Below are 286,387 nucleotides of genomic sequence, written 5' to 3' on the forward strand. Positions count from 1 at the left end.
ACACACACACACACACACACACACACACACACACACACACACACACACACACACACACACACACACACACACACACACACACACACACACACACACACACACACACACACACACACACACACACACACACACACACACACCGTGAGAGAGCAAGTGTGGGTGTGTGCAAGGACATATTTTGAGAACAGAAGACTTGGTCTGACTCATACTGATTAGCTGTGTGAGCCCGGTGAATTACGTAGGGGGATATAACTTTGAACATGCATGTAAAAATGTGGTAATGGAATCTCTTGTTGGTTTTCTTTTTCTTTTTAGCAGTAGAATGAAGTTCAGGAAAACTGTGTAAAAGACCTGGTTCAACATTTGTGTGTGCTCTCGCTGTCTCTCTCCCTCTCCCCCCCCCCCCGTGTGTGTGTGTGTGTGTGTGTGTGTGTGTGTGTGTGTATGTTATGTATAGCAAGGCAACATAAGAAATTTGTAAAGATGGTATATATCCTTTGGCTTATAACACATCCAAGGTTTAAAAGGATTAAAATCCTTCAGGGAGGGGCCAAATGGGATTACAGGCACATACCACCATATTTGGCGATAGATGTGGTTTGAAAGTATGTCTCGGGTCCATGTGCTAAAAGCTTGGTCACCAGCTGTGGTGCTGTTGTGAGGTGGTAAACCGGTTCAGGAGGTGGGATTGAGTGGGAATAAGTTAGGTCACTAGGGATTGCACCCTGGGAGGGAATATTAAGACTTAAATCCCTTCTCCCCAAACCCTCTTCTCTCTCCCCACTCCTCCTCCTCCTCCTCCTCCTCCTCCTCCTCCTCTCTCCCTCCTTCCTTCCCTTTTCTTTATCTCCCTCTCCCTCCTGCTCTCTTCTCTCCTGACTTCTCCTCTCCCCTCCTCTCCTTCTCTTCTCCCTGTCCTTTCCCTCTCTCTCTCTCCTTCTCTACTTTGTGGCAACCATGACACCTACTTTGCCCCATGCTTCCTCTATAATATACCGAGTCACCATAGACTCTGAACAGATTGGCCAGGTGATCATGGAGTGATGAATCCATGGCACCATGAGCCCAAACAACCCTTTCCTGCTGCAGCTAGATTATCCTGACTGTTTTGGCATAGTGATGGAAAGCTGACACAATGATGAAAGACACGAATTGTGTTTCCATTCCAGCAACCCACAGAACACGTAAAAAAGAGATGCCCTTCGAAACATACCAAGAAATGGCCAACACTCAGAAGTAAGTTGAATAAAATCTAGGTGCACCCTCTAGGAAGAAAACTCCAACACTCAAAGAAAACAAGTCCTAAACAAATTTGGGAACATACTATGCTGAGGTTGGGGATTCAGTTTTGTGGGTGTGTATGTGTGTGTGTGTGTGGGGGGGTGCGGGGTGAGTTCTCTAAAGGGCTTTATAGACTCAGGGCAATTGCAGTCGGTCTCAACTGGTTCATCCTTGTGGATGTTGACCAGGTGATTTCAACTTGGATGGAGATGCGAAGGAACGAGGTCAGTAAGGGCAGTGTGGGAGAAGGGCAAGATTGTTCAGACCCTGTGGCCCTGGTAGCTTGGGCTGCTTCTCCAAAAGAAGAGGCTCTGGCAGTTCTGGGGCTGCCCATGAGGAATGGGGATCTGAAGATAGCTCAAGCAGAAGAAAGCTGCACCTCGCTCTCTCTGAGCTGGGCAGGTGGCCGCTGGGGCTGGGCCTGCCTGATGGGGATTACAGCACCGCCCCTCCCCCCCCCCCCCACACACAATGGCCAGCCTGCCTGGCCTAGCCTTCCACACAAAGCCCTGCTCCGTGGCCTCTCTGTTTGTTTTGCTTTGCGACTGCCTGAAATGAATATCTTCACGGGTTTGTGCAACAGGACCCACTTGAAACAGATACCTTCCTGGAGGCTGAAGGGGGTGGTGCAGCTCACAACGGGACTGGGGGTAGTTGGGACATGTAGGTAAGATCGTTGTGCCCACCTGTAGGTCAGAGGTCAGCCTCAGATGGGGGACAGCCTTGTCAGTGCTGTAAAAGTCTAGACCTCAGTCCTGCTGGGCCCTGCCCATGGATCAGTGGCTGCTGGCCCACAGGTGTGCCCGGCGATTGATGTCCCCTTGGCCAGGAAGCAGGGGGGAGGGGAGGGGGCAGGGCTGTGGGCCAGCAGCTTACCCAGGGATTACCCAGATACAGGTGTCCACTCAATGTCAAGGAAGAGAGGCTGGGAGCAAACACTCCCCCCACTCCCCCTGCCCAGTGGGTAGGGGAGTGGGCAGAGGCACCTGGGTCTCCCCAGAGAAATCATTTTCTCCACAAGCGTCTCTGGTGCTGTATTTCATGAGACCATTTGCCGATTCTTGGCTGGATTTTTCTTTTCCTTTTAGTTGGGGGGAGCAGGGGAGAGGACCCAGTATTGGGGCTTAGCATTCAGGGACTAGGCACTGTTCCTTAGTTTTTGTCCACTCATGACTGGTGCTCGATCACATGTGCCACAGCCCCCCACTTTCAACTTCTTGCTGGTTTATTGGAAATAAGAGTCTCATGGGCTTTTCTGCCTACCTTGGGTTTGAACTTGGGTGATCCTCAAACCTCAGCTTCTTGAGTAGCTAGGATTACAGGCGCCTGGCAGAGACAATTGAATTGGATTGTAAGTTGTTCCTGGGGAAAAAAAACGCCGTTTCCATGGCCGGAGTCTGTTGGGGTGAGTTTCTAGGACTGCTTCCTGAACAAATACCGCAGAGGGTAGAGGGGGTCAAGCTTGTGTGGCCCTGTACCATGTGCTGACCTCCGCAGTGATTGGGTCTCCCTCTCTGTAGGAGAGCTCACTTACTCTATCTGGATCTAGAGGCTTCCATTCCTTTCTTCTGCCAAGCCCCAAAGTCTTTACAGAAATGAGAGCGAGCCAAGTGGCTCACCGGTCCCAGAGAACCTCAGAGGCCAAAGACACGTGTGTCACAAGCCATGTGTGCACCATTGCTAGTCTGAATCTGCAATTGTTTTTTTTTTTCTTTCTATTTTCATTGCTTCTAAGCTTGTGCTTTAGATCCACTATTTTAAACCGTCGATCCATGTCCAGAACTGAAAACATAATTTAAAAATTATAATACTCTAAAAAAAAATAAAGGGAAGCTAAAAATAGCTCTGAATCCTAGAACTTCTGGTTTCTTTGTGTTTAAGGACAATTCACTGTGGTGGGAAAAGGCGCCTGGTGATTTGTAAACAGAAATGGGGGGGGTAAAGCGGGGGGGGGGGGGGAGGGAAACACTAGCAGGCCCTGGGTAGGCCCTAGGAGCCCCAGGAGTTATTTATGGAGTGAAAGTGAAAATAAGACTGGTTTTGAAGTTGGCAAGCTCCTTTTTTAGCCCGTCTCAGGGAATGGCTGAGCAACCATATGCCCAGCCTAGCCTAGCATGTGTCTCTAGTCTGTGGCCAAAACTTTGGCCAAATGTGCTTTTCCTGTCGTCCTGCAGTCCACTACCAGGCCGAGGCTTCCTACATCATTGAGGGGACCGAATTGTTCCATGAATCCCTGTCTATGCCACTTTCTATAACCTGATGTTTGCTGGGGAGGGGGGTGAAGGAGGTGGGGAGGACACAGGTCACCCAGAGATGAGTGGGGGTCTGATTTATTTCTCTGTGTATAACACGAACCCTTTGTATTTTGGAATTTGCTTATATACATTTTCTTTTTTGGTCGGTCATGAGGCTTGAACTCTGGGCCTGGGTGCTGTACCTGAGCAGAGATCTGAGGATGGAGGTTCAAAGCCAGCCCAGGCAGGAAGGTCTGTGAGACTCTTGTCTCCATTTAACCACCAGGAAGGTGGAAGTGGAGCTGTGGCTCAAAGTGGTAGAGTGCTAGGACTTGATGTCCTAGGCCTTGAGCAGAATAGCTCAGGGATAATGCCCAGGCCCCAAGTTCAGGCCCCATGACTGACCAATCTGAAGGTGACATTAACAAAAAAATGTTACTTACAACTGTCTAAGCATATTTTCATGGGTTCATCAGCAGTGGTCCTTAGCTGGAGGTCTTCCTTCAGACATTGGCAATGTATGGAGATTCTCCTGGTTATTTATGTAGACAGGCCAGGGTGGTAGTGGTGCTGGTGACAGGTGTGTGTGTAGGTGTGTGTGTGTGTGTGTGTGTGTTGTAAGTGTTCCCGGTTCTAATGTCAATAGCGTACAGGTTCAGAATCTTGGCTTATTGGCTGTTTGTGTTTCCTCTGGGAATTGTTTATTTGTTGGGAACTCTTCATGTTCTGATACTCTATCTTTTGTTTATTATATGTATTGCAAACATTTCCCCATCCAGTGTTGATATTTAATGGTCTTCGGTGTGTTACAGAATTATTATTTTTTTGCTCCTTGGCTTTTTATTTGTACGGTAACATGTATCAGGAATTGGCTAAAGGGATGGTCAGATTCAGGAGTGTGTGTCATCAGATAATTTTTTCATCTGTTATGGTGGTTTTGAGCTCAGGCCCTTTAGCTTGCCCAGACAGGCACTCTACCATTTGAGTTAGGTCTCCAGTCCTCAGTAGATGCTTTTAAGGAAAACCACATTGGGCTTCACTCTTCACTGTCCAGGTCCCCAGTGATCCAGAGAAGGCCTCAGGGCCTAGAACCCAGGACTCTGCTAGGGCGGTATGGTAGAGATGGGGCCAGGCTGGGGTGTCCTGGTCTCTCTGGGGATCTGAGCAGTCTTCTTCTTCCCCACTGACCAGTCCAGGCCTCTAGCTGAGCCCCTGAGCTCTCCTGAGATCGATTCCATACCCAGATGTCACTGCAGAAGTTAAATTTAAGGAAGATCATTGCTACAGGCGGGTAAGCCGGGTTAGTGCAGTGCTACCCTCTGGAGTGCAGGCAAGGACCCAAGGGGCAAATTTAAATGTCCCACTAGTAAACTCATATCTGTCTCCCAGTTTTTCTATTTCTTTCCCATATGCCACTTCCCTCAGAGAGGGAGCTTTCAGTAATGTCTGTTGCCTTCAATCTCTCAGAGTACTTTATTTACTGGTGCTAGTCCTGGGGCTTGAACTCAGGGACTGTGTGCTGTCCCTGAGCTTTTGTGCTCAAAGCTAGCACTCTGCCACTTGAGCCACAGTTCCACTTCCTTTTTTTTCCCCCATGGTTCATTGGAGATAAGGGTTTCACAGGCTTTCCTGTGCCTGAGCTGGCTTTGAACCACAGTTCTCAGATCTCAGCCTCCTGAGTAGCTAGCATTACAGGTGTGAGCCATTGGTGCCCAGCCTCAGAGCACTTTAATAAGGCTTACTTCTTGTTCTCCTTAGTTGTTTTGCTTTATTACTGTTACTTTTACATTAGGCTTCCTATATAGCCAGCTGTGTCTGAGGGAGGTTTCATTGTGCTACATTTCAGCACCCCTGTACACAATCGTCACTCCAAGGCAGTTCTTCAAAGAGAATGAGGTTGTGCTTCCATTCTCAGGGTTCACAAGAAGATGGCACAACAGCTACTTGGGTGTTGGTGGACTCTAGGGAGCGGGCAGTCTTTTGCCACCTCATTGAAGGAAGGAGGACAGTGAGGCACTCATACTGACCCCTGAGATGGCTTTGGAAAGCCATTTCCTGTTGCAGTTTGCTCCTGAAAAGGAATTGGACCTTAGAGGTGGCAAAGAGAAGTTCCATGGTCTGCAGGCCCTTGTAAACATTGACGATCCTCATTTTCAGGATGGATGGGTGGATGAATGAATGGACAGACCTTTTATACCTTCATGAACTATTCCATGCCCCCCGTGACAGGCATGACTCCTTTTGCTTTCCACTGAATGTGGCTTTTTCTTAGTACAGCTACAGCAGACCCTGTCAGTCACTTGGTGTTGGTGGCAGAGAAGAAACACGTTGGCCAGCTCTGGATTGGGGCGCTGGGCTCGCTTGGGGGGAGCCTTGTCAGAGTTCAACTAGTGAGTTCCAGAAAGGATGGGGGTGTGGTGGGACACGCTCTCCTGAGCTCCCCGCAGGTGAGGGCGCTCACTGAGCAGAGCGCTCTGCTTTCCCTTCAGGAGCTTGGATTTCTCTTATGATCATCTTGCTGTGAGGAGACCCTCCCTCTCCCTCATCTCCCCTCTCCCCCCTCCCACCCTGGGCTTTTCTATAAGGAAATGGGAACAATTAATGAGCTTATCTGATGAAAAGTAATGCTGCTAATGATTTATTAATTATCCCGAGGCTTATCTTTCTGCTTCTTATTAATCAAAGATGTCCTGGAAGTCTGGAGCTCCACATGAGGGGAACAGACTTAGATGCAGCCTTGGGGTGTGGGGACATGGGCTGGAGCCAGGTGTTCCTAACTTCCCTTGAACCTGTTCCAGTCTCACTCCATCCTAAGGGGTGATTAAACTTCCTGGGATTGTGGGTAAGAGAATGAGGAGCAAAGGAGGCACTGCATTGGTCAGGGGAAGGGGGGGCTGGACACCTACTGTATGCTGGGCCTTGTGCACCCAGCCTCGTTCCAGACCTACAAAAGAAGTCTTCTTGTTTTCAGTATTTTTTCCATAAGGAAAGTGAGCCGCTTGTGGTGAGAAATGGACTGTGATTTGTGCCGAGGTGTGTCTGAGCCAAGAATGAGGCCTTTCAAATGGAGAGGCCTAAAGGAGATGGAATGAGCGAGGGCAGCCCCCTTGGGCAGGGCTGAGCTGAGGGCCCAGACTGTCCCAGGGCCACACGGGGAGAGACCAGATGCTTTATGTGTATGCGCGTGAGAGAGGACCGACCTCCATGTCCATTTATGTTAGGCCAAGTCGGTGCACCTGAGCAAGGATAGCCGTGTGTGTGTGGGGGGGAGCGCTATGGTGACGTGTGTCTGAGAAGTTGTGTGTGTATGTGTATTTGTAGGTAGGAGTACATGTGCACAGGTGTATTCTGGGCAATCACTTTATCCTGTATGGCCGAAGGAGCAGGAAAAGCTTGGGAAAGAGGGTCAGAGGGCTCTGGTAAGCGACAGCCAATAGGAGTTGAGAGCCTTCCCATCCCATCCCTGTTTCTTGGATGTGATTGGAGTGACCGTGCCAGTACTGGGGCTTGAACTCCGGGGGGGGGGGGGGGGCAGAGTGCCCTCTCTTAGCTTTTTTTTTTGCTGAAGGCTGACACTGTACCGCTTGAGCCACACCTCGACTCCCAGCTTTTTGCTGGTTATTTGGAGAGAAGAGCGATGGATCTGCCTGGGCTGACTTCAAACTGATCCTCAAATTGTGATCCCAGTTGCTGGGATTACAGGTGTGAGCCACCAGCGCCTGGCTTGTGCTGTCTGTCCTCTGTGGCAGAGGGGTGGTCCGGGCTTCCCGGCAGGAGGGTTGGGGCTACCGCAGCCCCTCCATGGTCGGGGGCACTCTGGGCTTTGGTTCTTGCCTATTCTGTCCACCCCGCTGTCTGTGTGGCTGGCCGGCTGGCCCCCCACTTCCTGTGTCCCGCGCTGCGTAGGCTTTCCTGGCTCATGATCTGAAGCTGCTGCTGGCTTGGGGTTTCCAAGTAAGGGTGCTTTTGAGGAACAGGCTCAGGCAGGTCAGGTGAGACTCCTCTTCTCCACCATCAGACAGGACTCTGCAAACCTCTCTGCTCAGGGCCCGAGGTTGGGGGTGGGAAGGGCTACGGCTGCCTGCATCCATCCGGGTGGGCCTGGCTCTCTTCAAGCACTCCAGCTGTAAACTCCCAAACACATACTTGGGGAGGTCAGCCTGGCCTGCGGCTGGGGCACTCCATTATTCCCGTGACATATCTTTGAACATGCGGCAATCCCTGCCACCCCCACTCAAGCCATCTTCTCTGCAGAGCGGACTGTCCACCTCCCCCACTCGGCCTCCCCACCCCTCCCCACCAAGGACTGGTTCCTAGGACCACTCAGCATCCCGATTTAGCCTATGCGCTACTCGCATGCAAATGTGCTCAAGGAGTCCCTTTCCTTTTCTTTTCTTTTTTCAGTTGTGGAGTTTGCACTCATGACCTGCACACTATCTGTGAGTTTTTTTTTTTTTTTTTCCCTCAAGGCTAGCATTCTACTACTGTGAGCCACAGCGCCACTTCTGGTTTTCTGGTGGTTCATTGGAGATAAGAGTTTCATGGATTTTCCTGCTCAGGCTGGCTTTGAATGTGTTCCTAGGATCTCAGCCTCCTGAGTAGCTAGGATTATAGGCGTGAGCCACCAGTGCCTTGTTTCCTCTTTCCTTCCCTTCCCTCCCTCCCTCCCTCCCTCCCTCCCTCCCTCCCTCCCTCCCTCCCTCCCTCCCTCCCTCCCTCCCTCCCTCCCTTCCTCCCTTCCTCCCTTCCTTCCTTCCTTCCTTCCTTCCTTCCTTCCTTCCTTCCTTCCTTTTTTCTTCCTCCTCCTTCCTCCTCCTTCCTCCTTCCCTCTCTCCTTCCTGTCTCTCTGTCTCTGTCTCTCTCTCTGTATTGAGTCAGACTAGGGCTTCTTGCTCTCTCACTTTACCACTCCAGACACTTACTGCTTTTTGCTGCTTAATTGGTGATAAGAATCTCACAGATGTTCCTGCCCAGGCTGGCTCTGAACCAAGAGTCTCAGATCTCAGCCTCCTGAATAATTAGAATTATATGAGGTTCTTTTTATATTTTATTATTTTATTTTCACTTATTCATCTTTTTTTTAAAATGTTTATCTTTAGGTAGTTGTACAAGCAGCATGCCGGTTTGTGAGCACACTGCGTGTTGATCACTTGATCATGGGTTTCTTGATCACTGTCACCCTTTCTCTTCTCCTTCCTGCTCTCCCCCCCTCATATAAAACTCTTTATATCTGAGCATGGGAGCCATTTCCTGTCTTCAACACTGGCCTCTGCAAAAGGACAAAGGAGCTTAGAGAAAACCTAACATTCTTGTTTGTGTTGGTTGTTTCTTTTCCACCATCTAGCCTGGTCGATACTTCTGATTTCATCAGAAAGTCCTTTTGAGATGATCTGTTTTGAAGCATAGAAAAAGGCAGCCAGGGAAAAGGATCCTGGGGAAGAATAGAAGGGTCTGTTTTGTAGCCCCACCGGGCCTTATTGGTCAACAATCAATAAATCCCTCTGAGCTCCAGTTCCTCAAAGTATCATATTACCATTCTGCAGCCTTCTCTATGTCTTGGGATCTCAATCATTCCCCAGAATAGAAGAAGAAAAGAAAAGCCAAGCTGGGCACTAGTGGCTCATGACCATAATCCTAGCTACTCAGAAGGCTGAGATCTGAGGATCTCGGTTCAAAGCCAGCCTGGTCAGGAAAGTTCGTGAGACTCTTATCTCCCATTAATCACCAGAAAACTGGAAGCGGCTCTGTGGCTCAAAGTGGTAGGATGCTAGCCCTGAGCAAAAGAGCTCAGGGACAGCACCCAGGCCTGGAGTTCAAGCCCCATGACTGTCGAAAGGAAGGAAGGAAGGGAAGGAGGAAGGGAGGGAGGGAAGGCGGGAGGGAGGAAGGAAGGAAGAAAAGCATAAATGACCACTTATGTGAAGAGCTAGGTGCTAGACTGGTTTCAGTTTGTGTCTACTCTCTGGATTTTAGTAGTTTCTTGTGTAAAATATGTGATTCAGACCAGTCAGGATGCTTGTTGGCAACTAATAGCAATCTGACCAAATTGGCGAGGTAGAGAAGGGTATGGTATTGTCTCATGTAAGTGAATAGCCTGGGGTAGAACTGACTTCATGAAGGGGGGGCACAGGGGCTCCCTCATACATGTGATCAGCGCTCATCACTATTTCTTTCCCATAGCAGGTGTAGAGAGCCCCTCTGAAAAGTTCCACTTTGTTCACCTTCTATTTCTGAGCCAATCTCTGATGACTGGGTTTGGAACGTGTGGATTGGACAGGTGTAGGTCATGTGACCACTGCCTGGGAGTAGGAATATGCAAGCTTGCTCCAGCCAAACCCTAAATCCTGTGTGTGAGGAAGAACTGTCAGCAGAAAAGAGGGGGATAGGTGCTAGTCAGCCTGCACCCATGCTACCCACTGCTGCTAGGTGGATAATTTTAGGAAATTTAGTTCTAGAATACCCAGATTTCTCAGGAAGAACTTAAAGGAGATCTATTAATAGCAAAGTATTTCCCAAACATCAGTAAGGAGCTTGGCGTGGTGGTGTATGCCTATAATCCCAGTACTAGGGAGACCAAAGGAGAAGGATCATGTTCAAAGCCAGCTTGTTCTAAGTAGTAGGATCCTATCTCAACAGTAACAAAGAACGAAAATCGACAAAAACAACAAAAAAAGTCAGTAAGCGTTTAAATGGGCTTAACACTGATTTTTCTGTTTATTCCTGTTGGCTGCCTTATTATTGGAGTCTCATGTAAGTTTTCATTGATAAATGCTTGATTTTGCTGCTTAAGAAGAGCTTAAAAACTATTGGAATAGATTCTGTCTAAAGCTTCCATTTACAGTGCTCCCCAGGGTTGCATGCCAAAGTGAATAATTTTCTTTAATTAGGGGCATATGTTCAATGGTAAATCTTCAACCCTAGCCTGGCCACTTCTCTGCCATATGTTTTCTTTTCCCAAATGATTCTGCTGGCATTGTAAACATCTTTGTCAAGCTAGAGCCAAGCCTGTCCCACCCCTAAGGACCCGACACCTGTTTCATACTTTGTAAATACTCTTGTAGATGCAAAAGGAAGCCAGTTTTAGTACAACCATGTGCTGGTTCTTGCCTTCAACAACCCAATTGCTTAGTTAGTTAGAGACAGAGGCACTTTGTAAATGAAATTCTGTGGTCTGGCTAACACGGGACCAAAAGAAAGTAGCTGTCAGGAATGGGCTGATCTTACTGGTTGGGAGCCCAAGGCAAGAGTATAAATGGAGGTCCTTAAATCATGTGTTTATGTCTTCATGTGATCAGGGCTATTAATCAAGCCAAGGAAGCCAAATACATTTATTTCCTCTTACTTTTGCAATGACCTGGAAGATGTGAGTTCCCCTAGAACCATGTGGTGGCAATAACTCAGTGAGAATGGACGTCGTGGTTCTGTGTTCTAGATGAGGGTTCTTTGGACCTCAGATATGCTGGGGTGTACAGAGCACACTGCAAATAGCGTCAGATGTTGAGGCATGGTAACAGTGGGCCAGGTCCTCAGTGTCAGGGCTGGGAGTACTGTTGGGAGAATGGCAGCACTCCCGAGTCAGAGCTGAGCTCAGATGGCCTCCTGCCCCCTGCCAGTGCCTCCTTCAAACTGGCTTCCTTTCTCAGCACTGGTAAGATCTCTAGGCCCTGTAGTTCCTGGACACAGAGAAGAGGAAGCCTCATTTTCTTTCATGGCTGGGTTTAGGTATGGCACCTCTAGGAGACTTTGGAACAAGGAGGTTCTGAGCCTGGATGGGTGGAGGAGGGAAGTGCCTGTCTTCGATGTATTTTCTGACTTTTGTCACCTGGGTGCTTATCTCCAAGTCTGTTTATCTAAAGACTCTGTGGTTCTAGACAGCCTCAATGGTACCCCAGCTGAGGGATATTCTGAGCTCTCCCCCACCCCCCACCCCAGAGTAGCCCAGATCCCTCTATACAGGTATTCTCAGGATGAGATTATCTGTATTGGGATATGATACCTTCTTGGATCCTTACCCAGGATGTATTTCTCTGGCATTCCTACAGGGAGGGGAGCAATAGGGAGTAAAAAAGAGAGTGACTGTGGCTAGCACGGGAAGGACTCAGACTTGTGTAGAAGTGATTTGCCAGCCTGGGAGAGTACATCCAGGAGGTGCTGGTCACCATATTGCTACAGGCTCTCTCACCGCAAGGGCCTGGATACATGAGAACGTGTTCAACAAGGGAATAGGCTGGCTTTCTCCTTTCCCACCACTCCCCGGCCTCAGACTCTGCCTGTAAGGTGTGTCCTAGTCGCCTCTACAGTCCTAGCCATAGCTGATGGGAGCTGACAGGGAGCCTACAAACACACAGCAGTCTGACGCCCCATTAATCTCCACATCATCTTTGGGCGATCGTTTCCAGCAGAGGTGGAGGAAATGATAAAAGGAGCAGTGTTTCTGCACGCAGCACTTCTAGTGAAGCGTGTGTGCATGGTGATTCACATCAGCACATTTTTAATATCCATAAACCCATGCCGGCAAGGATGGAAGCAGCCCGGTGCCAAACCTCCTGGCTTCACAAATGTTCTGGACTTAGGAGAAGAGCCGTTGGTGAGCAGGCAGGCGGCTGTCTTGCTGGCTGCATTTCTCCAGTCTGCTGCGTGCTAAATGCAATGTCCACACTTACATGCCCCTGTGGGGGTTTGGAGAGACCTCGGGCCCAAGTCCTGTAGAGTTGCCACACCTAGGCAAAACCCTAGCCAAATTGTCACTCTTAGGGTTGGGTGACTGAAGATGTATTTTTCTAAGGCAAGGCCGTTCATTGTTCAGAGCTGGACTTTCAATGGCTTGAGTGCTAGAGCTGGGAGAGCCCCGCTGCACAGCAATGGTGTGTGTTCAGGGCACGGGCCTGCAGGCCTGGCGAGGCCAGGAATGATCCAGGAAGCAGCATGCAATCTGCCCATCTGCCCATAATGCTTCCAGAAGTTGCTACCAAGAACAGAAATCTCGATAATCTGGTTTCAAAGAATCAGTTGGGAAAATAAAGGTCTCAGTGCGTCAGTTAAGTAAACATAAAGTAGCCGGGCGCTGGTGGCTCACACCTGTAATCCTAGCTACTCAGGAGGCTGAGATCTGAGGATCGCGGTTCAAAGCCAGCCCGGGCAGGAGAGACCGTGAGACTCCTATCTCCAATAAACCACCAGAAAACCGGAAGTGGCGCTGTAGCTCAAGTGGTAGAGCGCTCGCCTTGAGCTGAAGAGCTGAGGGACAGCGCCCAGGCCCAGAGTTCAAGCCCCACGACCGACAAAAAAAAAAAAAAAAAAAAAAAGTAAACATAAAGGACAACATAAATAAAGATCAAAACCATAGCAGTGAATAAATCGTATTCAGTGAGGAAGGCAGTCTTTACTGAATTCAAGAAGTGGATTGTCGTTTTCTGAGATTTGTCAGTGGAGTGGGCCATGTGAAGGCTGTGTCACTTTCCAGTGTCCAGGTGGAGGTGTGAGGACTGGTTGCTTGGGATAGAGAGTAAAGTCTTGAGCTATTTTGCCCTAGTCTGGGTATGGAGTTTGGGTCTTTGAAAAAGAATGGATAATAAAGGGAGAAGAATTCTCAGTGCAGGGCTCTGAGTGCAGAAATGTACAACACACCTGACAGCTCACTTCAAATACTCTCTGTGCTTGTCTGGTTTAGTTCATCTTGGAACTACCCAGGTGTAGGACTCATGTCTGGTGGAATGCTCAGGGTTCAGGCAGTGCCTGTTGGCTTCAGAGGTTTGTTTCCAGGCAGGGTTCAAAACTAAGATACTCCGGGGACTTGAAAGTAAGAACCAATTGTGGCTCAGAGATTCTTGGCACAACAGACTACAGTGTCCTGAAATGAAGCTCTTCTTTTTGTTGGTTGTAATGTTTAACTCTGGGCCTGGGCGCTATTCCTGAGCTCTTCAGCTCAAGGCGAGTGCTCTAGCACCTGAGCCACGGTGCCACATTCGGTTTTTCTGGTGGTTTATTGGAGATAAGAGTCTCATGGACTTTCCTGCCTGGGCTGGCTTTGAACCGTGATCCTCAAATCTCAGCTCCTGAGTAGCTAGGATGACAGGTGTGAGCCACTGGCATCTGGCCCCAGATTTTTTAAAAAGGAAATTAAAGTGTGAACAGAGCATGTGAAACTTCTGGAAGACCATTGAAAGACCAAACCATTGAATCATGGACATAGAAGAAAGGGAAAATGTACAAGCTCAAAATATAGAAAACATAGTCAATAAAATCATCAGGGAAAAATTCTCAAGTCTTGAAAACAAGATGGTTATCAGGGTATGGGAGGTTTTTAGAATAATCAAGAGACAAGGCCAGAAAATAACCTCTCTAAGGCACATTATAATTAAAACATTAAAGATATTGAACAAAGAAAGAACACTGGAGATGGTGAGAGAGCAGCTCTTAGTCATATGTATAAGCTCTTAAGTCATATGTACAATTACATCACGGGCTCCACCTCATGACTTTTATCTAATCCCAATTATCTCTCAAATACCACTAACATGATATTTGCTAAACTGACTGTTTTTGCATGCTAGTAAGTATAAAACCAAAATAATCACAGTTAAGAAATAAGAATAGGGGCTGGGAAGTTGGCTCAGTGGTAGAGTGCTTGCCTTACATGCCTGAGGCCCTGGGTTCGATTCCTTAGCACCACCTAAGCAAAAAGAAAAAAGCTGGAAGTGGTGCTGTGGCTCAAGTGGTAGAGCATTAGCCTTGAGCTGAAGAGCTGAGGGACAGCACTTCAGGCCCAGAGTTCAGGCCCCACGACCGGACCCCCAAAAAAACAGAAATAAGAATAGAGGGCTGGGAAGTTGGCTCAGTGGTAGAGCGCTTGCCTTGCATGCCTGAGGTCCTGGGTTCGATTCCTCAGCACCACATAAACAAAAAGAAAAAAGCCGCAAGTGGCACTGTGGCTCAAATGGTAGAGCGCTAGCCTTGAGCTGAAGAGCTGAGGGACAGCGCCCAGGCCCAGAGTTCAGGCCCCATGACCAGACCCCCCCCACCCCCCCCCCCAAAAAAAAAAAGAAAAAAAAGAAATAAGAATAGAGAGCAATTTATTACCTGTGTCTGATTTAAAAAACAAACATGGGAGTTGTCTGCAGAGCAATGCTTTCCTTGATCAAAGGAAATGAACCTATACATATTCATATTTCCCCCTTTAGGGTGGGTATATTTCCAGCCTTGCTCAGCTTAAGGTCAAAGTTTAAGATGGAAAAGTGGCAAACACACGTAGCTCAATGTCAAGGAGCATGTGTTTGAAAGCTTAAAATGGCAGACAAGTGCACTTCTGGGCATGCTTGGTTTTTGCCCTAAAGTTTTGGCTGAAAAAGAATTAACCCTTAAAGGTGCCTGCCTTCACTTAGCAGCTGGCATTATGACCGAAGCTTAAGTTTTTAACACCTAAAACTTGGGGACACAGTCAAATCATAGAGACTAGACTCATGGGAGGTAGAATGTTGGTTTCTAGATTTGGGAGTTATTACTGAATGAGCATGAAGTTTGAGTTAAGCAGAACAACACTGTACCTGTAGTTAATAGTACTATATCATACATTTGAAAATTTATTAAGAAGGTAGATCTCATGTTAAGTGTTCAGATTAAAATTAAGCTGGCTCACCAATGGCTCACGCCTATAATCCTAGCTACTCTGCAGGCTGAGTCTGAGGATCATGGTTCCAAGCCTGCCCTGGCAGGAAAGTCCATGAGACTCTTATCTCCAATGAGCCAGGAGAAAACTGGAAGTGGCGCTGTAGCCCAAAGCAATAGAGTGATAGCCTGGAGCAAAAGAGGGACAGTGCGCAAGCCACAACTGAAAATTAATTTAAAAAAAAAAAAAAAAGCGTTTTCTAAGGGAACTTCAGGGGAAGATAGCATTCATTGCCCCCTGCTTCCCTTGCCCGAAACCTTCAGGAGTTGGGACCTTGGAGACCCAGGGCTGATGAGAGGAAGGGTGATGACTCCCCTGCCAGTGACCCCCACCGTCCTGCCACCTACAAAGGGAAAACAAGAACCAGAGGCCCCAGGCCCTCCAGGGAGGTCTGTTCATGACAGCTTCCTACCGGAACAATACGCTTGACACTGGATAGTCTGCAATCACCAGTCAGTCATTCCTTCTGTCCAGACTCAATCAGCTTGTCAGAGCTGGGGGAATGAGGTGATGTCTCTGCTTGTGCAGGTTCCGGCTGGACAATCTCAGAGACTCTAAATGCATTCCAGCTCCCAAGGCTCTGGACAGATTGCTTTGGCCTGCCTGTGTGCAGAGGTGTGTGTGTGTAAGTGAGAGAGAAAGTTGGATTCAATTTCCTTTGCTGTGATGTCATGGGTCGTGTTTCTGCTGGTGGTCCTCAGTGGGGGACAGCTGTTAGTGTCACTCACAGACTAGCTGGGAGAGACACGATGACTACCAGAGAATGTCCTCCCAGCACTCGAGTTCAGGCTCCTCTTCCTGAGATAGATTTACGCTTTACATTCACACTCCTGGCTTCTGGAGACACAGAAATGCGGGGACATAGTTCCGACCCTTTAGAACCTTGTAACTGATGGAGGTAGCATGCCTCTCTTGAAAGCAACAGTAGAGGTATGGGACAAACGGGACACCACCTTGCTGGTTAGTGGGGGGTCAAGTTCTAAGTATATAACAGGACTTCTGGGTCGTAGATCTGCCCTCACTATTTACTGTACACCATTGTGTAAACTAAAATCCTTTCATGTCTGACAGGGTCAGTTTTTAACCTGTGTAAAGTGGGAGAGAAGAGTATCTGTCTTAGCAGCCACACAAAAGTCTTTATCAGGGGCCGGAGTGAGCTGTGCAGGTGTCTGGAGAAGTAGGCAGGGAGCTCAGGTGTGTACCAGTGTACTGTTGGCTGCTGCTAGCCAACAGGTGCCATTGCTTTGGGGTTCGACTTGCAGAATCAGGTCTTGAAGTTCTTCATTTCCCTGTGTGTGGTCCCATGAGCATTCTCAATGCCAACCCAGCTCTCTGTTCTTCAAAATGAAGGTGGGTTGGGCAGTGCCAGCGGGTAGAACAGTTATCTCGACAAAGCCCCTTGGGAGCCAGGGGGCACATGTTCAATCGTAGGATCAGACAGGATGTTTCCACAACAGGGAAACTGGTGTCTGGGAAATGTAGAGACTTGGTGGTTATATAGGATGAGTCCTACCCTATAACTACTCCTTTTTTTTTTTTTTTTTTTGGTTGGTCATGGGGCGTGAACTCTGGGCCTGGGCGCTGTCCCTCAGCTCTTCAGCTCAAAGCTAGCACTCTGCCACTTGAGCCACAGTGCCAGTTCTGGTTTTCTGAGTGGTTCATTGTAGTTAAGAGTCTCACAGACTTACCTGCCTGGGCTGGCTTTGAACCTCTGCCCTCAGATCTCAGCCTCCTGAGTAGCTAGGATGACCGGTGTGAGCCATGGGTTCCCAGCCCTATAACCACTCTTAATTCAGTCTGCATTTTGTTTCTCTTCACCCAGTCTGAACACAGCGATGTTTAGAGGAAGTGGGAGTCAGAGGGCCAAAGCATGAACAGCGCTCCTAAAGGTTGTTCAGGATGTCAGCAAACATCCTGAAGAGGGGTGGCATTCAGACCATAAGGGTCAGGAGCCTGGGACCAGCAACCTCTTCCTAAGACATTGTCCTCCATCCTCTCCACTTTCTCTCTTTCCTTAGCTTTCCCTTTTCTCTTCCTCTTTGCTTTCCTTTCCTTTCTTCCTCCTTACGCTTCTCTTTTTCTTTTCGTACCTCTCCTCAGCTTCACCCCTGGACAGGTACCTACCCTAATTTCTCTTGGTACACATAGCCACCAAGACTAGCAACACACCACATATTCAAATCATAGCTGTAATTGCTTTAAAACTCTTGCTAATTCCAACATCTGGGTCCCTGCTCATTATCCTTTATCTTGGATTTGGTTGCATTTTCCTGCTCTTTATATATGGAGTAGATCTCTTTAATTCTAGACTCTATGGATAGGATATTGTAGAGGACTCCAGACTCTTATAAAGAATGCTGATATTTTGTTTTTATCTAGTAAGCTATATGGTTCCATTCTGCAGACTATCAGAAGACAGCAACTAAAATCTCTGCTGAGTTCTTTTTTGCTGGGCAGTTCTGAGCCTGCGTAGTACATTAATCTGCCAGAGGTTTGTCACGAGTCTAGGCAGAGAAATCTTTTTGTCCCTTTATTTTCCTGAAGCTTAGGCTTCCTGAAGCTTCTCTGGCTCTTTAAGCCAGAAAAAAACAAACAACTTTTGTTGTTGTTGTTGGTGGTGTGGGGCTTGAATTCTGGGCTTGGGCCCTGTCCCTGAGCGCTTCAGCTCAAGCAGAGCACTCTACCACTTGGGCTACAGTGCTACTTCCAGTTTTCTGGTTAATTGGAGATAAGAGTCTCACAGACTTTCCTTGCCCAGGCTGGCTTTGAGCCACGATCCTCAGATCTCAGCCTTCTGAGTAGCTAGGATGACAAGTGTGAGCCACTGGCACCTGGCTAAACTGGGGTTTTTAAGTACTGAACTCAGGGCCTCACACTTGCTAGGCAGGCCACTCTCAGGCCTCACCCGAAGTCCTATGGACTTTCTACAAGAGACTTTTTTTTCTCTCCAAATATCAACTATCTAAAATCTGCCTTCTTTCATTCTCCTGTGCCATTAAATCATTGCATTTTTCACTTTGCCTAGAATTAATAATAATTGGTGAGACGTTTGTTCTAATAGTTTATTTTACCATATCAGAATTAGAGCACCTTCTCTCTTTTTTTGTTGCCATTTTAAATGTAATACTGGAGACTCTACTCTCTCATGATTGCAAGATGGATACTGTAGCTCCAGCCAGCATGTCACCATTGCAGGTTGGAAGGAGGATGAGTGAAGAAGGATAAGAGGAAACTTTTAGCTCATCAGCCACCCTTTAGGTGTATGTCCACATTCTCATCTAACAGCTTTCACCTACAATTGGAAGGTTTTAAATGATGACATAATAATGAGGCTGAATTAATCCTTATTCCAAATGGAAGTAGAGCTAAGTAGTAAGAAAGGAAAGGGAGTGGCTCTAGGAAGGCAGATACAGCTATCCCATGACAAAAGGATTGTATCAGCATTTAGAATGTTAAATACAAACTGGGCTCAGTGGCGCACACAAGTAATCCCAGCACTTGAGTAACTGAGGCAGGGAAGAGAGAATTCCAGGGCAGCCTGGGTACATAGCAAATTCAAAGCCAGCTCAATGTTAATGCATGTTCCCTGCTTCGTTAACTCCATCCCTGGGGAATAGAAACCACTCCATAAAGGTTGGTTTTTTTTTACTATGGCTTGTGAGTTTCACGATGGATGTAAACCCTAAGCCTGATGGGAATCCAAAAGGGAGGTCCCTTATTCAACTCTTAGAACACAAGGGTAAGAAGGAGGACTTCGTGGAGGCAGTGACCCCCACCCCCAATCCCCAGCCTGATCAATAAGACAAATAACTGCTGACCAAGTCAGAGAAGGAGCAAGTCCCGGACAGGAGAATCAGCCCTGAGTAGTGTCAGAAGCAGCAGCCTGCTGTGGGTGGGACTTCACTGCTCCTCTGTGTGAAGTACAGACAGGTGAATGAGGATGTGGTGAGACAGGTCAGGGTGGAGGCATTATCTCCTAGTGTCCAGTCAAGTGCTCACGATAGAGCGAGGGACTATTCTACACAGACAGAGAGACAGACATAGGTACATGCTCACCTATGTGCCTGAGGTTTCCCTAGCCCTCGAGGCTTTCCACGGGGTAGGTCTTGAGCCCCCGGTGCTCAGGCCCTGCAGCTGTCCCCTCCCATGGGAGTGTAGGGAGCAGAGGTGATGTGGGTTGTGTCATCACTGTTGGTTCCCTGAGTGATCTATGGCCCTTTGTCCCCTCCCCGCCATAACTCTTTTTCCAAGATAGAAACTTTCAAAAACACGCTTGCAAAGTTGGATCCAACAGGAAGTGGAGAGCTGATAGTGTGGGAAGGAAACAAGAAGTGAGGGCTGGTTGTTGGCCTGAGCCTTTCCACCTCCTTTCCCTCCCTCTCTCAAAGCTGGGTCTGGTCCTGAGCTCCCAGATGTCCTAGTGTGTGGGTCTAAGAGGAGACTGTGCACCTGGGATGTGTCTGTGGCGCCTCCCCCCTCTCCCCCCCCCCCCACCCGGCCTGGACTCTGGTGTCAGCCAGAGATTTTCTAGGCCAAGCTTGGGGTCTTTTTTTTTTTTTTTTTTTTTGCCAAAAGCATCTCTTGGCATCTCTCTGTATCTGTTTCTCCTAACCCCTTTCTAATTGGTTTCACTCAACTTAGTGCAGTTCAGTTCAATGTGGTACCCGCTTCCAAGGTGCCAGGGCTTGGTCAGGCTTGGATGATCATTTCATAGGAGAGGGAGGATGAGGGGAGATTGGGAAGAGGAGGAGGAGGAGGAAGAGGGAGTCAAGCTTGTGGCTTGAGTGGTAGAGTGCCAGCCTTGAGCAGAAAAGCTCAGGATAGTGCTGGGGCCTTGGGTTCAAGCCCCAGGACTGGTATGCACATCCACACACCAGATGCTGCAGGTTTTGGCTCTTGGAGAGTTTTTAGAAGAGCTGGTCTCAAGGCAGATAGATCCTGCACGTCACCCACGTTCTTGTAACCTGGTTCCTCACTGTAGAGATGAAGTAGCTACAGTCCAGATAGGGCAAGGAACTGTCTCAGAGCTGCACAGCAAGTATTTTCATCCCAAGGATGACCATGAGAGATTAGGGAGGCCTTGCATTTCTCCAGGTGACCTGGGCTGGTATGTGGAGACCGTGCGGTCAGTAGGCAGATCCTGCCATCCCAGGGTCCTGTGGTATGATCTCAATGGCTTTCAGAGCACCCCCCCCCCATTCCCTCTCCCTCCCCAAGGCTGGGCTGTGGCAGGGCAGAGAAGGGATTCCTCTTCTTCCCCTGAGTCCTAGCCAGGGAGGATTGCTTGCCACAGAGGCTATGCCGCAGTCTCGGTCAGGGACAGGGAGCCCTTCCTCTCCCACCCCTTTAGAGAGCAGGTCTTTATCAGGCTCCAGCTGGGACTGCCTTGGGCCGGCTGGGATAGGCCAAGCAAAGCTCAGGACAGGCTGACACAGCATAGAGGAGATAACTTCTAGACAAGAGAGAAATGATAAACACGGGCTGCGCGCGCACGCATGTGTGTGTGTGTGCGTGAGTGCGTGTGCATGCACAGAATTCACCCTGATGGCCGGGCCCATGGTGGGAGAGCTTGGACTTCTGTAACCTTCCTTGTGCCCCCCACCCCCACCCCCCCGGGCCCGTGCCTAGACCCCTGAGGCTGTAGCTGTGTTGCCTTCAGAGGCCCCCGCAAGCCAGGTTCTCTCTCAGTGAACCGCAGTGGTGAGCTTGGCCTGATCAGTGGTAGGAGGCAGGAAATGGGCCGTGGCGAGAGCCAGGGCCTAGCCTGAGCCCAGAGCTCCACCCAATCTCAGTCGTTTCCTCCTCTGTTCAACAGGAGTCATTTTAGAGTGGCCCAACAGTGGTGTCTCAACTCGTGCTCATTCTACCCACACTCCTGGGCACCTCCTGGTTTCCAGGTTCCTAGGCACTGGGAAGAGAAGCAGAGTGAGCAGAGGCTGCCCTTTCTCCTCAGAGCTGTGAGCCAGGCTCCTCTGTAGGGCCCTGGTGTGGAGTGGGTGCTCAGGAAGTGGTCGTGACTGGTTTTGAGCGTTGTGACTATTCATTATTTTGAGCCAGTGCAACCTGGTTCACACCCTCCAATCTTCCTGGTCCCATCACATGAACTGACCGACTTGGAAGTCAGCCTTTAGTCCTTAGGTGTTCTCTCCTACAAGAAGCCAACCCTGATTTCCCCCTCCCCACTCTACCCTGCACAAGTCACTCTGGAATTTACCAGGGTGACTTACCGTGTCATCGTTAGTTACCCTCTCCATGCCCCAGCTTGGCGGGACTCGGCTCAGTCCCTTCTTGGCTTTCCAGTGGGTAGCACACTGTAGGTGCTCACTAAATGTTTGATGAATGAATGAATGATTCCAAGACTCAAGCAGAGCCCTTACTCCCAGGGCACTGCAGAAAGAACTTTCTGGACCGGGACTGACACTCACTTGTGGGGAAACGGCAGTGTGGGTTTGTGTATACCTGTGCGGGGCTGCAGTCATGGTTTCTGGCATTCATTTGTAGTGCTTACTAATGACACTGGACACTGTTTTGAGGGCTCCAGGTGGATTTAATCTCTCGCTTGCTCCAACAAGTTGAGAAAGATTCGTTTTCCCATTTATTTAGTGAGGAAATGGAGATCCAGAGTGGGTAAGCGTCTTGGGTGTTGTGCATGTGCACGTGCCCAAACAGGTGGACATGTGGGCACACCTGCATGTGGCACGGACTCAGTATCTTCCAGATGGTTCTTGTTATCCTGGGCAGACTCTGGCTCTAGGCAGGCCCTAGGCTTTGGGGTCTCAGAAAGGAACAAGATTTTGCTTGGGGACCAAGGGGCAGAAAAAGGCCGGGGAGGAGTCCCTGCTCTCATAAGGACTTCAGAGACTAGCCCAGAGGAGCTGAAAAGCCACTTGCCTGTTTCTTGGGCAGAGCTGTTTCTTGGGCAGAGCTGCTTACTTGTGGGCCTGGCGGGTGGAGGGGGCTGTAGGTCTGAGGGCGTCACAGACACCACCCCCAGCCTGGCACGCTTACTTACCAACTGTTTTTCCACCTTTCTCAGGTCGTGGATCTCCATGGCTTCCAGCGACGTGCTGCTGCTGAGAGGCACACAGTGTTGGCAGTTCTTCAAGCCCTCCATTCTGCTGGCTCCTCCTACCTCAAGTGGTGAGCACAGTGATTCCCGTCAGAGCCATTCTGAGAGTGCGAGAAGTCCACGTGTTGTCATCTGTCGTGGCTCGTTCAGCCAGCACCCACCAAGGATCGCTGCCAAGCCAGGCCTTGCGCTGGACACGTAGGGTGAGCCGAAGAGAGCCTAAGCTCCAGGGGATGTTGGGTGGGGAAATTGGTTGGGTTGCTGTCAAGAGTAGGAAGCCATGACTTCTGGCATGCTGGGCGGGGCTTGGGGGGGTGGCAGCGGGAGCAGGCAGCAGGCAGTGGCTGGTTGCGGGCAGGTGCAGGGGTGGGTGGCGAAAGCTTGTTGGAGGAGGTGACAAGTGGACTGAATTTTGAAGGAAACATTTAAGATAACTAAGGAAAGGAAGTGAGTGCAGGCTTGAATGAGCTGCAGTTAGCCTGACCATTGGAGGTCTGGGGAAATGCAACTTTGGTTTGGATAGGTAGTTGTGCATGTGTATACACACACTCATACGTGCGTTTGGACCCAAGGTGGTGATTGAAACATTGCATTGAAAACTCCTTTCATGTTTACTGTGAAAAACTTCGATGAAGTGGAATGCATGAGCGCACTGTCATTCATGTTTCAGAGTGTGAGTTAAGGTTTTTTTGTTTTTTTGTTTTTTTTTCTTCCTAAATCAAAGAACGTTAGACTCTGGAATGAGGAAGGATGCTGGAAGGGCAGGCTGCCCTGCTCACAGACATCCATGCTCCCTCCCTCTGTCACATTCCAAGCAAGGCTCAGAGCCCTCCTGGGACCTGCTGATATCTGAGGTCTAACCATCTTGTTTTCCCTGCCCTTCAGGAAGCTGAGCAATCTGACATTTGCCCCACATCACCTCTGGCTAGCCACGGGGGGGGGGGGGGGGAGAGGGGAGGGGGAGGTGGTAGTGGGGGAGGAAAGGGACTCCTCACCCGAGGGCATGGCTTGGACAGGACCCCAGGGCCTGGCTCCCAGGGTGCGAAGGTGAAGTTGGGTGGGCTACTGGCCAGACAATGGTGCCCAGCCTCGCCCTGTCCCCATGCCCAGACTCCACCCTGCTCCTAGCTTGGTGTACTGTCTCTCTGACAGATGAAAATGACAGAATATCTCCTTCAGAGCTTGTGGACTCCATAAGGTGGGGTGGGTGGGAAGTGCACTTTGGAGGGGAGAGAGGAAGGCTCAAGGAAGAGCCACTGTCAGCACTGTGTATATCCTGCCTACAGATGCCATTGGAGTCCATGTTAGATGTTGTGTCGGCTAGCAGTGGGAGCCTTGGGCCTCCTGAACCATTAATCAATAGATTGCCTATTGGGCCTCCTGCCTAGCAGTGCTTAGCTTCTGGTGAGCTGGGGTGAGTTGCAGGTGTCGTTCTTTTCTTTTTCTTTCTTCCTTTTTTTTTTTTTTGGTCAGTTGTGGGGCTTGAACTCTGGGCCTGGGTGCTGTCCCTCAGCTCTTCAGCTCAAGGTGAGCACCCTACCACTTTGAGCCATGGTGCCACTTCCAGTTTTCTGGTGGTGTATTGGAGTTTCACAGACTTTCTTGCCCAGGCTGGCTTTGAACTGTGATCCTCAGATCTCAGCCTCCCGAGTAACTAGGATGACAGGCGTGAGCCACTGGCGCCTGGCTCAGGTCTATTTCTTAAGATGGAAGGCCCGGAGGTCTCTAGATCCTGGAAAGACACAGAATTAAATCCTATCCCCACATGGTGCAGTCCCCACGAAGGGCTGATGGTTTGAGCTCCTGTTATCTAGTAAGCGTGCTCATCTCCCAAGTGGAACAGGTCTCCCTAGGGCACTGGGTTCCAGGCCAGGGCAGAGCTGCTGAGGGCAAGGTCAGAAGGTCAGGCTGCGGGCAGCAGGTCCCATGCCAGTCTTTGCTTCTACGTCACTTTGCTACATGCTGGGTTTCAAAGCCTGGTGGGGGCCAGTTCAGCGCAGAGTACCGTCCTTCTGTGTAGGACTATACTTGGGGGTTTGCTCATCTCAGTTTGCTCATCTCAGAGATACAGACAGCACTTCATGTGGGATCCTGGTGAGGCTCAAGAGACATCAGGCTGGGTTTTATCCAGCAGAGTTGACCTGCCTGAATGGGGAGGTGTGTGGGTGGGGGGCGGGAGGGTGGGGAAAGAGAGGCATGGCCCTCCTCCTGGCAGGCTCTCCCGCCATGGTTCACTGGGCCCAGGCTGGGGGGTGGGGAAGGGTGTTAAAGGGACTTATCTGGGTGACATCCCAGAATGACGGTAGCTCTTGGGATCCTGGGGATCAAAAGTTCTGGCTCTGAGGAGTTTGTGGGGGTTGGGGGGGTAAGTACAGATCAGGTGGTGATACCTGGTGGGCTCACCTGGCATCGTTAACCTGGGCTGGAGTTGGGGAGATGGCAAAGAGGTAGGACATCTTTATGTGGCTTCACTTTTTTCCTTACTTGATAATAATGGCAACAGTCAACTGGGTGCCGGTGGCTCCCACCTGTCATCCTAGCTACTCAGAAGTTTGAGAGCTGAGGATCGCGGTTCAAAGCCAGTCCAGGCAGGAAACTGCGTGAGACTCTTATCTCCAATAAACCACTCAGAAAACCAGACGTGGCGCTGTGGCTCAAGTGGTAGAGTACTTGCCTTTAGCTGAAGAGCTGAGGGACAGTGCCCAGGCCCAGAGAGTTCAAGCCCCATGACCGACCAAAGGGACAGCAGTCATCATGACTACCTTTAATCAGGCTCCAATTAAGTGCCAGATACGTCTATGTGTATAAATATATGATGTGTGTGCATATATAAATGCATGTGAAGCATTTATATATAAATTTATTTTATGTAATAACTTTTAAAATATGTGTGTATATATATATATATATATTTATAGAGAGACAGCCATAAAGATACAATACCCACACATGTGCACACACAGACACGTGCACACACATATACCTTTCTTAAAGTAGTCTAGAGATGGCAGTGAGGCATAAAGACAGGAAGGGATGCTCTTGATGTCCCAACATTTAGAAAGCAGCAGGATCAGGATCCGGACAGCCTCAGCTCTGTGTGACCCTGGAGGCCCTGTCCCTCTCTGTCCCTCCCCTCCCCCCCCCCGGCACCCTTTGGTGGAGCTTATACACCCCTACAGCCTAGCTGGACTTGGAAGGCCAGGAGACCGGGATGGGGTGGGCTTGCTGGGACCCCCTCTGTCCCTGTTTGTCCCTTGCCCTCCCCGGACCAGGTCTTGCACGGAAAGGCCAAGTTTCAGGCCACATGAGGAGTTGCTAAGCTGGCTTTCATCCGGTCCTGAGGTTATTTGTTCAGCATGGAGTGCAAATTTCCCTGTCTCAAGACATGGAATCTGGTACAGCTTTGCCTGGATCAATGTCCAACCCCTTTCAAGTTCTGGAGAAAGTTACTCCTTTCCAAAGTTCAGACCTGCCAGACTCAATAACTCCACAAAAATGCTTGGATGAAAATTGCTCCAAGCAATCCCAGCGGAAAGCCAGCACCTCACCCCTCGTTTAAAGTTATGATCCTTATCATAATTAATTCAATAAAGAAGTAATGTGCTTCAACCTAGGCAGAGAGAATAATTTTCTGTCCTGACTGGTATAAACTTTCAACTAGGGACATTTAAACTCTGGGTCTGAGCTCTTGCAGCAAGTAATAGATTGCAGGCCCTGGCCAGGCTGCAGACCCTTAGTTTAAACTGCAGTAAATAGGCGGCTATTGAAGAGAGGAAGGTTTGGATTCGGGTGGGCAGCTCCAATAAATAGCAGAGCGTTGTTTATAAACCTTGCCGTCCCAGCTGGCCTCCTCCTCGAGACAGGCAGTAGCGTGTGCTTGTTGAAAGTACCAGAGCGTTTGATCCTCACACTCCAAGCGAGCGGGCCACCTTGAGTCTTTACATTCAAAATCCGCTTCCTTCTGTGACTAAAAGGTGGGATTAGCTTGGCTTCTAAACAGACTAACACATTCTCAGGAGAACCTGACTTGGAGGCTGCGCAGTGATTAAAAAGTTCATTCTGCCTTTACTTCTAACATATTCCAAGCTGAGGAAGGGCCTGTGCTGTCCCCGAAGTCTGTTAGGTTTGCGGGAATTCCAAGTTTAGCCCTCAAAGTGGTCTGGAACGAAGTTAAACTAGAAGAGAAGTCGGTTCCAAACAGCTTTCAGATCGCATATTATGGGACCAGATGAATTCAGCGGCCATTGTTCTGTGAAAATAATGCGGAGTTGGGTGTGTGTTGGGGGGAGGGCAAGTTAAGGTTCTTAAGGGTGATTAGATTTGGAAACATCAAGGTGCTTGTCAGTCTCATATTCTCCTCTCCTGGCTGAGGTTTTTGGATGGCTCTTTTGTGACAGCAAGCGTGCATTCCAAAACTCTTTTCTCTTCCAGTTGGTGGAAGTGAAAGCTGTGGTGTCCTCAGCCCCCATTCTGCCCTGTGGGCCAATTCCACTCTTGTGGCCCCCAACTTGCCCAGAGCAGCACTGTGACAGGGCCCCTCGCTTGCCGCCTTACCTTCCAAACCACGCCAGACTCGCACTGGGCTCTATCCAAAACAAATAGCTGCTTGTAGACAGCCGATTGTGAATACTCATGGATGTTATTCATCAAAACACACAAAGCACACACACAGGGATCAGCCTAGACCTTTTTTTTTTTTTTTTTGGGTGGCATAAAACAATGCAAAAAGTCAGGCACTGGTGGCTCACGCCTGTCATCCTTGCTATTCAGGAGGCTGAGATCTGAGGATCATGACTTGAAGCCAGCCAGGGCAGGAAAGTCTGTGAGACTCTTCAATTGCAAACCAAAACACTCTAAGTGGAAGTATGGCTCTAAGTGGTAGAGCACTGACTTGAAGGAAAAAAACTTCAGGGACAGTGCTCAGGCCCCAAGTTTAATGCTTAGAACCCACATTTAAAACCTGTGAAGGCTTTCTCTCGGGGAGGGAGGCAGGAGAGTTCCTTTGAAACCTATGTGGCAGATATGAGCTCAGGCCGCAGCAGATGGTGGCGGCTGATATTGACTGTGGTAGACCTGATGCCACCAGCTACATCCTTTTGGAACACGGAGAAATAGACACAAATACGTGGCTGAATAAAAATAATCCTGTGCCCCTATTTCACATGAGGATTTGTAAAGAAAAGAAAAAGGGTTTTGTTTTGTTTACTCTTGGTATCTCATTTGCACCTGGGTCATCGGTTCAAGGTACAGAATTTAAAAAACTGAAAGCTGAGTCCAGCTTCCAGCTTTAGTTCTAGCAATGATCAAATATTTCTAGCGATGGTGAGTCTAGATTTCTGCTTTCTAGTTTTTTGTTTTTGTTGTTGTTTTAAGGTGAGGAAAGGATCTATGTTATGATTTGTTAGAAAACCAAAGGAAAAACTCGATAATAAATAAATACTTCAGGCTGTGGTTGGCTTCTGGGCTCTGTGTCCTGGTCCAGCCTATTGCAGGGTGAGGGAGGGATAGGGGGAAAGAGAGCTGGGGTGGTAGTCTGGGTCCCCCCAAAGGGCTCAGCTGTCAGTGGTATCTGTGATCTCTGCGTCTCCGACATTGTCTCTCCACTGAGAAGTGACCTTTTGAGACTTGCTGGGGTCTTAGTCTTGGAAACCTAGGCTAGCACTGTTCAGTGATTTCAAACAAACCAAATAACGTGACCGAAACGACTCAGAAAATCCTGAGATGCAAGCGTATGTTAGAGCAGCAGCCGAAATCCCGAAAGCCGGGGTTCCATGTCTCTCATGACACAAGCATTTGAGCCAGCACGTTTGACCAACACTCGCAACCCCTGCCTGCACCCCCCCTCTACCCTCCCACTGCCCCCCCAATCCCTCTTGGGTTGATTAAATTGGCTCAAGATGACACCAATAATTGGCTCAAGATGGGGCTTCGACAGCCCAATGATCCATATCTTCACATTCCCTAAAATCAGTCCTTGCAGTTCTGTGCTGGATTTAGGATGGTTTACATTGGCTCCGTCACAAACATTTTAATAAAGTCCCAGAGAAACCGCAAAATGGGTGACATCATTGGATGGTGTTAAAAAAAAAAAAAAAAAGAGTCCTATTTTGTAGGAAAGAGGCTGGGCCTCCCCGGTATGATTGGGGTCTGCCCTTTCCGTTTGGCCATTCAATAACCATTTGCTATAATGGGGACCATAATATCTAAAAGTTGGGGACTGCAGAGGTGGTCTGCAAAGGATGTTAGCTAGCTAATAAGTCAACAACAAATATGAATATTTTGACATGGAGTAGCCGAGAAGATGAATGACTGTAATTTGCGGGGGTGGGGGGGGTGTTGTAGCCTGGACTTGGGTGGAGGCAAATGAAGGGCTAATGTGAGGATACCCCTCGTCCCCTGTCCTAGGACCCAGCCTCAGGACAACGGGTCCTGCATCAGAGCACCCAGAGCTGCCAAGGGGAGCCGGTCTGAGCCCCGGGAACCCTAATAAGCGCGTTTCTTATTGGGAATTTTCCTTTTTTTTTTTTTTTTTTTTCTGAACTGTTCTCTTATCTTGAACTTTCTCTTGAGGGTTTATACTAGTTATTTTTTTTTAATCAGGAAAAAAAGCATTTTTTCTTTTATACTGAATGTAGCAATTTTTATTGTGTTCAATGATTATATATTTGACTGGAAATGTCTGAATAAAGAATGTCATGAATGGTGCTTCCCGCTGAGTGGTAAGACAGGGAAAACTTTTTGTCATCTGTGATTTGTTTTTCTGATAACCAAATTTCAAAGGAAAGGGGAAACACGTAGACCTTAAGGTTAATGTGTATACTCTTCCCCTTGCCAATATGTGTGTGTGTGTGTGTGTGTGTGTGTGTGTGTGTGTGTGTGTGTGTGTGTGTGTGTGTGTGTGTGTGTGTGTGTGTGTGTGTGTGTGTGTGTGTGTGTGTGTGTGTGTGTGTGTAAATTCCTGTTTTTGTTTTAATGTATTTTTAAAACAAGACTTCACTGGTGACTTGTGCCTACAAGACGTAAGATCATTTAAAATGACAGTGTCTAGCTTATTAGCTGAGACTCGATAGCGACGTATGGGGGGGCAGTCCGAGGTGAGTCGGCGTGGGGTGAAGTCCCCATTTCCCCATCATCACGGGCATCTTTGATGTGTGTCCCCTTGTCAGGGGGCAGGGCTGCAGTCCCCTTGTGGGTTTCTCAGGATGAATGGACCTTTGATGGTCATCAGGATTGACTATTCTATGACTCAGGATCAATCTGATGCCTTAAGCCGGCGCTGGTCAATTTTTCTGGTGAGAAAACTTGTAGGATTCTTTTGTTTCTTTTTCTTTTTTCTCAGTTTTTAACAAACATATCTTTTTTATGGTTCATCCCGAAATGGGAATTCCGGGGACTGAATTCACGTTCCGTGTGTAAAAAGAGAAAAGTGAGATGTGGTCTACTTTCTGTGTGTGTGAGAACACACACGTTTGTGCCTGAGTGAATGAGAGAGAGAGAGAGAGAGAGAGAGAGAGAGAGAGAGAGAGTGTGTGTGTGTGTGTGTGTTGGTTGTATTTTAAACAATGCCATCTTTTAAATGCTGAATCTAGTTACCACTGCTTGCTAATAGCCGCATCTCATTTTGATGATCGAGATCAGGCCCAGGGAAAATACCTGTTGTTTTAACTGAATATGCATAATACGGAAATTGAATCTTGTTCCTCTTGCAAAACAAATTCATTAACAATTTTTTATTTTTACAAGTAAGTTTATTGCTTTCACTCCTCTTTAGCTAACATCTATTACTGGGGTTTGTCTTTCCTTCTCTCCTCCCAGACAAATTTTTTTTTTCCCTTCCCTTGTGATGAAGAGAAAGTACTGTGGGAGAAAGAGACAGAAGTGAGCTCAAATCCCCCTCATCTTTTCTTCCTGTTATTATTATTATTATTATTATTATTTGCTTCACCTCTGTGAGATCACAGCATAGATGGCGCGTGAAGTGGGAATCACAGACATTTCTTAGGGCTGCTTAGAAACTGCACGGCAGGATGGGTAAGCCCCAGTGCTGAGTGAGCTGGGCTGATGGGGGAGGACGTGTGAGGCGTACAGCGAGCTTTGACTTGGAGGAAAAGAGGCTGTGGTTTTTGTTTTTTTGTTTTTCCTTTGGAAGTGTCCATTCCAAACAGTTCCTCCATTATCCCACTTAAAACACGGAGTAGACAGAAGTGTGGCATGGTTGAGTTTGGATCAGGAGCTCAGCTGCCCACAGCCTGGCCCATGACCTTGGATGACTTCTCAATACTGAGAGAATTTCCTTCTCTGTAGGATACGGTCGTCTTCTGTGAGCATTACTTTGCAAAGCTTGCAACAAAGCTTCAAGTGAGAGAAGAAACCCTTTGTCTTTCATTTGTGCCATTATTCTTACCGATCTTTATATATATATATTTTTTGGCTCTATCTCTCTGTTTTGTTTTTGTTTTTTTTTGTTTGTTTTTTTTTTACTTTCGATTATCATTTCTGCTTCCTCTGCTCTCAAAATTTTGGAGAGGAAAAAAAAGACCGATTTTGATTTTATTCTTCAACATTAAGATAACTGCAAGCATATTGTTGAAGGAAAATAAAAGGTATGTCTCAGGTTTTAGTCTGCAATAACTTAAAGAAAAGGACCCAGGGTAAAAAAAAAAAAAAAAAGGCAGGACCTAGCACTGTCTTGATTCTGTACAAATGTTCGCCTCCTTCAAAGAGACAAGCAGGCAAGGCCCTGCCAGATCTGATTGTGCAGCCTTGAAGGATCTGATCGCTGTCACTAAGGCCACTAATCAAATTTCCATCCAATATGCTCTTGCAGGATTTCCTGATCAAACACTTAAGCCTGCCCCTCTGCACCCCCATTAGCTAACATGTTTTATATGCAGAGGGGTCATCAAAAGTGTAATTGCCTTAAAGAAACTTAATCCCGCATTCTTGTCAACTCGAAGATAGCTAATAATGCTCGCTAGCTGATATACTCACCCCCCCATCCCCGCAATATCAAGAGGTACACCAGAAGTTATTCTTCCTCTTTCTCACAGAAGATGCTGGAACCTACTAGTGTCTTTCCAGGGTCAGGTAAAAATAGTTTTCTCTAAGAACCGGTCAAAACAAAATAAAAGCAAACAAAAACAATGTTATTTCCACATAGTTCTGGAAGACGATTGAAGCCCTGAAGATCTGAACCCAGTGGTTTTTCCTAGTCAAGGCAACTCAGAGTGTGGCCTTTGAGTTGGGACATTACGTAGGAAAGCTTCCTTGAGAATCCCACATCTGTTTTATACTCGTTTGTTGAGCTAATGGTTTGCGGTGCCTTCGGAACTTACATGTCTGGGGAGAAAAGTCCTTGGAAAAGCAAAAGTACAGCCCAAGAAAAAGATTATGTGATTAGTCATTTACATGTCAGTTATTGTATGTAATAAAGGTAATTGAAATCATTACATGGTTAATATTGGTGTATTACGTGCCTACATTCTAAACATATCATATTCCTAACATAGCAGTATTTTGTCATGCTTTATAGCTTTTAATATTCCTATTTGGTTCATTTGTTGGGAAATTTTTTTTTAGCTTTTAGTTCATAAAACTGCCTCTTCTATTTGAAGCAGGGTTTTTTTTTTTAATTCTTCAGAAACTCATTATATGCACACATATTTTCGTTTGCCTTTGCAGTATCATTCATCTCTCTTTCGTTATCCGGTTCAAGCTTATGTTGGGTCCTGGGGAAGTTGCCACTTCAGCCCAACCATTTGCACATGCATGTGTATGCTTACACATACGTGCTTTCACACACACACACGCACGCACGCGCGCGCGCACACACACACACACACACGTACCTGCCACAGACACAAGGCTTTAGCTGGGACTTGTAGTCTGAATGAGAACGAGCCCCCCATCAGGCTGTGACCAGTAGGTCAGGAAATTTAACCTGACTCCCACGGCTCCCTGTCATCATCGGCAAGCTTCTGCAAAGGCCAGGTTGGTCATGGCTCAAGGATCCTCGATGTCTGAGTGGCAAAACTGATTTGAAGTCCTGTCTGTTCTGTCCTAACATTTGCCCCAGACTTCTCTAACTGGCACTCCCTCTCCCCAGCCCCTTCCAGCGGTGCCTCTGTGGGTGATTACCCTCGACTCTAGTCCCCGATCGGGTCAGAGGTCATCTGCATGGACTTGTTCGACTGCTTGGAGCTGACAAAGAAAATATGTTCCTTGTGTTTATAGAGGGCAAGCAGAGCCGGCCACAAGGCCAGGAGAGGCGGTGGAAAATAGGTCCATACAACAAAAGGAGGAATGAGTATGTTGTGGAGATTTGGGGAGGATGGAGGAGTCTCCCCCACCCCACCCCCACCGCCCACCCCTCTTTTTTTTTTTTTTAAGATGAGAGATTAAGCAGCCTGTTAATGTCCAAAAAAATTCTTTTTTTCTCCTGTGCTAGTCCTGGGGCTTAAACTCAGGGCGTGGACACTGTCCCTGAGTTTTTGTGTTGAAGACTAACACTCTACCACTTGAGCCACAGCTCCACTTCTGGTTGTTGTTTCTTTTGTTGTTATGTTGTTAATTGTAGATGAAAGTCTCACAGACTTTCCTGCAGAGGCTGGCTTCAAACCCAGATCCTCGGATCTCAGGTTCCTGAGTAGCTAGGATGACAGACGTGAGCCACAGGCTTTGTCCTGAGGTTCTTTAGCATCATTCCTCCTGTCCAGGATAAAATCTCCCTAGTCCTGTTCACCTCCAAAGCCCAGGTTCTCTGGTTAACACCGGGGTGTCCCCCCCCCCCCCCCCCCCCGCTGAAGGAGATTTGTGTGCCCTACCCTTGTGCAAGGAACACATGCGTATACAACTACACGTAGGAAATGGTGCTTTCTACACCTGTGTGGTTTGCACTGTGCAGACAGAGGAGGACATGTACCTGCCCCACACACCTGGATGGGACACCTGTGAGGAAGTCCTCAGCCCTCCCCTGCCTCGAGAAGAGGGCTTCTGAAATTCCCAGCAGCAGATCCCTCCCCAACCACCCACAGGATGGTCCCATCAGATGTGGTGATTAAATAACAGTGGTCTCAGCAAGTTCAGTGTCTGCTAAGCAACAGTAGCCCCATGATCAATCCTCTCTCTATTCTCTGCTCATGTGCTTACACCCAGAGGTATGATTGTCCTCTGCATAAAGTTGAAGCCATGATGACTCCATTTAGGCAAAGTCATTCATTCAGTCTGGTGATTGTTCATGTCCACAGGCCCTGGTGTAGATGCTGGATACACAGTATTAAACTAGACATGGACCTAGGTCTAAAGGATTTTAAGAGCAGTGGGGAGGGGGGGGAAGGGTTAATATTGCTCAGGCATTCCATCAAGTTGGAAGGGGGAGGGGGCCAAGGTCCTCTCTACATTTTTTTTTTTTTTGGTCAGTCATAGGGCCTGAACTCTGGGCCTGGGTTCTGTCCCTCAGCTCTTCAGCTCAAGGCTAGCGCTCTACCACTTGAGCCACAGCACCACTTCTGGCTTTTTTCTTTTTGCTTATGTGGTGCTGAGGAATTGAACCCAGGGCCTCAGGCATGCAAGGCAAGCACTCTACCACTGAGCCACCTTCCCAGCCCCCTCTCTACATTTGTATCTGCAGCTCCCACAAGAAAGCGATTTACTTACTTATTTATTTGTGCTGTGATTGGGGCTTAAACTCAGAGTCTGGACACTGTCTTATAGCTCTTTTTTCTGTGGGTTGTGGGGCTTGAACTCCTTCAGCTCAAGGCGAGTGCTCTACTGCTTGAGCCACAGCGCCACTTCTCGTTTTCTGGTGGTTTATTGGAGATAAGAGTCTCATGGACTTTCCTTGCCTGGGCTGGCTCTGAACTGTGATCCTCAGCTCTCAGCCTCCTGTGTGGCTACAGATGCCAGGCATGAGCCACCTGCTGAAAAAGCAGTTCTTAACTTGGTTTCGCCCTAGAGCGCTATCTCCGTGTTTGTTCTCTAACACCGTGGGCACTTTGAATTGAGCTTGTCTCAGGCTGAGTGGGTGAAGAACAGGAAGAGCATTCTAGGTCAGAGTAGATCACTCGTGGAAAATCAATCGTTGCTTGATTACCGTGGACGATCTCTGCCTGATTTAAGGAATTACTCAGCATTCCGATATTTTGCTACTTAAAAAAAAAGTACCTTAACGGCTAAGTGTTAAGCATATTTTATAAGTTGATGAGCCACAAATTCAGAGAGTATTGCTGCGTGAAGACCCCTGGAGGCAATGACCTCCTCAGAGGAAAGTCTCTGTTCAAAGTTGAAGTATGTGAGGCAGACAATAAGAAGTCCTCTCCTCCTCCTCCTCCTCCTCTTCCTCCTCTTCCTCATCCTCTTCCTCCTCCTCCTCCTCCTTTGTAATTACTGAAGCCTTTTCCTATGAGCTGATCCCCACAAATAGAATGGTCTCAGTTACTCTGGGCGGCCACAAAACTTGACACAGCTCAGGAAGTAGTTCCAATGTCAAGAGTTCCACATATTTTTCAACTTTGTTTTACCAAAACGCATCTGCTGTTCAGAAACAACCTCACGTCTTCTAAGAGAAACATCTCGGAAAGGACAATGGGAATATTTTCTATTTTTATAACGATGTCTGATTTTTTTTTTTTTTACCTTTGGGAGCATGGTCTTTAAACCATCCCAGCCTGCCAACTTCCCTTAAAGAAAAAGTCATTAGATTTCCAATTGGAAATCTGAGCGTAAACGAGAGATTTCAAATGAAAACAGCGAGGAATTTGCAAAAGCATCTGATCCAGCCCTGTATTCCCAAATCTTCTTTAAATTAGCTCTATGTCCAAAGCCTACATGGAAAGACCTTTGCTTTTGCCTGATGAAGGAGAAATTGGAACAATATCACTTCACTTTAGGATCAAGGCAATCATTTGGTTTCATTCCAAAGGAGATTTTTTTTTAAAGTTCAGTCTGTAAGTACACATGTGTATGACTTTAATCTTCTTCCCTATCACTTTATCATTTAAGCAATTCTTTACTGACCATCTTTTATTAGGGAGATAGGTCTTGCCTATGATAAAACATTCAGCTCGAGTGGAGGAGAAATAGCTTAGCTAAATGTCTGTGAATTTACTTTGCTAAGGAGAAAATAAGAGTTCTTCTGAAAAGACAGCTAGAGAGCAAGGTGAGCTCTCTGCCCCGTACCTCCCTGGCCTGTTCCTTGTCAAAGCATGAGATTCCTTATCAAGAAAACCTGACCATGGAGAAACTCATAATGACCTAAGACTACATCCAACTATCATCCAGTTTCCTTCCTTCCTTTCCTTCCTTCCTTCCTTCCTTTTCTTTCCTTCCTTCTCTCCTTTTACTCCTTCCTTCTTTCTCTCTCCTTTCTCTCCTTTCTCTCTCCTTCCTTCCCTCCGTCCCTCCGTCCCTCCCCTCCCTCCCTCCCTACCTACCTCCCTTCCTTCCCTCCTTCCTTCCTTCCTTCCTTCCTTCCTTTGTTCTCTTTGTTCTCTTTGTTCTTTCCTTCCTCAGGAAAAAAATGAGACCCTATTTTTAAAATAAAGAGAGAAAAAAGTGCTGGGGTGTGGCTTAGGTGGTAGAACACCTGCCTAACAGGTGTTAGGCTCTGAGTTCAAACTCCAGTATAGCCACCCCCCCCCCCAAATCTGAATAAATGCATCTGTACTGAACATGTACAGAACCTGTTTATATTACCTAACAATATAACAAAAGGAAAAATGGAGATGGGCAGAAGGAAAAGTTCAAAAGGACTGGACAAAAGATTCTGAAAACCCAAATCCGAATTGCCACAGGAGCTTTTTAGTTTGAAGTGTTGAAGTTTTCATTGGAAGTGTTCTTTTTATGGTCTTCCCAAAGTTTCTCTTTCTGACTCTGTTGTATTGATAGTTTTATTTAGTTCCAGTTTTATTCTTTGCTGTCTATAATTTTTTTGTCAGTATTTAAAGACTGTTTTATTCATGTCTGCAATTAGCAACATGTTTCCAGATTTATTTTTCCTTTGAAAAATTAGTGGAGGGGGGGGTCATTATTTAAAGGTTGGCAGGTAGGAAACTTTCTAAATTCTTGAGTATCTAAAAGTACAGATTGTCTGCTGTCATATCTGAATGATTATTTGGCAGGGTGTAGACTTTTAGGCTTCAGTCTTCGATTGATCATTGTGCTTAGTTGTGGTGCCAAGGATTGAACTAGGGGCTTTGTGCATGCTTAGCCAAGTATGCTACTACTGAGCTACATGCCCCCAGCCCCGATTTATTTTATTTTATTTTTTGCCAGTCCTGGGGCTTGAACTCAGGGCCTGGGCACTGTCCCTTGAGCTTCTTTTAGCACACTACCACTTGAGCTGCAGCTCTACTTCAGGCCTTTTCTGTGTATGTGCTACTGAGGAATTGAACCCAGGGCTTCATGCATGCTAGGCAAGCAGTCTAGCACTAAGCCACATTCTCAGCCCTCCCCCAATTTATTTTTTAACTTTAATAAATAAAATTAACCTTAATAAATAACCTTTAATAAATATGGTACTCATGAGAAGTCTATGAATATAGCTTGTATTCCTGTAGGTAAAACCAAGAGTTCTCTATGGGAACATTAAAGGATTAGTGGGATTTTAATAGGGTTAAAAATAATTCTTGGAACTGTGAGATAGAGATGACCATTTATTATTTCCTACTGGCTTCGTGGATATTCATGTTTGATCAACTTTGCATTAAATTCAGAAGACATTAGATTCTTCTACTTTGGGAAGTTTTCTTCTATTTGATTTTGTTGTTGTTGTTGTTTTGGGTCCGGTCGTGGGGCCTGAACTCTGGGCCTGGGCGCTGTCCCTCAGCTCTTCAGCTCAAGGCGAGCACTCTACCACTTGAGCCACAGCGCCACTTCTGGCTTTTTTTTCTTTTTGCTTATGTGGTGCTGGGGAATTGAACCCAGGGCCTCAAACATGCAAGGCAAGCACTGTACCACTGAGCCACCTTCCCAGCCCCTCGTTTTTTTTTTTTTTTTTAAATTATTATTTTCTTTGAACTTCTGGTGCAGAGCTAAGCCAATCATTTTCCTCTACTCAAAGCCCTCTCCTTCGTGTTCTTTTTTTTTTTTTTTAATTCTTTAATAAACTTTCACTCTATGATGACCTTTTTTTTTTTATTTATCTATTTTTAGGTCCAGTCATGGGGCCTGAACTCTGGGCCTGGGCGCTGTCCCTCAGCTCTTCAGCTCAAGGCTAGCACTCTACCACTTGAGCCACAGCACCACTTCCAACTTTTTTCTTTTTGCTTATGTGGTGCTGAGGAATCGAACCCAGGGCCTCAGGCATGCAAGGCAAGCAAACTACCACTGAGCCACCTTCCCAGCCCTCTCCCTCGTGTTCTGATTAAAATTTTATCATTCATTCTTTAATAATCCCTAATCTGCACATCATTCCTCTTCTCTCCGAGACATTTTGCTAGTGTCTTGGTCTCTTACCCTTGCCCTGTGTCCTATATTTGGTGATGTCTAGATGTTTCTTTGTCTCCTTTTCTGGTCCTCAGTTGTAGATTTGAGTTTATCTAACTCCAGAGTTGATGGATATTGTTATGTGTTTATTTAAGAATCCACTCTTGTCTTTCCCATTTGGTTTTCTCACAAGCCCCACCTTTTCTTTCTACCTTTGCATATTGCTCTGTGCTATTGTAAAATACGCACATGAGTCCTCCTGTGAAGCTGTTGGCAATTAATACACTGTGAGACTTTGCTACAGAGATTATTTGCTAAGCTTTTCAGTTTGTAAAGGCCTGTCATTGCTCTGTAAACTTGCATCTTTGGACAGAAAAACCAGCAGCCCATTGTTTTGTTTGCCGTATAGAACTCCATCCCTCTGTGATCAACCCCCGCCCCCAGGCCCCCTTTTTTTGCTACCTCAAATAACAGAATAATGAATGCCCTTGTACTCCTGGACCTCTGTGAGATTGTCTTGAAATATATTCCCAGCAGTACAAATTTCTGAATCATAGGATATAGATTTTTTTTCTCAGTTTAATTAACCATTGTTAGATACCACCCCCCCCCAAGTGCATATTGGTGAGTGGAAGTATCAGAATGCTAATCATTCTGTCAACACCGCCAGTGTTCAGTTTTCCAGTGATTCCCAATCTCCTAATAAAGCAGGACTTTGTGGGCTGCGAAGGTGGCTCCGTGGTAGAGCGCTTGCCTTGCATGCCTGAGGCCCTGGGTTCGATTCCTCAGCACCACATAAGCAAAAAGGAAAAAAGCCGGAAGTGGTGCTGTGGCTCAAGTGGTAGAGTGCTAGCCTTGAGCTGAAGAGCTGAGGGACAGTGCCCAGGACCCACAACCGGACCCTCCCCCCCCCAAAAAAAAGCAGGACTTTGTCATGTTTTATGTGATTTCTATAGTAAGCTTTGCAGCTCTAGGTGCTTTATTTTTCCTCTGTTTACGTATTTCTCCCCTCCCCTTTTGTTTTCTGTTGGGTTTCCTTGAGCTGTTTGTGGTTATTGTTAATTTTTATGAGTTCCTTATAGAAATTAGATCTTTATCAGCTAATACGTATCTTAGTCTTCTGATTTTGTCTGAGATGTTTGTGGGTGAAGAAAAGTCCTCATTTTATTTAATTAGATAAAACCATTCACTTATGCATTGCTTATGATGTACAATTCTGGAATTTTATTTTAAAAAGTCTTTCCCATCTCCAGGACACAGGGATTTATTATCTGTGATGCACTTGGTAAGTTTTACGTTTCACTCTTATGGCTTTAATCCACCTGCATTCCATCCCTATGTATTATATCAGATAAGGATCTTGTTTACATTTTTCTCTGAAGTAAGCCATTTCCCCAGACACTTTTCCAAAGGGGCTAAGTCTTCCACATTAATCTGTGATGCCACTTTTATGTGTATCAAATTCTGCTACACACAAGGGCAGGTCTTCGAGCTCTGTCCTCAGGGCTAGTGTCCATGTCTGTCCCCCCTCCCCCCCTTTTTTTTTAAACCAGAGTAGACTATTTTTACTATAATGGCTTTGAAAGTCTGTCTTAGGGCTAGGAAGGTGGCTCAGTGGTAGAGTGCTTGCCTAGCATGCTTAAAGTTCCGGGTTCAATTCCTCAGTACCACATACACAGAAAAAGTAAGAAGTGGTTCTGCGGCTCAAGTGGTAGAATGCTAGCTTTGAGCAAAATAAGCTGCCCAGTACCTGAGTTCAAGCTCCAGAACTGGCAAAAAAAAAATCTGTCTTAATAGTTGGCTAGGAAGTTTCTAAATCATGTTAATGATTGATAGTCCTTTATTTTTCCTTGAGCCTTTCCATGTAAATTCATTACACTTGCAGCATTGAACTGGTGATTACAGGCTGGCCATGTGGGTTATTTTCTAAAAGCAGCAGTGTCTTTATATTCCTTCTATAAAAGTATGGGGTGTCTGTATGGACTATCATTTTTTTTTTCATCTTTTCCTTTTTGGTCCTGGAAATTGAACCCAGGACGTTGTACTTGCTAGCTAACCACTTTGCCACTGAGCTACATCCCAACCCTGTAGAGAATATCTTTGGATCTGTCTGGGAGGGGTAGCTGGTATTCCTTATAAGGGTAATAACTGGGTGATTTAAAAAAAATTGCAATCTTGAATGGTGTATTATTTGTTAACATGTTCTGGTTATTTATTGTTTGAAACATGCTACTGAGTTATTTTTGTTGTTGTTGTTGTTGGTTGTGGGGCTTGAACTCTGGGCCTGGGCGCTATCCCTCAGCTCTTCAGCTTAAGGTGAGCGCTCTACCGCTTGAACCACAGCACCACTTCTGGTTTTCTAGTGGTTTATTGGAGAGAAGAGTCTTGTGGACTTTCCTTGCCTGGGCTGGCTTTGAACCGTGATCCTCTGATCTCAGCCTCCTGAGTCCCTAGGATTACAGGCGTGAGCCACCGGCGCCCGGTGCTGCTGAGTTTTATAACTTGATTCTGCATGTCTTAGTTCAAGCTGCTATTACAAAAATACCATGTATTTAGCAGCCTCTAAACAGCTATTTTGCAGGCTGGAAAAGTCTAAGGTCCAGGTGTCAGCATATTTGGTATCTAAAGAGAGAGACACTATTTTTCCTGCTTTCTTGCTATTTCTTTTTTTGTTTTGTTTTGTTTTTTGGTCATTGTTGGTGTTTTGGTCCAAGACCAGGACTCAAACTCGGTACCTGATGCTTTTGCTGTTTGGCTTGTGCTCTACCAGCTGAGCCATGCCTCTAACTCCCGCTCAGGGTTCTTCTATAAAGGACACTACTGGCATTCATGCGGGCTCTCATTCACCTCCCTCAAACCTCCCCTCCCCAAGTCCACCTGTGGATTAGGATTTCAGCCTAGGACTTGAGGATGGGATGTCAGTATTCAGACTACTGCATGGTGTCTGGCAACTTACTGAACACATTTGAGTGTTAGCTTTACTGTCCCTATTACTCTGGATTCAAGTCCTTTCACTTCAACCCTTTTGAGAGAGTCTCTGCTTTCTGTATCTGTACTGCTGTGGAGTAGCCACTCTATGATCTTTCTTTTGGTCTTCGATGCTTTTTTATTCACTACAAAATGAAGAGAATCTCTTTCCCTATCACATCACTTTGCTTTTCAGGCGGCTCTGCCTGAAGTTTTACTTCTTAATTCGGTGAAGTTCTCAGCCATTCTTTTTTCAAGCATTTCTTCCTGGATTCATTTTAGTCTATTTTTTCTAGAATTCATTTGTTCTGCCAGTTGATTTGCATTCTTCTGGCCTTTATATCTCTGAACCCTTCTTTTATATTTTTCCATCCCCCTTTTTTTTGGATGGTTGTGGGACTTGAACTTGGGGCCTGGGTGCTACCCCTGAGCCTTTTCACTCGACTAGTGCTCTACCACTTGTGTCATAGCTCCATTCCTGGCTTTCTTGCTGCTTAATAGATAAGAGCCACACAGACTTTCCAGCTAAGTCTAGCCTCAAACCGTGATCCTCAGATCTCAGCCTCCTGAGTAGCTAGGATGACAGGCATGAGCCACCAGTGCTCAGCCTATTTGTCCCCCCCCCCCTTTTCAGTCCTGGGGCTTGAATTCAGGTCCTGAGCACTGTCCCTGAGCTCTTTTGCTCAAGGCTAGCGCTCTACCACTTGGAGCCACAGTTCCACTTCGTTTTCTGGTGGTCAACTGGAGATAAGTGTCATGGGGTCTTTCCTTCCCCGGGCTGGCTTTGAACCACAATCCTCAGATCTCAGCTTCCTAAAGTAGCTAGGATGACAGGCTTGAGCCACGAGCACCCGACTTATCCATCTTTGTATGATGCTACCCAAGATCCATCCTCTACCTGGTCATGGAGTAGGAGAACCTATTCTGCCAGGGTCAAACCCCCAGGACTGTGAATCTGAGACCCTAAGAACCCATCCCGAGACGGTGCTCCGTGGGAAGCTCTTTCACCTTGGGGTCCTTGACCTGCAGCAGCCCAGCCCATGCTGTGAGTCCTTCTGCCCTTCCGTGGGACACACCGAGACTCCTTAGGAGACGCCAGGACGAATAGGCTTCTTTGCTCAGGATTCTGGGGCCCTAGGCTGACAGGTGCTGGTGGCCCAAGGTTTTTCCAGCTCTCAGTCTGTGTCCGCCGGGCCCAGCTGTGTGCCGAGCCCCGGGGCTGTGGGAACTAACACGGGGGAGTCCCAAGTGTGGTCCCTGAGTTGGGGGGGGGGGTGCTGGCGGTGTCTCCTGCAGGTGTGGTCTCTCACACCCCTGGCCGCCCTCGCCCGCCCGGCTGTGGCTCAGCCCCTTTGTGGGGACAGCCGGCCTGGTCCATGGGAACGCAGGCTGCACAGCTTGTGTTTGCCTTTGCTAATCTCAAGAATGCGGCTTGTTTTCCCTTTTGGTTTGGGGAAGGCCTCTGTGGCTCTCCTCCACAGCGATAGGGCCGTGGGAGCCGGGGCAGGGTGGGGAGTGGCGGGCAGCCACCCCATCCTGCTGGTGGCTCTGGCTGAGGATTGCCCTTCTTCCCCATCTCTGTCCCCTCCAGCCCACGCATGACAGCTTCTCTGAGTTCCCAGCAGTCACAGAAATGCACCTCCTGAGTTTGGAGCCTGGGGGTACTATCCTCATGGGCAGTACCTGTGCAGGTGCCATTCCCTGAGGCTCAGAGAGGTTCAGTAGGTGCGTGTGGTCACACAGCAGGTGGAAATAGAGGGCGGAGGAGAAGATCAGGGTCCATCACCCAATTCCAGCTGCAGAGAGAAGAGCTCACTGGACAGCCATCGTTGGGGGCTTATAGCCTCCCTTCCTGTGCTGGGGATCCCCGGTCTGCCCTGGGGTCCAGAACATGAGGAGACTGGGTGGCTCTGAAGGCCTACTCAGCACCAGGAGCTCTGCTGGAGGTCGCGTACACGCAGAATCTGTAACCTCCCCCAGCAGCCCTGAGGGCTAGAAGAGAGGCTAAGTACGGTGTCAGAGGTCCCACACCCCCATCCCACAAACCGCGCACACTCAGTCTGGAAAGGAAGGGCATGGGGGAGAAGGGCCGGAGGACAGCCATCCCCGCATTGTGCAGTGGTCTCCGGCCCGAGTCTCCAGGCAGAGAACCAGTTCTCAGCCTCCCTCTGCATTCACAAGCTCCTAACACGTGTTTGTCAAGTGACTGAATGACCGCTCCTGAAAAACGGCTCCCAGGGCTAGACTGTCTTGCTGCTCTGTCTTTATTGACTTGGGGAGGGGAGAGGGTGCATTGTCCTTCTCTGCCTATTCCCCTATGCTAGGATTCTTTGGGGGTGCTTCCTAAGCCTTTTCTGGATGGCATCATTTCTAGCCATGGTTTCTGGAGCCCTCCAGTTACCATGGTTACAGCTTAGCCCTCCCTTCTGAGCCCCAGTGCCTCGCAGGTCTCCATCTGGGCGGCCAACGGCCCACTGCTTCCCCGCAGCTCTCATGCCCACATGCTGGGGCTGCTGTTCACGCCACAGCCCCAGCCTCAAACTCAGGCTCATCTCCTGTCCCAGCGGCTCTCCACCTGTTCTCCCAAAGAGTCTTCAAATCTCTTGCCTGGCCACGTCATGATCTTGCTTTGGCCCCTAGACTCCTGGAGGGTCCAGATGCTCATGGTGACAGCCATCCAGCTCATAACCTTTACATCCACCAAGTTCTCCCAACCCCAGCATGGCAGACACTCAGATGCCAAGCTGTCACTGCCCCTAAAGTAGCCACAGGCCCTTTGCATGCGCCGCCCTTCATCTCTGCTCCTGCCGAATTGCCACGGCACCTCCCGGGACCCAGCCTTATGTTGTCTCCTTCTAGAACTGATCTCCAATCCTGCCGGCTGAGCCTACAGTAGGTCAGTCCTGGCAGCTGGCTTGTCGCCCCAGGACCAGGTCCCTCAGGTGTTCCTGCAGGTGGGGGGGGCACCCTGGTCTGCCACCTTCCCCAGGAGGTGGGGGAGCACTCCCAGCAGGGAGTTCTGACAAGCCTCTTGCTCATGATCTCCCTTGGCCTTCCAGAGGCCAAACCCTTAATCTAATAGAGTAACTCCCCAGGCAGGAGGGGAAAGCATTGCCGGTCCAACCAGGCCCCAGCCCAGGGTCACTGCTCCCCAAGGAACTGTCAACTCCCCAGAGATGCCTGGAGCATCTCAGCCTAGGCCCGCAGGCCACGCCCGCCGGCCATGCCCGCCCCGGCCTCTCTCACCCACTGGACATGTATTTATGTGGTACTGCTACCTGTCCAGGTGCTGGGGATACAGCCATGAACAGACAACAACCTGTCCTTATTGAACTGATACTCTATTTTTATTTTTTTAGTGATAGAGGAGGCAGCAATGAATTTTAAAAAAAACCCTGGGATACAAGCATCACCATAAAAATAAATCCACTCATTTGATGGATATCTGTCATTGCTTCTAACTTTCAGCTATTGGGATTAATCCTATGATTTATATCTAAATATCTGTGAATACCCCTGCTTTCAGTTCCTTTGTGTAATTACCTTGGCATGGAACGGCTGGATCCTATGGTGATTTGTTACTTGAAGTACTGTTATACCACTTTCCATAACCAAACTTGCCAAGAGATACTGTTTCTCTCCCCCTCCCTCCCTCCTTCTCCCCTTCCCTCCCTCTCTCCCTCCCTATGTGCAATGTGTGCCAGTCCTAGGATTTGAACTCTGGGCCTGTGCACTGCCCCTGAGCTTTTTTTTGCTATTTGAACCACAACTTTTTGGTAGTTGATTGGAGGTAAGAGTCTTGTGGACTTTGCTGCCTGAACTGGCTCTGAACTGTGATCCTCGGTCTCCACCTCGTGGGTAGTTAGGATGACAGGTGTGAGCCACCAGTGCCTGGTCAATTTCTCTGTATTTTTAAAATACTAAGCACTCTAAAGGTGTAAAGCATCTCAACTTGGTTAAGATTTGCCTTTCCCTGATGCTTAGTGATATTCTCTCTCTCTCTCTCTCTCTCTCTCTCTCTCTCTCTCTCTCTCTTTTGGTGGTACTTGGGGCCTCCTGCTTGGTAGGCAGATGCTCTACCTCTTAAGCCATACCTCCAGCTCCGTATTATCTTTTAACATGTTTATTTTATATGTACGTGCAATTTCTGCATCTTCAATTTTGTGCTGGGGCTGGGACTTGAAACTGAAGGCCTCTTGCTCTCACTCGGCTCTTTTTCGCTCAAGGCTGATGTTCAACCACTTGAGCCGCATCTCTACTTAGGTCTTTTTGCTGGTTAGTTGGAGCTAAGGAGTCTCTCCGATTTGTCTGCCCCAGCTGGCTTCAAACTGCCATCCTCAGATCTAAGCCCCTTGAGTAACTAGGATTACGGACACCTGCCTAGATAGTTCTCTTTTAGGAGAAAAAGTTTACAACTCTGGTGCAGGCTTTGACATACCATGTAACTTCCAGGCATCAGTTTACCCCCCCAGAGTCACAATTTCCTTATCTATAAATGGAACTCATAGTATCTATGATGTAAGATTGTTGCAAGGACTGGCCGATATTATATACAGCCTCTAAAAGCTGTTCCTAGTTAGTATGGTCATTACTAGGGTCTAAAGACTGTTCTGTGGGGTTGGTAGGGAGGGCAGAGGAGAGCTAGATACCGGATGAGCACCCCTCCTACCCTGGGGTTCAGCTGGGCCAGGCTGAGGTTTTGTGGGTAGAGTAGGAGAAAGCTATTTCTCCAGGATAGGACAGCATATTGCAAGAGTACAGAAGAGGCAGAAGCAGGCAGAGGGGACAGAGGCCTGATCTGAAAGGTTGCATTCAGAATGAAAGTCTTTCTAGAAACTGTGGAAGTGGCACAGTGCCCAGCAAAAGCCCACAGGGGATGTCGGGATGGTGTTGGTGACTGAGGGATGGGAGGGAGGGAGGGAGGGAGGGGCAGAGCTGGGCTAGTACCATTTGGAAAAGAACAGAAATGAGGGCAAGTTTCTGTTGGGCTGTTAGGGAGATGAATGGCCACAGACAAGGGTCCCCACGCATCACCAGGGAGAAGATTTCAAAGACCCCCCCTCTTTTCCCCCCTTTAAATCGTTGGGAAACATTTTAAAAGGAAACTAGCTCACAAACCAGCCAGAGACCCAACAAACGTGCCGGCACGTATAGCTCACCAGGCGATGCTTGTAATCTAATTGCCCATGAGCAAGAGTTTAAAACAATATTTACAATGTGGAAAAATAGCTCATGATTTGATTTGTACAGAAGAAACATGCCTAATGAGTAAATTAGATTTTGATCTTGCTGGCTGGGGTGGGGGGGCTAGGGGTGGGGCCTGGGCCTTGGGAGGGGCCAGGCTTCCCTGCCCTCCACCACCCCCTTCCCTCTGGTTCACGCATGCCCATCATGATCCTGGTGACAGCTCTCTGTGCCAAGTAGAATGTCACCCAAAGGCCCAGCACCATCCCCCTCATATCTGTGCTAACTGTTGGGCAAATTACCGTACTTTGAGGCCCTATCACCCCCTCCAGGAAGCTTTCCCAGTTACTTCATCCTGCTTTCTCTTCCTGTCTAGCAGCCCAGGCCTGCTGTGACACACGCCTGGGCTCCGGCTCTTTATTTAGACAGATCACTCACTAGGATGGTTTGGGTCCATGCGTCTGCTCTCACCCGAGGGCTGTTGCATGCACCCCTACAGTTTAGTTTCGTACTTGTTTTGCCTTATTTTTTTTATAATGGAGGAGGATCTGGTGAATCTGAATTGCTTCTGTCTGCAGTCCTGTCCATTGGCCTTCCTTAGGAAAAACGAGCCGCTCCTGGGCTCAGTCCTGGTGGTGAAGTGCTGTGGAGATCAGCAAGAGCAGGGGGTTGGCAGAGCCATGGCCAAGGAGGGAGGATAGGATTGACGTGGAAAGGCCCCGGGAAGGGTGGGGGGAGGGAAGGAGAGGGGCATTGGATCCCCTTGCTGTAGGTAGGCCTGTGGGAAAGGGGTGTAAATGCTTCTGTGCACTCCACAGCCCGTCCCTTCATTTGGGAGATGAACAGCAGGGCAGCCACTGTCTGGAGGCAGATAGGGGCGTAGGGAGCCAGTTGGGGGGTGGTGTCCCTTTCTGACTTCATGGTGAGGTTGGATGCAGCGTATAGAAACCGGCTGTCCCCTTCCCCGTGCAGGGCCTCGGTGCCAATGTCACGATGTTTTCTGGGTGTCTCTGGGTGGCGGGCACCACTCAACCCTTGGTGTATTCTCACCTCCCTAATAAGGGCGCTGCTTCCTCGGCCCCTAAGGTCGACAAAAGCTTTGAGCCAAGGGCAGGTTTGTCCATCCAGGCGAGAGACTGCTTGGCCAGCTATGGCCATGTACCAGTCACTCTGTGTGCCTACTGTTTGGCTGAGCCTCCTTCCCTGACCACTTCTCTTCTAGCAAAGAAGAAGCAGGCCTTAGGTGGGGGAAAAAACAAACTAGACAACACCCAGCATCCTTTCGAAAACACAGAGGCATGCAATCGCGGGGTGTCTGCCTCCCCTCCCCCATGTCGAGGGACACGCTGAGTGCAGAGAGCATCCTTGGTGTCTCTGATCGGGCCTTCTCCGAGGTGCCAGGGGGCCACCAGGGGATTGGAGGCTTCCCAACAGCAAGCTTCCCAGTGACAGGGGCCGGCATTGCAAATGGCACCCATCAGTCATCTCCTGGGAGGGAGATGCCATTATCCTGTTCTCTAGAGGACGTGACTGAGACACCCTGTGCTGATAACTTGGCAAAGCAAGTACGTAAGCCAAGGGTGCAAACCCAGGCTGAGCAATGCTCAAATCTGGGCTCTCGTTCCCCGTGTCCCCAGTGGCTTTGCTGGGGATGGGGGGTGGCGTCTGTGGTGTTGGTCACCTACATCCATGCTTCTCCACCATGGGTCTTCGCATCTGATCCATTGCTCAGCAGATGCCCTCTGTCACAGGACTGGGGTGGGGGAGAAGGGCAGAGGTGCTGTCCTGCACCCCACCCTCCCCCCTTTGCAGGTAGGGAGGCCGACTGGAGCCCGAGCTGGGGCCAGAGGCCCAGCTCTCCATTCCGGCCCACTTCCCTGATTGTGGGGACGGATGTCAGACTTCAAAGACTGCGGGGGCCCACCAACTCTCCAATCCCCTGCCCATGAGAAAGAGCCCCGGATTCCAGAACAAAGGCCAGCCCAGACTCCAGTCACCTGCTCAGCACTTAGCACGGGGCTTAATGAGAGGAAACAGAGCTTCTTGGAGTGCGGGGGTCTGGGGAGCGAGTGAGAAAGTCGGTAACACTAAAGACCCCCGCCATTAACAAAGCCAGACCCACTGCTATATCCCACTTGAATTCAAAACAGGACAAATAATTGGAAATCCGAGCAGGGTGAGTTGGTGGGGCGAAGGGGGTGGATGACAGAGGTCTGGCAGCTGCAGGAGGCGTTCTGCACAGGGTGCTCCCCGCAAGCGTGACTGGCCGTGGGGCCAGTGGCAGGAGATGACCCCCAGCAGCCCTCGTGCCAAGTACTGCTTGCATTCCTTCACAAATGCGATCCCGTTGAAGCCAGACAGACAGACGCACATCAACGTCTGTCTCGCTAGCTATTGTTTTACTCCCCCCCCCAATAAGATTTTGTCATTATAATAAGGAATTGTAGGGGCTGGGAAGGTGGCTCAGTGGTAGAGCGCTTGCTTTGCATGTTCAAGGCCCTGGGTTCAATTCCTCAGCACCACATACGCAAAAAGAAAAAAGCCGGAAGTGGTGCTGTGGCTCAAGTGGTAGAGCACTAGCCTTGAGCTGAAGAGCTGAGGGAGAGTTCAGGCCCCACGACCAGACCCCCCCCCCCCGCAAAAAAAAAAAGGTTAGCATTTCATAAGGCAGATAATGAGTATATTTCTTTTCGGACAGTGACACCCCCCCCTTGCTTTCCCTTTGTTTTCTCCCTCCCACCCCTGCCCACAAGTTACATAGTGTTATTCTACTTTTTCTTTACAGCAGGACCACAGAGAGGTTAAGTCATGTTCCCAGGATCTATAGTTTTTAGATGGTTGAACTCACATATGCCAGGGTCTTTGTGCTTAACTATATTCCCTCCTTATATCTCTCTCTTGTCTTACTGGTTATTATTTTACTTTATTATCTTTGTAACAAGAACACAGAGAAGTTTAATAATTTTCCCTGGACCTCTAGTTTGTGGAAGGTTGAACCTGTGTACCACAACCCAGTGTGTGTTCTCTGTCCCTATGAAAGTAGCTGGGAGCCTTGCCTTCCCCTGGGTCCGATCCTTCCAGCCTGGACAAAAGCCCCAGGCTCGCATCTGTTCTGGTTGAAAGGTTCTCATTTCAGCTACTCAGAGGCGCTGGCTAGGATGCTTTGCCATCTTTTGGTGGGTGGGCGACAGAGAAGGTAGGAGAATGATGGAGGTATGGCGGGGAGAGGGAGCAGCACACAGGAGGCAGGCTGGCAGATCACTTCCCTAATGAGAGCTGTCTGCTCTGTCAGGAGTCTAATGACGAACCTCTGAACCAGCGTCCAGTTGTGACGGCCAACTTCACAGCCCTGGTGCCACACGGCTCTGGAGGTTAGGAGAAGCCAGGATCTGTCACACGAACCAGTCACTACCCCCCCCCACCTGCTGATCTCCGGTATCAACGTGGTGACACTGCATGTGATGTCATGTGTTGCTTACAGACTGGTTCAGGCTGGCTTCAGGAAACCACAGGGCAGATTTGTTACGTTCACACAGTCAGACGTTTCTGTCCAATTGGCAAAAGCCTGCTGTAAGTGCTACGATTTTGGGTTACTAAAGCCCATCTTGCCCAACTGTGCCCTCCAGCCCATGCCCTCGAGAACTGAGTGCTCTTGAGTACACAGGAGCATGTGGTGATTTCTTCTCTCATTTTAAATAAATACCCCCCTATTTTGATTTCTATTTTCTTTTTTCTTAAAGAGAGCCTTTAAAACTGGATGCATTTCCAGCTGCCAAAAGCTGGATCAACCCCAAGAGAAAATTAGATTGCAATTTATCATCCAGAAAGTTTTGGCGATTGTTGCTCTGTATCTCAGAGCCACATTAGTGCATACAAATTGGTCCTGGATAATTTAACACAGATTAGCTTCCTAAAGTGCTGCTTTCATTATGTCAAAGCTCTGCTCAGAGTCCTTGTAGCTCCTCCTTGGATTCCTTCAACCCGTGTTCAAGGCTCTCCACCAATTGACCGCCATCTCCTTTTGAAAAGCATCTTCTTAGCCAAGTGTGGTGTCTCAAATCTGTAATTCTAGCTACTTGGGAGACAGAGATCAGGGGATTGAGGCCCAAGGTCAGCTCAGGCATAATAAACTCCATCTCAATCAAGGGCTGGGTGCAATGGTATATGCCTGTCATCCCCAGCAACACAGAGGCACAAGTGGAAGGCCCAAAGTCCCAGCCACCTCACATATAGTACCTTGTAAATAGCTGGAACAAAAAGGAGCTTGAGGCGTGGCTCAAATAGTAGAGTGCCTGCCTAACAAGAATGAGGTGCTTAGTTCAATCCCCAGTACTGCCGAATACATACATAGAACCATGCATGCATGCCTGCATTAATAAGTATTTTTCTTGTTCTGTCTATATCTCCAAATGAAACAGTCTTTCCTGTGCACTATTGAGATTGTTTTCTCTGAAGAATCTTTCTTCTCCCTTTTGGACTTCACCAAAGGCTTTTTTTTTTTGTCTTCTAGATTTGTTGAAATGACCTTGTGGCTTTTGTGCTTCGTTCCATTAATATGGTATATTCCATTCATTGATCTTCAAGATCAGGTGTTAAACCAATCTTTCATTCCTGGGATAAATCCCTCTTGATATATCCCTTTTATATGTTGCTAAAATAAGTTTGCTAGTATTTGTTGAAGATGTTTGCCTACATATATTTCAGAGACAGCGATTTGCATTGGAAGAGTCTCAAGTGTTGGTATAATTATTTAAGTGTTTGGTACAATTCACCACTAAGCCGTGTGTTTTTTTTTTTTTTGAGGGAAGTCTTATTTTGTTTTTTATTTAGAGAATACTTCATTAGTTTCAGTAATCAAACCCATGTAGACAAGACCTTACATATTTAGTGCATTTACCCCCATACAAATGGAAAAAAATAAGTTTAACGTTTCTAGACCAACATGACTATTCATTTCTGTACAAGGCCAACTCAACATTGAAGGAAGTTTTAAGATTATAGGTGTATCAGATTTTCTGTTTCTTGTTGAGTCAGCTACAGTTGTTGGTATTTTTTTAGGAGCTTGTCCATTTCATTCAAGATATCTAATTGTTGGCGTATGGTAATTTGTAGTTGTTCCTTGTATTCGTTTTACTTCTGTAAGGTCAGTAGTAATGTCCCATCTCTCACTTCCGATTTTAGTTTTTTGAGTCTTTTTTCCCTTTGTCATTCCAGCTCAGAGTTTGTCAATTTTATTGATCTTTTTCAAGGAATGACTTTGGGTTTTGTTGATTCTGTTCTTTTCTATTTGTTTCCCTCTTTTTCACTCTTTATGTCTTCTCTTCTGCTTGCTTTGGGTTTAGTCTGCTCTTCTTTCTCTAGGAGAAAACACTGGGGAATGTTCTAGAAGGCACAATATGTAATATAATATTAATGGGTGGAGCCGCAAAGTTGGAAATGTATTGTAAAATATTGGCCACATCATGTAAATGGCAAAAAGACAGCAGACGTGATCCAGTGATCACCGGTCTCCAGTCACCACCTTTAGATCTTTAGAAGCGATTCAAGAGCCTCTGTGTCCTCTTGTGTCCTCTAAATGTGGAGGTTCTCTCCCCAGCCCCCAGATTAAGGGGAGTTCAAGGCAGTTGCAAAGTTTGGGAGCTGGCTGTCAAGAGAAGCCTGAAACCTGAAAGTGTGTGTGTGTCTGTGTGTGTTCATGGAGAGGGTGAAGTGCCGACGCTCCAAATTTCCATCATCAGATGTATCAATAGTTGCAACCCAGACGGAGAAGTGGAAATGGCCAATGTCAATGTCTGCAACTTGCCCAAAGTGCTTAATTTTAACTCTGGTTCCCAGAAGTCAGGCTTGTCCATCTGAAACTGCCAATCAACTTTCCAGCAAAGGAAAACATGGGCGTGCGCGCGTACACACATACACACACCCGCACACACACACCTCTCCGTGAATGGCTTTGATTAGGCTTAGCTGTAGGTTTAAGAAAATTGAATCATCTTAACCTGTTTAGTCTTTTTCCCTGATGAAAATCATCAGTCAGATTCCAGCAAGGGCCCGCGTGAGCTGAGCTGCTGTCAGCACCGTTGTTTATGTTAATACCTTATAGGCATGAAATGGAAAAAAGAGAGAGAATTAGGAGAGAGCCTGACTGAATTAGAAGAGTAAGGGGGTCTGTGGAGCCCCTTCCCCACCTCTCACCCCCTTCACCTCCCTCCCGGTAGACTGGCCAGGGGCTCTCAACAAGCTTGTTTATGTAGGAGTCTCCAGAAAGAAGCTCTTTCTACCTGTCAGATTGGAGCCGGAGAAACCCACATTGATTTCTCTCTGTGGTCCAGCCTGGCTGTGGGCAGAACTGGAGGTCCGTGACCTCCCTCTCTGTTGACTGCATGACTGTGGTAGCCTCTTCTCCTGCCCCATGCCTCCCAGCGCCTTCACAGCACAGTTCCCTAGTGTTCTGGACACTGTGTCCCGGGGCGGTGGATGTGAGAGACTGCCACTGAATGTGAACTCATCTCCCAGGGACCCACTGAGAAGGCCTGGACTAACTCCGGAGTCTTCACCAACTTGTGTTAGGAAAATCACATCTCTGGATGTTAGTCATTTGTGGAACAAGAATGGAAGCATTTCTTGACAGAAGAGGACAATCCTCTAAGGGCCACTTAGAGGATGGAAAGAAAGAGTAGGAAATTCCTCAGGTTATCACTACTGCTCTGTTGCTTGACCAACTGCACCTTGGGAGCAGGACTTGGTAGTACAAGACCCTGGTGAGATTCTTCCAATGTTCCTGGGATGAATGGACCGGTGACTGCCCATCCAGTAGGAGGCTACGCTTCCCAGAGAAAACCAGGGCACCTCAGAGAATATTAGAACATTCTAACAGATAGGAGTTGACAAGACAGCGGTTCTCCAGCTCTCAGCTCTTTGTTTTGGGATTTCACAGATAAGGTCTCGTCCCCCCCCCCTCCCCGGGGCTGGCTTTGGACTGTGATCTTCTTACCTTTGTCTGCTTCCCCAGAGAGGACACATGAACACTCACACACAGCTTATTGTTGAGATGTGTGGGTATGGCGGGGGGTGTCTCCTGGACTTTCCCTCCTCCCCCTGGGACTGGTGAAGCTGGGACAAGGTTTTCAATGTGAAGATTCTGGACCCCAAAGCTAGTACCCCCATCACCCAAGGCCACAAGTGACTGGGCTGGGATTTGAACATGCATCCATCAGCCTCCAAAGTCCATGTCTGTCCCTTTGGTTTCCATGTCCTCGTTTTTTGCTGCCCGGAGAGCCTGAGATTGCACATCAGCCACGTTGCCAGTAGGCAGAGCCACAAATCCAGACACGTGCCCAGCCCTGCCTGATACACGATCCCCTGTGGTTCAACCTCAGCTCTGTGGATGGAACCTACAGCCCCCATCCTCAGTTTCCAGTGTTGCGCCCAGCACCCGTTAGGAGCTGTGTCTGAAGATGGCTCCAGGGCTAGCTTTATTACGCACAGAGGGACTGCATGGAGGGACTGGAGCACCTAGCAGAGTGATCTGTCATCCGAAAAATCGGAAGACCTGGTGGCGAAATCTTGATGAGTTGATCACGGAAGATGAGGCAAGCCCCTGGCTTTGGGTGCAGACATCTTCAGCCCAAAGTTACCCTCTCCAGATGTGGCTCTCTCTAAAAATAGCAGGTAGAGTCATCTCCCCCCCTGGCTAATTGTTCTAAGTGGTCCCTTGGTGCCATCTGGAAGTGGGTCTTGTCATTGTACCGGGACATCTCCCAATTATCAGGGCGATGGCTCCTCATTGCAGGCCCCCTGCCACAGAGGGTCAGCAGCTGTCTCTGCTCACCCCGTCTCCCTGCAGGGCTGTACCGCCCCCTAAGAACACGCACCGCACACTCTTGCCCAGGCCCCTGCCATCGAAGCATCCTCTGGTGCAGGGCCCGGAGGCCAGGCAGGCCGAGAGCCTCCTCTCTCCCCAGGCCCCAGCAAACGCCCCGGTGTGCCAGGCTGAGGGTCCTTGGTGGCCAGGAGCTTTATCATTGCACACCTTTGTGATCCAAAGCTCAGAGCAGCAAAGCGGCCTACACATCACCACCCCAGCAGAGCCGAGGAAGAACTGAGCATGGGGGGGGGGGACTGAGTCCTAACTGAAGGGAAAGAGGAAAGTGGGGACAACAGAGAAGCGGCGGCCATGGGGCACTGCTCTCTATTACCCAGAGCAGAGTGGGAGAAAGATGGAGGTGAGCCCAGAGCCTGCAGCTGGAGGCCTCTTGCGTGCAAGCCACCCTGTGGGAGGAGAGCAGGGGCAGCCAGGCCAGGACACCTGCCAGGAGGCTGCGCCAGGCTGGGGAGGTCTGGCGTGTCCCCAGGCAAGGTGCTCCAGTCCCTCCATGCAGAGGGGCGGGGGGGGGCAGGGGAAGGAGCATCTTCATATGGGGCTGGCTAGACAACATGGAAACAGGAACTGGTGCCACTTGGAGTTGAGAAGGCTTCTGCTAGCCTCTGCCACTCACCTGCCCTCCTGCCTTGAGCCTCCCGTTTGGACATTGGTTAAAGGCAGGGCCTCCCTTTTGGAGACCAGCACCCCCAGAAAGCACATCCATATTGCCACCTCATCAGCCTGCAGGCGGATGGGGTCTGACTGTGCACTGACTGAATCTGGCGTCTGGGAGCAAATGACCACACAGCTTGCATTCCTGCAGAGAAAACCATATTCCACCACCAGCATCCACTGTGGGGTGTCTGGTGACGCCGTGAACAGCTCAGGAAGGAGCCGTGGCTGCCTCTGGGAGGGCCAAGGCAGGCCCTGCTCCTCCTCAGGACCCCTATCTGCTCACATCTTAGCACATCCAAGTCTGAGCTGGATCCACAGAGCCCCTCGCGCCGCCCCCCTTCACCTGAAATGAGAGCCAATGGTGAAGATGGCCTATCCTCGCCTTGCACACGATGGTCACGTGGGGTCATCTGTACAGGATCAAAGATCCAAGTGTTGATGGGTGCCCGTGGCCCACTCCTGTCATCCCAAGGCTGAGATCTGAGGTGCTATGGTTTGAAGCCAGCCCAGGCAGGAAAGCCTGTGAGACTCTTATCTCCAGTTACACAGCAAAAAGCCGGAAGTGGAGCCTGTGGCTCAAGTAGTTGAATGCTAGCATTGAACGAGAAAGCTCAGGACCAGTGCCCAAGGTCCCAAGTTCAAGCCCCTCTTTGGACATCAGTAATTCCGTCCCCACTGCTCAAGGAAAAGCCCTATTTCTTATGGGGGTCCTGGCAGACTTAAGGGTCCACGGCAGCCCCCACTCTGCCCCCAGTCATGGCGACCTATGCCTGGTTTGGGGCTCACCCAAGCCAACTGTTCTCTGTGGGGCCCTCTGCCTCATCACCCTGGCATCCCGTGGAACTTGCAGGCCTTCCCTGTCCCATGCTCCTGATGGCACTCCTGATGGGAGGGCCCTGGGCACAGCTGCGGGCATGGACACACAGGGCACTGTGGTGAGGCTCGGATGATGAGGCTTGGAAGGCTCCCCCTCCCCCGGACTCGACCCCCACCTCCGCTGGGTTCCCTCCACCAGCTCACTCCTCGGTAGAGTCAGGCATCGGTCCCAGCTCTGGCCAGATACCACTCATGGCAGTAACAGGTCAGACTGTGTGACTAGAGTTTTAAGTCCTGCAGAGAAGTCGGGGGAGGGTGGGATTCTCTCGTCTGTCTGTCCATCCGTCCATCTTTCTGTCTGACCACCTACCCAGGGGGTGTGGCTCCTCCCAGGTTCAGGCAGCTCTCTGTCCTCTTGAGAATGAACTCCAGTCACCTTTCCTCCTGGCTCCCCTAGCAGCCTCCCCCCACCCCCCCCACTACTCTGGCCGAGTTATTCCTTGCTTTATCTCTGACCACTGCAAACCAGGCTCACTCTGACGAGGCTTTGAAGTCCAGCACTGTGTCTCCCACTCAGGCAGGGCCCCGGCTCAGCTGGACTGAGGCTGAGTTGCAGGGCAGAGGTTGGGGTGCACGTGGCCAAAAGCAGGGGCAGGAAGACCCCAGCCTGCTGCTGTGGTGGCTGTGGTAGGGCTGGCACAGGCAGTCTGCAGCGAGCTGTGTGCCCAGGAGGGAGCAGACAGCAGCACGGTGTGTGTGCCAGGGGCCAGGACTCACCCTCGCTCGGAGCTTGTGGGTAGAAGTTTCTAAGTAGCAACCATAAAAAGACTAAGGGAGGTGGACATAGGGTTTGGCTGCCTAAGCGGGGGCGGGGGTGGGGTGGGAGGGGTGCCCTGGCCCTCACCAAATCTCAGACTGGACGGGTCCGGGGAAGGCTCTATAGGCTGGTGGAAACCCAGCCCAAATCTGACCTGATGGGGATCAGAATCTTCATTCGCAGCCGCTTTCTAGGCAATGCTGCTGCGCTTGGTCTGCAGACCACAGTCCAGAAGGAACCTCTGCCCTAAGCCCTTGCCTCCACTCTCCCTATAAGAGAAGCCGGCTAACTGGACCAAGGAGGCCAAGCGCCTCAAAAACCCATCTGGGTGCTGGCGGCTCACCCCTGTCAACCTAGCCCCCTAGGAGGCTGGTGAGATCTGAGGACTGTGGTCAAAGCCAACTCGGCCAGGAAGCCTGGTTAATCTCCAATTAACCAGTAAAAGCTGGAAGCAAAGGTGTGCCTCAAATGGTAGAAGCTAAGGGACAGTGCCCAGGCCCTGAGGAGAGAGAGAGAGACACACACACACACACACACCCCACACACACACTATTTCATCACACACGCACGCATGTGCACACACAATTTCATCACACACATATACACACACACACACTCTCTCTCTCTCTCTTTCATCAGAATTAAACCACCAGAGCCCTAACATTGGCTAACATGGGTTGAGTTTGTATTGCATCCCAGTTACTGTACCCACAGATCTTATGAAATCCTCACAATGTCAGATGAGAGATGGGATTCTCGCACCCATTTTAGAGAAGGATCAACTGAGACAGAATGCAGTCACCCATTTGCCAGCAGCCGAGTCAGGATTTGATCCCAAACCCCACAGCAGGCCCACAATCCTCTGTGGAACCCTCGAGACGGACATGTCTGTCAGCATCAGCAGCAGCTGGTGGTGGGATTGGGGCAGAGCCTGGAGAAGACTCCAGCACAGCCTGGGCAGGGCTGCTTCCATCCCTCGAGGTCCCGGCCTGGGCCCAGCTTTCCTGCACCCCAGGCTGGGTACAGTTCTTCAAGGAGCCCAGCCCTGGATGAGCTTAGTCCCAGCAGATAGCATCAGGAGCATAAGATGTTGGCTAGCTCCCTCCACTATATATTTTCCCCTTCTTGTTGTTGTTTTAAAAGCTGTTTCAGAATCTCCTTTGCCTATATTTTATTTTGTAGTTGAAAAAGCTTTCCCTGACTGGCCTCCAGCCCACGTGGCTGTGTAATTCTCCGAGGGAAGGCAGGTATTTGCAGTGATGAGACTCTATGTGCCCGGTGGGCTCTCAGGAGGGCTCTTTCCATGCTTCCCAGTGGCCCCCCCCCCCAGCTGTGCGCAGATGTGGCTTACAGGGCAGGCGTATTTACAGCGGCTTCTGGCAGCTGATTGGGGTGGGGGGGAACGGTTGAGAATGGAGCCTGGAGCACCTTGACCCAGCAGAGGAGCACCTCAGCCTGTGTGCAGCCGCCAGCCTGCCAGGAAGCCGCGTTTCCCAGCCCGGGGCCGCCGGGGGTGGGGGGGGGGAGAGAGAGAGAGAGAGAGAGAGAGAGAGAGAGAGAGAGAGAGAGAGAGAGAGAGAGAGAGAGAGCGAGCTGCCAAGCTGTTTATCAAGCTCTTGGAGATCGTGGTGGGGGTGCGGGCTGCTGGCCAGCTGGGGAGGGGGGCAGTGCTTTATGAGCCTGACTCGGTGGTGACCTCAGCCCCTCCTTTCCCGTATCCCTTTGGATTTTCCATCTCATGCCATCCCTCCATGGAGGTGCTCACTGCCCCCCCATCCTATGCAGTGTGCAGCCCTTGGAAGGTGGAAGGGAGGAAGAGGGGGAGGGAGGCAGGTGTGTGGGGGGGTGGGGGATGGTCTTTCAAGAGTTCAGATTTGTCTATCCTCTCTGTGGTTAAGGGCAGTCATTTCCCTTCTAACCCAAGTGAGGAGACCATCACCTCCTCTTCTGAGGAAAGATTACCAAAAACAAAAGCCAGAAAGCAGAGGCTATTATCTATAGAATATTCCAGATTCTCACCACCTTCTATATCCAGTACCTAGCACAGCCCTTGGCGTACAGCAGGCAGGAAACGAGGGGGAACTGCGGGTGGGGGGAGAATCAGCCACCAGATAAATGACCTAAGAGAGAGAAGGCCAGGCGGCCAGCCTAGGGAGGCCAGCGATGGGTGTGGGGGGAGATGCGAGAAGGAGCAGGGAGCAGGAATGTGGGCAGTCAGGAGGGGGAGATTCGCCTCTGACGTCCCCCAGCTACAGTCTTGGAAGTTGGGCCTACCCTGTCCTCTCCCCTCCATTATGTCACCCTCATGGCCCCCACATAGCTGCTGGGGGGAGCGGTCTTCTTGCTTGTCCATTCTGTTGATAACCTGAGCCCGGGGCTCGCAGCTGCACCTGAACCTGGAACCCCAGCATTCGAGGGTCCAGGAGGGCTTCTTGCGGGAGGTAGGATGTGATCTGTGGAGGTTCTGGTCTGTCTAGGAGAGAAAGCCTTCCCTGTAAGTTGGGAGAGGTGTCTTGTCTCGGTCCCGCCACGCCTGCCACCCCGAATTAGGCTGCCCCTGGGGCCCCCTGCATGGAGCAGGGGAAATTAGAGCCAATCAAGGCGATTTCAAGGCAGCGGCTCCTTCCCGGCAGCCTGTGGCCATGCCTGTTAACCAGCCCGCAGTCCACCACAAGCAAATGGCCCTTAATGGGGACCAGACCTCCTCCCGCCTCCCACCTGTTTGCTGATGTGTCTCTGTGCCCCTGTGCTGAGCCCCGGGTGTCATCCCTGGAGACCTGTCCTGCCCCAGAGGCTTCCTATCCTAGGTCACCAGAGCCTAGGGGTGGAAGAGGGGAGGGGAGGGTTAACTGCACAAGGGCCCCCTGCCTTTTGGGGTCACAATTTTAGTGTTGAGGAGTTAGCAGAAGGGCTCAGTGACCCTAAACAGCTGCTGTTAGGTGATCTGACCCCCTCCTGTGCTTGCCCCTGTCCACCCACCACTGGGGGGGGGCAGGAATTCCCTACCTGCTGTTTACCCCAAGAGAGGCCGCCAGGCATTGAGCAGGAGCATATGCAGTTGCAGGCTGCCCCTGACCTGTTCTCTTTCTGATATGAGGGGGTACATAATGTTGTGGGCTCCCCTGCTCTGTCTACATGGCTCATCTCTGAGCAATTGTGATTAATATTCCATTAAGAAGGTGTACTACTGCTTGAACCCACATCCCCAGTCCTTTAGTCATCTCTCAAATAGGGTCTCACACTTTGACCCAGACTGGCCCCCCAGGGCTGTTGTCCTATTGCAAAATGTTCATGAAGATGTGGACTGAGCAGCAAGGCAGGTGGGATCAGTCAGTCTGTCCCCCCTGCCCATACCCAGTGCAAGGCAGACTCTGCCTTATTTAACACCACCCACCTCACCCTAGTGCTGGTTCTACATCCCGATGTGGCTGCCTCATTCTCCACCAGAGCCCTGCAGGCTTTCCAACACGCCATCTCCTCTGCCTGGAATCCTCTCTCTCTCCCTCCTTTTCCCTCCATCTGTTCTTCCCCTGCATCCTTCCAAATCCCAGCTCTGGTACTACTCCGTTCCTCCCCAGACCCCTCCCTTCCTCCTCATGCTCTGTAAACCTAGCATGTTCTACAACACAGAGCACCAGGGCTGGGCCCACCCGTCCCCGTCCCCCTCTGATGTGAGGTGGCGATATGCTTCCATGCACAGCAGAGACTGGGTCACTTCCGTGTTGGCTGTCCTCCATGGTCTCCAGTGGACCCAATGAATGAATGGACAAATGGAAGAACAACACAGCCACATCCCACTTCAATTAATATTATAATGATTGAAATGAAACAAAGTCAAACCAAGTTTTTTGTTTGTTTTTGTTGGTCATGGGACTTGAACTCTGGGCCTGGGTGCTGTCCCTCAGCTCTTCAGTTCAAGGCGAGTGCTCTACCACTTGAGCCACAGTGCCACTTCCAGTTTTCTGATTGGTTCAGTGGAGGTAAGAGTCTCACAGACTTTTCCTGCCCAGGCTGGCTTTGAACCGTGATCCTCAGATCTTAGCCTCCTGAGTAGCTAGGATGACAGGTGTGAGCCACCAGCACCCAGCTCCAAGTTCTTAACAATGGAGATGGAAGGCCACTGCTGCCAGCACTATAGGCTACATACTATTTGGAAGTGGCAATAGTAGGATCACACTGTGCAAAAGTGTGAGACCCTGTCTGAAGCATAACTAAAAGCTAAAGGGCTGGGGATCTGGTCCCTGAATTAAACCCTAGTACTAAAAAAACAAAAAAAGCTGCCATATTTTGGCCTGTCAGATTGAGGCAGCTTCTGAAAGTCTTAGTTGTTGGATTTGATCTGAGCTATGCTTCGTCGTGATTAAAGCCCCATGATTTACTCTGAGAGATAACATGGGAAAGAGGAGAGACAGTGCAAGCCAATCTTGTCCAAATAAGGCAAAACTCAATGTTCCTTTATTTTTAGCAGCGATTTCCCAACTGCAAGAAGGCCCAGCTCCATGAGCCAGCATGACAGGAAAGTGTTAACTCACAGAAGCATCAACTTGTGGAAAAGTGTTAACTTTTAATAATCATCATCATCATCATCATCATCTCACATGTGCCTCAAGAGTCAGGACCACCCTTAAGGAAGAGGTCCAAGTCTCTGTCCTGTCTCTGTAACACTCCCCTTCTGCCCCCCAGCCCTCACCAGTCTGGACAAGGTGCTCTCCCCACCCCCAAGCAAACTGAGCTTTGCCCCATTGGGAAGCTCCTCTCTCACACTTCCCAGGGAAACTCAGTGTTGTACTTTTCCTGATGTTTGGAAACCAGACTTCAAAGCATCCTTGAAAAGTCACATTTCCTGAAAAGTCTAAGCAATCCTTGGGGGGGGGGGTCGGGAAGGAGAGGGGAGACTTTTAGCCTTTAATCCTAGCTACTCAGGCGGTGGAGATCTGAGGATTATGGTTCACAGTCAGCCTGGGTAGAAAAGTTAGTGACATTCTTATCTCCAGTTAACTAGCCAAAAAAAGCTGGAAGTGTGGATGAAGTGGTAAAGCACTGATCTTGGGTGAAAAAGCTAAGGGATTAGTGCAAGGCCCTGAGTTCAAGCCCTAGAACCGGCACCAACAAAAGGGACTTTTCAGCTGACTTCATGAGTCCCTCTGACAGCCATGCTCTCTCCAGAGGCGACATTTAAATAGACATCTCCAGTTCCCTCAATGCCCTCATTATCTTCAGCTCTACGAGCTGTGTGGTCTGGCTCACTGGAGCTTGGTGCAGGAAACGCCCAGGAAACAGGCTGGCAGGAGTTGGCAGCCCGGGTTCTCCTCTGACAGATCTAGAGCTCCCAGTGCCTGCTGACACATCTGTGAAATGGGGTAACATCAGGATGAGCTAATCCACGAAAAAGCCAGAAGAGGCCTGCTGCCTGCCCTTCGCTTTGTTTCCAACATGACTTTTATGGCTTGCAAGATGGTGTCTCCCTTGTAATCTTTGTCTGCAACAGGCTCGTTTTGTGTTTTGGTTTTTCTGTTTTGTTGTTTTTTTTTTTTTCCTCCTCGAATTCTTCCGCGTTTGGCTAAGAGCAATCTGGTTTCTTCTACATTTGTCAAGTTGCTTGAAATCCCTAATGCCCATTCATGTTCTTTCCAAGGGTTAGCGGAGTTCTTCGTGTCTTTTATCACACCGCTCTGCACCAAGGGTAAAAATCACATCTTGAGTAGAAGCCTGGCTATCGATGCCCATAAAACGGGAGATTTTGGCGAGACTCGCTTGCTTGGGTCAGGATGGGAAGGAGGCCCAAAGGCAGGTCTGAGCATCTTTAATGATGTGCAGAAAGAAAGAGGCCTCTGGCCGCCCGGGCAGATGTCCTCAGCTGTTAATAGAGGAGCCCTGAATACTGTGGACCAGCGCAGAGAAAACGATCTTCTCGTTTTCTTCCTAGTGGAGTTAGGAATTTTTTTTTTTGTTGTTAAGCGTGCCTTTGAACTAAGGTCATTTAAGTATACAACAGATGTTCCTCTGAGGGAAACAGGCTTATAAAGTCAAGAACACAGAAGGGACCTAATGGTTTACTGGGGGGGTGGGGGGTTGGCGCATTAACATTCAGAGCCGTTTAACTCCTTTCGATGTTAAACAAAACAATGACACAATTTGATGCCCGATTAAAAAACAAAACCAAACAAAAACATGTCAAGACAGTCAGCCTGGAGCGTGGAGGTCCTTTGGGTCATTGTGGCCCGGCAGATAGCCCGAGGGCACAAGGGCTGGACTGCAGTCCTCCTTGTGGGCGCTGGAAGTGTCCTCCGTGGGTAGCAGCTGCAGCAACCCGAGGCTGATTTCTCCAGGATTGTGGGTGGAAGAAAAGGACAGGCGTGAAATCAAAGGGCAGAAATGTGGTATTGGGGGGGGGGAAGGGGGCTTACCGGCTGGGCTAGCCTACCACAGGTGGTCACCTGGGAGGTAAGATCTGGGGGGCAGGAAAGGAGGTCACCCCCCAATACCGCCTACTTCCACAGACCAGACTCACTAGGAAAGCTTGGCCGTGCAGAATTTAAATACTTTCTGAACGTCTCCTAAATGTTGGGTATTCCCCCCCACCCTTGGGTTTGGTGTGGTCCTCTGCAAGGCCCTCTGGGTAAATGGGGCTCTCCATGACAGGAATCCTGGAGCAAGACCAAGGAAGGGTGGAGTTGAATTCAGGGAGACTGGGGTCCCACTGGAATCCCCGGTCTGGCATTTCTCAGTGGTGTGACCTTACACCCACCACATTGTCTGCTCTGAGCCCTATCTTCTCCCTGCAGGAAAGGCAGGTGGGCAGACTTAGGCCGAGGTGGGGAGTAAGACGGGTCGATTTTGGAAGTGGGAAGAGAGGACATTCCAGGCAGGTGGAACCTAGTGAGTGAGGCACAGCTCACTGAGAACATGGACGGCAAGTGGGAAGCTGGAGTTCAGAGGGCGAATAGATGCAAGCTGGCCAGCACCAGTGGTTCATGCCTATCTCCCTCGCTGCTCAGGAGACTGAGATCTGTCCAGGCGGGGTTAGGAAAGTCGGAGAGACTCTGTCTCTCCAATTAACTACCACAAAAACTGGAAGTGGTATTGTGGCTCAAGGATAATGCCCAGGCCCTGAGTTCAAGTCCAGTACCTAGTGTGTACACACACACAGAGAGAGAGAGAGAGAGAGAGAGAGAGAGAGAGAGAGAGAGAGAGAGAGAGAGAGAGAGAGAGAAATAGATGCAAGTTAATACTGACTAAAGAAGCCAGATACTGATTGTGAAGGATCTTGGATACCAACCCTGGCCTCCTTTTTTTTTTTTTTTGGTAGGTTGTGGAGCTTGAACTTTGGGCCTGGGCGCTGTCCCTCAGCTCTTCAGTTCAAGACCAGTGCTCTACCACTTGAGCCACAGTGCCACTTCCAGTTTTCTGAGTGGTTTATTGGAGATCAGATCAGAGTCTCAAGGCCTTTTGTGCCCAGGCTGGCTTTGAACCTTGATCCTCAGGTCTCAGCCTCCTGAGTAGCTAGGATGACAGGTGTGAGCCATGGGCACCTGGCGCCCAACCATGGTTTTTGACAAAGGCTGCAGTGATTACTATAACTTTAGAACTAACAAGCCCTAGTTAAATATGGATCCCAAGACTGGGTAAATCTTGGGCTGGGTCAGTCCCCTATGTGTGTTCCTGATGGTCATTACTGATCCATCTCAGCCTAGAGGGCCAGGAGAGGGCTTGGAAACTTGTAATATTCTGGCCAAGGGGTAAGGACAGAGTATCTGCAAGTCCGCTATTGCCCTACATCTTGCTGTGAGGCTGGGGGAGGGAGGTAAGCTCAGGAGGAGTGAGCAGTCATCTTCCATCTTTGCCTTCCTGCTGGGAAAGACTGGAATCTTCCTAGCTGCTGGCTGCTGAGTTTGCTGTGAGCAGTCTCTGGTGCCCCCTGTTGGATCCTAAATCTGAATGGGACAGCCCCAGCGGGAGTGCTGCCATGTAGCCCTGGATTTCAGGGGGGACTGGGACTAGTAGTAGGCCTGGCCATGGGCCTCCTGCCCCTTCTAAGAGGCTCAGCAGTAAGTGGTGACTTGTGCTCTGGTTGGTAACGATGCACAGCAGAGATGTCTGGCTGTCTGGATAGGAACTTGGCAAACGGGGCTGCAGCCTGGAGAGGGGCTGGGATTTTCCTGAAATGACAAACCATTTGCATCTTTCAAGACTTTGTAGAGTTACCAAAGTGCCAGGAATAAAAGGCAAATCTGCTTCCTGTTGTAATTGCCTTCTGGATTTGCAGTTGAAGTTAATCATGGCTGGGTGCTGGTGGCTCACGCCTGTCATCCTAGCTACTCAGGAGGTTGAGCTCTGAAAGGATTGCAGGCAGGAATGTTGGTGAAAGTCCTGTGTCCAGTGAACCAGCGAAAAGTCAGAAGTGCAGCTGTGGCTCAAGTGGTAGAGCTCCAGCCTTAATAGCAAAGCTAAGGGTCAGCACCCAGACTCTGGGTTCAAGCCCAGTACCACCTCTCTCACTCTCTTACACACACACACACACACACACACGCACACACACACACGCATACGCACACACATGCACGCTAATTGTGCCCCACAGAGATGTCAACCTGTTGCCACCACTGAATTCAAGTGTCCCTGTGCAATGTGGAGGTTGCTGTTGAGCAAAGACAGGCCGTTCTCCCGCCAGCCAGGGCTGCTGGTCTCTGTGGCTCTCTCCCTCCACACCTGGCCTTCCAGAAGAGCAGGGAAAGTCCACTGCGCCTGCCCAGGCCTCCTCCATGGCTTTCTCCTGGGCCCACTGCCCTTCTATATAGTACCAAGCGATCTGTTTACAGAGCAGGGGCTGCCCTGGTGCTGGCACGCATGGCCTTGAAGGGGTGTTGTCACTCTGTGGTGTATGTGGGAGGGGGGTGCTGGGGTTTGAATTCAGGGCCTTGTACCTCCTAGGCAAGCACTTTACCACTTGAGCCACACACCCCAGCCCTTTGTGCTTTCTGTTATTTCTCAGACACAACTCTCAGGCTTTTTTCTCGGAGCCAGCCCAGGTTCACAGTCCTCTTACCTACATCTTCCATGCATGGCCAAGGGGATAGGGGAGCCCTGCATTGGGACACCCCCTCTAAGAAGCAGGGAGTGGGTTTCTGCGGACGTGGGATTCCTACTAGGCACATGGCTTTACTTCTTTACTTCCTATCATGGCGCTGGGCCTGAAGAGTCCAACCTTGACCTTGACTCTTCCTCTCCATCCTCATCCATAGACGGGATTCTGTCCTGACACTTCTCTACCCTTGCACACCTCCTCCCACTGAGAGTGTGGGTCCGGATGCTGGTGCTCAGCAGAGCCCCCAGGAAATGGCTGTGCGATGAATCAGGAGGCCTCCCCGAGACCCCCAGGTCCAGTTCCTCTTTGGCTACTGTTAAGGCTTATCGGAGTCCGTGTCCTTGTTCCCCAGCCAGCCGAGTTCAGGCAGTCACTTCCTGGAGATTAGGTTCCCAAGATTTCTGGGGCCAGTGGAGCTGTGGTAGCCACCTGGCCAGGCGGCCTTCGGCCTCTCCAGGCTCCTCCCATGGAGCCTGGTGTTTTAGCTGTTGCTTAGCCGCCTGCTTGAGGCCTGTTTGCAGCCGGACTTCTGATCACACAGGAGGCAGGGACCAGGTCCTGCTCAGGCCAGAGCAAGGCAGCTGCTAAAAATCTTGGAGCTTTTTTCCTTCCCTTCTGTCATTTTTTGCACCAATGTTCAAGGCCCCTTCTCAGTTAAATGTAACATCCTCGGACCCTTTGTTCATCTTGGGTTTAGGCCAAGGCCCCATTTACAAACACTCCACATGTAATCACATTCAGTCCATGTGACCAGCTAATAATTTCCTTTATTCCCATTTTGCAGATTATATAGGTGAGGCTCAGTCCAATTAAATCACTTTCCCCAGTGTCATGTTTTTGGCAAGGGGCAAAGCGGCTGGACACTGCAGCCGGGGCCTCTGACTCTTCTGCCACCAAATTGTCACAGGTCAAGTGGCATCAGGGACCGTCTGGTTCAAGTCCACTGCCAGACCCATGCAGACATGAAAGCCTGAGTTCACCCAGCTTCCTGGCGTCAGAGAGGCTCAGGAACCTGATCTGGGGTCAGAGCTATTTGCAAACATGTTGGAAATCTTTCGGGTTTTGGGGGGGAAAGTGGCCATTCATGTTTGGAAATCTCTGGTGGCAAGATAAAAGATAGCCATCTGCGGTTGAGGTTTGTCTGCCACCGGCGCTGGGCACCAAGGTGTTAGATTCTCTGTTAATCATCTGTCAGTCCTCCCTGAGGTGATTGGGCAGTCCGGACCAGGTACCTATGCATGTGGCTACACCTTACCCAAAGAACGACTTTGAAATGCAAGTGACATACAAATACCACAGAGCAAACACATGCACACCATCTACACATCTTCCCCATAGGGGAAACTATGTAGCTATTAGAAATGATGCTTGGGCACTGGTGGCTCACACCTGTCATCCTAGCTACCCAGGAGGCTGAGATCTGAGATCATGGTTCGAAGCCAATCTGGGTAAGAAAGTCCATGAGACTCTGATTTCCAATTAACCACCAAAAGACAGAGTGGAGCTGTGGCTTAAGTGGTAGAGTGCTAGCCTTCAGCAAAAGAAGCTCTGGGACAGTGCCCAGGCCCTGAGTTTTAAGCCACTGGACTTTACTGTCATGAGAAAAGTCTGGATAGTGTTAAACGAAATTTGGAGTGGTGAGGCACGTGTACAGACAAGTCAAATTGTACATACCTTACCATCTCCATTCTGTAAGGAAAACGAGCCAGGTACGGCGTTGACTGAAATACAAAAATGCCATCCCACTGGTGTCTTTCTCTCCGCAGTTTTTGGTGTTTGTAAAATCTTCTACATACTTAGCTGTACTCTATAATTGAGGAAAACAACAAGGAGAAGTCAGCCATCACAAGAAAGGAAGGAAAACCCTGTATACCCACTACTGTGGCCCCATCTGCACCTGCCGTAATGGCAGCACTATTTATTAGTGCCCTGGTGGGCTCCGCCCACATAGAGGTTCACAGGATGACCTCCGGCAGACATGACCTCTGTTAGAGCATCCTGGGACCCGCCCAGCCTAGGCCTGTGGCTCTCACCCCCTGCCCCAGTCCATTCCCCTCCCCCAACCCAACTCAGGAGCCATGTTGTACTTCTAGAACAGGTTGATACCACCCTGGATGCCACCTCCTGGCCATACCCAGGTCCCTGCCCACCCTGGCTGTCCCACCTCACCCTGTGGGCGCCATCTCAGGCCAGCTTCGCTGGCTCCCAGCAGGACTTTGAGCTGCGCCCTGCGGTGGCCGCGCTGGCCCAGTAGCAGCTATGCTCCGGAGCAGTGACCAGGTTCCCAGTGGCCGGCTGTTTTGGTTTTGTGCTGTATTTGTTTGTTTCTGTTTCTTAGTACTTTAGATTAGATAGAGATGTGGCTATGGGGCTTTGGGGGGTGGGGCGCCAAGGTTGGGGGAGGAGGGAGGAAGAAATCTTAGCTGTGAGTAGCAGGAAAACCCTGAGCATGGTATTTCAGTCTTCTCCCTACTTTGAGTTACTATTTATTGGGTGTCTACTATATACATTCTCATCAGTAGTAGGTATGAAGTGGGTTGTAGTTGGCCATTCATGTGTCCATGTCTCTTTGAACAAGAATCAGTGTCACCACTGAATTTCACTGTCTGAGGCTCAGACTGGTTAGAGCCACGGGAGGGGGTGTGTGATGCTGAGGGGGACCAGAAGAGTGTGGGACACTGCTGGCTGAGCTCCCGTTCTGCTGGAGTTGACCTTGCCTCGGTTCAACATTCTCTAGACTTTTTTTTTTTTGGCCAGTCCTGGGGCTTGAACTCAGGACCTGGGCACTATCCCTGAGCTCCATTTGCTCAAGGCTAGCACTCTATCACTTGAGCCACAGATCTACTTCCACCTTGGTCTGTGAATAATTGGAGATAAGAACCTCACCGGCTTCCCACCCAGGCTGGGTCTGAGCTGGGAGATCTCAGATCTCAGCCTCCTGAGTGGCTAGGATTACAGGCGTGAGCCACCAGTGCGTGGCTTCTCCAGATGTTCATTCAGTGCAGTAAACACAGGAGAGCTGAGAGCCCAGGCATCATGGAGACTGAATTTATGACCATCACTTCTGTTTTATTCGATTGGATTTTCTTGACAAAGAAGCACAAACAAGAAAACCCTCCCTAAATTAGACTCAGTGTCTCCATCCATTCAGGTTCCTGTAATGGAGGGCCGGAGAACAAGTGACATCAAAACCGGAAACTCATTTCTCATGGTTCTGGAGGCTGGAAGTCCCAAGTACCAGCATGCCTGGGTTCTCCAAGGCTTCCTTTCCCACGTGGCACACTGCCTTCTGCTTGTGGCCTCACGTGGGGTAAGGAGAGTGAGCTACCTCTGGCTCTCCTAATCCACTTACAAAATCTCATGCTTGCAGTACCTGCAAGTCCTACTTCCAGATATCATCACAGTGCGTTTCAGCATATGAAACGGGGCAGGTAGGGGACCAATAGTCAATCCACTCCGATTCCATTCACTCAGATTACTCCCTCGGCAAGGCCTTCTTGACAGACACCCTGGGCTCCCAGGAAGAGGGGAGAGCACTGGGGCAGGGAGGCCCAGGAGCAGGTGTGATCTCTGCATACTGGAAACTACCGTCCAGGTAAAGCAATGAGACCAGCACCGTCTCCACTGGCTGCAGCGTTCAGCAATATGATACGTGGGTGAGAGACGGGTCCCAGGGAGGAGACAAGTTCTGGTCCTGGCTCAGTGACTTCCCAGGCCGTGGCCATTGCTAGGGCTCTCTGGGTCTTATTTTTTTCCTCAGCTGTTGGAAGATTAACATAGTTTTAACCTGAAATACGCGCCCCCCCCCCCTTGCACCCTGCAAATGCTCATCCCCAGCTGTGACCCTTTTGGAAGACAGTGGAAATGAAGGAGGTGGCGTCGGGTTGGAGGAGGTAGGCTGCTGGGGCCGTGTGGGTATTTGGTTCTGAGAGACACGCTCCTCCCTCAGCTTCCTAGCTGCCAGGAGGTGAGCAGCTCTGCAGAAGCAGCTGCTCCTCACCGTGACACCCCGCCCCACCCCAACAATGCAGCCAAGAAACTTTGAGAACAAAACTTCAGAAACCGTTATTGAAACTGCCCTTTCCTTCTATAGAATGATGTCTCTCTGTCACTAGATCTGTGAGGACAGGCAGGTATGACGGGTCAGTCTCTGGTCCGGCCACGGAGAACTCGGATCAATCAGCACTCCAGGCTCACTTGCTTGGACTGAATTGTTAGGGTAGATGGGGCTTGGTGTGTGTGAATCCACGCACATGCGTGTATGAGTGTCCCGTGGCTGTGCCTCTCATCCTGTATCCCCGTGTGCATTCCCGTGTATGTGTTGGTGTTGGTGTGGGGAGCAGAATGAGGTAGAGACAGCCACCCTGTCCCCCCCAGACTGGCCCCAGCCGGTCCAGCCCAGCCCATGAGGCCTCGCAGTGACCTTCCTTACAAGGTCTGAGTCACGGCATAGACACGGCCCCTGGCGCTGCCCTCCCTCTGGCCCCTGCCTGGGTGGCGTGCGTGTGGACATGGCCAGCATCTCCTGCCCCCCTCCCCCCCCCAGTTTCCCGGCTACTCAGTAAGGAACAGATTATAATTCCCAGGCAGGCTGCATCTGCAACCAACTTGAGGGGAATCATTGTCGAGCAAGTTGAAAGGGGTAAAAAAAAAAAAAAATTTGTAGTAAAAGAACTTCAATCCAGCCAGCCAGCCGTGTCATTAAATTAGGTTAATCTAAATCCTCAGAGCCCAATTTCGCAGCCTGCGCCGCGACCTCTGCGCGGCTCCCTGCAGCTGTCCTGGCAGAGCTCTCAGCACCGGGTACTTCGGAGGATGGTGGGCCTGGCCTTCACCCCCAGGGGACACCCCCGGAGCCCCCTAGAGATACCTAGCGGGTCCTCGGGGACCTGGGTATGCAGGAGGAAGCCGGAACGGACAGGCAGACTGGTGTCCTGTACTGTCTGTCCCCACCTCTCCCCGAGCTCTCAACCTCTCCAGGCCTCGGGTCCCTCATACAGGCGGGGGCGGGGGGGGCACTGTGGACCAGACGTGGGCCACAAGGGCAGGAACTGGGGATGCTGGGGGCGGGGGAACCAAAGTGGAAGGGAGGCCAGATTCCCATCTGGTTGGCGCGATGGTGTGAACCTGCTCTGCTTCATCCAGAGTCCATTCAGACATTGGTCCCTTAATCCAGTCTTTCCTGAGACCCTTGGCTATCCCACTCTGTTATTACTTACTAATCTTTCCCTCCCTCCCTTCAGCCTCCCCGCCTGCCCCCCCCCCCCCGCCATACTTTGGAAGACTTGCCCGCTAGGCCCCTCTATCTTTCTAGTAGCTTCCAGGCATGAGGAGAACTTGCGGTCTCCTGCCACAAGAACCTAGACCGTGCCCCCTCCATTTACTCCGCTCTTCTCTCCCTGTCTCTTGCTTCCTGTGGCTCTTTTCTGGGGTGCCACCGCCTTTTGGCTCCCCTCTGGGATTGGTGGGAGCTGATGGTGGCCTTTCCAGGAGGCGCTTGGGGAGAAGGTGCCCGCCGAGCTGATGGAGGAGCTAGCAGGGATGTGTGGCTTGGCTCCCCTCCCCCTTTGATCAAAAGCCTCTGAACCCCCGATGACATCCCACAGCGTAGTCCTCTATTAATCAGAAAAGCCTTGACAGATGTAAGCAATTTGTCTTTGGAGGGGACCAGAGTGGGGGGGCGGTGAAGGAGCCCAGCTCAGCCGGTCAAAGCCGAGAAGACGCGGAGGGTGGGGTCTCAAAATGGGGGCTGAATACATGCATACTAAGAAGGTGGGGTGCGTGAGCAGCCAGGCACATCAGAAAGAGAAGCGTTTTCATTTCAAAGCATATTTCTCCCTTGATTGAACAGCCCCCCCACCACCATCACCGAACCACGATGCTGGAATGAGGCCCGAGATCCAGGGGTTAATCCTCCCCAGACCCTTTTGGGGTTCAGAGGCATGGAGAGATGGGGCCCGGCCCGTGGGGCTCAGGTGTGGCAGTCTCCAGGCTTCTCAGAGTGTCGCACGCTACTTTTTCCTGCTGGCTGTGGGGTGGGGGAGTGTGATGTTCAGCTTCTAAACAACAACAACAAGACACATACCATGCAAATGAACCTGTGATGCTACAAGTCAGAGACCCAAAAGAGAAATCCCATCAGGTCAGAAATCCCAGGACAGGCAGATAAATAACACAGGGGAATGGTTTCGTTACAGGGGTGAGGTGAGGACAGAGTGCCCGACACCACCAGGGGACACTTCCTAGGAGAGGGGACGAGAGCTGGCTCTTCAGGGACAAACAGACAGAGTCACATGACCCAGGCTTTCCCTTGGACTCATCCTCATGGCCAAGGGTCAGCGGGGGCCTCCCGTCTCCCTCATGGAGACATCTGTCAGGAGCTACGTCTAACTCCTCGCTCTGTCCCCTTGGCTCTGCGAGGGCTTCCCAGCCCTAGCTAGGACCAGTGAGATGGACTTGTGGACAGTGGGGAAAGACATGTGGACAGACACAAGGCAGCACGGGAGTGCGGAGGCCCAAAGCCCGGAGGTCCAGGTTGGTGTCGGGAGAGCAGAACATGGAATTGCATTTCTCAGTTTCTGTTCCAGTTTCTGGCACCACAAAAAGGCAGCTCTGAGATGTAACTGCTAGAGAGAGAGAGAGAGAGAGAGAGAGAGAGAGAGAGAGAGTGTGTGTGTGTGTGTGTGTGTGTACGTACTGCTACTAGGTTTGGTCTCTGCCCCTTAGTTTTTCCACTCAAGGCCGGTGCTCTACCATTTGAGCCATACCTCCATTTTCGGCTTCCCGGTAGTTAATTGGAGCTAAGAGTCGCAGCAGACTTTTCTGCCCGAACTGGTTTGGGAGCACAATCCTCAGCATCTCAGCCTCCTGAGTAGCTAGGACTGCAGGTGTGAGCCGCCGGCGCCCAGCTCTACTGAGAAGTAGTATATGATCTTATTCCCATGATGGCTTGTGTTTTCAGGAGGGGGGCTCCATGAATCTTTTTAGATGCTTCAAACGTAGACTTTTAAGACTGGCTCTTGCAAGTTTCCCAACCTAGAGCCAATGTTTTGATCCTTGTCCTCCTTCCTTCCCCTCTCCATAAACACCTCACAGGCCCTGCCAAGCTGTTCTGTGGTCTGGATTTACAGATCTGTGACTCACCCAAGTGAGCAGGAACATGAAAAGATGGCGCTGGGGAGAAATATGTGGGGAGGGACGGGAGAGGCCAGTGCCTCCCCCAGTCAGGGCGGCTCCCACAGCTTTTCCTAATAAACAACTTCCCAGGGCCCTTTGAATTCTTCTAGAGAGGAGGGGAGAGGAGGGGAGGGAGAGGAGGGAGACGAGGGGAGGAGAGGAAGACCCTGCCAGGGACCCTCAAGCAGCTCAGGCAGGAAACCAAGCGGGGAGTTGAGCTGGCCATCATTAATCACCTGCTGTTTACCAGACCCTGTGCTAGGCCCATCCCATAAAGGATGCCCAGAGAGGACCAGCTGCCCTGGGTTAAGTACACGGCTAGTAGACGGAGAGCAGGAATTCAAGGTGGGGCTGTTGGCTCCCAGTACATTCTCATCGTGATGCACAGCGGTCCTGGGTCTTTCGAAAGGGCCCGAGCCTCCACACCGTGCAGATCTGTGTGGACTGCAGCATCCCCCAGGATGCTCTCTGATGCTGAGGACTCCCGCCAGGGTCCAGGTAGTTTGGGGTGGGAGGGCTTCCATTGTTGTTGTTAGAGGCTCAGCTCCGTGTTTGCTCCTTGAAGGCCCAGCGCCCAGCAAGCTCCAGGAGAAGGTCACACGCATGTGCAGTTCATTTCCCCATCCCAGGCTTTCCTCCAGCTCTGAGATCCCTCTACGGGATTATCTCAGTGTCACCCCGAAACATACACCACATGTGTACACCACACAACATATCCACACATCACACACCACACACATAAACTATACAATGTATACACACCATACATCGCACGTACATCACACGACATATACACATACCACACACCATGCATATACACACCACACAACATAACACATCACACACGCACACAACACATGTACACACCACACGCACCCCGTGCATATACACATACCACACACTGCACACACATACCACACAACATATCCTCACATCACACACTGCACACACACCACACAACATATCCTCACATCACACACTGCATACACACACCACACAACATATGTACACACCACATACCACACACACCTCGTGCATATACACACACCACATACCATACATACACCACACCATACACATATCCCATGCATATACACATACCACAAAACATATCCACACACCACACACCACAACATATAACATACCACACAATGCACACAGATACCACACAACATATATGCACACTACAGACCACACACACACCACACAATATATACACACCACACACCGCATACACACCACACATCATATACACACATTGTACAGTACCATGCACATACAGTACATATATGCACACAACACAATGCACACCTACACCACACTACACATAAACATATTACACAGGACCACATGTATGCACACTATACACACACACACACACAATCTGCAGAGCTCTTCCATGGCTTCTCCGGCCTTCGTTTGTTTCATACTCTCTGGGTGCCTGCTATGACACCTCCTGAATGCTAGCCATATACCCACACTGTGCCCAGATTTCCTGCACATTATCAGCCAAGACCCACTGAGGCCAGACGATCACTCAGTCGGGGGAGGGGGGCAACCTGTGGAACCCCGTAGCTGCCTGATCAGAGCACTAGGGTTCACAATTCTCTTCCACCCGCAGACCATGTGAAAAAGTCAACTTCTTCTCCTGCCCCGGTAGACTGGGCAGCTTCATCTAACAAGTTGTTTCCCTGTGGAGGGCCTGACCCCTCAGCCCTCGGCACCATTGAACACAACTTTACTGTGCATTTCCCACCTGCATGGGTAGGGTATTTGGGCTGTGCGATTTCTGAATGGGTCTGTGTATGGGGAGAAGAGGCAGGGACGGGAGTAGTAGGTAGGCTGAGGGACTTTGGCTTCAGAGTGTCAGCAGTGTCTGCAGGACTTTGGGGAGGACCTTTGCAAGTGGGCACGGAAGGTCATGTAGCAGTTCACTGGGAAGGTAAACAGGTGCGTGTTTCCTCTCCCCCACGCCAAGTCCACCCACCTTCTCCAGGAAGTCTTTCTTGTGTTTCCCAGCCAAGTGGATCCCTTTGGAGTAGAGCTGCATGTAGAGCGGTCGTGGCTCGTGCTGCACTGGTTTGTGGGCCTGTGGAAGACCCAGAGGCAGGAAAACTGGCTGAAGGGACAGGGTCATCTGCTGACCACCCAGCAGGTGGCGCTGTTCACGACGGCTCATCGTGAGATCAGCCCAAGAGCTGGACATCTTGTCTTTATGGAAGCCAGGAGTGGGCATTGGAAACCAGCAGGCTCTGTGTACAGCAGCTGAGCAGGTCCTGGAAGGTGTATGGAGGTGTAGCTCACCGGAATGCTGTTTTTGAAAAAATTACTATCTTTCCCCCACCCCCACCCCCACCCCCCCCCACCCCCAGTCATGGGCTTGAACTCTGGGCCTGGGCGCTGTCCCAGAGCTCTTTCATTCAAGGTGAACACTCTACCACTTGAGCCACAGTGCCACTTCTGGTTTTCTGGTGGTTCATTGGACATAAGAGTTTGATGGCCTTTTCTGCCCGGGTTGGCTTCAAACTATGATCCTCAGATCTCAGCCTCCTAAGGAGCTGGGATGACAGGCATGAGCCACCTACGCCGGCTTGAGGATGCTTTTATTTATTTAATTTCTTTCCTGATACAGGGGATTGACTCAGGGCCTCAAGCATGCTAGGCAAGGGTTGGAGCACTTGAATCATGCTGCCAGCCCTTTTGTTTCTATGTTTGCTTTGGAGTCAGGGTCTTACTCCTTTGCTTTGGGATGGGCTTGAGCGTTATGATCTTCCCATCTCCTCCTCTCAAGTAGCCGGGACTGTGGGCATGCCTCCCTGCGCCCAGCGAGGGGATATTCCTCTTGGACCTCTTATCCTCCCCTTTGTTGTAGGTGGTGCTGGGGTTTGAACTCAAGGCTCCCTCCTTGCAAGGCGAGTGCTCTACCACTGGAGCCATAACCCCAGCCCGTTCTTAGCTCTCACCCCCTGCCCAGTGATGTCCCTGGGGGTGGGGGGAGGCCCTCGATGTGAATCTTCGCAACGGGGATGTAGCCTCTGACTTGGGATCCCCTCTGCACGGCCCGTGGGGGGCGCTCCTTGTCCCATGGGGGGCTGTGCTCCCCTCCCCTGGGCCCGTGACCCAGTGGCCAATGTTATAGCGGTCCCCTGGGGGGTGGGACTGGAGACCAAAGTCACCTACTTCTCAGAAGGGCCCAGGCGGCCGTGGTGGGGCCCCTGCCCCACCCCCACGAGCTGGAGAGGCGCTGGGGCTCATTAGAGGGGTGCTGTCCATTGAAAGGGGCGGGGCTCAGTGTCCATCGAGGTCATTCTTCCAACCAGACCTGATAGATAACAGACACGCGTGCTGGGGGTGAGCCGGTGGGCAGCCGCCCCTCTGCCCAGCTCCCCCGCCCCCGCCTGCCAGCTGGGGGGAGCTCCCCACCCCCACAGGTGCTCTGACAACGTGCCTCAGAATACATGAAACATGAGGCCATCCCCATAATCAGAGCTGACTGGTGGGAAAATTAAACACAGAAGGGCACGCCGGACCCCCCCCCCCCCCCAGCCTCCCTCTCCACCTTCTCCAGGGCACAGCCTCGCTCTGAGCGCCTTTTGAGGGAGTCTGACCCCACCGTCACCCAGGGCAGAGCCCCTTCCACCTGATGTGTCTGGATCAGCTGAGGCAGAACGAGGAGGGAGAGCTTTTGGCGGAAAGCACTCCTTCTATTCTCTTAAGGCCTCATGGCTGGATAGCCGCCGCCGCCTTCTCCCCTCCTCCCCCTCCTCCTTCCTCTTCCTCCTCTTCCTCCTCCTTCCTCTTCCTCCTCTTTCCTCCTTCCTCTTCCTCCTCTTCCTCCTTTCTTCTTCTTTTCTCCTCCTTCACCACCACCTCCTCCTCCTCTTCCTCCTCCTCCTTTCTTCTTCTTTCCTCCTCCTCCTCTACCTCTTCCTCCTCCTCCACCTCCTCTTCCTCCACCTCCTTCCTCCCTCCATCTTCCTCCTCCTCCTCCTCCTCCTCCTCCTCCTCCTCCTCCTCCTCCGCCTTCTCCTCTTTCTCCTTCTCCTCTTCCTCTCACATTTCATACCTGGGCCCACCTGGACCATGACTCCCCAGAGTGTCCTCCCGTGTTAGCTGGGATGACAGGTGTATGCCACCACGCTTAGCTTTTTCTGTTGAGATGGGGATCTGGTGAACTTTTAGCCCTGGCTGGCTTAGAACCTTGATGGTCTAGCTCTCTGCCTGCCAAGTAGCTGGGATTACAGACATGAGCTGTGGCGTCACTTTGCTCTTGATCATGAAATGTGAGAGCCTATCTCAGAATTAAGCAGAACAAGGCAGGCTAGAGGCCTGGCTCTGATGGTAGCTACACCGCCGGCCTGGAGTGAAAAAGCTAAGTCGCAGTGCTGAGTTCAAGTAGGTGAGAGGGAAAGGAAAGGGGAAAGGGGGGGGGGGGGTCCGTGCAGATGTGCACATCTGGCACTCAGGGAGGGAAAAAGTCTTCTCTCCTGCGACCCGACTGTGGTCCCACAGCGCCATCTACTGCCCATCTGGCAGAGCCTGCCCAGCAGAGGAGGGCGCTGCCCTGGAACCCACAGGCTGGATACCAGCTGCCCGCTCCCTCCCTCCTCGCCTCCTCTTCACCCCCTCACCACCTCCAGTGGCCCTCTGTCCATCACCCCACCCACCTGTCCCTGCTGCCAAACCACCCCCAGAGCAGCCGCTCCTTTCCCCCACAAACCACTGTGGAAGGTGATCCTCAGATCTCAGCCCCCTGAGTGTGGCTAGGATTACCAGCACCCAGCTTTACATTCTGTTTCTTATCCTCATTTTCCACAAGAAGCAACCAAGGTACTTCCCCCTCTCCCCTCCCTCCCCACACCAGCCTCTCCCACCCCAGATCCCAGAAGTCTTGTGTGAGATGGAATTAAGCTCAGGCCAGTGACCTGAGCCTGCTCGAGGCCATCAGATACATCACATTTTTGGTTTTTTTTTTCCCCCCATGAAAGAAATTTCCAACGGGCTCCTTAACCTTTGCAAATACCAGCTCTCAAGTCCTGACTGAGCTGAAAAACAGCCTCGTGACAGACCACCCGGCTGTGCGGGGACAGGAATTACTTTCAACCCAGGCCAGCATCCCTCAGACAGAACGTTCCACATACCAGACCTGACAGCGGCCAGCTCTCAGGAGAGGGGAGCCAAGTGCCGTCTATTACAGACGCTGCAGTGTGTGACACGGGGTGGAAGCCGGGCTCAGGGCTCAGGTCGCCGCGGGGGCGGCCGGGGTGGCAGGACAGAGCCAGCCTCGGTGCCTCTCAGCCTTCCCGTCCCTGTGCTCTGGGAGGGAGCGTCTGTCTCTCAGCATGGACAGATGTAGCCTCAGCCTCTGGTGATGCTTTTCTGCTTCTCACATGCCGTTCGTGACAGAATTGTAGTTTGGTGGGTGCTCTCAGGAGAGGGGTCGATGTCACATGCAGTTTGGAGATGAACAGGGTTGGACTACCCTACCCCAGGCGGAGGAAGTCTCTCCCTCTTTCTCTTCTGACCCAAAGGACTAGCTATATAATTTCTGGATGTCCTAGCGAGTTCCCCCTGAAACACATGTGGAACAGATTTTGCACCATAAAAGTTCCAGAGACCCTAGAGTATAGTCTTGTCTTTGTTTTGAGTTAATTGAGCAGGCTTGGGCAAACCCTTAGCCTAAGAGCCTCAGCTTAAACACACAGATGGTGGTGACACATCAGTGCCCTGTGTGCTTAAACAGCTGGCCATGAAGACCAGCAGGGCCAGTGAAAAGCCAGTGTTCTCCACGCGAGGTGGAAAGATGCTATAGTAGTTAACCATATCTTTCACCATCCCCGGCACTAGACAAGGTTTTCCTGTGCACAAATAGGCTTGCCCAAGCACATCTTCAGATGCGTTCCCTCTTTCTCTAGGGTTATCAGAAATAGTCCAGCAGGTCCTGGCTCTGCTCTGGCGCTGCTTCTCATTATCCTACTACCTGGCCTGTTGCATCTCAGCCACAATCAAGTGGATCCTCTCCAAGCTTCTCACTCCTGAAGCTGCTAACACAGCCTTACGTCTTCTCAGCCAACGACATGGACGGTCAAGGTTACCCATCATACACTCCCTCTGTGAGAAACTTGGCATCAGATGCTCACAGTAATTTATTCTTACCTGACCTGTAATAATCCTTGGGTGGTAGAGATAAGGAGGATCTTAGTTCAAGGTCAGCCCCAGGCACAAAATGATCCAGATCCCATCTCAACTAATAAAACTGGATGTGGCAGTGTTCACTGCAGCCCTGGTAAGGAAGATTTTTTTTTTTGGTCTGTCGTGGGGCCTGAACTCTGGGCCTGGGCGCTGTGCCTCAGCTCTTCAGCTGTAGATAGCACTCTACCACTTGAGCCTCAGCCCCACTTCCGGCTTTTTCTGCTTATGTGGTGCTGAGGAATTGAACTGAGGGCCTCATGCATGCAAGGCAAGCACTCTACCACTGAGCCACCTTCCCAGCCCCTGATAAGGAAGATTTGTGAAAGGAAAGTGAAAGGCTTTCTGGGCAAGACAGACTCTCACTCCATCTCTGTGGATTCTCTGCTTCTGAGATAGGCTCCATTTTTCTGCTTTTTGCTGTAGACTGTCTTCTGCTCATCCGTCAGCAAGCTCACTACTGAAAAAAAAAAGCTGGGTCCGTAATTTCCTTCAAATTTCTACCACCAGTTTCTGTGGCTCTTAGTTTGGATTAAGAGAAATCTGCTTGGTGTGTGGCCAGCTGGGCAGGCTGAGAAATGTCTCTCTTCCTTCTTTTATCCTCAAAGAGAAGTTATTTCCTCACCCGGAGAACTTGGGAAGGTTGCTGTATCTGGGCAGTAGGCTCCTGGCAGATGTGAGGACACTAAAGATCTTCAAACGAGGAGACTGTCGTTTATTATCAAGGTGGGCTTGATACAGGCACACGCGTGCCTGTGACACGGAAGACACAGGGACCTTTGCACAGACACGAGAGAACATGCCGGCGTGACAGTGGAGGCGGAGGTGGGAGCCGGGCAGTCACAAGCCCACCTGGCGGCAGGGCAGGGCGGCAGGGCAGGGCCAGGCAGGGAAGGGCCAGGCAGGGCAGGGCAGGGGCAGGCCAGGCAGGGCAGGGCCAGGCAGGGGCAGGGCAGGAGCAGGCCAGGCAGGGCAGGGCAGGGCAGGGGCAGGGCAGGCCTGGAGGCCAGGCAGGGCAGGGCAGGGGCAGGGCAGGGCAGGGGCAGGGCAGGGCAGGAGCAGGCCAGGCAGGGCAGGGCAGGGCCAGGCAGGGGCAGGGCAGGGCAGGGCCAGGCAGGGCAGGGCAGGGGCAGGGCAGGGCAGGGGCAGGCCAGGCAGGGCAGGGGCAGAGCAGGGGCAGGGCAGGCAGGGCAGGGGCAGGCCTGGAGGGCAGGCCATGCCTGCGCTCTGCCCCGGGTGGCGGTGGGCGGCGGTGGGCGGGTGGCTGTGGCCGGTTGTGAATTGTGTCTGAAGCAGGGGTAGGAGGAGGCTCCGGGCCGTGGGGTGATAAGCTCGGACCCTGGGCAGCTCCGTGCGGCCGGGCTCGGTCCTCCGACACGGGTGGGTGGAAGCCGCGAGCCGCCTTCGCCATGCAGGCTCTGCGCTCGCGCACGCCCGGCTCAGGAGGCTGTGAAGAGCCGTGCAGAGGAGCGGCGGCTCGGGCAGGACTCGGGCCACGCCGGGGTGGGCGTGTGCTCGCCCAGTGGGGCTGGAGCCATCCGACGGCAAGTTGGCTTTGATCTGGGAAGGTTTGGGCAGGTGCGGACGTGTGTCGTGTGGAGCCATGGGAGGACTAGAATTCTAGGGAGAGAGCACCTGTCCAGCCCTGCCACGCAGCCGGGAGCGCGGTCCCGGCCCCAGTCCGAGGCCCCGCGGGCTCCGGCACGCTCGGCCTGCCGCGCGACTACATTCCCCACAATGCCTCGCGAACGGAGCGCGGAGGGCCGGAAGTCCCGCCGACCACTTCCGGCTCCCAGCGGCCTCAGCGAAGCATGGCGGCCTTCAGGGTGCCCGCGTCCCTCTGGAGGCTCCTGCGAGGTCCTCGCGGCCCGCAGCGGCCCCGGGCCCGGGCGCTGCTCCAGCCGCCGCCCCGGCCGGGCGAGGCGGGCCCGCCGCGCCGCCGGCTCAGCGCGGAGGCCGGTGAGTCGCCGCCGGCGGGGCGGCCGGCACCTGCGCTTGGCGCCCTCGCGTGAGCCCCTTTCTCGCAAGGCTTGGCCGGGCTACGTGTCCGCGCTCGTGTACATAAGGGCGGCTGGGGGACTGGAGCCCCGGGCGGAATGGGGGGGGAACCCGGCCGTGAGGGGGGACCCGGCCGTGAGGGGGGACCCGGCCGTGAGGGGGGACAGGGCCGTGAGGGGGGGACAGGGCCGTGAGGGGGGACCCGGCCGTGAGGGGGACGGGGCCGTGAGGGGGGACGGGGCCGTGAGGGGGGACCCGGCCGTGAGGGGGGACCCGGCCGTGAGGAGAGATAGGGCCGTGAGGGGGGACAGGGCCGTGAGGAGAGATAGGGCCGTGAGGGGAGGGGGGATAGGGCCGTGAGGGGGGACAGGGCCGTGAGGGGGGACAGGGCCGTGAGGGGGGGACCGGGCCGTGGGGGGGGACCGGGCCGTGAGGGGGGACCGGGCCGTGAGGGGGGACAGGGCCGTGAGGGGGGACAGGGCCGTGAGGGGGGACCGGGCCGTGAGGGGGGACCGGGCCGTGAGGGGGGACCGGGCCGTGAGGGGGGACCCGGCCGTGAGGGGGGACAGGGCCGTGAGGGGGGCAGGGCCATGAGGGGGGCAGGGCCATGAGGGGGAACAGGCAGGGCCGTGAGGGGGGGAGGACCAGGCTGTGAGGAGGGAAGAGGGAGGGAGGTTTGATTATAGCTTTAGGTTTAGGGTTTATAGGTTTGAGAGTAAAAGTTGAGGGGCTGGGAAGGTGGCTCAGCAGTAGAGTGCTCACCTAGCATTCATGAAGCCCTGCGTTTGATTCCTCAGTACCATATATACACAGAAAAAGCCACAAGTGGTGCAGTGGCTCAAGTGGTAAAGTACCAGCCTTGAGCAAAAGACTCAGGGACAGTGCCCAGGCCCTGCCCCAGGACCCCCCTTCCACCCCTCCCCCCCAAAAACAAAGTAAAAGTCAAGGTAGTTTCTTAAATTGAATGGCATTATCATTCCCAGGTCAAGAAGTGTATAGCGGGGCTGGTGGTAGAGTGCTTGCCTTGCAGGCATGAGGCCCTGGGTTCAGTTCCTCAGCATCACATAAGCAAAAAGAAAAAAGTCAGAAGTGGCGCTGTGGCTCAAGTGGTAGAGTGCTAGCCTTGAGCTGAAGAGCTGAGGGACAGCGCCCAGGCCCAGAGTTCAGGCCCCACAACTGGACCCCCCCCCAAAAAAAAAAGAAAAGAAAAGAAAAGAAAAAAAGTGTGTAGGCCCGGAGCAATGCAAGAGTAGATGAGTTGAGGAGATGGAAAGGGAGGCATAGTGAAACCTGTTTCCGATTTGTTACATTTGAGCTGCTTTCAGATTTGGGTAGTTAGGTAAAAATTGAGGCCCATCAGAGTAAAAAAGGTAACTGAAGTAAGTGGGCGGGATTGTGTGAGCAGGTATAGTATGGAACTCCTGTGCAGCACATGGAAGAGAGGCAGTTAGTGCAGAGAGCATGCCGAGCAGAGCGAGCAGACCGCCTTAGCTTGTTTCTGAGTGATTCTGGAAGCCACTGGCGTGTTTCAAACAGGAGAACCCAGCTTGGTGCTCTTTTTGGGAGATTAGTAATAAGTAATCTGTGCTTTGTGGTGAGGCCAGAAAGAGGTAAGGGAGACTAAGGCAAGGGCTGAGAATGGTCTTGACTAGAAAAATGGCAGTGGGAATGAATGTTTTAAACAGGTTAATGGGGTACAGCAGGCCATACATTCTGTGTCAGTGGGAGATCTTAGATTGTCATAGTTGCCATAGTGTTATTTGCTAAAATCTGTCTCCACAGAGTCAGGTAGCTCAGACATGAAGAAACCAACATTTATGGATGAGGAAGTCCAAAGTATCCTCATCAAGATGACAGGCTTGGACCTGGAGAAGATTTTTAAGCCAGCCATACAAGAGCTGAAGCCGCCAACCTATAAGCTGATGACCCAGGCACAGCTGGAAGAGGTACGTGAACACAGATGTTGGCAGAATGCCTTTCTTTAAGGAGTAAAGATTTCCAGAAGCATCCAGTCATGGGGCCTGAACTCTGGGCGCTGTCCCTCAGCTCTTCAGCTTAAGGCTAGTGCTCTACCACTTGAGCCACAGCGCCACTTCTGGCTTTTTCTGCTTATGTGGTGCTGAGGAATGGAACCCAGGGTCTCATGCATGCAAGGCAAGTACTCTACCACTGAGCCACCTAACCAGCCCGGCTTCCACATATTCTTAACACAGCTGCCCTTCCTCAGGCACTGGTGGTCCAGGCACAGAACAAGAAATGTGAGTAGAAGGCTGATAGAAGGCAGGAGCATAACTAGTTGAGCAGACTCAAGGGCTCGTGAAGTGTGGGGGTCCAAACAGTCTCCCCACCGCCCCATCCCAGCCTGTGCGTCCTTTCCCCTGTCCACTCTAAGTTCCTTCAGGAGAAATATCTATGAGCTGTGGTGATGCTGTGAGATCACACTGAGCAGCATCTGGTCAGACACCACTCTTCGAGCTATGGCAATTGAGTCCTTTGTGCACTACACTTTGACATGTGAACACGTCAACTAGTAGTCACAGCAGAAAGTTAAAACATCCAATAGCTGATCATATGAAGAGTCCCCTTTCCTCCTCTCGGACAGGACTGCTTTAGTAATATGACATGAAGCAAAGCCCATGGCTGCGGCTTCCTACAGGTTACCTAGTGTCTCCTTTCCCAGCAAGTGGAGGTGGATATGGGCAGCCCACGATCCTGGTGCAGTCACGCTGCATTGCTCTGCTGTTCACATGGTTAAGTCTACAGCTGGCACTTGGGGCCAGTGCCCACCAGCTCAGGTGTAGCTTTGCACTCACCCATCTCTAGCTACAAATTCTTTTTTTTTTTTTTCACATTTTTTATTGTGATTAAGTGGTTACATAATTTCCTAAATTTCCCAGTATTGTGGGATAGTGATGCTCAGTGAAAGTCACAAAACACATTCTAACTTTCCTGGAGCAAATTGTCTATCACGGTCTATAACATGATTTCTATGAGGTTTGTGATACAGTTATTTCTTCCACATTGGGTGATATGTACATTTCTTTTGTTTTGCATAGCATCAGCTGTTCCCTCTTTCCCACTTGTTCCCTCCCTCCCATCGCTGCCATTGAGTTGCTTAGTTCATTTTGGTCAATGTCCAGTGCAACTGATGGGTCCCGCTGTTATATGTTTTTCCCTGATTCCCTCTAGTTCTGTGTCGTCTTCCTTGTTCCCATCTGATGTACACATATACACCATACATGTGATCAGCAGTGTGGGGTTATTTAGTAGTGATTCAACCAGATGAGTGGAAATTCTTTCTTCCTTAAGTCCTGTTAATTTTGTCGTATCACCTAACATTTTGGATTTAACATCCACTTATCAGGGAGACCATGTATCTGGCTACAAATTCTTTTGCTGTCATTTTGCTGACATTCCTTAAACATTTCTTTTCTGTAGGCGACCAGGAAGGCGACTGAGGTAGCCAGAGTACAGTTAAAAATGCCACCAGTTCTGGAAGAACGAACACCAATAAATGACGTACTAGCAGAGGACAAGATTTTGGAAGGAACAGAAACAAACAGATATGTGTTTACTGATATATCCTACAGCATACCACACCGGGTGAGTGTGTGCCTAATGGCACAGCGATCTTCGTCTGAAATACCCCTGGCCATGGGGCTGAGGGATGCTGTGACCTGCCAGTCTCTAAAGTTTAAAAACCAGAGTTCCTGGGACTGGGTCAGAATCTTCTGGAAGATAAAATATAAGGACATGATGTGCAGACTAGTGCACGTCATTGTTACTGTTTCCCTTCAAATTTTAGTGTGATATGCCAAGTTAGAAAAAAGCATTTACAGCCAGACAGAACCCATCCACAAGCCTCACATAGACAAAAACAACAAGGCACTATTGGAAGGAAATTATTTTTGCCTAAGTTATACTGATCTCCTCTGCTGAGACTTTTGAGTGGACTGATTTTGGGTGTGGGGGAGTGGGTGGTTACTGGTGCTTGAACTCAGGCCTTGGGTGCTATCCACTGGCTTTTCCATTCAAGGCTGACACTTCCATTTGAGCCACAGCTGCACTTGTGCTTTTTGGTGGTGAATTAGACCTAAGAGTCTCACAGACTTTGTTTTCTTGGCTGGCTTTGAACCTTGATCCTCAGATCTCAGCCTCCTGAGTAGGATTACAGGTGTGTCATTGCCACGCCCAGCTTCCTATGTATTTCTTGATGCTAAGATCGAAGGCTTCCAGTGGATTTTCAGTTCGCAATAAGAATGACAGTTGTTTTTCAGATAGTTTTCAGACCACAATTTGTTTGTTTGTTGGTCGGTCATGGGGCCTGAACTCTGGGCCTGGGTGCTATCCCTCAGCTCTTCAGCTCAAGGCTAGCGCTCTACCACAGCGCCACTTCCAGCTTTTTCTGTTTATGTGGTGTTGAGAAATGGAACCCAGGGTCTCATGCATGCAAGGCAAGCATTCTACCACTGCGCCACCTTTTCCAGATCCCAGACCACTGCTTTTTATTCTGTACTCATCTTCCTTTGATTGCCAGTTCGAAAGAATGCATGCTGGTCCTGGTCCTTGAACTCAATCCCTTTGTAAGCTACAGCTCCACTTTTATTGAGTAGTTTGTTGGACTTTCCTGCCAAAGTTGGCTATGAACACTGGTCCTTGGATGTCAGCCTACTGAGTAGCTAAGATTAAAGGCATGAGCCACTGGTGCCTGACTAACCAGAACTTCCAATGCGTGCGTTTTGTATTTGAGCCTTGAGCATAAAGAATAAAAAGGGTAATTTACAGTTTACTCAAAATGCACTAGGAGATGAAAGGCTGCTGGGTTTGGAGAGCAAGCTCCTGAGTCACTATGATCACAGGATCCTTGTTGGGGACACATGTTTAGCTTTGACCTACTCTGTGCAGCGTTGATGAAATTTGTAATTTATCCTCCCAACACATCCAGAGACTCACACTTCTGTGAAGGTAGGGTCTGCCATCTGCTTCACTTATGCATTAGCAGGTATGTACTGGTTATTCGCAGTTTGCAAAGCTCTGCATGTATCTTTTAAGAGAGTTCTGGTTATTGCCAGGAATTATTCATTCTTCCTGCTCCTTTGTGGTCACATGGCAGTATTGGAGAGGTGTCCAGAATCTTGTACATTATAAATGGCCAGGTGCATGGCACAGATAGTGGTGTGTGTTGGTGTCACAGGAAGAAGTGAGCTTGTGGTAGGGCGTGGCTGGAGGAGTGGAGAGACCACGCCAGTGGACCAGCTGGCATCTCTGATGTACTGTTTAATGTGGTGTCACAGAAGTGCAGAAGTAAGACTGTGGTAGTGAATTTGTTCATTTTATCCCCAAGCCAGCATAGACTATAAAGTGGTAAAATCTGTCCCGGTGAGACACTGGGATGAAAAAAGGGAATAATATGAAAGTCTTAGTTGGGTACTGGTGGCTCATGGCTGTAATCCTAGCTATTCAGGAGCTTGAGATCTGAGGATAGAAGTTTGAAGCCAGCCAGGGTTGGAAAATTCTTGAGACTCTTCTCTCCAGTTAATCAGCAAAAAGCCAGAAGGTGAGCTAAGGCTCAAGTGATAGAGCAGGATGCCTGAGTTCAAGCCCCAGGACTGGCACACACATTAAAAAAAATGGATTTGGGGGGCTGGGAAGGTGCTTGCCTTGCATGCATGAGGCCCTGGGTTCGATTCCTCAGCACCACATAAGCAGAAAGAAAAAAGCTGGAAGTGGCGCTGTGGCTCAAGTGGTAGAGCGCTAGCCTTGAGCTGAAGAGCTGAGGGACAGAGCCCAGGCCCAGAGTTCAGGCCAAAAAAATGGATTTGCGTGGATCTCAGGTTTAAAACATTTTTTTTATTAACATTGTACAAAGAAGTTTCATTGTTATATTTCCATACATGCATTAATGTACTTTGACCAAATTTATCCTCTCCTTTTTAAAAATCTCCTCCTTTTGGACAGTTTTTAGTGGGTTTTATTATTCTGGCTTCATGCTTGCATATGAAGGACTTTGACTGTATTTATTTCCCTACCCCTCAGACTTCCCTAGCGCCTTCTTAGGTCAGGTTGTTGTTGCCAGTCCTAGGGTGTGAACTCGGGGCCTGGGCACTGTCTCTGCGCTTCTTTTTGCTCAATGCTAGTGCTCTACCACTTGAGCCACAACGCCACTTCCGGCTTGAGTAGTTTGAGGTAAGAGTCTCACGGACTTTCCTGCCTGGGTTGGCTTTAAATTGAACCGTGATCCTGAGAGCTCAGCCTCAGAGATTATAGGTGTGAGCCACCAGCATCCAGCTCCAGCTCAAGTCAGTTTTAGTTGCATCATTTCAGGCACTGCTCTCACGTTAGAACAAAACATTCTTGGTTCTCATTTTGGATAGATGGGTGTGCGTCCTGACCAGCAAAAGCGGCATCACACCTCGCCGTGCCTTCAGGATGTACAATTGCTGAGTCCCTGATTGTACCTTGCATTTTTGTTCCAGTTGCATTTTATATTTGTGACTGCAAACCAGTCTTAGTGACTTCGTGGGACACAGGAGCTAAACTAAATCCTCACACTCATCACCAATCATGCTTTCCACTTCAGGAGCGCTTTATTGTTGTCAGAGAACCAAGTGGCACACTGCGCAAAGCCTCTTGGGAAGAAAGGGACCGGATGATACAAATTTATTTCCCAAAACAAGGCCGAAGAGTTCTGCCACCAGTAATTTTCAAGGAAGAGAACATTAAGGTATGTGAGCTGTTTATTCTAGGCTCAGTGGGGATGATCTGTGGATGCTGGTGCTTGGCAGTTTGCCTTGATGAGTGTGAATTCTAATGGTAGTATGAACAGCTGCCACCTCTCACAATTGGCTCATGTGTGATTTGAATCCAGATGTGGCCGTTGGAGAGCCTGTGTTGTTTCTTTATGCCTCTGGGTGGGCCGAGTAGGGTGTAAACTGTGGAATTCCTTCTGATCCCAGTCTGTGATTTCAGACCATGTACAACCAGGACCGGCACGCTGATGTCCTCAATCTCTGTGTCGCCCAATTTGAACCAGATTCCAAAGAGTATATCCAAGTGAGTGCATTTTATACCTTCTACAACATGGCTTCAATACTGTTAGAGCAAGACTTTTAGTCTAGAGTTCTTGAAATGGGGAAGTGTCTGAAAACTTATTGAGTACAGATGCGTGCTGGGTGTGTATTTTATCAGTCAACCCTTAAGGATGAATTGAGGCTTGGAGAACTGAGTGCGCTGGCAGCTGCACTGCAAGTCGGTGGTAGGTTTGGGCCACATGGTGACAATGCACCCCACAGGAGCAAGGCTGTTTACACTGTCCATGTTGCATGTGTGTCTTACAACGGTGCTTGTGTTCATGGTGCCTTGTATGTGTAAGGTGGTAGCATGGGTAGTATAGGTGATGCCCTGTGCTAGGTGGGGTGTTGTGTCAGAATCTGCCGTTGCATGACTATTTGGGTCCAGGTGCTGGGAAAATATGCAAATAATCGTCATGTCAGGCCTACAGTGTTAGGTGATGAGTCACCAAATGTTCTCAGGGTGGTACTGAAGACTGTTCATGGGAGGACGGGAACCCTGGCAGGGAGTGCAGAGGTATTTCAGGTGCAAGTGGATGAGCAGCAGGTGGCAACCTGAGTTTTCCTGTCAGTGAGTCAGGGAATGGGAAGATGGATGGGCCATCACAGGCGACCTTGGCAGGCGTAGGGCACTTGGGTCAGGCTTTTCAAGGCCTTTTTTCTTTGAACTGGAGTTCATGCTTCCTACCCTGATTTTTGCTGCTTTTGGGATAGCATTGTGCAGGTGACCTGCCTCAGTGCGGTGTCCTGCTGCAAAGCTAGGATAAATATAGTATAGCTTTCCCCTTGCGGAGGCTCTTGCAAACTTTTCTGACCAAGCTGGTCTCAAACTGCAATCCCCTCAATCTCAGCTTTCCAGATAGCTAGGACTATAGGACTTGTGCCTGGTCTTTTGAATCCTTTTAAACAGAGGCATTCCCTACCTGAGTCCTTGTTTAGGAAGAACAATCTAGAAGGAGATCTGAAGGGACATTTCTTAGTAAGATAACATGAGATAAGGGTAGATTCTTTTACTTTTAGGCTGTACTGGGGTTTGAACTCAGGATTTGCTTTGCTGGTTCTCTACCACTTGAGTCTTACCTCCTGTCCAGCTTTTTGCCAGTTTTTTTTTTTTTTTTTTTTTGGTCGTGGGGCCTGAACTGAAGAGCTCAGGGACAAGGCTAGCACTCTACCACTCGAGCCACAGTGCCACTTCTAGCTTTTTCTGCTTATGTGGTGCTAAGGAATCGAACCCAGAGCCTCATGCCTGCAAGGCAAGCACTCTACTGCTGAGATACCTTCCCAGCCCCTGCCAGTTATTTTTGATAAGTCTTGGTTTTCTGCCCAGGCCTGACCCTGATCCTAGCTGAGCAGCTAGGATTACAGTCATGAGCCACTGGTGCTCAGCTGAAAAAAGATTTTTCCCATTGGCCAAGAGATGGTGGCCTGTTAGTGGTCGATCTATAGGGACCTGGGGTATGGCTGCCTTCGATCTGACAAGGCCAGGCATGCTTGGTGTTTTGACTGTCATCTAGCCCAGCGCTTCTTTACTGAGGCTCCCCTGCTAAGCTAAGGTGGCTGAGAGGAGTGGTACGATTCCTGACTCCTCTGGTGGACTGGTGAGGTGGAGGCAGCTGGAGTCCATCTGGTGTTGCTCACTTCCCTCACGAGCACTCACCAGGCAGTGCAAACCGAATGCTGCTCCTTCCCTTTTGTTTACCTGTCTCTGAAGTACATTTTGCCTGACAGATTCATCACCAGACCTATGAAGACATAGACAGACACGGCAAGTATGACCTGTTACGCTCAACAAGGCACTTTGGTGGAATGGCCTGGTACTTTGTCAATAAGAAAATGATTGACGGTTTGCTGATTGACCAGATCCAGAGAGATTTGTAAGTATGGGCTGAGTAAGTAAAACAGCACATCTGACATCTGACGTTCAGCCACGGCGTCTTTCCCGCCGATGGAGGTTTTCATTATGTGTGGCATTACTCAGCCTTTCCTCGCCTGGCCTGCTTTTTGTTTGCCCCAAAGGGGTAAGTTCTCTGAAAGAACAGTGGCTTTGTTCTGGACAGTGTACTCTGTGCTGACTGTCCCTGGGTTTACCAGTGCTCCTGGGTACCCATGAACTTTCAAGATTCTTTTTTTTTTTTGAATTTATTTATTAGATACTGTTATTTTTTAATTTTCTTTTTTGGGGTCCGGTCATGGGGCCTGAACTCTGGGCCTGGGTGCTGTCCCTCAGCTCTTCAGCTCAAGGCTAGCGCTCTACCGATTGAGCCACAGTGCCACTTTCTGGCTTTTTTCTTTTTGCTTATGTGGTGCTGAGGAATCGAACCCAGGGCCTCATGCATGCAAGGCAAGTGCTCTACCACTGAGCCACCTTCCCAGCCCACTTTCAAGATTCTTAAGAGAGGAAATATAAAGATGATGTGAGCTCTAGCAGGTGGCGTTTTCTAGTAGAAATAGTTACAGGATTTTCCAGTAAAAATTGTCATTTAACTTACAAAAATTATTTTTGCTTTGGATTACCCTGGCTTTTGCAAAATTCCTACGTCATCAGACAAGTGAGTCTGGTTAACTTAAGGGTACACAGGCAGGCAAGGCATTTGGGACCAGAAGGTGCGTTGTGTGGTCTAGGGTGGAGCCCACATCTCATAGAGCATTGTTTGTGGTGACTGCCAGGCCAGTGCTTCTCTGGTAGTGTGACTTCAGAAGGCGGGGGTGGGGGTGGAGGTATATAGCCCTTCATGCCCCCCCAGGGTGATGGGGGGCTGCCTTTATGAATTGACTACTTAGCAAGCTTACTATTCGTATGCTCTCGTAAGCATTAGAGCAACCCAGAAATACTTCAGTTTGAAAATTAACGTTCTCTACTGCAAGGTGGTGACATCTGTAAACTTTAATCTGCTGGGAGGGAGCTTTGAGTACAGAACCCCATTGGGTTGTTTTCAGCAGTGAGCAGAGTGCAGTTCCCAGGCTGGACAGCAGAGGGCGCTACAGCCCAAAGTCCCAGACAGCAGTGCGTTTCCACACAAACCATTTCAGATTCAGTCAAGATAGGCTGCTGATGTCTGACCTGCTCAACTTCCGGTTTGCCTCACTAGGAAGACTGCAGTAGAGCGTCCTGTGGGTGTTCTACTGGTCTAGGGTCTTTTCTTGGGATTCTAGGGGTCCTTACAGAGGTACTTCACTAATTCACACAGGGAAAACTGGTGAGCAGTGTGCCACTAACAGCAGGTGACTTGGAGGACCCTCTGTCTCTTCCTCTGGTTGGATTGTACTCTTCAGTGTTGGTGAAGCGGGCTGGCCTGGACATCATCTAACCTTATAGAATGTTGCTTCTTTGGAAAAGGATGTTCCAGTTCCAAAAAGAACACAGCAATGTTTAGAATATGTTCCCCTCATAAATTAGCCCCCTGCCTACCTCATGGCAAGGCAGATTAGTCAGTTTTGTTTTTTCCTGAACGAGCTCCCCCTGCCATGAGGGAAATCTGAAATACAGCTTAGCTTGAAGTTGGCGCACACTTTCAGGGGACTGAAGCAAATGAGGCCTCCCTCCTCCCATAACGTTAACCTGTTCACTTTCAGAGTTGATGATGCCACCAGCCTGGTCCAGCTCTATCACATGCTCCATCCAGATGGCCAGTCAGCCCAGGAGGCCAAAGAGCAGGCTGCTGAGGGAGTAAACTTAATTAAGGTAAAGCGTCTTTTCACGGTGCCCTGTCTTGTGATAATTGATTTGGGAAAAATTCAGAAGTGGGCCATATTTAATAGTAACAAAGTAGATTTGTGAATATGGAACATCTGTATGGCTACAGCCCCTATTTTTCTAGTTCCTGGACAATCAAAACAGGCAGGTGCATCTGAGGCAGCCAAGTTACCAGCAGGGCAGGGTGGAGGCTTAGAAGATGGCCAGGAACGGCTTCCTGCCCTTCACCCTGGGCACCTTTCACCAGGGGAGGGGTCTGGCTTGGGTTTACATTGTCTACTGGAGGCCAGATGGTATTTTCAGGAAGAGGAGATTCCTGAGTAATCTTTCTAGGGCTCAGCTTAGACATGGTTTTGTGGAATGCGCTTTCCAATAGTGTTTTGCATTCTGCAACACAGCTCTCCTTACTAAGGTCAGAATGATGTCACTGGCAGCCAGGTAGAATTGGTGATGGTCACATGGGTTATGGAGAAGATTGGAGTCTACTAGTTCTCATCCTCTCAGGCAGTGAGGCTTAGAATTAGCATTATGTGACTGTGTTGCTCTATTTTAAGAGGGACAATTATTGTGAAATATGGAAGAACCTAAGTGGGCTCTTTTTTCCTACTAGAGAATTGCTAATCATGACTTGACACTGCTGTATCATTAGTGGATACCGTACTGCTTTAACACGGTTTTAAACACCATTTTAAACAGGTGTTTGCAAAAACAGAAGCACAGAAGGGAGCCTATCTAGAGTTAACACTACAAACTTACCAAGAAGCCTTCGTAAGCCAATCAGCAGCTTCCTGAAGATATGTAAGAAGATACATTTCACTAAATATGTCTTTTTAAAATGTTCTTTTGTAGTTTTCTAAAAGTATAAACTGTTGCTCTACATAATAAAAGACAGCACAGAAAGTGTATACAAGAGAAACAGCTTGCTTAGACAGTCACTGACTGCAGAAATGTTCCAGAAAATACTGGACACGAGTCAGGGGATACTAAGCTCCCTGGCCAGCCAAGCTGCACAGACCACAGCAGATTTCCATTGTTCAGAAAGGAGGAAACAAGTTTTTCATTGATTCAAAAGGTGTTTATGGGATATGGTCTAACAAAGAAACACAGTAATTTAAATGCTGCACATAAATTCCTCTTAAGAGGAGGAGGCTGAGCTGACCCTTTGGGCTGACTGCGCTTACATACAAAAATTGAGGGAGTTTCTCAGAGTTCTGAGCACTGAGGTGAGGGTGAGGATCAATGCCTTTATATAATAATAAAAGGAGTAAGATTACATCAGTCGTCCAGAATGTCTTCATCCAGATTGATGTCTATTGTGTCAATATCTTCTAATTCCAGATTATCCAAATCCACTTCTAGTTCAAGTAAGCTCTGCAAATGAAAAAGGAAGTTACATAGTACTGGGTCAACAGAACTAAATTTCCTTCACAGCATCCCACCATAAAGCCCTGCTCAGAAACTCTGATTGTGTAAGCTGCAGAAGCTTTTTGCTGCTATGGGGGAAGGGGGGAGTCTGACCCACCTTTTCATCCTTGGTGGCCGTCTGGGAGGTGCAGATAACTGGAGTGGGGGAAGGAGACTTTCCCTCCAGTTCCTGAAAGTCCAAGCAAAGGTACTTATGAAGACAAAGGAGGTTTCCAGAATTGAAAGCTGTTCCCTGGGGAAAGGAGGCAGTGTCCACTAACTAACCTGCTGTGCTGTGGGTCTGGAGGGCTGGAATCCTTTTGCCTCTTCCATAACGTTTCTTTCTTCATTTGGCTGTGAGGAAACGAGCAGTGATGCCGTGCTGGTTCTCACGTCATGCCTGACGGAGAAGCGCCGCCCAGACCCCAGCTCCTGCGCTGCTACTCACCGTGACAAGTGGGTACTGTTTGGCAGGCCACAAGTCAGCATGCGTTTCTTTCACCCACTCTTCAACCACAAAGGCTTCTTTTAGTCCAGGGAAAAGGTTTTCGTATTCTGTTGGGTCAGCAAGAGATTCTGCTGCTTTCTGGTTGACTTTGGAAAGATTCTCCCTCCAGAGTTTCACCACCCTGTGAACCAAGCAGGCACCAAGTAAGTGTGCACTGGCTGTGCTAGATAGATAGAAACACTGGAATATAATGCAAGTCTTACCTTGAAACCTGGCTGGGTAAGTAGGTCCGGGCCAGGAAGGCAGCCTCTGGCAGTCTTCCGGTTCGAATCAGGAGTTCTAGGCATGCATCAAGCCTAAGGTAAAAAAGGCAGCACTATGACATCCTTCCTCTTCCTCTCTGCACCCTCCCTCTCTCCTCTTCTCCCCCTCTCTCTCTTTCTGCCTCTTCCCCTTTCTCCTCCTTTCCTCCCTCTCCTCTCCCCCTTCCTCTTCCCCTCCCTCTTTCTCTCCTTTCCTCTCCTCTTCCCTCCCTTCTCTCCCCCTCCTCCTCCCTCCCTTCTCTCTACCACAGCCACTGAGAGTTTCACTGGGTGGCAGGCAGGTCCACCAATGTAACTAGCTGCCAGTGTAAGAGGCGCAACTTCTGCTTCACCCTCCCTAGTGCTTGCCATGAACAGGCCAAGGCCGTCCAGTCTGGGTAGTCACCTGCTGCACAATGCAGTGCTGCAGCCGTCACTGGGAGGCTGCTGAGAAATGGGCTCCAAAACCTTCCCACCCTGCGCTGTTTAGTCCCAGTTAGATGTGATGCTGGAGAGCACAGATTGAAAGTCACTGCAAGCAAGGCAGCACGGCCTTCTGCCACCCACCATTCCCCCGCCCTCGCATCAAGACCATGGCTATACTTACTTGCCCTGTAAAAAGTAGCTCATGAACGCCACGTTGTTCTTGCCATCCCTCTCTGCGCCCTCTGCGAGTTTGTTGACCATGCTTGCGTTTCCGGAGGCAGTGGCCAGGAGCAGCAGGCCCCCGTAGTCCTGGGCGTGGTGCAGGCACTCCTGGGCTAGGCCAAACTGGCATTTACTGATGGCGAGTTCAGCGAGCTGTTTCCACTTCTGCTCTGACTGCAAGAAAGAGCTGCACGTTAAAATGTCTGATGTCGCCACATTACTCAGTTAAGTCTTGAACATGCTGGCAGTGGTGAGGACATGAATGAGTAAATACAGGCATATTATATATCTAATAGAGATGGATGTCGACAGAAGAAGCTTGTTAGTTCTATCAAAACAAGGCATAAATTAAAATGAGGAAATACAAATGATAGTTACCTTGCATCACCTGCATGAGCAAATACCATGTTTTTAAAAGAAGAGAAAAACACAGCATAGCTAGGATTTATGCAGCACAGTCTAAAATTAACTTACCAGTAACTGCTAGACTTCAGTACACAACGTTGCTGAAGGTTGTCAAGGTCAGAGCCCTTTTGTAAAAGCAGCCCCCCGCCTGCCATTTCAGGACACTGGCACACTGCTATTCTTCCTGTTCTTTGTCAGAGTTCTCAGATTACCTTAAATCCCCCCCCCCTTATAAAACAATCTCAATCCCAGAAAACACTTCAGATTACAATGCCAAGGCTACCTTGAACACAATCTAATTCATTTGTGGAAAAATTAATGCATCTTTAGCGGCAAAATGACTCACCAAGTAAGTCACTAATCTTTTTCAACCAAACATAACATTTCCCATCAGTTAAAAAAATTTATGAAGCAGTACATACCTCTGCTTCCACTGCTAACTGGTACGCAATTTTTAACTCTCCAAGTTGGAGAGCAAGCTCAAAACGATGCTCAGGATCCGTGGACACAGTCAGAGCCTGCTGCTTAAAGCCCTGAAGAATTCAAAGAATACAGTGTACGCTCATCTCTCTGCAGACAAATCTCACAACTTAAAAGAAGCAAATACTAATCAAGCCTGGTGCCAGTGGCTCACGCCTGTCATCCTAGCTACTCAGGAGGCTGAGATCTGAGATTGTGGTTCAAAGCCAGACCAGTCAGAAAAGTCTGACTTTATCTCCATCCAATTAATCACTAGGGTATACCTGAAGTGGTGTTGTGGCTCAAGTGGTAGAGTGCTTGCCTATGAGCTGAAGAGCTCAGGGACAGCCCCCAGGCCCAGAGTTTAAGCCCCACGACCCACAAAAAATAAAGATAAAATACTGATTAGACAAATTAAGGAGTTAAATGATAAACCTGGAAGATAAAATGTTCAATTACAGATGCCCATTTTGCTCGGTGGGCCCAGCCATCGTGGTGGTCCTGTCTCCTCTTCCCTGCTGGCTGAGACAGGTGCACTCCATCACAGAGCCCTTGGTAGAGTCTCAAACATTTATGCCCATGCCAGCCTGAAACCATACCCCTGCCTCCTGCCTGCCAACAGTAAGCTGTAGCTTTCTCAGCAACGAGGTCTACTGTTTTTTTTTTTTTAAAGACAATTTAAGATGGCCAGTGCTTAAGGAATGTTTTTCAAGTGCATATTAACAATTCTTTCAAAACGAAAAGGAATAACTTACCTGCTTTTCCAGGAAGTGTGCTACTCTGGTCCTCTGTTCTTTTGGAATGGTAGGAAGAACCTTATCGGCCATGCCAAAATCTCTCCGCATGACGGCTGTCTGGTATTCCAGGACTGACACCAGCAGGGAGTAGCTAACGATGTTCAGTTCCTTATCCCCCAGGTAAAGCCTGTTGTCTTTAGGAATGTAACCCAGGAGATACATCGTCCTGTGGTAGGACAAAAAAAAAAAGGTAAATGAGAGAGCAGCCCACACCTTCAGTTACACATGAAAATGCCTCCCTCAAAATCAACGTGATTTTGGTTACAATGGGCAGCTTCCTAAAACCTCAATACAAAAAAAAAAAAAAAAATCAACTTATCAGCAAATCAGCAGGTTTTGTTTTAAAGGCACATTTTTAAAATGAGAAATCAGAAAGAGGAAAGCAGAATGGTAGCTACCTGTCCAAGTGGGCAATGGTGACTATTTCTCCTCCAACATAATAATTTAATCTGTTCACAGAACTCGTATAAATGAAGCAGTCCCCTACCCACAGCCCTGTTTTCACAATTTCCTGGATCTCACCAAGAACCTGGGAGAAAGAAAACGGATTATTACCATCTTACCCAGTATTAGTAAAGCTGTCATTTGTGAGAAGCTGAATATAATGAATGCTAAGGTAACAGAATGTGAAGTAAAACTATTCCAAGAAGGAAAATCTATCTTAAAAACATCCTAGTGGAGGGGCTGGGAAGGTGGCTCAGTGGTAGAGCGCTTGCCTTGCATGCCTGGGGCCCTGGGTTCGATTCCTCAGCACCACATAAGCAAAAAGAAAAAAGCTGGGAGTGGCACTGTGGCTCAAGTGGTAGAGCGCTAGCCTTGAGCTGAAGAGCTGAGGGACAGCGCCCAGGCCCAGAGTTTCAGGCCCCATGACTGGACCCCCCCCCCAAAAAAAAAACCCCAAAAATATCCTAGTGGAGGTGTGGTTTGAGTGGTAGTGTGACAACCTTGAGTACTGGCATCCTGGCATGCATGTGCATACATACACATACAGATACTAAGGTGACTCCTTGTAATGTTAAATCTACTACTGGGTCCTAACTGTGACGTAAATCTCATCTCCCTATCTCCGTGGTGTGTGGTTTATCTTTTCCATTTTTTTTTTGGGTCTGGTTGTGGGGCCTGAACTCTGGGCCTGGGCGCTGTCCCTCAGCTCTTCAGCTCAAGGCTAGCGCTCTACCACTTGAGCTACAGCACCACTTCCAGCTTTTTTCTGTTTGCTTATGTGGTGCTGCAGAATCGAACCCAGGGCCCCAGGCATGCAAGGCAAGCGCTCTACCACTGAGCCACCTTCCCAGCCCCTATCTTTTACATTTGAGAGTTCACTCCAGCCAAACAGTCTTAGAATCAGAGATCAGTTTCATGATTCCTTACTGAAATGTTGGTCACAGTGAAATCTAAAGATCTCCTAAAATTAAAGCACAAATTTCTTTTAAAACTATTTACCTTTACACTCTGGTCTTCGAGCAAGATTTTTAATTTTCACCTTTCACCAAAACTCGTTACATAACCTCCACAAACCTATTTATAATGAAATGTTGTCCATTTTAAGAACATGAAGCCTTTCTAGAACAAACTACCTCAAAGGCGTCTTCAATGCCATCTTCTGTCACTCCCTCGTGGGTTTCCTGTGCAGCCAGGACTTTCTCTGACAGGTACTTCAGGATAAAGAATGATTCCTCGGTGGCAATGCAGACTAGCTCTCCAGAATCAGACCAGAAAATCTGTCACATCACAACCAAAAAATAGACAAGTGATTTGGCTGAGTGGGTATGACAAACTATAAGCATTTAGTTTCTTACAGAACCTTCAGTATGCCCTTCACCATAATGCTATGTAGAGTATTGGCACACACATATATGAGACAGCGCGGGCAGGGCTGTTCCTTTCAAGCTCGGCAGTGGGAAGACCCAAGAGGAGACCAGGAGCTGCCTGCCGTGCTCTGGAGGAACTGGCCTGTTTCCTCTCACTCTAGACGGTGCTGCTTACCCTTGATTTTCATTACTTCCAACCCTTAAGAGTCTTTAGAGATTTCCTTCCTAGCCACCGCCTGTAATTAAATTTTAAAGCTACAGATGAACTGAGAATGTCACCTAGACTTTAAGCAGCCATTATGGGTCAAAAGTGCTTTCTGAGCTGCTGGGAGCTTCTCAGGCCTTTCAGGGACTCCTTGGCTTTGTCTTTGAAGTACACATTTTTTTTTTACTCCACCAAAAGCCATTTAGAATAGGAATAGAATTTGTGTAACTTTTTACGCTTTTCAGAATATCCAGCATTCACTGCCTCATTCAGATGCCACCATCCTGAGTTGCCTGGCATCATGTTGAACACCAGGGGTTAGGGAGAGCAAGCAAAGATGCACACACTACAAGCAGCAAGGGGAGGAAAACTCACGTGTTTGGGCTGAATTTCAATTCTGCGTATGAGCTCTGTATTGTCCCAGTCATAGAAGGCTAGGCCATTGACAGACCTCACCCCCAACAGGAAGCCTCCATAGATACCTCCAAGGACAGAGGAAGACTGAGTTAGATGCTCTGGAGCCAGTGCCACACTTCTACAAACGCATCAGAAATCAAGTACTCACTTTCAGCTCCAAAGTCTGGTTTAAACGATTTTTTTTCCTTGAAGTTCTTAAATATCTTTACAACACTGTTGCTCTCTCTTATTGCATATCTGAAGGGGGAAAAGGCAAACAGCATGTTACATTCTAGACCCTAATTCCATGAAACATGGGAAATGCCTTTGAATACTTTTCAGTAATGATGAAAAAATATGAAAGGACTCTCAATAGTGTCACTTCATTTCAATCATAAGTGGCTTGCAAACCATCTTAAAGTTGGAGAAGGCTCCAACACCAACCATTGGGTGAGCAACTAGACTGGTGCACTCTTCACACACAGGAGCCCATCATGGAGGCTGAGTGGAGAGAGCCAGCACGCACAGGATGCCACTAATGTACAACTCCAAGACCATGGTTTAGATCGTAAGAAAAGCAGATTGATGAGGCCTGGGGTGGGTATGGAAATGGGTTGATGGTTAAGGTATATGCAGGGGACAACAGAAGTCTTGCTCTATGAATTTGTATTCTGTAATTTGTGTATGATAAATTACATACATCTGTCCAAATCCTGGAAATGTGTATATGCCTGACGGGAAGCCTGCCACAGCGCCCCATTTGCTGTCTTCAGGACTGCCTGGATGTCTGTGACCATGTGAGGCGTGCACTCTATGCAGAGTGCTCTGCTTGGGACAGATGCCAAGCACTGAGGACAAAGCTGAAAGGTGGGACCATCACAGGCTGAGAAGTGAGGAGCCCGAGCCACACCGTGCTGAAGTGACCACAAGGTTCCCTACAGTATGGAGAACTGCATGTCCACCAGTGAGTTGATGAGGGATATGAAGCGATCGCAACAGCTCCCTCCTTCAGTACAGGTTACGTTAAGCATCTCAAATGCGTCTCTTACATGGTGCTCTGGCTAAAGTCACCTTACAGCTGGGAGCAGGAAGCAGCAGAACACCTGCCCACACCGTGAGATGCCAAAGCCCCAATTGTGTTACACGAACTGACAGGCTTCACAAGGGAACAGTGACTGGCACGTTAGTCATGTGCTTCCCCATCCATGAGAACGGTTTATAGTATCCCAAATTCAGACAGAAATGTGTGAAGAGGAGGAGGTGGTGACATCACAGAGGGTGGTTTTTTTGAAAGACACACTGATGCCATCCATACAGCACCTCTCCCACCTAGCTGGGGAAGGGCAGCACCACGGACACCTAGAACCTGTCAGGTCAGGCCTATTTGACTTGAGCCCGTCAGCACCCAGTCCTGCCATAGGCTTCATCATAGAAATGGTGCTGAGCCCCAATTTTAGTGTGTTATTAGACCAGCCTGACAGCTCATGCTAAATGGAGAAAGGACAAAAAGCTCTGATTACACCAGCTGCCTTCTACTGGGCAGCTACAGAACCATAAACATCCTCTACACAGCGGCTCCTGACAGCCATCTACAATTGGGACAAATGGGACATCAAGCAGTGTGAACTTACTCTGAGGAGTCGTGAGCCCAGGCAAACTCCTGGGCAGAGCCAAAGCTCTTGTTTCTCAAGGCCATTGCTGTGTAGATGATGTATTCCCCATCACCGCAGACCACAACAAACCTACGAGTTACACAAGGCAGGGAGGAAGATGACAGAGGAGTTAGGAAGCAGTAATTCTCATTTAGGGTAAACAGTTTGGATTACATGCTATTTTGCCAATTATTAACAACTTAGAATCGACTAAAGTTCTGTTACATGGAGTTGCTGTGGAGAGAGTCACTGCAGTGGCCTTGACTTGGAAGCAAGGGGACTGGGGAGAGGAGGAGGAGCGCAGTGGACACAGGTGGAGGACTTAACCATCAGTGCTCTGGGCTGGGCACCAAGATGCCCTGCATACTGCCTGGGAGATCTCACCACAAGAGGGCACTAACGACTTTATTAGAAATATCTTCAGGGGAAAAAGGGATGATGCTGACCAAGAAGCACTCATACCTTGGAACTGTAACCCCTCTGTACAACTCCTTCATAATTAAAAAAAAAATTTTCTCTGTGATGTCATTGCAGTAAATAAAACAATCTCAGTTTTTTAAGACTGTTCAAAATTAGCAGGATGGTTTAACAATGGGAAAAGTAGACTGCAGTATGGAATTTCTCAGTAGACATAAACAACTCTCCTCAGACTTTTCACAAGACTGTAATGGCTGTCACCAGATGGCTGCCAACAGTTTTAAGATACATGAAGGAAAACCATTTTTTATTACCCACTGCAGAATGTATTCAAGTTAGTCTACCTTCCCCAACTGTTAGCCAACCTTCTTAAGAGCAAGGGGTCAGCAAGTGCTAGTGAGCATCTACTAAGTACCCGAGGTTGTGAAGTACTGAGTAAACAAGTACAACCCCACTGAACTGTCCACCTGCCGTCTGCATCTGGTGGGGATGCTGAGGCCAGGGAAAAGGCAGCGGGGATTAGTGGAAGCTCCTGCTCTAACACCCGCAGGAGCTCACGTGCACCGCTGGGGATGGCTTACCGCCCATTGGGATTGTGCTGTATGGTCTGAGGGTATATTTCACAACTGCCCATGTCCTTCACTGCCAGAGGCAACCTTTCTCCATCTTTAATTTCGGCATCTCCCATTGCTTTGAGATTGGCCTGCTGGACCTCTGAATGCTTGGCCCAAATTATCTTCCCATTGGCATCCATGGACATGGCAGGTTCCTCCCGACCGAGCTGCAAGAGTGACAGATGGCTCTTAGCAATGAAAAGGAAAACACCACAAACAAACCTTCAGAGAGGTCTATGCCCTTCTTGCCAGGCAAGTGATGTCTAGTGCGCGATGAAAGAGGACAGCGATGGCTTCACCTGTTGTCTGCGAGAGACAGCAGCACCAGTACCTTAACGATGATGCTCCCCTCATCGTAGCCCAGAGCCACATTGTTGGACCCTCGCAGACTGGCCACACACCACACCCGCTCCATTCCGTAATTCAGTGTGCTCTCAAGCCGGTAGGTGCTGGAGTGCCAGATGCGCACCGTGCCTAAAAAGATGTGAGCAGCCATCAATCAAGTGTCAGGTGAACTCACATCAGGTTTCATGGAAGACTCCCCATTCCAGGAGAAAGCACTTCCTTACCATGGTCTAATACGCTATTTATAGGACTTACAAAGCAAGAGAAACACGAGAGAAGAAAACCTTGCAAGAAGCCAAAACTAGAAAAGTGACTTGAGATGTAAAGTAATGACAGGGCTCTCTGGGTAGAGTGCTATGTGTGCCAGCTGCTTTGGATGTGGGCCTAGAAAGCTAGAAAGCCCACAGTGCTGTATCATAGCAAGTGCCCAAACCACACATTCACAAAGGGCAGAGCCTGAAAGCGAACCCAGGGTTGTCTCCCAAGCACATGCTTGCTCCGTTTTTCTTTAGAACCCCTGGGTGTCCCCTTGTGTAAGTGACAGAGACAAAAACATATTAGCATGATGATGATGCTGCCCCTCTATGCTCTGATAGTGTAAGTCTAGAACTTGAATAATCATCGGAATCCTCCCCCCGTGGCTCAGGGCCACCACTTGGTTTAAACACAGAGCGCTGCGCTGCAGCTTACCATCTTCGGAGCCCGTGATGATGATGGGCAGCTCAGGGTGAAAGCTGGCGCAGGACACGTTCTGGGCGTGCCCCTCCAGTGTCTGCACGCACGTTTTGTTCTGTAACATGACATAGAGGAAGAGTTCACTAGTGGAACACATTGTACAATTTCAGTTTTCTTAACCCAGAGACACTATGTAAACGATAGTGATTATGGTGACCTAAATGGATCCAATACAAAACAACTTATTACCTTCTGTATTCATACTTAAGACTTACTGTTAATATAATCATCGTATTTGAAGAAGGATCAAGAGATCTATGTTTTCCACCTAAACATAACTTCTCTAAATCCTAAGGCTTTCTTCTCACCCTTCAACCCTTCCATCTATGAACTAAGATAGAGCTGCTTTGGCTAGTAATACTTTCATTCGAAATTTAAGAACTTGAAAAAGTTTCAAAGCATACCTTTTTTTTAGGCCTAACTTTATTAACTGTTCATAGGAATTTTTGGTGTGAGATACAAAAAAAGTATAGGGAAATGTTAGAGACAGAAGACATGGTAGGGAGAGCTCATAACAGCATTTACAAGAGTTCTATGTGAAAAAAAAGGCATGACATGACTCACTATACATGCAAGTTAGTCAATTAGAATACTCAAGCATGTGTAATTTACATTACAATGTAAAACTTCTAAGTTACTGAATTAAAAATATGCTGGTATTATTTATTTATTTATTTATTTTTGGCCGGTCATGGGGCTTGAACTCTGGGTTTGGGCACTGTCCCTGCACTCTTCAGCTCAAGGCAAGCGCTCTACCGCTTGAGCCACAGCACTACTTCTGGTTTTCTAGTGGTTTATTGGAGATAAGAGTCTCATGAACTTTCCTGCCTGGGCTGGCCTTGAACCAAGATCCTCAGATCTCAGCCTCCTGAGTAGCTAGGATTCCAAGAATGAGCCACCGATGCCCGGCTTTATTTTTTTGGTTGGTTGTGGGGCTTGAACTTGGCCTGGGTGCTGTCATTTTTATGAGGGGAATTCTGGGACCACGGTTTTGGTTAAATAGAGACGTAAATTACATCATGGGAGTTGTAAGATTCAAACATTAATAGAAACAGCAAATACCACGTGTATCACACAGAAAGGAATGTAATGAAGAAACTGTACCTGATAATCCCATATTTTAACAAGCCGGTCATCTGCACCTGAAATGAGGTATGGCTTGTCACCACCGCTGTAGTAATCGATGCAGTTCACGCCTTTCTCATGTCCCTCCAGAGTGAAGTTTGGTGAGGAGGAGCCGAGCTGCCACACCTGCAGAAGGCAACAGGGTCAAGTCACATCAGCCCTCTGGGACGAGAGACTCCCCCTTCCCCGCCACACCCTTCTGATAGACCAGAGGACACGCCAAAGCCCAGCAGAGAGAAGCTAAGGAATGCTCTCTGATTCAGTTATTAGTTGATTTTCTTTCTTGATTCACTTGAACTTTTAGGAGGAAGAATCACTAATGCTTCCTGAAAACGCTGACTTCCAGGCTTTCTTCCTCATTGTGAATTTAGCTGGTGCCTGGAAACTGAGATGCTCAGCACGTTAAGAAACTTTAAAGCGATGTGATGGTTTTGTGGAAGGCTTATTACTATAAACCTAATGAGACTGGGTGTAGTTACATGTACTGGGGGGGGAGGGGGAAACACCATTTAATTGGAGAAATTTTAAATATTAATGAGTTTCACTGTTACAACTGAGTTCCCACAGTTGTTCCACACAGAAAGGCCTGTGGGGAGCTTAGAGATAGGGAATAAAATGTTCACCATGCAAACATTTCTTGAGCCAAAGGTAACTCCTGTGCTCACAATAAACCTAATTTAGTAAAATTTAAAGCTAATTTCAAACATTCCAACCTGTATCAAAAGCAAGGACAATTCCACAAATAGGGAGAGAAAAGGGAAGATCAGATATGAAAGTTTGTGCAAGCTAGAGAGAAATTAATAAAAATGTTATATCTACATAAGCAAATGTGTAAGCAAAAGTTAATGTACTTTTAAGTTGATGCATTTAGACTTGTTTTAAATCTTATAATGGAAACTGGAGTTAACTGTTCTCACCACACTGAGCACCTGGTAGAGGGGAGACTGCTCTGTTTGCTGCTGAACATCTGCTTGGGAGCGGGAGGAAGCACACAGATCCTTCCCCAGACATCCGGTATTTTGGGGGTACAGACTTCCCCAAACAGGATAATTGTGACACCATGTAAGAAATGGCATCGCAGAAGCCATGGGATGAATGAGGCGAGCAAAACCGAGTCTAGAGCCAGTGGGGCCTCAAAAGAATAGATTTTTACACTAAGTCCTCAAAGCTGGGTAGCTCTCTAGAGAAAAATAAATCAAACAGGCAGAGTTCTAAGGCTTGCAGGCAGAGGCAAGAGCTGGTGAAGGGAAGGTTCTATGGAAAATAGCAAAAACAGTTGTAGAGATTTCTCATAACATTAGACTAGCCCCGTAATAAGGTCTTATTCCACACTGCAGCTTCTGGACTGTGGAATCGAAGCAGGCAGACAGCTGGGAGAGTAGGGAGAAAGGAAGGCTGGACGCTAACAGAATTTCAATACGAGAGAGATTAATGAGAGAGATCAACAGTGTATACACTAGTGGGAGAGGACAGAGAGGACTAAGAATTTTTCTAATTTGGTGTTTCTAGAGGCTAAAAATGTCTTACTGTGTATTGTGCCTCACAGAGAAATGTTTCTTCAGTAAAAGCAGAGCTGCCACAATATTCTTCTCAATAGAACATGCCTTTTTGATCATGACGAGCTTCTGAAACAAACCTTAAGATGGCCAAGTTTACTTCACAAACACAGAGAACACTCACCTTGATGGTCCTGTCCAGAGATGCGCTGGCAAACTGGTTGTTATCTTTAGGGTTAATCACAATCTGCATTACGTAGTGTGTGTGGCCTTCAAACACTTGTGAGCAGGACCATTTTTTATCCCAGTCCCAGAGCTTAATAAGCATGTCATCTAGGTCAAAAGAAAGTCTGGAGTTAGCTGCAACATAAGACTCAGAGAGAGTCTTTGGGCCAACCTAACTCAAATCTCATACTTCGTGACTTATAGAATAAAATCAAAATTGAAAAACTGCTCTCAAGTCCTTCTACCTATCCTAGGAACAAATTTAACTCTGTAGAAAAATGTAGATAAAATAAATTACTGACAAAAATTCCATAAAAATAAAAGAACTAAGTGGGCTTCAAAGCATTATACAAACAATAATGTTTTATTTAGAATCTAAGTATAATTGAAAGATGGTAATAACTATTGAGAAAATAAGTATGTGCTCTTTTAAGACTGGTAATAAACTCAATTTTGTGTGTGTATGTGTACCTGCTGGTATTGGGGCTTGAGCTCAGGGCCTGGGTGCATTTTTTTTTTTTTTTTGGGTGGATCGTAGGTGAACTCTGGGCCTGGGCGCTGTCCCTCAGCTCTTCAGCTCAAGGCTAGCACTCTACCACTTCAGCCACAGTGCCACTTCCAGTTTTCTGCCCAGGCTAGCTTTGAATGGTAATCCTCACATCTCAGCCTCCTGGGTAGCTAGGATTATAGGCATGAGCCACTGGTGCCTGGCAAGGGCTTACGTGTTGTCCCTTAGCTTTTTCACTCAAAGCTGATGCTCTATCACTTGAGCCATAATTCCACTTCCAGCTTTTTGGTGGTTAATTGGAGATAAGAGTCTCTCAGATGGGGCTGGGAAGGTGGCTCAGTGATAGAGCGCTTGCCTTGCATGCAAGAGGCCCTGGGTTCAATTCCTCAGCACCGCATTCCTCAGCACCACATAAGCAAAAAAGCCGGAAGTGGCACTGTGGCTCAAGTGGTAGAGCTGAGGGACAGAGCCCAGGCCCAGAGTTCAGGCCCCACGACTGGACCCCCCCCCCCCCAAAAAAAAAAAAGAGTCTCTCAGATTTGTCTGTCTGAGTTGACTTCAAACCACATTCTCAGTCCCCTGAGTAGCTAGCTAGGATTACAGGCGTGAGGCACTGGTGCCAGGCTAAAAGTTTTCAATTTTTAATTTGAGAGTGTTTTAAAGAGCTATTATCAGCTCAGCACTACTTGTTTTAATTATACTCCCCAAGGTCTACTGTTTCATACAGACCACCACGGAGCAAACTGATCTGAAATAGGGTAAGACAGCCACATCTGTGGCCATCAGCCAACTCACTCCTGAGCTTGTTAACAAGCTCTGTGTTCAGCAGAGGCTTCAACATCTAGACCTGCAGATCTTTTCTGACAGTATTCAAGCCACTGCTATACAATCCTAAATGCAGCTGATATTTCATTACAATACAAAAGTGAGCAGAATCAATAGCACAGTAATGGATGAGAATGGCTTAAAGGCTCTGCCTGGAATTAGAAGTCTACGTACAACAGCAGTTAAACAATAGCCCAGTGTCACTGAAGGAAAATGGAGAGGGAGGCATGTGACCGAAAGAGGTCATCTCTTACCACTGCTAGTCAGAATGAACGGCTGGGTGGGATGAACGGCGATACAGCGGATGTAGTCCGAGTGTGCTTCAAACATATGAACTCTCTCCAGGGTGTTGTAATTGAACACTCTGATCTGCATGTCATCCTGGCAGTGGGAATGAAAAAGCCATCACCATTGCCGTAGTGAGCTGAATGAAAGATTAACTCCCACTCTTCAAAACAGTCACTAAAATGAACACATCAGGACACTGCAACTAGCTTACACCACTGCTGACCAACAAGATTCGTGACTTTTAATTACGTACCGCTCCGGTAACAACCCAGTTCTTCCTTGCAACGAATTTGGCGGCTCGAACAGGAAGGTCACACACTTCAAACGTTTTCACCAGGGTCTTCAAAATTAAACAAGAACATATACACTGAGTTATGAAAAAATAACTGAAAAATCTGTCTGCTGTACTTAAAACACCTGTGTTAGGTCACCTCTAATTCAAAAATGCTCAGCCCAAATGATGAAAATCCAACGTGAAAATAAAAGACCAATCAACTGTCCTTTAACAGGTCTGAAAATAAGACATTAAAACAAGTAGGCAATGTCTCCGAGAGTGTCCCAGGTCTTCATGCTCTGGCCCTTCTCCCTCTCCACCTCAGCCTCTTAGCTTTGGCTACTCCCAGTCTCATCTTTACTCCTGGCCCTCTCCCTGGAAAACCTACCCATGGAAACTTGCTCCCTTTGTAACCATATGCCACGATTATGCGATTAACTTCACTCTTTCTCTCAGCTCAACAAAGATATAGATCATCTCCACCACTGCATCCCAAGAACTGGTATGTGGTGTATGGTATTCTCAGCTTTTTTTCCCCAGAACTGAGCCAGAAATGACTCAAACAAGACATCCATCTGTATCCATATAGAGTAGTCAACAAGCCAGCCACAGAACAGCACTGAACTGTGCCTTCATTGGTACAAATGTGGTTGCCACAGCCTGGCAGCCAAGCTTCTAGCAAAGAGGAAAAGCTACGTGCTCAAAAACAACCAACACACGATGTCAGTCAGAAAATAAAGACTTCTGTTGGATGCCCGTGTCTCATGCCTGTCATCCTAGCTATTCAGGAGGCTGAGATCTGAGGATCACAGTTTAAAGCCAGCCCAGATAGAAAAGTCCTCTTGGGATTCTTATCTTCAATAAACTACTAAGAAAAAGCTGGAAGTGGTGCTGTGGCTCAAATGGTAGAGTGCTCGCCTTAATCGCAAAGAGGCTCAGGGACAGCACCCAGGCCTTAAGTTCAAGCCCCAGGACTGGCAAAAAGAAGAAAAAAAAAAAAGTAAGGACTTGGAGAAATTCTGAATTAGCGATAGCCTTATTCTAGCAATTCAACAAATACTGAGCACTTACTATGTGCCAGGCAATGTCATCAGCCCTGAGATGTGGCAGAGGATAACACACTGCAGAATGGGCTGGAGGCGGTCACTGTGGTATCACTGCAGTTAGTGTAAGATGTACAGGTGCTTTAGGTTAACTCCTGACCGTGGATCTCTGATCCTATTTTTGCCATCTTAAAATTCCTTAATTGTGAGTTTTATCTAGATTTCCAGAATTTTACTCTGGATGCTGGGACTAACAACTCCGTAAGTAAATACATAACTGTATAGGTCAGTGCTACCAATATGCTATCTGGTTTGAAGCAAAAATATTAACAGACTGTGACAAATGCAAGATAGGCTGGCTTGCGGCTCCCTTACATATGTAGGGGAACAATGTGGCCTGCAGTGAGCACACTGCAAGAGGCAGAGTCCAGGATGTCACCAGAAGTGACATACTGACATGACAACAGGTATTTCTGTGTGGTTGAAGCTTCCTGTTATCATTATATTTGGAAAAAGAAAAATAAGTGAAAATAAAAATTCTAATGAGGGCTGGGAAGGTGGCTCAGTGGTAGATCGCTTGCCTTGCATGCTCAAGGCCCTGGGTTTGATTCCTCAGCACCACATAAGCAAAAAAGAAAAAAGCCGGAGGTGGTAGAGCGCTAGCCTTGAGCTGAAGAGCTGAGGGACAGCGCCCAGGCCCAGAGTTCAGGCCCCATGACCAGAACCCGCCCTCCCCCAAAAAAATTCTAATGATACAAGAGTCACAATAGAAAATTAACTATGAACTAATAGTATTAACTTTATCTAAAGCAAGCCGTCAGGTTCCTCACTCAACACCCTGTGTATGTGACATGTCCCACACAGCTCTTCCAGGAGCTAGCCCTCACTGTTGGGAATGCAGGCAGCACTTGGCTGCAGGATCACTGTCAGAGCTCTTCTACTGACTACCCAGTATCTTGCTCCTAATAAACACCTTGCAAAGTCCCACCTGGGTTTCATGGTTCCAGACGCACACGCTGCCGTTGTAGAGACTCGCCAACATCCATGGCTCTGTGGGGTGCAAGTCCACACTCTTCACGCGGTCTGATCTAGCAGTCAGCTTTCTCTTGATATCAAGGCGGAGAGGCTGTGGAGACGACAAGAAGAAAACTGAATTGCTGAGTCAAACATGTCAGTGAGAGCTCAACTACAAACCCTGTATTAAGAGGCCGGTGTGTGTGTGTGATTTATTTTTTGGTAGTACCAGTACAGGCCGGTGTGTGTGATATTTATTTTTTGGTGTGTGTGTGTGTGTGTGTGTGTGTGTGTGTGTGTGTGTGTTTTTGGTGTGTGTGTGTGTGTGTTATTTATTTTTTGGTGTGTGTGTGTGTGTGTGTGTGTGTGATATTTATTTTTTGGTAGTACCAGTACAGGAGTTTGAACTCAGGACCTCACATTTTTGCCCATTAGCTTTTGGATTCTACCACTTAGGACTACCTCCGGCCTCTCCACTTCAGACTTTTTGCTCGTTTGCTGGAGTGTCTTTGCCCGCCCCGGCAGACTTCAAACCTCAATCCTCAGATCTCGGCCTCTTGAGGAGCTAGGATTACAGATGTGAGCCACTTCCCAACTCTGTGGTAAATTTGCTGTGTACCAAAAACAAGCAGCAAACACCCATCTCTACACCAATGGGAGTCAGAAAAATGAATGATCATTTCTGAAAGAACAGGACTTTCTTCTATACTACATTTAACTTCTGGAAGTAACAGATTATTAAAAGATACACTTCAGAATCTGAAACCACATCAATGGACTGGTTATACTGTTAAATTCCAGTGCTTCTAGTGGGTCTTTCACTCATGCCTGATTTGAATTGGTTCACAGGCATGGAAGTTTTGCCAAATGTTGACATATTGTTAAACTGTATTAAAAGATCACATTTGTTAATATCACTACCCCGCCCACTTCTACTTTCATTAGAAATCCATCAAGGATAGAAGTTTTTTAAAATTAGACTATTCACTTGAAAGCTCTAACTTTATCAGCAACAAATACCATAAGGGGAACTAGTAAACTTCTTTCAGTTTTAGAATATGTCTACCCAATAATCCAGTCTCAGCACCCTTGTCATTGTTTCTAGTGAGTCTTACAACAACCTTTTTCTTAACCATCACACTTTCTTGTTTCACCAATGCCCTACTGAAAAGTATGGCAGCCAAAAATATAGTATTGACAGGCTGAGGCAGGAGGATTTCAAGTTCAAAGCTAGTCTGAGCTCCGTAGTAAGTCTGAGGCCAGCTTGGACTCTATCTACTTGTATTTATGAGGCCACCCTGGAATCACTGACTCTCCCTACCTCTCTCCCTCCCTCCCTCCCTCCCTCCCTCCCTCCCTCCCTCCCCCCTCTCTCTCTGTCTCTCTCTCTCTCTCTCCTCTTTCCCCTTCCTTCTCCTCCTCTCTCTCCTCTCCGGCCTGCATTCTCTCTCTAACTGCCTACCAGGCCAGCTTTATATGTATCTTTTTCTTTTCCCAGTATGATTTGGTGCTCAGATGAGCAGGTTTTCCTTCTATACCACCAGTCAGTATTAAAAAGAAAGAAAGAAAGAAAACAGCTGACATAGCATCTTTCTGTCTGTGTGTGCTAGTCCTGGGGTTTGAACTCAGGTCCTGGGTGCTATGTGTGAGCGTTTTTGCTCAAGGCTAGCATTTTACCACTTGAGCACAGCTCCAATTGAAGCCTTTTGGTGGTTAATTAGAGAGAAGAGTCTCATGGACTTTCCTGCCTGGGCTAACTTTGCACCACGATCTTCAGATTTCAGTCTCTTGGGTAGCTAGGGTAACAGCTACTGTGAGCCACTGTGCCTGGCTGACTGAATCTTACTATGAGAAAAATGCTTCGATCTGTGGACCTCTACAAGAGTAACAGGGACTTCTAAGGGGCTGCAGATCACACTTAAGTGCCTGTAGTTTATAAACTATTAAACAAATTTTACTTTCTAAATCATAACTGTGCCAAAGTCACAGGTGTATTAGAGAATATTACTCTTGTTATTCATGAAACCCTAGAATTATATATTAGCCATAATATTAAATTGGCTATTCACAGAAGAGCAGTTTTAGCAAAAATTATTAGTAAATGCTAGCTAGGTACCTATTGCATGACTGATGAGGGTTAGTCCATGTAGGTCTCTGGAGTCAAAGGAAATGTCTGTACTATTTTAATGAGTAACTTACTCATTAAAATACTACTGAACAATTTTAAACAAAAATATTTTCTAGACATGAAACTGTAAGCTTAAAACAGCCCTTTTCAACCAGATTCCCTTTCTGCATACCAAAACAGAAAATAACTTATCTTCTCAGTTCTCTCCAGAATGCCATTCTAGAAGAAACATTAATTTGCTGCAGATCATGATGCCCTAGGGCCAACAGGTTTAAATGTCTTGCAGGCAAGCTGAAAAAAGACAAACTTATAATACATTTCCAGCTGGGCGCTGGTGGCTCATGCCTGTAATCCTAGCTACACAAGAGACTGAGATCTGAGGATTATAGTTCAAAGCCAGCCAGGGCCAAAGAAAAAAAAAAAAGGTCCAGTGAGACTCTAACCACTCAAAAACCAGAAGTGGCCCTATGGCTCGACGTGATAGAGCACTAGCCTTGAGCAAACGAGCTCAGGCCCTGAATTCAAACCTCATGACCCACAAATAAAAATAAATTCCCTTCAACAGGTCTTAAACACAAGCTAACAGCTTCTCTGGCAAGTCTGAGATCCTATCCTGTCCCCATGCTATGCCCTTCCTGGAATGCGGCAGAAATGGAAGGTCACTTTTCCACGTAAAGACCTATTTAGCAGAGATGAACACTATCCTGAGCCGATCACCTCACAGGCGTCCTGCTTGTCTATCAATTCTGGGTCACTGGTACTTCAGACTTGCTTTTAACTTCTCTACACACCTCCGTCACCGTTAGCCACAACTTTTACTTTACAGGGTCTGAGTTCTCTAACTCTTCCAATTGCCTCAAAAATGTTCCCACTGTTTTATCTTTCTGTCCTAAAACTTCCTAGCTGTCATGTAGCCATTGCTAATTTAAGGACAGTGGAACCTTTTACTTTAAACATCCTAGACTTTTTCCCCCCTACTAATGAATATCACAAATTTTAACTTTTTTTTTTTTTTTCTGGTCTCCTCCAAGCCAATAAACACAAAGTGTCTGTGCCAGGAACCTTGGTGGCAGCCACTACATAATACTTTTCCTTCATTAACCATATAAACCATGCATTTTGTCAAAAGCAATGTTGATTGCTGGGTAAAAATGATGCTTCTGAAAGTGGACCGGGAACTCCGAACAACCTCAACATACTTCCACAGGTCCTCAAAGCACACACCCATTAAAAAAAAAAAAAAAAAAAAGAAGTCCATTAATACATCTACATGTAGAAAACTAAAACTGGATCCTTGTTTGTTACCATGCACCAATATCAATTCAAAGTGGATCAATGTCAGACCTGAAACTTTGAAACTATTTCAAAATGGAATGGGAGAAACCATAGAACTTATAGACATAGGCAGGAATTTTTTGAAAACAGTCCCAGGGGCACAGCATATAGGAGAGAGACATGATAAATGGGATTGCATCAAAATAAAAAAATTCTGCACAGCAAAGGATCCAGTTGCTAAACTAGAAAGACAGCCAAAAGGGGCTGGGAAGGTGGCTCAGTGGTAGAGCGCTTGCCTTGCATGCCTGAGGCCCTGGGTTCGATTCCTCAGCACCACATAAGCAAAAAGAAAACAGCTGGAAGTGGCGCTGTGGCTCAAGTGGTAGTGTGCTAGCCTTGAGCTAAAGAGCTGAGGGACAGCGCCCAGGCCCAGAGTTCAGGCCCCACAACAGGACCTCCCCCACCCCCCAAAAAAAGAAACCCAGCCAACAGCCAGGTGCCGTTGGCTCATGCCTGTAATTCTAGCTACGCAGGTGGCTGAGGTCTGAGGATCCAAGTCCATGAGACTCTTATCTCCAACTAACCACCAGAAGACTAGAAATGGCTCTGTGGTTCAAAGTGGTAAAGCACTAGCTTTGAGTGAAAAAGCTCAGGGACAGCAAGCTCCATGACCACCCTCCCCCCCACTCCCACCCCAAGCCAACAGACTAGAAGATCTTTACCAGCAATCCACTGGACAAAAGCCTAACATCCAAAATATACAAGAAGCTAAAAAATTAACACCCCCACAAAACTAATAAACCAATCAATAAATAAGCAAAGAAGCTAAAGAGAGACTTCTCAGAAAAATGGTAATGCCTGAGGAAATGCTCAATATCCCTGCCCATAAAAAAAATGCACATCAAAACAACTGAGATTCCATTTTCACCCCAGATAAACTGGCCAACATAGTGAATTCAAATAACAACAAATGCTAGTGGGGATGTGGAGAAAAAGAAACCCTATTGCACTGTTGGTGGCAATGTAAACTAGTCCAATGACACAAAAAGCAATTGGAGGTTCCTCAAAAAACTAAACAAAGAACTTCCCTATGACCTGTCTGTACCACTCCTGGGCATGTACCCAAACAATACAAGTCAGGATATGGTAAAGCAATTTGTATATCCATGTTTATTGCTGCACTATTCACAACTTAAGGACACAGCCTAGATGACCTACAATAGATGAGTGGATCAAGAAAACGTGGCACATATACACATTTTTACTAATCCATCAGAAAGAACATTAAGTCATTTGCAGGGAAACGGATGGACCTATAACAAATCAAGTTACATTAAGTCAGCCAAGCTCAGAGAAACAAACTGTTGTTTTCTCTCGTATGTGGAAGCTAGATCTAAAATACAAGTGGACATGAAAACTTATACAGACTCTACACATTCACAAAAATTGACTAAAGGAGGATGCCCCAAGGGAGAAACCCAAAGGTGTAACTCCTTTAAACATTTAAAATAATATTAATCAGCTGGGCACCGGTGGCTCACACCTGTCATCCTAGCTCCTCAGGAGTTGAGCTCTGAGGATCCTGGTTCAAAGCCAGCCCGGGCATCAAAGTCCATGAGACTCTTATCTCCAATGAACCACCAGAAAAACGGAAGTGGTGCTGTGGCTCAAGCGGTAGAGCGCTGGCCATGAGCTGAAGAGCTAGCTACTCAGGAGGCTGAGATCTGAGGATTGAGGTTCAAAGCCAGCCCAGGTAGGTAAGACTATGAGACTCTTAACTCCAATGAACCACTCAGAAAACTGGAAGTGCTGCCGTGGCTCAAGTGGTAGAGCACTAGCCTTGAGCTGAAGAGCTGAGGGACAGCACCCAGGTCCAGAGTTCACGACCCACAAAAAAAAAAAAAATTATCAAAATGAATTCCTGGAAATGGAAACATGAGTTTTTGTTGGTGGTGGTGGATGGGGATGGGGCAAAAGGGGGGCACAGAAAGAAGGGTGAACAAATGCAGTAATAGTATTCAGTATACACTATGTGGAAAATGAACTATGCAACTGTGGACAGGGACAGGAGGGAGAAACTAGGGGGAAACAAAGCAGTGACACTGCCAAAAAAAGAAATGTACTCATTACCAGACATGAAATGGAAACCCCTCTGTGCACCACCAAATAACCATGTAACTACAATTCAAAAAAACGTACATCACTTCAGGGAAGTGCTTCTGCTCTAACACTCCCTTCAACATTCCAGTGATGACTTTTTTGTACTTTGGGACCCAAAGGATTAGGTGTTCACTGAATCAACTCCCAATGTCTCCTTCCATCTTGCAGAAGATGGACCATTCAAAGCTTAAATGCTCCTTGCACCAACAGTTCTCTGGTTATCCTAAGGGAATATCCCTAACGTTCACCACTTTCCCCCAGGGATCAACTTTTGTTTCATCCCAGCTCCCCTACCAGTAGCTTTGCACAAATGTTAATGTTTTAACTGGAAAATAAGGCATTTCTAATTCTTATTCCTTGTAGTCTCAAGCTCCAAATCTTTGTTCATGCTTCAGAACAAGTATAAAAAAGGGAGAAAAAAATATTCAAATATCAAAATTCTGACTTTAGCTGGGCAGAATCCTAGGTATCCCGGAAGATGAGGTCTGAGAGGATCCTGCTTCCAGGCCTGCCCTGCCAAAAAGTTAGTGAGACACCATCCCTCCCTCCTCCCCACTCAACCGATAAAAGCTGGGTGTAGTGATTCAAGCTCACACAGGAGAAGTGCTTTCAGGCTCATTTGGGCAAAAAGCAAGACCCTACTTGAAAACTGACCCAAGTGAAAAGGGCTGGTGGTTTGGCTCATGAGGTGGTGCACCTGGGGGTGAAAAGCAGCACTCAATTTGAAAATTAACCCAAGTAAAAAGGACTGGTGGTGTGGTAGTGGTGGAGCGCCTGCTCTCAGTACCACTACATACACACACTTACACATACACGTACACAGATTCCCATAACGGTTTCGGTAAAGGTATCCTTACCGTCTTGCATTTTCTCCTTTATTACCTTAACGCTCTCCTGCAAAGGTATTTTGGGGTGGGAGGGCGAGGCGCATGTTTGAGAGCGAGAGTATTATTTCATAAAAACGTGCTGCCAAGCCGGGCGCCGTGGCTCACACCTGTCATCCTAGCTCCTCAGGAGTTGAGCTCTGAAGATCACGGTTCAAAGCCAGCCCGGGCATCAAAGTCCATGAGACTCTTACCTCCAATGAACCACCAGAAAAACGGAAGTGGTGCTGTGGCTCAAGCGGTAGAGTGCTGGCCTTGGGCTGAAGAGCTGAGGGACGGCGCCCAGGCCCAGAGTTCAGGCCCCACGACCGACAACAACAATTCCGCTTTGCAGTCCGTCAGTCCGTCAGTCCGTCCGTCCACCCACCATCGCTCAACATTTCAAAGAACCAGCCCCACCTGGAGGGCCCGACCTGAGTCGCCGTTTTACGGTAGAATTCGGGGTTTTACTGCGCCCACCCCCCCAAAAAAAAAGCTGCCTCGGGGCTTGGTTTTCGGCGTCTCGACCTTCCCGCACACCACCGACGCCCCAGGGCCGTGCGGCCGCGGGCGAGGGGGGCCGGGGACCCCCCCCCCCCGACTTCCACAGCCAGGGCCTCCAGGTCGGGCCGCGCCCGGCGTCCTCCGGGCCTCACCGCCACGTCAGCCGCGGCCGGAGCGCCGACCGCTGCCAACCGCGGCCCGCGGAGCCGGCCAGGGCCGCGCGGGGCAGCGAGGCCCCCACCTACCATGGCGGCGTGGGTCCGAGCCGCGGCGCCCTCGCTGGCTCCCGGCGACGCAGCTTCCTCAGAGACCCGCCGGCGGCGCTGACCAGTCGCCCACACTGACGTGGAACTTCCGGGAGTCCGTTCTCGCGATAGTCTGAGGGCTCCCGCGAGATTAAAGACGAAGCGCCTGCGCACACCTCGGGTTCCCAGCCCCCGTCGTTTCACCCCGCCCCCGTCGCCTAGGCAACGCGGCCTGGGAGGACGCCGGAAGCCGGCCTGGAGTAGCTCGGCGGTTTCGGTTTGCTGGCCGAGTCCGCGAGTGGACTTGGGTCGGGACGCTGCGGGGAATGAAAGGACGGAGGGACGCCCGAGAGGAAGCGCCGAGAATTGCTGGGCTGTGGCCTGGGAAGAGGCGCGGAGTGGGGAGGGGGAGCAAGCCGGGCCGGAGCACTGGGGTGCCCCGTGGGGTCCCTGCGAGCCCGGGCGGGGGGGGGGTTACCCCGGGCCGTGGGGGGGGGGTTACCCCGGGCCGGGCGGGGGGGGGTTACCCCGGGCCGTGGGGGGGCGGGGGGGACGCGTACATCTTCACCTCACACCCGAATGGATGAGGAAACGAAGGCTCCATGAAGTGTCCTAAGTGGTAGCGTGGGGATTTGAACTCAGCTCCGCAGGGTGCAAGCCGGTGCTCCTGGCACCGCGTTAGCGCATCCCCTCGGTTAAGGCGGCTGGATTGCAGAAGGGCCTGGGCCTGCGAAGTGCAGCCGCCTGACGCCCTGCGCATGCCCTGCGCTCTCCTTACTTATTTAGTCGGTCATGGGACTCGAACTCTGGGCCTGGGTGCTGTCCCTCAGCTCTTCAGCTCCAGGCTAGCGCTCTACCAGTTGAGCCACAGCATCACTTCCGGCTTTTTTCTTTTTGCTTATGTGGTGCTGAGGAATCGAACCCAGGGCCTCATGCATGCAAGGCAAGCGCTCTACCCTTTTATTTTTAAAAAGCCCAAAACAACAGCAGCAAAAACCTTGGCTACGTAGGAACCTGCACTTCTGACCCGAGAGAGGCCTTGCTTTCTGTGTGTCGTGTATGTAGATGGATTTTTAACCAAGTAATTTGTTTTTTTTTTTAGAGAAGCCTTCTAAGCTGGGCGTCAGTGGCTCAGGCCCATAATCCTAACTACTCAGGAGGCTGAGGTCTAAGGAGCTCGGTTTGAGACTTTTCTCCAGTTAACCACCAAAAAGCCAGAAGTGGAGCTGTGTGGCTCAAGTGGTAGAGTGCTAGTCTTGAGCACATGAGCTCACAGGCAGCACCCAGGCCCTGAGTTGTTCAAGTATCAGGAACGCACACACAAACACCTACCAGGAGCCTTCTAATTTGATGTCTTGGTGTGGGCCTCAGTTTTCCTTCACCTTAAAAATAATCATACTGGATAAGATCCATTTTTTACAATCCTGTGTCTCAGCAATGTCACATTCAGCTAGAAGAGCGGGCCTAGAATTGGGCTTGAATGCGGAGAGCAAGATTTATGTAACTGGGACTAATAATTGCACACTTCTCCTATTCTTTATTTTTGTTTGTCTCATGCTTAGCATTTATATATATATATATATTTATATTTATATTTGGATCAATGTGTTTTGATTCAACATGTCAGTTTCAGAGTACAATGCTTCTTGACCAGTGTCACTTTTTTTTTGTCATTCTCATCTCTCTCAATCTCACCTGTCTTTCTGAAGATACCTGACACCATTTTCACCTACATACGTTATACCTGCACCCGCCCACTCTTCTTCTCTCCATTTTTCTGCCTTCTCTCCCTTTCACCTGAGGACCACAGGACTTGGTTGAAATCGTTTGAACTGTGAACTATACCCAACTTGCCTGAAGACTGGAGCATCACTTATTTCTGTTTCCCCAATTCTCTTGCAATTGAGTATTGGGGGATTTGATACAGCCATAAAAAGTTACAAAAAAGTAATACAAAGTAAAATGATACACTGTGTCTATACTTAAGGTACCCAAGGATTTGTGAGCTGGGGTTGGTAAATAGCTTACCTCCTAGGTGTCCTTCTGACTTTTACTCTCTTCAGATTTTCCACTGCGATTAACAGCATTCAGTTCTGCAGTTTTGGATGATAAATTAATAATTTAAGCCACTAAATACTGAATTTGTACTATATAACAAGTACTAGGTAGATGCTTCCTTAAGATAATACTTCTAACACCCTGGCCTCAGATAGTGGCTGAAAAAAAGTTTTAAAGAAAATTCTCGAAATATTAACTAATACATAAACTAACATTTAATAAATATACGTATAGCCCTCCATGTTCAACCAAGGGCTTAAAATAAAATCTCTTGTTTACTCTTTGGCTTTAGAAGAGACTCAAAGGTTAGGAAAATAGCTCTGGGGAAGAGAAGAAATGAGGACAAAGCTTAGCAAATTGGTAAAGGGTTTCCCAAGAGGCTGAGTGCAATTGATCAACAGATCTTAAAATCTTAGCTGGTCAATTTCTAGGCTAGCTGTGTCTCAGACCTGCCTTTTTTCTGCTGCTTAGAATATCTGGTGGGGAATTCAGTGCCTCTTAGTGCCATATAAGCACCTTCCTCTCCCCACTACTACCTCCCCATTCATATAGAGGAAATGAAAGGAATTCTTTGAGGTAATGTCTAGTACTGTTTGCATGGCTCAAATGGTAGCAAGTGCAAGGCCCTGCATTCAAATTCCAGTACAGCCATAGAAAGAGAAATTATTAAAGAACTGGAAGTTGAAAATATAAACCATATCACCAGAAGGTGAATGAAGGCAATGAAGAGTCCAATGTGGATATGAGACATGACACTGCAGGTAGGTTGACTGTTCTTGCATTTAGGGAGTGGTTGACATTTGATTTCTTTCTTTCTCTTTTTGCCAGTCCTGGGGTTTGAACTCAGGGCCTGGGCACTGTCTCTGAGCCTCTTTTGTGCTCAAAGCTAATGCTCTACCACTTGAGCCACAACACCACTGCTGGCTTTTTTGGAGTAGTTTATTAGAGATAAGAGTGTCATGGGCTTTTCTGCCTGAGGTTGGTTTTGCACCACGATCCTCAGATCTGAGCCTCTTGAATAGCTAGGATGACTGGCGTGAGCCAGCAGCACCCAGGGACATTGATTCCTTTATGAATAATCAGTAGGTGTCAACTATGAAACAGAGCTTATCCATACGGGTGGGAAATACCCAAGCACACACCAAGAGGGGAATTGCAGAAAGTTCCAGTTCTCCAGAAACCAAGGAGTAATTCTAGCATGCCTGGACCAGAGAATAAAGGAGAAGAACAAAAGGTGGTACTGGAAAGATGGATAAGGTACCCTTCTCAAGGTCTGTGATGGTCAGTTTAGGGAGGCTGGACTTCACCCTGAAGGCTCCCGGGAACCAGGGAAGAATGCAAAGGCTCTGCAAGTGCTCCTCGTGCTTCACTGCCATTTAATGCCACACGTCAGTCGCTTTCCGGTTAGAAGAAAGATTCTCAGCTGGATTCCTGCATTAGGCCTACAGAAGTAAATGTTTTGACCACATGATTACATACCAGCTTATCAGTTAAGAGAACTGAAAAAAACCACTGCGCGCCCTTTCGAGGATGGAGATGTGATGTGCTTGCTGAATTGCCTAACACTCAAAGACAGACCTGACCTTGAGAAGCTGGTGTGTGTGTGTGTGTGTGTGTGTGTGTGTGTGTGTGTGTGTGTGTGTGTGTGTGTGTGTGTGTGTGTACTGGGACTTGAACCCAGTACCTAGGCACTTTATTTTTTCCTACTCAAGGCTGATGCTGTACCACTTGAGTCACTCCTCCACACACCACTTCTGTGTTTGTACTGATTAACTGGAGAAAATAATCTCTCGGATTGCAAGAAAATGAAGGAAGAGGGGACACTATTCAAAAAGAAATATACATACCTATGACCTGACTTATGTAACTGTAACCCCTCTGTACATCACCTGTACAATAAAATTTAATCTTATAAAAAGTCTCTCAGGGGCTGGAAAGGTGGCTCAGTGGTAGAGCGCTTGCCTTGCATGCCTGAGGCCCTGGGTTCGATTCCTCAGCACCACATAAGCAAAAAGAAAAAAGCCGGAAGTGGCGCTGTGGCTCAAGTGGTAGAGCGCTAGCCTTGAGCTGAAGAGCTGAGGGACAGCGCCCAGGCCCAGAGTTCAGGCCCCACGACTGGACCCCCCCCCAAAAAAAAAGAGTCTCTCAGATTTGTCTGCTTGGGCTGGCTTTGAACTAGGATCCTCCAGTCTCAGCCTCCTGAGGAGCTAGGGATAAAAGGCATGAACCGCCAGGATAGGATAGCTAGGGATAAAAGGCATGAACCTCAGGACAGGAGTCCTGAGGCATAAGGACCAGGAAGAGAGGCCCAGAGTGCAGGGGACACAGAAGTCCGCAGTGAACCTCTGCTCAACCAAGCTTTTCCTTTCTTGTCAGAGAACAGATTTCATCAACTTTTCCAAAACCACAATAAGTTTAGAGTAATTTTGTTTCCTTAAGAATTACGTCCTTGCAAGTGACAGCAGTGCATGAAAATAAATGAATAATGATAAATCGCCTGGGTATCTGGCATTGAGCAGTTACCTTTAAATTAGTTGGGAAAAAATTTAATATAAAAGTGAAATATCTGGACTGACAAGGCGCTGCACGGTATAATCGCCAGCCAATTGTCGCATTCCACTTTTTCTTTTGGAGAATTCGTCAGCTCAAGTTGATCTAAGGACATGACTGGGTTTGAATTCAAATGTAGACCAATCCCCCCGCGCTCCCCACCAAGGTTTAGAAATGAGAACTCTGTAGGCTCTGAACTTGTGACTTGGCTTTTCTCTAGGCCAGGCCTGATTAAGCTTTATGTCTGCGGATCTTTTCATTTAATATCATGGTGGCTGTAGGTTGATGGTATTTGGAGCTGGTTTTCTTCAGAAAGAGATTGTTTCTTTGGCCATGTTTTGGTGTACCCTTCCAAAAGAATGAATTTGAATATAATATAGCCTCGACAAGATTCATAAATGAAATGTCGCATTCATTTCATGTTTGTGTATGTGTGTGTGTGTCTGTGTGTGAGTGCCAGTACTGGTACTTGAACTCAGGGCTTTGCGTTCTCACTTGACTTTTCCACTCAAAGCTGGAGCCACAGCTCCCCTTCAGACATCTGTGGCATCAACCGTGTTTACCCCAGGAAATAATAAGGACTTTTTTTTCCCTTGTCAGTCATGAAGGTTGAACTCAGGGCCTACGCACTGTCCTTGAGCTCTTCTTCTCAAGGCTAGCACTCAACTAGTTGGAGCTATAGCTCCACTTCCAATTTTTGAGTCGTTAAGAGTTTCATGGAGCCAGGCACTGATAGCTCACGCCTGTCATCCTAGCTACTCAGGAGGCTGAGATCTGAGGATCAGGGTTCAAAGCCAGCACTGACAGGAAAGACCTTGAGACTCTTATCTCCAATAAACCACCAGAAAACCAGAAGTGGCACTGTGGCTCAAACAATAGAGTGCTAGCCTTGAGAAAAAGAGCTCAGTGACAGCATCCAGGCCCAGATGATTGAAAAAAAAAGTTTCATGGAGGTCTTTCTGCCCCAAGTGGCTTCAAACCACGATCTTCAGATCTCAGCCTTCTAAGTAGCTAGGGCATTGTGTTGGACTTTTCAAAAGATTGTCACGTGTTTGTCAAACATGGTTCCTTCTCAAGTACATTTTAAAGGTCACTTTGGCATCATTTTACTAAACACACTAAGTGTGAAACCCAAACCTTGATTGCATTGATGGCTGGAGGGGTACAATGTATCTTTTTCCTGTGGTTGAATAATAGCAAATGTAGGGATATTTTGGCTATTTCTAATCAGTGATTTTGGGCTATTTCTACTCAATTTTGACTCTAATTTTTAGAAGATCTGTTCTGTGCAAGGCTCAGTGAGGTGCTTTTTAGGTAAAGATTCTTGCCATCCAACATTTCCCTGCCTGTGCCAATGACTGCACAGGCGCCCCCGAGAAAACATAGGTACGCCATCTATCTTAGAAGAAGGAAGGCTCTTGTGCACCAAGGAGGTGAGTACAGAATGAACCAGATTTCAGAAGATGGGAGTAACAATAGCTGTGCCTTTTCTGCTGCCCAACACGCTCTGATATACACCTTGTAGGTTTCAAAAGCCCAGAGCTGTCTTCGAGCCAGAGCTCCTCTTCACTATCCAGTAACCCCCTTCCATCTCAAAGAGATGCCACGGTCCCCTCAGCAGTGGCTTTGAACCCTAAAGGAAAGCCCTAGAGGCCAAATCTACTGGGATACATAATAGCCACCAGTAAGCCCTGAAGTTCCAAAAACAAGTAGCCATCCCCAATTGCAGTTGTTTATCATTGGTTTGGTTATCGTTTCTAGTATTAATGCTCTTTTTCCTTCTAGATCCAGGGGCCGCAAGGAAACAGAATCCATCACCAACACAGGCCTGATCCTCGGCTCTATGAGGGCTTTGTTGGTTCCTCAGCTGTGTGTGTGTGTGTGTGTGTGTGTGTGTGTGTGTGTGTGTGTGTGTGTGTGTATGTGTTTATTTTATTTAAAGTCACACCAGAATAGCCAGGTGGAATGTTCATAAAAAGCAAAGCCTTAGTGTGAACATTTTCTTTAAGGTCAGGGTAATTTACAGTCTGCCCAGAGAAGCTCTTAAGAGCTGTAGAATGTGACCGTAATCCACAATGCACAACCGCTCCCCGGCCTTCCTATTAGAAATCGATTCTGGCCTGCTTCCTTCAGGTGGAAAGTGACGCAGTCAGCACTTGCCGTTTTCTTTCTTTTTCTTCTTTTTTTTTTCCTTCACACATGGGGCTCCCTTCTCCCATCAAAGTATTAAAACCTCTTTAACGTTCCTTTAGGGGAGGTTAAATACAACATTTGGAGTTTCATATCTGCCTGATATTTCTACAGCGCTCCACTCCTTGGGCAATTATCTATCCCATGTAGCTGAAGAGTTTTGCTTGAAGTTACCTGAGCTTGGTTGCTCTGTGTGCCAGGTGATCTTGAAGGAAGACTAAAGGAAGCACTTAGCCCTGGCTGTGCCTAGTAATGTGTGCCTTTCCTATCCCTCTAGGCTGGTGCTTCTCCTTGGTATTTTTGGAACAGATTGAAAAACAACAATCAAAACAAACCCCACTGTCCCCTCAGTATATCACCTTTATAATAACAGTTTTTAAGTTAACAATAAATAAAGTCAATTCTCTTCTAAAGAGTTTCCCTTCTTATGCATTTCTCACCTTAATAACTTTTTTTTTTTGGTCCATTGTGGGGCCTGAACTCTGGGCCTGGCGCTGTCCCTCAGCTCTTCAGCTCAAGGCTAGCACTCTACCAATTGAGCCACAGCGCCACTTCTGGATTTTTTCTGCTTATGTGGTGCTGAGGAATTGAACCCAGGGCCTCATGCATGCAAGGCAAGCACTTTACCATGAGCCATCTTCCCAGCTCCTTTTTTTTTTTTTTTTTAAATAACACTATTATTGATTCCAGCTTGATTCCAGTCAGGCCCAGAGAATAAAACTCCCTTCACAAAAAGATGTCATAGGTAATGATCAGGAATCAGTTTTTTTTTTTTTTTTTTTTGGTGCCAGTCCTAATGCTTGAACTTAGGGCCTGAACTCTTTTCCTAAGCTTTTTTTTTTTTTTTTTTTTTTTTTTTGCTTAAGGCTAGCACTCCATCACTTGAGCCACAGCTCTACATCTGCCTTTTTTTTTTTTTTTTGTGGTTAATTAGAGATGAGTCTCACAGACTTTTCTGCTCAGGCTGGCTTCAAACCTTGATCCTCAGACCTCAGCCTCCTGAGTAGTTAGGATTACAGGGGTGGGCTACCAGCACCACACTGGCAGAACTGTTTTATGACAACCTGCATGTCTTTGGGCAAGTTGCTCTAAGTTCTAAAGCCTCCATTTCCTCATCTGCAATATGGGACACTGCTACCAAATATCTCACAGGGCAGACAAGAGGACTGAATGGAATTATATGCATATAGGTGCAAACATAGTGATTTACATGTTATAGGACATTCTTCTATACATGTGGCCGGAGCCTGAAACCTCTCATTGACAGAAACTGCTCATAGGAACATCATAGGCTGTGAGTCACTGAACGTCTGTAGCTTAAAAAAAAAGTTTAGTCAGCTGGGGAGCCAGTGGCTCATGCCTGTAATCCTAGCAACTCAGGAGGTTGAAATCTGAGGATTGTGGTTCAAAGCCAACCTGGGCAGGAAAGGCCATAAGACTATGATCTCCAATAAACCACTCAGAAAATCAGAAGTGGCACTGTGGAAATTTAGTCATCTCAACATTTCACAGTTTCAGGGTCTGGGCAGGATCCCGTGGGTATATTCCTACAAAAATTCCCACCCACAATTTCCACCCAACTCCATACCTGGGTAGCGCGTATGTGGAACTGTTTATCACGGTGATGTGCATTTGCTACATAAAACTCATGTGAAGTATGTGTGTGTGTGTGTGTATTCCCATGCACATACCCATGCGTGTACATATTTGTGGGTCCTCCCTGGCAAAAACAAAACACCCTCAACTCCAAGCAACAGTTCTGAACCTGTTCTCTCCACGCAAACATACCTTCCCACCACTAGGGGGCGTGTGAATTCTTCTCAGCTGCGTTTTCTTTCTTTTTATTTTCTTTTTGCTAGTTAACCTCAGGGAGTGAGCTCTCTGTGTCTTTAAGTGAATCTTTCTCTACCCCACTGCAGAGTGTGCAAATAACTTTTCTCGGCTGATTCCGATGTGTTATGATGTGCTGGGACGCCCGAGTGGGCTCTCATCAGGTGCTGATGAATCACCTGAAAGATTCATTGCATTAAATGTGTTTAAACAGGCACCGTTTAAAGCTCCGTGCAGCAAAATGCCATCCTCAAGATATATAGTATGGGCAGTAAATAATTAATCTAGTGTGTGCCTGTATATGTGTGTGTGTGTGTGTGTGTGTGTGTGTGTGTGTGTGTGTGTGTGTGGCAGGGGGAGATAGGGAAGGAGAGAGGGAGAGAGGAAGGGAGAGGAAGAGAGTGATCTGCTTTGTTATTTACAGCTCAGCCAAAGCCTAAAGTTGTTTGTTTGTTTTTTTTTTTAATCACAAATCAGAACCACTATTACTGTGTGGCCTCAGGAGAAATATTTGACCTAAGACTCTGCCTGTAGAATGGGAGTAATAGAGCGTCTGAGGCATGAAGAACTTCCATGAGTCATATGAAAAGAACACCCAGGGGGCACTCCTACAAAGCAATAGCCCTCACCTTCATTTTGCTTTCTATCCAGAGATGGGAGTCTTGGTCCTGGATCTCTGTTACCTTCTTTCCTTCTTCATGTCATGGCTCAGCTCTGGAAGGGATATGGAAAGTATGAACACTGAGTGCATAGACTCTAGAGCAAAAATGATTCCAGTCCACGGGCTGCCCAACTCTGTACAAACCAGTCATTCAAACCTGGACCTCCTCCTCTTCTTCCTCTTCCTTCCTCCTCATCCTTCTTCTTCTTCCCTTTTCCTCCTCCTCCTCATCCTCCTTCTCTTCCTCCTCCTCTTCCTGCTTGAACTCAAGACCCTGAATTTGTTAGGTAGGTGCTGTACCATGTGAACCATACCACCAGTCCTTTAACACTGGTTCTTTTTGAGATGGGATCTCAATTCTATTTTATTTTTTAAGCCCAGGGCAACTTGGATCGCAATGCTTCGATTTACACTTCCTGCTGTAACTGGGATGGCAGGCCCACACCACCACACCCAGCCTTTTCTGTGGAGAGGGGATTTTGTGGACTTTTTTTGTTGTGGTGGTGGTGGTGGGGGAATGACCCTGAGCTGTCCTGGAAGAGCATGTCTCTGGAGAGTTGCTTGGATTATAGATGTGTATCACCATGCCCAGCTTTGGGCATGTTTCTTAAAACTCTCACTGACAGCCGGGTGCTGGTGGCTCACGCCTGTAATCCTAGCTACTCAGGAGGCTGAGATCTGAGGATCGCGGTTCAAAGCCAGCCCGGGCAGGAGAGACCGTGAGACCCTATCTCCAATAAACCACCAGAAAACCGGAAGTGGCTCTGTAGCTCAAGTGGTAGAGCACTCGCCTTGAGCTGAAGAGCTGAGGGACAGCACCCAGGCCCAGAGTTCAAGCCCCACGACTGACAAAAAAAACAAAACCTCTCACTGGCTAGGTGCCAGTGGCTCACATCTGTAATCCTAGCTACCAGGAGATTGAGATCTGAGGATTGTGGTTCAAAGCCAGCCTGGGCAGGAAAGTCCATGAGACTCTTAACTCCAATAAACCACCAGAAAACTGGAAGTGGTGCTGTGGCTCAAGTACTAGAGAGCTTGCCTTGAGCTGAAGAGCTGAGGGACAGCGCCCAGGCCCAGAGTTCAAGCCCCACGACTGACAAAACAACAACAACAAAAGCACCTGACACACAAGCCTGCCCTCCTGGTCTGTGTTGCCTGTTGAGATTTCAAGCTCTGTTCCTCCTCATATGGTTTGTGCTGCTAGCTACCTTATTGCCCCCTTTTTTTTACCCCTCTTGTATTAGGCTGAGAGCTTAGTTCTCTATGCAGGCCAATCTTTTCCAAATGGCAGGTGCTCCATCTCTAAGCTTAGTCTCCTTTTTGTCTCTCTCTCTCTCTTCTTCATTTTTGTGGCTCTACTGGGGCTTGAACTCAGGACCTGGGTGCTGTCTCTTTGGTTTTGTGGGTTTCATTTTTTGTTTTGCTCAAGGTGTGTGTTCTACTACTTGAGCCGCAGCACCACTTCCAGCCTTTTGTTGGAGGTAAGAGTCTCATGGACTTTCCTGCCTATGATCCTCGGATCTCAGCCTTCTGATTCTCCTGACTAGGGTTACAGGTGTGAGCCACTAGCACCGGCTACATGCTGGCAGTCTTCGAAACCAATGATTTCTTCCCAGAACTTGACTTTTTTTTCTTCTCTCTGTGCATTATTTTATTTGATATTTGGAAGGGGGAAAAAAAGAAAATTTAGATTGTAATTTCTATGAATAGAACCTGATTAAATTGTTGTCAGAAAAATCAGAACAAAGGGAGTATTTTGCACTCCAAAGGCTTGCAATCAGCCGAGAAAGGTCGGAATGGCATCTGTCATTTGAGGTGGAAATATGGTTTTCCTGTCTCTCTATGGGTGGCACATTCTCAGCTCTAGTTTTTCATCTCTGGGTTTCAGCTCAATTAAGTACCAGAGTCAGCCCTGCTGTCTTCCCTGGGTTGAAACATAACTTCAATACACTTGGTCATTTCCAATTTATTCAGGGCAGCAATTTAGGTTTTAAAACATAATTAAGATGAGTTAACCAGGCCTCCCTGTCCCTTTGGGAGGGATGATTTGTCCCAGGGTTTGGTGAAAACATTCTCTGAAGTCAACATAGAAACATGGGGATTGTTCACAGGATTAAGGTGTGGGAAACAACATTCAGAACAAAAACTATTTTGCATCAACTATGATAGCAAAGCAAGGAGCCCAGAGAGCTGGGTTCGAATCTGGACATCATTCCTGATCAAGAGATCTGTTTGAAGCAAATAGATCTCCATACATAAGCCTGGTCACTCCCTCGGTGACATGTGTGCTTTCATGGTGGGGTAATGTTGATGGAAGATACGGAGGGATGGAGACATGTGCAGGATTAGCAAAAAACTGGTTACTCATGAGGCTGAAATCTGAGGGTTGCAGTTCTAAGCCAGTTTGGGCAGGAAAATCTGTGAGACTCTTACCTTCAATTAACCAGGAAAAAATAAAGTTGTTGGGCGCTGGTGGCTTACACCTGTAATCTTAGTTACTCAGGAGGATAAGATCCAAGGATCACAGTTTGAAGCCAGCCTGGGCAGAAGAGTCCCCTATGAGACTCTTATCTCCAATTAACCTCTCAAAAACTGGAAGTGACGCTGTGGCACAAGTGGTAGAGGGCTAGCCTTGAGCACAAAGACACTCAGGGACAGAGTCCTGAGTTCAAGCCTCACAACCACCACCACCACCACCAAAAGCCAAAAGTGAAGGTGTGGCTCAAGTGGTAGAGTTCAAGACCAGTACACACACACACACACACACACACACACACACACACACACACACACACACACACACACACACACACACACACACACACACACACACACACACACACACACACACACACACACACACACACACACACACACACACACAAAGAGTCAGATCAAACTTTCCCAAGTCAGAGTCCTCTGACCGGGCAGATGGCTTTTGTCAGAATGAGAGTGTGTGTGGGTACAGGCTGCTAACATCTTGACACTTTTGGAGATGATCTGTGTGGGCAGAGGGCACAAGAAGGTATCTCAGGGCCGAGTTCTAGGTTGAGCGCCATTTAGAGATGACGTATTTCAGTCAATCAACAGCCACCACATGGCCCAGTGCAGAGGCCAAGCTCTTCATAACGCAGGTCTTTGGTGATCGTGGAATGAGTAAGTTGGCCCATCCTGTGAGTAATGTGTGTGTGTGTGTGTGTGTGTGTGTGTGTGTGTGTGTGTGTGTGTGTGTGTGTGCGCGCGCACACATTCAATAGAAGCAGAACCAAAAGAAGTCTGAACAATTGCCCAATTAGCTGTCCTCGCAATTACGGCAATGTGACATTCAGTAATGATCATTTAAAACTAAATTGCCCGTTTTGAAAGTGTCCTCGTAGCTCAGTCGTCATGCCAACTGGTTCTGAGTGCTGCCTGCCCGTTGCTTTTGAGAGGCAGGGCACAATAGCCGCCTTCACAAGGGTCCCACACTGGCTTGCTTGATTAACGAAGTTGGAACCAGGAGGGAAGGGTTGGGAGAGAGGTTGGGCAGTAGGGGTGGCGAGGAGGAGAGACATCACCAATTCTCTTTTCGAGAGTGAGCCGGCCTGTGAGCCCTGTCTGCCTGGGTGGCCATACCTGAGGACAAATACTGAGACCGGAGATAGGGCAGGGCTGGTTGGTGGTGGGGCCTGAACTCTGGGCCTGGTCTCTGTCCCTCAGCTATTCAGCTCAAGGTGAGTGCTCTACCACTTGAGCCATAACATCACTTCTGGCTTTTTCTGCTTATATGGTGCGAGGAATCGAACCCAGGGCCTTGTGCACGCAAGGCAAGCACTCTACCACTGAGCCACCTTCCCGGCCCCTGATGCCTGATTTTTGAATCGATGACTTATGACAGAAATCAGACAAGAGAATGGAATGGACTGGGATGGGAGAAGGGGAGAAATGACAGGTTCTAGAGATTCAACAGGACCACTATTTGCAAGCCAGCTTGATGCTTTCCACCCATATCCTGAAAATCAAGAGGGCTGAGTTCAGAACTTAAATCCTCTTCCCCTTATAGTCCAGGGCCTGGTCTCTGCTCACCTACCCAGGACACACTAGAACTTTTGTTTTTGTTGGCAAACACCAGCCTGGATATGACAGGGGTGTATGTGTGTGGGGGCATTCTCACACTCATTGCCTGTACAGCCCAGGCTGAGAAACAGGGGTTGCAAACACTTTTGGGATCTGCCCTTAAAAGTGACCTCTGTTGCAGGAGGCAGCTCAGATCCCAGAGCTGGGAGGGGGCGCGGGGAAGGGTGTCTGAGCCTAGGAAATACTTAATGGATGACAGTGATGCGCCTGACAATTTCCCATCAGCCCCTCCCTCGCTTCTGCTTCCGTGCCCTGTGAAATGTGTTTATGGCAGCCAGATTGTAGGGCTGGCACCAGGCACCTCCCTAACAGCTTTTCGGATCTGGATGTCTGGTAGGTTGCACTGCTCAGCAGCTGGGTCGGGTGGAGGGACTTGGACAAGTTAACTGGAAGGTTCTGAGCATCAGGAAGGCTTATCTGTAAAATGGGGATTTAGGGGGAAAAAGGTATTTTATGAAATTACTATGAGGGAAAGGGCCTGGCTGCACACCCAGAATACAGTAAGTACTCAAAAGATTAAAGTAAAGAGAAAAGGAAATACATCTACAATAGTCTGGGTATATTGCTGCTTTTCAATGGATGTCTTGGGGCCTGAGCTAGGTCTCCAGAGGGGATCCACGGAGCCCCCAGCCCTGTGTGCAGACCTGGGTGCAAAGATGGAATCTGACTGGGTTCATCCGTGACCCAGCCTCTGTGTGGCCTTCCGTGAGGTCTTTCTGAAAACACAGCTGTAAAGCACATCTCTAAACCCACTTTGGCAGTAGCCACAGAATATGGCGGTGGGGAGGAGGTGGAGAGCCCCACACTCAGGGGGGTCCCTTGAGGTCAACTGGGGTCACCCCTGAGAGGACCCCCCCATGGGGCATGCTGCTCCCTAGGGAGAGATCTGAAAACTGCACGGGTGAGGATTTATCTACTTGGCAGAAAAAGGGCTTGGAGAAGTTAGTTGCAGGTCACACAGGGAGAGGAGTAATACTTCCTCCTTCCCTCCCTCCATTCCTCCCTCCCTTGTCAGTGGGGCTTGAACTCTGGGCCTGGGCAATGCCCCTCAGCTCTTCAGCTCAAGGGGAGCACTCTATCACTTGAGCCACAGTGCCACTTCCAGTTTTCTGGTGGTTCATTGGAGATAAGAGTCTCATGGCTTTCCTGCCCAGGCTGGCTTTGAACCATGATCCTCAGCCTCCTGGATAGCTAGGATTTATAGGCGTAAGCCACCGGCACCCGGCTACATGTTTCTTTTATCTCCTGTCCTGCTTGGAGCTTCTTCATAGTTTAGTATGGAGACCCAAAGGGTATGGGGCATGAGGGTAATTGGATAGCAAACGAACCCCTCACATCCTTACCCTCAGGCCCTTGTTTGCCATGCTTTCATGACTTCCCTTCTTACCTCTCTATGACCTTTGTTCCAAGATGCCTCTCTGACACTGGCGAGTGACAAAGTTCTCCTCGTGTGAGTGCTTCTGCGGGTGCATCAGGCAAAGTCCTGCGGACACGGAGGACAGAGGACAGAGGAAGGACAGTCCCCAGCAAACGCCACGGTCCTGACAGCAGGGTAGTAAAGCTCTTGAACTGAGAAGCTCAAGACATCCTGCTTCAGAGAACCCGCTCCTTCCCACCTCACTCTGGTTAGAGAAAACGCGTGCATTTTTGTCCTGGCATCTCTGCCAAGGTCATTCATTGCTCTTTAATCCTGACTGGAGCCGTTTCTGCTCTAATCTGGCTGGGTCTGTGTTTCAGGATGCTGGCTTCCAGGGTCTCTATCAGCTGGAAAGTCTTCAGCATCCCAAAGATCTGATGATACTTAAGGAGGTTTCTTCCAGGCCTGGAATGTGGTTTAGGAAGAATGTTGAAAGGGTGATCATTTAAAACTAGTCACTAGGGGGCTGGGAAGGTGGCTCAGTGGTAGAGCACTTGCCTTGCATGCCTGAGGCACTGGGTTCGATTCCTCAGTACTACAGAAGCAAAAAGAAAAAAGCCGGAAGTGGTGCTGTGGCTCAAGTGGTACAACGCTAGCCTTGAGCTGAAGAGCTGAGGGACAGTGCCCTGGGTTCAGGCCCCACAACCGGACCCCCCCCAAAAAAAAAAAACTAGTCACTAGGACAAATGGATCAAGAAAATTATAGATAGATAGATAGGTAGATAGATATAACTATATATATCCAGATACCCAATATGTATGTGGATATATATATGTGTACATATATATGTATATCTATATATATATCCATCAGGAACAAGGGTATTATGTCATTGGCAGGGAAATGGATAGACCTGGAAAAAAATTATGTTAAATGAAATGTCAGGTTCAGAAGTTAGATCTCAGTGCAAAACATAGATGTAAGCATGTACAGGGTCCTGTGCACATGTACACAAACAGGTTAACTGAAGGAGGGTATAGGCAGGGGAGGAGATTCTGGTGGCGTGAGTACTTGAACAACTAACTTACGGTCTAACAAAATGCATACCTGGAAGCTGACACTTGTGGTGTCGAGGGCATGGGGTGAGGAGGGGGGGAGGAAAGGTGGACAAATGTGGCCCTAATATGCAATGTACATGTGTGAGCATGAAACGAGGTAAAGTTGAGGGAATGGGTGGGATTGGGAGAGATGGGAGAGGATGACAAAAAGGGGTAGCACTGATGAAGATGCGCTGAAATGAAACACCTTTATACAACTACTTCAAGATAATAAAAATTTAGCTGGGCACCGGTGGCTCACGCCTGTAATCCTAGCTACTCAGGAGGCTGAGATATGAGGATCACGGTTCAAAGCCAGCCCGGGCAGGAAAGTCTGTGAGACTCTTATCTCCAATAAACCACTAGAAAACCAGAAGTGGCGCTGTAGCTCAAATGGTAGAGTGCTCACCTCGAGCTGAAGAGCTGAGGGACAGCACCCAAGCCCAGAGTTCAAGTCCCATGACGGACAAAAAAAAAAAAAAAAGGTAATAAAAACATTAAATCCTCAAACCAAGCTTTTACACACACACACACACACACACACACACACACACACACACACACAAAACATGGGGGCGGGGGAATGAGACTAGTGGCAAAATAATTGGAACCCTGATACTTCCAGCCAAGACGTAGTTTGGGCCAATTCCTGAATGGCACCTGAAGATCTAGTGAGACCAAAGGGAAGATGCCTGAAAGGAAAAAAACATTTCTTCCTGATTATTTCAGAAAGTCATCAGTGGGTTAGGAAGGTGGCTCAGTGGTAGAGTGCTTGCCTTGCATACAAGAGGCCCTGGAAGTGGCACTTTGGCTAAAGTGGTAGAGCACTCACTCGCCTTGAGTTGAAGAGCTGAGGGACAGTGCCCAGGCCCAGAGTCTAGGCCCCACAACCCACAACAACAACAAAAAAGTCATCAGTCATGGAATCAAGTACTTTGTACCCCACAAAACATCATGTTCCAAAGGAATTACTAGTTACTGACCTGTCCTTGTCCTCTTCAGAGTTGAAGCCGAAGGCCCTCATATGCCTTGTTTGGTTGCGGTGGGGGGCAGGGCCATTGTATCCAGTATCGAGGGGTTTGTCGACATGCCTGGTTTTTACCCACTAGATGCCAGTAGCACCCCTCTCCAGGTTATGTCCTCAGACTTCCCTGAATGTCTTCTGAGGGCAAAACACTTCAACTAGAATAATATGATCTCCCCCTCCCGCCCATCTTTTTGGAAAGTAAAAATAGCCCATTGTTGCTTTTGCCACTAATAATTATATGCTGGTTAGCCTGGTAGGTATTGTGCGGAGAACAGGACAAACGCAATCACATGTATCTGGGGCTGGAGCATTTCGAGGGCCTTTGTTTTTCTTTTATTAGGAGCTGCGCTTATAAACCAGGCCTCTCCAGTTTCTCCAGTCCTCTGGCAGGTCCCTTTCTCTGCCTCCTGCCACATCTGGGAAACAGAAGAGGCAGCGTATCCATTCCTTTTGCATTTGGGTAAGGAAAGAGCAATGCAACTGAGGCAGGCTAACTTCATAAAGAGGCATATTTAGCTCTTAGTTTGTAAGGGGCTGGGGGCCGGAAGTCCGGTGGTAGTGAGGACTCCTGGTCCCCTGTCACCTTCAAAATGAATGGCCTTAGGAGAAGCACTGTGAGAGGAAGAGATCTCACAGCCAACCAGAAAGCCGGAGAGACTGGGGTCCCACATCCCTGCTAAACTCCTAACTTGGCCTAGAAACCCATGTCGAGGCCCCGCATCCCAACACCACTACCCCCTGAAGACCAAGCTTAAACCACATCCAGAGCACAGCTGGCTGGGGAAGAGGGTTGGTGGTCTCTTTCGGACATTATGTTCTTTGAACCCGAGCCTTCGCTTTTATATAATGAGGATCATAATTTCTGCCATAAGTCTTCAATCCACTCCACAATCTGTCATGACAGAGAACATGCCTACTTTGGGGGGGGCGTGGTTGCTTGTTTGTTTTGTTTTCTTGGCATCTCCTCCATTTCAGGTTGCTAGGACTAGCTTTTAGGAGATGATAAATCAATGCTCCTTAATGAATGGGTTGATGAAGAAAGCATCAACAGGCATTGGCTGAGATGTGGCAACTATCATGTAGACAGGAGGGGACAGAGGACAGCAGGCCCAGCATGCAACAATATGTCCCTCAGCCTTGTTCAGCTGGTCACCCCAGCGTTACAGGACCAGCAGCCAATAGTTACAAGTCCCCAAAGAGTCACAAGCACAGTGAACAGGTGGGTGAGACTCCTGCCCAGCCACAATGAGGCTGTTGGCTTGGAATGAGATCAAAGACCTGAGGAGAAAAGGTGTTTTTTTTTTTTTAATTGTTGTTTTGTTTTTTGCTTTTGCCAGTCGTGGGGCTTGAACTCAGGTCCTGGGCACTATCCATTAGCTTTTAACATTCAAGGCTAGTACCCCTACCCTTTGAGCCACAGCTTCATTTCTCATGGTTAATTGGAGATAAGAGTCTCAGACTTTCCTGCCTGGACTGTCTGTGAACTGTGATCCTCAGACCTCAGTCTCCTGAGTAGCTAAAGATCACAAGTGTGAGCTACAGGGGTGCTCAGCTCTCTGGAGAAGTTTTAAGTTTTAAAATAGAGCCCTTAAAGATGAAAACAATGAACTTTAATAAAAGAAAACATTTCCATGGAGCTCTTAAACACTTCACAGGAGTTTAAAAGCAATTAGGCTAATAAAATAGTCTATTCTGTTCCAATTCAGTAAGTATTCCCTTCCATTGACTTCGTGGTCCTTTAAGGCTTGGATTACGATTTGGAAAAGGTTACGTTCACCATTTGCCCGAAGACTGATGGGCAGCTACAGAAGGAAGGCTCACCTGGGTTTCCAGCAAGAGCCTGGGCTCAGTGAGACTCTATTGTGCCTTTGGTGCCACTACATCTTAGCTATCACCCTGGGCACATTTTCTGACTCCCCGTTGATAAAGTAGGGATAATCCTACTGTATAGGTTTGTTAGGGATTCAGAGAGCTGAGGCATAGATGTAAAGGACCTGAGATATCACCTGGTTAAGGCAGGAAGGTGCAGTAGATGAATCCCTGCCTCCTTCTCTCCTCTCCGTAGCCTACCTCCTCTTCCATTCTCTCTCTCTCTCCTCCCCCCTTGCTGGAGATGAAATTCAGGGCCTCATGGATAGCTGCAGGTGGCTGCATCTCAGAACTAGAGCTCCGGAAATATGGAATATGTTTTTTTGTTTGTTTTTGTGCTAGCTTAGCATGATTGGAAATTGAATCCAGGACTTTAGGCTTGCTGGGCATACATTCTACATCTGGACTCATTGCCTGTCCCCCTCCCCCCCACCGCCTTTTTGTGCTGGTCCTGGAGCTTGAACTCAGGGCCTGGGTATTGTCCCTGAGCTTCTTTTACTAAAGGCTAGCACTTTACCACTTGAGCCACAGCATCACTTCCTGTTTCTTTTTGGTAGTTCAGTGGAGATAAGAATCTCATAGACTTTCCTGCCTGGGCTGGCTATGAACTTTGCTCCTCCGATCTCAGCCTCCCTGAGTATCTAGGATTACAGGTATAAACCACTGGAACCAAGATGTGTTGGTTATTTTTGAGGTAGGGTCTCCCCTTGTAACCAGGCTGGCCTTCTACTTGACCTTTCCTTGAAGCTGTTTGCCACTGTGCCCAACCATTGGTTGAGATGGATTCTCTTGAACTTTTGGGTCAGAGCTGGCCTCAGACTTCTAACCCTGGATCTCCATCTCCCAAAGTAGCTGGGATTGCAGGACTGAGACAGTGTAGTCTCAACAAAGAGGATCACAATTGCATTGCGTGTGTCCAATACATACGTAAGATGGGGGAGGAGTGCTCATGTGTATATGTGTATGCATATACATGTGTGTGTATGTGTGCGCGTGTGAATGAGATCTCATTCAATCCTTACAATTCCCTCTAAGGTAAGTTCATTTGACAGATGGGAAAATGGAAGCTCAGAGAGGGGATGTAACCACCTTGTAACCACACAGCTGGCTGAGAGGTGTGGTCCACTCTTTAACCAAGGTTGCTCCAAACCCCGTGTTCCAGCCACACAGAGATTCTTGACTATTTTTGTGAACTGGGATTTGCATGGAAATCTTTCTTTAGCTTTCAAGAACCCTCACCCCTTCCCCTTCCTCACTTCATGGCTAACCCCAACTTGTCTCGTGGGAGGCTGGAAGATCCGAGAGTCTTTTGCACTACCCCAATTACAAGTACCAGCGAGTACCAAAGGGTCACCTCTTCCGTGCTCTCCCAGTGAGACCCGTCAGGCTGGGGTGAAGCATTCCTGCCATGGTTTGGTTTGGACATAGGCTGAGGCAAGTGTAGGCACCTAAGGGAAACCCTGGCCCCAAACATCGGCTCTGGCTTTGAACTGGGCCTGCAAATTTCCATTCTCCAAGTTCAAATGCATCCTCTTTGGCAAAGGATAATCAGTAGAATGAATAGATACGCTCTCAGTCTTTCACACACCCTGTGTGAACAGATTTATTCACTCATGGGTCATTTGTGGGGGAAAATACACTGCAAACTTCCCATTTGGAAGATAAGGATTTAAAGTCACATTGTTATCTGTCACCAAAGGAAGGAATGCTCACTTAAGGAATGAATGCAATCCTTCCAACACATACAGAAAAGCTAAACTATCCTTAGAGGAAGGGAACCCTCTGGTTTAAGGGAGGACTTTGTGGCTAGAAGATTTTGAAAGGCTTCAAAATTGCTGTGTTGTTGTTTTGAAGCTGGACAAAGGGCTCTGGTGGCTCATGTCTGTAATCCTAGCTACTCAGGAGGCTGAGACAGACAAATCTGAGAGATTCTTATTTCCAGTTAGGCAGCAAAAAGACAGAAGTGAAGAACAAACTGATGGTCCGGTCAGCACCTGTGGTTCCCTGAATGGATGGTAGGTGGGAAGGGACACAGAGCTGAACAAACACATGCTCCGTGACTCACTCTACAGTACAGGGCTGAAGGTTAAGGACCAGGACTGGCTGGCACTATGGTAATGATGAGGAGCTGAGGTCAGGTCTGTGTGGCCTGCGGAGATCTAGAGAGCTAGAGGATCATGATTCGAAGCCAGCCTGGACAGAAAAGCACATGAGACTCCTCTAAAATAACCAGCCAAAAGCAGGGTTGGAAGGGTGGCTCAAATGCTTATCAAGCAAGTCAAAAGAGGGCAAGGCCCTGGGGCCAAACCCTAGCACAACCAACCAACCAACCAACCAAGCAAACATGCAGAATGTCAGAGAACTAATGTGCTACACCTGTTCAAAGGAACGCCTCTCAAATGGGGGGGGGTTCAGGATTCCATGGGGAATGTTGTGTCTGAGAACAGTCTTGGGGACAACAGTCCCCTACCACCACCTAACAAACTAATAATAATATTTTTTTAAAGGGAACAAAATAAAACAGTCAATGAACAAACAACAAAGCATACGCATACACAGCCGTCTCTTCTGCTCATGCAAGAAACCCAACAGCTCTGGAAATAAAGGAAAATAGACCGGAAGCTTTTGAGTGCATGCTAGTACATTTTGGTTTGTGTGCGTTTTGTATTTAATGCCAGGTTTCCAAGGGGGAGAATGTGTCTTTCTGTTACATACTCATTCTGGATATACCCATTGGTGTGCTTTAATGGAGCTACGAGGGTTTCCACACTGCTCCCCAAAGCCAGCAGAGAGCTCCCCGTGCCTGGCAGGCCCCCTACATAGCTTCACTTCTTTTTGAACACTTGGCGGCACGTCTGGTTACCACAGGTCAGCTCCTGCAAATCAGAAAGTGGGTGACTAGCTAAGGAGCCCAGTTTTCCTCCTCCCTACTGTCCCACCCTCTGGGTGTGTGGGTAGTAGGGCTGGAATAAAGAGGGTACACTTCACCATCCTGGGCTAATAGGCTGGTATTCCCCGCAGGGAGTCATAATTTGATTTCTGATACTCAAATTGAGCTTGAACAACTACAAGAGTGGGGAAAAATGCAAAGAAAAATTAAACTCTCCTACTCCTGTGATGAAAGCAACATCACTTCATTCATAAAAAGTGGCCAAGTCACCATGCAGGGAAGGAGCTGGTGTGGAGAAGAGTTGGGCAGGTGAAGACCTGAGATGCTGCTGGCTGCTGAGTACCTAGGCAAGGACAGGGTGCGGAAGGCCACAGAGGGACCCCGCCAGCTCTGTCCAGGCACCCCTTGAAGGAGGAGGGGGAACCACATGGGAGGAAGACCACCATGTTCTTGGCAGTTGTGACAAATCTGTTGTCCTAGTCACAGATTCCATTGGGAATGGCTCCACAAGTAAAAGAAAAAAAAATCCATCATCTGACCAGATACCAATGTCTCATACCTGTCATCCTAGCTACTCAGGAGACTGAGATCTGAGGATGCTGGTTCAAAGCCAACCCAGGCAGGGAACTCTGAGTCTCTTATCTCCAATAAACGACTCAAACAAGCTGAAAGTGGAGGTGTGGCACAAGTGCTAAGAGTCTCTTTCTCTTTCTCCATCAAAATCAAAGCAGCTAGGGAAAAATGTCAGTGGAAAATACACAGAAGGCTTAAATGAAGATGTCAGGTGAAGCAAGGCTGGTTAAAGGGCACCTTGACCATCTGACTGTGGACACTGGAACCAGGTACCCACCGTACTCCACAGGTGAGTGAATGAATGAATGAATGAATGAATGGAGACTTGAATGAGTCATTCATTTTTACAAATGAGTGGCTGGATGCATGAAGGACTGAGAACATTTTCACTATTTCAATGTGGGTCTATAAACTGGCTTGAAGAAGGAAGAATATATAAATATATATGCTGTCTAGGTAGATACTATTTAAAGCTATCGGCCACTGTTCCAACTGTTCCGTTCTGGTAATTAAATCGATCTAAAATATTTGGGGGTCTGGGAAGATCATGTCTCAGGAGGAGAAACACAGCCTGAGGCAGTTCCCCTGCCCACCTGCCTCTCCACCTTTGAAGCCCACCACCACGCCTCTCCCCATCAGGCTCCCATAATTGAGAGAAGGCCTGGTCTTACCCTTCTCCAGGGCACCTTAATACCAGGGTTCACATTTCTCCCCAGCTGAGCCTTTAACAGGTTCCCAGCATTTCGCCTTGGATCCTAGCTTTCTAACTCAGCATTTTAAAGTTGCTTTTTAATTGCAGCCGTTCATGGAAACAGCCATATAGATTTCTTTCTGGAATCCCCTGGGCCAGATGGAAATGGCTTTCTCACTCTAAGACCATGCACACTTGGCTGTGGCTCAGGGAAGGAGACTGCAGGGCCATTTTTCTTGTCATGGCATCCAGCCAGGTGAGTGCAAGAGTTTATGGGCGCACGGGGGGAGGGGGAGGAGGTGTGCAGACCCCAGGACTTACCAGGTACAGTTTGTCTCCCTCAACCCACTGCTTCCAGCCTCGGTTCTCCTTCTCCCCCTTCTGCACGCACACGAGGGTCTCGCCTTCCCAGGTGACCAGAGACTGCCACGACAGATTCCCAGACAGAGCAAACAAATGGTCTTGAGAGCTGAGCATACCAAACCTGCAGCTGCCCTCCCTGACACTGTCACCCAGCTCCTGTGTGTCCACGGGGCAGAACTCTGGTCTGGGAGAATCCTGGGAGCCTGAATCTGGATTTCAGTCTCTCATGCCCCAGGTACACTCAACTCTAGCTAGTGTTCTACCACTCTGAGCCACAGCTCCACTTCCAGTTTTCTGGTGGTTCATTGGAGCTAAGAATCTCATAGACTTTCCTGCCCTGGCTGGCTTTGAACCGTGATCCTCATATCTCAGCCTCCTGAGTAGCTAGGATGACAGGCGTGAGCCACCAGCACCTGGTGACCTTTTTCTTTCATAAAGTATTATAAATCATTATGTGGGGGGGAGTAGGATGACAAATTCAACTACTAACAATGTAAAATCTCTGGAAGAGAAAACTATCACAAGGCCAAAAGATAGATGGGAGAAAGGCCAGGGCAGGGTGGGGAGTCCTGTTTGGGGTGGCATGCCACAGGGCTGGCCCTTCGCTGGGGATGAAGGGCACACATACATGGGGACAGAACACTTAGCTGTGTCCTTCCTCTGTTTGGGAGGCAGAGGGTCTGGTGGCTGAGTTGATCAGAGAAAAAGGATGCTTTGAATATTACACTTCATCCTGGCTTTGACTCACACCTGCGATCCTCACTACTCAGGAGGCTGAGATTTGAGGATCATGGTTTGAAGCCAGCCCAGGTGGGAAACTCCCTGAGAGTTTCCTCTCCAATAAACTACTCAAAAAAGCCAGAAAGTGGCACTGTAGCTGAAGTGGTAGAGTGTTCACCTTGAGCAAAAGAAGCTCAGGGACAGCACCCTGACCCAAAGTTCGAGGACTGACAAAAGAAAAACAAAATGAAAGTTGAGATCTTTTATATAAAAACATCTAGCCGGGCACTGGTGGCTCACACCTGTAATCCTAGCCATTCAGGAAGCTGAGATCTGAGAATTGTGGTTCAAAGCCATCCTGGGTAAGGAAGTCCATCAGACTCTCATCTCCAGTGAACCACCAGAAAACGGGAAGTGACTCTGTGGCTCAAAGTGGTAGAGTACCAGCCTTGGAGGCAAAAGCTTAGGGATAGGGCTCAGGTCCTGAGTTCAAGCCCCACAGCCAACAACAACAAAAAATAATAAAATAAAAATATCTGAATTCTCAACATCTCTTGAAAACAGAGCAGGAAAGAGGGTGGGGCACAAACAACAATGCCAGAGAAAACTGAACAGACTGCCCCTTTCCAGAGAGCTGTCCTGCCCCTGGCCACACAGCCATCATCTCTGCTAAGGTCATTCCAACTTGTCCTTTTGTGTTCTAAACAGCCTGGTGGTATGAGTCCCTGTCTGAAATCTTAGGGTAGTGAAGTCCATTCATGTCTTCTTAGTTCTTCCTTTTCAGCTTTCACTAAGTTCCTATTGTCAGTCCACAGAGACCCACTGGCTCCCCTGTAGTCCTGCCTGCTCCAAACATACCAGTTATTTCTGTCCTTTTTTTTTTTTTGTCGGTTGTGGGGCTTGAACTCAGGACCTTGGTGCTGTCTCAGCTTTTTCGATCAAAGCTAGCGCTCTACCACTTCTGGTTTTGGGGTGGTTAAATGGAGATAAGAGTCTCACAGACTTTCCTGCTGGAGCTGGTTTCAAACCATGATCCTCAGATGTCAGCCTCCTGAGTAGCTAGGATGACAGGTGAGAGTCATCAGTGTCTGGCTGTGCCATTTTGTGTGTGTGTATTTGTCTGTTTTCATAGTGAAGCCACAGAACCCACTTGGGTACCATGTACTGTATGGGTGAAAACCTCCAGCCCATAGCAGTACCTTGACGTTCCGGTTGTCCAGGCCCTTTGTGTGTTCATCAAACTCCACCCCGATAGTGAAATCCAAGTCGTAGTTCCGGAAGGTGCTGTTGGTTTTTGTCTTGAAGTTGTTACCGTCTTGAACAATGATCTTGGTCTGAGACAGACGAACTGCAATCTTGCGGGTGGCGAAATCAATATCTGTTGAGAAAAGGAGTGAGGGGAGGGGAGATTATGACTTGCTCAGGCAGACTCATCCATTCCTTTAACAAGGACAAACCTGAGTCACAGATCAGGACAGAACATGCTTCCTTGCTTAAATGAGAAGCAAGAGTTGTCTTACAGGTGATTGGGTTAGATACTTTGGTCAGTTGCCAGGAAGCCAAGAATGTCCTCTGGAACTCTGACAGGAGGGGACACAGCAGTTGAAGTTTCCTCTGAGCCCCAGCTCACCACACACACACACACACACACACACACACACACACACACACACACACACACACACACACACACACACACACACACACACACGAAACATGCATACACACACCTCCACCAGAGCAGCCTTAGTTCATTCCAACACAGGGATTCTTTTTGAGTTTGTTGTAAAGATTTCATGATTTAAAACTTAAAAAAAATTCTTGCTGGGGACTGGTGGCTCACGCCTGTCATCCTAGCTACTCAGGACGCTGAGATCTGAGGATCTCGGTTCAAAGCTCAGGCAAAAAAGTTTGTAAGGCTCCAATTAACTACTGGAAAACCAGAGCTGTGGCTCAAAGTGGTAGAGCACTAGGCCTTGAGCAAAATCACTCAGGGATTGCTTCTAGGTCCTGAGTTCAAGCCCCCAACACACAGATACCCACACATAAATGACAAATTCTTAGAAAGCCACTAGTATTTAGCATGGATAAAGCCAAAATTTTTGTAACTCTTCACAACAGAGAGGGCCAATCCTCTCCTCTCCTCTGTTCTCCACTTCTTTCCTTTCTTCTCTCTCCTTCTCTTTTTCTTTTCCCTCCTTGTCTCCCTCCCTCTCTCTCTTCCTTTCTTTCTCTTCAATTCTTTTTCTTTCTAATCTCACCCTCCATTCTTCCCTCCCTCCCTTCCTTTTGTTTTGGTAGGACTAGGGTTTGAACTCAGAGGCTAAGTTTTCTAATGATAAAATGAGAAGAAGAATGCTCACCCCATCAGATTAAGAGGAGGAAGGCTCAGTAAAAATGCTCATGAAATGCTGTTTATAACAACCCCAAGGATCTTGGGGATACTCACTGAACCTTGGCCTCTAAATCTGGCTTTGTCTGTGAAGGTCCAATAAACAGGGATCTGATCATCACTCTTTCTCCAGAGTGAAAACTGCGGGTCACATCAGGGTTCTCCCAACGCTGTGGAGCCATGCGAATGGTGACTGATCTACACCTCTCTCTGTCTTATGGGCTCTCTATCCACCCTAGTGGGACATATCCCTGATGGGGGCCAGCTTCCTCTCTCTGGAGCTGTAAGTAGCTCGTGTTCAAGTCTCCTTGTGCGAGAAAGTCCCAGAAGTGCTGGGAGCCATGTTAGGAGGTGGGAAAAGAAAACCAAAGGTCATCTGTTGATCAGATGAGGTAGAGAGGAGCTGCCAGGCCAATTACTAAACGAAACCAGAGAAATTGAGACCCAAAGTGTTCCTTAGCAAGGAAACGTATTTATATTCTGTAGATGATGGGTCCAGAGTCACCCAGGCTGTCCAACGGTTTTCTTACAAATCAAGCTTCTTTGCCATCTATAATGTAGGCTCTTTAATAAAAAAAAGCTTGCTTGTCCCCAGTTGCCTAGAAAAGTAGATTATAGTTACAAATGCCCATTGCTGAGAGAACTGGATTGTCCGGGAACCGCCATCCCTAGTCAATCTTTCTAACCAATGCCTTGGGAAATCTTATTAGGAGCTCTATGCAAATGGAATCAAGCACTGCTGCTGCTCCTCATTTTGAAAAATGGCTTGGCCTCCCAGCTACCCTCTAGCATTTGCACAAGCCGGTTACTCATGTCACCTCTGTTCCACCCCACAGAAGGGAGCCAAGTATTCTGGTAGATTCCTGGCTGGATATTTCTAATCTAAAGGGTTTGCTGCAGTGGTAGCACGTACACACACTCATGCACGCACACACACACACACACACACACACACACATACATACACAGAGATTACAAAACCACTTCCCTCTGAACTTTGTAGAGCAAATTATTTTCCTGATACAGTATTTTAACACCGGGGTTATCAAATATGTTTTATCTGCTTTTCTGGATTAAAGGTACCTCTGAGCCTGATTTATAGCCAGGTGAAATGAATTTCTGTCTCAAAAGGAAAGGTCCAAAGGCAAGCTATTGCTGAATAATATATATGGCTTATAGCTGCTGCAGAAAGAGAGACAAAAAAAAACCCTACAAGAGCAGCAAAGTGACTTTATTAAAGCATACTTTTCATAACTGCATTTTGAACAATGCAAGCCATAAAGGTGAAATACGAGTATGCTTCTCAACATTAAAATGCTTTGTAACATGCGAGTGAGAAAAGCTAGAGTCGCAGGCTAACAGGGCAGGTGCTCTTTGTAAATTAAAGAGCGGAGGTGCATACCCATTCATCACCGGAAAGCTGAGATCCATTCAAAGTGTAGCTTCGATGGGCTTCAAACCGCGGGCTCTTAATTCTCAAATCATGGGCACTTCCAGGCAATTGTGGGAAGTGAAGTGGAAGAGCAATCTTCACCTTTTTTTTTCCCTCTTTCTTTCTGTATTATTTCCTCTTCCAGAGATTACATTTATGGAGGAATTAGATTGTCTCCCTTCCCACCTGCCTCATCCTGTTTCCTCTCTCCGCCTCCTGGAGATGGAAGGCAAGGTAGACACCTTGGGACACCTCCCTGCTTCCTCTCCCCATCCTTAGTCTAGGACTCACTTCAGGCTGTGGGATATCAATGAAGTGCTTCTAATATATGCAAGAAAGGCCACAGGAAGGGACTCTACTTACCATGGTCACCTAGCTTTTTCTTTTCTTTTCTTTTTTTTTTTGGTCAGTCGTGGAGCTTGAACTCTGGGCCTGGGCGCTGTCCCTCAGCTCTTCAGCTCAAGGCAAGCGCTCTACCACTTGAGCTACAGCGCCACTTCCGGTTTTCTGGTGGTTTATTGGAGATAGGAGTCTCATGGTCTCTCCTGCCCGGGCTGGCTTTGAACCACGATCCTCAGATCTCAGCCTCCTGAGTAGCTAGGATTACAGGCGTGAGCCACCAGCGCCCGGCCTCACCTAGCTTTTTCTAACTCATAGTACTTTGCATTTGAAAATCCAACCAGGAGCCACAGAGTCTATACATAAAGACTTTGGCCATAATGTGGAATATTATTGTCAGCACCAGCAGGCATCAAGATTTTGCAAAATACATTTACCTTGGGTCACCAGACATCCATCCATCCATCCATCCATCCATCCATCCATCCATCCATCCATCCATCCATCCATCCATCCATCCATTGTCATCTCAATCCTCAATAACCAGTGACCTGTGTCTACACTGCAGAGAGCCTGGTGCAAAGTGGTCAAATAACTCCTTAGCACAACATCATAATGTGTGATCTGTAAAGGTAAGTTTGGATCTGATGCTAAGAGCAAAGGAAGGCCAATCCAAAACTTGTTGATGGAGGGATCCGAACATCACATTCTCAACTTGAGAACCCCTTGCCCACACGGATGGTGTAATCCGGTGAGCAGGAGTCCAGAAAGAGGCTGCTTACAAAGAGAGGATTTCTGGGAGATGGCTACAGGCACCCTTCACAATCATCTCCTACCACCAGGGGAAAAAGGGGAGTTAGGAATGCTTTCTTCCCCCTCCTTCTTGCAGAAAAGATGAGCTCTAAGATCCCATCCCACAGAGCCTTAGATTGTACAGAAACTGAATTTTATACCAGAGGACTTTTTATTATTTAAGCAAAAGGTGCAAAACCCACAAAGTTGCTTTCTGATGACACAAGTCTAATTCATATAGCATACCTCTTATACCATGAGGCTCACAAACAACACCTGCTACGGTATTTACAACGATGAAAAACCACAACTGCATCCAACACCCCCCAGACACATGGACAAGGCTGATGCTAGTCTCCCTATTTGAAAGATGAGAAACAGGTTCTGAAAGGTTAAAAAAAGGGAAGGTGATGTCAGAGAGTGGGTGCTGGGCTCTGGCTCCAGCAGTTTGGTTCCTCCCTCTGTATGATATTGTTCAGAATCAGTTCTGAACTATGCTCCCAATCAATCACCCGCGTACAGGTTTGTAACTCCATTTCTACTGGGTACTTATGGTGCAAAAATGGCCACCAGAGAGAAGGTGATCAAAAAGCTAAGGAGTGAGTGTGTTACCATCTCCTCAGGTTGTACCTTGTGTCTGTGTATGCATGCGTGTGTATTTTCTATGCAGACAGTCTGTTTCCTGTGGACCTACTATTATGCTAAGGACATTCTAAACATAGCCTCATTTATTATTACATATGATTTGCAGGTGAAGAAACAGCCTCAAAATTTGTATATGACTTCTCTGATTTTGCATGGGCAGACTGTCCCCCCGCCACCCCCCCCCCCGCCCCGTCCCTTCCCTTCCCCAGTGCTATAACCCCTTACCCAAGGCCTTCATGTAGCCTTCAAAGTTGTCATTACTCTCCATCTCCCAGGTTCCATTCTGGTCCTTTGTCATGCTGATAGCCTCTAGTTTGGTGTGGGTATATGGCCGAAGGATCACACAGCAGGCTGCGGAGAGAATGTGATAAAATGAGTTGCTTTTATAGCTCAGTGGACTGAGTTTATGAACCTAAAGATATTAGAGCCAAAGGTCATATGTACAACTCAAAGGAACTTGTCCTCCCCTTGCAAAGTTCAGTGGTTCTGTGGACAAGGCCCAGCACAAAGTTCTGATGTGACACGTTTGTGTCCCAATGGCCTCCACCATCCTCAGGTGGAGGGGCACCCACTCAGCTCCTAGCTCCATCTAGAACATTCCATCTTGTTCCTGAGGAAGACAGCCATTTCCTCCTGGTCCCCAATACTATAAATCACAGAATACCAACACATAGGCCACGAACTTGGGTCCCCTCAACCACGTAAGCAGCACTTCTGACTGGGCTGGTGAAGGTGAGCTCCAACTCACACCTAACAGGGCTCCACTCTGACAGGCAATGACTTAGAAAAGTCCTGGTATTATATTTATGCATTCTTGTTTTACAAAGAAGCAAGGCTCAAGGAGGTCCGTTAAGTCACATGTCCAACAACAACTTGTAAACCCAAAGTCCTGTCCTTCAGTCCGCTGGGTCAGCTTGCACAGGAGACCAGGGCCAGACCTGAGAGCCTGACCTTGTAAACCACACCTTTTCTCCACTCACTCTGAAAACACAGAGGAAAAGAGAGAACTCACAAACTCTGCTCTCAGCCATCAAACCCAGCCCCAGGGATCAAATCACTCAGGCCTAGAAAGGAGTCTTGTGCTATCCCTTCTCTTCCCTACCTGTCCTGCGGGTGAGCTGGCATCTAAACCAGGCTTCTCAGAGCTTTGTCCTTTCCTCTCCAGAGGGTGTTTTTTGGAATGCCATTGGTAACTCTGCCTCCCACGCCAGGCAAAAATCTATTTATTAGCCGGGCACTGGTGGCTCATGCCTGTCATCCCAGCTACTCATGAGGCTGAGATCTGAGAATTGGCAGTTCAAAGTCAGCCCAGCTAGGAAAGTCTGTGAGATTCTTAGCTCCGACGAACTACCAGAAAACTGGAAGTGAACCTGTGGCTCAAAGTGGTTGAGTGCTAGCCTTGAGCAAAAAAGCTCAGGGACAGCGGCCAGGACCTAAGCTCAAGCCCCATGACTGACAAAAAAAATCTATTTTTTAAAGTTATTTACTGTCTCTCTCCTTGGTATTAAGGACAGCACCAGTGTGGAGTCCCTAGCAGCTGGGGAAGATTCAGAGAAGACTGCTTGTCTGGAATGTGAGTAAGCAAGGGTCCATGTGCCATAGAGAATACCATTTTCAACATTCTCTGGTGATGGCAGGGCAGAAGGACTTTGCTTACTGGTGATTCTGTGAGAAAACAGCAAATTCTTCTCTCCAGGACTTCAAATGAAATGAAAGCATCGCTGAGCTGATTGATCAGATATCAGTCCATGTACTCTCCCGCCATTTGTCAAGGATGTATGCATCCCAAACTTTTTTAAAAACTTATTATTACATAGTGTTTTGTTCCCAATAAGTCGTTGGCCCATGATCAGAATGATAACCGTGATCTTTTGTTGAGTGTGCTGAATGCTTGTTCTGGCTTATTACACTGAACTCTTTCAGTTAGTCTTTGAGAGAGTAGACATCGTATTTTCACCTTAAAAGAGATGGAGATTGGGGGGACCCATCACCCCATGATTGCTGGGGTTGGCTCAGCTGATCAGTCTGGGGTTGCGCACAAACTGTGCAACCCTCCTGAGGCTATACAGTTGAAGAGGACAAGAGAAGAAGTTGAATTTAGGAGTAGTGGTGTTCCTCTGCTAAAACTTACAAACAAGCAATCAAAGATTAAGGTGAGGTTCAGAGAGGTTAGGGGTTTTCCCAAAGGGTATGTACACAGCTTGTCAGAAGACAATGGATTTGAACCCAGAAACTTTTCTGTCTGTCCAAAGTACAATGTTGGTTTCTGCTTTAGTAAGAAGACAATGGATATGAACCCAGAAACTTTTCTATCTGTCCAAAGCACACTGTCAAATTCTGTTTACCATATCGGATGTCAAAGGGGGAACTATTTAAGACAGTTATTGCTGAATTCAGATTTCTCCGACTCCTAATGAGCTTGCACATCATATCCTGTATTCATTAGAATGCTGTGTTTTCTCTTCTACTTGATTGCTAGTGCTATGAGTTTACCTCAGCCATTTTTTAAAAAAAAATCAGGATTGCTAGGCTTTTGTCTTATAGTCTTATAGTGGGAATTCCTTGTATATTCTGAATAGCATTTGCTTCTTGGTTTTATATATTGTGATAGTCTTTTCTCCATTCTATTTAAATTAACCTGGTTGATCAATTATACCCTCTGTTGAACAGTACTTCTTGGTTTAGATATAATAAAGGCTTAAAAAAATTGGCCTTATTCTTTGTACTATTAAACTTTTCAGTCCCTCCTTCTTAAGTCCTAAAAGTCTATAGTTTCTTCTAAAAGACTTTGGTATAGGGTATTGAGAAAATGCCTGGTTTTATTTTTTTGTCTGTTTAGTGAACTGGATTTCTCTCTGTCTCTTTTCTGATGATGTCTGATGCTACTGCTGCTATCCTTTAGCATCCCGAGAACCATAAGGGTCTGTCTCTGTTCTGCTCCACTGGTTTCTTTGCCTGAACTGTGTCAAAATCAGTGTGACTGTCAATGTGGCTTTGTGGTGTATCTTAATATGCTGGGTGAATGGTCACTAGCCCTTCACTGTTCTTTTCCTTTATTTGGGGGGGGGGTCTGGTCATGGGCCTGAACTCTGGTCTGGGCGCTGTCCCTCAGCTCTTCAGCTCAAGGCTAGCACTCTACCACTTGAGCCACAGCGCCACTTCCGGCTTTTTTTCTTTTTTGCTTTATGTGGTGCTGAGGAATCGAACCCAGGGCCTCATGCATGCAAGGCAAGCGCTCTACCACTGTGCCACCTTCCCAGCCCTTTTTTTTTTTGGGGTCCGGTCGTGGGGCCTGAACTCTGGGCCTGGGCACTGTCCCTCAGCTCTTCAGCTCAAGGCTAGTGCTCTACCACTTGAGCCACAGGGCCACTTCCGGCTTTCTTCGTTTTGCTTATGTGGTACTGAGGAATCGAACCCAGGGCCTCTGGTATGCAAGGCAAGCACTCTACCACTGAGCCACCTTCCCAGCCCTCCCTTCACTGTTCTTTATAAGGACTTAGATATTCTTGGACACATATTCCTTCAAATAACCCTCAGAGAATTTTACTTTATTCCAAGAAAACATCTGATGGGACCTTCATTTCGTAGTACATAACACTTATAGAGGAACTAGAGAAGAATAGAAACCTTTGCAATGTTGCATGATCCAATTCAAGAATGTGGATTCAGCCATCTTCTTCTTTTTGCTCATCTTTTGTGTCCTTTGGTATAAGTACCAGGGTTTCCCCATATACATCTTGTGTGATTTTGCTTCTGTTAGCTCTAAGATCCTTAGCAGATTGCTTGCTCTTGTGAACAATCTCATGTTTTCAAAATTATTATTTTCTAGAAAGTTATGGCTGGTGTAAGACAGTGCTGTTGGTTTTCCTAGGTTCTTCTTATATCTAGAAAACCTTGTGAATTCTTTTCATCTGTTCTCTCTCTCTCTCTCTCTCTCTTTTTTTTTTTTTTGTTGGTCGTGGGGCCTGAACTCTGGGTCTGGGCGACATCCCTGAGCTCTTCAGCTCAAGGTTAGCGCTCTACCACTTGAGACACAGTGCCACTTCCGGCTTTTTCTGCTTATGTGGTGCTGAGGAATTGAACCCAGGGCCTCATGCATGCAAGGCAAGCATTCTTACCACTGAGCCACCTTCCCAGCCCTCTATTCTCTTTTTAAATTATTTTAGTTTGTGTGTATATGTGTGTGTGCCAGCCAACATTGGTCTTGAACCCAGGGCATCAGGTTCTTGCTTATCTTTTTGCTCAAGTCTCACCTCCACTTCCTTCTTACCAGTTCTAATAGGTTAAGAATTTGTTCTTGTTTTTTCCTGGGTAATTATTTATATAACTTCAAATAGTGACCACTTAAGATGTTCACTTTTAGCCCTTACACCTGTTATGAAAAGAAAAAAAAAACCTGTTCAACATTAATTTGATGAACCAGAGCATTATCTGTAAAGAAAAAATTATTAAGCTCACTCACCTACATAAATGTAAATATATTAAATGAATATAATCAGGATATGTATTAAAAACACATCATGAACAATGAATCCATGTATCCAAGAATATAAGGACATTTGAATGTATTCTGCTATTGTTAGTGTTTCAGAGGAGACAAATAATACAATATTGAATATCCATTCCTGATTCTAAGTTAACAAGAAACTTAGTACAACAGATATCATGGCTAACTTCTTAACATGACACAGTAGTCTAAAACCAGCCAGCTTTATTGGCAAAGCAGTAAAATCAAGAAAAAAAACAAGGATATCTAGTATCATTGCTATTATTGAATACTTTTCTGGAAAGATGGGCCATTGTAGTCAGACAAAAAATTGTGACTAATGGGGCAAAGCTATCTTTAGTGGGAGGTGGTGGATAGGAGTTCCATGAAACCTACTGTTTCTCCACCAAAAAAGGAAGTTTTGAAAACCAATGACCAGATTCCCATTCCCACAACTCTAGCCAAGAGTCGAATCTTGAATGTTAGCCTTGAGCTGAAGAGCTGAGGGAGAGCACCCAGGCCCAGAATTCAAACCCCATAAAGGACAAAAAAGAAAAAAGAAAAAAAAAAGATAAGAGCCTGTGGTCAATCAACATTTTGAAGAATAATGGAAATATATATTGTTTTTGTTCAGTATCATCAGGTAAATAATACTAAGATTCAGATAAATACAGGAAAATGCAACAGGAATATTTTATGAGAGAGCGAGCGAGCGAGCGAGCGAGCGAGCGAGCGAGAGAGAGAGAGAGAGAGAGAGAGAGAGAGAGAGAGAGAGAGAGAATAGTATACTGATCCTGGGGTTGAAGGCTCAAAGTTAACACTCTATCACTTGAGCCACAGTGTTATTTCTGGCTTTTTCGGAATGGTTTATTGGAGATAATGCATTTCATGAACTTTCCTGTCTGGGTTGGCTTTGAACTGCAAGCCTCAGATCTCAGCCTCTTGAGTAACTAGGATTACAGGTGTGAGCCATAGACACCCAGATAATTTTTTTTCTTAAAATTAAAACATGCAGAAAGGGGGCTGGGAAGTTGGCTCAGTGGTAGAGCGCTTGCCTTGCATGCCTGAGGCACTGGGTTCGATTCCTCAGCACCACATAAGCAAAAAGAAAAAAGCCGGAAGTGGCGCTGTGGCTCAAGTGGTAGAGCACTAGCCTTGAGCTGAAGAGCTGAGGGACAGTGCTCAGGCCCAGAGTTCAGGCCCCACAACCGGACCAAAAAAAAAAAAATGTGGCTTCTCTTGCCGGGCGCTGGTGGCTCACGCCTGTAATCCTAGCTACTCAGGAGGCTGAGATCTGAGGATCGCGGTTCAAAGCCAGCCCGGGCAGGAGAGACCGTGAGACTCCTATCTCCAATAAACCACCAGAAAACTGGAAGTGGCGCTGTAGCTCAAGTGGTAGAGCGCTCGCCTTGAGCTGAAGAGCTGAGGGACAACGCCCAGGCCCAGAGTTCAAGCCCCACGACTGACAAAAAAAAAAAAAAAAAAAAAAAAATAAAACATGCAGAAAGCAAAGCACTGGCTGTTTTTCCTGAATTTCTGGTAAACTATAAAGTTTCTTAGCCGGGTGCTGGTGGCTCACACCTGTAATCCTAGATACTTAGGAGGCTGAGATCTGAGGATTGCTATTCAAAGCCAGCCCTGGCAGGAAAGTCCATGAAACTCTTATGTCCAATAAACCACTCAGAAGGCCGCAAGTGGGGCTTTGACTCAAGTGGTAGAGTGCTCGCCTTGAGCTGAAGAGATAAGGGACAGTGCCCAAGCCCAGAGTTCAAGCCCCACGACCAACCAAAAGAAACCCACAAAAAACAAAAAAACGAAGTAAAGTTTCTGAGATATTTACTTTGACAATGGCTTACTTGTACATATTTAACCTAGAAAAAAAGTGAGCATCTTTTTCTGATATGACAATGATTCTCATACAGCCCTTATTTTCAGCATCTCTGCAAAATAAAAGAGCAAATCTTCGTGAGATTTCCCAGAGCCCTCAGGGAAATCTCAAAGATGATTTGAAGTGTAAAATGTTAAAAAAAAAAAAAAAAGTCCCAAAAGCTTGATTTTATTTCTTCCTGTTATCTTAGCCCTTATTTTTGGAAGACAAAAATCCAAAAAGTTGTCGGAGGAGATTTAGATGCTTGCCTGAGATACTGGGATACAGTATTTGGCTATCTGTTGAAGCAAAGCAACCAAAAAAACCATTAAAAAAAATAAATCCAGAGGGCACCATGGTTGAAAGGAACCTAATTCTTTCATACCTGAGGAGTTGTTTTCCCTTTCTCTTTTCTATCTCTTGCTTTTTATTTTCCTCTCTGCCTTCTCCTTTCATCTTTTTTATCTGTCATCTTTTACCTAGACAAGGCATTAGATACAGAATGTAAAATTACCCAGATGGGTTACACAGTTATTGTTTCCCATGAAGATTGCACAGAAAACAAATCTGTGTCTCACTACTCTGGTTTCCTAAAAAAAAAAAAAAAAAAAAAAAAGAAATTCCCAGTTTTAATATTGAAAGTTCCAAATCCAAGAAATTCAGTCACAGGCAGGCTAGGAAGGCTGGTCACCCCTAGAAAAGGTAGCCACTCACATCACAGATGAAGGTGTTCAAAAACCAAGGAAGCAAGCCCTTTAAAGTTTAGCAGACTGGGCAAAAACAAAAAATGTTAGCACATTAGGGGGTGGGGGTAGGGACAGGCAATAGTAAGGATCGAATCCAGGGCCCTCTGTACACTAGACAACTAATCTATCAGCATGCTACTTTTTTGGGGGGGGGGTCAAGTGTGGGGCTTGAACTCTGGGCCTGGGCACTGTCTCTCAGCTCTTCAGCTCAAGGCAAGCACTCTACCACTCGAGCCACAAGCGCCACTTCGTTTTCTGGTGGTTTTATTGGAGAAAGAGTCTCATGGGCTTTTGCCACCCAGTCTGGCTTTGAACCCGATCCTCAGATCTCAGCCTCTTGAGTAGCTAGGATGACAGGCATGAGCCACTGGCACCAGCTCAGCATGCTATTTAAGATAGCATGCTAGGCATCTGTTCTTGCCATCTTCAAAGAAAGAGTTCTTTAATATTTCTCCCCTTAGGTTTTTAAGGGAGATACCAACATCAGAAATAGAATAGACCGTAATGATAACACAGTATCTAATGATGATATAATACTCATCTTGCCTAGGAAGGATTTTTTTCAGCTGAGTCTTGAAAACCAGGTAGGGTTAGTTGGAGACATGTAGGTATGTATCAGCTCTATGGTTGATTATAGGAATCCGTGAAGGTTACCAATTAGGGGCCGCACCCTCTCAGAGGCGGCCTCCTCTCTGGATCAAAGGTCCCACTTCCTGCTACGTGGCAAGAAGGTTTCCTAATATGATCTGGAGTTTCTTGGAAGGACTATAAATGATGATATGGTCAAAGCTGGGCTGATATGGAGTTCAGGCTGCTAATTAACTGACTGGCACAGTCTAGCACCCAGGATTCAGAGAATATAGGGTGAATAGGGGAGGGAGAGGTGAAGAGAGAGGAGAAGAGCACTTGACTAGGTCCTTCCTGTCTGGAGAGAGTTTGACAGAAGACATATGGTGATCAGATGGGTAAAGAGGGGTCCCAGGGTGTGCAATCTGCAAGGGGTTCTTTCCTTCCAAGATTGCAGCGGCATTACACCAGTAGAATCACTAGGAAAGAGCCAGTTGAGAAAGGCTTCTTAGAGGAGGTGCTTTTTCAAAAATTTTCTATGCACGTTCATAGAAAAGAAAGCTTTCCCCTCTCACTGCCCCCAGAAAGAAACAAGAAGCATATTCATGCAGTATAGGAAGCATCACTTCAGGAGACAAGTCCAGTTTAAACAGGAAGAATGTGTCCAGGAACTCCACAGGAGAGACATAAACAGGCCTAACTGTCTAAATAAGGGCAGATGTATGTGACAAGAATCAAGGTGTCACGCCAGGTGCTGGTGGCTCACACCTGTCATCCTAGCTGCTCAGGAGGCTGAGATCTGAGGATTGCAGTCCAAAGCCAGCCTGGGCAGGAATGTCTGTGAGACTCCTATCTCTAATAAACCACCAGAAGACCAGATGTGGTACTGTGGCTTAAGTGGTAAAGTGCTCCCCTTGAGCTGAAGAGCTCAGGGATAGTGATCAGGCCGAGTTCAAGCCCCATAATGAAGAAGGAGGAGGAGGAAGAGGTGGAGGAGGAGGAGGAATCAGAAGAAGAAGAAGAAGAAAGAAGAAGAAGAAGAAGAAGAAGAAGAAGAAGAAGAAGAAGAAGAAGAAGAAGAAGAAGAAGAAGAAGAAGAAGAAGAAGAAGAAGAAGAAGAGGAAGAGGAGGAGGAGGAGGAGGAGGAGGAGGAGGAGGAGGAGGAGGAGGAGGAGGAGGAGGAGGAGGAGGAGGAGGAGGAGGAGGAGGAGGAGGAGGAGGAGGAAGAAGAAGAAGAAGAGGAAGAAGAAGAAGAAGAAGAAGAAGAAGAAGAAGAAGAAGAAGAAGAAGAAGAAGAAGAAGCAGCAGAAGCAGAAGCAGCAGCAGAAGCAGCAGCAGCAGCAGCAGCAGAAGCAGAAGCAGAAGCAGAAGCAGAAGCAGAAGCAGCAGAAGCCGCCGCCGCCGACACTGGACAAAGACACTTCCTCAAACTTTCTCCTCCCCTGACCATTTGTCCCGTGTCTCAGAGATCAAGGTCAGAGTCTCAGGTTCTTTTAGAAGCAAATACAGAGGACAGTTCTTCTTTCCAGCAATTTCCCACAATGCACCAGTACCAACCAAGTGCTTGCCTAGGCAGTGTCCCTGCACAATCTAACCTTTCTAAATACCCCTCCAGCTTGCCGATTCCTGTGTGCCACACTGCGTTCTCTATGTCTGAGGCTCCTGGAGTTGCAGTCATCTGGGACACTTATTCAGCCCCTGGCCCCAAGCAGGTGACTGGTTACATAGTTACAGGGGAAGGAAAGACCCTGGGGGGGGAGGGGGGTGGGTGGATGGGGGTGGCTCAGGCTTGTAATCCTAGCTACTCAGGATTCTGAGATCTGATGATCACGGTTCCCAGCCAGCAATGGGCAGGAAAGTCCATGAAACTGTTACCTCCAACAAACTACTCAGAAAAAGCAGAAAGTGGTGCTGTGGCTCAAAGTGATAGAGCGCTAGCCTGGAGAAAAAGAATCTCAGGGACAGCGCCCAGGCCCCTTTATTGCTTTGTGATTCTTCTCTCCTGGCTCCAATGGGTTGCAGAAATCCTAGGCAGGTTCTATCATGTAAACACCTCATTCCAATATATGCTTCTGTATTCAAGTCCTTTTTTGTTGCCAGTCGCTGGGCTTCAACGGGCCAAGGCACTGTCCCTGAGCTTCTTTTGCTCAAGGCTAGCACTCTACCACTTGAGCCACAGAGCCCCTTCCGGCTTTTTTTGTTGATGTGGTACTGAGAAATTGAACCCAGGGCTTCATGCATGCTAGGCAAGCCCTCTACCACTGAGCCACCTTCCCAGCCCTGTCATTTTCTACTGCCTCCTGTTTTCTACTATGTGTCTTGGGACCTGGGTCCTCTCTTCTCTAGGTCTGAGTTCCTCTCCATCCTGACCTTAGTCACATCTCCTTTGGGCTTTAAGTAATTAAACAAATAAGAACCCCACCATCTTCACTCTGTCCCCTAGTTATTGGTTTGTCTGAGATGCCAAAGAAATAACTTGAGTTAGCTCTCACCTCAGTCTTGGTTAGCGTCTCCTTTTCCTAGCTTCTTGGCAACCAAGCTGAAATGTGGCCTCTAGGAGCGGGCACAGTGTTTGGCATTAGAGACTCTGCTGTTTTGTTTCTCCTCTGCAGGTCTACTGAGTGGAAAGGAGGCCTTGCCCCAGCTGGTATGTCATTCACATAAGAGTCCAGGGACCCACATAGAAATCCTTCTTGGTTCCCATGGAGATACTTGTCAGACTGCATGGAATAACCCTGATCGTATACCTCAAAGTTTCTGTATCAGTTACTGCTGTGTAACAAAAGACCCCCATACTCAACAGCTTCCAACACCAATCCAATCACCTCATAGTTTTACAGGTAAGGAATCAGAGAGATTACCTGGCTCTGCTTGAAAGATGGCTCTGAGGCTGCTAGAGGCCCCTATTATTCTTGATGTGGGTCTCTCCACAGGGCTACCTCATGACCCAGCAGCTGGCTTCCCGCAGATGGAATGGTCCAAGATGAGTGAAGGGGAAGCCGCATCCTTTTACGACTTTGCTTTTGGCTAAAGTAATGACTTCACTGGCTCGACCTGAAAGAGAGACGTAATAGGAGACTACCAGGAATAACTTTGGCAGTCTTCAGGTGGGTTGTATCCCTCAGCTGGAGGAAAGACTGTCAGGTCCCACAGGGCACTGGTGGCTCACACCTGTCATCCTACCCACTCAGGAGGCTGAGATCTGAGGATCGCAGTTTGAAGCCAGCCCCAGGCAGAGAAATTCATGAGAATCTTATCTCCAACTCATCAGCAAAACCTAGAAGTGTAGGTGTGGCTCAAGTGGTAGAGAGTCAACCTTAAATGAAAAAGCCAAGCAAGAAGGCCAAGTTTGATCCTCAGTGCGCGCGCGCGCACTCTCACACACACACACACACACACACACACACACACACACACACACACACACACACACACACAGCTGAGAGTCAAGGTTCATTTTTGGAACAGGGTTTCCAAGGAAGGCATGCAGGGGAACTGTCTGGCTCAGGCATCCCATTAATAATTTAGCTTTCCAACTTCTGATATTATCTCCAAATGAAGTTACACACTGGAGCTGGTAGGGAGACCATCCTGGGACAGGGCTGCAGCTTTAAAACTATGCACTGTAAGTGGGCAGTTACCAACCATTTACATTTTAGTGTGAATTTGAGGCTGCTCTCTCTAGTCTAGAGGAACTTGAAAGTAATGCTTCTTCCAGAACCCTAAATAGAAATGCTTAGTGTCAGTCCATCAGTGAAGTGGGGATGGTCTTGGGGGGGGGTGATGCATGTGTTTAAGACACCTGTGAAATCAAATCTAACAGGTAATTTGCTTTTTGATTACAGTTTTAATTCATTGCAGCTTGGGACTGAAAAACCTGCCTCCCTTTTGTGGGTGATGTGGATGGGGAAGCCACGTTCTGTCAGTTGGACGATTTTAATTCTACCCTTTGTGCCCAAGGATGTCTGCTTATATGGTACTTGCTACACTTCTAAGATACTCACTACCCAGATAGAGTGTAAGGCTCACACACCCCATTTCTGTGTGCCTAAGCTTCTCCCCCTGCCCACAAGGCAGTATTAGAAAAAAGCTAGTCTGGGCACCCCTAGAGAACACATGTGCATAGAGGACTGCAAAGCATTCCCCAAACAGACACTGCAACAGAGACCACTTTTATTGGGATGACTGCAGTTTAAAAAAAAAATATGAAGAGACAAGGCAGAGACAGGCTCTGCTAATGGTTGCCTCGTGGTGGGGTGGCCGGATATTTCTGCCTTTGCTGTGCAGAGGAAGATCCAGCCCACGGTTCCACGCCACCCTTTCCTCGAGACCAGGACTGTCGGCTGGGGACTCAGTGCACCTTCTTGAAAACTTGCTTGCAGACCACTCCCTGTGCTCTCATCTCCTGAAACAGAAGCAGACTGTGGTTGAGGACCAGACCGTTGAACTTTCTTTTTATTTATTTATTTATTTTTAATTTTTTGTTGGTCATGGGGCTTGAACTCTGGGCCTGAGTGCTGTCCCTTAGCTCTTCGGCTCAAGGCTAGCGCTCTACCACTTGAGCCACAGCACCACTTCCGGCTTTTTTTCTTTTTGCTTATGTGGTGCTGAGGAATTGAACCCAGGGCCTCAGGCATGCAAGGCAAGCACTCTACCACTGAGCCACCTTCCCAGCCCCCAGACCGTTGAACTTTCGACAGTTCCTCAGAAAGTTCACTGATAGAATGGAATCAGGAGGGGTCAGGCTGTGCGTGCAGACTCAGCTGGCTGGGACAGGCAGACAGGGTTCAGACTGACCAATGGAGCCTTCCACCAAGGAGCTTTAGAAGCCTTAGGCTAGAGTGTTGCTAGCTCCAAAGACCCGGGCCCAGGGTATACGGCTCTACAGGTAGCTGCAGACCAAAGCCAGATCATGTGAGATTCCTATGTACCACAGCTGCCTGGGGTGGGGGGCACCTAGCAGGTGCTCAGAGATTAGAACCCAGGTCACCCAGACCAGGCTCTGTTTCTCTGCATGTGTTTCCCAGGCAGAACTGGGAACAGCCACGATGGAGACCGCCTCCCCCGCCCCCAGGGGAGGGACAGGGTGAGCTGAACCCGCCACCAGAGCTCAGGAAAGCTCCACAGACCTACACATCTCGGAGAAACCTAGAGAATCCTCCTGGCCCTGGGGCCTGCCACACTTGGCACAGCATACATAGACACCACGTGGCAGACGAGCCGGAGAGCAGAACCAAGGTCCAGCCACAGTACCTTGTCCGTTTTCCACGTGGACCTCGGCAGTGTTAGGACCAGCGGGTCCCTGACTAGGACCATCGGGTCCCTGACCAGGACTTACCAGGTGCAGCTCGTCACCCTCGACCCACTGGGTCCAGCCGCGCCCCTCCTTCTCGCCCTTCTGCACGCACAGGAGCTTGTCACCGTCCCAGCTCACCGTGGTCTGTCAAATAAGAACAGTGGTCACTTCTGAGCAAGCAGCTCCGAGCGGAGCTGGGGGAAGGGAGAATTCCCCCCAACCCTCAAAATCCAGGATGAGCTCTGGCCAATTTTATTGTAGAAAAATTTGGCTGGCCCTGTATTCTCATGCCTGCAAGTCTAGCTACTCAAGAAGCTAAGATCAGCTGGTGGCCGGTGCCTCACGCCTATAATCCTAGCTACTCAAGAAGCCGAGATCTGAGGATCGCCGTTCAAAGTCAGCCCAGGCGGGAAAGTCCATGAGACTTTTAAATCTCCAATGAACCACCAGAAAGCCAGAAGTGATAGAGTGCTTGCCTTGAGTGAAAGTGCTCAGGTACGGTGTCTAGACCCTGAGTTCAAGCCACCACCACCACCAACAACAACAAAAAGCTAAGATCTGAGGATCATGGTTCAGAGCCAGCCCCGGCAAGAAAATCTGTAAGATTCTTAGCTCGAATTAACCACCAAAAAGCTGGAAGTGGAGCTGTGGTTCAAGTGGTAGAGCACTAGCCTTGAGTGGGTGGGCCACTCCTCGCTAGAGGATATCTTCCCCTTTCTCCTTCCTGCCACCCAGCGGGCACCAGCCTTTCTTCTAGGCTTGCTGACCACTCTACCCTCTGCTGTTGGGATTTCTTTTTTTTCTTTTTTTTTTTTTTTGGGGTCCGGTCGTGGGGCCTGAACTCTGGGCCTGGGCGCTGTCCCTCAGCTCTTCAGCTCAAGGCTAGTGCTCTACCACTTGAGCCACAGCGCCTCTTCCGCCTTTTTTCTTTTTGCTTATGTGGTGCTGAGGAATCAAACCCAGGGCCTCAGGCAGGCAAGGCAAGCATTCTACCACTGAGCCACCTTCCCAGCCCCTGCTGCTAGGATTTCTTCTGTAATGAAACTTCCAGAAAGAGACAGCTGGAAGAGGGGTCTCTCGCCCAGCTTTGCAGAAAAGGAATGTCTAACCTCTGCTCTTAGGGTTCTGTTTATAAAGACGGATTAGATTAGGAAGATGGCTCCTTCTCCCTGGTCCAGAGGACTCTAGCACTATGACAATGAAGATCATGCCTTTTAAGTCAGGGCACAACATGGCCAATGTCTTAATGAGACTCGTGGGTAAAGACTACTGTTGATCTTACACCACAAACAGGGCAAGGTGCCTGTTCAGTGGGCAGCGCTGTGATGAGAAGGAGGACCAGGCAATGAGTCCTCCACTGCTAGTTCCCCCTCTTTCCCACATAGTTTCCAGTGCCCATGCTGGTTTCTTTTGAGTATCCAGGAATCTATTCTGCATGTTCCCGACTCCTATCAGAGGCACAAGAGACAATCACTTGTTCTCAGGTATGATACACCCATTTCTGTCTCTTGCTGAAATGTCAATCAATGAGCATATCTACACCCTATTGGAAAATAGGAAGAAAGAAAAAAACCTCAATGAAGAAAATCATAAAATGAGTTTGTGCAATCCTGCTTTCTCAGAGGTAATCACTCCCACATTTTGGTGTATTTCTGACCAGTCGTCTATAATTTTTTTTCTCTTTAGTATCAACATACATTTCAGCATTAGGAAATTAGGATGGTTTTGTATGCTCATTTCTTTATTTGTTAAAAGCCATTTCCCACTTCCACAAAGATTCTCCATAAGCATTATTTTAATTGCTATATAATACTTAGGAAATGGCTACATCATTTCAGGGCTCAGTATACAATGATGGGAATGAGGGACTCTTATCCAAAAATAATTAAGATTTTTAAGACAGCAGCAGAGCAGCAGCAGGGCATTAAACCAAATGACAAGCTTTTATGATCACCAGGCCCATAAGAACTATGTGGTCACAGGTCCATGAAGCTGGCCCTGGAAGTATATCATGCCTGTGCACACACAATTATTTAGCTGATTACCTATTCGAAGACATTTAGGTAATTTACATTTCTGTGCTGCTACTATTAATAAAGCTTCCTTGGATATGTACAGTTTTGAACAAATTATTTCCTTAGAATACATGCCCACAGAAGGAATTGTTGGACCAAAGAGTAAGCATATGTTTATTTTTTTGTTCTGGTACTGGGGCTTGAACTCAGGGCTTTGGGCTCTCCTCTAGTTTGTTATTTTCTCTACCACTTGAGCCACATGTTCACATCTGGCTTTTTGCTGGTTAACTGGTGATAAGAGTCTGATCAACTTTCCTGCCCGGGCTAGCTTTGAACTTCAGATCTCACCTTCCTGAGTAGCTAGCATTATAGGCATGAGCCACCGGTGTCTGGCTTGAATGTGCCTATTTTTAAGATTTCAGATAAGAATTGCTAAGAAGATCTCCTGCAGATTCACATCTGTTTACTCTGCAATTCTGCTGGCAGAGAGCCATCATGAAATGGTTTTCATTAGTGGGAAAACAAACTTTGCTCATGCCACCCTTTCTAGATCATTTGTCTCCTTTTGTTTTTGGCAGTACTTGAGTTTGAGCTCAGGGAAAGCATTCTTCCACTTAAGCCACACCTCCAGGCCTTTTTTTTTTGCATTTTTATTTATTTATTTATTTATTTATTTATTTATTTTTATTTTTTTTGGGTCCGGTCGTGGGGCCTGAACTCTGGGCCTGGGCGCTATCCCTCAGCTCTTCAGCTCAAGGATAGCACTCTACCACTGGAGCCACAGCGCCACTTCTGGCTTTTTTCTTTTTTCTTATGTGGTGCTGAGGAATCAAACCCAGGGCCTCAGGCATGCAAGGCAAGCGCTCTACCACTGAGCCACCTTCCCAGCCCCTTTTTGCATTTTTAAAAAAGACATTGACTTTTTTGTGTGCCAAGCCACGCTGGACCATCATCCTCCTGTTTATCCTTCCTGCAAGGATGACAGGCACGTGACACTGTGCCCGACATTTATTGGCTGAGATGCAGGGGGCGGGGGGATTGTGAGGGGGTGTCTCAAAACTTTTTGCCTGTGCTGACCTTGAACCTCAATCCTCCCAATCTCCACTTCCCATACAGGTGTGAGCTATTGACACCCAACTAACTAGTCTTTGTTTAAGCAGATGTTCTACCTAACACTACCTCATGAGTAGTTGTGGTTCTCGGGCTAGTGGTTCAGTTTCCCACTTTATTATCTAATGTTCATGTTTAGCTGGACCTTCCTCTCCTTTCATTCCTTCCTTCTTCCTTTTTTTTTTTTTTTTTTTTTTTTTTGGTGCCAGTCCTGGGGCTCAAATTCAGGGCCTGGATGCAATCCCTAAGCTTTCTGTGTTCAAATCTAATGCTCTACCATGAGACATAGCTCCATTCTGATTTTTTGGTCATTAATTGGAGACAAGAGTCTCACAGACAGACTTTCCTGCCTGGGATGGCTTTGAATTGTGATACTCAGATCTCAGCCTCCTGAATAGCTAGGATTACAGCTGTGAGACACAGGTCCCTGGTTAGGTTTTTCTTTTTAAGTTTTGTATCTTGTAGAAATAAATCAGCCATTTCCTATAGGGTTGGACTGAGCCTAAATGGGTTGAGGATGTAGTTCAGTGCATGTGTAAGGTTCTCAGTTCAATGGCCAGCATTAAAATAGAACACAACAGACAAACAACAAAGATTTACCTTAAGGAAAGGAAACAAGAAAGAATAGAAGCCAGCCAAGTTAGGGAGATTCATATCTTCAATTAGCCACCAGAAAACCAGAAGTATGCTGTGGCTCCAAGTGGTAGAGTGCTAGTCTTGAGCACAAGAGCTTAGGGGCAGCACCCAGGCCCTAGGTTTAGGCCCCATGACCAGAAAAAAGAAACAAGGAAAGAAAGAAAAGAAGGAAGGAAGGAAGAAAGAAAAGAAGGAAGGGAGGGAGGGAAAAATAAAAAGAAAGAGAGGAAGAAGAAAGAGAAAAAGGGGGGGGGTAGAGAAGGCACCCACTCATCAACAAAAGACAGTAAAAATGTTGGAAGGGGATGAGGAGCGAAAGCAATTTGCTTTCTTGTAACTCAAAATGTAAGTTATCATTACAACAACCTTTCGAGGCCCTACGAACTTACTCTGTTGACCTTCTTCAGAAAAGGGTCTTTAAGAGGCCATTCCATTTCCTCCAGTGATCCACAGCATCCTGTCCTAATGGGGGACTTCCACACAGGCGGATGTCTCTGTCACTTGAAGTGACAGGGAGTGACAGAGACCAGTACTGCCCCCCTGCCCACCTCCCTTGTCCTGAGCTCCAAGACCCCACCTTAGAAATGAAGCCCTGAAGAATGCAAACAGTGGAAGGGTCACCTTCAACCCAGCTCCCCTGCACAAGTCCTCACCCCAGAGACCACTGGGGAACACAAATGGGAAGCTGCTTAGCAGCAGAGCTGGTGTAATTAAAAAAAAAATAACAAGAAGAACAAAGCAAACGTCTATCGCAGAGGCTGTGTCAGCAGCTGAGAGAGACCTTCCCACTGATGGGTGAAGACAGGTCCGCACCGCTGTGACAAGGCACTGTCATGACAAAAGCCATTGTTTAGCTGCCCTGACAACTCAGAAACCCCTGTCGGGTCTGCTGCACAGGACCAGTGACACAGACAGCCTGGCTTCCACAGATGCCCCTGTGACCCTGCACCCAGAGATACCTCAGAGTTCCTTTGCTCAGTTCAGGTGACTAGTACTGGTGGCAACAAACGATTTCCACTAAGTGGAACCATCGTTTGGCAGTCCCCTGGCATCGGCATCGGAGGCAAATGGCGGGACATTTATTTAAAAACCCCAGAGAACAGGGGATGACACAGCACTGCCCCCCCTCCAATCTCCCCCGACATATGACTACTATCCAGCCCTGCCAGGCCCTCTGACTCTTGGTTATGGTTCAGGAGCCAGATTATCTATAGAAGGCGAGACCCTGCCTGCCCATGGTGATTCTACCTGCAAAGGCCCGAATCAGGGACTCCCTCTGGAGTCTCTCTGCTCTTTTAGATTTGGAGATAGGATTTAAAAACCAGACAGTAAGCAGAGACTTTGTATGAGTGATGTCAGCTGCAACAAGCAATTTACATTTTTCCTCCTGGAGTCTGATTTGACCCTGTGCTTCTCCCCGTGAGAGTTCTCCTATGTTCCTGGGAGAGTTTATTAATGTGGCCTTGGGGGTTTGTGTTAAATAAGCCATTTTGTAGGGAAGGCAAGAGAAGAAATAAGGAGGCTAGGCATTATGCTAAGAGCTTCTCACCATGTTTCACTGAATCTCCAAGCTCTGGGGCTGATACCAATTAGGCTTTTCTAAAAAGTTTCCAGCCTGTCACCTAGGGACTAGGAGCTGAGCTGTACTGGTTACCCAGTTTGGATTGAGAAATCCTGTGTGGCCAGCCTGAGGGAGGAGATAGATGGTGTCTCTCTCCTTCTGGTCTGTCCCTGTATAGCTGGCAATTGCTTAAAAGCAGCACATTCGGGGAAGAAAAGCCAACACCAGGTAAAAGCAGATTAATAAATTTGTAAATTAATAAGGCCTTAGCATATGGACGAGTAATAAGTTGTTAAAAGCAACAAATAGAACCCCAATTGGGCCTTTGTGTGCAGAAAAGGACACAATTCCACACTGGGCACCAGTGGCTCACGCCTGTAGCTACTCAGGAGGCCAAGATCTGAGGATCATGGTTCAGAGCCAGCCTAAGCAAGGAATGTCTGTGAGACTCTTATGTCCAGTTAACCACAAAAAAGCTGGGAGTGGAGCTGTGGCTCAAGTGATAGAGCATCAGCCTTGAGAAAAAAAGCTAAGGGACAGCCTTCAGGCCTTGAGTTCAGTCCCAGTATAGGCACCAAAAAACAAAACAGTACAAAACAAAGAAAACAACAACAATAATATACAATTCCACCACAAAGTTAACAGCAAATGACAACATGGCCTCTTAAGACAAACAAAATGGAAAGAGGCAATCAGAATCTCTAGAGATTCTTTGGGGTCTGTGATCTTTTTTTTTTTTTTTTACTCATTACACAATATGAATTGCCACCTTAGAAAACATGGCATGTGGTGCCTAACAAACCCCCAAACCTAACAAGCCAGTATGCCTTCATTATTTTTTTAAAGCTACTTTGTATGAATTTTATTTGGCTGCTTTAATTCTTCTTTTCTTAATCCTCAGAAGCAAGCTGCCAACACCAATTTCAGAGGTCAGAGAACTTTAGCTGCAACATAAAAGAGATCCTGTGTTGCTCGCTTGGAAACGACCCAACTGAATGCCGGAGTGGAGCCCGGGTAAAGACAGCTCTCCGAAAATCCTACATCTGATGGCATTCTAGTTCTGCAGGCCCTGGGGTTTATTTCACCACTCCCATTGCATTTGTTAATAGAAGAACCCAAAGATTTCTTTAATGGGTCAAGATAGGATCAGAGAACTGGCAAGAGTTTAAGACAAAGTGTTAACAGGGGCTTGGCAGATTTCATGTATTAGCATATATAATTAAATGGCTCTCTGGCTGTCTGGTTGGATAGACGGATGTCTATTAAAGAAGGCAGGGAGGGAAGAGGAGGAAACATAGTTTTAAAAAGGATTCTGGAGATTTTTAAGTGCTGATGTGAAAAGATGCCTAGGAATGTCATTGAGTTAAAAAAATATATGCAGAAAAAGTGGTCCCTTTCTCTTTCCTTCTCTCCTCTCCTCCTTTTTATTTCTATTTTGGATAGAGATACTGAGCAGTTGAGAAGTCAACAGATAGCTTATGCACTGATGAGGACTTCAGATAGACCAGAAGCAGCACAGGTAATATCTAGAGCATGGGAATGGACCTGCTGGGGGAAGGGATCCTTCCCTTTTTTCAGTCTGCACTGTTGTGCTGTTTGAACTGTTTTCCTTTTATAACAAAAACAAAGAAAGCAACAGCAGGCTGGGAGCTGGAAGTGGAAGGCAGGGCCTGCAGAGGGGTCATCCTGAGTTCAAAGCTGGATATGAAGGCAAGGCCACAGCCCTGAGAGGAGGTGCCAGGCCTGAGCGAACAAAGCAGCCTCCTCCAGGGAGAGACCCTGACCTGGGTGTCCACCCTGGGATGACAAATGGCCCTTCTGTCCCCATCACACAGAGCCAGGCTCACGGCTGTAATTCCTGGCTGGAGCTCAATCTCCTTCCACTAAGAGCACTCGCTCTGCAGGGAACTGGGGACAGAAAACAAAAACAAAAACAAAAAACAAAAAACCCTGAATAATTCGCAGGGAGCTACTACTGGAGGTTGAAGAGCCTTCCCTGGTCAAAGCCCCACCTGACATAGCCCGATGTTTCCCTGGGCCTGAGACTACTCGGTAGTGGATAAAAGATAGAGAAGAGCTTAGGACCCATTGGGCCCAGCATGGTCTTTCCACATGTCCATCAAAACCATGAGCCCTCATATGTGTGGGGCTGGTACGATCTGGATAGACCAGCCTGGACAGGCAAGCTGAGGGACTCAGGGCCACACAGGCTGGAGTCTGTACCCATTGCTGGGGACAGGCCACCTAAACATCTAACGAGTTTCTGTAACTCCGATGGGGTCAGATGAGGGACTAAACCAACTGGAGAGCTATGGTCCTCTGCATCTAATTTCCCATAGACGATCTAGTAGAGATTAATGTCTCCGCTGAGTATCTTTGGCTCACACCTGTAACCCTAGTTACTCAGGAGGCTGAAATTGAAGGATTGAGGTCTGAAAAGCAGCCCGGGCAAGAAAGTCTGTGAGACTCAACTTCAATTGACCACAAAGAAAAAAAAAACACAGGCCGACGTGGAGGTGTGGCTCAAGTGGTAGAGCACCAGCATTGAGTGAAAAAGCCAAGTGAGAACAAGAGCTCTTGAGTTCAAGCCCCAGTGCTGAAATGAAAGAGAGAGGCACTTCATTCCCACAAAGCAGCATCTTTTCACGTGTAAGCTGCCAACAGAACCAGTCCCTCACAGAAGTTTTGGTTTAGAGCCCTAGGCCACAGCTGGGGCTGTGTACCTCTAAGATTCCCTGGCCAGCTGTTGCTGCTCCCTCCTGGCTCCTGGACCTCAGGTTACCAAGTGTGAGCAATCTGCCCTTCTAGAGGGAGCCATGGTGATGCCAGAACCCACAAGAACAGGACAGATGAGTGTTTCTATCTCTTTTGACTTACTTTTATAAGTACTGTCCAAACTATGATATTTTCCCCCTATGAAATCTTAGAAGATTTTGGCCATCATTGGCAATGGATGGTAAGATTTTCTTCTTCTTCTTCTTCATTGTGCAGGCCAAATACAATACATCTATAGGCTGGATTCCACCCGCTGGCTCTGGCTCTAGAATGCAGATAACAGTTCTCAGGGAAAGGAGGCAGGGTGAGAGATCTCAGAGCCAGCCACTTCTGGTCTGGTCTCTTTGTGGAGGAACGCAGGCCTGAACACACTTCAGCAAGGCATCCCTCACACCCCCTGGTAGGACCCCATGAGTCTCCCCTTTCCTTCTGTCACGTCTAAAACTCCAGCTACTCATATTCTTTGCAGATTGAACCTCTCTCACCTCTGAACCTCACTTTCAGTCCTGCCCCTTCTGATCTCTGGGCCTCAGGGTGCATGCTTGGCTGGAACATGCTATCCCTCTCTCTAATTTATCCTAATCTTCACTTGCCCTTTAAGGCTCTAATTGGCTGTCATCTCTTTGGGACCACCGCTGCTCACTCCCCGCAGCTCTGATACTCCCACCATGCACTAGGCTACCAGGACCCAAAGATGTAACTCTTTGTCTTCTCCTATCGCCTGTGTTCACAGGGTTGAGCCTAGGGCCCCGGTACAGGCCATGTTTGAAATAACATTGACCAGACATTGTTTTCCAGGCTTTGGCCTCCTCATCTCCTTCTAGTTTGCTTCCAGTTATTTCCTGTCTCTGTTCCAAGCCTCAGCTCAGAGAATTGCTTGCTATGAAAACCATCCCTGATCTTCCAGATCAAGGAGGAGGGAGGGGTGCTTATATTGTGACTGGCTGCTTTAGTTCCCTCCCTTTTCCCAGGCTACACTGAACTCTCATTGACTCAGGACAGCAAAGAGAGGGCAAGCACCACGAAACCCTCGCAGGACCTCCCAGAATAGGAATAACCAAAACACCAATGAAGGATCCGAGGCAAGATGGGGACTCCTGCACTGAGATGGGAACATATTCCTGGCTGGTGGGTTCTGAGGACGTGGGGCAGAAGGCAAGGTAGTGAAGTCATTTGCCCAGCATACCTCCAGAAACTCAATCTCGCCCCTTGCCTCTCTTCTGAGCACTGTCTCGTGACTGTTGTGCGTCTATCTCAGTCCCAGTTACTGTGCATTCTGAACTTTAGGGATTGCGACATGCTCTGTTTTTCCTGTGCCTGGAGAGGTGGCCAGCGTGTGACAGAAGCCGTCTACACAATGGCTCATCCGTCCTCCCTGGGTCACTCAGGGAACCTCCCTGAGAGCACACAGCAAGGAATGCTGTCTATAAGTAGGGTTGAAAAGGGCATGGAACAGAATAAGGGGTAATAACATACACCTTGAACAACACTGCCCGGGGCTGAGAAGGTGGCTCAGTGGTAGAGCGCTTGCCTTGCATGCTCAAGGCCCTGGGTTCGATTCCTCAGCACCACATAAGCAAAAAGAAAAAAGCCGAAGTGGCGCTGTGGCTCAAGTGGTAGAGCACTAGCCTTGAGCTGAAGAGCTGAGGGACAGCACCCAGGCCCAGAGTTCAGGCCCCACGACCGGACCCCCAAAAAAAAAAAAAACAAAAAAAACAACAACACTGCCCGCCTCCCAGCAAGCACACGATTAATATAGATGAGATTCGGTGTTAGGGGATCTATTGGTGCCTTGCTTGTTAATGGATGATGAAGAGGAAGCATGAAGGTAACAAACCAGCCAAGAACAAGCTGGTGACCCCCAAATAAAGATATGTTCTGGAAATACCCCTAAGAGAGAGCTGGGAAACAAGGGACTGCCCTTATGGGCAGAGTTCCATGCACACAGTGGATGGGCAAGGCCTTGCCCATCCTGAAGGTCTTGCCTTCCTGAAGGTTTCCCCCGCAGAGTGCGTCTCCCCATTAAGAGGCCTTGGGATGTTAAGGCACCATACAACACAATGTTTCCCTACAGCAATCACACCTGAAGCCCCTCCAAGGCTGACTACTGTCTCACCATCATCCCACAGGGCAGACTCAGAGGCCAGGGTTTCTGCAAAGGTTACTAGCAGGGGTGCAGGGTGGTAGGTGATGGGTTTCAACATGAGAAAGGTTCAGATTCTCGTGAGTCTCTTGTCTCTTTGAGCCTCAGCTGCTGTACAACATAGCGTTAATGATCCTCCCCTCGTTGGTGGTGGTAGAAGGGACAGATACCATGCAAAGCAGCCACAGGCCCTCCACAAGCACCCCTAGCTAAGGGGGGAAGGGGGGGGGTGAGTGAGGCCAACCCTGAGGACAAGTATAAATCAGTTCTGGACCCAAGACTAGGAAAGAGAGTCTGGGGCATCCTGACCTCCCAGAAACCCCGGAATGTTCATGGAGACCTGGGGCTGGCCTTCCGGAGTCTGCTGTGGTAGTGCTAATTGGGGTCTCGGGGTCACCAGCTTCCCATCCTTGGAAGAGGAAGAGCTCAGGGCTTTTGCCCTTCCCTGTTGCTACTTTCTCTGGCCTGGTTTCAGAAGGGGGGGAGGAGACTGACCCAATGGATAATCAAAAACCAAGTTGGGGGGGCAGGACAGGCAAGCCAGAGGGCTTACAGATAAGATCCAGGTGACCCCTGCCCCCTAGAGTGGCTTTGTAGGAAGTCACACTGGAATTTGACGCTCAGAGTGTCCCTGAATTCCCTTTCTTCCTGCGCCCATCTTAGGAGAACAGAGCTGGCTGCCTGGTCTGGAACTGCAGCCCACCCGGCCCTCCCTTTATGTCTCAGAGAATTTGCTCATCTGTAAAATGGGGGAACTCTCACCTCCTTCAAAGGCTATGCAGTTCTGCTGAAGTCACAGTCTACAGTACTTGGCAGGATGCCTGGACAGGGAAACCTTCGCCGCCTCCCCAACTGTACTATCCGGTTTGGAGGTGGCGGGGAAGGGGGGGAGGAGGCCTGGATGAGGGGGGTGCAGCCTCCCCTGGGGCCTGGGAGTGGGCAGATCAGCAGTCCCTCTGAACACAGGGGCCCTTGTTCTCCTCTGGGATGAAGAGGCCCGGCCCCCACTGGGCAGGAGACAGTCAGGAATCCTTCAGGAGTTCTCACCATGCACTTGCGGTCATCTATGCCGGTCAGGTCCTCCTCGAACTCCTTGCCCACCTCGAAGTCCATGATGTAGTTCCTGAAGGTACTCAGTGTGCGGATGATCATGTGGTCACCTTCCTGCACGATCTCTTTGTCCGGCTTCAGCAAGTTAGCGATTTTGCGCAAGGCCACATTGACATCTTCAAGGTGTTGTGATAGTGGTGGTGGTGGTGGCAGTAGTGTTAAGTGGGGGGAACAGAGGGGCAGAAAGTTGTCAGGAAAACTCAGAACACCCTCCCCCGCTCCCAACAAGACTGGGGAACCCTCACTTGCTGTGGACTGCCTGCATTGTAGCCTGTTCTGTACCAAGTCCTCCTCCTCTCCCCAGCCCCCCGACACACACACACACACACACACACGTTGGCAACCAAGTTTTTGGCCCTTAGAAACAAAAATTTAGCAATCCAAGTAAGTCCCAGCTTTGCAAATGAAATTACTCATCAGCCCTGACAATCCCGGATCCTCCAAGTTGCAGCCTGTGGCAGGCAGTGCTCCTTCTGGAAGGGGGAGGGAGGTGGCTGTGGTAGGGAGGGGTAGGGATGGGGGCGCAGGGGTGGGGAGGGGTCCTGGGTTCCAGGGGGGGAGAGCCAGCCTCACCAAGGGCACGCAGGTACTCTTCGAAATTCTCGTTGCTGAGCATCTTCCAGTATCCGGTGAAGTCCACAGGCATTTCGGGGAGTGACGGGGTGAATGCCGTGGGACACAGATCGGGTGGGAGCTGCTCAGGGCTCTGCTAGGGCAGCGGCTGCTGGTGTGATCCCGGCCGGTGGTCGCCCCGGAAATGAGGGGGGGTGAGGTGGGGGGGGGACTCGTTGAAGGAGGCGGGGACAGCTGGGTTCCAAGCACGCACAAAGCAAGGCAGGAGGATCCATTGTAGCCTTCGCTCCTCCCCCCTGGACGAGGGCGGGGTGCCAGGGAGTTGGAGGGCCAGGTCTGTCCTCTAGCTAGAGGCCACCTTCGGTTCGGTTCGGAGCAGGGGGGGGGGGCCCTTCTGTCGCTTCTCCTCCCCTGTAAAAAGGAAAAGAGATGGTAGGAGGGTAAGGTTGTATTATTCACCCCAACTTCTCAGTTCTAGGGAGAGGAGGGCGGTGGGGGTGGAAGGGGCGGGGAGAGGATTCCTTCAAATGCTTACTGTGAACTTTCAACCCTAGGCAGCTACTGGAGGGCTGGGGTGGTGGGTTTGTGGGTGTGATCAGGAAAAGAAGCAGTTTATTGGCCTTTGTCTAGAACGGTGCAGACTAGGAGGAGACTGGGAGGGGAAGAATTGAGGTGTGTGGGGGGGGGGAGAACCCCTCTCTACTGTCCCTCCAGAAACAGGAAAGCAAAAGTTGATGTTATTTGAAGTGCCTCTGGTGGGGGAGGGGGAAGCTCTGGTGTGGGCTCAGGTTAGAGACCCCAGCTTTATGCAAATGGAAGCAATCACCTCTCTGGGCTCTCATCTCCACAGGGTTCAGCGCTTAGCCTTCTCTTAATGTATTCCCGCTGCTTCCAAGGTTGTACAATGGAAGTCCGGTGGTTGTGCAGAGGGGTCCCATTGTTTATCCTGTGGGGTTCCTGCTAACCGACATTTAGGTGGTTTCTGATTCTACCATACCGCCTGGAGGATCACCAATCACATGTCACCTGCCACCCCAGCAAGCGTGTCACAGCGCTTGAAGACTGCTGTCTTTGCCACCGAGGAGATGACATAATCACAGTGGTTGACTTTTCGACCCTCTCTTAAATTGCTTGGCGCACATATCATACAGCATAGGTGACAGTAGTGACATTTTCTCCACCCCCACCCCCCCAGATGCATGACCCTCTTTCTCCTAGGGAGGAAGCGTCTTCCCTTGGGGAGTGGTTTAGTATCCTGTGTAAGATGTTTACAATGCGTCTTTAGATCCCAGAGCACCCCACAAAGATGCCTTCAGACATAGTGTGGCCAAGCTGGGGGGTGGGAGCAAGACCACCCTGGTCTGAGTGTTATGGCCATACCTCCATTCCCCGCCCCTCCCCCGCCCCAGCCCTTTCTACCTGTCCTTTCTCCAGTTCTGGGCTGCTCAACTGTGGGAACTGGCTGACATCACGTTGCTACTTTTCAGACATGCAGTGTGGTTCCCTGTGTTCAAACATGGCTCTGGAGCTACACAGGACAATGGCTGGCATCAGTCTTCCCCTGTCCATCATCCCAAATGTGTGTGAGCTTAATGTCTAACCTGGCCGTTTCCTTGTGTTCACCATGGTGGGGAAAGAGAGCCCATAGCGTCCTCATATTGAGGACCTACTTCTTTGACTGCCAGGTTCGTGAATATTCACAAATGTAAATGAGGTACAACACTGACAGGTCCCAGAATCTTAAACCCATTGGGGGAGGTGGCTTGAGCATTTACGATGTATTTCTTGAGTAGAAAATGGTTGTGAAGAGTGAACCAGCGGCCTTCCATCTTACCTCTCATACAATTACATGGCAAGCATTTCTATGGATTATGACACACTATATGAAAAAAGTCTTCCTCTCTCCTCCTCCCTCCCCTTCCTTCCTCTTGCATTCACTGGATGTGGCCACGTCATTCTGACATCATTGCTTCCTTCTTCTCAGCTCCTTCTCTGACTCTTTCACAATCACATTGTGTGATTACATTGTGACCATCCAAGATAATCCAGGATAATCCCCCCAATCTAGTGATCTTTAATTTTATCACACTGGCAAAGCCCCTTTTTCTCTGTGTTAGCTAGCTTTCCATTAGTATAGCAAAATACCTGGATGGCTATTACATCTCACCCTTGTAATCCCAGCTACTCCAGGAGATGTAATTAGGAAGCTCAAGGTCATAGGCCAGCAGGCATAAAACATGAGATCCTACCTGAAAAAGAGTGGGAGAGAGAGAGAGAGAGAGAGAGAGAGAGAGAGAGAGAGAGAGAGAGAGAGAGAGAGAGAGAGAGAGAGAACTAAATTTTGAAAAAATGGGAGTGTGGCTCAAGTGGGAAAATGGTTGTATAGCAAGCATTAGCCAGCCCTGGGTTCAATCCCTCCGGGTTATTTTGGGTCCCAGTTTTGGTGGTTCCAGTCCAAAGATCCGGTAGACCCCTGGCTTTGAACCTCTGGCAAGCAAGCCTAATGGTAAAGGTGAAGAGCCAGAAGTGCTAATGAGCCAGAACAATTGATTAATCAGATGAACGAATCGGAATGACAAAGTGGAGATCAGGCTGAGGTTTTACCATCCCTTTCAAGGGCATACTCAGTGACCTACGAGCCTCCCTCAGTACTCTGATGCCCAATAGTTTCACTCCAAACACAACACTAGGGAAACAAGCCATTAGCACACTGTCTCTTATGAGACCTTAATTCAACCACAGCAATAACATACTTGCAGGTCTCCTCGTTAGCACACAGACACCTCTGGGAGGGCTTGTTAATCAACTTGCCCATCAAGGGCCAAGAAAAGTATCATTCAGGTAGTGAAAAAGAAGCTGGGATTACAGACATGAGGCATCATATCTTGGCAACACAGGTCTTTTATAGCTTATCTCTCCATATTCAACAGAAATGTACTATATTATCTAACTGCCCCACTCCTGTCTTAAACAAATGATAATATCATATGCACACAATTTCTCACAGACAGACCTTCTGTATTTTAAGGAAGACCATAGTTTTATTTATTTCACCCTGCTCCTTCAGATTAAGTGGAGTGACACTCTAAGGCCAGCTGGGGTGACCGAAAAGGTAGGCAGCATCCCTTGGAGAAGAGAGGCATTGGGGAAAGCAGGAGAGATGGGATGGAAGGAGCCTGGAATCTTCGCTCATAGTTCAGGATTTTGCAGAAGTAATTGTTATGACTATATTTGGGGCTTTGCCCGATGGTAGAATCTTAGATAAGAAGAGACACTCTTCTATGTTCTCCAAGGAGAATGAAGTCTGGAGAGATCTTGTGACTTGCTCTAGGTCATGTGGGTAGAAACCAGGACTGGAGTCTGAATCTGTGTCTCACCACCATCTGATCCCAAAGTTCAAGATCTTAACCCCATGTTTTGGTCTTCCAAGTGAAGGAAGAAAATCCACGGGGATCCCAGCCTGTTGGCTGTGATAAATAAACCTATAGCAAGGAATCCCAGAGAGGAAATAAGTCTCCCAAGCCATCATTAATATGGAAGGAGAAGTTTAATCCCATGTGAAATAAAAACACAGGGCATATAATCGAAGCAGAAAAATCTATAAACTATTAAAGATTAATGTACCTTAGTGAGGCTCGGACCAGATTTAAAAATAACAAATCTCACCAGAGCAGTGTTTTTGTGATCTGGGGGCAGACTGAGACAATGAAGAGATGAAAGGGAAGCAACTGGTCAAACACACATTGATTTTCAGGAAGCACGTGACTCAATCCTCTTAGGCCTTCCGGTATGTGATTACAGATCAGGGCTCATGCTGACCTCTGACCAGGAGAGATCACACTAGGACTAGCTCCCAGCCCCCAGCCCAGGTCCTGTCTTCTGAAAAAGCGATAGAGCGAAAACATGGTTTTTTTTATTTTTTAAGACACCCATAAAAAGAGAACACATAGGAGCTGGTTGACATGGGAACAAAGATTCTTTTCCTGATGTGTGTGTTGGGGAAAGAGGGGCCGCATACACCTCAGGAAGGTCTTAAGTTCACAAGTTGGAGGCCAGCCCAGGTTACAAAGGCCCAAGACTCTGTTTTCAATCATCCTAACAGTAACATATAATAATAATACCCTTTTTGTTGCTGACCTTCCTTCCCACTCTACCCTGCTCATTACTTCTGGATTGATGGAGTACAGTGAAATGACCAGGGCTGGGATTTTAGAAGCAATCTGATTTGGAATCCCAAGGCCACAATTCCCTGTTTGTGTGACTGGCTAAGTCACTTAAGTCTCTGAGCCACTGCCCTTACAGCAGTGTAGTTTTGAGGAGTATAGCACACATGTCCCTCATATGGGCTGGTCATCTTTTTCCTCGTCATTAGAGGCCCTCCGCCATCTGGCTGCTGCAGCCATCCCTCCATGATTCCCTTCTTGAGCTCGGGGCTTTGACTTCTCTGCTCTCACAGCTAAGCCATCAGCAAGATCCCTGTCCCAGTTTCATCATGATCTTTCCCCTGAATTCCAGGAGCACTGACCTTTCCCTGTTCTCCCAGTCATGCGACGTGCACAGCCCGAGGTAGACAGAAGTCTCTCTCCCATGTGTATCCTGGTGCTTGTGTGTGCACCCAGGCATTGTCTGGGTAAAGTGGGAGCTCTCACCAGCACCTGCCAGCCCACCTGGCCCAGGTCCTGACTGCAGAGGATAGACAAAGGACCAGCACCAGGGGCCACCGCCACAGCACCACCCTGTTCCCCTGCACTGTGTTCTGGCCACGGCAAGCAGTCCTGGCCCACCACCTCCAATAGCAGAAGCAAGATGAATGCTTGTGGGCACATAATTGGCCATCCCTTTGTGGTTCTTTAGCACATAGCGCAGGAGTTGGAAGTACCTGTCTTTGCCTTCCTGCCTCACATCCTCCTCCCTTCCATACAGAAGCCTGGTCCAGCCTGCCAGCCAAGGGCACAAGGATCAGGGCAGACAAATTCATCAAAGGCCAGTGAGGGTGTGGGGGAAGGGCACCTGCACACTGGTGTTAGGAGGGGAGAAGCGGAAGAGGGAGAAGATGTGGCCATCAGGACAAACTCTATTTTGAGGGAGAGGAGGGAAGGAGGGACGTATGTAGAAGGGGAGGGAGAGGAAGAAGGTGAGAGGGACAGGTAGAGAGAAATTGGTAAGTAGGTATGTAGGTAGATAGATATGGAGGAGGGGGAGAGATGGAGAGGAGGAGTTATGAAGAGGGAGAGAAGAGCCCGGTGCTGGTGGCTCATGCCTGTAATCCTAGCTTTTCAGGAGGCTAAGATCTGAGGATCATGGTTCGAAGCCAGCTAGGGTAAAAAAGTCCATGAGACTCATCTCCAATGAACCACCAGAAAAACCAGAAGTAGGGCTGTGGCTCAAAGTGGTAGAGCATTAGCCTTGAGCAAAAAATGCTCAAGGGACAGTGCCCAGGACCCAGAGTTCAAGTTCCACAACTAACAAAAAAAACCAACCTTCCCCCCCACCTTCAAAAAAAAAAAAAAGCAGAGAAGGAAAAGGAGGGAGGAGGAGGAAGAAGAGGGAACAAGGAACTGGGAGGGGGTGGGGGGTAAGGAGGAAAGGAAAGGACAAAGAAGAAGAGAGAACTTTCTAGTTTCTCCTGAAGCTTGTATAGGTCCTATCCTTGGTACCTTGCAATTGCTGACATTCTGGTTAAACTCGATGCTTCACCCCCTTCTTGAGGCTTTTTAGTTTAAGGAGTTCCTCCTTGTCTAAGAGAACAGTCTCCTTTGCCCGAGGTTCCCAGCAAACACCAGGAAGGCTGGCCTGCAAACTGCTGCAGTTGCTTGCCACTTCTCTCAGTGACGCATGGGTTCCTGGAATTCTTTATCATGCATTATCTATTGAAAGAAAGACACGGGCTTTGCTTTGACTTGTGTCAAAGATAATGCAGGTGATTCACCAAGAGAGAGCCAGGCATTTGAGTGGTTCTATGACAGGCTGCTTTTAAAAAGGAATTCCACTTAAAAAAAAAAAAAACCCAACACATTTAGTACCCACAATCTGGTAACACATCTATTAGACTAAAAAAAATGCACATACTATTTGACCCAGCAACTCAACTCTTGGGAATCTGTCCCACAAAAGCATTGGCTTAGAACAGTTTATGCAAAAGGATACTTGGTGTAGCATTATTTGTAGCAATAAACAAACTAGGGGAGGAAAAAGAAAAATGTTGCAGATAAGAGCTGCCTATACTAGTCCTCTGAATATGGAATTCCATCTAGTCCTAAGTATAAAAAGGCATTATGTAGGTAAGCATGCTTCCCAGCAGTGTTTTACTCAAAGTTAAACTGGTTTGTTTATCTCAGGCTTCCAAACGCTGTTCAGATATTATCTCATGAAACATTTACGGGGGGCCTGAATGAGTCAGGTGCTATGTTGGGGCAAGAGCCAGTGGTTTCATTCATAGCAAGTAACAATGATCAGGAAGGAGAAGGGGGAGTTGGAGAAGGAGAAGGAGGGTGGATGCACGGTAAGAGATATTGGAAAAAACCAAGGGTGGATGGATCAGAGAGGGGGGAGAGAGAGAGAGAGAGAGAGAGAGAGAGAGAGAGAGAGAGAGAGAGAGAGAGAGAGAGAGAGAGAGAGAGAGAGAGAGAGAGAGGGAGGGAGGGAGGGAGGGAGGGAGGGAGGGAAGGAGGGAGAGTAGGTAGTGTTGTCTATGCAGGTCTTACGACTTTAAAGGACTAGTTAGAGGAAGCTCAGAAAGGATTTTAAAAAAATGCTTTGATCAAAGTATAATTTAAATTCCACAAAATTTATCCATCTGATGTATTGTCTTTGATAAGCTTCCTCCCCACCCCCCTTCCCAGTACTGGGCCATGAATTCAAGGCCTCGAACTCTCGATTGGCTTTTTTCATTCAAGGCTGGCTCTCTATCACTTGAGCCTTCTGACTTTTTGCTGGTTAACTGGAGATCAAAGTCTCATGGACTTTTCTGCCTGGGCTAGTTTCGAACTGTGATCCTCAGATCTCAGCCTCTTGAAGAGCTAGAATTATACATGTGTGAGCCACCAACGGCTGGCTTTAATACATTTTAATTTATACAGATGTGTAACCATCTCTCTGATCTACTTCCAACATTTCCATCACTCTGACCCTCTCTTGCAAATTCTTCTGTGTCCACTTGCAGTCAGACCCCTCCCCCTCCCTTTTGCCTCCAGGAAGCCCCCGACTGCTTTCTGCCTGTTTTTTTTTTCCTAGAAATTTTGTATAAATGGAATCACAGCCTATGTCATCGTCTGTGTTAATGTCTTCTGCCTTAAAGCATGTTTGTGAGCTTCACAGCTATTACTACTGATATCCTTAGTTCTTTTGAAGTTACTGAACACTATTTGCTATTATCTGGACCCCAAATATCCCTGAAAGGGCCATGTGTTGAAGGCAGTCTCCAGCATGTGGCACTATCAGGAAGTAGTGGAATCTTTGGAGGGTAGGGCTAAGCAGAAGGAAGTTAAGTCACTAGAAACATGCCCTACATGCATTGGGATACTGAGCCTATTTCTCCTTCTTCCTCTTTCTTGGCTTCCGAGCCACCATGAGGTGAGCAGATCCCTCTGCCACAGGTTCCCCTCCAGGTGTAAGTCTTTGTCACAGACCCCAAAGCAATAGGGTCAAGTGACCAGGAAGTGAAATCTCTGAGACAATAAGCCAAAACAAACCCTTTCTCTTTATAAGCTATTCACTATAGTAACGGTCTCAGCTATTCACTATAGTAAGGAAAGTGAGCACAGTAATCTACTCGTGGGAAGTCTGTGTTTGATAATCTGGAAATGTTGAGACTAGAGGATCTTTAGGGCCCCTTCTAGTTCTCACAGTCGGCACCACCATAAACTAACTCTTTTATAAAAATGTTATTTCTCTATTGGCATTTGGACATGTCTGTATATTGTATAACAATGTACCTTGATCGGACTCAACCCCCTCCATCTCAACCAATCTCAACCAGCTTCACTGTTTCATTTGCACATGTACATGAAATATTCTGACCATATTCACCTCCCTCACCCTCTCTGTTCACCCTCCCCTTCCCACTAGTACCTACACTCTGATCGGATGTGTTTCACTTTTCTAATATTCTTTTGTTTTGTTTTGGTCTGTTGTGGGGCTTGAACTCAGGGCCTGGGCATTGTCCCTGGGCCTCTTTATGCTCAAGGCTAGCCCCCTACCACTTGAGCCACAGCACCACTTGTAGTTTTTGAGTGGTTAATTAGAGATAAGAGTCTCACAGGGACTTTTCTGCCCGGGGTTGGCTTGGAACCATGATCCTTAGATATCAGCTTCCTGAGTAGCTGGGATTACAGGTGTGAGCCAAGGGTGCCTAGCTCTAACATTCATTTTTAGTAAAGAGCATGTTAATTGTGTAAAGGAGCTTTCACTGTGTTATTTCACAAATATAGCTGACACACTTTAATCAGATGGGCCTTTCCTCCCCCTCTTGCATTCCTCAGACCTCTACCCTTATCATTCAACAGCTTCGGGTGAATTTTGTTCTGCTGCCTGAATTCAAATATGCAAAGTATTTCGGTATTGAGGAGCAATCCGTATTGAAGTTATTTTTTAAAAAACAAAACTAGCATATTCAGAGATATGCACCTAAGTTTATCACTCTAGATTGTTTATTTGTCAAATGTGTGTGTGTTTTCATAATACTAGATGGTTGAGCTAAGAAAATAACTTCACAACTAAAATTGAGTGCAGTCTATTCACAGAGCCCTCGGGTGAGAAAAGAAAGGGCAGAGCATTGTCAGCACAGGAAATGTGAGAGCAAGGATAAGGGAATTCATATTCATGTATTAACCCAATTACCAAATGCACCTTGCCAATCCGGAACACTATGGGTTTAAAATGGGATTTCACATCATTTCGTCCCAAGTGACACAGAGAGTATTATTAATGAAACATTCTTTCCCCAGGCAAGGCTCCGGTGGAGCTCCTCTCAAATGCAATCACAAGAGAGCCTTTATTTAAGGTTGGAAATTCTATTTACCCAAGAGCCCAGATGACTATTCCTCTGCTCTTGCAAAACAAACAAACAACAACAAAATAATACCCTGGCAAAGTAGATGCAAAAACTAACTGAAGGGATTGGAAAGAAATGTGAAATCAGGAATGCAGGTCCAGGTGGACCTACTTGCATCAGAAACATAGCCATAACGTATTTTTCTCTGCTGCTAAAAAAGAAAAAGGGAGGCTACATGTATCAATGTGACAAATGAAACAGAAATTAAGGTGTGGATGTGTATGTGTACTGGGTTTGAATTCAGGGCCTCTCTCTTGATAGGCTGATGCTCTACCACTTGAGCCATGCCTCCATCCCTGCTTTCTGCTGTTTCTTTAGAAGGTCCTTGTAAACTCTCCAGGCTATCCTCAAACCACAATCCTCCAGATCTCAGCCTCCTGAGTAGCTATGATTATAGGCATGAGCCATTAGCATCCAGCTTGCATGCGTACATTTTGAACAGAGTAGGCTTTGTTGTGTGGCTTTACTTTGGGCACAAGAGAACTCCTCAATAAATGTGATTTAAGGAAATAAACCCTGAAGTTCAATAACAACAAAACTCTGGTATTAGCACTGAGGATTCATCCAGGGATGGATGGATCCTGTGTTTTCACAGGAGAGCTGGGCACTAGTGACTCATGCCCGTAAATCTTAGGTACAGGAGACTAAGATTGGGAGGATCAAGGTTTGAGGCCTGTAGGGGGGAAAAACAGTTCAATAGGAAAAGCCTGTGTGATGGTATGTGCCTGTCATCTTAGCTACAGCAGGAAGTACCTGTCCTCCCATTCCCCTCTCCTTCTCCCTGCAGTGCTGGGGTTTGAATTCAGGGCCTTGTACTAGCTAGAGAGGTCCTCTACCACTTCAGCCTTGCTCAACGTCCCTTTCTGCTTTCTTTTTTTCTGATGAGTCACATGAGTTGGTTCGTTGGTTGTATGGTTTGTTTTTGTTTTTTCCTCAGGCTTGGATTGTGATCATCCCACTTCTGTCTCCCATGTAGCCGGGACAACATGCACAGCTTTTTTGTTGAGCTGGAGTCTCGCTAACTTTTTGTTCAGGTTGGTCTTGAGCCTTGATCCTTCCATCTCCACTCCTGAGTATGGCTAGGATTACAGGTAGGAGACACTGTGACTGGCTCCTCCTTTACATTCCCTATTCCACAGTTTGATAATGTTTCACCAGGAATCTGGAAGAAGCTATTCCCTAGGGTGTTGTGTAATTTCTATGTTACACTTGGTTTATTAAAAAATAAACAGAACAGCTGAGCACTGGCAGCTCATGCCTGTAATCCTAGCTACTCAGAAAGCGAAAATCTGAGGATTATAGTTTGAAGCCAGCCTGCACAGGAAAGTCCATGAGACCTTTATCCCCAATTACCAGCAAAAAGCTGTTAGCAGAACTGTGGTTCAGGTGGTAGAGCACCAGCCATCAGCAAAAAAAGCTACGGGACATAGATCAGGCCCTAAGTTCAAGCCCCAGTACCAGCATCGTGTGTGTGCGCGTGCAAGTACGCACGCTTACACACACACACACACACACACACACCTACATGCACATATACACTTGGGATGGGCACTGTTCTAGACCAATGAATCTTATTAAAAAGCTGATTCTGAGTCAGAAATTTTCAGTGGGGCTTGACTTTATTTTAACTAGCCCCCACGGGGCACAAACACTGCTGGCCTGAGACTACCTGGAGTACTAAATTTCTAGGCACTTGGGATATATAATAGGCAGGCAAAATAAAAATCCTTTGACCTTGGGGAACTTCTCATCTGTCTGGAAGCAAACTGAATTCAAAGAAGGCTGAAGTCAGAGCCCTCAGAGTCTTAGAAAAATCCCAGCTGCAAGAAAGCTTAGGGGGTTAATCTAATCAAAGCCCAATTTAGGGTGTGGAGACACTGCTGGTTACAGTGGGGAAGGCAGTTAGTCAAAGTCCCTCTGTTTGCTGTGACAGCTTTAGGACAAGGCTATTTGACCCCCCCATTCCTCTGAGTTACCAGTGTCCTCAGCCACCTCATGGGGGGAGGAACAGAGCCCCAATCATGGAGGAAAGTCTGTCATAGGAGGGTCCCACTGTCTAGATTTGCTCTGTATCTGTTTAGAGACATACGAGTAAATATGGAATTAGATCCGCCCCACCTACCTTTGTTTTTCTGCATTACTAACTGTGAAGCAAGGATGAGCCAGAGTAGAACTACTCAGGAGCAAATTCAGAGGGCTGGCATTCCATCACAACACTACACCCATTAAATTAGATCAATTGGAACCTGTTCCTAGTTTGGGAGTGGGATAACAACTCCTGACAGCATCTGAGGGGGCTCCTGGGCTTTGGCTTAGAAAACCATTACGCATGACACACCAAAAAGCAATCCCTTCCTCAACTCACTTCCAGGATCTGGGACACAAACTTTTCCATTCATGCCAGTTGTATTAGAGCAGGAGCAAATTTCACCGAGGAACTAGAAATGCAAACAGTGGGGGGTACACCAAACATTAATAATGTAACAAAGGCAGGACAGAGAAACTTTAGTACTTTTTGATGTCACTTTATTATTTATCCCTTTGCCAATATTCAAACAGGCAGGCAGGCAGCAATAAACCATTGAGAAAGAGAAAGAGAGGAGGGGTTGGGGGAAAGAGTGTCTCTGTACAACAGATATTCGACATCTGGTTTACCTCAGTTCTTCTGGGAAATCTGGAAGTCAGATGCCCTGGCATTTATAGAGTATAACAATGTTAAAAATGACTTGTATCCAAAGTATTGCCTGATGGTCTGACTTAGAAAGAGGTCTGTTCAAGTTTTATGGAAGGCTAGTATGCAGGCAGACAATGTTTTGATAAGACAGGGTGCAATGAAAGTTTTAAAAAAAAAGGCTGTCTCCAATTTCTTTTATTTTTCTTTCTTTTCTTTCTTTGTATGCTGGTACTGAAGCTTGAACTTGGGGCCTCACATGGACTTGCTTAGCCTTTTCTGCACAGGGCTGGTGGTTCTACCACTTAAGCTGCACTTTCACTTGTTTTTTATTTGTTTGTTTGTTTGCCGGTGAATCAGAGGTAAGTGTCCCTTGGATTCCTCTGCCTGGGCTGGCTTCAAACTGGGATCCTCAGATTTCAGCCTCTGGAGTAGGTGTGATTACAGGTGTGAGCTGCTGGTGGTGCCTGACCGGTTGCAAATTTTTGACCCTTCATTTAGGATGATTCCATTTGAAACAAGGATGTCAGCAAGGGTCAGTAGTTAGCATCCTGTCACATCCTGCCAATCTAGACCAGCAGGCTGTACTTGGTCCTTTAAAAACGTCCTCCAGCAATTCTGACCTGACCCTCAGGGGTCCACCATTAGAATGATATTCAGCGTGCATCCCATAATTTCCATTTACACAAAATAAGAGGGTCTCCTCTTCCAGTGGCCTAATCCTAAAGACCTGCTAGCTACAGGGAGATGGAATTGTATGATGGCAGAAATGTAAAAGCCAAACATCCAAGCAAAACCAAATCCTGAATGGCAGGGTTGTGGGGAAGGGGGTGTGGAGACGTGGCTCAGAGAGAGAGAGAGAGAGAGAGAGAGAGAGAGAGAGAGAGAGAGAGAGAGAGAGAGAGAGAGAGAGAGTGCGTGTGTGTGTGTATCCTAGCTTGTGTTTCCTTTGCTCCGCTGGCTGCTTCTGTCTTTCCAGGAACTGTCCGTGGTGTACAGGCGGTGGTGCTTAATGTAGGCAATGACGGCATCAGGCAACAGGTACTTCACACTCTGCCCTTGACTCAGCGCTCGCCGGATATATGTGGCACTGATCTCATTCTGCACGGGCTCCTGGGCCAGGTAAATATTGTGCTGGTACTGCTGGAGGATGGGCAAGTCTAAGATGTACTCTTTGGGGTCGTGACCCGCCCGACTCACACACACTAGGCCAAACTTCTCCACAATTTCCCGGATGTGTGCATCCTTCCAGAGGTTGGGGGTATGGAAGGTCTTTAAGATGTCTGCCCCACAGAGGAGTTTCAGTTCAGGCACAGCTGCAAAAACAAGGGTGGATCCCAGCAAAGTTACCAGAGGAGAAGGTGGGGGTGAGGGCAAGGGGCGGAGAATATATCACTGCCAGGAAAGATCATGTGACATTCTGCTGGGAAATCTCACCAATGATTTTCTTGGAAAGGGTGTTTGTGACTTAAAATGGGTGTACAGGAATCTGAAGTGATTTCAGGGTGTACAGTTGTAACTAATGATTGAACCAACACATCTTTTGTTTAGTATTGGTCAAAGTGGCCAAGTAATACAAAAAGAATTTTTTTTGTAAAACAGCAGGCATCTGTTTCTGTGACGCTCGTGTGTGCGTGAGTGCGTGCGTGTATGTGTGTGTGTGTGTGTGTGTGTGTGTGTGTGTGTGAACTAAGGCAGAGAACTCCAGAGGTGAACATGCTGTCTCTTAAAGTCTACTTCCTGATGGAAGGAAAGGTCTTTAAAGCCCTACAACCAAGTTGTGACCCCTGAACGGTTTACTGCCCTCTGTTGTCCATTTCAGTCCCAGCCCCATTGTTATCAGATAGCAGGTCCTGTCACTTTTATATAAAATCTCCTCGTAAGGAGTAATTATAAAAGCTGTATAGATAAACAAGATTTCTAAGACCCCTCCCACCCTGGCCTAACACATTTGTTTCCAACAGAGAAAGCAAAGCTGGAGAACAACTTATCAATGTGGGGATAATTCTTTGTTATTTATTCCAACACAATGCTGACTGCTGATGATAAAAACGTTTGTGTTTATGAGTTACTTAGCATGACACTATTACTAAGTGCTTTATGTGTAGAATGCCACATGACCCTCAAAATGAGTATATGAAGAAATCACAGTTGTGACCACTTTGCACAGAAGTAAACCGAGGCAGAGAGGGAACCAAGGTCTTTAGCTCCTTAGAGAAGACTCCAGGCTTGGGGGGGATTGGGAGGTACCAGCAACTGCTAGGGTCTGCCGCCCCCTGCCGGTAGGAATCTGTATGTGCACCATAAATGGAAGCCCTGGCCCAGTGCATGCCTTTCTTGGGTGGGCCTCACCTGAAGAGCAAAACCAGGTTACACACTAGAAGCATGCTGTCGGACTTCTGCTCTTTCTGGAAGCAGAGCCCAGCTTCAATAGATGAAGGCTAGGGCTCCTTGAAGGTTGGTTTGTTACCACCAAGCCTAGGTAAGGAGAGGGATTCAGAGCTACCATACCTGGGGGAAGAGCTTGGTGTGAACATCGGGGTTCCTCTGTGGTGAACCAGAGGATTATTCAAGATGTGGGAGGAGATGGATTTTGCTGGCTGCAAAATGGACAGTGAGAGGCTGGCAAAGTCATGGGTAGTGGGTCTGAGGTCTGCCTCAGTTGGGTACCTATTGTGTGGGGCTGGAACCACCACTGCTTCTCTGGGTCTCAGTTTCGCCCATTCAAAATACAATAGGCACTAGACTCATTCAAATCAACAGATGTGATTACAGGAACACACCTTCCAAGTAACTCTAGCAGCTTGACACCAGTTGAAGAAACAATATGGGAACATTCCTTCCTTCCTGCATGCCTGGATTCTTAGGTGTTAACAAACTAACACTTTAGAGTCAGACTTGTTAAGAATCAGGTTCTGCTTCTGCTATTTAGTTAACTCGTGTGACCTCAACCTTAAAATGAGGAGGCCAATGATTAGAACAGTATTTGGCACATAGAAAGGGCTATATATTTCAACTGCTTTTTATTCACCTATTAATTTGTTTATCTAGCAACCCACTTATCAAATAACCATTCAACATTTATGAATTATCTCTTAAACATATGGACTTTTAAAAGATCAACAGAATTGTATGTACAAAATATTTGATCACTCGCAGTTTTTACTAACTTGGGCTGGTCTCATTATGCAGCATGTACATGTGGATGAATACTAGATTACAGACAGCTCTGAGGTTTTACTCTAATTTCTTTTTTTCCTTACTTTTTATTGTTATTATAAAGGTGATGTATAGAGGGGTTACAAGTACATAAGTCAGGATATGAGTACATTTCTTTTTGGACAATATCATCATTTCCCGTGCTCTCTCCTAGTTTTTCCCACCCGTCCCCACCCACAAGTTGCATAGGTCATTTTCAACACAGTGACTAGTGAAAACCACTGCCGCATTCCTCTGTGTCCCCCCCCCCTCCGCTTACCCTTCCAAAAGGCAGATACATGAACAAGCAAGACAAGAAGAAAAAAATAACAAAAAATACTGGAGCTCATTTTGGTAAGTATTATGTTTATATAATCAGAGGCACATAGGCATTGTGCCTTTATGTTCCTCTCCTAAGAATATTTTCCTTTGGTCTCACGGTGTGTGAATGACTAGAGTCCTGTATAATTTATCATGTCCCAATGTATTTTAGATTTAGCTTCCACATATGAGAGAAAACATGCACCATTTGTCTCTCTGAGCTTGACTTACCTCACTTAACATGATTTGTTCTAGGTCTATCCATTTCCCTGCAAATGGTGTAATATTATTCTTTCTAATGGCTGTGTAAAATTCCACTGTGTAGAGATACCACATTTTTTTTTTGATCTGCTCATCTATTGTAGGGCATTTGAGCTATTTTTACATTATTATGAATAGTACAGCAATGGACATGGATGTGCAAGTGTCTTTATGGTATCCTGGCTGGTGATGTTCTGGGTGGTATGGCTGGATAATAGGGAAGATCTATGTTGAGTTTTGTTTTGTTTTGTTTTGTTTTGGTCCGGTCGTGGGGCCTGAACTCTGGGCCTGGGTGCTGTCCCTCAGCTCTTCAGCTCAAGGCGAGTGCTCTACCACTTGAGCCACAGCACCACTTCTGGCTTTTTTCTTTTTGCTTATGTGGTGCTGAGGAATCGAACCCAGGGCCTCATGCAGGCAAGGCTCTACCACTGAGCCACCTTCCCAGCCCTATGTTGAGTTTTTTGAGGAACCTCCAGACTGCTGTCCAGGATGATTATACTAGTTTACATTCCCACCAACAATGCAAGAAGGGGTTCCTTTCTCCCCACGTCCCTGCCAACATTTGTGGTTATTCGAATTCATGATATTGGCCAATTTAACTGGAGTGAGATGAAATTTCAGAGTTGTCTTAATTTTCATTTCTTTTATGGCCAGGATGTTACTCTAATTTCTTATTTACCCAACCTCTGTAGTAGAGCAGGAGACTAAGGTCTGATCTGTCAAACAATTAGGTCTTCCCATGAGCGGGGGATAGTTAGGTGATAGACATTTAATTCCAGGTCTCCTAGGAGCCCAGAATATACCCCTGCTATTCCCCTAGGTCAGAGAATAGAGAAGACACCCCTGTTATTTTCCCAGTGGGTTTTGTGAAGACAGTTTTCAAAGATCAGCTTCAATGTTAGGTGCTATTTGATTCACTAACAATGGCACAAAGGAGTACCATTCAATCTGGGATTCTCCTGGAGAAGACAAGAGCCTGGATGTCCTCTGTTCCCCAAATCTAACTCATATCTGCCAGGCAGGTGGTGCCTGCCACTCCACAGAGCAAATCTATGTAGGTCTCACGCCCACCTCTTCCAAGACCCTATCTCTGAGCCATCCCATCTTCAAGCCTCACAAAGGCAATTGCAAAGCCCTTCACAGGGTCACTGTCAAGTTCTCAGATGGGTCACTCTGTTCGAGTCTAGAACATGTAATGTCAAACAGGAAGGCAACATGACAGGTGCTAACGGTGACACAGTGACAGAAACAGGATGGCTGTGGCAGCTGGGCCAGTGTGGCCTTTGAGTTGCTCTGGCTTTGGAACTGGAAAATTCCACAGAGTATGAGGAAAGTACTATGAGGCACTGTCATCTCTGGATGTTTGTCTGTGTCCTCAGTGAATGACATTGAAGAGCCCTGGATATGGATTTTTTTTTTTTTTTTAGATCTGCAGGTACCCTGAAATCCCCCTGGAGGGCTATGGGCCTGTTTCTTCCAACTGTAAGTGGAGACAGTAAAGTCTATGGTACTGTGGGGATTGTACTATATACTGTCTGCCTGGAACCACGTTTGAACACAGCTACTAATGGGGGTGCTGCCCACAGCCCTTGTCCATTGCACACACTCAGAAGCTGGGGGAACATCTAGGTCTATACAGGATACCAGAAATGAGGGTGGGAATAGGCTTCAGATAGGCAGCACCTAAACTAACCATTCGGAGTTACATGGACAGAGATGAGGCATCTGCTTTTTTTAAATTTTAATGAAAAAGGGACTCTCTGAGAGTTGTACTCAGCCCTGAAGGTCAAGGGCAGGCAAAGCTGTCTCACACAGTCACACCCAAGTGGCCCTAGAACGCAGTAAGCCCCGTGGCTTTAGGTTAGACCACACAAGGCTGTGAATATCAGAAGCCTCAGGTAAGGCCAACTGCTGGTGGCCAGGAGTGTTGAGACCAGTGTGTAATTTGCAACAACACACAGCACTGGACAATGCAGCAAGGCTAAGACTTTAACACTACCACCACCAAAGACCTTAACACCACTTACCAGCTTATCCCTAAATGGCCCTGCTGATAATCCATAGTAATCCGTGTCACAGCACATGTCACATGGGGTAGGCAAACCCTCTGGGCAGCAAATCCCAAATGGGCACAGCAGTGGTATGGTGGGTGGCTCTAAGCTGAACTTTGAACCTTGGGAGGGTCACCTCAACCAGATGGGCCTCAGAGTCCTTGTGTGTCCTGAGGCTGGGCCCCAGCCATCAGCAGCCATGACTGCATCAGTTCTCACAGTATCCAACACCACCCCTCTGTAGACAAGGGGTCAGCACCTACCTGCAGGGGCTTTTGGTGCCTTGCCAGTGTTCTGGGCTTCCATCGGGGGTGGAGATCTGAGCAGTTCCTGGTGATGATGCCTGTGGTATGAATACACAGGATTGAGTGTGCTGTGTTCCAGGCCCCAAAGCCACGGCTCCCCTCCCCCGCCCCCTGCCAACAGGCTCTCAGAGCTTAAGCTTCAGCCTACTCCTTCACTCATTCTGCAAATACTCAAGAGCCTCCTCCCTGCCAGGCATCGTGCCAGGTACTGGGACAGAAAGTAGATGCCACCTGGGTCCTTACAGAGACCTAGTGAACACAGTTGATTGTTACGTGTGGCTGGTGAAAGCTGCCAAGTTAGCTTCGTTCTATTCTTTCTATAATTTCTCAGTGAATCATATGAGTTGTGTTGAGCAGGAGTTGAGGATGGGCTACTACAGACACACAGACAGACAGACAGACAGACAGACAGACAGACCGACTGACCGACTGACCGACCGACCGACCGACCGACCAACCAACCTACCTAAGTTCAAAACACACGTTTTAATTTAGCCAGCAGGGATGGCCATAGCTTTCATGAAAGGAACTATACATTAAGCACTTGTACAGTCTAGGCCATACTTAGCTCCAAATAAACTAAACTGGATTAAAAATGCAGTGATATGCATGGGCTCATGCCTATAACCCTAGCGACTCAGGAGGCTGAGATCTAAGGCTCGTAAGTTTGAAGCCAGGCTGGGCAAGAAAAGCCATGAGATTCTTATCTCCAATTAACCACCTAAAAATCCAGATGGGGAGCTGTGGCTCAAAGTGTCTAGAATGCTAGCTTTGAGCAAAAAAGTTCAAGGACAAGAGAAAACCTCAAAGGACAGTACCCAGGTCCTGAGTTCAAGCCCCATGACTGACAAAAAAAAAACAATAAAATGGCCAGGCACAGGCAGGTCACTCCTATAATACTGGGGATGTAGAGACTCAAAGGATTTTAGTTCAAGGTCAGCTCAGACAAAAAGTTTATAAGCCAACCCCTCCAATAGCTGTACCAATAGTTGGGTATAGTGACAGATGTCTGTCATCCCAGCAACAGCAGGACGCCTAAGTGACCTAAGTAGAGGATTTTAGTCCAAGCTGGCCAAGGCAAAAGATCAAGACCTGAGAAGAAAGGGCTCAAGTAGTGGAGGAGCCTATTTGAATTCAAACCCCACCAATGCTGGAAAAACAAAATGCAAGAGGATGATGGAAAAGAGCCAGAGCCTGGCTCCCCCAGTGGTTGGCTATGGACCCTGGGCAATGACTTCAGGTGAGTGTGGATGGTTCTGAGACCCTTCCACCCCCAGCCTCGGGTAGGAGAGGGAAGGAATTCATTCCCAGCAAGTGCTCAAAGCACTTCCCATATGACTGTCTAATTCTATCACCCATGTGGCACGGGCAGCCTTTTAAGCAATTTATCTTTCTCGAATCATGAGATGCCTGCAGCTCCTTCCCTCATCACACACAGGGGGTCACTGCACAGCCTTTCCTGCTTACCTCAGCACCTTCACCGTCTCCATCCACTGCGCCTGCTCACTCTCCCAGGGGTCCACGCGGATCCAGTCGGATGTCTGCAGGGCCAGCCGGGCCATGGCCACTCGGTGATGGGAAGCCACCAGGTCTTTCTTTCTGTAGTGGTCACTGACAGGTGAGATGATGCCCTGGATCACCTGGTATATCCCTAGGCAGAGGAGAACAGTGATGCTGGAGGTTCAGACAAACACTTGGCACTAAAAATCTCTGATTTGTCTTGGGTGGGGAAGAGGCCCTGGCATTGTCTCCCAGGTGGTCCAAAGGCTGGGGAGAAGTTGCAACCTCAGTGACTTCATGCTTTACCACAGTCTTCTATAATCCAGAGCAGCCCTTCTGCAGGAAGGAAGGCTGCAGAGCAATGAGGACAGAATATGTTGGAGGTAAGTTACAACGTACTGTGTGGGGTAAATCATCTATTAAGTCATAGCCCGGAGTCGGTGGCTCACGCCTGTAATCCTAGCTACTCAAAAGGCTGAGGTCTGAGGATCAGATGGGTTCAAAGCCAGCCTGGGCAGATAAGTCTCCAGGCAGCCTGGAGACTCTTATCTCCAATTAACCACCAGAAAACTGGAAGTGAAGCTGGGTCTCAAAGTGGCAGAGTGCTAGCTTTGAGTAAAAGAGCTCAAGGATAGCACCCAGGCTCTGAGTTCAAGCCCCATGACCAAAGCCTTGGCTCCAATGGATTCTTTTTGAACCCAGATCCTCCTGCATATAATGTAAGCACCCTACCACTTGAGCCACTCCCACCCCCAGCCCTTTTGCTTGTTTCTTTTGCTTTTAAGACAATACCTTACCACACTTGCCAGGGCTAGTCTATAACTTGTGCTATTTCCTGCCTCTATCTTCCCAAGTAGCTGGGATGACAGGTACACACCCCCACAACCAGCTCCAAAGAGGATCTGAAGGCTGAAAGATGAGGGGATGGGAATTAGGAAGAACCAGGCTTGGTGGGTGATGAAATATATGTCCTGGAGGGATGAGCTGTCAATGGAGGGGAAGTATATTCAAGGAACAGACCCAGGCTGAGCTGGTTTGCAGTGAAATCTTCCCTGCGGACCTTGTGAACCTATGGGGAATTCAGCTGATGAGAGATACACTAAAAATCAGGACACCTGTGCAGGGGGACCCCAGATGGTATTAACTATACTATTATAAGAGACGTTTCCTAGCCAGGCACTGGTGGCTCACGCCTATAATCCTATCTATTCAGGAGGCTGAGATCTGAGGATCTGAGGTTCAAAGGCAGTCAGGGCAGGAGAGTCCGTGAGACTCTGATCTCCAATGAACCACCAGAAAACCGGAAGTGGCGTGGTGGCTCAAGTGGTAGAGCGCTAGTCTTGAGCTGAAGAGCTGAGGGACAATGCCCAGACCCAGTGTTCAAACCCTACGATGGACAAAAAAAGAAAAAATAAATAAAAGAGAGGAGTTTCCTGCTACCTCTAGTTTTAGGGCTTCCTTCACATGTGAATATTGCATTTTATCAAATGCTTTTTTTTTGGGGGGGGGGGAGTCTATACCTCTTGAAATAATTGTGATTTTTTTTCTCTCCTTTGGTCAGTTAATATAGTGGATTGCGCTGATTAATTTTCCAATCTTCAACCAACATTGTATTCCTGAGATTAAATCCCACTAGGAAGAGATACCTTATCTTTTTTATGTATGGATGGGTCTACTCTGCTAGTTCTTTATAGGAAGGGAGACAGGTCTATAACTCTCTTTCCTCTTTCCATCCTAATCAGGTTTTGGTATCAAGGTTATACTGGCCTTACGGAGTTTACTGGCCAGGGGAGCTTTCTGAATTCCAAGCCGACAAAACTAAGTTTTTCTCATCAATGAGATCTTTGGAGTCTGGAGCATCATTTGTACAAAAAAAAAAGAGTTTAGACTGCTGGTATAAGATGGTATGGATTTTAAAAAATTTCTTCAGTATACTTTGTGGCAACTTACACCTGTCTAGGTTTTTGTCCACGACCCAAAAGATTTAAGATTTCCTGACCCATGACTCTTCATGAAGGGCACAATAAGGTGTTTTACATTTGAATCATGTGCAGTGAAAGCTGGGTCATTCCTAAAGTTGTGTGTCTCTTTTCTCTTTCTTCCTGCAGTGTTGTTAGAGCATGGTTGTTTTATTAGTCTTTTCAAATAAGTCTTTTATTAGTCTTTTCAAAGAATAAACATATTGACTTTCTCTAGTATATGCTTGTTTTCTGTTTCACCAAGTTTTAAAAATCTTTTTAAAACTTGGTATTCTTTTCCTGTCTTTTTTTCTCCTGCCTTCTTGTGACATCTGCTCAGCTAATGAATGAATGTGCAATCTGCGATTAGCCTTATTTACTAACTGGAAGATAGAAGATCTTCGACATATTTTCTATCCTTGTTAATCTGGGTTGTTCTGGGTGTTCTTCCTGGAAACTGCTTCAAGGCATGGTAGACACTAGCTGAGGACTAGAGATGATGCTCAGCTTCTGACCTGTAGAACTGGGGCTCCTAGAACTCACTTCAGAGGTACCACTTGTAAAGGTGAAAGCTTTCATTTGTATGAGCCAGGATGTGGAAGGGGAAAATGGTTAAGTTCTTTTAAAAATCACAAAGCAAGCTGGACAACCAAGAGCTCACACTTACAATCCTAGCTACTGAAGAGGCTGAGATCTGAGGATCATGGTTCAAAGTCAGACTGGGTAGGAAAGTCCATGAGACTCTTCTATCTAATTAACCATACAAAAAAATACAACCAACCAAACAAACAAACAAAAAAAAACAACAAGTGCAGCTATAGCTCAAGTGATAGAGCACCAGCCTTGAGAAAGCTACGGGATAGCACTCAGGCACAGAGTTCAAGCCCCAGTCCTGGAATCAAATAAAGAAAAAGAAAAAGAGAAAGAAAAAAGAAAGGAAGGAAGGAAAGAAGAAAGGAAGAAAGGGAGAGATAAAGCAAAGAAGAAAAAAAAAAGCTAAAAGTAAAGCCCAAGAACTCAGAGTACAGAGTTTTACACAAATACAGAGGCAATCAGAAGAGGAATTGTAAAGATAGAAATGAAAAGCCATTTGTGGACTGAGGGTAGAGGAGATATCTTCAGCAGCAGAGGTAGAAAAGAGGCTGGAAGAAAGACGTCTGGTTCAGAAAACTGACACTAGGTAAGGCCTGCTCCCCTGCTTCTGTTACCCTTCATCGGTCGATAAGCCTGGGTGGTGCTGAAGTCAGAAGGCTATAGTTAAGGAGCCCACTTGGCTCCTGTTTTGCCTCCCTCTTGGAATTCTGGGAGGAGAGTATCTCACCTTGCAGCAAACAGTCTCAGGTAGATGAATGAAGAGAGGAAGGGGGGCGGGTGGAGAATTGGGTCATAACGTTCAATATGTATCCTGTGAAACTATGAAAACTGAGGGAAGGGGTGGGAAGGGGTGGGGAGACTGATGAAAGGGGGTGATACTGATCAGGATGCATTGTACTCATAAACTGAGTGCTGAATGATAATCCCTTTATACATATAGTTAAAGATAATAAAAATACAATTTAAAAAACACCCCCTTGCTCAGCTTCTGCGAAAACTCCCAAGACTCCGTGAATGTAGTTTTATGGACAGACCCAGTCAGGTTGTTCTGCTGGGCATCTCTGGTCCCCAGGTGTCACTTAGGATGGCTGAGCTCATCCTGCCAGCACAGTTTTGCACACTGAGAAATCAATGTTTGGGGTGTGTGTGTAATAGCATCCAGGGGGAAATCAGAGAGAGAGAGAGAGAGAGAGAGAGAGAGAGAGAGAGAGAGAGAGTGTGTGTGTGTGTGTGTGTGTGTGTGCGCGCGCATCCAGGGGGAAAGAGTCAATAAAAATAACAATTTGAACTAAAACTTCTGCTTGCCCTCTAAATGTCCATGAGTCTGAGCCCTTTCCCTTCCTTTCTGCTCTTGGTCAAAATCCCAGTGGTGCCTTTTAGGTGAGCCATCTCTCCCTCCACCCTCCATCACATGTGGACAATTCTCTTACAACCCTTTGTGGCCAGGCTCAGCACTTGTATGATAATGATCTGCCTGCCCTCATCTTTCCCAAGAGACTCAAAGTTCCTGAAGGGCATGAACTTGAACTTGTCTTTTCTTTCTAGGAAGCAGGCACTGCACACCAGTTAATCTGAAGTAATACCATCTGTACCCTGGGGTTATCAAAACAATACCTGGCTGTGATTTTAACATGACAGCGAGCATTCCCTGTTTATTTCTTCCTTCTCTCTGGAAACTAGCAAGGTAGCATTAAGAAAATAATGATGAAATCACAGCAACAACAGGGATAGTTTAGCTCAGGGGGCATTCATCTCTTGCTGTTTACTTGCCTTACTATATTTATTACATATATTCCCTATAGTGTATTGTGACTGTTACATAGGAAGCCTCATGCTTGGGCTGGTTTATTTTGAAGCTAGGTTACCTTACTGAACTTGTTAGTTCCATATAGTTTTTTTGAAGGCTTCTGGGTTTTCTAGGGATACGGTAACATCACCTGAGAATAATGAAAACTCAGTTTTAATTCCTTGTTTGTAGCAATAAGTGAACTATGATATAACGAGGGACAACTATCTAACACTGCTATTTCTGAAGTGTGAAGCCATTACCCATCATGCTGGGGAGAGATCCTTATAGTTCGAATTTAGTAAGACAGTTAGAAAAATTCCTGGGTAGACACTGGATTTTATTGGATGACTTAAGTATGTATTGAGATGATGATTTAGGGTTCATAAAAAATATATGTCATCTTAGTAATATGAGATATTAATAGGTATCTTTATAGTATATTGTCCTTGAATACCTGGGATAAATGCTACTTGGTATTGCTGAATTAGTCTTTTATTAGCAATTTTATAACTGACGACTTTATACGGGTGTTTTGCATACACAATTATACAGTTAAACACTAGCTGTAATACCACAAAAATCCTATCCAATTTTCTCTGTGCTGGAAAATGGCTGTAGTAGATTGAATTATTGGTCCCAATCCCTCACACTGCCATTACAGCTTAACACAAGGGTAGATATATTTCCCCACCCCTTGACTTTAGGCTTGGCCATGAGACTCGCTCTGACCAATAGAATATTAGCAGATGGAATGTAAATAGAGGCATAGAACTTGCTTGTTCGGTGGAGCTTGCAATCCTGCACCTGGGCCACATTCTCTGAGAAGAATATTCCAGGTGGTCGCCACCTCTCCCATTTCCCATTTTTTTCCTAGATCCTGGAACAGGTGGAGAGGAATGTATTTGTCCCAGCTAACTCACGGATCGGTGGCCAACTGCTTATTCTAGCATGCCCCCGTATTTGATGTTTCGAATGCAGCTGATATCTTATATAGAAATAACAAACAAACAAAAAAGGTATATGCAAGCATCCACATACTTCACATCTTCAACACCTACCTGGTTAGAATTAGATAGCTCATGAAGAGTTTAAGTTCAAGGCATATCTCAGGTACTCAACACTGGATGCTGCCTCTACTTCTGGGCCCAGTGGGCTCAGTAGAGGAGAGAGCTGGGACAGGATGTCTTTTCCAAACATGACCACAACATCATGTCCCAGCCCCAGGCTTCTGGAGAATCTGGGCTCTCCCCCATGAGACTCCCTTACCCAATAGTAGAAGTGACAAGTAACTTCTATCTTGGGGATTCTGGAGTACTTAGCTTTAGAATACAGGCACCATACTATGAAATCCTAAGCTAGCCTATGCAGAGAGACCCCAGAGGGTCTGTATTATGGTCTAGATATCCAGTCCAGCCGCCAGATGTGAATGAAGAAATCTCCAGATGAGCTCTGTCTCCAGCCATCCAGAGTCAAGCACCCTCATGATACTCTGTCCAGTTTCCTGACCTACTACCAAAACACTCAATTTATACCACCAAGATTGGGGAGGTTCAATATGCACTAAGTCCTAGTTACAGTATAGTAAACAGGAACACAGATTCTAATAGGACACCCAAAATGAAGGGTTAGGATTTGAACCTGGGTCTGTCTATGCTTTTCCTATTCTACTGTCCTGATGAGAGGCTGGGAAGTTTGGGGAGGCGGTAGCTAAGCCAGTGAGGGACAGAGAGGACATAAGACAACCCTACCTTTCTGTGAGTGACCTGGCTTTAAAACAGATCCCTCCAGGGCAGGATAGAGAAACAAGCTCCTTGTGAACTGACCTGAAAAATACAACTATCTCCCTCTGCAAGACTGGAGTTCAATCAAATGTTACTGCTGCTTAAAATTCCAGCTGCCTTTCAAACCACAAAGCCACAAAGACATTAATGGCAATTCCAAAAAATGTAAAAACTTCATTATTTTCTGAGAGAACCCCTTGGCACATCCATCAGCATTTTATTAATAATTACTATACATATTTAAAACAAAACCACATGTATCAGAATGACTGAGAAAAGCATCAGGGAATTCTCTGCTACACTGGCCCAGGAGAGCACAGACAGATTCCATCCAGATTTGGACAGACTTACTTCCAGGACTTCTGCTGGGAGAAGCTCAGGGTCCTCATGGGTGAGAGCACAGGCACAGCCAGAGCCCCTGTTCATTTCTGCACTGCTTTGTTCACTTGCTTTTTTTCTCTTTGACTGTGCTGGCTGAAAAGCACATTGGAAACAAGGCCTTGAAAGGCAGAAATCTATGAAAGATGAGGAGCAACTGTAACCAGTGTCGGGAATGGAATAAGCAGGAAAGCTGGGGGGATAGTAGAAGAGAAAGAGAGAAAGGGAGAGAGGAAGAGGAGAAGAAGAAAAGGCCAAGATCTCAACCAAATGGTATGTATGCTTTCAAAAAGATACTACTGTGATTAAACTGACCCTCCAAGGTTAAGCCTGGAAAGCATGAGGTTGGAAAGGCTTTAGCTTTAGAACCATCTGGGCAAGCTTGCTATAATTTCCTCATCCAATTCTACGCATATTTAACACATTTTTTTTGTTTGTTTGTTAGTTTCTTCAGCCAGAGAGCTCTTAGCCTGTGCAGCCTGAATAGCTGTGAGACCTCCTATTTACTGTTCCATTCCGTGTTCTGCTCTGCAGCAAACACCCATCACTTTTGAAGGCCACCACATGCCAAGATTGCAGAAACCTGGGGTAGACAGAAAAGCAGATTTTGGAATCCTGCTGCCCCTAAGTAGAGTTTTGGCCTTTGGAACCACAGTGAGCCACTGGAAGTGTGATTACCCACTCTTCCTCTTCAGCCCTCAGTCCTTGCTGTTCTTCTGTCTGCCCTCGATTTCCTTTGCTTCTGTCTGTGTCATGTCTTTCTTTCAATCAACACCTACCCATTACCCATCTCCCTCTGCTCTCCAGAATTTTTCAGGTGCTGGGCTTTGTCAGTATGAGGTTTCTCTTTATTTCCAAAATATCTCGCTTTCTTTGTGTGCAACTTTGTAAAGGCTTGGCCAAGTAAACAACAGAGCAGCAATATTTCATGGCATCAAAAGTTTCCTTCTGGGTCTGAAAGACTTTCTGGTTCCCTCCCTTTAATTGTATTGAAAGGACAATTTTTAAAAATCTTCAGAACAACTGAAGCTTGATGACTTCCTGATTCTGCACTAATATCTTTGCCCATTTTTTGATACATTTTCAATTTACCTTCATGGTAATTTACACTCAAGGAAACTGTCCAAGATCTGCCAGGGGATTCAATAAAAAAGGTCATGGAGTTAAATGCTGTGGTGAAACACTGGGCTTAATTTTATGGATGAAATTTAAACTGCTTAGCTACCTTCTTTTGCATTATTCGTGTTAAGACTAATGATTATTCAGAGATGGGAAGGGGATCACAAAAACCAAGAAGCCATTTTCCTAATTCTTTAATATATATCTGGTGGGGTGATGGCTTGCTACCCTCAAGGTTAAAGACATTGAGTTAGAGAAGAGATCTGAATGACCCACCAGTCAACTTGCCCACTCAGGTTGCTCCCCAAACTGGCAAGAACCAAAGCCTGAAACAGGAATTTGCTCCAAAACCAATAATGGGTAGAACGACCCAAAGAGGACAATGTGGTTTCTTGTTTGTTTTTGGTTTTTTTTGCCAGTCGTAGGGCTTGAACTCAGAACTTGGGACACTGTCCTTGGGCTTCTTTCTGCTTAACGCTAGCACTCTACCACTTGAGCCACAGCACCAATTCTGACTTTTGAGTAATTAATTGGAGATAGGAATCTCAAAAGGACTTTTCTGCCCCAACTGGCCTCAAACCGCGATCTTCAGATTTCAGCCTCCTGAGTAGCTAAGATTACAGGTGTGAGCTACTGGCGCCTGGCTCGAGGCATCTTTTGCTCTATCATTTGAGCCACAGAACCACTTCTGGCCTTTTCTGAATAGTTTATTGGAGATGAGAGTGTCTCACAGACTTTCTTGCTGAGGCTGGTTTGAAACCATGATCCTCAGATCGGTGCCAGGTCCGAAGGTCACAATGTTTTAACATCAGTTCTTCTGCAGTTTTCAAAGGGAAGTCTGCACTGATCTCACTGGTTTTTTTTTTTTTTAAAGTACATCCTAAAAAAAAAGTTCGGGCTGGGAAGGTGGCTCAGTGGTAGAGTGCTTGCTTTGCATGCCTGAAGCCCTGGGTTCGATTCCTCAGCACCACATAAGCAAAAAGAAAAAAGCTGGAAGTGGCACTGTGGCTCAAGTGGTTAGAGTGCTAGCCTTGAGCTGAAGAGCTGAGGGACAGCACCCAGGCCCAGAGTTCAGGCCCCACTACAGACCCCCCCCCCCAAAAAAAAAACTGCATCCTGCTGGGCACTGTGGCTCACATCTGTAATCTTAGCTAATTAGGAGGCTCAAAGTTCAAAGCTGGCCTGGACAGGAAAACCCACGAGACTCTTATCTCCAAATAGTTACCAAAAAAGCCATAAGTGGCGCTGTGGTTCAAGTGGTAGAGCACTAGCCTTGAGCAAAAGAGCTCAGGGACAGCAGCCAGGCCCTGAGTTCAAGCCCTAGGACCAATACCTTCCCCAAAAGAAAAAAAAAAGTGCATGCATCTTCCAGACTGCACCCAAGCCTGCTCCCTGGCAATAAGACTAGTTTTTTTTCCCAGGCGATTCTTACTGCTAGTAGACAACTACAGATTGGCATTAACTATAGAGAGATTATTCTGTTCAGCCATCCAAGGTTATTTTGTTAACCCAGTCCTAGGCACCAAAGTAAACAAGGGCCACTTTCCTACAACAGCTAAATTACCAGTTTTTATAAGTATGGAATAAAAGAATACAGGTTTCTTAGGTTATACATACTGTGTAGAGTTAGTTCAATTTCATTTCTGAGGTTTGCTTCTTCTAATAATGCCTTTAATTTACATGTCTAAAATATTCCTCGGTCAACTCTGCTTGGGCAAATTTAAGATGATCTTTTGCACTTGCAATGTAAACAATCCAAACTCACCCAAAGCCATCCATTCTTACCAAATACTTGCAAATTAGTCCCTACAGGGAAATGCTTTTTAAAATTTTTTTCTTCTAGGGTTTATTTCCCCTTTTACTTCAAGTATTGTGAGTATTTCTCTAACAGATCTGTACCATTTTTTCTAACAAAAAAGGGGTCAGTGACCCAATATGCTTGAGGAATACTGGGGCAGATAAAACAAAGCAGAATTTTACTGCCGAAGGCAGATCCTCTGAGAGTCCCTGACACGTGGGGACGTATACCAACTCTCCAAGGACGTGACGTACGTACCAGGATTAGCTAGCTCTAGTTTGGCTTTTATGGATCCTTCTGTTGGATGAGCATTCGGAGGACCATGCTTTGTGAAACACTGGGCACCAGGAGCAGATGACATCTGGGGATCATGAGATGCTAAAGTATTTTTACAGCTTAAACACAAACTTCTTGCCCTGGTCATCCAGGTTTAGCTACCTGATCACCAATACTGCAAGCGTCAACTGACCATCAGGGCCGCTGGCCAGCACGATCTCCATTGTTGCTATCACAATAACAGGAGCACTTCAATTGTACTATGACCTCTGAGACCATTAGCATGATGTACACCAGCAACAGCACCCACCAACTTCCCCTCGGTGGGCTGCCTGCAACATACCACCACTACCACCTCTAACATCACTGCTGTCAGCATCACCTCTATGAGTAGCCAGGAGTGAGGCCCTTGTTAGCACTGTCATCATCATCTTCATCTCCATATTTATTTCTATAACTATCCACCCCCCAGGTACACATACAAAATTGTGTTCATACTTAAACCTATCATTCCAAATCCAAAGTAAAGAGAGTTTACTCTGGCCTCTCCTCCTTTTTTTCAATAGTAGAAAAACAGCAGCAGCAGCAGCAGCAGCAACAACAACAAAACGAACCTGGCGCTGACATCCACAATTATTTCCTCATTTGCTTGACCTTAGGATTATATGAGGTAATTTTAACTACCCTTTGCTCACTGAGGACAATACTAGTGTCTAGGGGCTTTGCAATAGACACATGACTCCAGTCATGTTGCTGCTTTCAATGTCCTGAGGTTGTTCTTTCTCCTCCTTCTGCCTTTGGATGGTTACGTGAGGCTCATCTGTTACTGGTGGTATTTCTTCTTGAGTTCCCCATGGCGTCCTGGTAGGCTTTAATTATATATTTAGTTTTTCTGGTATGTTTCTACATTGTGAGAGTAAGAGCTATAAAAAGAGACACACACTCAAGACAGAGGCTCACTGCTGATCCTAGTTTCTAATTCCTTCCCCATCCCCCATCCCCTTCACTTCTCACTCATCCCTGCAAGTTACCAATCTCATTAGTTTATAAAATTTATTCTTAAATGATTTTGTCCTTTCAAATTTATTTTCCCCATAATTATCAGTAACTCATAAATTTCCCCAAGGTCTAACTGTGTCTCGACAACCTCATCTTTAGGAATATTTATACAGCCACATCTATTCAATTCGTTTTAATTAATGCCCTTTGTGCTGCTGGGAATTCTACTTCATCGACTGTCTTCCGTGATGCTGGCCTGGCTTTTCTGAATGCTCTTTGCATGGGTTCTCTTAATGGTCTGCTTGGCAGAGGAGCCAAATGCTAGTCCCTGACTCTGGATGACCATCACTTTCCATTTGGAAGGCAGAGATGGTTAGCAGCCCTGGCATATCAGCCCTGGAGCTGTCTCCACAGGGAGCGAAGCGATTGGTGTGATTAGTTGGCCCAACGGTAATAGCTAAAGCCCGGGGTGACAAACAGAACTGGATGCCCAAGAGAAGGGGCATCCCTTGGCATGGCAGGTGGACAAACAAAACTGTCTCTGCATGCCTGAGACAGAGTTTGCCAAGCCCTTGCAGGACACGCTTCCTCCCCAGATTTCAACATTCTTATTCCTGTGACATGGAATTGTTGTCATTCACCCCACTCCAGAGTTGTGTACAGGACATGAAGTGGCTGTTTGAAAATCCCTGGCATGGAGGAGGTTCGGTGAAGAACTCACGCTTGCATTAATAAAATATGTTGTTTCAGTTTTTGTGGGTTTTTAAAAATGCTAATTTTAATTTGGGGGGAACTATTGATTTATATAGTTGTATGGAAAAAAATCCATCAAGTGATCCCACATATCCTTTACCGAGCTACTCCCAATGGTAACATCTTACAATGATTTCGGTATCCTAGATTTGGATAATTATTAGATAATTGCTAAAATCTAACCAGTGGGCTTGATATTCTAGATATTGAGAGAACTCATAGATCTTGCTTACATTTCAGCAGTTTTATCTGTACCCATTTAACACATTTTTGTGTGTGTATACACAGAGTATGTGAGTGTGTCTCACTTGTATGAAATTTCATCACATCTGGATTTTTCACGTCACCAGCATTGTCAAAACATACATGCTAGCGGGGCGCTGGTGGCTCATGCCAGTCAGCCTAGCTACTCAGGAGGCTGAGATCTGAGGATCATGATTCAAAGCTAGCCCGGGGAAGGAAAGTCCATGAGATTCTTTTTTTTTTTTTTTTTAATAAATTGTCACTGAACCTTTATTGTTTCCTGTGTATTTCTTTTTTTTTTTTTAGTGCCACTTCCAGCTTTTTTCTTTTTGGTTATGTGGTGCTGAGGAATTGAACCCAGGGCCTCCAGCATGCAAGGCAAGAGCTCTACCACTGAGCCACCTTCCCAGCCCAGTCCATGAGATTCTTATCTCCAACTGACCTCCAGAAAACCAGAAGTGGCATGTGGCTCAAGTCATAGAGAGCTTGCCTTAAACTGTAGAGCTCAGGGACAGTGCTCAGGCCCAGGATTCAAAACCCATGACCGACAATAAAACCAAAAAGATATGCATGCTTTCAGCATACCACTTGTACTGCTCCTTAGAGTCTACACCATTTTCTGTCCTCTTGCCACAATCTCATCCCAAACACATCATGACTAGCAATTTCCTTACATAATTGAGTAATTTCAAGAACATTATCTAAGTGGGATCATCTGCCCTGTGACCATTTAGGCTTGGCATGTGTGTGTGCGTGCATACCAATTCTGGGACTTGAACTCAAAGCCTGGGTGTTGTCCCTGAACTTTTTTGCTCCAAGGCTAGTGCTCTACCACTCTGAGCCACAGCAATACATCTGCCTTTTTTGATAGTTAATTGGGGGGAAGAGTCTCATGGACTTTCCAGGCTGGCTTCCAACCTTTATCCTCAGATCTCAGCCTCCTAAGTAGGTAGGATTATAGGCATGAGCCACAGGTACCCAGCTTAAGCTTGGCATTTTTGACTCAGAATTACTCTCTAGAGATTCTCCTCAAGTTGCTGCAGAAAATCTGTTCATGATTTTTTTTTTTATTGCCGGGGAACATTGTACGCACAGATATATTCAGCCTTTGAAGGACATCTGGGTAGCTTATAGTTTGGGGCTATTAAAAATAGTGGGGTTTGGGGGCATTGTTATGAATGGAGCTACAATGAACACTTTGGTACTGGATTTTGAACATGATTTCATTTCTCTAGGATAAAGGCCCATGGTATAATGGCTGGGCCCATAGGTTTAGTTTCTTAAGAAGTTGCCAATGTCATTTGCAGGGAAATGGATGGAGCTAGAAGGAATCATGTTGAGCGAGGTAAGACAAGAACGAAGAGACAAACGGTACATGGTCTCCCTGATAAGTGGATGCTAAATCCAAAATGTTAGGTGATATGACAAAACTAACAGGACTTAAGAAACAAAGAACTCCCACTCATCTGGTTGAACCACTACCAAATATCCCCATGCTGCTGATCACATATATGGTATATAACATGTGAGCACCGTTATATATTACAGACTGTGATAGACAATTTGCTCCAGGAAAGTTAGAATGAACTTGTGACTTTAAATGAGCATCATTATTCCACAATACTGTGAATTTCTGGAAATTATGTAATCACTTAATCACAATCAAAAAAAAAAAAAAAAGAACCTCGGGGAAGGGAGGGAGGGACGGGATGGTAGGGGGAAAACAATGGAGGGGGTAACAATGTTCAAGAGGAAGTGTACTCATTACCTCACTCATGTAACTATAACCCTCTGTATAGTATCTTTACAATAAAAAAATTAAAAAAAAGAAGTAGGGGAGGGAATGAGGGAGAGTGATATAAAGGATGAGTCTTATCAAAGTACATTGTAAGCAAATGTGGAAATGTCAAAATGAAACCCTCCTGTATGAATAACACATGCTAATACAAATGTAAAAAAAAAAGAAAAAAAAAAGAAGTTGCCAATGTGTGTTCTGTGCCATGTTAGCCCCTATTTTCAGTCGTGAGGACATCCCTGAAGTTTATGGTGTTATCCTCATTTGTTATTGTAGCACTTTGGGTGGTATGTAGTTATGTCTGTCTTACTGTGGGTTTTAAATTGCATGCCTCTGCTGGTTAATGTTGTTAAATATCCTTTCATGTGCTTATTTGCTACCTGTAAATCCTTCAATGAACTGTCTCTTTGTGTCTTTTGTCCATTTCTTTGTTGAATTGAGTGTTTTTTGTTTTATCAGCTGTGGGGCTTGAACTCAGGGACTGGGTGTCTTTGAGCTCTTTTGCTCAACTTTAGCACTCTACCTCTTTGAACCACAGCTCTACTTCCCGTTTTCTGGCTGCTAATTGGAGATAAGAGTCTCATGGACTTCCCTGCCTGGACTGGCTTTGAGCTTTGATTCTCAGCTCTCAGCCTCCTAAGTAGCTAAGATTACAGGCTTGAGTCACCAGCACCCAGCTTTGACTGTATTTTTATGGTTCAGTTTGAGCATTCTTTTTAGATTCCAGATACTTTGGATTATGTAGTTTATAACAACTTTTTTTTTTGAGGACCAAGAGTGAAACTAAATGAGCAAAGTATAAAACAAGACCATGGAAATGTTTCAGCTGTACTTGGTTGTAGAAAAGGGGTGAAGGTAAAGAAAGAGGAAAGGGATGGGGATCTCTCAAAGCTCATGAAGGCAATGGTTCCCCCTTGGCACAGCTTGGGGCAGTGAAGGCCAGGTGCAGGGACGGAACATTCACCAAGGAAACTGACTCTTCCCAGACCCTTCCCAGATTTGACTCATCGGAATCATGTCTCCAGTCAGAAAGAGAAGGGTAAGAAAAACACTGATTTTTTTTTTTTAATGAAGGGAAAAGAGCCCTCATTTCTATTTCCTGGGGTTCATTTCGATAAATATTATTTTATATGATCAGCCTTTGTGTTCCTCTCCTAAGAATGATTTTTTTTATTAAGTCAGAGAAGCACCTCTTTTTTGAAATAATGGAACACATGTAATCTCTAATCTTTGAGGCCTCTCACAGGCTAAGGGAAAAATATCTTGGTTTGAAACAACTGCTGGAATAATCCAACATTCTTACAAGTATCTTCTTCAGGAGAAAAAAATCTTTTAAATTAGAAATGTAAAATTGACCATTTTTCCCCCCAAACTAAGCTGTAGCACTGCCTATGAATATATATTAAAATCACCCTATTTGACAAATAAAGGTCTGTGTGAGCTCAAAAACGTATGCAATATTTACTCATGCTATCTTGGTTTCTCTGAAAGCCCAGAAGGAACAGAACTGGGGGCTCCTCTCTGCCTTAAGTGGAATTATTACAGCTTAATTTCACCCCCGATCTCAGATCATACTGTACCACTATATCAGGGTTCATTTAATTCTCTCCCTACTGTTTGAGAGAGAATTAAAACTAAAAATCACAGGGGTAGTGCCAAAGTGCCACACTTCACTTCACCCTGGACACCCATCAGACATCCTTATCGAACATAGAAAATTGCTGGTGTAAATGGTATCACAATAAATATGCTTCCCGTTAACATGCAGGTCACAGAGAGGAAAAAAAAACCAGGAGTCATAAAATACCTTAATCCTTCTCAAGGTTGTCCAAAGAGAGTGGGGGCCAGGGGATGGGGAAGGGGGAGAAAGGACAGGGCTTTGGACTAGGCTGTTTATCTTTATGATGCAATTTAATCTGGGATGCCACAAGCATGTGGAGGGTAAGGAAGATCGTTAGGAAGTAACATCATAAACCAATATGCATAGATATGAGAATATTATGGTAACCTGCTAGTCTTTGCTAGCACTGACTTGGGGCCTACTCAAAATGTAAGAGAAGAGGCCAAATATCTCTTGTATATATTGCAAGGGCTGGACACTCTGTGTATATCATCTTATTTAAGTCTTAAAGAAAATAATCTTGTAAGCTTAGGAAGTAGTCTTGTGAGACAACTGAGGAGATACAAGCTGGAAGGATGGAGTGAGCTGCTCAAGGTCACATACCAGGTTTGACTCTAGGGCTGACTGCTAAGCCAGACCTCCTTCTGTGACCCAAAGGTCCCAGACAGGAGTGATTCCTTTGAAGTCTGTTGTGCATTCTTTAGTAGGTTTCAACACTAAGAGAAGAAGACAGAAGAGAAATCCCAGGACCCAGGAACAACCAGGCCAGGGCTGAGTTTGGCTATGCAGCAAGCCACAGTGGGGTCTTCCAGGCAGAAGTTTCCTGCAGCCTACCCCTGGTCACAAGAGAGGCAGATGACTTCCATGTCTATTCCATGCGTCTGGAAAATTAACATTCTCTATGTAGGCATCTGTTAAGTTGCCATAATAAAAGCATAAAGAATGGATTCTGGAATCCATAGTTTGGAACTCTGAATTCGAACCAGAACAAAATTAAGGAAGCGCCTGAAACTGATTACTTTGTGAGCTCTCAGAAAAAAAAGTGATGGCATCTCACAGTAGTTGGAGTTCACAAGGAATAAATCGTGTCCTTACTTGTGAGTTTCCAGGCATGCAGGAAAACAACAGCCATGACTGCAAAAGTTGATCCAGGCATTTGACAGGGTCTTCCCTTGGACTCTATGTCAAATCACCCCATTCTTCACACTGGTTACATCGGAACTGTTCTCTTATCACTTAGGTAATTTCAGGGGGCTCGGATTAATGTCTGCCCCTATTGGGAACACAGGGGGATGCATCTGTTCCCGTGTGCCCTTCTATTTAGCACAGCACTGACATACATAGAAGACAGATGATAGATAGAACATAGAACACAGATCTCAACAAGAGATCTGTTGAATGAATGGAGGCAGTATGGCATGGTTGGTTATGAGGGAGACAGGCTCTACCACCTCCCTGTGTGTGACCTCACTGAATTTTGACCTCATTTATAAAACAGGTACTGGTGACTCACAACTGTAATCCTAGCTACTCCAAAGGCTGAAGTCTGAGGATTGAGTTTCAAAGCTGGCCCTGGCAGAAAAGTCTGTTAAGACTCTTATCTACAATTAACCACCAGAAAACGGGAAGTGGAGCTGTGACTCAAAGTGGTAGAGCACTAGCTTTAAGCAAAAAGAACTCAGGGATGCAAAGAGACAGGTTCCACAACCAACAAAAGCAAAAAACAAGGCACCTTATAGGGCTGTTAGAAGAGTAACCAAGGCACTTCTTCCCATACACACTGGTGAATAGTTAGAAGGGTAGGACTGTATGTTAAGTAAACAAACAGGTGCTAACTAGTTGTTAAAGGATAAGTATTAATTAAACTGACATTTGATTTAGGAAAAAAAAATGCAAGTGGATTGTTGCTGAAATATAGGCCAATTATATTGATCAGAAACCATCCACATAACAGAAATCAGGATCTAAATTTAATTCAGCCTCCATCCTGTAAGTCTGTGCCTATGTGTTGGGCAAACAACCATTTACAACTGGGACTATGTCCAATATCTTAAGAGAAATAAAGCTTGAATTCTTAATAAAGTCAATACACGCTTTAGGTTTGTCTGAAGCTATTGACTAGTCATATGTTAGGCTGAATAATTTCCATCAAAAATCGGTAAACAAGAACAACAGCAAAAAAAAAAAACCCAACAAATCAAGTTTTAAAAGCCACAAGATGTTCACTACACAAACTCATCCAGCCTAAAGAATTCCACTTGGAAAAGCCATAGGGCACAGGATGCAAGGCAAGAATATACTTACAGGCAAAAGGACATACTACACATAGCTCATATGATACTGCTCATTTGGCCAGCTGTATCTTAATTAATATATATTGGTTGTCTTTTAAAATTATCTTTGAGTAGTTGTACAAAGGGGTTTCAATTCAACATGGAGTCTGTGAGTATAATACGTCTTATCAATGTCACCCATCAATATTACTTCCATCATTTCTCCATCTCTCCCCAACCCACTCATACCCTTGATTTTCCTAGTTTCATTTTCACAAATACACATGTTTGGATTTTTAGACATTCCTTTGCAAGTGCTCATTCTTTACCAGTTAGAGACATTCATTTCTGTTCTTTTCAATAATGAAATGTTGCATAAGAAAACATTTTCTTTAAAATGCACTGGGTGCCGGTGGCTCATGCCTGTCATCCTAGCTACTCAGGAGGCTGAGAGGTAAGCATTGCATTTTCAAAGCCAGCTGGGGCAGGAAAGTCCGTGAAACTCTTATATCCACTAAACTACTCAGGAAAATCCAGACGTGGTACTGTGACTCAAGTGGTAAAACTAGCCTTGAACAAAATAGTTCAGTGGTAGTGCCAAGGCCCAGAGTTTCAAGCCCACTTACTGGCATCAAAAAACGTTTATGAATATATTCAACATATATGAACACATAAGAAGTAAATCTTTTCATCTGTATCTGATACAGACATATAAATGACTTACAATCTTTGGAGACACATGTGCAGATTCTGAATGCCATTTCACTCCTTTAATACGGAAATAGAAAGCCAAAGAGATAGAATACTCCTTGGTCAGATATTTATCATAGATCACATATGTTAGGCTAAGTCATGCCGTCTATACCAGAAATGCTAAGGAGATTCATTAGTAACGGTCTAGGATATACTCTTCAAAAGGAGCACATGTTAAAACCCATTAGAGAATGCTTGTTGACCTTCTGAAGAACAGCCAAGGAGCTCAAAGGCACTTGATTCACTGGACCACACAGGTCCATGCAGAGAGCACCAGGAAGGAAGCCCCCATGGAGGCCCAGTGTCTTTTCAGCATTTGTGAAAGGTGAGTGGGGTGGAGGGACACAGAGACATGTTCACCGTGGTGGCCAGACATGAACTACGCACACCCTGTAGTAAGTGTATGCCCCACGTGCTGTGGTGAATGAATCAGATGAGCAGTTTTACTAATGGTGACAAGGACAGCAGCCAGCATAACCCTGCACAGCCCGCCTGTCAATTCTGCTGAGCTGGGGCCCCTGACTGACCTGTTTGGTGCAGGTGATCTCTGGCCACTTCAAACAAGCGCAGGTGCATGTTGGTGATCGGGTTGAAGGAGCCACAGGCCAGAAGCACCACGGGGATCTGGCTCTTCATCTTCTCAGGGACGTTCACGCCTGTGGCAGTGGCCACCCTGCCTCTATGGGAACAAGCACACAGGTCAGTGAGCTGGCAGCAAGACAAGTGTCCAGATCAGGGTCTAAACCGGCACAAGCTATCACCTTACCTGCTCAACTGCTTGAGTCATACTCCATGAGATTCCCCCATGGCCTTTGGCTTTATGTTTCCATACAAGCTGATCATCCCTCCAACCTGAACCCTATCAGCTCATCCCAGTCTGTTAAGACCCAGTTCAGATGATCACATCATTATTTATACTATATGCTGAATGCCTGCTAGGGGCCAGTTATCAGTGAGGGATGCAGCTGTCTTTAAGTCCCAGAAGTCTGACTTTAGCAGTATAAACAAACATGCCCATTTGTTTCTCACATGACCACGGGTCTACAAGTATGCAGCTGATGGTATTAGAGCAGGAGCTCAACATCTGCCTGCAATTCTTTTGGCTTTTTCCCTCATGGTTTTAAGATTGTTGCTGGAGTGGTGGCCATTGTGACCTCAATCAAAGCAAGCCAAAAGAGCAAGGAGCTGTCTTTCCTAATCAGAACCCAAGTGTCTTTTCAGAATCCCCTGTAGATATTGTTTCTGTCTCATGGGCTAGAACAAAATTGGTCTGAGGTTCATTCTAGCCCCAAGAATATGTGTGTGCACAGGCATGTATTTACCCTCACAGACTCTCTGGTGGGAAGCAGAAAGGATCCCACAGAGCTGGGTGACATCTGTTGGGTTGCTGATAAGTGCAGAAGGCCACTAGCTTTTCTGACTTTCTGACCCCCTGGCATGGGTCAGGTGACATTTACCATTAGTAAATTACATGTCACAGTAATGACAAAATGTGCTCATGTATGCGTCTTATGCATTGGTCAGCTGGATTTCACCTCCAAGCACAAAGGCTGGTCCAAAATAGACTACACTCTATACAGACTAGCACAGAGCACTGACTGGGAGCACTGGACAGGAGACCTGCTCCCTGGTGGTGGGAAGGCCAACTGCCCTTCCCAAACACATAAAGAGTTGGTCTGTTCTGGCTCTATGTGGAGCAACACAAGGAAGAAGAAAATCAGTAGGCACAGTGTAGGTTCTCCAGGCTTTCTCTGTGGGAACAGGCACACCCCCTGCAGTGTGCAAAGAAAGCAGACTTCAAGCTGCTGCCATCAGTGGCAGTGGCTTTGCAGGGAGTGGGGGAAGAGGGTGAAGTGGTTTAATGAGATGTTATTTACAAAGTGCGCTGAGCTTGTTTGGGAGAGCAGCCTCCTGATGAGGTATTTGAAGAAGACGGCTGGTTGTTGTTTTTGTTTTTGTTTTTCTCACACCTATTCTGAAGCCTGTCAATATTTCATTTCATTCTTACAAAATATACAATTTGTGAGCCATTATAACACATAACTACAGCATTTCACGACACCTGGGGTTCTGATTCATTCCCCCCCCTCCTCCCGAATTTCCAGAAACTGTAAACTTCATTTGCTTAAGAGGCGATATCAATGGTGATGAGGGCTGATGCTGAGGAGAGACAAGGACCTGGGCCTCTCTGCCTTTTCTTTCCGTGCCTGTGACAGCCTGAGCCACACTGCTCTGTGTCCTTGCACTATCCTGGCCATATCCCAGGCTGGAGAACCCAGCAAGTACACAGGACCAGGCTCAGTAATGGGATCAGAACATCCACTAAGACCCATCCAAGCCAGCCTAGAGAAATACAATGCTCTGGTAGAAACAGACAGGCTCCAGAGGCAAACCAGCTTCTGGCTTGAGCACATACCTCACTAGCCACAAGGCAAATGCAGGTAATATGAGACCCATCTACTTTCTCATCCAGTGATATGTAGCGGGACCAGTAAGCGGAGGAGATGGGTCCCACCCCAGGCTGCTGTGTCAATAAGCCGGTAATGGAGGCCCACAGAGTGAACAATAATCACTACTGAGGATTTAAAATGGTGAGAATTCCGTCTCAGAATCTATCATTAAGCTAGATTCTGCCTCTGGCCTCGGCTCCCTCTCCAGTTGGGTCAGCCCAGACAGCATTTTCATCCTGCTAGCCAAATGGTACCACTCTGCTCCTGCCAGTGCCACCAAGGCCTCCAAGAAGGCCCTTGTCACCCTGCATCCCTGGACAGTTACGCCGTGTCCCCTCCCTGCCCTGCTACTCCTGCACCTGTGACATGTCATCATTGCCTTCTGACTGGCCCTGGAACTGCCACCGCCTTTTCCTCCTGTGGCTCTTCCCCAGAGACTTGTCACAGAGACCCAGAAGGGAAGGTGAGCCACTGCAGGTATCTGATGCTAATATTGCTTGGGATGCCATCAACTTACCTGTCCCTGCAGTAAGCCCAACCCAAGAATGTGGCTGCACACATCCCTGTTTATTATTAGACATAAAACAGATGGCTTTGGGCAGAATGGAAATGGATTCTACAAGCATCCTTCTTTGCACAGACCTCTTGACCAGACTTCTCATCTTAAAGGAAACAAGAGATACGGTTTGTATTCATGGATTGCCAACCACATTTTTCAGGACCCAGGGCGATCATTTCCATGTATGAGAATGTGTCAACTTCTCCCGGGCAATCAGCCCCTACGTGAACTTGAAGTCTGGTACTTTTGTTGATTTCAACTTTGTTGGATTCGCCTGCTGTTTTCACGGGCGCACAATGCTACTAAGAACAAAAGCAAAATGCGCCTTCGATGTCAGAGTGAAGATTCTCTGCCAGCCACCCCTTGGAGGAAACAAAATGCTAATTAAGCCCTCGTCCTAATTATGAGACTCGCAGGAAAGCAGGAGGCCCAGCTCCCAGCTCTTCAGCTTGGAGAACTTTCGGAAGATCTGAAGAGAGCACAGGACTGGAAGGAGGTCCCTGGCAATGCCACACTGGTATCTTTGGGACTCATTTCAGTGGCTGTAACCCGTGGAGCTCAAGTACAGTTACTGTGGTTATTGAGTGATGGCTGCACTGTGCTGGAGATACATTACAGGTTGAAGCTAAAGCTCAGTTATGTCACATGCCTGGAAGGAAGGGCTTTGTGCCTGCACTCTGTTAAGTTGCCTAATCTACTCTCCAAGGCTCAGGGAGCCCCGTAGAAAACAGCGATAATTACACATCCCTTTCCTGAGAGTGTCTGGAGCTGACCCTCTTTACAGTTATCTGGCTCCATGTGGGGCTCTCCAAAGACTTTGGCTCCTTTCTTTCATTAGGTTCAAAACAGAATCCACAGTTCTCTCTCCCTGACACCAGATGCTTGTTTATATTCTTTGGAAAAGACTCTGCCATGTTTCTAGTCCCCTATGATCATAACCTGGCAGACTTTGGGCAAATGCTCAGCATCCTTCAGCTTAGGCAGGCTACTCAGCCCAACTTGCCCTGGGAGATGGCACCACAGTCCCTCCCCCCCAGGAAGCCCAACTCAACATACCGTGGCTGTGGTCCTCCACCAGCGCCAAATAACACAGCTCAGCTCCAAGCCTCCTTTGTCCCTGGACGAGTCCCCATGGCAGACTTGCCAACTTGGAACAAAAAGCAGACGAGGGAAAAGGAGGTGAGAAGTATCTGAAGTCCACTAGGAGGAAGGCAGAGCAGCAGATAATAAAACCACCGCCCGCCAGCTGCTGTGCTGGAGAAAAGAGGAACAATCTGCTTCTGCTCTAGAGAAGGTTCCAGGCCAGCAAACAAAACATACATCAGGGGGCCTCAAGTAGGGCAGACTCTGCTGGCAGAATCTTCCAAGATCCATTCGACTTTTCCTTTTCAGTCCCGAAATCCCTGTATTTTGCTGGCCATGTTGCTACATTTCCCAGACTAATTGGCAGCAGGAAGAGGCCATATGATAAAGGTCTGGCCATAAAATGGAAAGACACACTTTTCTCCTGTTTTCTCTACATGGGCATGGGCAGTGATCGTGGGTTCTGAGTACAAGATCCAACTACAGTTTTACAGAGAAGACAAAAGCAGGGCTCTAATAACCTTGATGCTACTGTACCAGGCCTGGACTATTTAACCTCTAGGAATCTTTTACTAGGGGGAGAAATCACCTTCTAAGCCACTACTGGTTGTTTTTTTGTTTTGTTTTCTTTTTAAGTTTTCTCTTCTATATGTTGCTGAACCTAATTCTAACTGATATACTGATATCTGATGAATGTTTACTGAAATAGTATATAAAGAAATGACAAAAGTATGTAAACTTTCAGAAGTTCCTATTGCCCCAGTTAAATCTATTTTATATGTAGTAACTCAAGCGCGTATTGTTTGAAAGGGAAAATATACTTAGGGAAAAAATCTACTATAATTTAATTTTTATATGAATTTTTTATAGGAAGGGGAAAATCCTTGCTCAGGATTCTAGAAGGCTGAACTGTACAGCAGTGAATCTGCTTTTGTGTACATCAATGAAAACCCAGACGTTATCCTAGCTACTCACCACTCCTCCCCCACGCCCCTCACCCCTCAAAAAACAGATTCATGACAGTATGTTCTTACTACTGCTCTGAGTGGGCATTTGCCATATGGCTTGGTAGCTTAATGGTTTTCTGGTACTTGACAAAAATAAAATAAAATAAAAAAAACACCAAAGTACAATCATTTTTGCAAAGAGTCTGCATTCTTAGATGGGTCTTTTCCAAATAACAGCTGGGCCTCAAAATTGAGCTCCTTGATTTGCAATTTGTGGACACAATACTCAAAACATTTACAAGAGAGAAAAACCTCCAGTCACTTGGGCTATTTCCAGGCTTCAGAGTTTATGAAGTTTTTTTTTTTTTTAGCAGTTTTAGGAGTGAGTGAGCAGTTATCAATAAGCTGAAACCAATCGCCAGAACGCATGAGAAATAGTCTGCCCTACGTACCAGTGGGTTGTGACCACAAACGAAAGGAGAGAAAAAGGGATGAGAAAGCAAGAAGCTCCCATTACGTCCACAGGGTAAATCCTTATGCCTTTCTCATCACGCTGTCCCACATTTCCACAAACAGTGCCCAGATCTACAGCTCTGGTCTTGACCTTGTTTATGTGTGTCTATAGGTCTATGGAGATTCATAGACACCAGTTTGATAAGAAGCCAGCCAGATGTGGAATCAAAGCCACTAGTGGAGTGACCTTGACGGACTGTGTTAGTCAGGAGAGGCCAGGTAAGCTGCAATAACAAACAGACCTCAAATCTTAGCGGCATAAAGCAATCAAAGTTTATTGTACACTTTACAAAGTCTCTTCATGCTAGTGGGGAGCTCTGCTCTATCATCTTGTTTTCTTAATCAAGGACAAGAGGTCAGGCATTATCTGGGGCACTCCTATGTGCTTGAACACAGAAATGTGTTCTCTATCTGCCTGGTCCACACTCTTGTCCTACAGCCTCTATAATATATAGGTACTGAACAGAGGGAGTCCTGCTGAAATTAACAGTAGTTTGGGCCATTCTTGACCAAATCCTGGAAAGCACAGGATATGCTGAGCCATGTGGTTTAATTTATGAGCATGTAGGTCTGCAGTAAGACTGGACAATGAAGTATAAGATATTAGCATTTAAGTGGCCAGGGCAAGGCCATGTCCAAAACCATGTAATGGGTAGACAGTGTCAGAAGGAGCAGAGATTGAATTCTGTCAGTTCAGTGTATGCTCACAAACCTCATCCTTGTATTGGAATGATGCTAACTGCCTGTGAGATATGCTTTTGTCCTGGTCCTGGGCACTTTCAGTTCCAACACAGGCCATTGTTATTAGTAACAGTGGAATACCCGTGCACTCATCCAGGCACATTTGAAACATGTTTTCCAAGGTTTGAATGGAGTTTGAGCTACAAGAAGGAAGGTAAAGCTAAGCAACAGTGGCTTACACCTGTAATCCTCCTAGCAACTCAGGAGGCTGAGATCTAAGGAACATAGTTCAAAGCCAACCAAGGCAGCAAACTCTTCGATACTCCAGTTAACCACCAAAAAGCTAGAAGTGGAGCCAGGGCTCAAGTGGCAGAGCATCAACCTTGAGTAAAAAAGCTAAGGGACAGTTTCTAAGTTCAAGTCCCAGTACTGGTGTGTGTCTGCATGGGTCACACACAAGAAGGTGGAAAAAAAAAAAACAACAAAAAAAAACACTGCTAGGGCAGGCAAGCTGTCACTCACCTACATGTTTCCAGATCAAAAAGAGAAGATAGGCACATTTGTACCTCAAGTGCTGTAGTTGTGCATGCAGTCCCAGCCCTCAATCCAAAGAGCTTGTCAGCTAGAGATTTTCGGTGTGACCTTGTTTCTGCCAACGTCACCTTTGAAGCTAATATTTCAGCGCACAAAGCAAAAGAATTCCCTTCTTTGTGAATGAAAATAAGTTCTGCCAGAGAGTTCAAAGGAAATATAGAGCATGCTTCAGCAGTAGGTTAAAGTTTATTGGAAAAGAGGTAAACACACACACACACACACACACACACACACAGTGTAGGCTGGATAATGTTCTCCACAAGTATCAGTAAATGTTATGTTCATTGGAGAAAAGGTCTCTGTAAATGTGATTAAATTAAGGCAGAGGTGCTTAAGACAAGCATGGGTATCTTTGTAAGGGGGAAGGTAAGGACTCTGACACAGAGAAATAAGCAGGCATTGTGAAGGGAAACAGGGAGGACTTGGAGAAGCTCCTCTTGAGACTGCAGTGATGTGGCACTGAGCCAAGGCCTGTTGGCAGCCACTGGAAAGCTCACATAGATGAGCAACACATTCCCTCTGGAGTTTCGGAAGGGAAAGCAGCTCTGCGGATGCCTTGACTTTGACCTTTGGATACTGATTTCAGACCTTTGAGTTGCAGAAGTGAGAAAAATTAATTTCTGTTGTTTTAAGCTACCAAGTTTGTGGGAATTTGTTACAGCCGTCAGAGGAGTCCCAGAGCTGTTGGAGGGAAGTTTCAGTGTTTATAACAGCTATCCCCAAATAACTGTATGTTCTTGGGTGGCATTTGATGGAATTAAAATTCTGGCCTCCAGCAAGTGGGATGTATGAGATGACAGCTAGCACAGGTTAAAACAAATGACCATCCGACACTCTGCTCAGTGCAATGCCCTCTCCTGAAGCAGAAAGCCAGGGCATGAAGAAAAAGCTTTGTTTTGTGCCAGTACTGGGGCTTAAACTCAGAGCTTGGGCACTGTCCCTTATCTTTTTCACTAAAAGCTGTTATTCTAAAGCTTAAGTCCACTTTTCTGGGTTTAATTAAAGATTAAGAATCTCACAGATTTTCCTACCCCCAGTTGCCTTTGAACCTTGATCCTCAGATATCACCTAGGATTACAGGTGAGAACGTTAGCACTTAACCTACTTCGTGTTTCTATTTATTAGAATGCTATCACGTGGTCAAATTAATCTATCAGGTAGGTGAGGAAACTGAGGCAAAGCTGCTTAGCTGAGATTATTGGTGAGTTAATAACAGAACTGGATTTGGAGCTCTGGGCTCCAAGTTCCACCTCAGGCCTGGAATTCCATTTGACCCCACAGAGACAATGGCCAATAAACAGCAAGATCTTCCATTCCGTTGAAGTTGAGGGCTGGAGGGATGTGTCACCACACACAACCTCATCCCAGCTCAACTGACATCCACCTTTCAAGGCAAACAGTGAAAGATGGGGAGGACTCTTTCCGGGAAGGTAATAAATGCAGAGAGCATAGGGTAAAAAGGGACCAGGAGTAATTCTCAACTCCATTTCCCTTCCTCAAGGCTGAAGTCACCGACATGGCTCCAGGGGAGAAGTTTCTATCTTATTTCTAAAACCCTTCAGGGAACATTTCAGTTTCCCTTCAAAGGGGGAATATCTCATTAGCCTTCAACACTGGCTGTCCAAGACAGAGAAAATTGTCATGGTGATTATATATATATATATATATGAATACTCTCACAGAAAGCATGATATAAGAGATATTTGTAGGGCAGAAAACATTTAGAAATATGAAGACTCAGGTATTAGAACTAAATACTGGCATCCATCACATGGTTTCTGCTTTAAGTTTCATAAAATCTTCCCTCCCCTCTTTTTTACAGAGTAGTCCCTGTATGAGACCTTAGCTCAAGGAAAGTATGTTTCCAAGTGATTTAGAGGGGAAAATAAACACAAAATGGACTAAAAATTCCACCAATGGTTTCACATACATTCATGACAAATAATTCCAAGGCCAGAGGTTGCTCTGACAGGGAGAAGCTGGCCTGACCTCCTTGGGGTTAGTCTCTAGAAGCTAGTCACTTGGCATTTTATCTACAGACCATGCCACCAATGCTGTCAATGACTTTCAACTGCCTTCCCGTCATTAAGTGATGGGACTTCACGCCCTGAAAACCATGGGTGCCATCTGTCATTAGTCAGGATGGCCTGTGTGGGTGCATCCTGGGCTAGCTGGGTCTCAGGGCAGAGACTACCTAGGCTTCAGGGTCCCAGTCTCTGGGCAAAGATGAAAATGGACTATCCCACCCAATCTGGCCATGGCACGTTGTAGTTCCTCTTGCCATAGTTCAGGGCCCTTACTGCAGCCACTTCTCCCCTTCTCTCCATGTTCATGTCCTTGTGAGTGCTTCTCTTGTGGTGGACCTCTCTCTCTGCTTCCAAGGTGAGCTGCCTGGCCTCTCTGTCCAAACCTCAGCACACTGGTCACCCATCATCTGCTGTTGCGAAATAAGCCTTCTCCAATGTGGCTTTCCTCTTCCCCAAGAGAAGGAAGAGTTGGAAAGCTACATACTCCTTTCCTTACAAAACAGTGCTTCTAGAACCCATTCTGGCCTGTTCTATACAGTTCCAATGTTCTCTAGGTCTCCACCAAGAGCCCTGTAAGATCAGGCTGGAGACTGTAAGGTCTGCTTCTGATGGCTAGCAGACTCCACCCTCCTCACAGCAAAGTCTCCACCCAGTACGTGTGTTACCTAGGCAACTGGGACACCTGGAAGAGGTCACATCTGCATCCGCTGAGGTCACATCTGAATTTGATGTGGCCACACCTTTCTCCGCCCATACCCTAGATAAGGCCTAGCCCAGGCCCAGACGCTATCTCTTTGCTCTTTTCTAGCTCTTTTCTCTCTCTTTCCTCTCTCTTTCCCAGCTCTCTCTCTTTCCCAGGCCTTTCCCAGCCACGTGGAGTGCCAACCTTCCATTGAATAAACCTACCCCTTACCTGAATACCACGTGCGTGGTGCAGTTCTTACTCAGCTACCTCTTTTTAAAAACCTAACAGAGACAACACAGGGAGGAAACCTCTAGCCCTGGGGTCCACCCTCAATCAGCCAATGCCCAGCCAGAAGTGGATACCCAGAGACTTGGCACGTGGCTGCATGAGGCACCTGAGCCAGTGGAAGAGCTACCCCCATCAATCGCCATGATTTAGGAAGGCATGGACAGAGGGTGCCCCCAAAGGAGACCCCGAAGTGGGTGGAGAAGCTGAGCAAAGCTGAATCACTGTAAGGAGCAGAACTGTCCCATACTTGACACTGGCCATTTCAATAGGATGTTATACCTTCATCTCTGTGGTCTGGTATGGTCTTGCCTACCAGGAAGTGAACAAGGCAGCCCAGCCCGGTGGGGAGTAGGGAGGGTTTGGCAATGGCATTTTATCCTTATCCCTGGGCTGAAGAGGAACTTGTTGGGGGAAGACTATTCCCAGGCTCCCAACTGCATAAGGTTCAAGTGAAATTGTAAAACTCTACAAATTAAATCCACTTTTAATTTTGAGAGCAAAAGCGAACAGATGCCCTGCAGCTTCTTTTTCTTGGAGAGAGGGATCAAGATTCAATAAATCACCATCTCTTTTTCCCCCTCTCCAGAGACATTGGGCGTCACCGTAGAACTAATTGCGGCTCTGCATGTCAGACAGGAGACAACCTCCAGGGTAACTCTACCAGTCCAAGGGCAGATACAACCAAGGTGCTTAACCAGAAAGGCACATTGGCTTAAGAGAAGACTTACAAAGATTTCTGATACATCAACAGTGCCTCACTCCCATGGTATTTCTTTCTTTCTTTTTTTTTTCTTTTTTTGGCCAGTCCCGGGGCTTGAACTCAGGGCCTTGGCTTCTTTTTACTCAAGGCTAGTACTCTACCACTTGAGCCACAGTGCCACTTCTGGCTTTTTCTGTGTATATGGTACTGAGGAATTGAACCCACGGCTTCAGGCATGCAAGGCAAGCACTCTACCACTGAGCGACCTTCCCAGCCCCCTCAGTATTTCAATATGGAGTCTAAATGCTAAGGGAAACAATACATCCAGGGAGGAGAGCCAGAAATTCATGGGATTGTTGTTTTCTAAATGTCATCTTACTGGTGTTATTCTGTCATTTTCTGTTCTTACTCCATTCTATAAAAATTACTTGCTTGGATCAAATGGCACCTAAGAGATCATCCCGCAAACAAAATAGGAGTCAAGGGTACTTTCTATTTTTAAAATCAAGTGGAAAAACTCTGACATATCTTAGTATATCATGTAGTAACACAATGGTAATTATAATTTTTTTTAAAACATGATTTTTAAAAACCATTCAATTAAAGAGAAAAGAAACTACAAGTTATAAAGTACATATAGAGCTGGACACTGTTGGCTTATGCCTGTATCCTTGCTACACAGGAGGCTGAGCTCTAAGGATCAAGGCTCGAAACAAGCTGGGGCAGAAAAGTCTGTGAGACTATCAAACACCGAAAAGTCAGAGGTGGAGGTGTGGTTCAAGTGGTAGGGTGCTAGCCTTGAGCAAAACATGCTCAGGAACAGTGCCCAGGCCTCCAGTTCAAGCCCCAGTATTGGTGTGCAAGTGGAAACGTGTGTACATGCATGTGAGTGTGCACACACACACACAGACACATAATACTTATGGGAGCTGAGCCCATTTTTAGCAGGTCAGCTTTCCTAAATCAGTTCTGCCTAAGACAACCTGTACATGAGGTACCAAGTCACTCTCCCTCCACTTCCTGTCCACCTGTGAATCTCCCTCAGCTCTCTTCCTTATCTTCACTTCCCAAGACAATTTTCTAGCCCCTCCATCCAGGCCCCATCATGGTTGGCTACCCCTCATTTGAAATCCAACCCAACAAGGGAGAGGCTGTGGGTTACCCAGCAAGGGCATGAATGGGAGAAACTTGCTTCCTGAGCTCACAGCTGACTCATTCATATAAGGCTGACCTTCTTGGGATACTGCAAGCGATTGTGTGGCCTTTGGTGCTTCTAATAATATCACAAAAAGAAGACGTAGAACAGCACATCGCTGTCCTGATTACAGCACAGAGGCACATGGAATTTGAAGCCGGAAAGTCTATTATGTCTTTCCTCTGAATTCTGCCTTTGACTTGAAGACTTGGGCTGGCCTACGTGGTGCTCCACACAAATTGAAGCACAAAGACAAACATGGACATTGAAAGCCTAAATACCTCAGTTGGCTATGGAATGCATGAGATTTATCTTTACTGATGGCTCCCTGTCATAACTGGTGCTTTTCAAAGACAGATTCTAAATTCCTTTCAAAGTCCTTGGCTGCTGTGAATAAAACCTTCATGCCACAAGCATCACACAATATCTATTGGTTCGCAGGCAGTGTGTCAGGGAGACAGAAAGAGAAGGTACATTTCTGCATGGAGGTTTACCTGTTTGTGCTTGTACAGGGTAGAAAGACCAGCTGAGCATCACCATCCAGGGTATGAAGAGCTGGCACAAATGGAAACAGAGCCTGGGTGTGTGGAAGAGAGCCCTCAGCCTGGCCAGGTTTTTTTTTTTTTTTTTTTTTTTGTCGGTCGTGGGGCTTGAACTCTGGGCCTGGGCGCTGTCCTTCAGCTCTTCAGCTCAAGGCGAGCACTCTACCACTTGAGCTACAGCCCCACTTCCGGTTTTCTGGTGGTTTATTGGAGATAGGAGTCTCACGGTCTCTCCTGCCCGGGCTGGCTTTGAACCGCGATCCTCAGATCTCAGCCTCCTGAGTAGCTAGGATTACAGGCGTGAGCCACCAGCGCCTGGCTCTGGCCAGGTTTAAGGAGGGGATCTGGGGAAAGTCAAAGGTGTTTATCAAGTTTGGAGGGATGAACAGGAGATAGGCAGGTAATAAGCTGGAGAGAGGAAACGGTATTTGCCTGGGAATATGAAAGGCCATCAAGCATTCTCAGATAGTACAAGGTCCACAGAGGAGTAGGAGAGGCTGTGGGTCAAGTTGGCAAGAGCCCTGGGCTCTATGTTGACACTGCTGAACTTGATCATGAAAGCACTGATCATGAGAGGGTGAATATGCCTCTGGCACAAGGGAGTGATCCACCATGAGTGATTGCATAAGGCTCCCCTGAGAAGCTGTGGCCCTCTGGGAAAGCCTTCCTTTATTCACTACTCTGGAGGCATCAACAACTTCAAAGCCTCATTAGCAGGCAGGTCTCCCTCGAACAATGAAGTCTGTCTTCCCTTCCATAATGCCTGCTCTTGGAGGCCACAGCCGCTTTTTCAATTGCATTCTAATTTCCAGAAGTGATAAACATATGCTCATGTTTCCATTTACAACTTTTTGATTAGCAGCCCAGCACTGCAGCCGCGAATTACCCATTTTCTATGATAATTATTTTTACTTCTCTAAACCAAGAAGGAGAAGCAGCACTTTTAAATTACTAGTGTCGAGCCACAGAGGGAGGGAAGAAGTAAGCACCATTGCAATAAAATACCAAGAGTTTGAAAAATTAAAAGCAAGCTGTGGGGCTGTGTCAGACAGGGCCTTCTGGAAGGGTGTGCTGTACACTGGGATCCACTTACCTAAAACCTGGCCCAGATTGCAGAGAGCCCAGGAATAGCTCAGCCAGTAGAATCACGACTCTAAGAGCAGCTCCTTGAAAAGTGGGTTGCTGTGGGTGACCAGATCTCTGGACCGCTCAGGTACTGGTTCTTGTTTTTCTTGCCCCTAGGAAGATGTTAAAAGATGGAGACGTCACTAGCTCAGATGTATGCAAGCAACAACCACAAGGCTTTGGGTGCATTATAATTGGAATCCAGCCTCAGTAACTGGCAGCGGGAAGGCTCCTAAACAAGACCAGGGCAGGGCTGTGGCTGGTGGCACTGACTAAGGATGGGAAGCAATGGACTTGGGTCACTGACTAAAAGGAAAAGGTGTTTCCCCTCCCTTGCAGGGCTGCAGATCTACTGGCAGCTTCCGGCCCTTTTGAATAGGCATGAGACATTAATGGGTAGTCATGTGTAAATGAGGATGTACTCACTGCTCTGTGTGTGATGCCAGTCCTGGGTGCTGTCCTTGAACTTTGTGTGTGTGTGGGGGGGTATGCCAGTCCTGGGTGCTGTCCCTGAACTTCATGTGTGTGTGTGGGGGGGATATGCCAGTCCTGGGTGCTGTCCCTGAACTTCGTGTGTGTGTGTGTGTGTGTGTGTTGCCAGTCCTGTCCCTGAACTTCGTGTGTGTGTGTGTGTGTGTGTGTGTGTGTGTGTTGCCAGTCCTGTCCCTGAACTTCGTGTGTGTGTGTGTGTGTGTGTGTGTGTGTGTGTGTGTGTGTGTGTGTGTGTGTGTGTGTGTGTGTGTGTGTGTGTGTGTGTGTGTGTGTGTGTGTGTGTGTGTGTGTGTGTGTGTGTGTGTGTGTGTGTGTGTGTGTGTGTGTTGCCAGTCCTGGGTGCTGTCCCTGAACTCTGAGCTTCTTTTGCTCCAGGCTAGCACTTTACCACTTCCTTTTTTTGGTAGTGCAGTGGAGATAAGAGTCTTACAGACTTTTCAGGCTGGGCTGGCTTTGAACTGCCATCCTCAGATCTTAGTCTCATGAGTAGCTATGATTACAGACATGAAGTCATTGGTGCCCAACTGTGCTCATATGCTTTGAAGGTGCTGTCTGCAGCTGTTTCCAAAGTGCAGCTCAGATGAGCTGAAGGGTGCTGATACTGGGATGACTTGCTCATCAAGAAACTGTCATGGGCAAACCATCCTCCCTAGGTACCTGTGCTCAGTGCTGGGGTCAGAGATATGTGGCCTGCTCTCAAGGAACTAAGAAGTAAAGTCAGACACAGAACAAAACAAACAGTTATTTTCCATGTTTACAACGCCACCTGTGACACAACACAACAACAGAAATTCCAGATGTAAGTCAGTATCAATGATTAATAATCACAACAGCTGAAAATTAACACAATATGTGCTGGGCACTTTTTAGGTCTTTGAAATCCTACAACTATACTATCCTGCATATTAACTTTAGTCTGCACAACACCATGTACAGAATTAGGATCTTGTTTCTGATGGGGACCTTTGCCGTCACAGCCCTGTCCTGTATACTGAGAAACACAGGTCAAGTGCAAGCTCCCTCGGACCAAGTGGGGCAGGTCATTCTCTCCTCACTGCCTCTACAGTGCAGCAATCACAGGAGCCTGAAGGAACTCTGTGGAGCTCAACCCAAACCCACCAAGGTCTCTGGTGTTCACAGTGGCTCATTTCTACAGGAAATAATAGATGCAATTAGCATGCTGTCCAGCCTCTAGACCTCCATCATAACCTCTTCCCCCAAGAGTGACTAGTTCTTATTTCCCCACACCTCACATCATTGAGTGGGGTTGGAGGGAAAAGCAGGCCAGCCTGTGGTCAGGTTGGCCCCAGCAGAGTACAGGATACCTCTTCCTACACAGGAAGGGATCTGCAGTGGCTGGGTTTAATCAGTCCCAGGAGGGAGGGGCGCTGTGAACTGAGTGTGGGGTGGGGTGAGGAAGTAATAGAAGAGGGTTACACTGCATCCTGTGTGGGACATGGCTGTGTACTGAGGATGTGCTTTTAGGGGATATGCTGTGGGGGAGGGGGGGAGGAGTAAAAGGAGCTGTGAATCTGACAAGGGAGAATGTTACAAGACATGTGTGTGTGTGTGTGTGTGTGTGTGTGTGTGTGTGTGTGTGTGTGTGTGTGTGTGTGTGTGTGTGTGTGTGTGTAGGTGTGCTGCAGTGTGCAGGATGGGGTACAGGAAAGCTAAAAATGGTAACAGGTAATTACATTGTGTTTACAGATATGTCCCCTTTATTGTCTATGAAATGTTTCTCTCAGGAAGGAGGTATGTAGTTTACTTTCATAATATACCTATTTACGGGAATAAACTCTTGATGTAAAGAAAAAATATTCTTATGAAACAAATATACAGTGAGGTAAATATAAGGGAAAATCAGGAGACGAGAGGCAGAAGTCCTAGTTTGGGATGTGTTCTCGGCTGTCAATTTCAGGCCCACATTAAAACTGCCTGGGGAGTCTTAAGATGGCCCCTGCCTAGATCCCACATCCGGAGCCTTCCAGGCCATCAGAGGGATGACAAGGTGCATCAAGACATCAATAGTTTTTAAAAGCTCCACAGGGAGCCCTAATGTGCAACCTCAGATGAAAAACACGTTTTAGAAAGGAGCAGCTTTCAAAGAACAGCAAAATCAGCTTTACCCAGAAACTTGTAAGAAGTGCAAGGTCCCACACCAGACCTATGCAGTCAGAAATCAGGGCTGCAGTCTAGCCATCTGGGGCTTAGCAAACCTTCCAGGTGGTTCTGGCTGCTTGGTGTTCAGAGCCCACTGCTCTGGGGATTTGGTGAGACAGGGCCCTCACTGGCATCTCCCCCTCCCACTTCCCAAGACGACATCTCCACCACTGTGGTGCCAATCTAGTCAAGGTCAACTAGTACTTCCCAACTCAGCCCCAGGAAACCTCTCTTCTTTCCTGGGACGGAGACATTGGCTGGGAGTCAGGTGGTAAGCAGCTGATGGCCAATTCCAGACGGATGACATCCTAGGGCCTACTTTGTCTGAACCCCAATCAAGTCACAAACCAGTGGGTCAGACACCAGAAAGTTGAGAATTGACTATAGTCTTATATTCACTGATTTTTGATCAACAGTCACCTCTTTAGCTTTGTTAATTAGGAATGGACTATGCAGAGAAAAAAACAAATGTTTCCTCTGCAAACAGATTTATACCCAGATTCATCTCAAAGCCCCTCACAGTCCCCAAACCAACCTCGATGCCTCTGTGGCTACACTGGTCAAATACAATTAATTTTTCCAGAATTGATGGAATTACCACTATGGAGTCAGTGGGTATATATTAATAAGGAAAAGTCTTAAGGTAAAGGATAGAGTTCTACTGAAGATATGACGGTATTCTGAGAGCTGAATCAGGGCTTGTAAAGCATGGCCCCTTGGTTAGCAATGATGTCTCTACTAAAAAAATTCTCCACATAGGTCTTCAGATTTAGTAATTCCATGACAGTATTATTGAAGAAGATAAGGAAAGAATAACACTTAGAGAGCTGCTCCAGCTGGTGATGTTGATAAGGAAAATATACAAAGTAAAAGGAATCTGATTATTTGTTCCATTGCTAGGACAGAAAAAAAAATGAACTTTTGTGTAAAACCAGAGAGATTGCAGGATTTTCCAAGGAAAAAAAGTGTTTTTTTCTTTTAATAACAAAATTATACAGTGGGGATCTGAAATAACAAATGTAATACCTACAAAGTAGCACATAACTGTGCAAAGATGTCTAACAAGATACAATGGCTTTTTCTTTGTGACACCATGGGGGATACGCCAGTCCACCTGTCTATAGAAGGATAGTTAATGATCAGACATAGAAGGTTCATCAAACTGTTTCGTTTACTTATGTCGGGACAGACTGTGAACAGCTCAATGAAAGCTGAGAAACCCACAATCAACGCCTGGCATCTGACTTCCTCTCCCAAGGAGGCATTTGTCCCAGGAACTACGGGGTCACAACATATAGACCCTTAACTGCCTTTCACCCCTGTCCTCTGCCAGCCACAGCTCACAAATCTAAAGTCAACTGCTGCGTGCTTTCCTTCCAATCTTCGGCTTAGAATGAAGCAAGATTAAGCTTTCTCTGCACAATAAACAGAAAAACAGAGCCAGAAAATCAGACATTAAATACTCAGGGATGTGAAGGTTTGTTTGTTGAGAAGTCTTGTGTCAGGGGAGATAAGCAGTTCCTCTTTTCCAAAGCACACTTTTTATTAAAAAAAAAAAAAAACCACTGTCTATTACATAAATTTTCAAACATAAGCAAACACTGAGAGATTAGCATAATGAGTCTTTTCTGAATTCCCTCTCTCCCCTCTTCATTCTCCAGTTCAAGGCTCTCCACAGGTTAGGAATCCGGTTGTCTGTTCAGTTCCGAGACTTGCATCCATTTGTTCTGAAGACTGCTGAACTGAAATCCTATGCCTAATGGTGGCCAGAAAAATGGCAACTTCCTGGAAAGACTGAAATCTACTTTAAGATTTTAAAAAATGTATAGAATAATGAAAGCAATATAAAAAGCTAGGTGGTGGTGGTTCATACCTGTCATCCTAGCTACTCAGGAGGCTAAGATCTGAGGATTAGATTCTCTAATCACCAGTTAATCACAGGAAAAACTGGAAGTGTTGCTGTGGCTCAAGTGGTAGAGTGCTAGCCTTGAGCAAAAGTTGCTTAGGAAAGCACCCAAGTCCACAGTTCAAGGCCCAGAACCAGCAAAAATGAATGAAGGAATGAATGAATAAAACAGTATAACAAGCTTGAAGAAGCAAATAGTTCTAACAACTCTTGCCTGAGATGGCCCCTTGCAGAGTATCTCCCTGAATGCATCCAGAGTAATGGCATTCTGCTTACTAGGTTGCTAATCTTTCCATTTACAGTACTGTGTATTATTCCATCCATTGGGTATCCTGTAATTTCACCATCCATCTGTACCATGTGTTCTGGTCATGGCTACATTTCTATCATTATAAGTAATGAAGGAGCAAATACCTTCTTACAGTGTCTCTTTGCACATTTCACATTATTTTCTTAAAGCAAAATCCCAGAAGCTCAGAAGTAGTGGCATTATAACAACACCTGAGGCAGGCAGTCTCTCTACTTTCATCATCTCTGGTCCTTTGATTACTTATAAAATACAAAGTGGTTAATAGACACTGACATACTTTTTTTCTCTCTCTCACACACACACAAAGGAATAAGAACGGCCTAGAGCATAACAATACTTTCATAGAACGTGACCAGATGGAGAATGAAAAGCAAAGTCAGCTTGCATACTAGGGTCAGGGTTTGAGTGGTAAACATCTACTTCTGATCTTTAAAATTCAGAATTATTGGTTGAGTTATGGTGGAGAGAAGGAGAGAAGCTGGATATGGTGGTGTATGCCCATGGTTCCAGTGCCATGGGAAGCCTCAAGTAGGCAGACTGCAGGTCAGATGCTCACACAGGTGGAAGTGAAATCCTATTTTAAAACTAACCAGTGAAACACAGGGCTAGAGGCATGGCTCAAGCGGTAGAGTGCCAGTCAAACTTGTACAAGGTCCTGGGTTCAAACCCCAGTAGCACAGAAGAAGAAAAAGAAAACAGAAGTCAATAATCATTTCAAGTGAAGACTCCTACATACTAACTCATATAATAGGCATGCTGCCCTCATGATCACTGGTTCACAGAGAAACTTCAAGCCTTTTGACATCTTCTTTCTCCTGGCCTGGTGGGATCCCCACATTATAACAGTGACTCTCGCTCTCTACCTTCTACCTATCATTCACTGAACCAGAATCCAGCGTGGTCCTGCATCTGTTGCTTTGACCAGTGCTGAGGGCTATGGTTGGGAAGGGGTAGAACCAAGGTATGAAGCCCCACAGTCTGAGTCTGATATAAGCTAATTCTCTTCTGTGTGGCTATTCCAAACTCTGGCCTGGGTTCTATTCTGCCTTGACACTTTATTTTTCTAAGAGGAAGGGGAGGGAGGGGGATGACAGAAGTGGAAGTAAGGAAGAAGACTGGCTCTAATTTAAAAACCATCTTAGGAGCTCTAAAAAAGTTCCAGGTTGACTGATGGACACATTTACACTCTCTTTCATAAATACCCACCACTTAACATGCACTTTCAGGAGGTATAAATCCTGCCTCTGGGTGCCAGCCTTCATGGAAGGCAGATTTCTAGAGCCACTGGAGGGCCACAAGCTACATGATTACAATCCTATTAAAGCTGCCCTGGGAATACAGCCCTTCTCAACCTGCTCAGTGAGTGGCAGTCAAACTCACCTCAGGAGGAAGAGCTGGGGGCAGGGGACTTGTACTTCCCCAACCTCCTTCCTTTGGTCTGGGGAAGAAGGCAGCTTATCGCTTATAGCAAGGTCTATGTGGAAGACAGATGGGGATGGGACATGCATTTTGTCCACAGCTTTGGCCAAATACAATAAACCTAATATTTTCCAGGTATGGAGAGTTTCCCAAGGCTGCTCAGATCAAGACTATGTAAAACAGGGCTTTCTCCCAGTGTTGTCTCTCTGTTATCAGTGAACTGGGTGGGCATGAAGTATCTCTGAAGGACCACTGGGATCCTCACACAAGACCATGCTGGAATGATGGGATTTTTTTTTTAATTGTCAGTCTTGGGGCTTGAACTCTAGGCTTGGGCACTATCCCTGAGGTCTTCAACTCAAGGCGAGCACTCTAACACTTGAGCCACAGTGCCACTTCCAGTTTTCTGAGTGGTTTATTGGAGATAAGAGTCTCTTGGAGTTTCTTGCCCTGGCTGGCTTTGAACCGATATCCTCAGATTTCAGCCTCCTGAGTAGCTAGGATTACAGGCATGTGCCACCGGCGCCTGGCTGGAATGCTGGGATTCTGTGTAGAGGGGCATTGACAGGAGAGGGAGCACTTGGGGGGGAGGGGAGGGCGTGCTGGAGAAGGACCTAGGCAGGTGCTCCTGGTAGCAGGGGAAGTTGGAGGAAGGCTTTCCTTCAACATCTGTGCTAGGGATTGCAGCTAAGGGGTAGCTCAAGCCAGAAATAAGAATATGGAGATACAGATCCTACCTAGTTTTGCTACGGTATCATTTTCATGCAGGCACTTTCCCTCAAACTTATCACCTTAGGGAACTTCAGATCTCCTCCAAGCCCACCTCCCAGATTCACACTACCAACAGGTCGCTTTGCTAATTCCTAAGCTTGGCGCATGGGTTAGCCAGACTATAAGGGAACATTGACTCCATGGCAGTTTGTTCAACACCATCATACACAGCTGCTTCACTAAAACAGTGGGGCAGGGACCTGCCGTCCCAAGCCTGCCATGGAAAATAGGATCTGTCCATCTTTCCTAAGGAATGATGATAAAGGAGTACAGACAGACACTGGTCAAGACAAGCCACTTTATTTAAGAGCTTCAGTAGCTCAAAGTGGCTTAAGGAGATGCATGGAAGATTTATCTAGATGATAAAATACCTGAACTTGAAAGGCATATAAATGATCATTTTGCATAGGTTTTTTTTCCCCCTTTCACATAGTCAAGTGCTTTCAGAAATGAATGAAACACATATGAACTTGACTGCACTTCAAGTCAGCCGTCTGGTGAGTGTGTGCACAGTGCCTTTGCTACTAGACAGGCCCAAGTAAGTTCAGAATCCATGCCACACACAACCTTGCCTGTGGCCTTAAGTTGCCCTGTCATACAATCAATATAATAAAAATGACACCAGTTATTATTATATTTCTTTCTTCTTCTTCTTCTTCTTCTTCTTCTTCTTCTCCTTCTCCTTCTCTTTCTTCCTTCTTCTTCTTCTTCTTCTTCTCCTTCTTCTTCTCCTTTTCTTTCTTCTTCTTCTTCTTCTTCTTCTTCTTCTTCTTCTTCTTCTTCTTCTCCTCCTCCTCCTCCTCCTCCTCCTCCTCCTCCTCCTCCTCCCCCTTCCCCTTCTCCCTTCTCCTTCTCCTTCTCCTTCTCCTTCTCCTTCTTGCACTAGAGTTTGAACTCAAGGCCTTCCACTTGTTAGGCAGATACTCTGCCACTTGAGCCACACTCCCAGGTCTAGCAGCTAGCTTGGACTGGGGACTTACCTATAGAGCATTGAGCCTAACACTTCCTGAATGCTCTGAACAGCCCTCCTTAATAGGTACAGTGCTTCCTACTTTGCAAATGCAAAGATTCTACTTCAGAGGACCTCTGTGTTACACTAAGGTCAGCCAGGCAGTCTATCTGTTACAGACCTGTGGGGTTCACTACTCAATTACAGAATACTTGAAAATGCATGGCCCAAAGAAAATGCTCACAAATGCTAGTTCTCTTTCTGTCATCAAATACCTTAACATTTGTTTTAAATTTTGTTATTGATAGTACTGTTTGAACTTGAGGCCTCACGCTTGCTAGGCAAGTGCTCTATCATTTGAGTCATGTCCCTACCCCTCATACTTCTTTAAAATAAAATGCATATTCAACCATACAACATCTAGTTTCTTTCACTCATGCACACATACATTTTTACTCTGCCACATGCAGGAGTTACAAAATTGGACTCTAGAGCTCCCAGGCCATGGAAAAAAAAAAAAAAACCAAACCAGTCTCAAACAATTACCACACATATAAGTAAGTACCCAGCCAGCCAAAAAGGACAATTCTCCCGTTTTCCCTGGCCTCAGTATTCATAAGCATTCTGAATATCTGGGGCATACAGTATGGCTGTGGTGGCCTTTTATCTTACATAGTCCTCTCATCTGGAAACTGGAACTTTCTGGCAAAACTACTGCCAGAGATAACCCAACTCCCCACTAATCACCCAACACAGTCCTTCAATTCTTCCCTTCTCCCCCCAGCCCCCTACACACACACATACACACACACACACACACACACACACACACACACACACACACACACACACACACACACACACACACACACACACACACACACACACACACACACACACCCTGTCCTATTGCCTCCCACCAGCCTTTACAGACACACACACATACCAACCCTGTCCTTCTATTGCCTCCCACCAGCCTTTGCCCAGAACAGGGAGTGCAAATTGGAACAGCACTAACAGTAACTTCCTGCATGTCAGGCACGGCTGGATGCATTTCAGGAGCTCATAAAATCTCCCTAATAACTCTCCACGGGAGGGAGGCACTATTATTATTCCTAGTTTAGTTCTTTGGGGGAGAGGGAAGGAAGGAGTGAGGGTGAATATTGTTCCAGGGTCAATTATATATAGCAAGCACCTGTCAGACTTGGAGGTAACTGAATTAATTACCCAGGATAGGTGCCCAGGTAGGAAGTGCCAGGCCTGTGACCACTGGACCTGGAGCCTCCGTACTTGCTTTGGCTGGCACATTGCTGTGGTCTGAGAGCGAAGAGCACCCTTTTGTTTTATCAGTTCTGTTTTTTGGAGATTCCCTATAAATAGTGCCAGGCTACTCAACTCTGCCTTTATCACCACTGCCTGCCCTGGCCAACTTTTCCTGGAGCAAATCCTCAGTCCATACCAGTCCCAAGTCCATACCAACAGAGCCACGAAGACACCAAGACCATTGAAGCTATAAAATACACCAAGCAGATGGCAGCTATTTACTGAAGCCCAAAACATTCTTCCAAGTCCACGGAGGCTCCAGGGGCCCAAGGGGTCTTCACCAAGATATCAGCAGAGGGGCTACCTCTGAGGAGTCTTCTGGCTACTATTTTTAAGGTGACTATCAAGAACTGAGGCCACCAAAAAACTCAGGAAGCAATTGCCACTCCTCCATGGAGGAGTGTGAAATAGTTGCCTGGGGAACTGTAAGTGCCAGGAGGAACTTTCTGGAAAAAAATGTATAATAGGGGGCTGGGAAGGTAGCTCAGTGGTAGAGTGCTTGCCTCACATGCATGAGGCCCTGGGTTCGATTCCTCAGCACCACATAAACAGAAAAAGCTTGAAGTGGCACTGTGGCTCAATTGGTAGGGCGCTAACCTTGAGCTGAAGAGCGGAGGGACAGCACCCAGGCCCAGACAGCCCCACAACCAACAGGAAAAAAAAAAAAAGAAAATGTATACTAGGACTGAGCAGAGAGGCCTTCGCTGAAAGGAAAGAGGGTCAGAACCCCTGTTTTGGGGTGGGACAGTGAAGTGTGGAATCTCCCTTTACTCCACCAGGCCCAATCAATACAGGCTCCAGAAGGGCAAGGCCTGTGTCTGAATTCTCTCTGGATCTTCCCAGCAAGGGGAAGTGAACTCTAGTGAAATGCTTCAAAAATGGCCATGTAGCTAAGGTGACTATGGTTTTTATGCCTGTAATCCTAGCCACTTAGGGGACTGAGATCTTGAAACTGCAGTTTGAAACCAGCCTAGGCAGGAAAGTCTGTGAGACTCTGATTTCCAAGTGACCAGTTTGAGAAGGGAAAAAACAAAAACAAAAACAAAACAAGCAAAAAGTAACTCAAGTGGTAGACCACCAGCTTTGAACAAAAAAAGCTAAAGACAATACCCAGGCCCTGAGTTCAAGCCCCCTTTCCAGCAACCACACACATACACAATGTATTATATATGTACTATATATGTATACATGTCTATAATACATGCCATGTACCATATATAAGATATATATATATTTATATGTGTGTGAGTATCTATCTATCTATCTATCTCAGCTGGATAAACCAGCCCTTGCCTCAACAGACTATTTGGGGTTCTACTCAGAGGCCCTCACTTCACAGAGGACAAAAAGGAGTCTGGAGAGGGGAGGCAGTTTCTCAAGAGGCCAGGAGGCATGGCGAGTTCAGTCCCCAGGACAATGAGGCCTCCTTTGAGAACGCCCATCACACCTTCGCAGGTACCTTGCCGTCCACCTGGCCGGATGAGGTTCACTTTCCCACACTGCAGCCTCCCCGGGGCAGGGACAGGATCCAGTCTACAGAGAAGGAAAGTCCAGGTCAAGGAGTTTGCTCTCCACCCTCCCCCCCCCCCCATCACTCATCTCCGGCTCCCCACCCCCACCCCAAGTTAGCCAACCCTACCAACTTCTTCCTCCAACAAGCCTCAACCCCTCGCGCCTCCCCCCCCCAAACCTGGTTCCGCACGCACAGCCCCTGCGTCAGACTCTTCTCCCGCACCGTGTGTGTGGGGGGGGCTTAGTCAGGTACTCGTGTTAGGTCTCCCCACCTGACTGACGAACCCCGCGGTACTGGCGCCCGGTGAAGGTTACACCCCAGGCACTTGTTTTTTACAGACGGTGCCTGCAGGCCCGGGAGCCCCGGGAATCCGCGGCCGGGCGGGAGGGGAGCGGAGGGGAAGGCCCGGCCCCGCCACCTGTCGCTCTGGCGCGCGCGGCGCCAGGTCGGCGTGGCGGGAAAGGGTCACGTGGGCCCGCGCGGCCGGGAGTCACGTGGGCCGGCGGCCGGCCGCGCGTAATACCCGCAGCGCTGTGGCCGTTAGTGACACCTTCCGAATTCTGACAGGACTTACAGAGAATTCTCCTCAGTCGGGAAGTAAAGGCAGACACGGCCCAGAGCTACTCTCCCGCGGCAGCCGCGGGACGACCCCGCCTCAACCCGCTTTGGGGTGGGGGGCGGGGTCTAGGGCGGGCTTGACCTTGCTCTCCCCGGTCGGTGGGCGGAGTCACAGAGAGACACTTCTGCTCTCGCCCCACCCCTCTTTGGGGGCGGCCCTAAGGAGATAAACCACGCCCTCCGTGTAAGCCACGCCCTCTCTTAGGTCCCGCCCCTCCCCGGCCTAAACTGCTCAGTGAATCCTCACCTTCAAGGCCTCTCTTTGCATTGTGGGCCAGTTTGCTTTTTTATTTTCTCCTGTTTTTATATTTCATTCGTTATTTTTTTTAAAAAACTCTTTTCTTTTTTAAAAGACTGACCTAATAATAGAGCAAAGTGATGCTTGAGCAGAGTTTTGTTGGTTTGTTTTGTTTTTTTCCCCTTTCTTTTTGTTCCTATCCTGGGAATTGAACTCAGGGCCTGGGCACTGACCTTGAGCTACTTTTGCTCAAGGCTAGCCCCTGCCACTTGAGCCACAGCTCCACATCTGGATATTGTTGTGATTAACTGGAGACCTCACAGATTTTCTTGCCCAGACTGGCTTTGAACCTCAGTCATCAGGTCTCAGGCCTCCTGAGTAGCTAGGATTATAGGTGTGAGCCACCTGGCTAAATGAGAAGTTTTTAGAAAGTAAAAGTACCGCTTAAAATAAAACAGAAGCCCCTCTCTCTTGTTCCCACCCACCCCACCCACCAACAGTCCATTTTCTTTTTGTTCTTTTTTACAAAGTTCCTCTATTCAGCTCTTCTGATGGTCACCTCTTGTCTCTTAGAAACAAAATAAGCTTACATAGCATTTTCTTGATTTATCTATTGACTTTCTGCCATGTTAGAGGAGGATTTACTCTCTTCCCATGTCCCCTCTCCAGACAAATTTATACCTCTGTCTTCCAGCCCTGCCCTGGTGAGAGGACTGAGACCTCAAATTGAAGTGGATGAAGGTTTTCTGGAGCCCAAAGCTTTACACCATTGTGGACATGATGGAGAATGAGCACTGGTTTTCAGAAAGAAGAAACAGAATTAGGCCTGCCAAGTGAACAGTTCTTTTGAATGAGGAAAGACATCACAACTCAATCCTAGGACCTTGGAGATCCTGGGCCTTACCTCCTGAGATCTTGGGTAATCTGAGTCTCTAATTTGCTTCCCCAAAGCAGTCTGGCTTCTCTGCCTCTGGAGAATCCTCCATAACTCCTGGCACTTACCAGAGCCGTTCAGGGAGAGAGGTCCTGAAGGTCAAGATCCACCAGTTCTGCTAAGATGATTCCCTAATAGAGAAAACTGGAGTGTGCACACAATTCAACCATTCAAGAGGATGTTCAAGTTTGCAATTGTCCTGCATCTCATTTCCAGCTATTCCTGACCATAGACACAAACCAGGACCTGTTCTTCAGTCCATTCTATTGCCTCATGTGCTTGGGTGAATCTTGGTGGGGAGACACTCTGGGCAGGGATCAATGCATCTGGGGGAGAGTGACAGTCATAGGCTGGGTTCTGAGGATGTTATGGGGGACTGACTGATGGGTGGACTCTGATGGGCCACAGGCTGGGTCAACCTCTGCATTTAGGAGAACCCATTCTGCCAGGCCTTGGTGCCTCATGCCTGTAAATCCTAGCTACTCAGGAGGCTGAGATCTGAGAATCGGTGTTTGAAGTCAGCCAGGGCAGAAAAGTCCATGAGACTCTTATCTCTGATTATGCACCAAAAAGCTGAAAGTGGAGCTGTGGCTCAAGACATGGAATACCTTTGAGGGGAAGAAGCTAACGGCTAAAGCCCAGACCCTGAGCTCAAGCCCATGTATTCCTCCCCCATCTATACACACACACACACACACACACACACACACACACACACACACACACACACACATACACATCCTCAGATTTCAAACTCCTGACTAGCTAGGATTACAAATTATGAGCTGTTGGCACCCTACTGGAGTCTATTTTTGTGTGTTACCTTAAGAGTGAGGTCCAAATGGGTTGTGTTCTTATGCATTTACTTCTTGGTACATATCCCTAAACCTACAACAGTGCTGGTGTCTGGTATGTATTGAAAAGTATTTGTTAAATGAAAAAGTGAATGAAGAAGTTGAATGGAGTGAATGAAAAAATAGGATCAGGAAGCACGAAGATAAAAAGCATTCTACACTGCAGACTGACTCACCTAGCTCAGATTCCTCTCACACTGGAAAAAAAAAAACTGTTGGAACATAGATAAGTGATCCAACTATATCATCCGATTCATAATAACAGGTTTAGCATTTGAGAATTTTACAATTTTACATTTGACCCCATGTCTGCTAAATATTTAAATAAGGGTTAGCTTGAAAGGCCCACATAGTCGTTGAAAAGTAGTAAAAAGATAAAAGCTTCTTGTAGTCATTTTAATGATTCAGAAAGCTGTTCTGTGGCCTCTGCCTGCTGTGCAAGAGCCCAAGATGGTAACAAATTACCTGAAAATAGAGCCCTCAGTCAAATATTTAAGATCTCACTTATTTTCATTTTCTGCATAGTTTGTCATCCTGTTTCTTACTTTTTTTTCCACTCATCCTGCAAGCACACGATTCACACAGTAACGTTAATAGAAATGTTTCATGGATTGTTAAATGCAGCTAAGCAATGAGCTTTTGCTAGAACATAAGGCCAAACTGAGGCCACTTTGCTGTTCTAACAAAATCATTATTCTTTGAAGGTGCAGAGGCCTCGCTTCATGCTTGCTATAGAGTGGGTAAAAGCAGTTGCAAGTCTGCTTCAGAAGAAGCTTTCAAATGTGCCATAAAATATATTGTGCAGTGGTACAGTTAAGAATAGCCAGGCGTGGAAGCGCATATCTATAGTATCGGAATCTTGGGAGACAGTAATACCCCTTATTAGGATCACAATCCTAGACTGGTCTTAGCCCAAACCAAAGTAAAACGAAACAGGAGACCCTGTCTAAAACAAACTGAAGCCTTGACATGATTGTTTTCATGCATCAGACCATACTCACATCCATCTCCTTATAAATTAAAGCATGAGCACAGAAACTAAGACATTGAAAATAGCGTGTTCACCCGTAGTCACAGCAGTACCCTGGTGGGACTGTGGCTTACAACCCCCTAACAGTCTCTTCCCTTCCTGATTTCTCTGTGCCAGTCTTTTCCCCTCCCCACCTGTTGTTTACTTGCAAGTCTATTTGCCTTTGACTTTAGCCAAAACACCTGGATTGGATAAAGGAGCTGTCAGTCCAGGAGATAGATACACAGAAGGAGGGAAGATACAGCTAGGCCCCTGGACCACCCCTTTGCATGGCCTTGGGCCTTAGAGGCACATAGCAGAAAGTTCACAGCTGGAGACTGATAGGAAATCATGCGTAGGCTCTTCCCATCTCCAAGCCAGTCCTCCTGAAGGCCATCTGAGCTGTTTATCTCTGGATCACCTTCTCCTTTTACCAACTCTTCCTTGTCCCTTAGAACTCCTAGCAGAGTCCAAGTACCCTGCACAGGGCTTACAGCTTTTTTTCCCCCCTGAAACCTCTATCAAAATAAGGCAATGTAGGGTTCAATCTGGAGTGAAAGACAAGTTGTTACTTTTTTTAAAATTCACATTACAGATCCTAAAATAATAACTAGAGCTGAAAAACTTCACCACAGCACTCTTCTATTTATTTATTTTTTGTTCATCCTGGTACTGGGCCTTGAAATCAGCGTCTAGACACTCATGGCTGGCATACTACCATATGAGCTACAATACAGCTCCACTTTTGGCTTTTTGGTGTGTGTACTATTTATTTTGCTGGTTAATTGGAGGTAGAATCTTGCAATTTGTGTTTTGTTTTTCCTGCCCAGATTGGCTTTGTTGACCCAAGATCCTCAGGTCTCCGCCTCTGGAGTAATGACAATTACAGATGTGCAACATTAGTATCCTGTCTGCCTATTACTAAAACCAGTTTTTAGTCCTCTGTTGAGAGCAGACCAAGTCCCATCATTGGGGCTCTGGAAATGAGCAAAGATAGGTTTTAAACTTGATGAGAAGTCAAAGAGATCAGATCAGCTAACACACAGAATCTGGCAGAGACAAAGACAGACATGGGGGAGCATACGGGGAGAGATGGTACTTTCCTGGGTATCCTGGGGAAGGCAGTACAAGAGTACTTGTCGTGAGGGGAATCATGTGGCTTACAGAGAGGAGCAGGACATGTAAAGGAGCAGTGCTCAAATACCACAAGGAGGTTAGTAACCCAGCAAAGAGGAGGCTGTAGAAGAAGAGATCAGAGGCAATTCCCAGAAAAACAGAAGCATCTTTTACTCAGAATCTCCAAGAGGATTCTTTGAGTTCTTTCCTTTCCAGATCACTGGGGCTTGAGTTCTTTGAGGTATTAGATAATTCATTTGGGTGAGTGTAACAGTTCAGGCCTGTCATCCTAGATACTTGAGAGGTAGAGATAGAAGGAACTAAGTTTTAGGACAGTCTAGGCAAAAATCATAAACAAGAATGAATCTCAATAAACAAGCCAGGTGTACTGGTTCAATCTAAAATCCCAGCTCTGATAGAGGCCTAGGTAGGAGGAACACAGGTCTGAGGCCTAAAAACTATTAAAACTAAAGCCATTAAAAAAAAGTTTGGGAACATGGCTCAAGTGGTAGAGCACCTGCTTAGTACGTGTGAGTTCAAATCCCAGTATCATCAAACAAAAAATGCCATTAATTGACAGATAAATAAAATAGAATTGACATAAATAAAATGACATAATGATAAATAATGCCATTATCCATGTCTGTGTGGGTATATATTTTACACAGTTGAACTCATACTGTTTCCATATATCTTATATATGGAATTATATTTCAAACGTTCTTCTACATCTTTAAAAAAATTCTCCATCAATATTGTTTTCAGTTACTTCCCTCCCCCCTTCTTTACAAGCCTTATATTGCCCTTCCTGGACCCTCTCTGGTTCTGTCTGCCTACCTGTTTTGTTTTATGAGTTTCTGTGGGTAGAGCTGGAGGAGGGAGTCTCCGACAAGGTCTGGGGTAGGGCTCAATTATGAGAAAACATGGGGTGAATCACAAGTGAGTGATTGTCCTGTCCCTCCCCACCTGTTTGGAGCTAGCTCGGAGATGCTTCTAAAGAACAGCCCGATTTTGTTATTTGCCAGCGTGGTTAATGAAAAGATGAAATTGGAGCCTATGAACACAACATGTAGGCAGAACCATAATTAGCCCTTTGGAAGGTGAAGAATCCACTTTAAAATAAAAGAAAATAGCTTTACTCCCACAATGAAATGGCTGCAATTTCTAGCTAATGCAGAACCTGCAGTATTTCTGTAATTATGTCCCCTTGGTCTTTTATTCACAGTAATTTCTGCCTTTCTCTCTCTCTCTCTCTCTCTCACCTCTTTCTTTCGTTTTTTATTTCTAAGTAAATCTCCTTCCACAGAGGAAGTCTAAAAATATTATTTGCAAACAGGAGCACATAACTCTTATTCACGTAGTAGATATTTTATTGTTATTTTTTTAAGGCCAAATAATTACTGTTCTTAACTTGGTACTGTGTGAAATTTAGCCAAATATGGACAGGGCAGACATTTCCTTTTCCTTGGTAAATGGACAGATTGACAAATGATATGGCAAATCTCAGGCAAGATGGGCAAGCAGGAGGTGGGGCCAGACCAGCTCTGCTATACTTCTAGACCTGAGACTCTCAGGTAGTCTCTCTGTGCTTCTGGTCTTTTTTGTGCTGGTACTGGGGCTTGAACCCTGGGCCTGGAGAGCACCTTGAGGAGTTGTGCAGCAAATAGTCTTACAACACAGTTGCAATTATTCTTGAGAATCAGACTTCAATTTGCCCAAGGCCACTTTTTTTTTTCAAACCAAGATTTGACTTCCATTTTGTCTCATCTAAGGCACCCATGCTCAAATCCCTGCACCTTTGCTCAAATCCTGTTCTTCACTACAGTGTCCCAACTTTTCATCTGTGAATGGACATATGGTTTGTCACAGGGGTGAAGTGCATGACCTGAATTTAAACTTCCGAGCTGTGGGTCTTCAGACAAGGAACTTAACATCTCTGAGGCTGGCATCAGTTGAATACTTGTTTTCCTTTTTATAAATAATTTATTTCAAGTGATAAGAGTATTAGCCTTGGGCAAAAAAATAAAAATAAAAATAAATTTAAAAAAAGCTAAGGGATAGCACCAAGGCCTTGAGCTCTACTACTGGCACACACACACACACACACACACACACACACACACACACACACACACACAAAGTTGATAAATGGAAAAAAGTATTTGGATTTTTGATATTCAAGAGGCCTTAATGCCAGGCTCTTGTGGCTTGTGCCTGTAATCCTAGCCATGCAGGAGGCCAAGGTCTGAGGACAGTAGTTTGAAGCTATCCTGGGGAGGAAAGGCTGAGACTCTTCTCTTCAACAAACTACTAAGTGGCACTGTGGCTCAAGTGGTAGGGCTACCCTTGAGCAGAAGCAGCTCAGGGACAAGTGCCCAGGCCCTAAGTTCAAGCCCCAGGGCCAGTACATATGTATGTACATACGTGTATACACACACACACACACACACACACACACACACACACATACACAGAAACTTTAATACCTGGACAATGGCTTTGAGGGTATTTTTTGGAACAATTTTTGCTGATCAGTGTGTGTGTGGGGAATTGATTACCATGACAAATCCTTTCCAATCTTGGCTCAGATACAGCTTTGATTTTAATTGTAGCTTGAGTCACAATGTCTGACTGCTCAGGAAACATAACTACTTTTGTTGTTGTTGTTGTTTTTGTTTGTTTTTCTTTTTTTGGGGGGGGGTCCGGTCATGGGGCCTGAACTCTGGGCCTGGGCGCTGTCCCTCAGCTCTTCAGCTCAAGGCTAGCACTCTACCACTTGAGCCACATTGCCACTTCCAGCTTTTTTCTTTTTTCTTATGTGGTGCTGAGGAATCGAACCCAGGGCCTCAGGCATACAAGGCAAGCACTCTACCACTGAGCCACCTCCCCAGCCAGGAAACATAACTACTCTTAGCCCCTAGATCTAGTGTTTAATAATTTGCATGCCTACATTTAAGTTGACCACATGGAACTAGTCAAAGTAATGATGATGTTAGAGAAAGTTTTTTCCCTCCCTTGTCTCCTACACTTATCACAGTAGTTGACTTAGGAATAAATGATGTTAGTCACCCATTTCTTCAGATTCCACTTTCTCAAATGGTAGAAATCACATTGGCAAACTCAACCTGAAGATCCCAGGTCTAACACTGTGTTCGAATTTTGAAATGACTGGATAATTTGATGTAAGAATATACCAGCTGCCAAATTATGCACCCAGCTTCTACAAACGACTGGAATTGCAGTCTCTCCTGTAATCCCATTTCTCCATTACCCTATTTCCCCATATTAGAAGGTTGTTTCATAGCTAGCGATTGGCCCAGGGAAGCTGGTCTATTTCTTCTGGAGAATTTTCCCTCTACCAGTAGCTGGCTTTCCTTTTAGACTGTACCAAGTCCTTTGTTTATAATACAGAAACAACCAGGGTGTTTGCAATAGTCAGAACTGTTTTGGAGTTCAGTTCTTTCCCTCTGCTTTAATTTTTCATGCCAGGTAAGTCCTGCTTAGCTTCTGAGTCCAGGCACAGAGAGCTGGTCTATTTCGGCAGAGCACAATGCAGGATGGTGTGCACCAACCATCTCAAAATTATGCACCATTTGAGCCGTTAGCAGTACTGCTCAAATCTATAAATCCAAACTAAGAAAGGCAAGGCAGAAATGCTTCAGGAGGGCGTAGGGATTTTCCTTTCACTACAGAGAAGTCAAGACATATGTACTTGCTAAAGACTGTGTTCCTAGTGAACACATCACGGTCCAGTTTCCAACTAGGTAACACCATGGCGTTAATGGGCTGTAAGGGTGATCATTTTTTGGTTAATTTTGTAATTGGCAATCTCTTTGCTGGCTTAAGCTGCCTTGCAAAATGACTGTGATTTGTTAGCACTCATTAGAAGGGAAAAGGTGTAGTCTTGTACTCCGTAGCTTTCATAAATCACATTTCCAGGTGCTTTTAGCATGCTTGAACGTTTCTAAGCACCAGGCCTGATGTGAATAATCCCAAGGATGTGGATCTGTGTCGGGAGACAGCGCACCAAACACTTCTGTGATCCTATCTGTGATTCGCTGAACATCCGTGCCGAGGCACAGACAAAGGTGAATTAGTTCCAGACCAAAAAAAAAAAAAAAAAAAAAAGCATCAATGCTCTATTGAATAGTCAATTATTAAACACATAATGGATTCCATGGTTAGCAAGGCTTGGTACAGATGTGCCTTGTTTGCACAATCTCTAACAGGAAAGGAAGGTACCCTGAGAATGTTAAAAAAGAAAAGAAAAGAAAGAAAGAAAGAAAGAAAGAATGAAACAAGTCAATGGTATTTAAGGTAAATTTGGAAGCATCTTTCTTAGAGATGGGTGTACAATTTTTTCATTCACAGCTCACATGTTTCTTCTATTTCTTTTCCTTACTTGTTGGGAAAGTCAACTCCTGTGTGTGTGTGTGTGTGTGTGTGTGTGTGTGTGTGTGTGTGTGTGTGTGTGTGTGTGTGTGTGTTTGTGTGCCAGTACTGAGGCTTGAACTCAGGGCCTGGGCTCTAGGCCTTAGCTTCTTCCCTAAAGGCTGGCACTCTACATCTTGAGCCACAGCTCCATTTTCAGCTTTTTGGTGATAATCAGAGATAAGAGTCTCATGAACTTTTCTTCCCTGGCTGATTTGGGGAAGCAAATTAGAGACTCAGATTACCCAAGATCTCAGGAGGTATGGCCCAGGATCTCCAAGGTCCCAGGATTGAGTTGTGATGTCTTTCCTCTTTCAAAAGAACTGTTCACTTGGCAGGCCTAATTCTGTTTCTTCTTTCTGAAAACCAGTGCTCATTCTCCATCATGTCCACAATGGTGTAAAGCTTTGGGCTCCAGAAAACCTTCATCCACTTCAATTTGAGGTCTCAGTCCTCTCACCAGGCCGGGGCTGGAAGACAGAGGTGTAAATTTGTCTGGAGAGGGGACATGGGATGAGAGTAAACCCTCATCCAACATGGCAGAGAGCCAATAGATAAATCAAGAAATTGCTTTGTCAGCTGATTTTGTTTCTAAGAGACAAGAGGTGACCACCAGAACAGCTAAGCAGAGGAACGGATTCACACCCCACCCCACCACCCCCACACAGAGTATACTCCTAGCTACTGAGGAGGCTGAGCTCTGAGGATTGAAGTTTGAAGCCAGCCAGGGCATGAAAGTCCTTGAGACTCTTACTTTCAATTAATCACCAAAAAATACCCTGGACATGGAGCACTCACTTTGAACAACAACAACAAAAAAAAACCCCAGCTCAGAGATAGTGCCTAGTGCCAGGCACTGAGTTGGAGCCTCAGGTGAGAGAGAGAGAGAGAAGGGGGAGGAAAGGGGGAGAGAAGGGAGAGAAGGGGGGAGGGAGAGAGAGAAGAAGAGGGAGGGAGAGAGAGTAAGAGAAACAGAGAGAGAACTCTCAGTGGATGGGTGAGAGCAAGGGAGAGCATCTTACATAGTTTAATCAATAACTTTATTATTGCATTACTTCCATACATTGTGAATTCAGTCTTTTTTTTTTAAGAGGAAAGTAAAAATAAAGCTAAGAAACAGGCTCAACACAAAGTATAGGAAAGCATAAAAACAAACAGGACCCTCCAAGGGGGCCTGAAGGTGGGGAATTCAGGGGACAGGCATTTGGGAGGGTGGGTGGGCGGGGCCTGGTCCCTAGGAGGCGGGGCTTGAACGAGGGCGGGGCTTGTCTGGGGCGTGGCTTGCATCCCGCCCCAGGTCCCCGGATCTTGGCGTCGTCCTTCGCGCCGGTTCCTGTCAGAGTCTCCCCACTCCGGCTTCTGGAAAGTTTGCAACTTGAGCCGGGGAAACGAGGTTGGTGGGTACCTCGGGGGTCTTCCGCGGGGGAGGCGGATAACCCGCCGCTGCCCTTCCCTCAGTGGTTCCCTCAGTGGAAGACGAAGGTCAGCTGTGGCGGCTGAGGAGGCCGGTCAGGCCTGGAAGGGCTTCCAGTCAGGCTGGGCCCCGGAGCGGCCGACACCCCCCCCCCCCCCCCACTCGCCCCGGGGTGGGTGGGAGAGACCACGACGCCGAGAAGCCTCCCCCCCCTCCTTTTGTGAGGTAAGCTGTGCTCAGCCCGGCTCCTTCGGGTGCATTTACTCTGGAATGTTCCATGAGGCCTACCTGAGGAGGCTCCTGGCCGGTCTCTCAGCTCAGTGGCCAGGCACCGGGGGGTGGGGGGGGACACCTTGGCATCTGGTGGGCTTTTCTCTCTTCCCCTCGCCACTCTCCTGCAGTTGAGGAAGGCCAGGCGGGATAGTATGGCAACCATTCAACCACTACATCCCAGTGGTTTAGCCGCTAGGTTCGTGGTACGTTTCACACCCAGGCAAGTCTGATGTGGGTCCGAAAAGGAGAGCTTTCACCCAGTGACTGGAGGCCTCAGACTTCCGTGTGTGTGTGTGTGTGTGTGTGTGTGTGTGTGTGTGTGTGTGTGTGTGTGTGTGTGTGTGTGTGTGTGTGTGTGTGTGTGTGTGTGTGTGTGTGTCGTGCGCGTGCAGGTCCTGGGGCTTGAACTCAGGGGCCTAAGGCTAGCAGTACAGACTTTCCTGCCTGGGCTGTCTTCAAACCTCAGTCTTCAACTATCAGCCTCCTTCAGTAGCTGAAATTACAGGCGTTAGCCACTGTTGTCCGGCCGACTTCCCCATATTTTGAGGTACCATCATCTTCATAAGTATCATAAGAGCTTCAACCCAGGGAGGAGTCAATCAGGGATGGTGTGAGCTTTAACAAGTGCTACATTTATACACAGAAGCTTCTAATGTGTGTGTGTGTGTGTGAGTGAGAGAGAGAGAGAGAGAGAGAGAGAGAGAGAGAGAGAGAGAGAGAGAGAGAGAGAGAGAGAGAGAGAGAGAGAGAGAATATTATAGAAAAGCAAATGAGAGGCCAGCTGCTGGTGACTCACATCTGTTTTTCTAGCTACTTAGGAGGCTGAGATCTGAGGATAGTGGTTCAAAGCCAGCCCAGGCAGGATAGTTAATGAAAGTCTTATCTCTAAATAACCACCAAACTGGTAGAACTGGATCTGAGGCTCAAATAATAGAGTGCCAGCCTTGAGTGAAAAACTAAGGGACAGAGGCTAGGACTTGGATTTCTCCAATACTGTGTTCCCTATCTCTCCCCAAAAGCCCCCAAAACAAAAATCCAATACTGTGTTCCCTATCTCCCCCCAAAAGCCCCCAAAATAAAAATCCAAAGGTAACTAATCCAGGAGCCAAAGAGAGGGGAAGGGAGTTTGCAAACTGGTGACGGGAGATGCCCTAAGATGACAGCTTCATACAATACTAGACAACAACTTTACAGATTGAAAGTGTGGGTGGAGGGATCCAGGAGAGGTGTCAGAAAAACAAGCAAAACCCAGATTTTTTTCTCATCTATTTGACTGTAATGAGAATTGTTTTACAACTGGGCTCATGTTTAGCCTGAACCAGTCAGTGATTGATGTCCAGAAGAAAAAAAAAAAAACAACCAAATGAAAAGGTAAGGCCGTTTCAACTTCAGGAAGAAAAAAAAAAGAAAAATATGTACAAGTAAATGTAATTAGAATCTGCGATTTGCTGTGTATGATAGTTACATGGTCTTAGATTAAATGCTACTATAATTCATACAAAATTTGTGATTCAGTTCTTCAGCTGGGAAGGTGACAGGAAAGGTCGTGTGTGTGTGTGTGTGTGTGTATGTGTGTGTCCAGGTCCTAATCTGCTTGCATAGACACGAGAAAAACAGCCAGTATAGATCCTTTTCCCATGACCAGCACAAGTCTATCTGTCAAGAAACAAGGATTCAGAATCTCTATATGGAAACGTGACATGTTTATGCTTGTCTTCCTAGAAGTTCATGTCTGTCCCTCTGGCTGTTTGAATGTCTTTTCCCCATTTTAACTTTGGAATAATGTGAAAAGTGTGATAAAATTCATGGGGTGGGGAATAGGGGGGTAAGGGCCACTGGAGCCAAAAATAGTTTCAAATGAGTATTTCTAGACTTGACTGGACTGACATATTTATATATGGTAATATAAGCAAAAGTCAATCTATTTAATAGAAAAAGGGTTAAAAAAATCCAAGAAGACAAATAACACAATTTAAAATTGGGCCAAGAATTGGCTTAGACAGTTTCCCAAATAAGATATAAAAAGATATATGAAAAGATAATCAACATAGACAGCTCAGAATCATTCCACCCCCATCCTTAAGGCTATAATAATAATTAAAAAAAATAAGAAGTTTTGGCAAGGATGTGGAGAAGTTGGAACCTTCATACATGGCGGGTGGGAATGCAAAATGGTACAGCTATTTGGAAAACAGTCTAGCAGTTACTTCAAGTGATAAACACAGAATTGTATAAGACCCAGATACCAGTCTGGGCTTTTCTCTCCCTATCGCACCCTTCTCCCAGCCCAGTGCACTGATGGGGGAAGGCATTTAACTTGTAGTTAGTGACAGTTGAGGTTTGATTAGTCTTGACCCTGCAAACAACAGGCTCAGGAGAGATTCAGCCTGGGCTTCCTCCTCATGGTTTCATTTGCTACTGCCAACAGAGCAGTGGGGCTGTGGGGTGCACAACTTCTTATTTGGCTGATCCCATTTTACGCTCCTGAATATGAGACAAGTTGAGCTTTAGTATCCAAAGGATACTGTATTTCCCAGTGGTCCTCTGAGCTGGATGTCTCTGCCACTTCCGGATATACTCCTCAATGGTGGCTGTGGCCGCTGGCCATTTGGCTGGGGCAGGTCAGATTTCCCACACACATGCTGACTCTCCATGGCTACATCCCTCTGGTATCCATAATGGAGTCTCTGTCAGAATGCTTGTTAAGTCTATTTTTAAAAAGACTCATTTAGCACCGAAGTGATGCCAGAAATGCAGCCAATAAAGAAAGACGACAAATGATCACTTCCTCTTCCAATTCTGTCCAAGGTCTGAAGCTGGAAGATTTACTGCATAGTCTATTCTTGGACATCCAAGACAGAAGTTTCTTTTATTATTATTTTTTAATAATGCCAATCAAAATGTAATGGTATCAGCATTCTTCGGGAGTCTAGGGATAGTGTATGAGCCAATGGGGTTGCAATGCTAACAGAAGGATTGTTATCAGGTTTATAAAGGCACAGTGTCATAGTGTAAATGTATAAAGGTGGATAGCACCAAATAACTTCCAACAATGTTGACAGACAGCTGTGGCATAATAATGCTGTTGATTACTTTGGAGCACTGACTTTGTGCAGGTACTGTTTTAAGTACTGCATTATGTGTCTACCTCACTTAATACTTAACATCACTTAACATCTCCTTTTTACAATGTAGAAATAAGGACAGAGATGTTAAGTAACTTGCCCAAAGCCATATAGCCAGTATGTGTACAACAGGGATTCAAAACTCAGTTTCTTAGACCTCCAAATGTGGGCTCTTAACCCCTGTACTGACTTGTCTCTCCAGTATGAGAGCGAGGAGGTCATGCATTCAGGGTTGGAAAGGCTGCCTGGAGATGGTAGAAGCACCCACATGTGACACGTGGAAGGAGTCTCCTGTATCTGCTCTGTTCATTTCCCCTCAGTGCCCCATGATGCTATGTGCTTTGTGTCACCAGTTGACTGTTGCCATGTCTTCACATCAACCCTATGCATTATTTCCCATTACAGCTATACATCCCAGCAGGAGGGCTGAGTCTGTGAGCCTGCACTCTTTCTTTAAGGCTGCAGTTGCAAACATCATCTTCCTCTCATGCAAGGAACCCAGCCTCTTTCATCTTACCCCATCATGTAGGAATTGCTCATGCTCAGCAGAACGGAGGCAAATGCCAACTCCTATTTGAAAACAGTCTTGTCATCAGGAAGCTGAATTTCTTTCTTTATAAACTCTTCTTGAGTTCCCAAGAGAAGTAGAGTAATCATTTATAAGAATAATAAAATCGTTTTCCCAGTTTGACAGCATTCTTTTTCTAGCAGGTGCTGAATCTTGGGGGTCAGAGGAGGGGCTTTGTTGTGTAACAAATATACTGTCTCTCAGCAAGATAGAACTACTAGGGTCATCAGTATGGGCAGCCCGTAGCATATGCCTGGCTAGTAACTTAGAGGCAGGAGGCTAGAGAGAGGTGAGGGCTCCTTAAATATACTATCCTCTCATCTTTTCATCTTTGCTTGGGTGCTTTTGCATGACCTGAATGCCCCTTCTCTCTCTCTTAAATTTACTTCCATTGTCTAGCCTATGATCATGACTGGGCTAAGGGCTACCTAGGTGGCTAGTGAGACTGTATTAATGAGTGTGTCTTTGATTGGCATTTGAATTGATAGGCTGTAGGAGGCCTTCTTCATCAATATGGTGGGCATGGCATTATCACTGAGGCCTGGAAAAGAATACAAGGGCAGGTGAGAAGTAAATTCCTTTTCAACTTTCTTTGGGAAATCTATCATCTCTTATCCTTGGGCATTAGAACTTTAGGCTTTCAAGGTCTTGAGTTCTAAGGCTTACATCAGTGTGTAGTACCTGGTCCCCAGGCCTATCGACTTGGAATGAATTACATCAAGGGCTTTTTTGTTTACCTACTTTGCGGATGGAGGATTTCTTGGCCTCTAATGATTGGAGCTTGTTTCCATAATCTCATCTCCTACTGCTTCTGTTGCTCTGGAGAATCCATAAGCCTAGAATGAGAGTCACCCATTGGCAGAGGATGTCCTAGTGTCTGTCCTGCTGAAGTCCTGTATGAGCTCAAATCTAAACCATTTGAAATAGCCCTGGTAGAATCTCTAGTACTGCCCTGGAATTCCGTTCTTTGTGTATGTAGTGCTAGACACTATATTGAACCTAGGACCTTGTGCATGCTAGACAAGCTTTCTGCTACTGAGCTATAACTCTAGCCATTGTTTATTTTTTGAGACAGGGTCTTGCTTTGTAGCTCAGGCTGGCCTCAAATTCAGTATGTTGCTCAGGCTGGCCTTATATCTGTGCTTCTTCTGTCTCTGCCTCCAGAATATTGAGATTATGGATGTGTGCTATAGTACCCAGCTCTCCTTGGATTCTGATTTGTTAGTTCTCTTTTACATAGGCAGTGACAATAGAAGGTCGTTGAGTGTGCATGGTAAGTTAGTTGTTAGTTGTCAGCTGGACCTTAATTCTTTGTGTAAGTTACTTACTTTCTCTGGGCCTCAGTTTCTGTATCTGTAAAATCAGAATTAACAATGACAAACTCCTAGGATGCTCTCTTAAAAGCTGGGCATGGTGCTATGCAGCTGCAGTCCTAGCTATGCAGAGAAGAATAAGTAGAAGATTTTCAATCTGAGCAAAAAGCACAAGTCTCTATAAGAAAAATAACTAAATGAAAAGAGGGGTATGATGTGATTCTACTAGTAGAGTACCTGCTGCCTAACACGCACTAGACCTTGAGTTCAAAACCCTAGTAGATAATAAAAAGAAATGCTAAGAAAACAGCTATTCCTGTTTCTGTTCTAGGACAGTAATGTGAGTGCTGTAGTCTATCCACTTGTAAGAACTGCATGACTAAGATATAGGTATTCCATTCTGTGTGAAGTTTATCTTAAAATTATTTAAAAATTAGATTTAGTGTTGGGGACAGGTGGATGTATAGATGAAACAAGAATGTGAAAATAGTGGTAACATTAGTGACAGCACATGCAAATTCACTCTTGTGTTTACTTATCTTTGTTTATTTTTATTTATTTATTTTTTACTTTTTATGTTTTTTGCTGGTCCTGGGGCTTAAACTCAGAGCCTGGGCACTATCCTTGAGCTTCTTTTTTTTTTTTTTTTTTTTTTGGGTCCGGTCGTGGGGCCTGAACTCTGGGCCTGGGCGCTGTCCCTCAGCTCTTCAGCTCAAGGTTAGTGCTCTACCACTTGAGCCACAGTGCCACTTCTGGCTTTTTTCTTTTTGCTTATGTGGTGCTGGGGAATTGAACCCAGGGCTTCATGCATGCAAGGCAAGCGCTCTACCACTGAGCCACCTTCCCAGCCCTCCTTGAGCTTCTTTTTGCTCAAGGCTAGCACTCTACCACTTGAGCCACAGCTCAAGTTTATGTGGTACTGAGGAATCAAATCCAGGGCTTCACGCATGCTAGGCAAGCATTCTACCACTAAGCCACATTCCCAGCCCATATTCTTTTTTTTTTTTTTTCAGTTGTGGGGCTTGAACTCTGGGCCTGAGCACTGTCCCTCAGCTCTTCAGCTCAAGGCTAGCGCTCTACCATTTGAGCTACAGCACCACTTCTGGTTTTCTGGTGGTTTATTGGAGATAAGAGTTTCTTGGACTTTCCTGCCCAGGCTGGCTTTGAACTGTGATCCTCAGATCTCAGCCTCTTGAGTAGCTAGGATTATAGGTGTGAGCCATCGGAGCCCGGCCCAGCCCATATTCTTTAACTTTAAAAGTTAATTAAAGAAAAACCAGTAGAATGATGTCATTCACTACTCCTTAGCGATTCTGTGGTGGCAGGGTGGGGCATAAAAGGGTTTATATAAGCACAAAAGAAAACCATGTACTCTTCATTGTTCATATATTAAAGGATATTAGGAGTCTTGCTGGAAAGAAACCCATTTGGTTAAGCATTTCCCATATTTCTTTGGCCACTCAACCTTCCTTTCTCCGTGTGCAGCTTCAATAATCCAAGAACCTTGCAATACATGGTGGGAATTCCTCTTTGACTACCACCCTTCCGTGCAGGTATCTGCCTTCCTGTTCAGTTCCCTGACTACCCACAGCCCACCTCATAAATAAAATCAAATATGCCTCTCTTACCCAAAAGTCCTCTTCTATCTTCTGTTGTCTGAGTGCGATTCTAACAGTAGAGCGATCCTACAGTGATCCTCTACCCAGTCATCCTCTCTTTGCTGAATGGTTAAGGAGCAGGAAGAAGCAGAATCTCACATTGCTTGCAGATCAAGTATGATGATCTGTTGGGAGGGACTCTGGTGGGCAGGAGATTTTGAACAGTAGCTTCTTGGGTGTCTGCTTTTCAACATAGTCTGTACTGTACCTATGGTTATTTGGGTAACATTCATGGTTTTGAACACATTAGTGTAGTTTTCCTGTTATACCCATCACAGAGTAACGCTCCACCTTCTTTTAACACAGCAAGATGCTTCCTTGAGCCCAAGCAGGGTTCAGAAGGGGCCCTAAGGAAAAGGCTCTTGGGAATGTGACACATTCTACTGAAAGTCTGAAGTGCATACGATGTACAAAGTTCAAAGTCCAAAAGTAGAAGCCCAGATTTTAGAGATAAATGATAGGGATGATTATTTGGATAATACTTTAAACGAGTAGGCAGATGTTTCCCATTCTACTGCCTCAAGGACAGGCTGTTGTGATGTTTGCATTTTTGTCCTCCAAGGTCCTGTGGATCTGAACAAATGGATTCTGGAGATGTATTTGAATAACTACTGAGCATACCAGATATCTTGATTATCAGCCCAGACAGAAACCAGAGCTGAGGTGGGCTGGCTTTTGTGTATTGATGTTTCTATTTTTTTGTCAATTCAGACATTCATTGAGGGCTTTAAAGCAAAGTTTTTTTTTTTACCTAAATCCAACCAAGCCTTGGAATTGGAAAAAATGAAAAAATAAAATAAAAAGACCAACTTGTTTCTGACAAGATTGAAGCTTTTGGTTAGCTTGACAGGGCTTTAAATAGCCATTATTGGGGAAGCGACCAGGCGTCTAACAAAGAGTGTTCCTTGCCTCTTGTGCCCTCTCCTTCCAGGGGTCAGTGGGCAGAGGAGCTATAATTATACCTCGAGTGGTTTTAATGACACAGAAGGGAATTTTGAAGTCTTAGGTTGGACAAAAGCAGGCGCCTGTCTTCAGTTGGGTGTAGTTCACAAATCGAGCTTTCTCCAGATTAAAAACAGTCTCGAGAATTCCTGAGACACAGGATTCCCCAGAGGGGCCTAGAGATGGAAACAGATGCATTTATTTTAAGCAGCTTGCAACCCTGGCCCTAAAGACTACTTCATTTTATCCTCTCTTCAGCTTTATATAAACTTGGGCTTTGAAGACAGGAGAATTTGGGAAGAGATTTTTCTATATTTCTTGGAAACAATTTCTCTCTAAATGGGCACTTTCAGTCTCTCCTAGAGAAATAGATATTCTCAACAATGCTGGTGTGTGTGTGTGTGTGTGTGTGTGTGTAATAGGTATTCTCAACAATGCTGGTGTGTGTGTGTGTGTGTGTGTGTGTGTAATAGGTATTCTCAACAATGCTGGTGTGTGTGTGTGTGTGTGTGTGTGTGTGTGTGTGTGTGTGTGTGTGTGTGTGTGTGTGTGTGTGTGTGTGTGTGTGTGTGTGTGTGTGTGTGTGTGTGTGTGTGTGTGTGTGTGTGTGTAGGAGAGGTGGCAGAGTAGGTGGTTAACCTGGATCAAAACCATTTCTGGCTTCCCTCAGACTGCTGACTGCCTTGCAGTGGGGCCGATCAGGTACACAGGTCACTGGAACTCAGGAAGGAGATGGCAGAGAAGTCTTCATTTCTTGCCTGCAGTACCTCTTTTAGACCTGTTGCTTTCACACTGCAAAGTAGATGTAATTTTCCCGAAAACCAGCAGAGGGAGCTTTGGAGTAGAAGCCAAGGACCTCTGAGGAGGTCTCAGAAGGGAGCATTAGGGGTTCTGATTTCCCTTCTGTTTGTCTTTGTGACACCAAACAAATAACAAATGGCCAGTATTTAAACTTTCAGGTGGATTTGTGCTTCTCAGCTGATTGGGAAGACATGTTCACTTTGAGCAATTGGTTTCCCACAGAAAATCAGTCTTAAGGGCTGTTCTGTGAGTGTCCTCTATCCCAGCCCTATGCTTTGACAGGCTGGTAAAGGAAGGTAGAAACAGTTATCTTCCTGTGGGAGACTGGGTGCTTTCAGGACCAGACATCCTGGGGGACCAAGATGGCCTTTTAAGATGGTGGCTTCTGTAGTAGTAATGTTTTTTAGGGTCAACTTGAACAAACCCAGGCAAACGTGACCCCAGTCTACCTGGAAAGAATGTCACCCTAGACAACAGTGATGTCAGCCAGTAATAGTGGCTTAGGAGAAGTTTGTGAGAACATTTAAGAAGGCTTTATTATTACTCATTTCTATATTATCACTCCTACTGTAATCTTCACATAAGTCTCGAAAAAAAGCGAAGTAACTGTCTAAGAGCCCTTTGGCTTAAAATGCTGGGATCAGGTTTCAAGCCTGTGGCTGAAGATCTTGCCTTCTTCACCAGAAGGAAGGCTGGATAAGTGAGAGTCAAAAATAAAGGCTTAATAAAGACAGTTAAATCCAACTGGGAGATGAAGAGAAATGACTGCTAGCCTGGAAGCCAGCCCTGTCAGTCAGTACTCTTAGAAGGGACTGGGTATCAGGATGGCAGAGCCCAACACAGACTCTAGTTTTCTTTTTTTCTTTTTTTTTTTTTTTAATTTTTTGTTTTTGGGTCCGGTCGTGGGGCTTGAACTCTGGGCCTGGGTGCTGTCCCTCAGCTCTTCAGCTCAAGGCTAGTGCTCTACCACTTGAGCCACAGCACCACTTCTGGCTTTTTTTTTGCTTATGTGGTGCTGAGGAATCGAACCCAGGGCCTCATGCATGCAAGGCAAGCACTGTACCACTGAGCCACCTTCCCAGCCCCTCTAGTTTTCTTAAGTCAATGATTCTTCAAATATGAAGGAATCAAAGAAGGAAACATTTATTTTTCCATAAAGATAATCTTCCAGATTCCAGAGGGACCTATTACTCTATGTTACAATATTTTAGAAGTGGTTACCCATTCTGCTTTGGATTAAAATGTATTTTAAAAAGCTAATTAAAAAGCTAATAAGCTAAAAATGTCTTAAGTCTAGAGATGATATTTGCTTCTCTCAGTCTTAATTCAGGTCTCACACTGCTACTGTAACATCTATTGATGTCGGCTTGTCTCACATTGGAATAATGTAAAGTAAATTTATAAACTCAAATACCTGGTGAATCACTTAAAAAATCATGTTTCTTTTTAGGTATCTTCCCTGTTTGTTCCAACTGGTGTCATGAAGCTTCTTAGCATGCAATTATTTATTTAACAAATGTGATACTATGAATTTGTTATTTTTGAATCTGTAGCTGGGGACCAATAGATAAGATAGAGCTTCTATTCTCAAGAAGATAGTCTGATGACCAGAAAGTGTATGGATACATTCTGAGATTATCTTTGAAGTGGGATTTAGATATATGTGGAAATAGTAGACAGGACATATTACACAGGAATATGTGCAATGTATGGAAGCAGGAATATATACAATGTACATAGAATATATGCAACACCTGGAAGCAGGGTAGCTTGAAGTTTTAGATGCATTGCATGCTATTTAGGAAGGCTATAAGGGAAAAGTAGATAAGGATACAACATGAATTCTGGGCAAGTAGCCCCCCACAGGACTTTCCTTCATGGCCTTTGTTTCTGTTTGTTGGACTCCCAGTGAAGCTCCCAACATCTTGGCACCTTTCAAGTATCATCTCTTCCTGCACAAAGCCTTTTTTTAAACAGACAAACAAACAAACAACAAATCTGTTTGCTCTTTGCCCCCTCTTGGACCTCCTCCTGGCTCCCCGGTCCACTTCTGTTTGGGCAGTGATAAAGTTCTTGTCAATAGAAGACAGGTACTCTACTGATGCTTAGAGATGCTTTCAGGGAAGAATCTGTGCATTCTAATCCTCTGGTTTCTCTGTAGATATGTAGAAAGGGAATAATATTCAGCAACCATTGCCCTGTTCATTCCTTTTTAAATTTCAAAACATCCACGGGAGGGCTGGATGCTTTTCATTCTGGGCAACTTTGACTGATCTTACATCTCTATGGCTTTGCAGGCCTCATTCTTCACTTTTCTCTTCTCTCCTTGTGTTTCTTGATGTCTCAAGAGATCGTCTGTGCCCCTGTGGACTCTGGTGCCACCAAGGTTCTGAACTGTGGTCTTTCGTCTCCTCATTATCTACATGCTGCCTGACTGAATCCCTACCCTGTAGTTTGAATCACCACCCACTTACTGACAACTCTCAATTCATCTGAGAGCTCTGCTCTCAATTCATCATGACCTACCTCTGTCAGGACTGCCTATGCCCCTGGGGGCTCCAAGAAGAATTCATCCTCCTTAAACCCCACTCTGAGCCAGATTTTCCTCCTTAGGTACTTTGTAGCCTGGTAGGTGACATTAAGACCATTTCAGCTGTCATGTAGAAGTCTGCTCAACATTTTAGAATTTGTTCTCTTTCCCAATCCCATTAGATAACAAGACCAGTCGAGTCTTCTATGAAACTCCTTCTAGTACCTGTACCTTCTTAGCATGTTTTTATTTTTGTGTCCTGATACTGAGATTTGAACTCAGGACCTGGGCACTGTCCCTGAGCTTTGTGGTCAAGGCCAATACTCTACTCGTTCTACCACTTGAACCACAGTTCTGCTCTAACTTATTTTTGATGCTTAATTGGAGTTAAGAGTATCATGGAGGCTGGGAAGGTGGCTCAGTGGTAGAGTGCTTACATTGCATGCGTGAGGCCCTGGGTTTGATTCCTCAGCACCACATAAACAAAAAAAGCAGGAAATGATGCTGTGGCTCAAGTGGAAGAGTGCTAGCCTTGAGCTGAAGAGTGGGATAGTACCCAGGCCTAGAGTTCAGGCCCCATGACCGACCAAAAAAAAAAAAAGTCTCATGGACTTTTCTGCCCAGGCTGGCTTTGAACCATAATTCTCAGATCTCAGTCTTCTGGTAGCTAGGATTATAGGTGTGAGCCACTGGCACCTGGCTTATTTTTACTTTTTTTTGGTCAGTCGTGGGCCTTGAACTCTGGGCCTGAGCGCTGTCTTTCAGCTCTTCAGCTCAAGGCTAGTGCTCTACACTTGAGCTACAGTGCCACTTCTGTTTTTTGGTGGTTTATTGGAGATAAGAGTTTCATGGGCTTTCCTTCCCAGGCTGGCTTTGAGCTGCGATCCTCAGATCTCAGCCTCCTGAGTAGGTAGGATGATAGGTGTGAGCCACCAGTGCCCAGCTTATTTTTACTTTTGACCTTTGTAAGATTGTAATGTTAGGTGTTATTGTCTGAGGAGCATAACTGAGATTTGGAGTAGAGTTCAGTGGACTTTCAGTGGAGTGCTCACTAGACAATAGTCACAACGTCTTCTTTGGAAAGCAACCCATCTTTGTAACACTGTAGTAGTTTCTTATTTGTTAATTGTCAAGAAAGTGTTTTCTTTTCTACCTTTATCCTTTTGATTTATTTATTACTTTCAACACTAGTGATATAATTGCATAAGATAGTGGTTAAGATTTTCTTTCTGTTCCAGCAGATTGTTGTTGTTGTTGTTTTTTTCTGACTACAAACCAGAAAACTCCTGCACTCTTATATTAGTATTTTAGTACCTTGGACAGTGTCATCCTCCACCATCCATCACTCAAGTCTCTGTGTTCAGACTCTTAGCTGAGTTTTAGTCATGCAAGAAGAACAAGTCCTTGAGATCTTCTGTGCAAAACAACAATACTTGTAGTTAAACAATGCTGTCCAAAGCACTTAAGATCTTAAGAAAATAGTTTTCCTGGTATGTGTTCTCTGAGTTTTTAAGAGTATTCTTACTGTGTTTAAAGACCAAAATGCCAGTGCAGAAAATATATCACCTGAAAAAGTGAGTTCTACCTGTTCACTTGACAATAGTAGGTTCTGTTGTATTGTTTACAAAGCAAGAGCCAGGCCTCACCCACAGCAGACATGGAATAGGACTTTGAAATATAGGCATTACCTCACAGCGCTGAGAGAAGTACTGTTTGCCATTGATGGCCAGGAGGACTACCCGGTTAACTGCTCTTATATTCAGGTGGTTTTTTTCTACCTTGAAAGCTTTCTTGCCAGCTGTGTATACTGAATTCTCACTGTTCCAAGGTGACCTCTGATGCTGTCTCTTCTGGAAAATCTTTCATCAACTGAGAGTGAACTGTTGATACCTGTGGGGTCACAGCTATATACTTTTGGTTATGTCTCTTAGAAAGAGACAGTGGGAACTGGGCTTCGATGGCTCCTGCCTGTCATCCTAGCTACTCAGGAGGCTGAGATCTGAGGATTGCAGTTTGAAGCCAGCCTGGGCAGGAAAGTCCTTAAGATTCTGATTTCCAATTAACTATTAAAAGGCTGAGAGTGGAGCTGTGGTTCAAGTGGTAGAGCATTAGTGTTGAGCAAAAATGTTCAGGGACAGTCCCCAGAATCTGAGTTTAAGACCCATGACCAGCACAAAAAAGAAAAAAAAAGAGACAGTAGAGTCCCAACCCAGATTCTGAAACTTAACTCCACAATTTACCTTTAAGAACACTAAGTCCTCATTCTTACTTTTTTAAATCTATGATATAAGATTTTTGATGGTAATGACAGATTTACTGCATCAAACAATACATAGAGCAAGTGCCATTATCATAGTGAGCATAATTTGGCCATGTTTAGAGTTACTTATTTGAACCTCATGACACTAAGCATATAATCTGTTTTTGTGTTATTTGTTCAGCTCTAGACTTCCCATAATAGGTGCTCAATAGCAGTATACACAGCTGTTTATTGAATTGAGATCAATCAAGGCATATAGAAAAAGCAGTATTGAATAAGTCAGCCAGTCAATAAAAAATTTTAAGTGCTGACCAAGAAATTAGCCTGTGTGAAGATTTATAGTCCTTAGTATAGTATAAAACATAGCGCTGTTTGTAATGTAGTCCTGGTGTTTACTGTAATTATAATTAATAAATTCCTTTAAGTACCAAACTCAACAATTTAGTAGCACAGAGAAGGTAGTTAGATTGTTTACTAAATGTCTAGTGAATTTAATTTTTCCTTCCATGTTTATACAACAAGAATCAATTTACAAGAAAATTGAATTCACTCAAACAAACTCTTTCAGGGGTGGGTCCCATAGCCAAGGTGGTGATCATTCATCAGACTGTGTAGATTGTATGCCATTCCCTCAGCAGTTCATAATATTCTCCCAAACTGGGGAGGGAGGCTGTAATCCCTCTGAAATATTTTAATGTTTTATTTAGAATCAATTACAGATTTCTCCCGTGGTTGCATCTTACAGCAGTAGTAAAGGATTGACGTCAGTAAATACATGTGTGCAGTTCTCCCTCTAAATCATAACCTTGCATCTCTGGAGAAAGCAGGAGAAGGGCTTCAGTGGAGACTATCTAAAAGCCACTTTTGGGGCACTATCTCAAGACTCCTTGGAATGGGGGTGTCACAGACACACTCACCCACAAAAGTGAGGTATTCAGTCTACTGACAGGTCATCTCAGCTTGCTACTACCAGATAAGCAGAAAGGTAGGTGTGGGGGAGACAGTACATTTCACACCTTGAGACTGATGTGTGGGATTTTCTGAATGTGACTTGGGATTTGGTTTTCTCCTTATCTAGAGATTGTTCTATACCCAGGGTACAATTCTTCAATGGGCTTTCACTCTCAGGTTGGGTTTGGAGCCTTCTGCCTAGGCTCACAAATGCAACATTCCAAAAGTCTGATTCACATTTGTGAGGAAGTTCTAAGGTAGAGCCCAAAGTGGCTGGGAATCCTTGTAGCCCTGTTTATGAAGCTGCAAATAACCCACTTACTGAGGGGTCAGCCATGGTATTTTATAGGGGTTTAGAACACCTCGTAAAAGCTTTTTATTCAGCATCCTTAATTTTAAATAGGTCCTTAAATTGTAGGGCATCTAAATGCCAGTGTTCTTTGAATATTTATATGCTTTCTTCAAGGAGAAAAGTAGCAGAAATGGCTTGAGGTAGAAGGAATGACTGGGCTACTGACCTCAGTACTTCAAGGAGGAAGGGTTGGAAATGGTAGGAAGATAAATGATTAGTAGGGCTGAGAGGGAGATATGGCAACAGTGGGCTTTGCGCCCATAATTGAGATTGCAAAATCAGTATCATTTTGAAAACAACATGGTGGCCTATAGATGATAGACCATTCCACTATATGTAGCAAGATACATATTGTTAAAGAAGGGCCAGCATATATCCAGGGGCTACTATATGTTAGGTTGCTTCCAGGACTTCATTTAACCCTCACTGCTACCAAGATAGAAGTTTTACTTTCTCCTGTAGTGAGGGCAGAAGAGAGACTCAGTGAGTTAGCAGTAGACTCAAAGATACCTATACAGATTTCTAATTTCTGTTTGTCCTTGTGGGTGCACTGCCCACCTTTCTTGTCTACAAAATTAAGATCAGAACACCTCATGACAATAAATGAGATCAGCACCATAAACATTACCCTGTGCCAGACCTACAATATTTTTTTAACTATCATTATTATTATTATTATTATTATTTTTTTGGTTGGTTATGGGGCTTGAACTCGGCTTGGGCCCTGTCCCTCACTCTTCAGCTCAAGGCAAGCACTCTACTGCTTGAGCCACAGTGCCACTTCTGGATTTCTAGTGGTTTATTGGAGATAAGAGTCTCTCACGGACTTTTCCTGCCCAGGCTGGCTTTGAACCATGATCCTCAGATCTCAGCCTCCTGAGTAGCTAGGATTACAGGCGTGAGCCACCGGCACCTGGCTATCATTATTTTATCTATTTGAATCCACAAACACTTATAGAGTACTCACTATGTGTCAGGGACCCTTCTAAGCACTTTGAAAGGCTCACCTCATTAGATCATCAGAATAACTCCGAAGGGTGAGATCATTATCATGTTAAAATTGGAGAGTAAAGGATCAGAGAGTTTAACTAAGTCACCACCTTCCCCTCCTTCTCTCCATACAAATGGCAGATTTTGCCCAGAGAGTCATGTATGCAAATTACATGAGAAGAGAAAATGGGAGCGCACTTCCTGGGACCAGGTGTATCTAGTCTGTGGGATTTCCAAAGCCTTCTGGTTTCATTCGCCCCAGACCTGGAAACCCCCATCCCCTTTCTTGGTATAGGTCAGACGGATGAGATGAGAAAAGAGCATCATAGATGTGTGTTTTGGGGTTGTACATTGACAACAGTAACTAGAATATCTTTTCCTGTCCATTACAGATGATGATTCTAATAGAAGAGAGTCCAGGGATTTTTGCTTTGAGGTGGAATGACTGTACAAAGGCCCAAGGAAACAGAGCCCTTGTGAGAAAGCCAGGGAACTCTGGCCTCAACTCTTAGAAACAGTAACTCAGTGCAAGCCAATTTTTGTGTGTGATGATGTGTTTACAGTGGTTAAGGTATGTTTGACCTGGAAGGGTACGCAATCCTGGCCACATGTCACTGAGCCCTAATTGACAAGAGGGTGGGACACATGGTCCAGCTGTGTGACCATGTGGACCAGAAGCCACCATCTGCCAGCTTCTGATGTGGGTATAACATGACCTGTGAGATTAGCACACCTGCAGTGCAGAAAACTTGTTCATGAGAAAATTGGTAGCCTTTTTGAATATAACTTCTCAAAAACATGTCAGGTCTTGGGGTAATGAGAGAAGGCTATGTCACTTGGAAGAATATGTTTTAGTTCCTGAGGTTCTTTGCATTCACTCAGGCTTGGGCTGTCTTCGTCACCCATTAATTAGCTCATTTAAAACAACATGGTAGACACCTACAGACGTGTCAAGACTTCTTATTAGTGCCAAAGATGTGGGTTCTTCCCTGTTTTGTGAAGCTCCCCGGCCATAAGATAGAATGCTGTGTTGTATTTCAGGTGCTCTGCTAGGAATCTACCTGGAGAGGGTGTGGGACAGACAGAGATAGAGAAAAATATTCAGAGGTCTGAAGAGATCCCAGAGAGAAGAAGAACAAACTGAGACACAGGTCCAGCACTGAGTGTTGAATGTGTAAAGACATTGCAGATCAGCATCCTCACTCTGCCACTTCCTAGCTGTGTGGTCATGGACAGCTTTTCTAGATCTCAGTCCCTGTACCTGCAAAGAAGGTATAAAAATCCAGGGTCTGCAGCAATGTAAGAACTGTTCTCTGGCCAGGAGGTGGTAGCTTACACATGTAACCTTAGCTGTCCAGGAGGCTGAGATCTGAGGATTGTGGTTTGAAGCCAGCCCAGCCAGGAAACTGAGATTCTCTTCTCCAATTAACCACCAAACAGCTGGAAGTGGTAGAGCACTACCCTTGAGTAAAAAAGCTAAAGGATAGTGCCAGGCCCTGAGTTCAAGCCTTAGTGTATACACACACACACACACACACACTGAGTTCAAGCCTTAGTGTACACACACACACACACACACACACACACACACACACACACACACACACACACACACACACACACACACACACACACACACACACACACACACACACACACACACACACACACACACACACACACACACACACACACACACACACACACACACACACACACACACACACACACACACACACACACACCCTCCCTGTTCTCAATGTGTGGTATCTGATATGATGTTTCTTAGATGTGGTATCATGAATATGGGTAGCAGCAGTTGTACAGGTGAGTAGTAGTGAGATGCCCAGGACAAGATGAACTAGCCAGTGTTGAGAGCAGAGATGATTAGATAGGGCAGGGGTAGATAACAGTGCATCTGGACAGGAGGGCTCTTTAGACTGGACAGAGGAGTTCTTTGAGCAAAGGGGTAGCAGGCTGACATGAAATACAGCTGTACACGTGCGAAAAAACACACCCCTTGAATTCCTTGTCTCCTGACAACTGTGGTTGAGCAAAGGGAAGTGCTACTTCTTCCCTCTCTGCTGCTCTTGATTTTTTTGTGCCCCAGTCTCTGGGTGGTAGGAGGTTATCCATCAGTACTTTCCTGGAAGGGCAGAGGGACCATGGCATTGACAGATAGGCCAGGAAAACCCTTTCAGGGAACTATTTCATTAAAAGTGACCTAAGAACTGGCCCACACAGAGGAGCAAGGCCCAGTTCACTAAGCTAACTTCAAGGCAGAGTTTATCAGCTCAGCAAATAGCATGAAGGATATCAATACACATCTACAGGAAGGCATAGGAGCCAACCATATGTTGGCTGCTTTCTACCCACACACCCCTCCAGGCATGCCGTTCTGTCATCCTGGGCTGCTGAGAATGACTGGTAGGGAAGCAGATATACAGATCAGAAATGGGCACTGGTGGTTGTCTAGGTGAAGACCCATCTCTGTTATATCTGCCACCTTGGATAGTCGTACATATCGGAGAGTCTTAGGGCCTTAATTGTGCTAACTCTGGAATCAGAAAAACTGGGCTGTACAGTCACTACAAGAGGAAGGTGATTATATCTACCTCACAGGTAAGCATGAGTGACTTCTTCTGTCAGCAAATGTATGACATACCCTCCATGAACGTGCTCCCATAGGCTGATGGCTATTCTGGCTCTCATGCTCTGGTCTTTCTGTGCCATCTCTGGAGGGCTGTGGAATCCACGGAGTACAGGTTGAGCATCTGGTGGTAGCAAAAGGGACACAAAGCATGACCCAGCCTCACCTCTGCACTGCATCTGGCTTCTGGCTGCCTTCACCTTTCATTCCTTTTCTGTCCTGTAAGCATTTCTCTGCCTCTTTGCAGTAATCACCATTGACAGTTATTGATTGGTAGTGTCAGGGTTGAGAGCTGAAGGTGAGGTAGAGAAGAATTTCCTTCTGTTTGGGCCACAGCCCCCAAAGCATCAAGGGAGGTACTCATCTTTTATCCTATCCCAAAAGTCCACTCCTCCTCTCTAAGTAGGACTCCTTTGAGTTCCAGGTAAGGATCACATCCTTTAGATAAGCTTCCTTGACTTCTCTAGTACATACTCCATAAGCAGGCATTGCCAGTATAGCTTTTCAATGCAAAGACTACCGTATCTTAAAACAGAGGCTCTCATACTTGAACATGCCTTAGCACTACCTACAGGACCTTTCAAAGCACAGATTGCTAAGACCCTACTCCAGCCTTAGATCTGGTGGGGATTACCACTGTCATCTTTGAGATGGAGACAGTGTGGCCTAGAGAACAGCATAGTAGTGTAAAAGTCCCCAGTATTCTATGCTACCCAATGAGATCTCTCTGCCAGAGGTCAGTGCCTTGCACTGAGCTGCTGGCTGCTTTTGGTGCAAATTCTCCAGCCCCAAAGTCGTAGTCCATTTCATGCTGCTATAAAGAGTATACCAGGCTAGGTAATTTATAATGAGTAGATATTTATTGCTCATGGTTCTGAAGGCTGGAAGTCCAATGTCAAAAATATGGCATTTGTCCTAGACTTTCTTGTTATAGTATAAACAGTATAAAAGGAATCTTATGGTTGAAGGGTCATGAGAAGGCTTGAGATAGAAATAAAATGGTACTAAACTCATCCTATAAGGAGCCAACTCCATCCACCAAAAGCCCTAATAGCCTAACCACTTCTTAAAGGCTCCACTATTTAACAATTCTGTTTTGGGACTTAGACTTTTTGAGCTACAGATTCTAATCACAGCACCCTATTGTCTGCTAAATGTAGGAGTGAAATACAGAGAAGTTACTCTAACTTAGTGTTTATGAAACCTTACCCCACAGAAATAAGGCTGTGTGACCATGTTATATGCATTGAGTGGTAATAAGACCCCTTAAGAGTTGAGATCTGCCACCTGCGATTAAGTATTCCTATCTAGGGAGCACACTGAAGCCCCAGTCACTAATGAAAGCATCCTTCAGCATTAATAATGTGATTAGGATAAATTAGATAGCAATCACAAGCTGGATGCAAAACTGGATGCCCTGGGAAATGTGAGTCAATGGATTGTAGGAAATTTACTTGCTTTATGATTGATGGACAGCTTTGAAGACCAGGGTACCATTTTTTTTCTCCCTGAGGGAGAGAACTTGGTATGTTTACTCAGGGCCATTAATATCCTTCCCCAAGAAGAACCAATATGGACAGATAGAGACTCAAACCTCTATTTTCAGGGGATGGGGGACACCCAGTCTGTGGTCCCAGTTATAGTACCAACAAGTTGTGTAGCTTTGGAGAAATCTCTGAGCTTCAGCATCTGTAAAAGATGCTATTGTTGTGCTATAATGGAAACTTCAATCAGAGAGCATAGAAGTAAGCTGCTAATGAGCTAAGGGGTGCTACCTAAACAGCATTTTTATTACAATCAATGTAAAAGCTTAGCAAAGCCTAATTCATGGTGGTGTTAGGTGATAGAGTCTCTCACAAATGAAAATTTTCAGATAGGAGCTTTTGTGGTTATCTTTTATTTTTTTAAGGCTCTTTTAAAAAATAATTTATTACATACATTTGCCTTCTGAGACAGTCCCCACTGTTTCCTACCTTTTGTTTGGTGGCTTATCTATTTATTTAGCTTCTATGGGGCTGTCAGTTGGGTTTTTTTCTTTTGCCTTTTCATTTTCATTATAGGAAGTTTCACACATATACAAAAGTAGAAAACCTTGTATAGCAAACCTCTGGTTTGGCATCATTTGGCTCCAGTAATTATCTACTCACAGGTAATCTTTCTTCCTCTATTTCTCCTATCCACTTCCTTGCCAGCCAACAATAGGTTATTGCAGAGTGCATACAGCTGTTGTATTACTTTATCCCTAAACATGGCAGGTCTTAATTTTATAAAAAAAGAAGGACTCTTTTTTTTTGTCATGGGTCTTGAACTCTGGGCCTGGGTGCTGTCTTTGAGCTCTTCAGCTCAAGGCTAGTACTCTACCACTTGAGCCACAGTGCCACTTCTGGTTTTCAGGTGGTTAATTAGAGATAAGAGTCTCATTCTTGCTGGGCTGGCTTTAAACCCGCAATCCTCAGCTCTCAGCCTCCTCAGTAGCTAGGATTACAGGTGTGAGCCACTGGCGCCTAGACAAAAAAAAAAAGACTCTAAAGAAAACATAGCAGCAATACCATTATCATCTTGAAATATTAGCAATAGCTCAAATAATCAATTGATATACCAGTGTACAATTTTTTTTTGGTTTGTGTGGATTAGGATATTTAAACAGGGTTCATATATTGTGATGGACTGACATCACTCTTAAGTCTTTGTGTATATCAGTGTTGGGGCTTGAACTTAGGGCCTGGGAACTTTCCCTGAGCTGCTTATTACTCAAGGCTAGCACTCTACCACTTGAGCCAGGCTTACATCACTTTTAATTTCTGAATTTTCCCTTTATCAGTTCTTCCTTTGCAATTTATTTGTTGGAGAGTGTAGTCATTTGACCTGGAGATTTACCATTCTCTTTTGCTGATCAAATTTGAATTCACAGGGTACAGTTTAACAAGTTCCCTGTTGCTTATATTTCTTCAAATTGAGAGTGAGATAAGAAGCTTGATTACATTAAGGTTAGATTGTTTTATTTTCTAGAGCTACTTCCTAAGTGGTGTGTGCTTGAGTCAGGAGATATGTAGTGTTTGGTTATCTCTATGTGATGTTGGCAGATATCAATGCTTATTGTCTACATCTATTAATTTATTAGGGCTGGCACAATGTGGATACACTAATTCTGTCATGTTGCCTTAATCTATTATCTAGAATATATCTAGAAATTAATAATTGTCTCTATCAGCTCTGCTGTTGCCCCAAGAGATAGTTCATTTAACAGAGTCAAGATACGGGCTTGAATCATCTCCCTTCCTTTTTATTTACCAGTTAAAAAAATTTTTTTTTAGTTGGTTAACTGTTTCTTCCACTGGTAACTAGTTTAAATTTGATTTTTATAAAATCATGAATTTAATCAAAGGTCTTTTAACCCCAAATATGATTAAATTCATGATTAACTTCATGCTCAGTAGGAACATCTTTATATTTCTCTTGAGTCACTAAAATTCCTTTTTTTCTTCTACTAGCTTGAACTCAGAACCTATGTTCTGTCCCTTAGTTTTTTTTTTGTTTTTTTGTTTTTGTTTTTGTTTTTAGCTCAAGGTTTGTTCTCTACCACTTGACACAACTTTACTTTCAGCTTTTTGATGTTTTTTTTTTTGGAGATAAGTCTCATAGACTTTCCTGCCTGAACTAGTTATGAAGTGCAGTCCTTAGGTCTCAACTTCTTCAGTAGTTAGGATTACAGGTATGAGCCATTGGCACCCAACTCTCTTGAGTCCTTTGAGATTATTCTAGAAGTCCCTTGTTGTTCAAGTAGGGAGAAAATGTCCTAGAATCATTTTATACAATTCCTGCTTCATACTTACTTGTACGTGTGTTTCCAGAGCTTTCCAGTTTTAGTTAATAGGAAAATGGACATGTCTAGTATTCAGTGAAGTTGTTGTAGTCCTTGTTTCAGGACCACTTTAGTGGGTAGAGAGATACGGAGAAATGTGCATATAGGTATATTTGAGATTAAATAGTGTTAGTTAATATTGCTGCTACCAGTTCAGATTAAGGGCTATAGAATTTCACTTAACCTCATTGATCTAATGTCTATATCTCTCTTATGGAAAATAGTAATTTTTCACTGTCACTTTGTCTAAAGACTCAAAGTGCTTTATTGCACAGTGCATATGCAACTGCCTGAGACTGAAAATACAAATGGCACTGTGAACATCATGATTTAAACATTAAACAGGAGTTGAAGAATTGTTTTTAATTCTTTTCGTCCTTAGGATATAACACACTGGGGACAGATATAGAGTTAAATGACTGGATTGTAGAAATCTTCGGAATGATTCCACCTGTGCGATTACTTACTGAATATAGAGGCTTAGTTTCCTTGTTTTTGCTTTTATTTTTAGGGATGACTTTCTCTCAGATTTTATTTTATTTTATACAGATTCCAAATTAAATCTATAAAACAAATCATATTGAAAGAAGTTTAACACTGGTCCACTGTTAATATGAGCAAATATGTTTTATGAATGTATAGTTGGTTGCATGCTAAGTATTTTTTGCTTTGCCTTTTGTATTTACTATAGCTGACAGATTCCCCTAAGAATCCTTTATGGTTCTGGTACCCAGGATTTGAATTCAAGGCCTCATGCTATTCCACTTGCTAGCTCAGTTGATTTTTTTTTTTTACCACTTGAATGCATATCTCCAGCTCTACTTTTTTTTGCTGGTTGTTTTGGAGACAAAGCCTCAGAGTTTTGTTTTGTTTTGTTTTGCCTTGTCTGGCCTCAAACCATGAATATCTGGATCTCAGTTTCCTTAGTAGCTAAGATTACAGATGTGAGCTAGTAGTGCCCAGCTATCTTTTTTAAAAAATAAAGCTGATATTACATGTTGTCATGTTATTATGTACTGTCATATTATTATGCCTATCTCTTACAATATGATTTCTAACTTAAAGAATTGAACTTTTCTGCCTTGAAGGCCGAATGTCTAGTTTATAAGAACTGTGTTTAACTAAAAGCTAAATTCTGATTCAAGAAAGAGTAAAATGGGGGACGGATGGAGGGATTATGATTAAAGTATGCACATGGATGGAAATATCCCTCCTGCATTGTACAGTTAATATGTATAGTAAAAAATATGACAAGAATGGCTGGGCATAGTGGCTCATATCTGTAACCCCAGCAATTGAGGAGGCAGAGACTGGGAGAGTCATGGTTTGATCCTGGCCAAAAATTTTAACAAAGACCTCATCTCAACCTAACAAGCTGGATATGATAGAATGTGCCTGTCATCCCACCTACATGGGAAGCCTAGACAGAAGGCTCATGGTTTGAGGTTAGCTCTGCATACACTCCTAAGACCCTATTTGAAAAACAGCTAAAGCAACCATGTGCTGCGAGAGTAGCTCAAGAGGCAGAGTGCCTATCTAGTGAATGTAAGGATCTGAGGTCAAACCCTGGTACTGTTTAAAAATTTAAAAAGTGGAGAAAAAGAAGAAAGAGCCTGGTATTTCTGACAGGTATCCTAATTTCTGATGTTTATTCAATAAAAATTAGTCACATCGACTCACTTTGAGATGTTTCAGACTTTTTCAAAATGACCAGAACAGTCATTACAACATGAATCACTAAGTTCACCTAAGATGTAGTTAGGACGTTTGGTCCTTTTGGCTGGCAAAGACGTAAGTGTCTACACATCATCCCTTTGCTAATGGAGTTTCTTTCATGGAACCTGCAATTTCTGGGGATCATGCAAGCTTAAGGATAAAAGCGTCATTTGTCAGGATTCATCTTGATGAAAAGCTGTTCTATAAACCAAAGAAGAAGCTCATCATCTCTCTTTCATAGAGTAATTTTATTTAGCGGTTGATTGATTTGTCCATTCACGAGTTCATGAAGTTTATAAAATAAGCAGGCTTTTTTTTTTTTTTTTGAGCATACACTAAGTCTAGGCGCCAGGCTGGAAATTGGAACAAGGGTATTTTTCTTCCTCCTCTGGGCCCATTAATACTTTTCTTCTTATATATGATGTGACTATTTTCAGCCCCAGAATGTAAAATTATCCTCCCATGCAGGAGTTTCTGAATCCAGAAAGGTAGTAAGGGCTGGATTAATGTTTGCAACACTTATTTAGATATTGGATATTTCTGATTGTGCATCCTTCGTTCACCTTCCTCAGACATTTGTTCATTTTAGAAAGTTAAATCTGGAATGGATTTGAGCCAGCTCTATCCAGGTCTTCATGAAAGATTTTGGCAGGAAAGATTTTGGAAGGAAACTTTTATGGGTTAATAACGTAGGTGTTGGTGGTGTGGCAGTAATTGCTTCCTTTTCAAAATAAGAGCTCTTCTCTGTTCTCATAGCTAATAGACTTTTTTACTTCTGGGGAATAGTGTGCCTTCTCCTCTGAAAAACCTACTCTTTCTCCCCAATCCCCTTACCAGCAAAATGTGAATGAGTTATGTAATGTTGTAGTCTTCTGCTTAAAACAATTTGCTTTAAAAGGCTTTCCCAAATGGCTCTACATACACCTTTGGGCTGAGTTACTAAGCCCTGGGGGTTACTATTGCTAAAGGAGACAACACAAAGAGTAAGCTTCTGAAGAAGTGGGCCAGCAGGAGGCAAAGCACATTACAACAGGGAGGGTGAGAGGCAGGCCCCGCAAAAGTAGTGTGCTCACACATGGACTTGCACATTGCATGCACACTCATGCATATCCATATCCACAAATGAACATATGCATACACACTCATGTATACACACATGTGTATACATGTATAATAAGCACACAGCATACTTGCACACACATAAATACATTCACACAGATTGATATACATGCACACATACTTGTATGCTCATGAACATACTCATGCCTATTAATTAAGGAATACTGAGTCCACATTCTTACATGTCCAGCCACTGACATTCCCATTCATACACTTGTGCCTTGTGAATACACACATAAACACATGTCTATAGTTGCACACATCTTCAGACCAACAATACAACATACCTTTCTTTGTGAGTAGGATAGCTTGATATAATCATTTAAGATGGAAGCTGTTCTGTTCTAGTTTTACCCTGTTTTGCTGTGTTCAGAAATGACATTGGATGGAAAGTCACTTATTGTCATTAGTTCTGTTCTGGTCTCCATGTTTCAAACTCAAGGCACTGTTTTTTGTTTTAGAATAATTTGGCCCCATAACCAATGTTTAAAAATCTAGAAGACGGGAGCCGGCACCAGTGGTTCATGCCTGTCATCCAGGAGGCTGAGATCTGAGGATTGTGGTTCAAAGCCAACCCCAGGCAGGAAAGTCTGTGAGACTCTTTATCTCCAATTAACCACCAGAAAACTAGAAGTGGTGCTGTGGCTCAAGTGGTAGAGTGCTAACCTTGAGCTGAAGAACTCAGGGACAATGCCCAGGCCCAGAGTTCAAGCCCCACTACTGACAAAAAAAATCTAGAAAACAGAGAACAAAGGAAGGGGGACATTGTCCAAAATGAAATGTATTCGTCACCTGATTTGTGAAACAGTTACCCTAGTGTACATCACCTTTATAATAAAAAAGTACTTAGAAGACATTTTTTTTTTATGAGACTGGGATTCAACCTCTTAATCTGATGCTTTTGCTCACTGGCTGATGGTCTACCACTTGAGCTACACCTCCAACACCTAGAAGACAGATTTTGTAGTATCTCCTTATCTGGGGTGAGGTAAAGCAGGAAGTGGGCCTGGAGCTTGACTGAGGTCTTCAAGAAGGTCAAGGTAGCTGACTGAGCATAGCCCATAAGCAGGCCCCACTAGTATTAAAGCTGTTTGGGCTTTAAGCTGAATGACTTGCTTACTTGAGAGATCTTTATTATTATTATTATTATTGTTATTATTTCTAAACATTCTCTACCATTAATGGATCCTTTAATCAAACTCATTAATCGTGTTTTTCATTATCCAAAATGATCCTTGGAATAAAGCCCCCTACATCTTTGAGAGGAAGGAGCTGTATACTTCGCATCTCATTTATCAAACTTTTATGAAGGAGCAATTGCTTCATGAGCCAAGCATGCTCTGAAAAGTGCTGGGAATGTAATTTTCCTGCGCACTATTTCATTGCTGCCTCTCTGAGTGACAGAAAATGAAGCTGATTGTACAAGCGAGTCTCTTGTCTTCAGAGGTGAAATGGAAATAACTGCTTGTTTAATGAAACATCCTTTCCTTGGAAGATGGGATTTATATTGAGGTGATTAATATTTTTTTCTTAGACAAAAAGAGTCTAAAATTTAGACTTGTATCATCCTGAAAAGCCCTGAATAAGGTCACACAATGTAGAGTCAACAGCCGTCTCCTTTCCTGACCTTCCAGATCTTTCCCGACTCTCCTGACAGTCCTTTACCCCAGACCTTCTCCTCATGGGCTTAGAAGGAGTTGGAGATATGAGAGTTCTTTTAATCCAGAATCTTTTTGTGACTTCTGCTCTTTACTCTAACACAGAAAAGGCTTGGAAGCTACCACCTCATCCTAATACGTAAAGAGCTAGACAAACTGAAAAAATCAACAACTCTTCTTTATGTGTGTGATGTAAGGTTTCAGGACTCCATATAGGAAAGATCAAACAGAACATAGAATCACAACTTCCCACAGAGGAACCCCATTGACAGGGATCTGTGAAGGAGCCAGTGTTGGGATAACAGGTAAGGTTTCAGGGTTAGCAATCATCATTGAAAAGTTCCTGGAAACTCCAAGTGGACAGATCTGAGAGAAACAAGGGACCTGGTCACAGGGGGGCTCTGACACGTTTGTGAGTTTCAGTTTCTAGAGATCTACCATGTGTCCTCAGAGTCTAGAGCTAGAGAAAAATCACTTGTGTTTCTTGTAGGGCTGTAGGAGAGCAGCAATTTTCAGCACCGGGTTCTTAAACAAAATAGCCCTCAGGAAAACTATATTTGGAAGAAAAGTATTTTAGAGCCTTTATCCTTGCTGGGATTTTATCAAAGCCGTACTGACATGGGGAGTGGAAAATATGCAGCCTAGGCTAACCTTCCATGTGGGAGAAAAGAACAATGCAATTTCAGAGTCAGTGAAAGAACAGGTAGGGTAAGAAGCAGCTGGATGGCCTCAAAGGCCTCAAGTTTAGAAGTGGTAACCTTCATTGTAGGAGCCATTGGCAGCCACCTCTGCCATCATGTCTGAGGTTATACTGCTTTCACTGAGAGAGAGAGAGAAAGAGAGAGAGAGAGAGAGAGAGAGAGAGAGAGAGAGAGAGAGAGAGAGAGAGAGAGAGAGAGAGAGAGAGAGAGAGAGAGAGAGAGAGAGGAGTGTGTGTGTGTGTGTCCTGGGACTTGAACTCAGCCTGACTGCTATCCCTGAGCTTTTTTTCTTTTTCTTTTTTCTTTTTGTCAGTCGTGGGTCTTGAACTCTGGGCCTGAGCGCTGTCCTTGAGCTCTTCAGCTCAAGGTGAGTGCTCTACCACATGAGCCACAGTGCTACTTCCAGTTGTCTGGTGGTTAATTGGAGATAAGAGTCTCACAGATTTTCCTGCCCAGGGTTGGCTTTGAGCAACAATCCTCAGAGCTCAGCCTCCTGAGTAGCTAGGATTACAGGTATGAGACACTGGTGTCCAGCTTGAGCTTTTTTTCTTAATGCTAGTGTTCTACCACTTGAGCCACAGCTCCACTTCTGGCTGTTTTTGCTTATTAATTGGAGATCAGACTTTCATGGACTTTCCTGCTCCTGTTGGCTTTGAACCATGGTCCTCAGGTCTAAGACTTCTGAGATCTAGGATTACAAGTGTGAGCCATCAGCAGCCTGGCTGACTATGACTTTCCATTCATATTGTGCACAAAACTTGCAAAATATCTACTCATCTCCATTGGATGCTTGTGTACTCTCAAGCATCAAGCTGTGTTAGTTCTTTGTCACTGGGAGAAAATACTTGAGGTAAATAGTCTAAAAGGAGGAAAGGTTTCTTTGGGCTCATGGTTTCGGAGGCTTCAGTCCATGGAAGTTGGGTTTTATCAATGTGGCACTTTGGCATGGCAGAACATAGAGTAGGCAGTGTGTCATGGAGTAAAGATGCCCACTTTGTGCTTGCTAGCAAAGAGAGAGGAGATAGAGAGGCACAGAGATAGAGAGAGAGATAGAGAGAGAGACAGAGAGAGAGAGAGACAGAGAGAGGAAGGGGAAAGGGAGGAAGTGGAGAGATGGAGGAAAGGAGAGGAGGCTCAGGGTGTGAGCCACCAGCGCCCTATACTGTCTCAAATTCTTGGCCAAACCTTAGGTGACCATAGTTATTTCCCCCAATACAGTCACTGTTGTGCATTTGACAAGTTATCGATTTAGACTCAAGGTAAACACAGAGTAAAGCACTTGAAATCAGGACCATTCCAAGAAATCCAGTCATTATGAGGTCTCTGCTCTAGGGTTGTAGGTAAGCCCATGACCACCTGTGGAGTGGCCACTAAGTTCTGTTTCTGGAAGACTAAGCCTTTTCTGTCACTCTAGGCTGGTCTTGTCTGTAGCCACTCGCCCTGGCAACCCTTCAGACAACCAGGCCCTCTCCATACAGGTTGGAAGATAAAAGGCTAGACTTATAGTGAATGGCTGTTTGTTATGCTGTCTCCGGACCCTGGCTACTTTCCCTTGGCCTAGCACACTGGGGTTTGCATTGTTGAGAATCCTGGCATTCCCCTGTCTTCTCTTATAGTTGGGCCAAGGAGAGAACGCCACATGGAATGTGGGCAGACGTTTGGCCTCATTCTCGTGCCTGAGGTCTGTGGCAGCTGCTCCCCAATGAAAGCATTCTGGTTCAGACGAGGCCACTGACCCTCAGTTCACCTAAACAAGACCCCTTCTTAGGAATGCTGGAGATTATACACAAGGATTCACAGGGCTTCCTCTGGGGGTTTTAGAGAATTTCTGTAATTGCACCCAGACTGTCCTGGGCATGGAGGTGGACCTGCCCCTTGTGCAGTTGAGGTAGCCTAGCTTCCCACTAGGAGATCTGTGGCATCTGGAAGGAAAGCTTCCCTTCTTTAGGGCTGCCATAGCTTGGTTCTGTCATGACTGATTTCATATTCAGTATCCAGAGCGTTCTCCACCCCATCCAAGATGACTCACAACAAGGATAGTAAACTAGGCCCATGGGCCAAATGCATCCCTTAGTCTTTCTTTTTTAATTTTTTACTCCTCTGGGGGCCAAGGCTTGAAGAAATGTATGGAATGGTGTCTTTTATGATGAAAGGTTCCAAAGGCAGAGTTCTAGATGAGTAGCAAGAGAAGACAACACAGTAGGTGTTCTGATTGCGAATCCTGCTGTGTGAATGTCATCCAGAAGGCCAAGGAAAACCAAGACATCCAGACAGACAGAAGTGGGCAAATGAGGAGTCAGAGGAGGATGAAGGTCCATCTCACTACTGTAACTTCAGGTCTCGTCCAGCAGGTCATTAGAGAGAAGATTCAAGTTTATGCAAGAAAAGTAGACAAGCAAATTGGTGAAGCATGGTTAAGCCTATTGCAAAAAATGAGCTGACTACCTAGCAAGTAATTAAAGAGATTAAAGTAAGGAGGAGCACAGAAATGGTGGGACAAAGGGTGAACAAATGCAGCAGTGATCTCAAGACACTATGTTAAAAATGAACTATACAACTTGTAGGGAGGGCTGAGAGGGAAGAGATAACACGATTCAAAAAGAAATGTACTCATTACCTGACATGTAACTGTAACCCCTCCATACATCCCCTTTACAATAGCAATAAAAATATTCTGGAAAAAAAGAGATTAGACTGGCTAGGCACTGGTGACTCATGCCTATAATTCTAGCTACTCAAGAGGTTGGGATCTGAGGATGGAGTCTTGAAGCCAACCCCAGGAAGGAAAAATCATTGAGACTCTTATCTCCAATGAACCACAAAAAGCTGGAAGTGGGGGGCTGGGAAGGTGGCTCAGTGGTAGAGCGCTTACCTTGCAAGCATGAGGCCCTGGGTTCGATTCCTCAGCACCACATAAGCAAAAAGAAAAAAGCTGGAAGTGGCGCTGTGGCTCAAGTGGTAGAGTGCTAGCCTTGAGCTGAAGAGCTGAGGGACAGCACCCAGGCCCAGAGTTCAGGCTCCACGACTGGATTCCCCCCCCCCCACACACACCAAAAAGCTGGAAGTGGAGCTGTGGCTCAAGTGGTCAAGCACTATCATTGAGCAGAAGAGCAGAGAGATATCACCCCAGTCCAGGTCCTGAGTTCAACTCCTAGGACTGTGTGTGTGCGCGTGCGCGCGTGCGCGCGCACACACACACACACACACACACACACACACACAGAGGAGATTAGAATGAAGCAGCAACAGGTTCTCTTTCATCTGTTAGAATAGCAAGACATTTAAAAGGGAAAATAGGCAACTGACGGCCAAGCTGGGGGAGGTTGGCTGGCCCCACACTGCGGATGGGAGGGACCAGTACTGTGACATTTCTGAACACCACATACACTTCCAACATGCTGCTACCCTTTGCCCAGATGGTTTCATTTCTAGAAATCTGTCGTTAGGGCTGAGGGGGGGGGCAGGGTGAGAAAGATGAACAAAAATGTTCATGCAACACAATTTGGCACAGAGAAATTTCAGTATCTTTCTAAATGTCCAACAATACAGGAAGGATTAAATAAGTGAATACCTGCTTACTGTGGAATATTATACATTTTATTATTTATTTATTTATTTAGGTTGGTTGTGGGGCTTGAATTTGGGGCCTGGGCACTGTCTCTGTGCTATTTTGCTCAAGGTTAGCACTGTACCACTTTGAGCCACAGTGCCACTTCTGGTTTTCTGGTGGTTTATTGGAGAGATGAGTCTCACAGACTGAACTGGTCCTCAGATCTCAGCCACCTGAGTAGCTAGAATTACAGACCTGAGCCACCAGTGCCTGGCAGAATATTGTATCATTTATACAACCCCACTTATGAAAAAAACACATGAAATTCTCTTGATAGAGTCATAAATGACAAAAACATATTGCTAAATGTGGTATATTGTTTAGTCTATATAGTCATACACAAGCAAGCACATGAAAGATCACCTAATTAAATGATGAAAGAAAAATGTAGCTGCAAGTGGTGGCTCATGCTTAGGATCTCTGCTACTCAGTAGATGAAAATGAGGAGGATGGAGGTTCAAGAACAGTGTAGGAAAAACGTTAATGAAAGATCTTCTTAAGGTAAGTGTAGTAGACCATGCCTGTGATCCTGTTGTTACCTATCCCAGAAGGCATAGGTAAGATCATAGTCTCAGTCTGGCTTGAGTAAAAAATTGTGAAACTCTTTCTGAAAAATAACTAAAGCAAAAGAAAGGGCTGGAGTTATGGATTGAGTGGTAGAGTGCCTGTCTAGCAAGCATAAAGCCCTGACTTCAAACCCTCGTATTGCCATATACATATGTGTGTGTATTCACTTCAGTATGTATAACATGATAGATAATAACATATTAAACTGCATACTTAGGAGTGGTAGGATTAGGAAAACTCTGATATTTTTTCTCATGTATTTTCCACAATGACCATGAACTGAGTTTATTTTTTACATTTAAAAATGATCTTTAAGTAATTGTACAAATGGATTTCAGCTCACTGTGCCAGCTTACAGTCGGTTGCTCAGTGTTACTTCTTCCGTCATTCTCCCCGCATCTTTCCTAACCCCATCCACCCCATTAAGTGAAGCACTGTTTATAACCAGGATTTGGATCAAATTCTTTAATAGAGACAGGACCTTGATAAAAACAGTGAGACAATACTTCCTAGAGACTCTGGGACTCAAGAGAGGCTCTGTGTAAAAGGCCCAGTGCTTCTGTGTGGGGTGTGTATGGTGGGTGTTAGATACTCTTACCACTTGGCTCTGGGGAACTGGAGCTCCATCAGTCAATGGCTAGTCAGGAGGCGAGTGCACCTCTCACCTAGGGGCACATGGGTATTGTGTTAGGCCCAGCTGCCTGGTGACCAGAGGAGCCAAGGGGCATCTGCTTTTTATTCAGCCCTCTTCCTCTGATTGCTTATTTGGAGACGCTGCCTGAATAAGCAAACCTAGGATGCTTGCCTCTGGCTGGCTCACCTGCTCCCTTCTCCCCATATGTCTTACCAGTTGCTGGGAGCTAGCTGCACTTGGGGAGTCCATCCTACTCCCCAGACCCCAGAACAGGGAACTCAGGCTCAGGCAACTGTTCTGTCTGCTAAGTAGTGCCACATCCTGGGAGTGACTATGTCACCAGCTCTCCAGCAATTGGTTGGAGCAATACTCAATCATATAATGCGTCCTGGATTGGTTGCCGGTGTCCTGAGAGAAAGCCAGCAGAGATAATGGTCTCCAGGTAGCAACCTGTGTCCTGAAATGACCTACAGAGAAAGAGTGGGTGGTTAGGGTGAACCTTGTAAGACAGGTCTGAGTCTGAGGCCTACCACAGCCTCCTCCAGCTGAATCTTTCTGATGTTAGTCTTAGTTTCCTTTTCTGCCCAATGGGCACAGTGACACCCACCTCACAGGGATAATTAAACAGGAGGACAGTGGGCCATGTTTCAAAGGCACTTTATGACTAATGAAGAGATGGCTTTAAAAACTAATCAAATCCAACGAGAACAAACCTTCAGCCAGGTGCCAGTGGATCACACCTCTAATCCTAGTTACTTAGGAAGCTGAGATCAGAGCATGCACACACACACACACACACACACACACACACACACACACACACACACAATAGGTGAGATACTGTACCTCATCATGGGTGAACTGAAACAAGTTAAAGGTCATAGGTCACTGAAGTCTTTGAGGCCCAGTCTTCCCCTCTACTGCCATCAGGAGGGACAGGACTTCCCTCCCTCCAGAGATGTCTAGGTCCCACCCTTATGGATTGTGGGTATTGACTGTGCATCTCTTTCCCCCACTATGTGTTTACAGATGTCAAGTTGGCAGGTTAAAATTAACTGTGGGGAAAACACACCACAGAAACACAAATCCATACCACCCCCTCAATCAAGATCTGTTTTTTTCTTTTTTTGAGACAAGCAGTTGTTACACATTTATCAACACACCATTGCCTACCTTACACACACACACACACACACACACACACACACACACACACACACACACACACACACACACACACACACACACACACACGAAAAGTAGGAGAAATAATGTCTTTGCCCCTCCACACACCATGCCTGGAAGGCAGGTGCTCAGAAACTGGTCATTATAGTGAAGATTCACACTTCCGTAGGAAGAAACTTGCACCCAGACTTGCCCTTGGCCACAGAACTTGGCAAGTGGCAGAGGGATCTGCTTCTATTGAGTAACACTTCTTTGCCCACTAGAGCCCCTCAGAGGCACAAGTAAAAGGGGTGTGTGGTGGGGAGAGCAGGAAGAGGAGAGGAGAGGAAGGGAGGACAGAAGAAGTGGGGAGAAGGAGGGGAAGAGGAAGAGAGGAACATGTCTTGGCCAGCTTGGTGTTAGCTGGATGGAGAGGCATGGATGAAGGCAAGAAGTAGATCTGAGCAGATCTAGAGGAATAATGGGATTCTGGGAGGCTCACAAGTCACTTCTGGGAAAAGAAGGGGACATAAGCACAGGGACGGACTGAGCTCCCAGGCTGGGGCGTGAACTCTGCACCTGGGTGCTATCCCTTAGCTTTTTAGCTGGAGGTTGGTACTCTACCACTTGAGCTACACCTCCACTTTCAGCTTTTTGCTGACTAGAGATTAGAGTCTCATGAATTTCTCTGTTGAGCTTATTTATTTAACAAGATGCTGCTTGTAAAGCTTGTGCAAAAACTTGGGGAATTTGTGTGTGGTGGCCCCTGGAACCAGCCTGTACCCCTGGAAAGGGTTACAGTAAAAGACTAGTGCTGTGGTTTCTGATGGCACATACTCACACCACTGTGGGTTTCCTTACCACTCATTAAAGCCTTCACAGGGAATGTCTACCCAGAGACTCAGCAAGGAGCGGGTCTCATAAATCTTTTAAACCGACATGAAAGGAAGGCTTTGATTCCCCCCCCCAAAATCCAGGGTAGAAAGGGTAGCTTCTATGTTTCAAAAATATTTATCTTTTAAGCATCTTCAGGCTCAAAGTTCATCAAGTGAATCTTCCTTTTAGCCATTAAAGTGAGTTGTTGAAAGCAGCCAGAATGAAGACCTATTTTTCTTTCATTCTGCTAACCCTGGCTTTGGCTCTTACAGTGGGGGTTCGGGGTGGGGGTCCTCCCTCCTGGGGCTAACCAGACTACTCCAGTGCCCTGGGTTTTACATAATCTCCCCTGGTTCTGGGGCAGCTCCCATCTGTTGGGGAGACTGCTGAGTACAGAGAGCAAAGTAGACAGGAGGTCAAGCATGTTGTCAGAAAGAGGTAAGACATTATGTCTGAAAAGCACCCTCAAAGAACTGCAAAAGGACTGGAGGCATGGCTGAAATAGCAGAGCACTTGTGTAGTAAGGTCGAGGCCATGAATTTGAATCCCAGTACCACAAAAAATGTTTTTTCATTGTTTTTGTAGTTGCATGCATATGTTGTCATTTATTTAGCTCAGTCTGCTCTTGATGGACATTTAAATTTCCAACAGTTCTACTGCTCAAAACAATGCTTCAACAAGGAATGTGGTTGTGCATTATTTTCTTTGTGTGTGCATGTAGGCATAGGCCAGATTCCTAGAAATGTAGCATCTCCAGCTTTCATACATATGGCCGGTCTGCTTCTCGTTCTGAGTCTGTGAGTCCCACTCCTACCTGAAGTGTCTGTCCTCACACCCTCATCAGCCAAATGTGCGAGCAAACTTTGCCATCTTTGCCAACTGCATAGGTGAAAAATAACATTATAATTTTCACTTTGCCTTAAAAAAACGTAAGTGAAGCCAAGCACGATTTTACGTATTTAAGAGCCATTTTTATCTCAGCTGTTCCTAGAATTTAATCTCCCTCCCTCTTTTTTGGGGGTTAACTTGATTGGCTATTTTATTAGCTTGTTTCTGGGGGCCTATTAGATACGACAAAATTAGCCCCGTGTCTACTTGAATTTTTTTATATAGTCTTTTTATAACTTTTATTTTTATTTTATTTATTTATTTTTTTGGGTCCGGTCGTGGGGCCTGAACTCTGGGCCTGGGCGCTGTCCCTCAGCTCAAGGCTAGCGCTCTACCACTTGAGCCACAGCGCCACTTCCAGCTTTTTTTTCTTATGTGGTGCTGAGGAATCGAACCCAGGGCCTCGAGCATGCAAGGCAAGTGCTCTACCACTGAGCCAACTTCCCAGCCCTTGAATTTTTTTTTAACCAGTTTACATTATGTCTTTAGAATTCATTCTTTGGAAGGCCTTCATGTCTTTGTTCCCTACAGTCCCTAGCACAGGACTAAGCCATCTGCTTTAATCAGTTGTAGTAGTTCGTCTTTGATTGTGTCAGGGATTGTAGCAGGTCAATTATTGACACAAGTGTATTCCAAGTATTTATTCCAAGTAGGTGGCCTGCCCATGAATCTTGTGGGCCGGGGGGGCCTTGGTGGTGCCTTGGTGGTGCCTCTGGCAGATGCTGGGAAAGGAAAGCATGTTTATTCATCTTTACATAGGTCCTTCCCCACCCCTTCTTCCATGCTCAACACACTGTAGCCAAGTGAAATCAATATCTTTGAAATGGACTGAGACAAACAGGGGTCGTATCCTTAGGCATTGGAGCCAGAAATAGTAGGTCACAGTCTTCAGATAAATTTGTTGGGGAAGTAGGAGAAGGGTGGTGCTGTTGATCGGGCAAAATGGACAGGAGACAGCTGGAGGTGCAGGTGGAGTGGCAGGTGATTCGTAGGTTAACATGGCCAGCCCACATGTGTCACTTGTTCCCTAGAGACACACAGATCCTGCCTTTGAGGAATTTGCAGAACAGACCAATGAGCAGATTATGTTTGAACTATGTGACTGTTAGGACTCTGTTGAGCTAGTACAAAGTGGGGAGATTGGGGAACCTCAAAGAAGGCAGTTCAGTCTGTCTGAAAAAATCCAAGAAGCTTCCTGGATGAGCTAGTACCTAAAAAGAGTTCTGATGAGACAAGAAGTAGTCAGGGAAGAAGGTAAAGTCCTAGAGGAGGGGGAGAGAGCTCCAGGAAATTGAAAATGGCTTAGAGCAGGTAGAGGGGAAGATTCTGGGAGGATGCTGGCTAAGGGTGGTGAGACACACTTCTGGTGGCTGGTGCCAGGCCATTATGGCACTGACCCACTTTTCCTGGGATGTAAGCTCTCATCTCAGCTGTGTCCTTATAGCTGCTGGACAGGATGTATCTTTGATCAGTTGAGGCCAACATATGACCCATTAGGTCTTTGGACTCTACTGTGGAACTGTAGAAGGTCTTTTTTTTCTGAGCTGTGACTGAGAATTCTGAGATTCTGACAATTCTCTGGAGTTCGTTGTTTTCAATTGCAGAACAAAATGCTGGTTGCCATAAAGGGGACAGAAGGTAGAGGGATGAAGACAGGAAGGGAGAGTGGGAGAATGCAATAATAATGTTTAATATAGATCCAATGGAAGTTGGTAAATTGAAGGGAAGGATTGAGTTGTCAGACACAGGGGAGAATGATGAAAGGGATGACATCCATCAAGTTAGTGTTCAAAGCCTGGGTGCTGGTGGCTCACACCTATAATCCTAGCTACTCAGGAGGCTAAGATCTGAGAATTGTGGTTTGAAGCCAGCAAAGTCCATGAGATTCATCTCCAGTTAACTATTAGAAAACCGGAAGTAGAGCTGTGGCTCAAGTAGTAGAGTGCTAGCCTTGAGCAAAAAATCTCAGGGACAGTGCCCAGGCCCTGAGTTCAAGCCTCATGACTGATCACCTCACACCCCCCTCCCCCCAAAAAAGATGTGTTGTACTTACAGACTATTTATTGAATGGTAACTACTGCTTAACAGTAATAAAAATATTAAAAACTAAAAAAGAATCCTTCTAGAAGTGATGGCACTAGGTCATGTCTCCTAGGAGTCATTTCTCTGGTCAGTCAAGCAGAACAAGACATGGAGCTCCTCAGGTAGACACACAGTATAACATCTGAATCTAGTTTTTCTTCTCTATCAAAAGCCTCTTGCTGGGAAGCAACCCCATATTTTGAAGGCCTATACTCTATTTCCCGCAAAGAATCATTTTCCTTCTTTCTACAACAGGAACAGAGTAAGGCTTTGTTTCCTGATAAGCTTTTTACTGATTTTTCTCTGCTCCAGGATCAGATATCTCCCCCCTCCCCACCCTCCATCCCCCCTCCATCAGGCGGCTGTGTTGGTGGTGTCTACTAGGGTCAGGCTGTCTTGGAATTTAAGCATGTGGGGCCTAGGATAATGGCATGGTCTTGCCAGCCCCAGAGAGTGACTGGCAGTTGTTATTTTCATTTGGAGGTCTCAGCACTGTGAGACTGGCCTTGCCTCTCCTCTCAGCAGGAGCCTTGGGAATCACAGGCCCAGTGGCAGCTGTGTTGCTGTAGATGTGGCGGTAAATATCCAGAAAATTGAATGCTTTCTGGTCTTCAATTTGTGAAGTCATTTTCTGGATGGTGCTAACGAAGAACAGTCATTAAATTTGAGAAAGCACAAGTCTGCTTCCCTCCTTAATTAAATGGGATGGGGGAGAGAAAGAGAGGGGGGGGATAGGTTTGGGAAAGTCCCAGTTTCTTAGGTAGAAATACCCTGGAAGGAGGATACTCAGGTGGTTGCATGATGATCTGGGTATTGGTTTTTTTCATTACATGAGTGGCTGTGTATGGTGTGGGGGGTATGGGGGGGCCTGTATGTGCTTAGACCTTAATCTTGTCATTGTCTCTTGGCTAGAATTAAGAGACAGGAGCAGGATGGGCTGACTAAATGACTGGGTCCTCCCCCCCAAAAAATTTATATGTTGAAATTTGAATGCCAGTGTGGTGTTATTGAAGATGGGGCCTTCAAAGAAGACAATGGAAGTTAAGTTGAGGCTGTGAGGATGTGGATCAGGAATACCGTCCTCATAAGCAGGGAAGTAACAGTAGGGTTGTGTGTGCACAGAGGCACCCTGTGAGGGCATACCATGAAGGGGAGGCTACCTACAAGCCCAACAGAGTGGCCCCAGGTGAATCCTTGCTCATACCTTCTTAGACTTCAGCCCTAGGAAGCATGAGAGATAAATTTCTGCTTAGAACACCCAGTCTGCAGTACGGTTGTCCCTCTGTGTCTGAGTAGGATTATTTCCAGAATCTTTCCCTCACACCAAACCCATGGATGCTCAAGTTTCATCTATAAAATGTGGTAGGATATTTTTAAAAACATAACCTACACACATCTTCATGAATCCCATAAATCATCTCTAGATTACTTACGATTTACAAGGACCGGAAAGTTGGGAAGTCCATATCATCTTTACTTGGTTCAGTTCTCAAAATGGGATGACACAGTCTACTTCCAGAAGATCCGGGGAGTAAAGGAACTGATGCCTGGGTGGTCTGCAGTCAGTCCCTGAGACAGATAAGTCCTGCCCGAGAGCCTCCTGCTGTTATGATCAGTAATGTGGCCACAACTACCCTCACACTAATGCTCAGACTTCTTTCCCAGCCTTGCCTCTCTCTGGCCATGTGTGTTCAGCCATGGTGCTGGTTCTCCTGGAGTCCTCGTATTGCATCCTATCCTCATGGCTTCTCACTCACACAGGGGACCACCTGGTGGTTGGCTTCTGACCCTCTGCCCTACCTGTCATGACCACACATCACATCAGGCCTCTTCAGCCTCCAAGGGATAGATGCTATTCTTCCTGTGTTCACTGTATCCCCCAAAACTTGATCGTGTGGTGTTTGGGTAGATTCTTATGTCTGTAAGACATTGAAATAGAATCTTTGCTTATCCAAAGGAGTGAGGTGTTTGGAAGGCAACCTTATTTATTTGGAAAAAAAATGAAAGATAGAAACTTATGGTAGCTCTATGGATATATAGTAGGGGATTTACTATTCCACTGTGTTTGAAAAGAGCAAGTATACTCTTTCAAATTGTTGTGTCAAAAATAGTTAGGCTGTACTCCATGGATCGAGGAATACAACACATAAAATGTGGACTCTTTATAAGTAAGGTGTGTGAGATTGGAGGCATGGCTCAGTTGGTAGAGTGCTAGCCAGTGAGTGAAAATGCCGGGTACTGAGTTCAAGTGCTGGTCTTTGACAAAAAAAAGTGAGTTGTATGTTTTTGATAAGGAAATGATCAAAAGCTTAAAACAATCGATATGTATTTACTTGAGGGACATGGGAGAAGAAAGACAGAGACAGACACACAGAAAATGAGAGGAGTAGGGGAGGAGGGAGAGAGAAAAAGGGAGAGGGAAAAGGGAGGAAGAGTGAGAGGGAAGAAGGGAAAAAGGGGTGGGGATATAAAAATATGACCTAGCTACAGAGGTGGTTTTCCAATAGCATCTGCTTTATTTTCTTTAGGAATAACATTTTTTAAAACAAAAATGTTTATATTTTATGAATAATATTTTCTAAATAAAATGTTTGGATAAGAAAGAAAGGGTACAGACCACTCAGTGTAACACCGTGCCCACATGTATAATGTTAACTGTTCATAAATTCTCGACATCGGGTACACGTATATTTGGAGGTTTACACCTTTTTTTTTATTAGGTGTTTCAGGTATTTTGTTGAACCATCTGGCATCTTTCGTCAAATTCTCAGTGTTCACAGCTTTCCTTCTGAACAGACTGCCCTGACCCATTTCTCCATCGTGCTATGTTCTGCCTCTTCATATACCTAGCTGTGACTGGGTAGTTCATTGGCCTTTTCTACCCTTTCCTTCCCTGATCTCTAAAAATGGGCTTTAGAGAGTTCCTCAAGCAGTCCACTGTCTCTGGTGGCCTTGGATAAACTCCTTTGCTGCTGGTGAAAATGTTTCTTATTCCATGGGGACCTCTGATGCTCAGACAGAAACTGAACTAGAATTTATATAAATGAAGCCAAGTTTCCCTCTGCTCAGCTATGATTGCAAAACATAAAGGCGATTGGTTTGACTTTTCACAAAGCTTAGAGTGTCTGTGCGACGCACTTCTTAAAGGATGGGCCACGTGGCCTCTGTGAAGTCCTTGGAAGTCCCAGGGGATACTTCAAAGCCATAAGCAGAAACTCTGCAATGTCTGAAATGAAGTACAGAAAAGAGGCCAGGGTACTGCCAACCAGAGGACACACACCATGCTGATTTACATGTCATTGGCCCAGAAAGCCAACAGCTTTCCAGTATGTACCCCCATAACAAAGATCCCAATCTGCAGACTCTCTAAGCTACTAACACTGCTTGCAGTTAAGCCCCACCTTGCATGGACAAATTCACATAGCATGCTTCTGGGTGACTGATTAGCAGCAGGGATTTCATTATTTAAAAATTCTAGATAACTCCCAAACAGCCCTGGATGAAAGCTAGAGAGGAATTGTGAGCTCTGAGCATCTCTGTTGTAGCTCTGGTTACAGTTTTGAAATCTACTGAGACCCTTGTGTTCCCATGAATTCTTTCCTGCCCTTTTGCCTATGGGATCTAGCCTTAGTATGCCTTGCTTCTGTTGTTCCTCGTGGCCCTTCTCTGTGCCCACCCTGCATCAGGTGACCATTGGGAATTTTTGAGAGCTTAGTGAACTGTCCTGGCTATCCATGATGAATCTTCACCTTGTATACCTCTATGGGGGCTTCCATTGATAACAACAAAACGAAGAGAAAGAAATGGGTTAAAGTCAAGTACAGTGGAGTTTGTACAACGTCTTGGTCTTGGTCCTGGAATAGTCAATCCCTTAACCTCCTGCCCATTCTGTACAGTAAGGAAATCGTCTACTCTACTCTTTCATACTGGCTGACTGGAGTACTCTATGCTATTTGGGTAAGTGTTCGCAAAAGGTCCCTCAGCATGACACTATTGGGAGGTGTTGCAGTCCAAGGGGTAGGTAGGGCCTAATGGGAAGTCTTTAGGTCATTGGGAATGTGTCCTTGAAGGGGATGATGGGATCCCAACGTTTTCTTCCTTTCCCTCTTTTTAAAATCATTGCCATGAGATGAGTGGGTTTGTTTCTCCATGTGCTTCTGACATGATGTGCTGCTGTCACAATCCCACAGCAGTGGGACCAACCCGTCATAGACTGAAACGTCTGAAACCATAAGCTTTAATAAACCTTTATTTCTTTATAAGTTGATTGCCCCAGGCATTTGCCATAGGAATGGAAACCTGACACACATTAGTATCTATCCCTCAACAAAATTAAAACTAAGTGGAGGTTGGGAAGGTGGCTCAGTGGTAGAGTGTTTGCCTTACATGCATGAGACCCTGGGTTCAATTCCTCACCACCACATAAACAGAAAAAGCCAGAAGTGGCACTGTGACTCAAGTGGTAGAGCACCAGCCTTGAAAGCTGAAGAGCTGAGGGACAGTGCCAGGCCCAGAGTTCAAGCTCCATGACCAACAAAAAAAAACAAAAACAGAAAAGCAAAACAACAGCAAAAACAGAAAAACTAAATAGACAAGAACCATCTTCAACTGGACTATAGGTAAGAGACTATACCTCTATTTCTGCCCTCAGGAGGAACTCATGTATTATTTACCACAGAAAGACCTGAGAAGGACCCCTGCTTTTGGCCCTTAGGTACTCACAGAAAGCCAAACTATATTTTGCTTATGGGATAATACATTGACTTAAGATGACTGCTGTAACAAATAACCACAAACCTAGAGGCTTTAAACAACACAAAGGTATCCTCTCACTGCATTGGGACCAGTGCTCTGAAATCAATTTGTCAACTAGGCCACACTTCCTCAGAAGGCTTTAAGTAGATCCTTTGTTGCCCCTCCTAGATTTGGTGGTTCCAGACGTTCCTTGTCTTGTGGCCACATCATTTGCCATCTCTGTAGCCTTGTCTTCCAGCATATATTCTATTCATGCCTCTCCTGTGACAGTATCTAAGCCTTTATGTATCTATCTCAGGCCAACCCAGGATGAATTGAAAATCCTTAATTCTACCTTTTGCCCTACATGGTGATAATTCCAGGTTCTAGAGATCAGTAATACATGTGGTATCTTTTTAGGGCCCACTGTTCAATCTACTCCAGATTGCTGGCTATTGGAGCAGTCTGCATCGTATCATGTTCTGCAAGAATGAGCACCATTTTGCATGTAGGAAGCACCTACTTTGTAGTAGTAGGCTAGAGGGCCAAATACAGGTATAAAATGTAAACATTCCATGGCCAGGAATCTTAAGAGTTGTCAGTGGCTAGAGGGAAGATAGTATAAATTCTGTTCTTGTCCCTTCCCTGAGATAATAGCTTTCTGTTATGGTAACACATTTTGAGAGGAAAAAAAAAAACCAAAAAAGCAACACATACACACACGACTCTGATCTCTTTGAGAACCATGCCTGAGCCAGGCCATTTGTATTACATTCCATGAGTCATAAATATTTGGGGAACAGAATTGATTCTTGCAGAAGTAGTGAAGTGAAGGTAAGTGGGATGTTTCGATTTTTGTTCTCCTGGGTCAATTCAAGGCGTCAGGTATGTTAGAAGGCAATGGATCTGTTTCTTTTCTCCCAGCAGGGTGACTGTTGTACTTTGATACTGGATCTATCTTACATCATGGCCATCTGAGGTGGATTAGAGATATCTCAGGCTTTATTTCCAACTGAAGGGCTCCTGGATGGTAGGAGACAGTGGGAGCTACTGGTCCTCTGCTCTTTTCTAGCAATGGCCTCTGGAATGATGCCCACAAAGACTACTCGAATAAAGTAGTAGAGATCTTCCCCTCAGAATCTTGGTTGGATTTGGCTTGAGAAAAAGACAGATGAACCAGAGGCGAGTTGGGGATGGCCTGGGAGGCTGAAGTAAGCTAGATGGACCTGACTAGCAATAATTCTTTAAGGCCAATGGCCAGAAAATAAAGTTTGATTCTCTCAGCTGGCCAGGCTTCGTCTCTTCTGTGCCCACAGATGCTGAGTACAGTTGGAGGTGCTATTTCAGGCTCACTCCTTGTCAGCAACTCTGAGCTGCAACTCGGAATGGATTGGGGTTTCCCATGTTTGCTTAGGGCTTCCTAAACTAGATACAAGTAGCAGGGAAAAGGCCCTTTGCCTTGGCTCTCTCAGCCCATCTCTTTAAAGAGGGAGTTCAGGACAGACCTATCACAATCCGCTTTTTCTACCTGCTTTATTTTGCTTTTATCCATAAAGGGTAGAGCTTCAATTTCTAGCTCCTATTTAAAAGGATTCCCCATAGGTCATTTCTACCTTTTTTCCTCCCACCATCAGAGCTGTCTTCTGAGAGAGGCACTGTTTATGCAAGATAGGATGAAAAGTATATAGCTTAATTTTCTCTAAGTACAGACTCCATATTCTCATTTTATTCCCAA

At 46.6% G+C, this 286,387-nt stretch overlaps 5 protein-coding genes and 1 long non-coding RNA gene across 15 annotated transcripts; 2 read left to right on the top strand and 4 right to left on the bottom strand.

Annotated features, from left to right (window-relative positions):
• The first annotated feature begins 22,231 nt into the window (after positions 1–22,231).
• On the top strand, positions 22,232–92,477 carry Mrps22 (mitochondrial ribosomal protein S22). 2 transcript variants are annotated; one of them, XM_070005507.1, is made up of 8 exons: positions 22,232–22,452; positions 82,223–82,386; positions 83,879–84,043; positions 87,021–87,164; positions 87,410–87,493; positions 89,239–89,384; positions 91,084–91,192; positions 91,901–92,477. In XM_070005507.1, exons 2-8 carry the CDS (start codon positions 82,240–82,242, stop codon positions 91,994–91,996), a joined length of 891 nt encoding a protein of 296 aa, XP_069861608.1. In that variant the 5' UTR covers positions 22,232–22,452; positions 82,223–82,239; the 3' UTR covers positions 91,997–92,477. The 2 variants fall into 2 exon arrangements, with proteins under 2 accessions (XP_069861608.1, XP_069861607.1); XM_070005506.1 differs by lacking the exon at positions 22,232–22,452 and adding an exon at positions 80,248–80,401.
• Copb2 (COPI coat complex subunit beta 2) lies at positions 92,258–115,923 on the bottom strand. The gene is made up of 22 exons (XM_070005505.1): positions 115,816–115,923; positions 108,615–108,752; positions 106,563–106,649; positions 106,276–106,402; positions 104,648–104,796; positions 102,947–103,093; positions 101,798–101,897; positions 101,094–101,236; positions 100,730–100,929; positions 99,711–99,821; positions 98,249–98,337; positions 98,059–98,165; positions 97,245–97,388; positions 96,066–96,196; positions 95,626–95,833; positions 94,834–94,944; positions 93,966–94,180; positions 93,320–93,412; positions 93,057–93,237; positions 92,894–92,962; positions 92,727–92,798; positions 92,258–92,575 (listed from the first exon to the last, which is right to left on the bottom strand). The coding sequence occupies exons 1-22, from the start codon at positions 115,816–115,818 to the stop codon at positions 92,480–92,482; spliced, it is 2,721 nt and encodes a 906-aa protein (XP_069861606.1). The 5' UTR covers positions 115,819–115,923; the 3' UTR covers positions 92,258–92,479.
• Positions 115,924–137,372: 21,449 nt separating this feature from the next.
• Positions 137,373–155,951, bottom strand: Rbp2 (retinol binding protein 2). Its single transcript, XM_070005285.1, has 5 exons — positions 155,936–155,951; positions 145,634–145,759; positions 141,008–141,186; positions 139,047–139,148; positions 137,373–137,447 (listed from the first exon to the last, which is right to left on the bottom strand). The coding sequence occupies exons 2-5, from the start codon at positions 145,704–145,706 to the stop codon at positions 137,397–137,399; spliced, it is 405 nt and encodes a 134-aa protein (XP_069861386.1). The 5' UTR covers positions 145,707–145,759; positions 155,936–155,951; the 3' UTR covers positions 137,373–137,396.
• Positions 155,952–157,230: 1,279 nt separating this feature from the next.
• Rbp1 (retinol binding protein 1) lies at positions 157,231–170,469 on the bottom strand. The gene is made up of 4 exons (XM_070005519.1): positions 170,294–170,469; positions 169,658–169,836; positions 158,413–158,514; positions 157,231–157,479 (listed from the first exon to the last, which is right to left on the bottom strand). Exons 1-4 carry the CDS (start codon positions 170,364–170,366, stop codon positions 157,426–157,428), a joined length of 408 nt encoding a protein of 135 aa, XP_069861620.1. The 5' UTR covers positions 170,367–170,469; the 3' UTR covers positions 157,231–157,425.
• A 94-nt stretch (positions 170,470–170,563) lies between these two features.
• Positions 170,564–232,706, bottom strand: Nmnat3 (nicotinamide nucleotide adenylyltransferase 3). Of its 9 annotated transcripts, none has more exons than XM_070005518.1 (8): positions 232,286–232,433; positions 231,961–232,034; positions 221,140–221,284; positions 211,848–211,938; positions 208,310–208,461; positions 189,620–189,803; positions 188,111–188,190; positions 170,564–170,704 (listed from the first exon to the last, which is right to left on the bottom strand). In XM_070005518.1, exons 5-8 carry the CDS (start codon positions 208,416–208,418, stop codon positions 170,637–170,639), a joined length of 441 nt encoding a protein of 146 aa, XP_069861619.1. In that variant the 5' UTR covers positions 208,419–208,461; positions 211,848–211,938; positions 221,140–221,284; positions 231,961–232,034; positions 232,286–232,433; the 3' UTR covers positions 170,564–170,636. The 9 variants fall into 9 exon arrangements, with proteins under 9 accessions (XP_069861619.1, XP_069861611.1, XP_069861610.1 ...); XM_070005510.1 differs by lacking the exons at positions 170,564–170,704; positions 232,286–232,433 and adding exons at positions 181,871–183,332; positions 232,589–232,706; XM_070005509.1 differs by lacking the exon at positions 170,564–170,704 and adding an exon at positions 181,871–183,332 and having other exon boundaries at positions 232,286–232,424.
• LOC138816024 (uncharacterized) lies at positions 232,596–235,149 on the top strand. Its single transcript, XR_011368539.1, has 2 exons — positions 232,596–232,816; positions 233,565–235,149. It is a non-coding gene; the product is annotated as an uncharacterized lncRNA (long non-coding RNA).
• Positions 235,150–286,387: the final 51,238 nt, after the last annotated feature.

Source organism: Dipodomys merriami, unplaced genomic scaffold, assembly GCF_024711535.1.
Source record: "Dipodomys merriami isolate MVZ:Mamm:240054 unplaced genomic scaffold, mDipMer1.0.p SCAF_68, whole genome shotgun sequence".
Lineage (NCBI taxonomy): Eukaryota > Metazoa > Chordata > Mammalia > Rodentia > Heteromyidae > Dipodomys > Dipodomys merriami.

Bases quoted from the DNA above. Each gene is read 5' to 3' on its own strand.
- Nmnat3 (XM_070005510.1), bottom strand. From the start codon at position 208,418: ATGAAGAGCCAGATCCCCGTGGTGCTTCTGGCCTGTGGCTCCTTCAAC. The intron at 189,804-208,309 runs GTCAGTCAGGGG...TCCTCTGCCTAG, and splicing joins AGATCACCTGCACCAAACAG to GGATATACCAGGTGATCCAG. The intron at 183,333-188,110 runs GTAGGTGCTGAC...TTGTTTTTGCAG, and splicing joins GGCACCAAAAGCCCCTGCAG to CTGTGCCTGAACTGAAACTC.
- Rbp2 (XM_070005285.1), bottom strand. From the start codon at position 145,706: ATGACAAAGGACCAGAATGGAACCTGGGAGATGGAGAGTAATGACAAC. The intron at 141,187-145,633 runs GTAAGGGGTTAT...TTTTCTCAACAG, and splicing joins AGGCTACATGAAGGCCTTGG to ATATTGATTTCGCCACCCGC. The intron at 139,149-141,007 runs GTACTGCTATGG...CTGTCGTGGCAG, and splicing joins TGGACAACCGGAACGTCAAG to TCTCTGGTCACCTGGGAAGG.
- Rbp1 (XM_070005519.1), bottom strand. From the start codon at position 170,366: ATGCCTGTGGACTTCACCGGATACTGGAAGATGCTCAGCAACGAGAAT. The intron at 169,837-170,293 runs GTGAGGCTGGCT...AACACCTTGAAG, and splicing joins AGAGTACCTGCGTGCCCTTG to ATGTCAATGTGGCCTTGCGC. The intron at 157,480-158,412 runs GTAAGTCCTGGT...CTTCTGTTTCAG, and splicing joins AGGGTGACGAGCTGCACCTG to GAGATGAGAGCACAGGGAGT.
- Copb2 (XM_070005505.1), bottom strand. The intron at 104,797-106,275 runs GTAAGAGATGAC...CTTTTGACCTAG, and splicing joins GTTCATTCTGACTAGCAGTG to ATGACATGCTTATTAAGCTC. The intron at 92,963-93,056 runs GTGAGTAGCAGC...GTTTCCTCACAG, and splicing joins AACAGTACCCACTTGTCACG to CCAAATGAAGAAAGAAACGT.
- Mrps22 (XM_070005506.1), top strand. From the start codon at position 80,254: ATGGCGGCCTTCAGGGTGCCCGCGTCCCTCTGGAGGCTCCTGCGAGGT. The intron at 87,165-87,409 runs GTATGTGAGCTG...CTGTGATTTCAG, and splicing joins TCAAGGAAGAGAACATTAAG to ACCATGTACAACCAGGACCG. The intron at 89,385-91,083 runs GTAAGTATGGGC...GTTCACTTTCAG, and splicing joins GACCAGATCCAGAGAGATTT to AGTTGATGATGCCACCAGCC.